We start from the raw sequence: 288,358 nt of genomic DNA on the forward strand, positions 1-288,358 counted from the left end.
AATGCTCAAACCACTATTCCATACTAAATAACCACAATGGCAAATGAATCTTGGTGGGCCCAATTTTGCCAGATCATTTCAGATTGGATCTTAGCCACCCCTTGCCTAATCTTACAGGGGAGGCTCCTGTTCCAGGGCCCATGTTGAATCATCAGCCATTTATTCTGAAAGCTGGAATTATGTTTGCAGTTTCAAGGGTCCAGACGTTGCTCTCCAGTTCACAGTGTGCATTTGTTGACTTCACATGGAGAACAGAGTTGAGGAGGAAGGGAGCACAGAGAGTCCTGGCATTTTTCTCTTTCAACCATTTTTCATTTGTTGCTATGAAGGAAGGGGATGGTCAAGCCTGGCTGGAGACACCCAACCATAGCTCAGGGAGTGCTGTGAAGGGAGGCCTGTGGCAAAGAAATGATGCAAAACTGAGGTTTGTCTATGTCAGGGTGCTAATAGGGAAGTGATGGAACAGACTGTAATAGACACTGGGCAGTCACCTAGAGGAAGGAACTGATTATGGTTTTGGAGAGCTGTGACTGATTAAGTTATTCAGCAGCGTTTAATGTCTCAGCTATACGTGTGTCTTAATAAACTTCCACTTATTTTGTTCTCTTTTCTACAACTGTCTCTGTCTGATCCTATTAAGTTGGTGGAGAATCTGGTCACACTTGCCACAGAGTACCCAACACAGTAAGGGCTGAATTAACCATTAAGCAAAACAGGCAAGTGCTTAGGGTATCAAGGGAAGGGGGGCACCACATTTTCCATTGCCAGATTTACTATGGACCATATGGTGCAAAACTGCAAATGGTGCAGCTGAACCAGGTTCCACAAAAAGGCTCTCAAAACAAATGGGGAAAAATACGCACATATGCATAGAATACACACACACAATATACAATATATACAATATATATTATACACTAATAAAATAATAATAATAGAGTTTAAATAAAGTGGAAGTATGCAAAACAAGAAAAAGAGTAGAAATGGGAAGGGCAGCAATGAAAGAACTAGATAAGATCTCTATAGAGTAAAGATATACAACTGAGCAATAAAGTTAGAATTGGTCAATCCACTGTATTCCACATCACCATGTATGGATGTGAGAGCTGGACAGAGAAGAAAGCAGATAAGAAGAAAATCATTTCAGATATGATGCTGGGGAATAGTGTTGAGGATACCATGGACAGCCAAAAAAACAAACAAAAGGCTCCTAGAACAAATGAGGTCTGAACTCTCTTTGGAAGCCAAGATGACAAAACTGAGGCTGTCTTACTTTGGCCTCATCATGAGAAGGCATGAGTCATTAGAGAAAATAATGCCAGGGAAGGTAGAAGGCAGTAGAAAGAGAGGAAGACTGCATGCCAGATGGCTAGACTCAATTTGGGAGGTCACAGGCCTGAATCTACAAGACCTAAATAGAGCAGTGGAGGATAGGTGGTCTTGGAGATATGTCATCTACAAGGTTGCCATGAGTTGAGGTTGACTCAAGGGCCCAAAACAGAGAGGCCAAAAGTGCCACCATTGAGCCAATCTGCGGGCATGGCATTCAGATGACACACATCCTCAGATCAGGCCAAATAAGTATCACAGCCATGTAAGGTGGCCCAAACCCGGTCACAAAAGGAGCTGAAAATGTGCTCCATCCCAGCAGACCACGGTGACGGGCAGCCTTGGGACTGTGATGTCTGGTCGCCACAGTCCCATGCCAAATGGGGAGCAAGTCAGTAAACAACAACAACAACATATAAAAATAAACATTATTTTCCATCTTACTTTAGGTTTTGATTCATTTCAAAAATACAATTTTATTTTATGGTTTATTGTTGTTTATATTTTGAATTAGATAGATATGGGGACAGCAAAATCTTTTAAGTGCATAAACAAACAAAACAAACAAGCTTCATTTATATACCGCTTCATACCACCTAAGTAGTGTCTAAGCGGTTTACAACTGTAAGCTAATTTGCCCCCAACAATCTGGATACTCATTTTAGCAACCTCAGAAGGATGCAAGCCTGAGTCAAGCTTGGACCCTTTCCTGGTCTTGAACTCACAACCTTATGGTTTTGAGTGAGTGGCTGCAGTACAGGTATTTAACCACTACACCACCAAGGCTCCTGTGCATAGGGGTAATGAACTTCTTAATTCAGCCCTGAACACAGTCATTGGTCCACAAAAAGGTGGGGGGGGGGGTCACCTTGAGGCCCAGGTACCCAATCCAATAAGGGATTAAGGTGTGTGTGTGTGTGGGGGGGTGTAAAGTGAGTGACAGGAGCCCTAGGCTTGGAATGTGGGGCTAGCCTGAAAGGGGATCCATCACAATTGCACTTGAGATTCCCTATAAGCTCTGTAATGAAGACATTTGTCTGCCTCCTACTTCCGGCATGATGAGTGCAGACCTAAGCAAGCAGCATGCCAAAGGAATTGCAGCAACATGATGTACCAACTATGGCCTGAGAAAAGGAGAGGGAAAATTTTCACTTCGGCATATTTGCAGTGTATAATATGCTTTCTCTTTATCCCTGCGTGCAAAGACTACCTGCCTTCTTATCCAAGCTTCCAAGAATCACAGTTACCAAACATAACTAACTCCTAATAAAACACAGCTGGGGTCACTTGCACTTTATTAAAAGCTTTGGCAATCATACCAGCAACAGCAACAATAACAACTCCTCCCCTGTTTAATGTTTCTGCCCCAAGGCCAATAAAACATAGGTTGCATTCAGAAACGTGCATAGGGTACCAACAACTCAGATACTGAACATGACATGATGGGGCATGGGGGAATGGCCAGAGGAAAAGCTATCAAGTGTGTGTTTCCACCACCTGAAGCAGCCATCCATTTCTGGAGTTAATGAAAACTCCCACACAGATCCAGCTGTTGCATCAGTGTGGCTATTTCTTTTTAGATTCCCCCAGCACTTCAAGGTGATTTCACCTTTGGCTGCTTGCTCAGTTCCAACAGTGGTCTTCTTGTGTGAGTGGTGTAATGCAAGAACAGCAAATGTGCCGGAGATCTCTGTTCCATCCTATGAACTAAAAAAAAAAAAAGGGGGGGGGAATTATTGTGTGTAATTTTCCAGCTCCTGGAGAAGAGGATGAATGAGATTCTAGCCGCTAGTGGCTTTTATTTCACTGGACCAGTGAATCTGCCTTGCATTTTTGTCCAAAGTTTAAAGGTATTCAGGCTAACCCCCCGAGTGGATTCACCACCATTAATAGAATCACAGAATCATAGGAGAACTTAAAGCACCCCGTCAGATGGCCATCCAGCCTCTGTTTAATATGGAAACTGTCCGTTACTGCTGGTATAGGATTGTGTGAACAGACCTCTCAACAATCAAATAGAAACAAATTTGGGTAAATTAAATGTTCAGGCATGTGCACACAGTATTGCAGGCTGAAGTTACAAATTTGGGGAGGATGAACTGGGAACTGTGGCCCAACAAAATAGCTTTTGAAAACTCTTCTGCAAGCTATCATGAATATAATGTAGGAGCTCTAGCAAACATTGGGATGGTGTCAGGATGTTCAGGAAAGATAAATATTAGCTGTGTGCTTCACAGCTTAAGCAATACATGTGTCCATCCAAAGGAGCACCAGCATGAAAATAAAGCCCAGAATGAGATGCAATTACTAGGCTGCACAACCACGCAAATATTTATTTATTTATAGCCTACATTTCTCCCTGCATAAGATTCAAGGTGGCTTACAACCATTGGAAACGAATTACAAATTTGACATTGAAGTCCTATCCCCCTCAATGCGGAGTCAGGGGCCAAGTGAGTGACTGGTACAGTGACCTCTGGGCACTGTAGTCCAAAAACTAACTTCTCTGAATGCTGGATGGGACAGTGGCAAACAGGCCTTGCATACAGTCAGATTGAATGGGCTACAGACACTCATTTTATTATTTTTAGATAAAAATATATATTATCTCTTTTCTACCACAAGGGAGTTGAGAATGTTCATGCTAAGGGGTGGCATGACTGCACTCTTTGAATGCCTCAAGATGAGGTTGCAGACTTGTTCTCCAGAGGGTACAATTAGCTCTAATGGTTTGACATTACAGGAGGGTAGTTTTTGAACATTAGAAGGAACGTCTTGACAGTAAGAGTGGTTCTGCAATGAAACCAATTGCCTAGATAAGTGGTGGAGTCTCCTTCTGTGGGCATCTTCAAAAAGAGGCTGGACACTTGGACAGTGACCTGCTGGGGATGATTTAACTGGAGATCCTGTACTGAGCAGTGGTTTGGATTTGATGGTCCATGAAGCCCCTTCCAACTCTATAATGCCATGATTGTCTATGAAAATTGTGCTTGTTGTTCCCAGGTAAATGTGTTTAGGTTCAGGGCAACAGACACAAACTCCATTTAATTCCATTAGTTATGCAGCTTTCATTTAAGTGATTTCAGAACAGGAATATTTATATTACGTCCAAAAATCATTTGTAACAGTAGTTGTATTATTATAGGTTTTCTTTTATCTCGTGTTTTTCTTTGATGTTTGTATTATATTAGATGTTATTATAGTTTGTCATGTATTTGGTGTATAAATGTTATGTAATCTATGATATTTTAATAAGAAATTTTGTTTTAAATTAAAAAAAGACTAGCAATTCCGTTTCTTTTAATAGGGCCAAATATCTCTTGCATGAGGTGACCACCTCACTTTTGTCGTTGTGTGCCTTCAAGCCTTACGGCAACCCTAAGGCAAACTAAGTATGGGGTTTTCTTGGCAAGATTTGTCCAGAGGAGGTTTGCCATTGCCTTCCCCTGAGCCAAATGGTAGGGCTGGCCATGAGTGGCAATACCACCCCAAGAATGGGAGAGGCATCATAGAGGCAAAGTGTACACAGGAGGGGTGTTTGGCTCCCCTGTTAGATTTTCTGAAAGAGAAGTGTTAGAAAAGTTTGCATTAAAATCCCAACCCCCTCTTATTTTCTCTTAAGCAAACCTAACTGATTTTGATGGAATTTACTGATGGTTGACCTAATCTATATTGCTGCCTGAAGTGGAGCATCAAATGCCCCCCCTGGCCCTTCTTCTTGCTAGCCACAGGCCTTTTCTCGGGCAGCCACAGGCCTCCAAAGAGCCCTCCTCACAGTAGCCACAGGCCTCCAAAAGGCCTTTCTTTCCAGGACCCACAGGGGTCCAAAGAGCCTTTCTTTCCAGTAGCCACAAGACTCCAAAGTGCCCTTCTTTCCAGTAGCCACAAAGGTCAAAAGAGTCTTTCTTTAATCAATTAGCCACATGGTTCCAAAGAGCAGTTCCTTCCAATAGTCTTTCCATTAGCCACAGGGATCCTAAGGCCCTTCTTTCCAGTAGCCATAGGGCCCAAAGAGCCCTTCTTTCTAGTAGTCACAGGGGTCCTTTCCAGTAGCCACAGGGATCCAAAGAGTCCTTTTCCCAGTAGCCACAATACTCCACAGTGCCCTTCTTTCCAGTAGTCGCCAGGGTCCAAAGAGCCTTTCTTTTCCAGTAGCTAGAGAGGTTCAAAGAACTCTTCTTTCTAGTAGCCACAGGGGTCCTAAGAGCCCTTCTTCCCAGTAGCCATGGGACTCCAAAGAGCCCTTCTCTCTAATAGCCCCAGGGGTCCTTTCCAGTAGCCACAGGGGTCCCAACAGCCTTTCTTCCCAGTAGCTCCAGGGCTCCTGCCTTGAGGGGGCCTGAGAGATGGATCCAGTCCTCCCTTCTTCTATACATCCCCCCCCCCTTCATCCAAGGGTTTTTGGGGATCCCTTGCATCCTTTTATGGGGGAAAGACACAAACATACACACACACACACGCAGCCCTGAAACCCCCAAACCCTTTATCCCAAGCGGGAAAGCAGTCTTGCAGTGACTGGCTTCTCTACCTGGCCAGCCCTGCCCTCCCTCCTGGGCTCCTCCTCCATCCCTCGCAGCCTCCATCCCCGGCACCTGCTTCTTGCCTTCGCACAGATCCTCCCTTCTCTGCATGCCCTTTTTTTGCCCAATGCGGATTCCTAACAGGGAAGGGGAGTTCTTTCTATAGGGAGGGGATCCTTCCTTCTTCCTCCCAGCTTTCTCTCCATCACGATCCAGTGGCTCCAAAGGACGCCTCTGTCTGGCTCCATTCCCATAGGAGTCCGATCATCACCACCACCACCACCATCATCATCATCATCATCATCATCATTCTTAGGCACGTGCTCGCACATATATTTGATTTCCCCCGTCCAGCCCCTTTTCCTCTTTCCCATCTCCATCAGGCGCGTCCTCCTTTTCCCGGACCTGCCCTCCATGCCAACCTTCTGTCCAGGAGGATTTCCTCCCAGGTCCTCCATGTTGACCTCCTTCTATGAGAGGTTGGGTCCCAGCTGAGAGCTCTGGTGCCACAACAAACTACCATTCCCAGAATTCCATAGCATTGAGCCATGGCAATTTAAGTGGGGTCATAGCAGATTATTTCTGCAGTGAAAAAGAACCCACTGGGATACCCAGGGCAAAAGTCACACTCTCTCAGCCTCAGGCTGGACACACTTTCTCAGCCACTGAGACTGGCAAGGGCAAACCCTCCTCTGAGCACACCTTTGAACACTGGGATACCCTGGCCAAGTCACACTCTCTCTGCCTCAGACTGCACTCTCTTCGCCTCAGAGGCTGGCAAGGGCAAACCCTCCTCTGAACATACCTTGCCAAGAAACCCCCATGAGTAGTCTGCTATGGACATGACTTGAAGCCACATAACAAGAACAACAGCAGCAAAGGCTTTGGTGTATTCTGGGGCTGAGAGAGTGTGACTTGCCCATCTTCTTCTATTCCAGGCACATTACCATCCATCCCTTGCTTGATCTCCCACCTCCCCCCTTTCAATAATAAAATAATAATAAAGTAAAAAGTGGGACTTGAGCAGACAGAGGAAAGCCCTGCTTGTGTCAACCTCTTCATTTTGGATTAGAAGAATGTTGAGTCTGTGGCTTTAAAAGAATATATATATATATATATATATATATATATATATATATATCCCCAACCATTAGGATTCCAGGGAAATACAACTTAATTTTCTGCTCTCTCTCTCGCTCTCTCTCCATCCTCTTCCTTCCTTCCTTCCTTCCTTCCTTCCTTCCTTCCTTCCTTCCCTCCTCCTCTTCCTCTCCTCCTTTTCTCTCTGCCACACTCTTTCTTTCCCTCTCACTCTTTCTCTTCTCTGGACCAGCGTCCTCCCTGAACGTCAGTTGGTGATTTTTTTTTCTCCCTCTTATAGGTTGAGCCTTGTGTTGGTTTCAGAGTCGGAAGAGAGGGAGTGAGAAAAGGGGTGGGGGGGAAGGAAAAGAAAAGAAGGGAAGGGGGGAAGCCAAGAGAGGAGTGCAGCTACAAGCCTTCAGGTTCTGTATCAGGGTTTGGACAGCACCAGAAGAAGAAAAGGGAGGCGAAAAGGAGATATACATATATTTTGGGCTTGACTGTGGCAGGGCGAAGGGAGGAAAGGAGGAAAAAGAAGAGGAGGAGGACGAGGAGGAAAAAAGAGAAACCCTTTTGGAAATCACCCTTTCAGAGAAGAGGAGGCGATCCTAGCCATTCCTTGGCATCCTTAGCTCCAGATCCAAGCCCAGATGGGTCTGGGAAGGAAACCTGGGATGTCTTCTTTGGTTTTGGACTCCAAAGAATCCTATTCGACTCAAGGAAGTTGAACTGGGGGGCTGCCGCAGAGTTCTTCAACTAGGGAGGATTTTTTCTCATTGTTAAGACTACTATTGAGGATCATCACCAGCATCCTCATCATCTGAGGGCAGAGGTTCAGTTCTCAGGATCAATTGTGTCTTTGCTTGTTTTTTTGTTTGCTTGCTTCCCAGCTTCGCAACCAGCCATTTCCTTTTGGACCAACTGCCTGTGGATTTTCTATGTGCTTCCAAAAGAGGAAGGAAAGGGAGAAGAGGAAAAAGAAACACCATTCCGCTTGGTGGCTTTGGGTAGTATTTGATTCCACATTTTGAAAAACATCCAAATATTATTATTTTTTAAATAATAAGAATAATATCCTAACTCTGGACCGGTCTCCAGCCATCCGTCTGTGTCTTTGCACTGCCATGGGATTGAAGGTTTTTTAGCTTGGTGGTGGTGGCCACCCCTCCCATTTTTATCTTCATTTCATTTTATTCTCTCCTTGCCCTGCACTCAAAAGCTTACATATATGAGATGGAAAATCGAGGGCTGTTCGGTGCCCTTTGTTACCTGATGCTTAATGCTCCTTTGGTGTTCATGGTGCAAGGTAAGTCCCAAACTTCCATTTCTTTCTGTCTCTATTTGTCCTCCCTCTTCCTGTAACAAAATAAAGCTGCTCATTGACAGCCACTAGTAAGTGTCATTTTAAAAGAAAAAGTGACTGGAAGGGAATCTTCCCACCAGTTCCAACTGGAAGGGTATTTCTCCCCCCTGCCACCCCCAGCTTGCAAATGCATGTGAACAGATCTGAAAGCCAAGTATAAAGCAACATTGGTATGTGTTGGTTGAATGCTGCACTGTAGATTGCCTGTCTTCTGTAAAGGCAAAGCAGCTCACGCTGTTGAAAATGCAGGGGTCTAGGAATGATGTTGAAGCAAAAGGGTGCATGCAGAGAGCATCGCTGGGGCTGCGGGGACTCAGGGATGTCTGCACTCTGCTGCAGAGAATTTGAATCCAAAGCAAAGGGATGGTGGGAATGGGGAGGGGGGATGGAGGGAATAAGGTACCACAAATGTATCACCCTTGAAATCTTGAATTGCTAAGGTACCACAAATGTATCACCCTCAAAGTCTTGAACTATTAAGGAACCCCAAATGTATCACCCTCAAAATCTTGAACTATCAATGTACCCCAAATGTATCACCCTCGACATCATGAACTGCCAAGTTACCCCAAATGTATCACCCTTGAAATTGTGAACTGCTAAGGTACCCCAAATGTATCACCCTCAAAATCTTAAACTGCTAGGTTACCCCAAATGTATCAACCTTGAAATCTTGAACTACTAAGGTACCCCAAATGTATCACCTTTGAAATGTTGAACTGCTAAGGTATCACAAATGTATCACTCTTGCAATGTTGAACCTCTACATGTGCCTCTCTGCAAGCTGTTGTTTGGGCAGGGGACAGATTTCTGAAAACTTTTGGGCTCCCCTGTGCCACTTGTCTGATATGGATGGGTGCCCAGACTGCAGTGATCATGGAGGGGAGGGTGCCTATGATAGGTGGGAATCCCAATCCTTCATTCACAGAGAGGGAAGCCTAGTAGACCTTACTCCTGTTGTTTGTGATGGACCAGCATTGACATTTTAGGAATGAATCCATGAAGAGTTGTTTGTGTATAGAGGGGCTTGTCTAGATAGCCTTCAGAGTCCCTACTTCTGGTCCCTGTAGTTTTCCAATGCTGTGTGCAGCATCCACAGCACATCTGTTAATTCTGGGAAGTGAAAAAACTATCCCACTCCCAAACCTGAAACATTTTGCCCAGTCTTTCAGGTTGTAGCAAAACAATCTTGTTATGTCTATTTTAAAGAAAATCTCTCTTGTTTGCTACCTTTTCCTTTCCTTGTCGTTCTTTTTGTCCTCAGCTACATTTACCGAAGTTCCTAAAGATGTGACTGTTAGGGAGGGAGATGATATTGAGATGCCTTGTGCTTTCCGGGCCAGTGGATCCACCTCTTACTCCTTGGAAATCCAGTGGTGGTACCTTAAAGAACCCGCACGAGAGCTTGCCCACGAATTAGCCATCAGTAGCCCTGGCAGCAGAAGCAAGGTAATAAATACAACAAATACATGCATACACCATTGATTAAGATGATTTGTTACAGGGTTGATAGGAATGGAAAAGCAAGTATGTTGTTGTTGGTTTTTGTGTGGTATTGCAACATCTATGGAGAAACCTGTGCTTCCAGGGTTGCGCCTATCAGTCTGCTCCTCTTACACACAAGTACACTAGATTCAGACAAAATGTGAGGTCCTAAGCCCACTAGGGGGTGCAGTATTTGGCACAATTTGGCTGTTTGCATAAATTGTCTGAAATGTGATGAATCTGTGGCTGGTTCACGAGTGCATATTTGGGACACGAGAGCCTCCATAGCAAATGTCTGGTGATTTGTGTGTGTGAATGAGAATTCAAGGATCAGGGCACTTGTACAGGGTATGCATTTTGCTCCATATCTAGTGTTCTTTATTCACATGTTAAGCTGTAAGTTCTCAAGTGAGGAAGAATCAAGCAAAGTTATATGCATGTGTGAACCAGTCTTCAGAAGTGATTTTGCAGCTTACCATGCGCAACCTTGTCATTTCACATTGCAATGGAGTTTCAGGAGGGGGGGCAAACATGGGAACCTCAGATTTTCACCGTGAGGAACCATAGCATCTACATGCAAAGTCATGAATCTGAACAAAAATTACCTTGTACTGATTTTGCCACTTCACTTTGTTGTAGGTAGGTAGGCAGGCAGGTGAAGACAGTGAGAGAAACCAGTCTAGAATTCAATTAACTTGTCTATGGGCTTCTGGAAGAGAGGAGCAGAAACAACAGGGTAGTAAAATTTGGTTATTGGCAACATGAGGAATGTTTGGTGATATTTGTGTGACATAGTTAAAGTTAGATTACAAGACCTTCTCACAAACAAAAGGCAAGCAGCCTTCGTTGGCAAATATGATTATGCCTCTGAATCAGTTTTATTTGGGGCCCAGTCAATGCCCCCTGAAACAAGTAATGGTGGATCTCCTTCATTCTCAGATTAGAGATGGATGCTTGGAACATAAATAGTAAACTAGTGCCAGAAAGTCTGTGGTTGGCTTATCCACCTATCCTGCTTCCGGTTTTACCTTTTGGCTTTTATGTTCATGTGAACACTCAGAGGTATGCGGGCAACCTGCATTAGAAATTGCAAAGTGGATAAGGAGTGAATAAGGAGGACATGATGCATTGACCAGAGTGGTGATAAATGATAGACAAGACCTACTCAGCTATGTAGCTCATCTAAGGACAAATTACTATTCCTTGGCCCTACATTACAGGGGTGTTGTGCGGTTCAACTGAGAGGAGGCCTGTGTAGGGTGTCCTGAGTCTCTGGAGTTAAGGATATACAAACGTAATGAATTGGACTGTTCTCTGATTATATTGATCCTGATTCACTCTCTGTGTGAGAATTAATAAATTCCATGCATGAGGAAAGAAGCAATATTTCTAAAGAAGAAAGCATACTCTTTTTGTTTTATTAGTTATTTGTCCTTTATTTATTCACAAACTTGCTGAGCAAGGCCTGTTAATGCCGTGACTAGCTGCTGCATCGCTGTCAGACAAACACACTCCATGCTGCTCTTTTCGACTGACAAATAAACTGACAAATAGGGTTGGGTCATTTGACAGAGTGATCTTTTCTGTGGCAATGATTCAGAGTGGTTGTTAGCGTCTCCACCCCCCCTTTCCTTATCTTCCAACCCTACTGCTGTGGGATGGGACCTGTACATGTGTCCACCCCCCTGGCGACATTGCAGAAGAACTCTGCAGTGGGATGAAATATCTTCCCTCTGACATGCAATAATTAAAATGTAGCAAGGGGGAAACAGGTTATGTCCTAGGGATTCATTCCTACGCCAGACAAAAGGTAGTCATTGCAAAACAAGGAGCCTTTTTTAAAATAAAAAACATGCCCAGGCTGACACTCAGCAGCCCACGTACTGCCAAAGCAAAGCAGCTCTAGCTGTTGAATGAGAAATGGGAAAATGCTCCATCATGTGGAAGAGGACCCTTTATACTACAGTCAGATCTGTGGAAGGGGTACAAGGGGCCTCTGAACACAGATCCTTTACACACGCATTATGATCATTTTGCAAAAGGGCAAGCCATGCAGCATCAAGGATACTGGGCAAATTTTATACCCCACCACAGCCATAACATACACTCCTGTGCATTTTCCTGTAGGAATAAGACCTAGGTGTTTGTTATATAAAATAGAAGAAAGAAATGCACTCAGAAAAATCTTTGGAGGAGGTACTAACCCTGGTCCCAGTAGCTAGTTAAAGAGTAGGGATTATATAAAATGTTAGTAAATTTTCTCACCCTTGACCAGAAATACCGTGGCACCCTACTGAGGAAACAGTCCATTTCCATGAGATTTCTTACATTCGGAGACATGTTGGGGGCAAATGTGCAAAACCCAGCATTTTTTGCACATGAAATAGTACGATCTGTGCAGCATATGCTCTTCTGTGCAAAACATGTCCATTTTGGCACAGGCAAATATTTTTAAAAGTCCTGGAATGTGAGGGGGATGAGGGAAACTATATCAAAAAATTTAAAATATGCAAAAAGTCTCATCATCTCACCTAGCTGGGGAAAAGATTTTGAAATCATTCGTCCTTGTGTCTGGGAATAAAAGAAGCGACTATGGAGCAGGTTTAGCTTCCCCTCAGCTGTGTGTCTCCTCATTGCAACCTGTTTACTCTCACCTTCAAGCTATAACAGCAGTCATTCAGAATGATGCTTGATTCCACCAATGTAGATTTTACCTCTTTATCTTCATAGCTCCACTCTGAGTTTTGTTCCTGAGTGAAGCATGACAAATTGTTGGGATGTGACTGTTAGGGTGCAATAATGCAGCATAGGGTACTGCATGACCACTGAGCAGGTCCAATCCTCACTGGGTTGTTTGGGGCAGATTCCACTGTTTTATTTTTCTAAGGATAGTTTAGATGTTTTGTAATGGAATTGCTTTCCCATCACAAACATGCTTGTAGCTGGAAATCAAACATCTGAGATCTCCCTCCAAGTACTGTATCTCCCCTGAAAGAGTCTCAGGCAGCATCCCCACTGCCGAAGTAATCCAGTTTGACACCACTTTGCCTGCCAAGGCTCAATTCTATGGAAACAGGGGATTTGTCGTTTGTTGTGGCACCAGAGTATTCTGACAGAGAAGGCTAAATATCTTACAAAACTGTAATTCCCAGACTTTCATAGCATTAAGCCTTGGCAATTAAGTGGTATCAAACTGGATTATTTATGCAGCGCAGATGCAGCCGCTGAGGTTTTTGATAAGGGAGAAGACCTTTTTGGTGGTGGCCCTTTCAGATGTGGAATGCACCCTCATTAGGTCTTGATCTGATTAAGACTTTTCCTTCTGTCAGAAAATGGATAGGATATGATTGCCAGATTTTAAATATTGGAATCATGACAGTTGGTTATCCCTATAATCTGTTTTTAGTAGACAGAAAATCTGTAGTTTTATTTTTTTAAAATCTTTTGTTTACTTTAATATTTGCAGGATGCTTTGAGTCCTTCCCCTTAAAAGCAATAGTCTTGTGGGACTCTTAAAATTAAGGTTATATCCACATTGCCCAGATATAGCAGGTTGATATCATTTCGATTGCCATGGGTCCATCCTGTGGAATCCTAGAGTTTGTATTTGGTGAACTATTAAGAAAGTCCCAAGGTACCCAGAAAAGAGAAAGAGGGAGGATTGAATCAGTTTAATTCTTCAGTAAACACGGGTGCTCAGTGTACCCTGAGAACTGTAGTTCAGAGAATTAAACTAACACTTCATGGAAGAAAATTCCAAATTATTATTCGTTGTTGTTGTTGTTGTTGTTTTGTGCCTTCAAGTCATTTCCAATTTATGACAACCCTAAGGTGAACTTATCATGGGGTTCTTTAACCAAAATCCTTTACCAAGCTACAAATCCCAAGACTGCATGGGTGAGGCCATGGCAGTTAGAGTGGTATCAACCTACTGCAATAGTGCAGTGTGGATACACCCCAACAAAGTTTAAGTTAGCATTAACCTTCATGGACACCAGCCAGCTTCATCAGAGGCCCATTGCATCTGGTGAAGTGATCTGCCAACTATGAAAACTTACACCAAATAAAACTTCATCAGTCTTTAAGATGCAAGAAGATTTTTTATCGTTTTTCTGCAACAGTCTAACAAGTCATTCTTCTGTAAAATTCTTAGATAAGGATTAGATTCTTAAAATTTAACACCTACTGGCAAATCCAATTGTTACTCCCAGCTACAGGAGACCCATTGAATCAACTACTGAAAACTAAGTCAGCACTTACATCAATCCTCTTGGTTCAATAATAATATAACTTGTACTTTTGAAACATTGGAGTTCCCTTGAGCCTCCTGATAGCTCTCTCTTAGGCTATATAAGCAACAGCACTTACAGCTTAAGTATCAGAAATAGAGAGTGATAGGTTATGCTGTTGTGCATCCAATAGAAGCTTTGTTGTTGCAAGAGAGAGTTTTTCAACAGTGCCCATGCTAATACCAACCCAATTGGTACTCCTTTCAATTCACTAACATCCCCAGATCTCAGCTGCACTAAGTAAACTTACAAAGCAAACAGGTATTTAGTTAGACCATGGACACCCAGCTATTTGTTGGGTGGGGATTCTGGGAGTTGTAGTCAGAGCTTTCCCAAGCTCTGTGGACTTCACTGTACATTTTCTGCACACATTCAAAAACACATTTCTCTCACTAATGACTAACAGTCCAGCAACACTGGAGTCATTTCTGCAGCTCCAATTGCCACCTGTTTCAGTGCCATTTTCTTTCCTCTCTCCACATCCCCAGCTGCTTTTCTTCTATGCAAACAGTGGCGTCATCTCCTGCAGCCAAACAAATTTGATTATAGTGATGACATCACTGAGATTAATGCTCTCATGCTGAAGAACTTCAGCTTGCTATCGGTGCGTTACGGTTACACAGCCAAATCTGATAAACCATGTGATGAGGACATTGCCCCTAGAGAGATCTAGGAAGGCAATTAATTTGGGGGTGCTAAAAATTTTACCTTCCAAATTTTCAAGCCCTTCTAAATTGTATAGAAATGTGCAAATAATCTTACTTTGCATACATTTAGTAGAGGTCAGATTTTTCTCAGTGCAGATTTTGCATTATAGTATTATATAGCATTATAGTATTGCATTTAGTGGGGGCTTTTTAAAAATAATTAAAAACAACTACAAAGTAATACAGGCCTAGATTAGAATGCATACTGCATCTTGGAAAAGTTACTTTATTGTATTACAGTCTCCAGGACCTCTCAGCAAAGTGGTTTGAGGGGAAAGTACCTTTTAAAAACTCTAGATGCACCCATGCTTGGAGGTTGCAATAGATGGCTGCTGGAGAGTAGAGATGAAATTTCACAAGTCTTTTCTTGACAAGATCTCTGATTTTTCTCAAGCCACTTGGACAAAAAATAAATAAAAATCTAAATATCTGCATTCTTCATTTTTGGTGTGTATGGTGTTGCCACACACACTCTATAGAGAAGATATGTATGTATCACAAATGATGCCAATTCCAGGGGATTCTGGAGAAATGCAAAATAATAGCCAGGCTGTCAGCACAACTGCTTCTGATGCCACTTGCAGCATCAACAGGAGAAGCCACACATGTGGACACAGGCACACAAAAAATAGAAACCAAACTACTGTGGTCAATAATAATGAAACCATCCCTCAAAAACTGTTGGAGAATTTCCTATTCTACTTGTAAAATTCTGTAGCAGTGTCTCCCCACCACATATACAGCTGCCTATTGCATTGGTGGATAAAACTGAGAGGTCATTTGCACACAGCTCTGGCCCTCATTCACAAACTATTTCTGGTAAAGCAAAATTTAAGCTTATTAATTCACACCATGACAGTCCCTTACTATTGTGAACACAACAGTCCCTTACTATTGGCTATGTCAGGTGGGACTGATGGGGTTGTAGGCCTAAACTTCTGACTGACAAATGTTGGGTTCTACTCCTAGTTTTAGATGGTTTGGATATTTTGTGGCAAACTGGTTTAATAGTGTGCTGGAAGGTTAGATAATAGTATCAATTGGAAGGAAGGAAGAGAAAGAAAGAACAATATATCATAACCCAGTATTTAAAGACATTGCTTTCCTAGTTGCTCTTACTGCTATTTCTCATTTCAAAGCTCCCTTTGGAACTGGAAGTGTTTGCAGTATTATCAATTAACTGACTCACAGCCCATTCTTGCCCTCAACTATTGCTATCTGATCATCAGATACAACAGCTGTATTACAGACACTTATTCCATGCACAGTTGCATTTCACCCAGACATCCTACCCAGTGAGTTAAGAACCCATTAACCCTGTTCAAGTTGCAAGATGCAAGATGCTCCAACAAGGAGATTTATGTACTTAATGGCAATGTGTGTGAATGCATGCATGATGTTGCTCCTCTGCTTCAAACGTCCCCGTTTAATTTTCCCCCTCTTCTTTTCCTTTTCAGGTAACGAATAAGGATGCAACTAAGATAAGTGTAAGTGTATCTCTAATTGTATTCTGCTTATCTGTGGGTTTGAAGAAGGGGATATAAATTTAGCCCTGGAGCAGAGCACATTCTTGGCATCCATAAAGTCTAAGGTCAGAGGCCTGTCATTCCCAGCCAAATGATTTCAAGTGCCATGCTTAGAAAACACTTTCTACCCTTGGAGAACTTATCAGACCTTACCACAATGAGCTTAATAAGCATATGTTTGTCTCTATAAAGAGACAACTCCTCTAAATGAAGTAGCATGGATAGTGATTTGACTGTTGGGCTATGACTCTGGGAGACTAGGATTCAAATCCCTGCTCAGCCATGGAAACATATTGGGTCAAGTAAGGCTCTTTCAGCTTTAGAGGGTGGCGATGATTAACCTCCTCTGAATAAATCTTGCCAAGCAAACCCTAGAAATTGACTTGAAGACACATCACAACAACAAAGCCTCAGATGTTTTTTGAATTTTGTCCTAGTTTGTGTCATTTAACCATCCAGAGCCAGAGCAGAGGACCTTATGCCTGTCAAAGTCTCACTCCCTTAGAAGTAATCTGCTTGGGCCTCCTTGTTGCAAGTTGGCAATGTCAAAGCTAGCATTTGGTGAGAAGAGAGCAAAAGGGAGGGACATTGTCCCTTTATCTATCTCGTTTCTTCCCACCCTTCCACCTTCTCTCTCTCTCCCACTTCTTTTTGCTACCCTTTTGTCTCCCCATCACCCCTTCCCACTCTCTCTTTCTGGCACCCCTTTATCTCTATCTCTCTATGACACTCCTTTCTCTCTTTGCCTCTCTGCCATTTCTTTTCTCCCCTCTCTTTCAGTCTGACAACCCCTTTTTCTTTCCCTTTTCTCTGTTCCCTTTCTTTCTTTGTGCCATTCCCTCCCTTCTCCCTTATTCTTTCTCCCCACTTTCTGTCCCCACTAGCATCTGTGAGTGAAGCAGTTTGCTCTTGACAATACTCTGAACAATATTGTCTGGATTGGAGTATAGGGAGCCCTGGTGGTGCAGTGGTTAAATGCCAGTACTGCAGCCACAAGGTTGTGAGTCCCATTCCAGGCAGAGCTCCAAGGTCCACTCATCCTTTCATCCTTTCATAGGTCAGTAAAATGAGTACCCAGCTTGTTGGGGGCAATTGGCTTACAGATTGTAAGCCGCTTAGAGATTGCTGAGCGCACTGATAAGTGGTATAGAAATGTACTTACTATTGCTATTGATATAACAAATCGCTAGCAGAGTAGCCATGTGCAGCCCACCCTAGCACTAGAGGAGCCTAAGGGTCAGTTTATATATACATTCAGCAGAATGAAAACAAAATGCAGGATGCAAATAATGTTAACAGGTTCGTTTTTTCTCCTAGCCAGAAAAAAAAATCCCTCTTTTGTTGGGGGAGCCCTCATGGTACACGAAAGGTGAGGGGTTCACTTATTTTCATGGTAGCAATCTACCACCAGTAGGCAATCCCCCTTGACACTTTGGGTCAAGGTAGCTCTTGGGATATGTCTATAATACCAGATATTTAAGGTTTATTAGGCATTCCAACTCTTCTAAGAACTGAGGAATCTATATAGTATAATAGTGTAAGCAAAAATTCTCTAGACATTCACCAAACTACAATTAATTCATTGGGGAAAAAGCATGACAGCTCAGTCTGTATCAAGGCTCTATTCTCATAAGATTAATGTCCAGTATGTCTGTACTTTGAAAGGGGAAGGCCAGGGGGATGTTTGTGATGGCTGGGCTTCTATGGCTTCCATCACACATTTTTAATTATGGACCTCTATTGCAGTGCACAGAAAATATTCCAAAATTGGTTTCTTCCCTTGTAAAAGGAGATAATAAGCTCCCTTTTTCTTTTGTTCTTTGTGTCTGTGTTTTGACTTGTGGCCATCTGCATCTTAAACTATAGGGTCAAATCCATATTTTATCTACCTCTGCCAAGTTCATTCATATTATGTTACAATTGAACGTTTGCTATAGATATGAAGCACCTCTTTCTTATGGCTCTCTTCGTAAACTATTTGCTGGTGTGCTTTTGTGGAAGATTCAAGACTTGCTAGATAAAAATTTTCAGAAAGCAGATCTTCAAGTGTCACCTCACAGAATTCTGCTTTATTTAAATAAGGGACAGGATTTCTAAAAAGGAAAACATATGGAACACTTGAAAATGTTTGGCAGTCCTAGAATCATCTGTCTTAATTTATGGTGAACAGAAAAGAAATAAGAAGATTATACACACATATGTGTGCATCTGTGCATATGCTTAAAATATGGATATAACTGAGAGCGAAGAAAAAGGAATAATGTATAAAGTGCATGATGGATCTGCAAATGGTGTGGACTACATTTCAGAAGCAGATGTTGTAGGCTACGTCTTAGACAGAACAAATAAAAGGAGAGATATGTAGCAGTCTATTTTTGGAAAGGGATTGGGATCACTTGTGGCAATGAGGTTGTGCTCAGTTTTGAGAGGCCTGGTGTAATTTTTCTATTTCTCAAGAAGACTGAGGTTTAGCTGGTTAAGAGTTTTGCATATTTTGTGGAGTATTAAGTGCAGACGTTATGGTTTTTAGTGTAGCAATGATGCTACATTTATGTGGGGATGAAGCATTGCAGAATGAGTAGCCGGATGCTGCTGGATGCATTTATTTCTACAAGAGGATGAGGGCAGGATTAGAGCGGCCCAGCATGCTGGGGTCAGTTTTGGACAGATGATACATTTTAAATGTATTATTGCTGGAAGCGGGGATGGATGGATGGTTGGCTAGGATTAGTGGCTGGCTGTTGACTATAGTGGAGAGATGCTTTTAATTAAGGGAAGGAGGAGATGGAATTAGTAGGCAGAGTTTGATTTTGGATGCGTGACCCAGTGCTTGGAAGTATTCATTGTTGGGTGGGGGGCACAGGAATGGCCAGAAGCAGTGACTAGCAGCAATGCCATATTTTAATTTTTGAGGAAAAAAAAGATTGTATTTTGAAGAGACAGGGAAAGAGCACCACCAAAAGGAATTTTATCCAGAGTGGAAAAAAAATTTCTGGATGTAACATTAAAGGTTTGAACATAATGCCTCATTTCTGCAAACAAAGGAGGCTGGTTCAAGTATATCAAGAAACCACATCTTCACCCTTATGAGTGCTGATTTGTAAGAGTTGTTTTGAAGTACTATGGAGGAAAATATACTCTGCACATGCATTCTCATTTAATGCATTGGAACATATGTTTCAACACGGATTGTGGATGTGACAAACAGCTTCCAGGAGTTCAGTTTGGTTAGTTACAGCTCAGAATTAAGCTTTGGTTCAACCTACAAAAGCCTCTTTGGCTTGCAATATGATTATCACTGACTTCTTGCCTATAAAACCTAATGTACAGCTTAGCGCTTTTGCTATCAGATCCACAATTTCATTTGTGAGCCAATGTAGGAACCCATTGGTCTGTCTAACTCGGTATTGTCAGTCCTGGCTGGCATAAACTTTTTTTAGGCAGGTTTTAGGCAGGATGCATGTTTCTAGTCCTGTTTGAAGATTCCTGGTATTCCCTGGTAGTCTATCATCCAAGTACTAACTAAACTTTATGGTGCTGAGCTTTGGAAATCATATGAGATCAGATATGTTCAGGGTGGCTTGGGATATACTAATTTCTATTAAAGTCCAACATCTTTGAAGTATCTCCAGGTTTTACTTGTGGTTTTAATGAAGATGGGAAACCTGAACTGTAGGAGAAATAATGTTATTTATCTAGAAGGGGTTGTCAGACTTCTAATGAGGGTTGTTCTTTGAAAGAATATACACAATACACCAAACTGAATTGTGTATGAAAAGCCTAGTTCAAGATATACTTCCCAAATTTGGATCCCCAGTTATTTTTAGAGTACAGCTGCTAAAATATCTAACCAGTGACCATGTTTGCTAGGACATCTGAGAATTGAAGTTCATTGACATCTGGGTACCCATGTCTGGGAAGCACTGCCTATAGCAAGATAGAATTGCAATGTCTCAAAAGCCTTGGGGGCAAAAATTCTGCTGATCACATACTATATGTGCAAAGTATTTTTCATTGTACTGATCAGGTGATTTCAATGACTGCATCAGTTAGACACTGCCTCAAAAAACATAAAGAAAGAATTTACATTATCAGAAAGGCTTACCATATTACTATGCAGAATAGAAGGCAACAGAAAGATTAGCTGGAGGCCTGCTTAAATGTCAGTCCATATTGAATTGTGCAGTTGCTTTGTGGAATCTATTGTTCAAGATGAGTTTTCCCTGCTTCTGTTCCCATCCTTGCAGCCTTGTGAGGAAGGACAGACTGGCCACAGTGGTTCATGTCTTCATCAGGGGCTTTACTAGGGGGTGCGGGAAGTGCAAGCCACACTGAGTGACACCCTAAGTGGATGCTCACGCTGCTCCTCAAAGGTTGAAAATGTGGGGTGAGCTGAGGCTCAGTGGGTGGATGGAGGAGGCAAGCAAGGCCACCTCTCCACACCACCCGCTGAGCCTGGAAGGTGGTAGGGGATGCAGGCAGCTCAGTGGTCTGAGGAAGAGGCACCCACCTCACTTGCAGATACCATCAGCAAGCAAAGCCAGCAACTCTCCACTCTGCCTGCTGAGCCTAGAAGACATGAGACCTCCTGGAGTGGTGATGGTGGTGGCAGTGGCTTTTCTTCCTTCTCTTCAAATCCCTTCCCTCCCACTTTTGCTCATAAGGGGCTGGGCCTTTACCATGAACCTGGGTAGCCCTGGGCTGGTCGGGGCAGTGGCTCTTCCTCCAGCTTGTCAGCATCTCCTCTGCTCCATTCCTGGGCTGGTACTGACCAGGCAAGCATGCAAGAGAGTCAGCCAAAAGCTGAGAGGAGGAGGTGCCAGCAAGCTGAAGGCAAAGCCACTGCCCCAAATAAGCCAGGTCTGTCGGGGCCACAATGGAGCCTCGATCCCTGGCAAGCAAAAGAGGATGGGAAGGGATTTGAGTTTGAGGAGAAGGAAGAAAAGGTGCCACCGTCACCATCATTACCACACTGGTTTCTCCTATTTTTCAGTGATTGCAGCCCAGGAGTGGAGGAGGCATTGACAAGAGCTGTGCATGAGAGGCTATTGCCTCACCTCTCCCCACTGGTTAGAAAAGTGGGGCAAACATCTGTTCACCAATGGCATGTCAACCAGGGAAAGGGAGGTGGGCTTTAAACTGGTTTGGGTGGTGGAGGTAACAGAGGGAAAGTGTGGGACAGAGGTAATACCGCTGATGCAGCAGGAGGCTAAGGAGAAAGGAGTCACTGAGGCAACTCCCGCAGTGTTGCTTTGGTGGGTTTGTTGAGTGCTGCCAAGCTTGATCTGCAAGCAACCAGTAGGATGCTTTCTTCAGAGTTCACCAGTGTCTCCTCCTGCTCCTCATGCCTCATGGTCCAGCTCCAGCAAATGGAATTATCTCCCTGCCTTCTCATTCCTGAGTTTTCTTTTTCTGCCTTTCCACCCGCCCCTTTGATATGGGCACTTTACCTGGAAAAATAGTGGAGAATATGAAGTTGCAACATTTGCTCCACACACTCAGCAGTCCCACCATCACCTCATAGGCTGTTGTGGTTGGTTTGTGTCTTCAAGTCATTTGCTGCTTATGGAGACCCTATGGGAAAATCTGTCATAGGGTTTTCTTGGTGAGAGGTTTTGTTATTGTTGTTGTTGGTGATCAGAAGCAGTTTGCCATTGTTTTCCAGAGAGTGTGATTTGCTCAAGGATCTCTGGTGGGATTCAAGCCCAGGTCTCCTGGAATTCTACTCCAGCACTCAAAACTCAGAGACCCATGCTGGATCTCGAAGAGCACCTCTTAAGGTGTTCACAGTTGCAATGTCTGCTGGGGTTTATGGCGTGTTTGCTTAAACTGGGTAGGACAGGAGAAAATTGCAAAGAATATGCCTTTTGACATGGACTCCCTGTTCTACAGCAGTGACACGTCCCTTCTTATGCAGAAAGCATTATGTGGAGTAAGCTGGGACAGGAAAGGATAAGGAGTAGGAGAACTCTTAATCCCACTTCCCAAACCCTGGGGAAACAGAGGGTGGATCAGTGGTTAGCTGGAATTTTGGTGGCCTTGGGACCAGAGCAATACTGGTAACATTGGTAGATTCTCTGAACTCATACTTATGTCACTTGCTGTTAGATGCATATAGGGCAACCACACCCTTCCCCTCTCCCCTAAAAGTCCTGTACCATTAATAGCTGCATAGCAGTCAGATGTTCAACAAATACAATATACCTTCTCCTGCTGAGGTGTTTTAAAATTTATGTGTTGGGAAAGCTGAGCATTTAATGAACATTGTGCAGCTAGTAAGAGATTCAGAAATCCTGTGGTGAGAAAAGGTGACAAGTAGTAGTAAAGGTGTTTTCCTGTTTTAAAAGAAATGTTGCATTACATGCAGGTTCTGTGGTTGAAGAACAGTTTAAAGAAGCATATTTATCTCTGTGTTTTTCAGACTAAGCTTGCAAACTAAAAATGTGTTAGCAAGCACTCTCTCTCACTCTCACTCTCTCTTCTCATACACACATGCAGAAACATCTGCTGTGCCTCCTCAGCTCTCCAGATGTGGCAAAGGGCAGTTTGGGGAAAATTCTGCCACGTCCTCAGGGCTGAGCTGGTTCAGGCTGGTGACAACATATATTTATAGTTCTGCTTCATGATACTATATGCCATTCATGCAAGAACCGTGCTAGGAATTCATTCCTGTCAAATTAAAACCCATAGGCTTCACCTTAAGTGAGTAAGGCAAAGCACTGCTTGTGGCGGTGTGCATGGTGTACAGAGACAGCACAAGGCAATCTTTGTGTGCCTCTGCTTCTCATATTGACAAAAGCACACACTGGTTTCTTTTTCAGTTTACTCCTGGAGTGAATGAGAGGCAGGTTGTGGCTTTAAAGGTGTCTTCCTGTGAAAAGATGTATCAAAGATAGGTGTGAGCATGGGGCATGTTCACAAAGCCTTTCTTCCCACACATACCTGTGCTTGCATGCTGCATGCCCTTGTGTGCAACCATGAACCCCACCTATGTACAGGCATTCTCTCTCTCTCTCTCTCTCTCTCTCACTCTCATGCACCAAAATGTATGTGCATGCCCAAGTGTGCCTACTTTTGCAGAGACTTCAACATGCATGCAAATCCACTCATCCATATTGTTTGCATACACCCCCATTCCCATCTGTACAGAGAAATGCAGGGATATACACCCAAAAACTTGCATCCTCAGATAAATATGTACTAGTGTACATCCTTTAAGTACCTGTCAAAAGATGTACCTCTTTTATGTGTATCTGTGTGCACACATGCACACACACACCTTATTCAACCTTGCAGCTTTAACATTGCCTTTGGTTTGTTCTGATAAGCAGTTCTTACTTTTTGCATTAAAATGATTTTACTCCATATTCAGTAATAATATGTACACATAATTACACACTTGCTTTTTGAAGGTGTGGTTGTGTCATTATGCACAAGGGCTCTGTGTGTGAGAGTGAAATTTGACACATGTACTGTACCAATATGCCTACAAGACTAAAACTCTATGCTGATTTGCTTTTTGAACCTTCTAATGCGTATGTGCTCTAGGAGAATATGCAAGGGAGGCATGAAAAGATGGAGGGGAAGGGGCAGAAAAAGCAGTCAAACCTCTTTGGGGGTATGCAAGGAGAGGGGAGTAACTTTGATGGCAACTCCTTCCACACACACATACAAACGTACACACATAGTTGTCGTCCTTGTGGGAGGTGGGGCTTCATTTCATTTATGAGTATATTTGCATCCATTTGTCTGCAACTTCTACATTATTTGGGCCATTATTGATCTTGCAAACTGAATCCATTAATCTATCTCATGTAACGGGAAAGTTTCATGTTACAATGAACATAATGTTAATATTGTTCCTAAATGTTCTTACTTCAGATTCTATTGGTTTTTTTAAACCAAGTTTTTACTTTAACCACATAAAACTCTTTAAATGTAAATACATTTAGGCTGTGCGTATGCAATTGTAATTTTATGGTATCGTTTTAATTTTGCTAGTAGTTTATGTCACTACTGTTGCTATTATGTTCAGTGATATCCAGGAATTGCAATTTATGAGTAATGTTAGTACAAAGAACATTACTAAGGATTTTGTATGGTCTGGTATGTAAGGCGGTCAATGGTGAGGGTGACACCAACCCTAGTGATGCCTCTAGTCCTTAACCATCTTGTGGTTAGGCCACTATTGCGCACTGTATGTGAGGCTGCCTTGAAAACTGTTCAAAAGCTTCAGCTATTGCAAAATGCAGCAATTAGATTGTTTGAGAGACTGCATTTGAGAGATCGTATAACACTGATCTTGCAAGAACTGCACTGGCATCCAGTCTGCTTTTGAGTTCATTTCAAGGTGCTGGTTTTGACCTACAAAGTCCTAAATGGCTTGGGGCCACAATGTCTGAAAGACTCCCTCCTCCCATTTCAACCTGGGCCAGTTTCAAGATTCTCAGCATAGGCCTTTTGCATGTCCCACAAAGCTGTGTTGGTTTGTACAGATGACTGGGCTTTTTCCGTAGCAGAGCCCTGATGATGGAATTTCTTCCCAAGGGATGTTAGTCTGGCTCAGACTCTTCCTAGTTTCCAGTAGGCTGTTAAGTTTGTGTTACATCACTTGGTCTTCAGTCTTTAAAATTAGATGTGGCTACTCTTGTTGTCATTATTGTGTACCTTCAAGTCACTTCCAATTTCTGGTCACCCTAAGGCGAAATTATCATGGGGTTTTCATGGCAAGTTTCTTCAGAGGAAGTTTGCTATTGCCATCCTCTGAGGCTGAAAGAGTGTGACTTGCCCAAGGCCACCTAGTGGGTCTACATGGCTGAGCCAGGATTCAAACCCTGGTCAACCAGTGTCCATGTCCAATGCTCAAACCACTACACCACACTGGCTTTCACTGGCTGTATTAATTGTCTGTGACTTTGAACTAATTTAGTGGGTAGTTCTAGTCTGTTCTAGAACTTTTTATTCATGTATTTATCATTTTAAATGCTTTATTTATCATTTTCCCTTTCCTTTCTTTCCTCAGACGGTTCGGGTCCAGGGGAATGACATCTCACACCGGCTTCGCCTCTCAGGGGTCCGGCGGCAGGACGAGGGCGCCTACGAGTGCCGTGTCTCGGACTATGGTGATGAGGACACCCAGGAACACAAGGCCCAGGCCCTCCTTCGCGTCCTGCCCAAGTTTGCCCCGCCAGATGTCCAGGCAGCTGAGGCCGTCTCCCACATCCAGAGCAGCGGACCCAGGCGAGCCGGCACTGGCACTGGGACCACCATCGGACGAGCTACTGCCCAGCCAGGCTTCAGCGGGGAGAAGCGCCTCTTGCCGGCCGCCCAGGGTGAAGCCGCTGCAGCAGCAGCATCTTCCTCCTCCTCTTCCTCAGCAGCATCTTCCTCCTCCTCCTCTTCTTCTTCGTCCTCCTCTTCTTCGTCTTCTTCTTCCAGCCCTACAACGGTAGCCGCAGCTGCTGCGGCTGCAGCATCCTCAGCTTCCCCTCCACCTGGCAAAGCCACCCTCCTCCGGCAGCACCATGGATCAGGTAATAATAATAATAATAATAATAATAATAATGATAATAATAAAAGGTACAGATAGTTCCTTGGCATGAATGTCTAGTTGTAACTGACTGTAGGGGGCAGTGCTCTTCACCGTTACTAAGCTGAAGAGCCAGCATTGTCAAAGACAACTCCATGGTCATGTGGCCAGCATGACTAAATGCCAAGACACAGAATGCTGTTACCTTCCCATCGAAGTGGTACCTATTTATCTACTTGCATGTGCATGCTTTCAAACTGCTAGGTTGACAGAAGATGGGACAAGTGACAGGAGCTCCTGTCAATAGAAGTAAGCGTCTTGACTGATGGAAGTAATAGTGCCACTCTATTCTGCTTTGGTCAGGCCTCACCTGGAATACTGTGTCCAGTTCTGAGCACCACAATTCAAAAAGGATGTTGATAAACTGGAGTATGTCCAAAGGAGGGTGACAAAAATGGTGAAGGGTCTGGAAACCATGAAGCCCTATGAGGAATGACTTAGGGAGCTGGGGATGTTTAGAAAAGAAGGTTAAGAGGTGATGTGATAGCCCTGTTTAAATATTTGAAGGGATGTCATATTGAGGAGGGAGTATGTTTGTTTTCTGCTGCTCCAGAGAACAGAACCCGGAACAATGGATGCAAGCTCCAGGAAAAGAGATTCCACCTCAACATTAGGAGGAACTTCCTGACAGCAAGGGCTGCTCAACAATGGAACACACTCCTTCCTTGGAGTGTAGTGGAGTCTCCTTCCTTAGAGGTTGGATGACCATCTGTTGGGGATGCTTTGATTGAGAGTTCCTGCATGGCAGAATGGGGTTGGACTGGATGGCCCTTGTGGTATCTTCCAACTCCATGATTCTATGATTCAGCCTTTCTCAGTAAAGAAAATGGTGTAAAACCTGAGAAACCATCAAACAGTGGTATCATAGGGAAATGGGTATAGTCATTTGTGGAAGCCCAGAGTCCTGATTAAGGCTCCAGGACCTGAAGTTCCCTATGTTGTTGCTGTCGTTGTTGTTTTTGTTGTTGTTGTTGTTGTGTACCTTTGAGTCATATCCAACTTATGGCCACCCTAAGGCATTCAAACCACTATGCCATCCTGTGTGTCTTATAGCTCCCTATCCCTCCCCAAAGTATTCCCAAGCCACTCTTGGACTAGATCATATATGGACAATCTGGAATCTACAGGCTGCCCTTGGGAGTCCCTGTGTCAGCTTACTTCCATCATTCTCCCATTACCACAACATCCCTCCTTAACCACCACTGCGAATGTAATCAGGCTTATGACTCTCCTTGTGCATCCTCTTCGCAACTGTAATCATGCTCCTGACAGCCTGCCAAACAGCTCTTCTGAGAGCTGAATGAAGCATGATTTAAATGGGAATGTTGGTGCACAGGGAGAGTTATCCCTCTCCTCTTCATTTCAATCATATGCTTCTTTTCCCTTTCCCATGCCCATATCCATCTAACTTGTGGGAGGAGATACGACAATATCTCCGCAGTGAGACAATTTAAAATTCCCCATCTCTACATGCTAACAGGCAGGGAATGCATAGGAATCTTGTATGTGTGTATACATTTGCGTGCATGAGTATACATGTTTCTGGGCATGAATATGTCTGTGCACATTTAAAGGTGGTCACAGATCACATTGCCCATTGCCACATGCAGTCCTTAGTGGGGGGAAAGTCACTTACCCTTGAACTAGACGGACCCTTTAGTCTCAGCAAAATTGTTCTTATTTATTTGCTTTATTAAATTTATATCACACCTTTCTCCTAATGCTGGAACTCAGTGCTGGTCACAACCTCATGAAAAGACACATACAACAAAAATACAACACCTGGAATCCTGTTGGCATGCTAAGCCAGTGCCCTTTTTTCAGGATCAAACAGTATTGGCGAAGGAAACCAAACAAGAGGAGAACTTACATATATTCTACAGCATATCCTCAAATGTTTTACCATTTGGTAGATTTATTGGAACACACTGTGGCTTTTCATGGCACTTAGTATATGTGGGCTAATTTCAGCTTTGAATGGACTAGGGTTTTGTATGTATGTATGTATGTATGTATGTATGTAAAAGAATAAATCAATTTTCCTGTATAGCTGATTTATGTAGCCCTACATAGACCGGCTGTGGACTACATAGTACATATGCCCTAATGAAACAGCCAAATCAAATTGTAAATGGGCGCAGTGCCATGCTAACAGATGGGTATGAACATTTGCAGCTAAAAGAGCATGTCAGATATGTCTGTTAGGGCAAGATCCCCTGCCCAGATAATCTAGTCTTATCTAATCTATCTATCTCACTGTTCTGTATCTCTGGTAATTGTACATATCCGTGAATAAGGGACATGTTATTAACAAGTAATTTGAAGGCTGGATTAGTTGTTGTGCAGAAAATGATCTATTTTGGATCATGAAGCAATCATTTGCATGGTAGTAAGGTGAGGTAGCTAGAATACTAGGATCCTGTGTAATATCCTGGGTTGCAGAATATGTTCTTAAAGTATGTAATGCAATGACTTTGTAGGGTCTGATGTGCGACTTCATGGGAGGCCTCCTTGTGTATGAAGATGAACTAGTCAACCATTTACACGTCTAGTGTGTAGCCACTTGCAAAACTGGTTTTGTAGTCAACATGCTGTCAAAATCTTGCAAGAGGTAAATTGGGGTGAGGGAAACTTAGCAATTGTAAGCAGAACAATTTTCACCAGAAAGCTCAACCAGTTGCATGATTCTATGCATGGCATGAAAAATAAAACTTGCCGCTGGAACTGAAAATTGTATTAGCAGTGGCACCCCCCCCTCATTCACTTATACAACTCCACCGCTGTTATGTAAATTGATGTTGTTGCTTATGACATATCCTATAACCATAAACCTGTAGAGATCTTAGTGCTCCAGGCCCAACAAGAGAAGGGGAAAAGGTACATTAGCATCTATTTTTGTATATGTGTTTGTTTTACCCTCCCAGTTGCTCTTCAGTTTTGTGATGTTTTGGCAGGAGTTTGCTGGATATTTTTATTTTTACTTAAATACAGGAGAAGCACTAGCAGCCCTGCATTTGTCTCAATATATATATATGGCTTTTTTTTCCTCCATCCAGGGCTTAGCAAAATGTATGCATTTGGCAGGCAATCTGTGAATATTATGCTTCAAACTTCACTAAATGTTTTAATGCATTTGCCTAAGATAGTTTTCAGTATCCAATTTTATTACACTATATGGATTTCGGTGAGAATACTCTGAACTCATGGCGGTGAGGCATGAGGCATAGCTTAGTAGCATAGTCTGTGCTTTGCATGCAGAAGACCCCTGATTTCTTCAATTGCAAATGTAGGCTTACAGTGTCCATAGACCTCTACTATAAGGTGAGAGACAGCACAGGTTTTGCATGTACAACGTCTTAGATTCTCCAGTTAAATGATCAAATAACAATGTTGGAGACTAGACTCCTATTCTTTAATATATATATATATATATATATATATATATATATATTCATTACAACCAAAACAGAAATAACAATAAGATCAACAAAAGAAGCAAGTACACTACATTTCTATATTTGCAAAACAAACATATTGCGATAACAAATCACATTAAACTACAACTCTAACTACCTAAAACTAACTACTAAAAACAAACAAAATGAAGTATTTAACAAGCACAGGGCTTTCAACTTGCCTGTCTGTGGCTCTTTAACATTAATCATTTCTCTTCTTCTTTCTATTCAAAGTGTATTAGCAATACACCTAAAAATGAATACCTGTATATCGTACTTCAAAGAAAAATAAATAAATAATAATAATAATATTTTAAAATAAAACTATAAACCTCTGCTTTATAACACAGTGCTTTAATATTATCTTATATTTCAAAAGAAAAACTTAAAATAAATCTATAGGCTTCTACCCCTACATTATAAAAATGTTTGCTCCTTAAAATCCCCTAATGATCCCACATCACTGCTTCTTTTCCATATAGTCTATTACCAACTTTCACTCATTTAATATTTTTCATGCATTAAAGTAGTCAACTTACATATTTCTACAAATTCATACAACTTTAACAACCAGTCGCCTTGAGATCGATTCTGTGTCTCTTTCCATGTCTGAGCATAGATCATTCTCTTAGCTCTCGTCATATACTGCATAACTCTTCCATGCTTCCTCTTCAACTTTTCATCTAGACTCCCAATAAAAATAGCTTCACTTGAAAATTTATCTTCAGAATATCTTCCATCATCATATGAATCTGAACCCATTTTTTTAGCTTTTTCACAAGCTACTTGTGAAAGTACTCACTTAAGCTACTCCATATGATAAAAAAGTTCCTTCTTGCTTCTCACGTTTCCAACATGAATTTAAAGAACCATTACACATGTTAGAAATTCTTTCTGGAGTTAGATTCCAGAGGTACATCATCTTATAAAAATGCTCTTTAAGATCATAACTTAAAGCAAACATAAAGCCCTTAGTCCACATCTTCTCCCATTGTTCCAAATGTATGTTGTAACCCAAATTTGGTGCCCATTAACCATACACTATTTTAGTTGTTCATCCTCCATCTTTGTTTTCAACAACATTTTATGCATTTTAGATATTAACTTATCATCAGTTGAGCACAACAACTTTTCAAAGTCAGACTTTGATAGCTCAAAACCTAATGTTTTAATATCCATTTTATATCTTTCTCTCAATTCTCTATTAAAAAACCTAGAGTAGATGCTCCACCCTGAGCTAAGTAAACTACCATAGGCAGAGGAAGGAGGAAAGAAATGTCTGGAGGTGCATAGGCTACAAAGGAAGTAAGTCACTGACAAAATAAGTTGCTTGAAGCTGGCAGCTTGTATCTGCCTTCTCTTGTAGCCGCTATGTGACCCTGGGGAAAAAATACAACTACTAACATAATGCAGCAAGAGGAGTCCAGCTGGAACAGATGCCCTGTTTGAGTCAGAATAGATTTAGGTTGGGCAGCTTTTAAATTTCTGCATGTTTTTAAAAACGGTTTTTGTTTGAATTAACATCTTCGTCTGTCTTTAGACATCACCTTGAGGGCCTTAATAGGCTGAACATGGATGAATGAGTGGATGGACAGACAGATAGCTAGCTAGCTCAGCATATCCAGGGATCAGTCTTTTCCAACCAGCCATACATTGCATTCTGTCCAAAACTTGTTTCTTAAACTTTTTTATTTAAAAAGAAGTGACTTGAAGGTCACTGGAATGGCAGCCATAAAGTGTAAAGATATATTCTTGAATACCAAAGCCAGGATTGTCCATGACATTGTATTTCTGTTTTTTATGCGTGGTAGTGAAAGCTGGGCAGTGAAGGAAGTTGATACGAAGAGGATTGAATTATTTGAAATGTGGTGTTGGAGGAGAGTTTTACTGATAACATGGAGTGCCAAAAAGACAAATAAATGGGTCCTAGAACTAATCGAGCTTGAACTCTCTCTAAAACCAAGATGACTAAACTGAATTTGTAATATTTTTGACATATCATGAAAAGAAAAGACTCATTAGAAAAAAAAATAATGCTCATAAAGTAGAAAGCAGTAGGAAAAGACGAAGAGCACATTGTGATAGTCTCAGTCAAGGGAACAACAGTCATATGTTTGGAAGACCTGAGCCATGAAGTTGACTTCTGATAAAGCTGCATGCCTTGCTTTAGAAATTGAAGAAATGTGCAAAAAAAATGCAATAAATGCAAATACAAAAAAAAATGACCAAGTTTGCATGCAGATCACAAGCCACATGATGGCCACCTCTGGTGTAGATGGTAGTGAGCTGGATGGACTAATAGTATGACCTGGGACTCTTTCATACTACATAATTATAATGCTATGATTCCAATTTAACTGCCTTGGTTCAAACTTATGGAATTTGGGGTTCTGCAGTGTAGGAAGGTGCAGTTAAGATTGTCTTCCAGAGAGCCCTCACCAAAACTACAGATTCTAGGATTCTCAAGGATGAAGCCATGCCAGTTAAAGTGGAACCATAGTGCTATAACTGTGTTGTCTGAATGGCGTATGACCCTGCTATAGGGCTGCTTCCTTTTAATAGGTGGAACAGAGAACATGTTCTGCATGTAGAAAGACCTATAAGGTTCAGTTCCTGGCTTCTACAAATAGCTGGGCTGTGGAAAACCTTTACTTGAAAACCAAGGGAGGCACTACCAGCCACTGTAGAACAACTTTCCTCAAACCTAAAGGTGCTGGCCAACAATCCCCATCATCCTTAATATGCATGGCGTGTGCTGAATGGGGATGATGGAAATTTTAGCCCAATCTATCTGGGATACATCCGGTTGAAGAACAGAGGATAGAGGGTCAGATGGACAAATAGTGTGGCCTAGGATGTCGTAAATCCTTTTTATATCCCTACATACATGCCTACATATGAATGTATGTAAATATATGCAGTCCCCTTATAGACTTAGGAAACTAATATGATATTTGTGATGGCAATTCCATATTTAAATAATCACATTTGTTGTTGTTGTTGTTGTGTTGTTGTGTGCCTTCAAGTTGTCCCTAACTTATGGCAACCCTAAGGTGAACCTATCATGGAGTTTTCTTGGCAAGATTTGTTCAGAGGAGGCTTGCCATTGCCTTCCCCTGAGGCTGAGAGTGTTTGACTTGTCCAAGGTCACCCGGTGGGTTTAATGGCTGAGCTGGGAATCAAACCCTGGTTTCCAGAGTCATGGTCTAACACTCAAACCACTATGCCACACAGGCCCTCTCAAATAATCTAAGAAGTATGAATCAGAGGTTGAGAATTTTACTTTCTTGGACTGCAACTCCCAGAATCCACCCAGCCAACATGGCTTCTGGCCTATTTCACCTGGATAGATTCTATTTTTACAGGATGTAAACATGTATATGTGTTACGTAAGCACTAGGTTTTGCAAAACATGGAATTCTTACATTTTGTCATTGTTAGTTACTCCAGGAAAGGCAGATCCCTATGTAAACAACGTCTGTCTTCCCTTCAAACAGTTTCAGTGCAGAAAGATATACTTAAAGAATGATTAATTATAATTTCTGGGGCCTCGGATTAATTACTTACTATTATGGCTCCAGTTTTTAAAGAGTAACTGTTTGCTTGCTTTTGATTCAAATAGAACTCAACTTGTTACCTTTTAGCTACTATTTAAAAACTCAGAATATGACTAACTCCTTCTTCTGTATCATCACTCAATCTTAGAGATGGAAGGGATCTTCGAGGCGATGAAATTTGGCATCTAAAGATTCCCAAAAGATATCCATCCAGTCTCTGCTTGAATACACGCCAGAAAAGAGAGTCTAGTGCTTCAGAAGAACTTACTAACTTTGCTTGTTAAAAACACTAAGAGGTATATAGTGCAACTGAGTGATTTAAAAGATACCCAAACTCCAGCAGTTATTCTACTTGCACTAAGGTAAAAAATACCAGGAAGGATATTATTCAGCATAAATGAAATCAGAATATGGTTCTTAAATGTCACTCGGTAATAAACATGCAAAAGGAACTTCTTATTAAACACGCATCACTAGCATTTTAAAAGCCAGGCCTATTAAGGACTCCCTTGGATCTTGGTAAGGTCAAGTGAGGGAACCAGCTTTTTTTGTAATGGGATGTTGATTAATTCCTAAACTGGAGAGCATAAAAATGTCATTAGAGTGTAGGACTTCTAGACTGGGGAAGTTAGTGATGGTTTGGAGGCGGAGGAGGAAAATTTGGCAGTGCTTAATTCCTAAAATGAAAAATTGTGGATTGAAGCGTGCCTTGAATGTACATCATTTCTGCATAGAAACAAGCCAAAAGAAATTAGTCTTTATTGAGGCATATACTTGATGGATTAAGCCTGATTTCATTAGATGCATAAAGGGTTATTTTCTGGTGGCAGATATATTGATGCATATGTGTGTGCATGACAGCGAGTGTGGTGCAATGGTTAAAGTGCTGAATTAGGACTTGAGAAATCCAGATTTGAATCCCTGCTGACCTATGAAACTTGCAGTGTTTTTGCATCAAACAGTCACTCACTTTCAGGCTGACCTACTTTATTGAGGCTGGATCTACACTGTAGAAATAATCCAGGGTGATAGCACTTTAACTGCCATGGCTCCATGCTGTGGAATTCTGGGAATTGCAGTTTGTTGTAGCACCAGAGCACTCTGACAGAGAAGGCCTTCTTCTGGCTGGCAGACTGTGACTTGCCCAGGATCTCCCAATGAGTTTTCATGGCTGAGTAGGGATTCAGACCCAACACTCAAACCACTACACTATGTAGATTCCCATTCCAAATTAGATGGGCCTAGATAAATCCAAGACAGCCCTTGTTATGCTCACATTGGGAGTATTATGCTCACATTTGAATATTCCACAAGGGTGAACCTATGTAATTTATTCTATTCAATGAGAAACCAAACAGTGTTTTTTGAAAAGGTATGGAAGATAGTTTTAGTTTCTTTTGAGAAAAAAACGAATAAAAGCTGCCTCTGAAAAAGATTTATATAGAAACATTACTGGATTGTTTGGGTTTTTGTCTGAACAAACCTCACAGTACTCAAAATGTGTTAGGTAGTAAACCCACAGTCTTGCATTTCATAGGGTTTGGAGATCTCTGTTGTTACATTTATGCTTGTTCTACAGAAATAGCGGAGCATGAAAGCCAAGAAATGCAAAAGATAGCATTCCTTCTTTTATAACAACCTGAGATGATACCCCTTCATCCCCAGCCTAATGAAGATGGTGCATGCTTAATAGCTATGTAATGTTAAATGTCATTTGGAGAAGAAAAATTGAAAGCTATGAAAGAACAGGATAGAAAGGGACAAAATAGAAGAGTACATAGTTGATTTGAACCCTTAACAGGAGCAATACATACTGCAGTAATTAGTTGTAAGCCTTACTGTTGTCTATTGCCTAAATCCAGTTGTTAGTCCCATATAGTGTAGGCACATTGAACCAATGTAACTTTCACTAATGTGGTCTTACCAACACTGCATTCAGTGTGTCTGCTCCAGTTGGGACAAACATTTGGATTAAGACCTATGGGCTGACGCCAACCTTCTAGTCCACTAAAACATCCAGTGAAGTATATCTTAATATGTTAAATAGAGTAGTCCCTTAGTATCCGCTGAGATTTTGTTCTTGGGCCCCCCATGAATATGAAAATCTGTGAATGTTCAGGTCCCATTAAATACAATGGCAGAGTAAAATGGTGTCCCTTATATAAAATGGCAAAATCAAGGTGTGTGTGTGTGTGTGTATTTGTTGTTAACTGCCCTAGAGTAGATATCGACCCATGGCGACCCTGCTGATGAGACATCTCTAAGACCCTCTGTCCGCCACTGATCTGCTTAACTCCTGCAAACTCATAATTGTGAGCTCTTTAATAGAGTCCATCCATGTTGCATGCGACCTTCCTCTCTATCTATTTCCCGCTACTTTTCTTAGCATTACTGTTTTTTTCCAGTGATCCATGCCTTCTCATGATGTGTCCAAAGTACGACAATCTGAGTTTTGGCTTCTAGGGAGATTTCTGTCTTGATCTGCTCCAGGACCCATTTGTTGGTCTTTTTGGCTGTCCATGGAATCCTTAGCACTCTTCTCCAGCACCACATTTCAAATGAGTTGATTTTCTTCCTGTCTTCCTTCTTCACTATCCAGCTCTCACATCCATACATGGCAATAGGGAATACAATGGCTTGTATGAGTCTAATTTTCATGCTCAGTTGTATATCCTTGCATTTTAGGATCTTCTCTAGTTCTTTCATAGCTGCCCTTCCCATTATTAATCTTCTGATTTCCTGGCTGCAATCTCTATTTCTATTGATGTTTGATCCCAGGTATGAGAATTCTTTTACTATTTCTATTTCTTTGTTGTCTAATTCAAATTTGTGTGGGTTCCCTGTGGTCATTATTTTTGTTTTCTTTATGTCCAACAATAGGCCTGCCTTTGCACTTTCTTCCTTGATCTTTCCTAGTAGCTGTTCCAGGTCTTTGAGGTTTTCTGCTAGTGTTATGGTGTCTTCTGCATATCTCAGATTGTTGATATTCCTTCCTCCTATTTTCACTCCTCCTTCTTCTGTGTCCAAGCCTGATTTTATAAGTTGATAAAGAATCCGTGGATACAGAGAACTGACTGTAATTCTCTTTTTTGTGTTTCCAATAATAGTTAACATTTACTCTTTGGGGTAATCCAGATGTGTGTGTAGTAGTAGTTTTAGCAGTAATTTGGGGAAGATTCACTGAGACGTAACCCCACCATCTAAACTAATCCAGCAACACAGCTATATGTTACCAGCTGTCCAGTGGCACTGTCAGGGTTATTTCAGTGTTTAGTAGCCCTGCTAGATAGTTTTACTTTAGCATGGCAATTCAAGGCTGGAAACAGACCAAGGGAGTACATTTCCCTGTTAGCTACTTTCCTATACTGTTCTTATTGGTAGTAGGTCAGGCCTGCACACTCCGGGTTTCTCTGTTTGGTTTTGCTGCAGCATTATATACCCTTGCCCTGGGAAGGTGCATCCCAGCCCAGGAACCAGTTATCCAGCCACAGGGATCAGGAGTATTGCCCCTGGATAGCCTGGAGAGCATTCATTGTTTACGGGTCCAATTCTACCACTCATTGTGAGGGTAGCTGAAAAATATCAGCTAAAGAAATGCATTATTGATAAAGTGAAAGAAATGTGGGCCACTTGAAGGAACTAGATATTGTATAAAGGAGGCCTCTTGCATGCACTGGACAGAATTTTAGATCAGATTTATGGATGCATATCTGGGAGTTACACCTGTAGCAGATTTGTATTCATAGTCCCAGCATAGTCACAATCAAGATACTATTGCCACTGAGCTGGGTATCTTCATCCTGGAGAAGACAAGGTTAAGAGGTTATATGATAGCCCTGTTTAAATATCCTCATACTGAGGATAGAACAAACTTATTTTCTGCTCCAAAAAGTAGGAACCGGAACAATGGGCTCAAACAGTAGGAAAAAAGATTCCACCTCAACATTAGGTAAGACAATAAGAACTGTTCGACAGTAGAACACACTCCCTTGGAGTATGGTGGAGTCTTCTTCTTGGAAGGTTTTAAATCAGAGGCCGGATTGCCATTTTCTGGGGGTGTTTTGATTGTGAGTTCCTGAATGGCAGGGGTTGGACTGGTCTCTTCCAACTCTATGATTCCACCCCAGATATGTGTTACTGGACATCAGGCGCACAGAGAGAAGTGAGTCCATTCTGCTGGTGAGTGGGGTCTGGGTGGATGATGTGTCTGCTCCTCTCCCACTAGCCATTGAGTTTCTGATGATCAGCAAGATCCCTGCTGCACTTCCATATTGCAGTTTTGCTGGCCTGTAAGAGAGGAGATGGAATGGCACACACCTGCCCTCCAGAACGGACTCCCTTCTCACTGTATAGCTTATGCATTGGAAAGTAGGTTTGGTGATCAGACCGGAAGATGCTGCTTATCTAAACAGCCTAGGTAGTTATGTAACTAAGTAATGCATGTGGAATTCCTGCCCCTATATTAATTTGTGGGATGGACACAGCCAAGAAACACCAGCAAAGGCACAGAGAGGAGAGGAGGCAGTAGTGACAAACCTTCCTTCCCTTCAAATCCTAGGCTTGGAGACTATTCAAACTGAGACAAGACATGTTGACCATGGATGAAGAAGGACAACATATGTATCTTTAACAGTGTGACCCTATTGATGTTTAGACAGAAATACATATAATAGCAATTGCTCCTAGGCAAGCACGGATAGTCTTGCAACCCTTATGTTTCGTATGTAGCAGAACCAATATTTTCTATGAATACAAAGCAAGGTTTACATAGTGGGATTTGAAGCAGATAAGAAAAGCACAACAGCAGCATCTGCTAGCAAGTGGGTATTCTGTTGGTTGTGTTTGCTTTTATTTTTTTGACTTGCATTGTGTTAAGAATAAGATGAACTGATTATAGGTTTTTTAATTTAAGAAGTGAATCTTGTGGGATGTTCACAGTGACTACATCTCATTGTACTGCTGCTGCAAGCGATGCGGTGACAAAGCAATTGTGTGCATCAGTATTAAACAACTCCAGTAGGGTTTGCATTGGTAAAAGCAGGGGTGTCAGTAAAATGGGATTATTTGTCACAACAATCCTTAGCAACTGTTATTTTTTGCACTGCTGAGCTGTTACCAATTGGGAGGCAACTGGCTGTCATCAGAGAAGTGGAGCACTTCAGCAGAACAGCATCTGTGTTTTGATAAGATGTCTGTGGGCAAGTGAAGTACACCAGCATTAGGCTTGTCACCTTTTCTTTTTCAAAGTACCAGAAAGTTAATAGTCATGATACAACACATGCTACAGCAGCCTTGTGGAAAGTAAGAATTGTTCTCAGTGCTTACACAGTAGACCATCTGAAAATCCAGTGCATACCTTGTTGAGTTCTGTGCTGAAAAAGATCTAAGCTTTATGTCAGTTTCTTACTGAGTCCTGACACTTCATTTGTTTTCATTCCAAGCTGTGTAAACTGGGGAGGCAGACAAGTAAAAGGAGACATGGTAGAAATGTATGCAATTATGCGTGGGGTAGAGAAAGTGGATAAGAAGATTGTCTTCCTCATAATCTTGGAACCCAAGGTCACCCACTGAAGCTGAATGGTGGGAGATTCAGGACAAGTAATGCAATATACTTCTTCACATAGAACAGTGGACTCCAAACTTTTTCAGGATACTGGCTCCTTTCCTCTTGGGAGACAACCCTAGCACTCCCCCAACACTTATTTTTTGATATTATGGGGAAGAAACTCTCCTAGAACATGGCCACATAGCCCGAAAAACCCACAAAAAACTATACTTCTCCAATACGTTGTGCTCCAATACACCAGCCACAGAATAGCTGCTCAAAGGAGCTATTACAGCAAAATTGTGAGTCCTGGGGCAGGGAGCTTTGGTCATTGTAGTTGGGGGAAGAAAATACCACCTTGCATGATGGCAAAAAAGTGACATACACATATGTAAGATGCATGCACATTTGTGTATTCCACTGACAGGATGCCAGCCAATATCTTGTCTTTGCATCCACTGGCGAGATGAAACTGAACATCTGTAATACACTGAGCCTTAGAGGTTAAGAAGCCTCTGATGGTGATTATTTGAGCTGCCCCAATGTCAGAGAGGTTAGAAGTGTCTCTGTCTGTTATTTTGTTCCAACATGACAAATAGATATGACAACTATGAAGGTCTAGAGAAGGGGGATGGGAAGTCTGAGAAGCCAAAAGCTGGGGCTAGCAGTGGAGCCCAAAAAATAAAAGCTGGATGAAAGAATGGCTGAATAAATTAGGAGAAAACCAGGAAGGGTGGTCTGAAAAGAGAAGGGAAAGAGGGAGAGAAGAGACTTGCATCTGAGTGGGGGGGGGGGGGGTGCTGAAGGGAAACAGTGTCCACACACTAATTTCAGATAACAAGCAAAATATGAGGTTGCAGTTCTTCCTATACATCTCAATGACAAATGTTAGTTCAGAGCTGATACAACATAACTCTTAGACAGGTAGCTGGCCATGCATTTTCCCAGTATGTGGGCTGACACTGACACCCTGGATTCATTGCTGTGAAACTGTATATCTTCTTCAGAAAAGGTTCTTTGGAGCAACTGTTCCTTGAGCCTTAGTGAATATTGTTATCCACTTAGTGGGGGCAAGAGTGAGAGGAGGAAGGATGAAAGCCATTGTAGTTGAGGGGAAGGCTGTTGCTCAGTAGTAGAGAACATGCTTTACATATAGCAGAGCCCAGGTTCAGATCTTAGTATAATCACATTTGCATTTATTTAATTTATATAGGCGCAGGACAGACCACCACAAAAGGGAGGCCTGCTGGCGGCCTTTTTCCCTCCGGAGGGACACCGCAGCCACCAGACCGTGCAGAGTCCATTCAGAGTAAAAAGAACCCAGAAAAAATGGGTTCTTTTTGTGCCGCAGGGCGGATGTAATGAGTGCGCCAATGGTGCACTCGTTACGTAAGTGACGCGCAACAACGTGTGGACGTTGCACGTCACTTACATAAAAATGATGGCACCCATATGGACAGGATACAGTTGGTGTGTGGTTCCTAACCCTAAAATCGGCGCCAGCACAGCACATTCAGCTTGTCTGTTCCGGGCCATAATCAACAATAAGTTACACAGATGATGGTAGAAAGACTAAATTAAAGGTTTATCAGTTGCCAGACCTGGTCCCTGCATTCTGTTTTCATCTCAGTCACCTCCTGTTTTGATTAAAAGTGCATAAGGCATTTACAATGTGGAGGGAGTTGGAAATGACCACTACTTCCCCTGAGAATCTAATGTGAACAGTATGATGGGTGCCATTTTGGGGACAGGGTTTCCAGATCTCAGGGCCTGAACTTTCTTCTCTAGTCCTCCAGGCAACAGGGTTGAATCTCAGGGCAAGAGTACTACATTAAGAAGTGTATGTGTGTGTGTGTGTTCTCTTTTTTAAGATTTTTTTTCCAAAACAGAATTAAATGACATACTTTCAGCAGGTGTTGATGCTTAAAGTATTATTTTAATGACATCACCAACCTTTCTCCTCCCATGGCATCAGGACTTACCCCTTGGTCTCAGACTTTGACTCTGAAATTTCAGGTTTTAAGGTGATACTAACCCAAAGGGAGGGCAATCAGACTTGTAGGAGAGAGAAGAATCCAACACAAAATGGGGAGGATCTGCAACATTGACCACACTTTGCCTGTCCTTGGACTAAATAGAAATCAGCAGATAAGCCTCTCTGGGCAATCTCTATTACAGTACTCCTGGTAGTAAATCTTTATGTTGTTCATGGTAGCTAAGTAAGAGTTTCTGACTTCAAACACCAACATAACCTTTATCCACCAAATTAAGCTGCGGAAATAGGAAGTGGACCTTTTCCTAGAAAGGTTGCGAATTCAACTCAGATCTGATAATGAAAGCAAGAATGCCCAAGAATGCCAAATTATAACCCCAGTCCTGTCACAGGTCTGCAAATGTAATAATGAACATTTATAAAGATGCTTATACATTACTGTTCTATTTAAGCAAATGAATTCATTGGACTGTAGCAACTAGGAGTCATCAGCATGAAGCTGATTGCAGGAGTCTGTTTTATGCAGATGTTCTCCTTCCTTCCTAGATCTTCATTCAACGCAAACTCCTTCCCCGCCCATGGCTGGCCAACTGTGTGTTGCTGTAGTGAAGTGTCTAACAGGTTGAAATCAGGAAGTCATCCATTTAAAACCCATCCCCACCATGGTTGACTAGCAGCCCTGAAGCATATCATTTGTCAGCTTCAGTCTCCCTGTCTGCAATATGGGAGTAGGGACTAATAATACTGATTTGCCTTACAGATTTGTTGTAAGGATTGCAATTTGGTATGATCAAAGGCTCTTGAGTAAATTTAGCAGTCCTGAGGTAAGAGGACAGGCCCTCTTATGGATTAGTAAGAGGTTAAATAGTAGAAAATGGAAAGTGGGAGAATTGATTTATCACAATGGAGGTAAAAATGAGGGTCCTCAAAGGGTCTGTATTAGGATTGGTGCTTTTTAAGTACTTCATAGCCCAGCTTTGGGATGAATGGGCAAGTTTGATGATGATGTCTATTTATTCATGGTCATAAAAACATCAAGGGACAATGATGAGCTCCAGAATGATCTGTTTGCAGCTAAGCACCAATATGTATATTTAACAACTAATCTCAACAGATGGTGGGGGAGTAGAAAGATTTGACAGGTAGATCCAGGTTTCTGTTCCCCCCCTTTTGTCTTTGTCATTGTATACATTGAGATTTTCAGGCTTTACTTCCTTCCTACTTCATCTCCAAAATGTTTAGTTGTCTCTTCCTTGGAAAAAGCAACCACTTATCTCCATAATGGCTGCAGGCACACCAGTTCTCATGAAAGTCAATTGTAAGCAAAGCTATGTTTTTTTTAAAAAAATCTATCTTTGAATGGATTTTCAGAAACAAAAAATGTAATATAATTTCCAATTCCTAGACTATTTACTTTTTTCAACAGATACAACCTCAGCAAACAAAAAACACACAAAAGCACTGTACTCTGCTAGAATAAATACCAGAAGTCCAACACAATCTGTATTAGGAGACTAGACATTCAAATGGCAACAGTATTCTAGCATTAATGAATGTAAAAGCCACCACTGGGAGAAAGTTCCCTGCTTAAGAGTTGAATTGCACAACTATAGTGTTAAGCTCTGCACATCAACAGCTTCACTTGGTCAAAGATAATATGCTCACAGTAAACAAAAATGAATGGATACTTCAGTTTCTGTTATTACTGCATAACATTCATATAGTGCCAGTAGTTTGGCTAGAACTGTGCAAAAGCAAAGTGACACAGTCCTTGCCTGGAAGCATCAGAATCCTTCCTTAGATTTGCAAGATGAGGCAGGAGGGAAGGGGAAGATACTTGTGAGGGTATTGAAGAGGTATATCACTTAGTGGTTAAAGAGCAAAAGAGGACAGGCTGCAGTGGATTGAGAAAGTTTTGCTAAACATGTCAGTCTTGAAACAGAAGAGATAGGGAGATGCTCCAGACCCAAGTAGACATGAATGACAGAGACACCATAAGGACAAAAGAGACCAAAAGAGAGATGTAAGCCCATGTTACAAATTTAAATTAGTTTCAAAACTCTTTAAATGCATCTCCAAACGAGGAACCTTGGGGGTTATGATTTCATAAGGCAGTCAGAAATATCTGAACAAGCCATTTTTAGTACTTGTATAACATAGCAACCTTTTGATGAACCAGAAGCAATATAATGAAACCTGTTGTCCCTGGTGGATCCCACATCAGTGAATCAGTGATGTTTTAGACTGATCTTTAAACAGCTGTCCAAGAGGCTAACCCTATTTTGAGGCTAGAGTTCAACACTCTTGAGGTCTCCTTTAAATTCTACATTCGTAGCCGGAGTAGATTCATCACTCCACTGACATAGAAGCCACCATCCACCTCTGGAATGAATTAGCATCAAGGTTGTTTCAATAAATGTGTAGTGGAGTTGTATATGCAGAGAAAGTCACTGCTTTTGTGGAGTAGATGGGGCAAAGGCAAATTTCTGGCAGCTGTACTGCAAATAAATAATCCCATGACCATCACAGGCACTTTTGGGGAGGACACCGGAGAGATCCTTCTCCAAGACACTGGGTTTGATAGGCCCCTTCCATGTTGCTTTTCTGCCAGCATTTAGGCATGTCCTATGGTGCTTAAACAATGTGGCAGAAACATGTTTCAAATGTCGTGCAAAATGTTTTTATCTTTTAATATGCTTTGCAGAGTTATAGTTAGAGATGTAGTCCTATAACTTTCAGTCACAACTTCTGAAATGCAGTATTTTGCAGTAGGGGCTCAACTACCACTCATCAACTGTTACAGACACTGAGTGACATACAAGTTGGCATGAAATAGAATGTAACTTTCTTTGAATTTTCCACAAGTTTAATTACTCCTTTAGAGGTGACTTATACATAATTAATAGCTTATGTGATCTCTTCAAAATCAGTTCAGCTTGTGAAGTTCTGTTATTTAACAAGGTGCAGCTTGAGCCTCCGTCATAATAGTCTTGACATTTTCAGAGTCTTTGAAGGCACTGTAATGTGGATTTAGATTGCAGCCAGCTAACCATTCTCATCAATATTTGTGGGTGGGTTTTTTCCCCCTCCACAATGCCGATCATTTAACCTTAGCTACGCAGGAACTATCTGCAGAGTCCAGAAGAGTTACTTCCTTGGACTACAGCACCCAAACACCTCCAATAAGTGTGGACAGTAGCTATGCTGCTGGAGGATTCTGGGAGTGGTAGTCCAGAAGCATAACTTTTACAAGCTGTGGCTCTTTGAGATTAATCAGCACTGAGATGGAGGCATACTAGAGAGAAGGCACTCTGGGTTTTCTGCAAAGGGGTGGGAAGTCTTTTGGCAACATACTTTTACTTACCCCCCTTCCTGATAGGGTTCTTCTATTCCTGCTGGCTGTTCAGTTTCCCTCTCTAAGGTATGTAACCACCCAGAGCGAGGGCAAACGGCAAACAGCCTCTCTTGTGTCACTGTTTGCATACTCAAGAAGGGCGGTTTAATAGATAGTGACTGCAAGGAAGGGGCTATCAGAGTTTAGAAGCCCCAGGTATTGACTATGTGCCACCAGCAGGGATGTGGGCCTTGGTAGATGCCCAGTCATGCCTGTTTCTGATGCTGAACAGGTATTTTGTAACACTAATGGCTCCTAATAGTCCATTCAGAACCAAGCCACCTCACATTACTTTGCATTACAAAAGCTGTAGCTCAGAACAGCAAACAATGAAAATATATGCCCTAAGTAGTGAGTTTAGCCTCTGCTACCAGACAAATGCATTTTAAAGTCTTATTAGCATCATTGTTGTTGTTGCGTGCTTTCAAGTACTTTACGATGTATGGCAACCCTAGGGCGAATCTAATATGGGCTTTGCCATTGACTTCCCCTGAGGCTGAGAGAGTGTGACTTGCACAAGGTCACCCAGTGGGTTTCATGGCTGAGCTGATTCGAACGCTGCTCTCCAAAGTCACAGTCCAATAAATAAACCACTATGCCATGCTGGTCTCAGTGGCACAGAAGGTGTTAATTTGTATTTTAGTAGGCTTTGATAGATAACATTTGTTTTAGCTTGACAATTTGAGGCTGAGAAAAGACATGAAGGTTAGGAATGAAATAATGGAGTGAAATTTCCTTGGTTACCAGCCTGTTTGTACGGTTTCCGTGTCTACTGGGAGAGGAGATAGGTCATACCTGTGCGTTTCAATTTTCTTTGTTTATTTCTGCATTATAGAATCTTTGGGAATCCATCTGCTATTGGCCTTGCCCTGTATAGAAGGGATATACCTCACCCAGGGGCTCTGTTAGGCAGTCACAAGGAGGTGCTGGCCATGATATAGACTTAGTTGTTTAGGCCGCCAGTTCTACTGCTGGTTGTAAAGGGATGCTGGACCCCATCAGTGAAAGTACTGGGATGATTCTTTGATATAGACCACCTGCTCCATTACGTTTGTTGTTGTTGTTGCTGTTGTTGTTAAGTGTCCTCAAGTCGACCCTTATTCATGGTGACCCTGTGAATGAGACATCTCCAAGACCTCCTGTCCTCCACTGTTCTGTTTAGGTCCTGGAAATTTATGTCCATGACCTCCCTGGTTGAATCTAACCATCTGGCATGTGGTCTTCCTCGATTATTACTATGTGATAGCACCACAATTCAAAAAGGATGTTGAGAAACTGGAGCATATCCAAAAGAGGGCAACTAAAATGGTGAAGGGCCTGGAAACCATGCCCTATGGGGAACGACGTACGGATCTGGGGATGCTTAGCCTGGAGAAGAGAAGGTTAAGAGGTGATATGATAGCCCTGTTTAAATATTTGAAGGGGTGTCATATTGGGGATAGAACAAGCTGGTTTTCTACTGCTCCAGAGAATATGACCTGGAGCAATGGATTCAAACTACAGGAAAAGAGATTCCACCTCAACATTAGGAAGAACTTCCTGACAGTAAGAGCTGTTTGACAGTGGAAAACACTCCCTTGGAGTGTGGCGGAGTCTCCTTCTTTGGAGATTTTTAAACAGAGGCTGGATGGTCATGTCAGGGGTGCTTTAATTCTGTGTTCCTGCATGGCAGGCGGTTGGACTGGATGGCCTTTCTGGTCTCTTCCAAGTATATGATTCTATGACTTTATGATTCTAATATACGAACCACCATCTAAGGTTTTAAAAGGGGGTGGGGTGGACTTGGACGCATGGCGAATATAGATATCTTCTATGATGGCTAAATGCTACCTTGAGGTCTAGAGACAGCATGTCTCTGAATACCAGCTGCTGAGGAACATGTGTAGGAGAGGGATAAAACTCTTTCATGTCCTGTTTAGGGGACTCCCAAGTGGCATCTTATTGCCTATTTTCAGAACTAGGATGCTGGACAAGGTAGGCTTTTGGTCTGATCTAACAGCTTTTCTTAGGAACCTGGCATTTGGACTGAAGAAGTGTCACATGGTAGGTTTGGGAAAGACTTCTGCTGGAAAGCATGGGCACCTGCCAGAGTTAGCAATAGCAATAGGAAGCACATTTCTATACCACTTATCAGTGCACTTAAGCACTCTCTAAGCGGTTTACAAAGTGTAAGTTAATTGCCAGCAAACAATCTGGGTATTCATTCTCGTGACCTTGGAAGGATGCAAGCCTGAGTCGAGCTTGAGCCCTTTCGCTGGTATTGAACTCGCAACTTTGTGGTTTGAGAGTGAGTGGCTGCAGTACAGGAATTTAACCACTGTGCCACCAGGGTTTGAGCTTGGAACAGTTTATTTATTTATTTACTGGACTATAATTTCCATGCTGGCTGGGGACTCCTGGAAGTTGTAGTCCAGAAAAGCCACCTCTTCCTCTCTGGGCTTAGCTGAGCCCAATGTAAAGCTGTTTCATATAATTCTTATGTTGGGTGCACTTTTAGAAGTGCTCATGCAAAAATAAGATTAAAGTACTACTTTTACTGTTCAGCATACCTTGAGATTCAGAAAACTGGCAAAACGTGTTCTCAGTCTCTCTGTTTCTCCCTCCCTTGCTCTCGTGATCTCTTTAAACATTTTTATTTATAAAAACACTTTGTCAATCGATAACACTCAGTCCCGAGTCTGCAGTCCTGGTATTAGATTGCAGTGAAATCCAATTTGCAGAGCCTGAAGAGGATTCCAAGAAGCCGCCTTGCAGGAATATGGCTGTCTTTCTTTGTTCAGAGACAATTTTTTTAATTAAAAGCTTTGCATAAACGTTTGTTCAAGGTTGCACCACTCTGGATTAGCCATGTGTTACAAAGAGAACTGTAGACAAGTGAGAATGTGTGTGAAAGACGGAATGAACAAGAGCGGGCGAGTGAGCACCAGAACCATGTTTCTTGTAAAAAGAGCATGCCATTGCAATTGCAGATTCACACGCAGAACTGGACCATGCTTTTAACGAGGAGTAGTGAAGTAGTGAAGTCAAGGCCTTCAGGGATGATGATGTCCTCTGCCACCCCATCCAGACTTCTCTATTTCTTCTTGGCTTAGACACAGTCTTCACATTAGAATCATAGAATCGTAGAGTTGGAAGAGACCACAAGGGCCATCCAGTCCAACCCCTGCCATGCAGGAACTCTCAATCAAGGCAACAATGACAGATGGCCATCAAGCTTCTGTTTAAAGACCTCCAGGGAAGGAGACTCCACTATACTCCGAGAGAGGAGTGTGTTCCACTGTCAAACAGCCCTTACTGTCAGGAAGTTCCTCCTAATATTGAGATACATGCCCACAGCTGTTCCCAGGCATGCGCACCCATTCAAGCCTATGGGGCTTGAATATGTGCGAGTTTCCAACCAAAATGCACAAAATATGATGCAAGCTTTTGAAGCTCAACTGGCTTTGCGTGATGAAGAAACCAGTTGTGCTTCAAAAGCTTGCTTCATGTATTTTTTGCATTTTGGTTTGCCAATAAAGGTTTGGCTGTTTTATAGATTTGGGATGTTATTGTACAGTATTGTCCACTGACTCAGTAATCCTTTTAGCAACCTATGTAGTAAATCAGAATTATTATCCCCATAGTGCATTTGGGGACTAGCCAAAAGAGGGGGGGATTCTATTTTTATATATATATATATATATATATATATATATATATATTATTAATTTACCAAATTACATGCTCACTGTTCTCCTGTCATAATTCTCATGACATATATAAAATATTCCAATTTATTCAGTAATTTCAACAGTATATAACTTCAAAGTCCAAAGTATAGAAATAAACTTCCTCAGTTTACCAGACACTAGGACCCTTATGCTTCAAATTAGATAATACAGGCCCCATACAGACAGGCCAAAATAAAGCTGCTTTGGGTCACTTTGGAGGTATGCTGTTTAAATGATGCATGTGTACTAAGAGTCCGGAAGCTATGCCAAAGTCACGATCCAGTCCTAAGGACTGGAGCACAGCTTTGGTGCAACTTTTTTCTTTTAAAGTCATCCCAAACTAATAATAGTGCTCTTCTTATAATGTGATGTTTAAAATCTTTGTGGATTTTTGCTTTGTCATACTACATATATCCATGCCAACAGAAGTCTTCCAAATTTATTGAAGTCTTCCAAATTTAGTAATTTAAAGTTGTCCAAGTTTATCCAGTCCGATAGCCAATTTAATACATTTACTGTATAATAAAGCTTTAAGTCTGGTACATTTCGTCCTACTTATTTTTTGGGGGTTTTGTCAGTATTTTCCACCTTATTCGAGGTCTTTTACCTGTCCAGATACATTTTCTTAAATCTCTGTGCCATTCTTGGAAAGGTTTCTGATTGCTTATAATTGGAATACATTGGGAAAGGAAGTTTATTTTAGGTAGGACCACCATTTTGATCCCTTCTATCCTTCCAGATACTACAAGTGAACCAGTTTTATGCCCAAATACTTAAAGATATTTCACAAAGCTTATTCAAAATGGCAAATATAAACGTTTCTCTTAATTAATCTTAACTTTGGGAATTTCAATCAAGTTTCCTCCTTATACCTCCTTTGAAATGTTTATCGTCCTGTCTGTTGTCCCATTTCCGCCCTCCTTCTGTCAATTCTTTTTTCTATCAATGTTGTTATTGATGTTTGTTTTTTCCTTATAAAATGATGTTTTCTTAAGTGTTGTCCCAATTTTCTCTGCCCTTAGTGTTGTCTCCCTCCATATGCCTCTTTCACAATCCCTAGTGAGTTTAAGGCCTATTGTGCAATCAGTTGCACAACTGTAGCATCAATACACAGGAGTTTATCAGACAAGGGAAATTGGAAGTATAATCCAATGGCAATTATGGGTTTTAACGTTATTGTGTGATAGACTACCACACACAATTTTGGGAAATGGCAAGTCAGTCCGAACGCAATCATGGGGTTTCACATTATTGTGTGATAGACGACCACACGCAATTTCGGGCAATGGGAAGCTATTTTCAGGCAATGGGAAGTCAGTTCAAACACAATCATGGGGTTTCACGTTATTGCGTGATAGACTGCCACATGCAATTTCGGGCAATGGGAAGTCCGACCGCAATCATGGGGTTTCACGTTATTGCATGAGAGGTGATCACACACAATTTTGGGCAATGGCAAGCTATTTTTGGGCAACAGGAAGTCATTTTGAACGCAATTCAGATTCACGTAAATTCACTAAACTAGCGAATTCACGTGAATGCGTTCTGGCCCCACTTTCTTTTCATTTGAAATTAAGAGAAATTCTTACCGTGTGATAAACTCTACACACCTTCCCATCAATTTCACAGGGTGTTTTTGTGAAATACTCAGAGATGTTTGGCCATCGTCTTCCTCTGAAGTACAGTCTACATCATCTGCTATTCCCTAGTGGCAATGATGTAGGACATTCATACACAAGGCTTTTGAACTGCGATATCACACAACAACACCTCTGACCCATAGCTGCCTGGTTTCTGACCCATCCCTTTCATACATGAGGAAAACCCATGAATGACCTGGCCATCGCACAAGTCTGCAGGTGTGAAATATCACTCCTGGCACAATTGTACTATCACCAGACTGTCACCAGCTCCTCCTTTCCCCTGCCCCCCATGGCTATTCCAAAGCACCCTCATGATCTTTATTTTTTTCTGTTTAGTTTCTTTCTTTTTACTTTTAACTTGAAGTAAAACTATGGTACAAAGAGTAGAGACTCCCCAGCCAAACCACAAGAGAAGTTAAGCCTTAAGAGCAGCTTTTTCTGTGGCAATGCTGCCTGGGGATTGGGGAAGTTGTCGTCCAAAAGTAACTTCCCCAAGTTGTTTAAGATACATTTTGTTTGCTTATTTCTTTACTGAATTTATTATACACTGCCTTTCTCCTGAGATGGGATTCAAGGCGGCTCACAGAACTGTGTCCTGTTCAGCTGTAAGCCCATACTGTCTGCTACTGAGAATCAGTAGGAGGTTTTGTGCCAGAAGAGGTGGCAATAAAATCTTTTGCAATGTTTGACTGAGCTGCCCTGATGTCACAGAGGAAAGGAGCAAGCAGAAGGGTATAGATAGAAGAAAGAAGAAAAGTGGGGTCTAGCAAAGGGAGAGGTAGGACTTTATCACATGGGAGGAATTTCTCTTAATTTCGAATGAAAAGAAAGTGGGGCCAGAATGCATTCACGTGAATTCGCTAGTTCAACAAATTTATACGAATGTGAATTGCATTCAAACTGGCTTCCCATTGCCCAAAAATAGCTTGGCATTGCCCGAATTTGCGTGTGGTAGTCTATCATGCAGTAACGTGAAACCCCATGATTGCATTCGGACTGACTTCCCATTGCCCGAATTTGCATGTAGTAGGTTATCACGCAATAACGTTAAACCCATGATTGCATTCAGATTTCCATTGGATTATACTTCCAATTTCCCTTGTCTGATAAACTCCATAGAGTCCAAAATGGAAGTGATGGAGTTGTCCTGGGTTTCCTGAATAGCACATCATATATTGTCATCAAGACCCCGCTTTTCCCTCTATGATCTCACTTTCTTTACATCGGCGTATGCATATTTTATAGAGAATGTATTTTCTCTGTGTGTCCATAGTGCGTAATGAAGAAGTGTCAAGGTGAATTTTGCTGCTTGTGGCCAAAAACAAAATTGGTTCACATCCTATTGATCCAGGAATTCTGGAATAAAGCCATAGTGTCTTTCATTTTCCTTTAGGGTAATGGAGTGGATGAGATCCATCATCTGTCAAAAAACCATATTCCAGATTAAAGTGTATATATCAGCTTCAATTAGTATTATGCCAGAATGTAAGCTGATTTCATGGCCACCTCAGTGCCCTGATCCAGATCAGAGATGATTTGCTAGTCAGGCTTCAGCTCACATAGCATTAGCTGGAATGATGTGTTATGCAGCAGTCCAAATCCTATCAAGTGGATGTTTGGGTTGAGGAACAAGAACTAGATTTAATGAATACAGTGTTCTCTTACCAATCCAAAAGTATAGCAATTTGCCTGCACTGACAGAGAATACTGTATTTCCATCACTTTGTCCCTGATCAGGACCATCCCAAGAATTTGTTTCTGCACAAGGCAAAGGTAAAGCAGTACTACCCCCATTCCCAGTTAAACAAAAAGCATCACCATTGCATTGTACTTTAATGCTGATAGGAGAGTATTGCATTGTCCAGCAAATCCAATAGCAACAGGGTTGCTTAGGGATGTATGGCAGGCCATGAGGTGTCCCTTGTTCTGTCTTCTGAAGCGGAGAATAACCAAGGTGCTCAAAAGGAGCAGCCCAAGAGGTTGCCTGGGCTGCCATCCTGTAAACATCAGCTGCCTAAGGCTGTTGACTTTCTCTGGCTAATGGTATTAGTCCCTGCTATGGACTATAATTCACACACGTATACATATGAGTATCAAAGCATTGGAAATGGTACTTTATGGAATACAACACCCAGAATTCCCAGTCATCAGGGCCAGTGGCCATGGGCATTTTAGGATTCTGTGTGACGTAGTCCCCAAAACTAATTTTTCCAAGTTCTGTTGGCAGTTTCTAAGTGCAATGTACAATTTTACCCTTTTAAATAATGAGCTCTTTTTTCTCCAAATGGCAATAAAACATTCACTGTAACCACTAATCATACAGCAAAATGCTTCTTGTATGTGCCAAGCCTTTCTGAACCACTGCAAAAATTAAATCTCTCTTTCTTTCTTTCTCTCCTCCAGGTACAGAACCTATTTACGCTACAGATCCAGTTCTCTGTTCGTTCCTGTTAATGTTGCATAAGCTTGTACACTTATTATTAAATCACTGATGGACTTCTTTATCCAATAAATCCTCAGCCAAACAAAATGGAACCTATTTAAAACAAAGTGGATAAACAGAAAGGAACCCTCAACAAGAACTATAATCTTAAAGACGGACAGAGAGAGAGAGAAAGAGAAAGAGACTGGAAAAGAAGCATGACACATTCTACAGGGGAGGGGTAAAGCATATTTTTGGGGACATTACGCAAAGGTCAGCCACCTGAAATAATGCATCTAGTTTCCAGAGTCTATGGTATTAATGCCCTATTCCACACAAGGTAGCTATTATTTTTCTCCTTTATTTTTCCAGGTTTTTTTTCTTTTTAAAAAACCTTTCTTCCAATAATTAATTTTGCACGAACTGTTGAACAGTTGCTTTTACGAAGAGATGTAAAGATGTCGGGGGGGAGAAAAGGCTCTTCTAAAGAAGGGCACTATTTTTTAGTAGATTATTGTGGTTAGGCTTTTTATTTTCATTATTATTATTCCTCTCCCCCCTCCCACTCTTCTCTCTTTTTAATTAAATTATTTCTTTTGGAAAAACATTGATTTAAAAAAAAGGCACATCTTATCATAATGAATATTCACTGTTGATAATATTTATTTTTAAATAATAAAAAAGAAAAGATTGGAAACAAGGTAAGACATTTGTTTATAAACCGTATTGTATATTGCTGAATAACAGTTGAATAATAAAAGAGATTTTGAAATAACATTTCCTACCAATACGTTAAATTTCATATTTTCACACTGGATTTCTTCTGTGTGTCTACAAGTGCCTTCATGTTTCCTGTCAACTTATGGCAACCCCATGAAATTCATAGGGTTTTCTTAAGCAAGGAATACTGAGAGGTGGTTTCCTAAGTGGTTAAAGGTACCTAAGTGGCTTTAGCCTTCTGCAAACCATAGTTCCCAAGTGCTATTTCAAGAGGTTACGTTTGAATCCAGTGTAAGAATCACCAGCAAAGAAAGCATCTTTCTCTTTCTAATATTCTCTGACAAAGCACTGAATTAAGGAGTCGATAGGGTTGCTGGCATAGAATGGGAGACCAGTTTGATTGTTTCTGCGGACAAAGCAGTCTGAAAATGGCAGCATCTACAGGACTGGCTCCCAACAAAAGATGCAGAAAATACACAGTCAAAGCACCAACAGAGTCACTCTGTGAACTGAACCTTCTTCCTGGAGCACACATAAGAACTGGGAAGCTATTTCAGAGCTACAGTCCTTCCAGCTCAGCATCCTTTCTTCAAACTGTGGTCCAGGCAGCTGCCTCCAGAAAGTTCACCAGCAGGATGCAAGAGCTGCATTATTCATCTCTTTGTGGTTAATCCTTAGCATCTGGCAGCCTGATTTTGATTGCCTCTGAAAATGGTGCTTCTGCTTTTGGCTCGCTTTTTTGTTTAGCAGCAATGTAAATTGCAAGAGGGCAGAAGAGGTGGGCTCTACGATCTGTAATTTACAAAGATGCCTTGGAGATTAATTGCATTTCTGGATATTAAATAGCATCTCTGAGCATGCCACTTAGTATACTATCTTTCTAGCTCCCTGTAAGGGTGTATGTTTCATTTATATGTGTAAGTAAAAGGGATGCACTAGCTAGGCTCTTGTATCTGGGATGGAGGAAGAAACAGAGGGTCACTGTGTAGACAATATTGAGTAAATGGCACTAAGTTGCAAATTTGCTTCCATTCGCAGTTTGAAATTACTGGTGTTAACACCGTAAAAATCTAGGAGACAATTAGAAGTGGAATATCACACAAGCAACCTCCTGCCATGTGTAGCTACCATGGCCTGGAAAAGTTATTTGTTTGAACAACTCTCAGAATCAAGAAGATTCTGGGGATACTGGGAGTTGTGGACCAAGTATGTAACTTTTCCAAGCTCTGGAAACTGTCCAGATGCTTTATCTAAAAATCAGAGGCCGTGTGTGTGCGTTGCAACATTTTCACAAAGAAATCTATAGGTTTTCCCTTACTGAAATTTTGGCATGGAACTAATGGTTGTGAGTGTTATTGTTCTCAAAGAAAAGCCTTTTGGCTGCTTTAGAAAATTGTGCCAGGTGCAGGGAGGGAATAATGCCTATAGAACATGTGCAAACCTTCCATGTACCTAAATCATGATTGAGAATCTTGGGTCTCTTAAGAGCCACAGACCCTCCTTCCCAAACTTGCATTGAGCCTTTTAAGATTAAAGGTGTGTATACCACACCCAGGAATAGTCTTCTGCCTCCCATTGTGGACATGGCAAATGCTACCAGAGGAAAGAGACTGCCCTAGCCATGGGTTCCACAGGACTCAGTGGGATTCTTGATTCACAGAACATTTATTGCACAGACTGAAATTAGCATGAAGGAGTTATTTCATACCCAGAAGAGTCAGCACTGCAGTGAGGCTTCATTAAACTTTTCACCCTGACATGGCCTTCCAATAAATAAGAAAATGAGATCATAGGCCTCCGTTCTCCCACCTCCCTGACTAGCTGTGAGAAGTAAGGGAGGGAATCTTATGGAAGTTGTTTTACGCCACTGTTTCTTCTTTTGAAATGGTGGCTCTGATCAAGTCAAGATCAATTCACCCTATCTCACCATCAGTGAATACTCAATCTGAGCAGTCCTAGACTTCCTCAAAGCACAGACCTCTTTGGAGCAATTTTTAAGATGAGAGGCACAACACTGGCAGGCAGGTTTTTATTCATTTTGCCTCCTAGCAGGCACTTAGAGTGGGGAGCAAATTACTTTACCACTCCATTATCATTCAAGCATCCTTAAATATGAAGGCTGGCATCCTGTTGAGCTGTTACGATATGCTAAGTTGCGCTTTCCTAACTACTGGGGATTTACATTTACAGTCGTGAACATGACCCCCAAAACGTACCTTCACAGCCTGGCAGTGTCCCAAAAACACATTTCTGAGGAGCTGAGACTGGAGTGTTGGGAAATGATGTCCCATTTGCGGGGCTCCTTGGGGCAAGCAGTGGTGGCAGGACTCCAAAAAGTCTCTCCAGCTACCTGTTCTCGGTGTTCTCCATGACTGGGAGCATGCTGTGGACATTATTTCCCAGCACCTCAGAAATACTTTGATTGGAGTGCTGCCAGCCTGCAACAGTATGGGTGGGAAATCATGTTGTAACTAGAATGATGGCGCTCTGTCATGGTAGTGGTGGTGGTGGTGGTCATGATGATACAGGATCTTGGCTGAAGACTCTTACAAGCACAATGTATACTTAGAAGGACCCGCCACCATTCAGTGTACATGACTTCCAAATTAGCATGCATAGGGTAGATTGCCAGCAATCATTTTTATTCCAAGGAAGGCTAAATGACAATCACTTTCTAAATATTTCTCAGTACTTGATCATTTAGTGCACTTAGCAGATGAGGATGCCTAGCAGTTCAATTTTTAGGGGGGCTCAATGCCCTAGCTGAGTCTTGAAAGGGCTCTGCCCCTGTTTCCATTCCTGGGTCTATGGTGTAAAGTTTCTACTCCCTCCCTCCCATGGCTCCCTTTCTGTCTTCTCAGAAATAGGAACAATAGAAAAAAGGCAACAGCAAGCTGGAAAGAGATCATGCGCACTTTCCTTTGACTACACTCCACACTACCAAAGTGAACCATGCCACCAGCTAAAACAGTGATTCCCATACTTTGGTCCTCCAGATGTTTTGGACTTCATCTCTTAGAATTCTTGACTGTTGGCCAAACTGGTTGGGGTTTCTGGGCCTTGGAGCCCAAAACACCTGGAAGACCAAAGACTGGGAACCAGTGGTCTAACATGTTATCCCCTTTCAGTTCCTGAATAGGAGAGAGGACTCCGAATGGACATCCGGGAGTTTGCAGAAGAGCCATTTCCTTTTGGTTGGTACATTTTAGGTGCAAAAAAAATACTGTTGTCATTCTGCTATTGCTGCAGTGAACAGAATTGTCAAAGAAAGTATCAAAGGGATCTTTTCTCCTGGATGTTCAAATACATTTCACTGTGCTTATTATCAATCTTTACTGTACAGTCACAGACCATTAAAACACAAGAAATCCATCATACAAAACATGACACAAAGCTAAGCAGCATAAAACGTGTAATATCAACAGTCGTTTAAAAGATTTTTTAAAAAAATATTTTGAAATAATCTTATTCTGCATCTTTGTGCAACTCTGTGCATAGATGCTCAGAGGTCTACTCAGAAGTCAAGCCTGTTACATTTAGTGCGTTTTCCTTTTAGGCAAATGGCTGTGTAGCCTTGCAGCTTTCATGCTTCCCTCCTCGGAGTGAGGAAGAACATTTGTGAAAGCACACATTCTGCCATTGCCTTGAAATCTCTGGAAAAGATTTTGAAGCAAACAGACTCTGTCTCCTAAGACCCCTGGCCCTTCAATGTCCAATTCTGTCCTCCCAAATTGCAGGCTCTGGATAAACACAGATTCAGTTCACATCTTCAGAGTGGGTCACGTGGCTTGAGTTGAATAAATTGTCTCTTTGCACTTACTCCCTACTTTTTTAGTCACAGAATCAATTATCTGCATAAGGATTTGACTTCAATTAAAGGCTTTGTGTGTATGTGCAGAGAAACCATGTGTAATAATGAAGGAATGCCCCCTCCCTATGGCAGCCTTTAATCACATTGGAAGAGCCAAGAAGAAGGGGGCATGAATGCAAAGCAGGGGGGAGTTATATTTTTAAAAAATCAGCCATTAAATCAGGATTCAACTTGGTGAGGCAGGGAATATAAATGTTAGATATTAAACCTGGGGAAGTGGAAAGAGATAAAAATGACAGCCAGACTTCTACACCATGGTCTACATTTCTTAGCTTTACAACACCATAGAAAGGGCTGTATCTGCACTGCAGAAATAATCCAGTTTCAACCCACTTTCATTTCCCATGGCTCAATGATATGGAATTCTGGGATTTGTAGTATGTCACGGCACCAGAACTCTCTAACAGAGAAGGCTAAATATCTCACAAAATGACAATTCCCAGAACCCCATAGCATTCAGCCTTGGCAGTTAAAATGATGTCAAACTGGATTAGTTCTGCAGTGGGGATGCAGCCAAGGTTGCACAAATGCAACAAAACCCTGTTACTGAATTGAGAAGGTGTGTGTCTGGGCATTGGCAAGAGTGTTTAGGCATGCATTGGGTGCTTCTGATTCATATCTGGCACTTCTTTCTGTTTTCTTTCTTTAGTTTTATATAATAATGTCTGTTACATTTTAAACCATAACATACAAATTAAAAAAACACACAACTAAACAACTAAATACAATACTACTTCGAAAACACAAATAAATTTAATAACCTAAAAATAATCTATAAAAACCTAATTCTCTCCTCTTCCCCCCCCCCCCACTTAAAAAACCTAAATTCGGTACAGTGGGCTCTTAGTATCTGCTGGAGTTTGGTTCCAGGACCCCCCTTAGATAGCAAAATCCTTGGATGCTCAAGTCCCATTAAATACAGTGGCGTAATAAAATGGTGTCCTTTATATAAAATAGCAAAATCAAGGTTTGCTTTTTGGAGATTTTTTTTTTAATATTTTCAAACCATGAATGGTTGAATCCATGGATAAAGAATATGTGGATACAGAAAGCTGACTCTATATATTAAGTCAAATTAAACTAAACAAAATAACTACATATGACAACCTGACTAAAACTGAACTTCCACTTTGCCATCCCAAGAAATGTAAAGCAAAAAAATATTGTGAACTTCTCTAATATATTGTTCTAGTGCAAATATAGGCAGTTTTGATGGAGTCAAATACCATTTATACATTATTTTCCTTAAATTATAACAAAACACATCTTGTAATCCCACTGCCCACATTTTCCCCAATATTCCATTTTAACGTTTTAACCAAAAATTTGTTCCCATTAACTGTGCATTCCTTAACTTGCTCATCCTCTAGAACTGATTTTAACAACATTTTGCATAGCTTTCCAATCAAATCTTCATCATCTTTACATAAATTCAATTCAAATTCATTTCTTTCTCTTACAAATCCCAAAATTCTTTTATCTCCCTTACATCTTCCAAAAGGTTTTTATAGCTATACCAATTTAAAGTAAGGCCATCTCTTATTAATTCTTTCTATGGTTTAAATTCATTTTCTTTCTTAGCTGAAGGTTTATCTCTTTTAAACAATGCATCTTGAGTAGAAACCCAAAGTTGTATTTTTGGCAAGGATAAAACTTTGCATTTATTCTATACTGTTAAAACGGCACGTCTTTAAAATCTTGTTGACCTTAACTTTGTCATACCATAAAAAGCATGCCAACCAAATCTCATAATCATGTCATTCTAAATTTAACAATCTTTCATCCTTTAAATTTATCCATTCTTTTAACCAAATCAGAGTAGGAGCATTATAATATAATATTAAATCTGGTAATCCCAAACCGCCTCTTTCTCTTGAATCCTTTAAAAGCTTAAACCTTATTCTAGATTGTGTGCCTTGCCATATAAATTTCGTTATGTGATCTGCCACTCCAAAAGGGAGAGTCATTTGTCAAGATCAGTAAAGTCGGAAACAAAAACAACATTGTAAGCAATACATTCATCTTCATCACTGAGATTCTCCGCAGTAACATCAAATTCAAAATGTTCCATCACTGGAGATCTTTATTACGTTTTTTCCAAATTCTTCCATAATGATTTTGAAACAAATAGAGGTGTTTTTTTTGTCAAAGTAATTCCTAAGTATCTCACATTTGTCCACTTTAAATTTAGAAAGTTTTCCTAATTTTCTATACATTCTTTTGTCAAATTCTTAGTCAACAGAGGTGCAAAGGGAGCAGTGACCAAGCAACCAGTCAAGTCTCTTGAGTCCAATGCTCAAACCACTGCACCACATTGGCTCTCAGCCATTTCTATACAGATGTATATTGCTTCTAGTATAGAGGAAGATACAGAATCATCGAGTTGGGAGGGATCCCAAGGGGATCTAGTTCATGCAGGAATACACAGCTAAAGTACACCTGCAAATGTCCTTTATCCATCCCAGCCGTCAGCCACTGATAGTACCATTCTCCATGAATTTTTCAGTCCTCTTGTAAAGCTATTCAAATTGGAGGCAACTAATGTCAACTAGGACAGGCTGCAAGAGTTTGCTTTTGCCTGAGCTTACTGGGAAAATCAAGACTCTGTCCCCTCCTTTCCTCTCCACCTGCTGAGTCAATTGACTGCAAACTACTTCTTCACTTTGAATTTGATTTGCAGCAATGAAAGGATAAAGGATGAAAGTGGGAGGAGGTGAGAAAGCTGAAAAAGTGGGATGGCAGAGGAGAAATCAAGACTATCCCTCCCAAACTGGGACATTTGGAGGGTAGGGTGAAACCCAGGATGCTTTCTTTACTTTTATTTACACACATACATCCACTTTGAGAATGTTGCTTCCTTCTTATGAAATGTGTTTGCAAAGGGCAAAAGAGAGTGGGTTTTTAAAAAAAATGACAGAAACCTTGGGGCAAATTTTGCTCTTTCAGAAGCTTCCATGGTTTTATGGTGCAGGCTGTCACGGTGCATTAAAAATGGACACTGCGTATTGTCTGTACAGCTGCACAAGGACTTTTTGCGTTTGGCGTGATTCTCCCCCACCCTTTCCTGCCACCACACTCACTTTAAATTCAGAAGGCCTTTCAGAAACATCTTCTAGATTTGCCGAATCTTTCCCCTGCTAAGCCAGATCAAAGCACCAGCAGGATGCCATGGACAGCTTCTAATTTACTGCAACAACATGCCATCACAGGTCACAAATTTCACCAGTGCCACAGCAAGTAACACTGGATTAAAGGACAGGGCAGTCAATACAGTAGTCTATTGCTTGAAGAGTGCATTAGCACTGTACCAACACTCTACTATATGCACTGCTTTCAGATAACATTTCATGCTGATACAATGCATCCTTGGCAACCAATATATGCCTTCAGGCATGAGATTCTTAGGGTGGAGCAACCTTTGCATACCTATACTTACTAACTGTATTCTGCATGCAAAATGGGGGTGATTCTTCGTCCCCCTCTCTTTAGACTGAGGAATTAAGCAGCCTTTGCCATTTGTTTGCTAACCTTTTCTATCGGGGATTAATTATCGTCTTCCGGCCACTTTATTCATTATACCATATTATACAAAGCTTTCTACTTAGCATTTTGAGTACTCTATATGTCTCATGAGAGAGCCAGTGTGTCATAGTGTTTTCAGTGTAGGATTTAGGACTCTGGAGAATTGGGTTCAATTCCTCACTTGGCCATAGAAAACCATTGGGTGACTTTGGGCAAGTCACACCCTCTCAGCCCCAGAAAGCCCCATATGCCTTAGGGTCCCCATATGTTGGAAATGACTTGAAGGCACACAACAACAACAACAACAACAACAACAACAACAACAAGAAGTCATGAACCTATTATTTGCATTCCATTTCATTTCATTTCCAAGCCTCACAGTTTGCAACCAAATCCACATGGCCTATAACACATGTTCGTAGATTTTCTCTTTGTTTGCCTTACCACTCCTCTCTATCTGCATCACTCTAACATGCAGCCACTTCTTCTCTTACCTTGCTCTCCACCATTAAACCATGTGCTTATGAACAGGCCACAATCTGCCTTTATATGTTTCTTTTCTCTGCTAGATCCAGTGGGTAGGTAGGTAGGTGGGCAAGCATGAGACAGGTTGTTATTCAGCGTCTGCCTTGCCAACTGAAATGCTCCATTTGAAAGATCCAGTACTATCTCTGGCATTTTCAACAATTGCTATGATTTAAGTAGAAATGCACTACATCTCATTGTAATGATGAATATTTTGGACAGGTGATCTTTGACCTTTCTCAGTCTGTTGTCAATGTGCCACAGTCATGATAAAAGGCTAATTCAGGACCCCTGCTCTCCCTTCTTAGGGTTCTTTCTTATTCTCCTGGACTTCAAATAAAGTGTGCTTATGAATACAAGACTATTCTCTAATAGTTCTTTTTAAAAAATGGTACCAGACCACCCTCAATACAAGGGCATATTTTGGAAGCAACTTTCTTGCTCTTCCCATTTTTTTCTATCCCAAAAAGAGAACCCAAAGAGGAAAGGAATGGTTCCACAATTTTCCAACAGTTGAAAAGAAACCAATTACAGCGGTTAAGACTTTGGGCATAAACAGGGGCCTAGCCTGGTGAGGGAAATGACTGCATTTCCCCCTGAGAATTCTGCCCCTTAAATTATTTTTGTTTCTTCATTGCAGTAAATTAAAATGTCAGCTGAGCAATTAGAAAAACAGTTTAGACATCCAAAGAAAAAAAGGGGCAGGCAAAGGTACCAAGGGAATGCCAACACAGCAAATAGAAGGGTTTAAGCGCTGGCAATTTTCCATGTTTCGTTGGCTGCAATGCTAGAAATTTGGGGTCTGAAAGAAAATCTTACAAGGAGGACAGAATTCTTATCTGGAGCGGTAATGCCTTCATTTTGGAATGCTCATGATAGGCTTGCCAGAGTGAAAACTGGAGACAGTTTGCGTACTTTTAATAGGTCAGCAGAAGATGGAATTTCAAGTGTTGCATATTACCGGGAGGCACTACAAGCAATACCTAGAATCATAGAATTGTAGGGTTGGAAGAGACCCCAAGGGCCATCCAGTCTAACCCCATTCTGCCATGCAGGAAATCACAATCAAAGCATCCCGAGGGATGGCCATCCTGTCTCTGCTTAAAGACCTCCAAGGAAGGAGACCTCACCACGCTCCAAGGGAGTGTGTTTCACTGTCAAACAGCCCTTACTGTCAGGAAGTTCCTCCTATAAGGTGGAATCTGTGTTCCTGGAGCTTGCATCTATTCTTCCATGTTCTAGACTCTAGAATAGCAGAAAACATGCTTGCTCCATCCTCAATGTGACACACCCTCAAATACTTAAAGAGGGCTATCTTATCACCCCTTAACCGTCTCTTCTCCAAGCTAAACATACCCAGCTCCCTACGTCATTCCTCATAGGGAATGTTTTCCAGATCCTTCGCCATTTTAGTCACCCTCCTCTGGACACGCTCCAAACTCTCAACATCCTTTTTGAACTGTGGTGCCCAGAACTGGACGTATTGTTCCAGGTGACCAAAGCAGAAGAGAGTGGCACTATTACTTCCCTTGATCTAGACACTATACTTCTGTTGATGCAGCCTAGAATTGCATTAGCCTTTTTAGCTGCCTCATCACACTGTTGTCTAGTAGGACTCCTAGATCCCTTTCACACATAGTCTCATTGAGTCAGATGTCCCCCATCCTGTATCTATGCATTTCATTTATTATTATTATTATTATTATTATTATTATTATTATTATTATTATTTTGCCCTAAGTGCAGTACCTTACATTCTCGGTATTGAAATTCATTTTGTTAGCTTTGGCCCAGCTTATTAATCTATTAAGGTCATTTTGAATTTTGATCCTGTCCTCTGGGGTATTAGCTATTCTTCTGCAGATTTGTCATCTGCAGATTTGATAAGCATTCTTTCATCACCTGCTGAAATTCCCTCTGTTACATGAACCCTCTACAGTTTTCCTTCTTTCAACCCTGACTGGGAATCATGCAGCCTAATCGATGTTGTTGAACTGCAACTGTCAGCAGCCATAGCCAGCAATTGCAATTGCAATCCAGCATCTGGAGGAAGCTGCAATTCAACATCTGGAAGACCCCATGAATCCCTCCCCTGCTATAGAGAGAGAGCATGATGTGTTTTGGAAGCAGAGTAGGTCTCCATGGGGAATCTTGCTGCAGCACTGAGATTCTGGCAACTGCCCTGAGAACAATACATAGTAACAGTAGGCCCAGTTCTCCTAGCCGGGCTACAAATATCCCCACAACAAGTTCCATGGCACAAGCATCAGTACAAATATGGCTCTGTGTACAACTACAAAGACTTGTGAATGGAACATGTGACTCTCCATCTATTGTTGCACTGCAACTGCCATGAGCCCTCACCATCACTGCTGGCCCAGGGTTGATGGGAGTTGCAGTGCAACAACACTGGAATGATGACACATTATTCAGCCCTGGGTTACCATTTTATTCAATGGCTTCATTTTCCCAAAAGTAAAAAAGTAGTTTGTCTGAAAAATAATGCAAGAAAGAGAAGGAGACGCACATATGGCATTTTTCTCTCTCTCATAAAACATGCAAACGTCTCTCTTTTTAACATAAAAATGTCAGGATCTGATTGCAACAGGAACTGGTAAATAAGGAAAGATAGTTTGCCAGACGTTTGTAGGTCAAAAGTGTGAAGGGAGGATGCTGACATACAAGCTGTATCTGTAGCATCTTAACTACACAATATATTTCAAGCTCAAGGAGAGGTTGGCTAAGTTCATTTTTCATTATCCCAGAAATTCTTGCAGTTATTATTGCAGGTCCCCCAGTACTTTTATTTAATAAAAAAAAAGGAATGGAAAAATTTGATGGGATCAAAAATGTTAATATCTTAATTAATGCTTTTAACCAAGACAGATTGGCAGCGCATAACTGTGAGAATATTAATTCAGAAATTGTAGTGCAACAGTTTGAAGTCATAAGATCCTCTTCAGCAGAATGAAAAGTAATAGGTGCGTTACAGCAAGCCTACAATCCTTTGTCTACGCATAAATAAATGCCATTGAGCTCGGTGGGGCTTACTGCCAGGTAAGTGGGTATAGGATTGCAGCCTTAAGCATTTTTAAATCCCACTGATTTCCTAAGGGGAATTCAACATCCAGTTAAACCTTCTTCTACAGATAACAACAGGACTCTAAAAGTGCAACCCCATACATTTTCACTCAGAAATTCATCCTACTGCATTCATAGCTAGCAATTTACAAATTGCTAAAAGAGAGGAAACACACTGCTTAAAAAGAGGACAAAACTCTGCCTTTTAAAATTGTACCTGCTAATTTATATGTTGTTACTATGTGCCTTCAAGTTGTTTCTGACTTATGGCAACCCCAAGGCATCATAAGGGTTTTTCTTGGCAAGATTTGTTGAGGAGGTTTGCTTTTGCCTTCCCCTGAGGCTAAGAGAATGTGACTTGTCCATAGTAATGCAACAGGTTTCCATGGCTGAGTGAGGGGTTTGAACCCTGGTCTCCAGAGTCTTAAATATCTGGGCCAATCTTGGAAGGTAAGCAGGATCAGCCCTAGTTAGTACTTGTATGGGAGACGGCCAATGAATACAAGGTGCTGTGGGTGGTATTTCAGTGGAAGGAACTGGCAAAGCCATCTCTGATTATTCCTTGCCTAAGAAAACCCTATGAAATTTATGGGATCACCATAAATCATTAAGAGCCTTGAAGGCACACAGGCATGCTCACACAAATACACTAGAGTATTAGTCCAACACCCAAATTACTATACCACTCTGGGACTTAATGTATATGTACAAATGCAAATTCAGAATTAATTGCTGTTATTTAAATAAAAATACAGATGCTTGACATCAAGCTTCTGATAGTACCATTGTTCTCTTTCCTTCCCAAGACGGCCAGTGGATTATATGTCATTAATGCTGTGAATCCAGACTTGAAAATAGCTTCCATTGTGCTGAATATGTCTGAGGGATAAGGTCCAGGACCATGGATAGTTCCTGTGGAGACTAGATAGAATAAAAGTCAAATTGGATTTCCTCCATCTCCAAGGTCTGCTCACAGTAGGGATTGTGAACTTGTGGCTCTCTAGGTGTTGTTCAAGTCAGGTTCCTCAGGCAACAACATCCAGAGCAGAAGTGGGCACAATGTGGCCCTTCAAAAGTACAGCTCCATACTACTGACTGAGGCTGATGGGAGTTGCTATCCAAAAAGACGTGGAGGGGCTGCACTTTGGCCACTTGTGATCCAGAGGGCTGAAGGTTCCCCATTCCTTTGGTGTATGAAGAATAATGTACTATTTATTAATTGGGATAACTTTTAATTTATAGACTGTATCTAAAATTGGGACCTTTTGAATCAATCCAAAAGAGTTTAATTAATCAGTCTAACTAATGAATTGGACAAAAATGGGCTGAACACTATAGCCCTATTCCCAATTGCTGTTAAAGTAACAGAATCATCAGGGCCTTGGTTATAGGTTGCAAATACTGGCCTAGCTCAGCCTGACCCTGGATGGTGCCCAACCAGCCTTCTGCAGGGGATGTTACTCCCAGGCACTTTCCAACATTTCAGTTCAGATTAAAGAGGATTGTGGATGAATGGTACTTAGTGGATTCTGCCCACGGTGTGTTTGTCTCCATTTGAAGTCAGACAGAGTAATAACTGTACTGGGCAACAATCCAGGACAAGCAATGCCTGTTGTGGCTATTGATCACCCTGTTGTTGGAACGACAGGAGGCCATAAGCACTCCGGAGGGGTGAGCAGGGTAGGATTCTGGAAGTAGGCCAACAAGAAAGGAAGAAAATTATCCAAGAGCAGCACTTGGTTGTGTGCTTAAAACAACATCATTCCCCTCCTCTATTTCCAATGTTCCAGATGTGTATGCCATCTAGTTCAGTGGCCATTAGTTCAGTTTCACCGACACAGAATTATATCAACAGAATTGCTAGAACACTTGAGGTTTTCAGAAGGGCATAAGAAACATATTTGTGGAAGGAACTAAAAGGGAAACCTCCCCAAATGGCTCAGAAAGGCCCAAAGCTGAGATCATTTTCTCATTTTCCTTCATTTATTTCTGCCCCACAGGCCTGCTTTGATGGCATTAAAACAGGTACACATTCTTGTAATTATGAAGAAATCCATTAAAATTAGTCAAAATATTATATATATATATATATATTTGTTACATTATTAAATTAGTCTTAAATTATTATACATAGTATTTAAAGAGTATTAAATGCCATTGCACCCTTAAAAAATAAAAGCAAATTACTGCTTGTCTAGTTTACCTTTCCTCCAATGGGTTCAAGGAAGAGAACATGGAGGTGAAGTTGTGAGGCAGTAACTCTAAAGGTTACCCAATAGGTTTCATGGGTTAGTGGGGACTTGAACCTGAAACTCCCAAGTCCCAATCACTGACCACACTACACACATCAGTTGTCAGCGTGATTTAATATACTGGGTTACGCCTAATTAGTATTTGGTTGGGAAACAGCCAGTGAATACCAGGTTTTGGAGGCTATATTTCAGTGGAAGGAACTGGCAAAAGCCACCTCTGAGTATTGCTTGCTTAAGAAAACCCTATGAAATTCATGGCGTCACCATAAGTCAACCGACAACTTGAAGGCATGCAAGAATGCACATGTTGGCCCAGTGATCTGAGCAAGTTGCTGCTTTTCAGAGTACCAAGGCATAGGGGAGCCTGGGTTCAGAGGGTTGGAGTGCCAGGAAATTTTGAATAGCGGGGTCAATGATATCATTTGTCACTCTCTTAAGATTTCAGTGTCCCCTCTGACCTTAACTTGAATCTTCACTATAATTTTCCTGGAGGGCAAACTGATTGTTCCAGCAACAGTATATTATTGTATGCAAAGGGATCTTGCAGCAACTTTGAGGCTAACTGAAAGACAGAAGTTGGTAGCACGAGCTTTCATGGACTTGTGTCTACTTTCTGAGATGCATTTGACCAAATGCGCCCAAGGAAGTAGGCTCACGTTTACGAAAGCTCATACTACCAACATCTTTCTTTCAGTTAGTGTCCAAGGTGCTGCAAGATCCCTTTGCATACTGATTTTCCAGACTAACACATCTATGTCCTTGAGTATATTATTGTGTGAACTGTTTCTTGCAAACAGGAACTTTGCATTAATAGGAAATGGCTGCTCCGCAAATGATTCAAGTACAGTAGAGGCAAGGGGATGCTTCACTGACATTTCAGAAGCGCGACTGGCTTTCACACCATTGCACTTCAGGGACGTTTACTGGTGCTTTACTGGCACATAACGCACAGTAAGCACCAGTGTGAAAATGTTCATAGTGCAAAGAATTTGGTCATGGTTTTGTCTTCAACGGGTAGCTCAAACTTGCAAAAGGCTCATACCTGGTGGAAATGAAAACCACTAGAACTAAGTTGTTGATATGAGTCAATGCAGCTGTCTGCATTTTTACAATCTCCTGCAGGGTGTAGCTACAGGGAGTGAAGTTATGAGCTTCTGCACTTCAAAATTTAGTACTACATGACTGAAATAATGGTATGATACATTAGGGATGGGTATTTTAGTGACTCAACTAAAATTCATGAAATTGACCTGATATTTCCAGGAGAAAAAGTATTATGAAACTCAGTTTCTTTGAATTATTTCAGAGCTTCTTCAGTACAATAAGAGGCAGTCATTTCCACTGAACTTAGAGGGGCTCATTTCTGACTAAACAAACATAGGCATTTGCTGTCAGTCTCTCATTCCACTATAACCAATGAATACATGATGAAAAATGCAGGGGTAGCTGTGTTGGCCATTTAACAAATACAAACACAATTTCTGCAAGACACATCTTTTTAAAATAAATCCAAATGTTAAAAAAATTAAAATCAGGTTTAAGAAGATGGTTGCATAGAATAACACACAGTGACTTTATATTATCTACCAGGTTACTTTAGTCATTGTTCTGTCTTTGAAAGGTTTTTGAATACCACAGATCCTAAAGAAAGTGAAGGGTAGGAAAATGCTGCTCTTAGGCCAAAAGTGGTCTCCTAAATTTGCCAGATCTTAGGGATTAGTTCTAAGTCTCCAGTTTTCATGGTTCATCTCAAGGTGCAAGACAATTGTGCAAATTTTCCAAGTGTTTTTGTTTTGGCGGGGGAAATAGAGAGCTAGCATGGTGAGTGTTGGGCTGTAAATCTGGAGAGCAGGGTTCGATTCCCTGCTCATCCATGAAACCCACTGGGTGACCTTGGTCAAATCTCATGCTCTCAGCCTCAGGAGAAGGCAATGGCAAACCTCCTCTGAACAAATGTTTCCAAGAAAATTCCATGATAGTTTCACCTTAGGGTCACCATAAGTCAGGGACACAACAACAAGAGGACTAAGTTCTGGGCAAGAAGAAAGGGCTGTGTGAAATCTCAAGCTCACCTTGGAGAGCATCAGCTTGCTGTAATTTGCAAGGCTTCAACTTGCAGACACAGGGTGTGTGTGTGTGTGTCTGTCTGTCTGTCTATTTACTTAGCATCCATCTTCCCTATCAGTTATTGTGGTTGCAAGGCTCTCCTTCCATTTTTGCTTTGCATCCACCTTCTGGCTAGAAACAAGTAGGGTAGATTAAATGTTCCTTAGCCCATCTCCGTAAAGTGAGAAGGAATAATCTCATCATCTCACCTTGATCTGGGAACAGCCCCTTTAACTACAAAGATAAAAAATATTCTTTCAGCCCCTTTAACTAAAAAGATAAAAAATATTCTTTCTTTCTTTCTTTCTTTCTTTCTTTCTTTCTTTCTTTCTTTCTCTTTCTCTCTCTCTCTCTCTGTCTCTGTCTCTGTCTCTCTCTCTCTGTGTGTGTGTGTGTGTGTGTGTGTGTGTGTGTGTGTGTGAACAACAAACTGGAAGCCACTGTGCCTGGTAAGTAGAGTCCTTTCAAACTACACCATTTAGAAAACTATTATTCCACTTTAACTGCCATTGGTTTGTCTTATAAAATCCTGGGATTGGCATTTTAGGGAAGAGCATTTAGAATTATTTGAGTGCCAGTCAGGTGTAGTGGTTTTAGCCTTGGAGCCCTGGTGGCGCAGTGGTTAAATGCCTGTACTGCAGCCATTCACTCGAAACCACAAGGTTGCGAGTTCAAGAGCAGCAAAAGGGCCCAAGCTTGACTCAGGCTTGCATCCTTCCAAGGAGGGAGCTAAAATGAGTACCCAGACTGTTGGGGGCAAATTAGCTTACTTGCTAATTAGCTTACTTGCTGTTCACCGCTATGATCTTTGGAATAGCGGTATATAAATAAAACAAATTATTATTAATTATTATGACTCTGGAGACCAGGGTTCGAATTTTGGTTTACAGGGTTTTCTTGCCAAGTTTCTTAAGAGGGGGTTTGCCTTTGCCATCCTCTGAGGCTGATAGAGTGTGACTTGCCCAGGGTCACCCAGTGGGTTTCCATGGCCGAGCCAAGATTTGAACCCTGGTCTCCAGAGTCACAATTTATTGCTCAAACTACTACACCACACTGGCTACCCTCCAACATTTCCCAGATGTCAAATGTGTTGCCAAGAAAACAACTGAGTGTGGTCAATATTAACAAGGAAGAACTCACATATTAGGAAAGTCCACCACATTTTGCTTTTGCCTGAGTCTACTGGGAAGGGCAAGATTCCACCCTTCCTTCCTTCCCCTCTCTTTTAGTTAATTGAGTGCAAATCCCTTTAACACTTTGAACAACAACTGATGCAAACTGAGGACAAAGGAGTAAAGTGGGACAGAGAAACTGGAACATTTTAAAAGAAGCTGAAAAGTGGAGAAACAAAGGATTAACTGGGGGGTTGTGCCTACCAAATCCAAACACTTGGAGGGTATGGATGCAGTACAATCCCATGTCCACTTAGTCCAAAGTAAATCCCACAGTGTTCAATGGGTTTTATTTCTTGGCAATAATAGGAGCCTTCAAATATGACACTGTTCTAGGAAACCACAGGTAGTGCAAATCAACCGTTCTCAGTGAGTTCATTCATCCAAAACAAAACAAAACAAACAAATAAATAAACTTTTTACAATGCCAGAAGAAGGCAGGATCATTAGCTTCTTTGATTTTCTCATATTCTTGTATGACAGTTCTAAGCATGTAGAGAGCAAAACTTTTGCAAAGAGAACAACCAGCATTTTCCCCCCTGTTTTTCCAAAAGGATTTGTCAACACGGTCGTAAAAGTGTGCATGGGTGATTCGAGCAAGTTTAGGGATCATTACCCAGAGATAATTTAAAACCTCACCATGGTGTTGCAATGCTAGGAAGAGCACAGCTCATGCTCACTGCCATGAAAAGGCCATGTGTTTCACACTGCGTGTCTCACACCATTCGGTAATCATCTGCTGTTGTGGTTGCCGCTGGCATTTGCAGAGCTGGAGAGGGAAAACAGCCATCTGATTTGTTGCTTACAATAGAAAAGCCAATTAAATCAGGAGACCGGGAACACCGGAGCTGTTTACCTGGACACTGCACAGCGTTCGACAGCTGTGCATGGAAAGGGAGAATACAATAAAACTTAGTGTTTGAAATTAGTTCACTCCCTTAACTAGGCCTGCTGAGATTATAGCCTTCACAGCCACTTCCGACCCATGAACTAGCACAGAGGGAGGAGGCTGTAATTGGCATAGTCAGAGATGGAGAAACATATCAGCGATGACCTTTTTAGAGAATCAGCGTAAGGTGAACAAACATGGAAGGAGTGGACAGTCATGGCAGCAGGCCTGGCCTATGCTACATGTGTTGAGTAGAACAGAGGCCCATTCACACTACAGAATTATAACAGTGTGGTTCTGTATTAACTGCCATGAGTCCCATACCCTGTCTGGATTTGGCAGGGACAGTCTTGATTAATCTTCTGTTGTCCCACTTTTTCAGCAGCTTATAAAATATCCCAGTTTAAAGTGCAATACTAATTTGCACTCAGTTAACTCTGCATGGGAGATGGGTTTGTTGCCACAATAACTGTGAACACACACATACTGCATATAGCCCTGGTGGTGCAGTGGTTAAATGCCTGTACTGCAGCCACTCACTCACAAACCACAAGGTTGTGAGTTCAATACCAGCCAGGGGCTCAGGACTGACTCAACCTGGCATCCTTCTGAGGTTGCTAAAATGAGTACCCAGCTTGTTGGAGACAATTAGCTTACACATTGTAAACCGCTTAGGGAGTGCTTAAGTGCACTGATAAGTGGTATAGAAAAGTACTTGCTATTCCTATTGCTATACTCATGTATAAGTCTAGAAATTTTAGTCAAAACATTAACCCCAAAAAACTGACTCAACATATCCATGGGTCAATGTAAGTGCTGTACTTTAACTCAGGGGGAAAAAAGGATCCATCCCATAGTGAAAGGCAAGAGTGTTATCTGTCTTGGAAACACTCCATTCTCTCATCCATCCATTCTTTAATGTGGATGCAAACAGTTATGCCTGCTGGAATTTTGTAATTTCTTTGGCGTTGTTTCTCTTTGCTTCATCCTTTAGATCCTTAGTTACTCACCCCTAAGTTTTACCCTCAACTTTTCCATGAAGCATACCAAAATCCATAATTTCGACCCCTAAATGTGCCCTCAACTTATACATGAAATCAACTTATAGTCGAATATATGATAGGTCACTGCTTTGTGGAGATCCTCGACCAAGACTTTTTTTTCACACCCTCCAACATTTCACAGATGGAAACAGGGAGACTTGTGGCCAAGCAATATCAGAATGTCATCAAGATGTCAAAAGATATTATTGAAGAAGAATGGGAGTTAGCAGAGGCTGCAGCAGTTTGCTTTTGCTGAGCGTACAAGATTCTGAACCCTCCTTTCTCTCCCCCCTGCTAAGTTAATTGTATGTAAACTAATTTGTGGTTTGAACTCAGTTTGCATTAATAGACGTAAGACAAGGAGAAAGGAGGAAAGGGAAAGGAAGAGACAGAAGCTGGAATATTTTAAAAGTAGCCCAAAAATGTAGGATGGTAGAGGATTAATAGAGACTATCCCTGTCAAATCCAGATAGTTGGAGGGTATGGGAACCATGACACTTACATGGGTCCTTGGTATCTGCTGGGGTTTGGTTGCAGGGCCTCCTGATGACAAAAAAACATGGATGTTGAGGTGCCATTAAATTCAATTGAAATAAACTAAATATCCTTTATACAAAATGGAAAAATCAAGATTTGCTTTATTATTATTATTATTATTATTATTATTATTATTTTCAAGCCGTGAATGGTTGAATCCGTGGATAAAGAATTCATGGATACAGAAGGCTGACTGTAATATGGAATCATAGTGCTATAATTCTGTAGAGTGAATGGGCACCTAGTCTACTGAATACATGCACCACAGGCAATTCTTTTCCCTAAAAAACAAGAAATCTGAGATATGAGAAGATACAGCTATGCCATCTCTTGTCACTTTCTTCAAACTATTCCTTCAGCCGCACGTTTTCCAACCTTAGCAAACAGGACTTCCCCCACAAATCAACATCTAATTCCCTTTCTCTGAAATGTATCCCATTTCATTCTAAAGAGCACAAAGTGCAATAACTCTGAAAGCGACACATTGTGCTCATCTCAAAAGGGCTTGATTTAATCACAAAGGTACATTAGCACTGTTTAGATTTTCTGGAGATTCATTCAACTCTACATAAACTCTGGTACTTCCATGAACGATTCCCACCGGTAAATCATTTACAGTGTTCATTCCCACCTAATTGGGGTTCAATGAAGTGGGTAATTCAAATGCCGTGGAGCTTGAGGATCTAAAGAAAGATTTAAGTACCCTTAAAAAACAATGAACAGGGGGAGAAAAGCACCAGTTATTAATAAACTGTGGGTGGACCACCTGTGTCATGAGTACCACAAAGAATGGAAGGTTAGGAGGGAGACCAGGGATGCTACAGCACACATGGGCTGCAATCCTGTATAATTCAACATGGTGTAGTGGTTCGGCACACAGAACTACACTACAGTTGTCCACCCAGCAACTCATAGACCTACCATAGGATTGGGGGTCACGATTGGACAAGAATCTGGCGATGTCCTTACAGCCAGACGTGAAATGATGATCTCCTCTGCTGAGGTCCACTGGGATCTTCCAAAGGTCTTAGCAGATGATGTAATCATTTCACAGCTGGCTGTGAAGACATAGCCAGAGATTTCTTCAGTTTGTGTCCTGTTTCACACACACACCACACACTCTTTGCTAGAATGGCTGGGAGCATCAGAGTGCCTCTATGGTCTGTCCAGGAGGGCTTTTAGTCAGCACAATAGAAGGAAATGCCAACGTATGCATTGACCTTCATATGCAAAGGCATGCCAGCCCTAAAGTTTCCTCAACAGTGGCCACTGTTCTCTCCCATGTCAGTGGACAGAGAATCCACTCTGAGTATTAATCTGACCTTTAAAGGAAGATGCTCACCTTATTTGGGGGACAGGATTCAGCACCATAGATATTTCTTTTAAAGTTCAGGCTTAAACCCAGAGTGAATTCAATACCTCACTGACCTGGGATGCTTCGACACTGCAGAAATAATAAAGTCTGACACTACTTTAATTGCCATGGCTCCATCCAACCAAATCCTGGCATTTGTAGTTTGGTGAGGATCCAACAGTCTTTATCAGTGATTGTGAAGGCTAAAGACCTTGTAAAATTGCAAATACCAGGATGCTATAAGATGGAGCTACAGCACTTAAAGTGGTGTCAAAGTGCAGAATTCTACAGTATGCATGTACCCATGGAAGCCCCTAGTTACAACTGTTCCCCAGGCCTAGCAACAATGAAAAGACTTGGAATTTTGCTTGCCTCCTCTGCACAGTAATAACAATAGCAGTGGGACCCAGCCTTCTGTATCTTACATCCAACATGTCACTCTAGTAAAGAACCTTGTTTCATGAGAGAAACCAAAAGAGCCTTTTTCCCCCCAATAAAGACATTTATATGTTGAAGCATTCTGTTTGGTAAGCTGCTGGGCACAAGCAACATGTGATACAGAGAAATACTGATGTTCAAAGCTTCTGTTGGTATGATAAAAGTTTACAGATGGATAAACTCTGGCAAGAAGGGTCAACAGAAGATGACATATCACACTTGCAAGAGGACATGGGAATTGAGAGAGAAGGAATTCTTATAAAAACCCTGCATTGAACCTAGACAGCTTCTGCTTCTCCCCAATGATCTGTAAAGAGCTGGCTAAGAACCATTGGAGCAAACAATCTTCTCCTTGGTCCAGGAGATCAGAGAAGCACAGAGCCCAAGACCAAACACAGAGGCAGCACACATTATCAGAGCCCTTTGCTAGTGTACCAATGAAAGCCAGGCAGCTGATACTGTAATTGTACACTTGTTGTGTGCTTTCAAGTCATTTCTGACTTATGGCAACTCTAAAGTGACCCTATCCAAGGGATTTCGTGGCAAGATTTGTTCAGAGGGGGTTTGCCATTGCTTTTCTCTGAGGCCTAGTCCAACCTTCAAATCATCACACCACCCTGGTTCCTGTAATTATACATAATACACCACTTGCTTCAGTTGTCAACTATAATACCGGATGCCAGATGTTCACAAGAAGAGCATGACTGATCTCTTTGGGTAGTAATTCCACTCAACCTGCCATCCAACATCTGGATAGACACAAAGAAGGAGAAGAAGACAGATGTTGCCTCCTGACCATCCAGAGGAACTCACTAGTTGGCCCATGCCAAGGACCTACTCAAACCCTGAGCTAGTTAGTCTATGAAGATACTGTATAGTTCATACTGCACTATGACATCAGGATACAGGTACATTATATAGATTTATTTTTTGGAATAGCAACCTAAGAAGCTTCTGCTGTATTCAGTGGCCTCTAACATAGCTACAGAGACTTAATATCTTCAGTAAAGGAGGGAGAAGTCCCCTGTTTAATTCCATTTGTTACTTTTTTCAGCTGTCTCTCTCACACACATGGGGAGGGAGCCACACGTACAAATGTCATCTTCAGGATCAACTTGCAAACATGGTTTCCAGATGTGTTAATTTAAATTTTCCAGAATGAAAGTCACAATTATTACTGAAATTTAGAAGTGCTAATTGCCAAAGATATATGTATTTATGATATCTAGGACATTTTGGGAAGAATATCAGTTCAACGGACTTTTGCTAGTTTAGTACATTTAAATAGTTTGTTTAATCTGGTGGTGAGGCTATAGTATTTCCTGAGTTATTATAAAAAATGGCCTTTCTATATGGAACATTGAAAGATTTCAGCCCTATTTTCATGGGCTCAAAGGCCTCCGGGTCATCCAGACTATCATGTAGTTTGTATCAATGTATAATTCCTTATCAAAATCATTCCATTAAATTACTATCTTCCTCTTTTGCAATTAGCCTCAAAGTTTGCTAATTCTTTTCCATAATGAATGCACAGTATTGCGAGACTAAATGCCATAATTTCAACTAGATATCGTTCTACAGTCTATTTAGCTTCAATAATTAAAATGATTTATAAGGTCAGCCCAATGACTTAGGGGATTAAGTAAATCATCTTGCAGTGGAAGGGGCTCAGCTGCTCTTGAACTCGTGGCATCAAGGGACAAAAGCAAAACTGACATTCCAAGTAACAGTCAATTTGCGATCACTCGGTCCAGTCAGGAAAGCAAATGTTGCAATTATCGATGGATAAAAACCTCACTGCACAATGGCTTGTGCCACTAAGCATGACAGCACTATTTACCCAGGTATTTAATTAATTAATTAGTTGCCATAAAATCAGCTTCAACTTATATCCACTCTGTGAAGGAGAGACCACCAAGATGCCCTTGTCATCAGTAGTTATTTATCATATGAATTTGTATCCTGCTTTTCTCTGCTAGCCACCATTAGTCTCCATTGCATCCTTCGACAGGGTGACCAGATCCCATAACTGCAAAGGAGGACAAGGCAACCATAAAATGTAGGACATGCAAGGAAAATGTAAGGCGTTACAAACTAAAAACTAAAAACACTAATAGAAATATAAATTAATGCATCTTAGTCATGCTCAGAATGGAGGACATTTTGGAATTCTTCATGGACAGAAGGTTGAAATGTAGGGCATGTTCTGGAAAGGACATCTGGCCACCTTGTCCTGAGAGAACATGGGCATTTCAAGGGCTAGAAGAAGTCCTATTGCCAACGTCCCTTTTTATTTCCAAGCTTCTTATTCACATTTTTTAAAGTTGCTGTTTTAAAATAATCTTATTAGTTTTAGCTTTTTCATTTCAGGGGTGGTTGTGTTCTGCTTGCATTTATATTTTACATGCCCCGTTCCTTGCTTTATGCCATTTTGAGAATTATGATCGAAAGTCTGCATTAAATTAATTTAGATAAATGCAGTTTATAGCAAATGAAGTAAGCTGAGGACAAACAAGGAAAGTTGGGGGAGAAAGAATCTGGGACATTTTTAAAGCAGTTGAAAAAGTGGGATGACAGAATTAATTTTGTTTATTGTATTATTTTCAACTGTAAGCTGCTTTGAGTTCCAACTTTGTGGGTGAAGCAAGATATAATAATAATAATAATAATAATAATAATAATAATAATAATATAACAACAACAACCTCATCATCATCAGAACTATCCCTGCCAAACTGGGCTAGTTGGAGAATACCCCACAAGGAACTCATAAACATACAGACACACATTTTGTGAAAGGGACACAGACACATATGTTACAGTCCTAAGGAAACACCAAGAACAAAATGTATCAAGGCTGTAAAGGACTTCCATACATGGATGATGGGCTACATTTTAACAGGTGGGTCACAAAATGGGCAGACCAGGCATAAGCGAGATCAGTGCTGTTTCTGACATTAAAAGAGCTTAATAACTGCTCTACCTTGTCCTTAATGGAAGCCTGCATGCGCCATTTGAAGTGACCTCAACTTTTATGCTGCAAGAGTCGAGCATACTGTGTGAGTTTTCTTCCATTGTGCGAAGTGATTGATAAAATGTACTGGCAAGAGGACGAGAGGAGAAAGGAAAGTGCCCTTATGGAGACATTAAAATTTTAAAACATTTTGTTAGATGCCCTTTGGAGTCAACATCACAGTCTTCTTCCTTGACCTTAACCTGCCTTTATCCCATTTGCCTTCAAATGGGAGCACATTTCCACCAAGGGAATTCAACTGGAACTAATTGTTTTATTAAATAATATTTTACTTGGAACCATTTGCTCTTGGCAAGGAAAAGAGAACAGGGCAAGAAACGAAGCGGGTCGGAGGGGGAAACCCTTCTTGTTATGTCTGTAGCAAATCTAGGTCAGACGCTCAAAAAGAAGTGTTAGCAAATGGGTTGTAATCAAGTTGAAAGACAAGTGGATATTCTTCCTCGAAGGTGTGTGGGATGGAGACAGGGAGAGGAAGACAAGATGAAGGCAAAATCGCTTGGCTCTCTGAATAGCAATACTTTCAGAAGTACAGAAGAACAAAAAGAAAAAGTACAACAAGAATCTATCCATTTCCCCCAAAATGAGGATTCCATAAAACAGTTTTGTGTGTATGAAAAGATATAACTACTATTATAGAAGGCTGCCCTATAATTTACAAAATGGAGTGTCTTACAGTTACCTGCCAGAATCCCTTTTAAATTGGCCAATTAAAAAAGAAATTTCAAATTTTTAAAAACTTAAATGTGTGTGTCAGGAGAGTCACTGCTATTGCTATTTATCTTTTTGTTCGTGATTAATTTATTTTAAAGGGTTTAATTAATAGAGATTATCCAGAAAAACTGGAGATGCAGGGCCAGGCCCTGAAATCTAGCAGCCCTAATAAAAATATAGTATGCCATCTTGTATTCTACTACAGTGGGCTCTTGTTTCCGCTGAGATTTGGTTTCAGGACCCTCCCCCCCCCCCATGGATATCAAAATCAAGTCCCGTTAAATAGAGTGGCACAGTGAAATGGTGTCACTTAAATGGCAAAATCAAGATTTGCTTACTGGAATTCATTTTTTAAATATTTCCAAGCCATGGATGGTTGAATCCATGGATAAAAAAATCCATGGATACTAGAGGCAGGCTGTATATCACATTTCAAATCATTAACAATCATCTTGTACCTCAAAGTGCACACCAAAGGACCAACAGTCAAAAGGAAGGGGGGAAACACAGAATGAACTACCTAGAATTTCTGGATCTTTGCTTCAAAAGAAGTGACCCAGAGATTATACCACTGATAACCATGTGAAATAGTAGGAAAGGACACCAGATAGATAGATAGATAGATAGATAGATAGATAGATAGATAGAGGTTTGGGAGCCAAAATTAAGGCTTTTGATATGGATAAGTCGGGGGTAAAACATAAGGGCATATAACAAAGTTTCTAAAGGATGAAGCAAAGGAAAACAATGCCAAACAACAAAGAAAATTCCAGCAGGCATAACTATGGCACGTTACAGACCGCCTGAAAGTGGCAGTCTGCTGCTGCCGTCATTAGCGGCAGCGAGGAGCCCCAGCGGCCAAACCACAAGGCTCCCCGGTGCCGCTTCTTTTTGCGCCCTGGAAGTGGCGTCGCTAGTCGCGCACTTGCGGCATCACTTCCGCCATGCGACATGTGGACGCTAAGCGTCCGCGACGCTAAGATGCCGGTGCCCGTGTAGAACGGTCACCACCATTTTGTACATCCTCAGGATGTACTAGGGTTAGGGGCGTGCATAAAGCAAACCCTTTCCTAACCCTAGTACGTCCTGAGGACTTACTTTACACCCGTTTGAAACGGGCCTATTTGACCTCAAAATAAAGGCTGGATCGATGAGAGAGTGATTCCAGGACAGATTACATTTTTGCATTTCACCAGGGAATGGTTCCTTTTTTGAATAGGTGTTAAAGTACATTAATTAGATTGACCTGTGGATAAGTCAATTTAAGATTTTTGGTTCAATTTTTTGACTAAAATTTCTAGATGTATACATGAGTATCTACAGTATATCCTGTTAATCCAGTAGACAAATTGCTTCAACAACCCAAAGCCTCATGTCGCCTAGAGAGAAAGTGCCAACACTGCACAGCAATGGTCTTCTTTCATCAATCACAATGGTAGCAGATACAGCTATGTATGGTTTGGATCAGATTAACTGTTGATTAAGAGTGCATTCCTATATATATAGATATATCACTCCAAGAAACAACCCAAAGAATTCAAAAAGATCCTTCATAGCCTAAGACTGTAACACAATATCCATTTACCTGAGAGCAAATCCTACAGAATTTAATGGTTCCTGCTTCTTTCTGAGTAGAATTGTAGACACCTTGGATCCCAAACTGGAAGGAAGTCAGGATATAACTATGATACGCAAATAATAAATAAACACATAGGGTTGCACTGTACAACTGTAATATAATCAACTTCATTCCTCTGCTGGTTAAACCCTCACTTTAAAAAAAACAATGTAGAGATTACAATTTGTAGCCTCTTGGCTATTCCTGTCAAGCCATGACTCTCTATTAATAAGAGAGATGAGCCTGTAGTTGGCACAGTTTGTTGGATCCTTACCAGACTTGAGAACTGCTGAAACAGAAGCATCATAAAACATAGGTGGAAACCTATTCAGTTCCAGTGCTTGAATATAAAACAATCTCATGCAAGGAATGGGTAAGTTACCAAACTCCAGGTACCACCAGACTAGAAAAACTATCTGGCCCTAGGGCCATTCCTTGCTTTCATATTTTAACAATAGAACTTTCTTTTCTTTTCTTTTTAAAAAAACCTATTTTCATATTAGATGCATTTGGGCCCTCCTTTGAGATGGATAGCGACAATGTCTGAATGCACTACTTAATATCTGTAATCAGCAAGATCTGGATTGTATGTATACAATTCACAGAGAGAAATGAATTGTTGCTATCTTTAGGTCTTTTCTGCCTTTTGTTGTAAGAGTCTCCCGATCAAGGCAATAAATTCCTAGGTAACTGATTTCAGTCTTATCAGTTAATATTTTGCTTGGGTGCTCGCCAACCGTTCACAATTGCTGTTTAAAGCAGACAAGGGCAAATTCAGCCTTGTAGGCACAGGTGCTATTTTCTTCATATTGCAAATGTGTACATTGCCGGTAACTTTCAGGAGCAAGGCAAGAATTGAATTATTGCTCTCCATTGTTCTCTAACGTTAGCATTTGCTTTGACAAGATTTCTTCTCGAAAAATTCACTGGCATATCAAATGTAATTTTTAACGGCACGTAACGTGATGAAGGTTTTTAAACCTCTCCTCTTACCATGGCCAGCTGGAATGAAAACAGGTCAAACAGACTCTCCAACATTTCAGAGATGAAAATGGGACAAGTGTGGCCAGGCAACATCAACATAGTCAAGATGGCAAAAGCTATTTATGAGGAAGAGTATGTAAACTAGAAGTATCAGGAATTTGCTTTTGCTTGAGCTACTCAGATCCAGCATGGTAAAGTGAACTTCAGATCTGAAAACTACATTTTACATTCCCATTCAGCCATGGAAACCCACTGGGTGATCCTGCACAAGTCATACACGCTCAGCTTCGAAGGCAAAACAAGTCTAAACAACTCTTAGGAAGAAAACCAGGTGATAGAACCTCAGAGTCACCAAGAGTCGGTAACAACTTGAAGGCACACAACAACAACTGGGATGGAGGGAATTCTGTGCCCTTGTTTCTTCTCCTCTCTGATGAGTTAACTGATTGTAAACTACTTTGAATACAGTTTGAGCCAATCGAAGTAAGATGAGGACAAAGGGGGAATGTAGCAATGGGACAAAAACTGATACGTTTTGAAAGCAGCTGAAATAATGGGATGATAAGGGATTAATCAGGACTGTCCATGCCAAGCTGTGATAGTTGGGTGGTATGTTCAAAAGGGGAAGAATAGGAATGACCCTGCTTCCTATCCCTTCATCACCTAAAGCTTGATGAAATGACTTCTGAGGTCAAAGAGGCAAGAAAGATTGAGCTTCTTTCTCTGCAGGACTGGTAGTAGCCCAGCATTGTTTTCTATCCCTGTTCCAGTCTGTTGGAATGGCTGCTGGATGACATTTATGGGAGAAATCTCACCTTTACCCTGTCACCGTGAAGCTTCCACCACATCAAATTTGCACTGTGAATGTTATATTTGCTTAATTTCCTTACACAGCCAAATCTCCTTAGGACTCTGGACATTTCCCTATGCCTAATCTGTATAAATTAAGAAATAATTTTAGAAACACAAATGTGATGATGGAGAAGACCATGACAGGCTTCACATGCACCTACTCTGTCTGGCTTTCTAGATGGGTGCCTACTTTATCTTCTCATTGACTGGATGACTCTTAACAGAGAGAACTGTCCTCTGTAAAGTAGGACACAAGGACACTTTCCTCAAAGAGGAGCCATGGAAAAGAGGAATGATTTGAACTGGGAATGTGGTACGAAGCATCACATCCCTTACCTTTGCGTAATGGTCCCAATGCAAATCGCTCCTGGCCCTACTCAAACTGCTTTTGAATGTAGTAAAATTACCTTCACAGATGTAAGGCATTTCTTTTTATCTAGGACAACTCAACAAATTTTGCCTCCTGAAGTAAATAACAGAAAACCAAACCAAACCTGGATTTCTAGGGAATATGTTAGCAAAGACACCTAACATTAAAAGTGTAGCATTTGATGGCACATCAGTTTTGGTCTTCATCATGTTTTTTCTTTTTCTTTTTAATCAATAACACATTATTACTTTAAAAAATAGTAGATCCTGGTGATCAGCTGAAGTTTGCAATGCATCATTAAAGCATAGCCTTTTGGACAGAATTATTTGTATGGATGGTGCAGCTATTCCCACTTTGAATTCTTATCTTACCCTGCCCTCTAGTGAAAAAATGAATTGGCTACAGCATATCGGAGATTGTATGAGGGAGTGTGGGATGAAATATGAATCAGAATGATAAATATTGGTTGTTTCACAGAGCAAAATTCACTGAAACTCATAAGAGTGTTTTTATTTACTCCAACTTTCAGATTCAATGCAAGCTGCTACAAAGGAAAGTTCCACTGCAATTATATTTGGTTGGAAGCAAGCGGCCTTATTGAGCTGAGCAATGCATATACACCATGGAAATAATGTAGTTTGACAACACTTTAAGTGCTGTAGCTCCATCCTGTGGAATCCTGGATTTGAAGTTTTACAAGGTCTTTAGCATTCTCTGCCAAAGAATACCGGTGCCTTGCAAATCTACGCATCCTATGATTTCGTAGGATGGAGCCATGGCTGATAAAATGGTTTCAAACTGCATTATTTCTACAGTGTAGATGCACCACTAGGTTCAAATATCCACTTGGCCATGAAGCCGACAGGGTGACTTTGGGCCAACAACAGCTTGAGTTTCCCTTGTCTGAAATTCTTTGGACCAGAAGTGTTTCGGATCTCAGATTATTATTTTATTTTATTTTGGAATACCTGTATTTGCATATACATATGTAATCTTGGAGATGTGACCCAAGTCTAAACACAAAATTCATTTACATTTCATTATACACATCGCCTAAAGGTATATTAATAATTTTGCACATGAAACAAGGCCTCTGTGCACTGGACTGTCAGAAAGCTAAGTTGACACTATTGCAGCCACCCATGAAAATAGCTTTGGTTTTGGGCGTATTTGGGGTTTTGGAATTCCGGATAAGGGAGACTCAGCCTGTAAAATCAATAATAACAATAATAAACATTTAGTTATAATGCCCTTTCCACTAAAGGGCAGAATATCAAACATATACAATCAGAGACAATGACAATAAAACATAACATTATAAATGTATATGAAAACCCTCAACATCCCACCAATCACCACCGATTCCAGAAACCTCAGGCACCGTTCAGCAGCTTAATCTGAAGGTCTTCAACCCCTTAAGAAAGTAGGTGAGATCCTCCTCCAGTTGAAGGTCCAAAGGAAGACTATTCCACAAATGCTGAGCCAGATCTTGAAAGGCTCACTGCCTTGACAGAGATGTGCCCACCTGATATTTGATTTGATATTTGATCTTTTAATTTGTTGTCTGCTTTTTTATCTAATTCTATCTTGTATTATTATTATCTATTGTTTCATATGTATTTTGTAGAATGTACGCCATTGGCAGGTTTCATTTTTATCAATTTTATTGTTTGTATGTACAGCACTGTGTAAATCTACAGTGCTATATAAATAAAGTATTATAGGCCCCATACAACAGGCCAAAATAAAGCTGCTTCGAATCACTTTGGAGGTATGCTGTTTAAATTATGCACGCATCTTAAGAGTCCGGAAGCCGCAGCAAAGCCACACTCCAGTCCTTAGGACTGGAGCATGGCTTTGGCGCAGCTTCTGGCCCTTAAGATGTGTGCATCATTTAAACAGCATACCTCCAAAGTGACCCAAAACAGCTTTATTTTGGCCTGTCTGTATGGGGCAATTATTATTATTATTATTATTATTATTATTGGTGGAACAGACAATAATCTTTTTCCTGAAGTACTTACATTCCTAGAGGTTGCACACTAAACCAGCCTATTTTCCAGATACTGGGAGAGATTAGAGCATCAAGCTCTAATTACAAAAACAAAAGTTTGAAATGGGCTGAGCTACTAGCCAGGGAAGAGATCTATGGTGGGGGGGGGGGGAGATTAATATTTAGGGAGATCTGGGTGATCTACCTGGAACTCCTTGGGCCCTTGCACACTACACATAGCCCTGTGCAATCCTGAGATTTGGAAATCAGAGATTATGAATTCTGCATCTAACAGAGACTTTTAGTGTCTCACCAAACTTCAGTCCCTGTACTAAGGAAAGTCAAGGAAGAAAGTGCAAAGGCAGGCTTCTTGCTGAACATAAAGAAAACAAAAATAATGACCACTGAGGACCTACATAAATTCAACCTACAGAAAGGAAGAAATCGAAATAGTTAAAGATTTCCCTTACCATGGATCAAACATTGATCAGGACAGAGGCTGCAGCCGAGAGATAAGAGGAAGACTAGGAATGAGAAGGGCAGCAATGAAAGAGCTAGACAAGATCTTAAAGAGTAAAGATATACTAAAGTTAGCACTAAAGTTGCAATCATCCAAACCATGGTATTCTTCATCACTATGTGTGGATGTGAGAGCTGGACAGGGGGAAAAGCGGATTGAGATGTGGTGCTGGAGAAGAGTGCTGAGGATACCATGGACAGCCAAAAGGACAAACAAATGGATTGTTAAACAGATCGAGCTCGAAATATGCCGAGAAGCCAAGATGAGGCTGTCATACTTTGGCCACATCATGAGAAGGCAGGGCTCACTCAAAAAGGCTAGGAAAGGTGAAGGGTAGTGGAAAGAGAGGAAGATCCCATGCCAAATGGATAGACTCAATGAAGCAAGTCAGGGCATGGCTTTGCAGGACCTGAGCTGAGCAGAGGAGTGGAGAACAGAGGGTCTTGGAGATGTCTCATCCAGAGGGTCACCATGAAGTCAAGTCAGTTAACAGCAACACAAGTGAAGTGCCATAGACCTCCATCATAGAAATATAACTTTTCCCAGCATAGTCATGCAACTTGTGTCATGCTCCATATTTGTTGTTGTTGCTGTTGTTGTTGTTGTTGTTGTGTGCCTTCCAGTTATTTCTAACTTATGGCAACCCTAATTGTGGAGTTTTCTTGCCAAGTTTCTTCTCAGGGGGGTTGCCATGGCCATCCTCTGGGGCCGAGAGTGTGTGACTTGCCCAGGGTTATCCAGGAAGTTTCCACAACCAATCTGGGATTCGAACCCAGGTTCGCAATCCAATACTCAAACAACTATACCATGGAAAAGTTACTGCTTTGGATTGCTGTTCTCAGAAACCTCCAGCCAACAGAGACTCTGGTTATATTAGTGGAGGGATAGTAAAGGTCAAAACAAACAAACGAAAAGGAACTTTTCAATGCCTTTCCAAAATGGCACCATCACAACCAGGAGATAGCAGCAGATGTGAGAGCCCTCCAGGTTTTGCTGAAGTAATAATAATAATAATAATAATAATAATAATAATAGGTTTTATTTATATACCGCCCAATCACTGGGAATCCGAGCGGTTTACAATAGAGGGGATAACAGACAGTTCCCTGCCCACAGGCTTACAATCTAAAAGACACGACACAAAAGGAGAAGGGAATGGTGAGGGGGGAGGGAATCAGGTCCAGCATTCTTCTCTCCCTCTGAGGCCTGGACCAAGGCAGATGGACCGGAGGGAGGGCTCTTCTTCTTCAGGCTAGCCCCTGATGGAACTGGGCCAGCCTTCTCTCTCCCTCAGAGGCCGAAAGATGACAGTTAGGGAGGGAGGAGCCTCTTTCTTCAGGCTAGCCCCTGATGGAACTGGGCCAGCCTTCTCTCTCCCTCAGAGGCCGAAAGATGACAGTTAGGGAGGGAGGAGCCTCTTTCTTCAGGCTAGCCCCTGATGGAACTGGGCCAGCCTACTCTCTCCCTCAGAGGCCGAAAGATGACAGTTAGGGAGGGAGGAGCCTCTTTCTTCAGGCTAGCCCCTGATGGAACTGGGCCAGCCTTCTCTCTCCCTCAGAGGCCGAAAGATGACAGTTAGGGAGGGAGGAGCCTCTTTCTTCAGGCTAGCCCCTGATGGAACTGGGCCAGCCTTCTCTCTCCCTCAGAGGCTGAAAGATGACAGGAAGGGAGGAGCCTCTTTCTTCAGGCTAGCCCCTGATGGAACTGGGCCAGCCTTCTCTCTCCCTCAGAGGCCGAAAGATGACAGTTAGGGAGGGAGGAGCCTCTTTCTTCAGGCTAGCCCCTGATGGTACTAGGCCAGCCTTCTCTCTCCCTCAGAGGCCGAAAGATGACAGGGAGGGAGGAGCCTCTTTCTTCAGGCTAGCCCCTGATGGAACTGGGCCAGCCTTCTCTCTCCCTCAGAGGCCGAAAGATGACAGTTAGGGAGGGAGGAGCCTCTTTCTTCAGGCTAGCCCCTGATGGAACTGGGCCAGCCTTCTCTCTCCCTCAGAGGCCGAAAGATGACAGTTAGGGAGGGAGGAGCCTCTTTCTTCAGGCTAGCCCCTGATGGTACTAGGCCAGCCTTCTCTCTCCCTCAGAGGCCGAAAGATGACAGGGAGGGAGGAGCCTCTTTCTTCAGGCTAGCCCCTGATGGAACTGGGCCAGCCTTCTCTCTCCCTCAGAGGCCGAAAGATGACAGTTAGGGAGGGAGGAGCCTCTTTCTTCAGGCTAGCCCCTGATGGAACTGGGCCAGCCTTCTCTCTCCCTCAGAGGCCGAAAGATGACAGTTAGGGAGGGAGGAGCTATTATTATTAGAAGAAGTATTATTATTATTATTATCATTATTAACTTCTATCTCACCTTTCTCCCCATATAAGGACTCAAGGTGGCAAACAGCAAATTTAAAACAACGCAATTTAAAAACAGTACAAAACATTAAAACGAATAAATATAAAATCAGAAAGACAATTACAGGTTGTACAGATGACTGATGCCACAAGCTGTACAATGCAGTCCAAATGGCACAACACAGCTTGGAAATCATTTGCAAAAGTTTAATTTGAGTGCTACTAATATGTCAAGCCTTCGGCAGTGACTTTAATATTTGTTATTTTAATCACTAAACGCCCTGGAATTAAAAGTGGAGCGACAATTTACAGTTCTCATTACTTTATTTAAAAAGTTAAAATAGTTATGCATTAAAACGTAGCGTGTTAAAAATGCAAACCTTAAAATTTAAATCGCCCAGCGTTTTAAACCCTTGTCAGTTTGGAAATTTAAATGCTGGGATTCAAATGCTGCGCAAGATAGACAGATTGTGAAAGTTATACTATAAATGACTGTAATAAATAATAAATAAATATATCATGACATAACTTTAAGACAAACAAATAGTGCAGGTGAGCAAGCCAAATCCATGGCAGGGAAGCATTCCTGCAGCTAGTAGGAATGGCAGTTGAGTGGTACCTTCATGTTTAGAAGTATTGCATTGCAGAAGGAGGATAAAAGAAGAGGCAGAAATTGATGCCCTGTTTGTAAACTTTCCAGCAGCACCTGGAACCTATACAACATATACAACATATACAACCTATACAACAACACAATCCAAATTGAACAGCACCGCTTGGAAATAATGTGTGCATGTGTGTGTGAGTGTGTATATATATATAAATTTTAGTGCTACCCCATATATGTCAAGCTTTCAGCAGTGATTTTAATATTTGTAATTTTAATCATTAAACACACTGACGTTAACAGCTGAGTGACAATTTACCATTCTCATGACTTTAATTCACATCAGCCCATTTTTATCGATTTCAAATTATGCTTTTAAGGGAATGATTCGCCTAATTAATTAACAAATTAAATGGATGAATTTGCTTCTTGTTAATGCATTGGCACTAAATACTAGCATTTCCCAAGCTCTGTGAGAATGACACATTAAAGTACTCTGCATTTGCCACTATCTTATGCACACTGGAAACCAGTACTGTAGTGGTTTTTGAGCACTGGACCATAACTCTGGAGACTAGGAATCATCCAGGGTTGGCCATATAGCAAATCCAATCAAAACTCCACCAAACAGTGATACCTTTACTGGCTGGCCAATAAAGGTATCACTGTTCGGTGGATTTATTTTTATTGGATCTGGAGACCAGGGTTCGAATCCCCACCTGTAGGAAACCTTTGTGAAGTCGAAGGCTTCCGTGGCCGGCATCCATAGCTTTTTGTGGGTTTTTCGGGCTATGTGGCCATGTTCTAGAAGAGTTTATTCCTGGCGTTTCTCCAGCATCTGAGACTGGCATCTTCAGAGAATGCTGGCATGGGAGTGAGTGGGGTGTGTGTGTGTGTGTGTGTGTGACCCTTGGTTAAGAAGAAGTGATTTACATGTTAATCTGTGTGTTGGTCTGCTGTTGAATGGCAAGGCCCCAGGGTGTCTATTTAATTATTAACCTTTATTATTAACCTTTATTTATTTATTTATTTATTTATTTATTAATGATCCATTGTTGAACATGAGTCAACAGTGCAATGCGGCAGCTAAAAAGCCCAAAGCAAATTTAGGCTGCATCAATAAAAGTATAGTGTCTAGATCAAGGGAAGTAATAGTGCCACTCTATTCTGCTCTGGTCAGGCCCCACCTGGAATATTGTGTCCAGTTCTGGGCACCACAATTTAAAAAGGATGTTGAGAAACTGGAGTGTGTCCAAAGGAGGGTGACTAACATGGTGAAGGGTCTGGAAACCATGAAACCCTATGAGGAACGACTTAAGGAGCCTGGAGAAGAGAAGGGTAAGAGGTGATATGGCAGCCCTGTTTAAACATTTGAAGGGATGTCATATTGAGGAGCAAGCTTCTTTTCTGCTGCTCCAGAGACTAGGACCCAGAACAATGGATGCAAGCTCCCAGGAAAAGAGATTCCACCTCAACATTAGGAGGAACTTCCCGACAGTAAGAGCTGATCAACAGTAGAACATATTTGCTCAGAGAGTGGTGGAGTCTCCTAATTTGGAGGTCTTTAAGCAGAGGCTGGATGGTCATCTGTCAAAGGGGGTGCTTTGATTGAGAGTTCCTGCATGGCAGAATGGGGTTGGACTGGATGGCCCTTGCGGTCTCTTCCAACTCTACGATTCTATGATTCTATGTGAAGTCGAAGGCTTTCACGGCCAGCATCCATAGTTTTTTGTGGGTTCTTTGGTCTATGAGGCTGTATTCTAGAAGAGTTTATTCCTGACGTTTTGCCAACAGCTGGTGAAACATCAGGAATAAACTCTTCTAGAACACAGCCTCATAGACCGAAGAACCCACAAAAAACTATATAATGATCCATTGTCTGCTGGGAAACCCCCCTGGCCCTGAGTAGTGTTTATTTGTATGTGAGGAGTACTGATTTTGGTGTTTTTCAGGACTGGTATCCAAACTTTAAGGGTTTCTTCTTTCCTGTTGAAGTTGCCCAGATGTTTATGGATTTCAGTGGCTTCTTTATGCATTCTGATCTGATAGCTTTTGGCATGGTCCAGGATTTCAGTGTTTTCAAATATCACTTTATGCCTAGGAGCACCTTTGAGACTAACTGAAAGAAAGAAGTTGGCAGCATGAGCTTTTCTAGACCTCAGTCTACTTCCTCAGATGCATTTGGACGGAGATGCATTAATAATAGCAACCTATTTGGAGAACTGTCCCAATTTTAAAAATAGTGGGCATTGCCTATATAGGAAACAATAGACTAGTCAGCTGTGGAGGGGAGGCAATTGCCTTATTTCTCACACAGATCTTATTTTGTCAGATCCAAATGGAAACAGGAATAACCCCACCAAAAAAATTAAATCCAAAAAAATTAACCTCACATAGCAATTGTGCTCTTTAAACATTCCTAAGATGCTGCAAATGCTGCCTTCGAATTGCTTTGAAAATGCAAAAAGAGATACAAAACGCCCAATCTTGTGACTGATGTTTATGAAACGCCAGCCTTGCAAGGTTGCACTGTTTTCCTTCTTTTTGAATGCGCATGCGTGAAGCAAAGCCTCGCTCTCGTCCCCCCTCCCATCCCTTTCTTTGTTCTTACCTCAATAGTCCTGCGTGCAACGCGACATGTAAGCTTTCTTTTAATTGGCCGCTTTCCTTGTTAGGTCACCCACCCTGTAGACCTATCAGAGAACAGCAACGGCGCATGCGCATTTCATTCGGTGCGTGGGAGCTGAGGGAGACGTTTCGCTCCCGCTGCTCGGCTTCGTCTCCATTTTGGAGGAGAGGAAGGTTGGGCAAAATGGAAAGTAAGTGGCTCCAACTCTTAATTTCATGCCAGTTTTTGTGGAAGGTGACATTTTAATCGTTTATATTAAAGGTTATTATTTCTACACTGGTTGTGTAGATCCACTTCGACACCGCTTTAAGTGCTGCAGCTCCAGCTAAGGAATCCTGGGAGTTGTAGTCTGTTGAGCTCTCTGACAGAGAAAGGCTGAATGTCTCACAAAACTGCATTTCCCAGGATTCCCTAGCATTGAGTCAAGGCAGTTAAAGCGGTCTCAAACTGGGTTATTAATGCAGTGTGTTTGAGTCCCTCCTCGGCCATGAAAAAAGAGACAAGTCACATGCTCTCAGCCTCAGAGGAAGAAGGAAATCTGGAGCTTTTGGGAGCAGGAGGGTGTCTTGAAAGTGGCCTTTTGTGGCAGCAAAAGGTATTTCCACGAAGGGCTTGAAAACAGATATATTGCCAAAAACAGATCTTTCTTCCAGTATCAAATTCCTGGGTTAAAGTAAATGGTTTGCTGGAACAATAAAGACGCCAGATGGTCCACGTTTCTCCACTTTTATCTCCTTGCGTAACCATCCACTTCCATATTGCGCCTTGATTTTGAACATAAGATCGGTGAAATTGCTCCTCGAAAGAATGTGCTTCCTTTTCAGAAACAGTGTCCAGTCTTTTAATGGAAAAAACCTCCTTTTGTCTTCCAGGTCTTTTATATAAGCCGCTGCCTCAAGAAACGGTGAAGCTGCTTAATGTTCAGGTACAGTGGTCCCTCCTTATTCCGCCGTGCAAATAAAAACACACGATCCTTTTTACCTTAAGAGACCACCTCTCTAGGAATTTCCAGGTCCTCCGGAGCAACTCTATGGTCGACATCTGCCAGAGGTTGGCCATAGGATCATGCTGGAGGACCTACAAGTGCCTAGAGAGGTGTTTTCTGATTTCCAGAACATCTCTATGGTCAACTTCTGGCAGAATTGTGCTGGAGGACCTAAAGATTCCTAGAGATTAATCACAAATGCAAATAATCAAATCCGCAAAAGACAAATCTGCAGATGTGGAGGGCCAAGTGTATTTTGTGTTTTGTGGGGATGGAATGACTAACAGAAATACGAATGTGGGTGGGAAATGCTTTGCTGTGTGCTTGCCATCAAAGGATAGGGAACGCATAGCTTTCCATACGCTCTTAGGCTGCAGCTCCCAGTGGTTCCTCAACATTTGGAGTTGGGACACAAGACCCCCATGAAAGTGGGAAATGCAAATAAAAAGCTTTTTTTTTAACCTGAGAGAACATCTCTGTAGCAAGCTTTAGGTCCTTCAGCACAACTCTGTGGTCAACATCTGTCAGGAGATGACCATAGAATTATGCTGGAGGGCCTACAGATGCCTAAAGAAATGTTTTCTCTAACAATGTCTATGTCCACCAGTTAAACTCGATGGCCCATATCTGGGCACAGTAGCACTGGAGGACCTAGGGATTCTTTGAAAGAACGTATTAATCAAATCCTCAAATAAACAAAGCTGCAAGAGTCAAAGCCGCACATGTGGATGGCTAACAGTATAGCCAGAGGTGAAGGATGATGGGATCTGCAGTTCAGCAGTATCTGGAGGGGCAGATGTTCCCCATCCCTAGTGTAGAATAAATTTGAATGAATATGCATTACAACTGAGTAACAGAACACTCATATATGTCCACTATTGAATTCTAATAAGCTTATTTACAGGTATGTTGGTGTTCAAAATACTATAAGTCCTGCAAGATCAAGCTAAACACCTGTTTAGCCCAAAAACCTATTTCTTAGAATGATCAATGCCCTGGGAAAATAGCAAATGGTTCAAAAGACAATAGCTTTACCCAGTAATGTTAAATTAATTTTAACACATTTCATATGGAGCTGCCTCTGAAAACCTCTGGTATGGGGTGCAACAGCCGTTCAGTATTTAGGAGTATCAGTATTTGTTACTGGAGCCAATAGAAAAGGCAGGTGTTGATGTTAAGAGGCATTCATCGCAGGGACCAGGCTTACACAAAGACCCAGTTTCTCCTGCTCCTCTACACCTGAGACCCTGCTCTCCCTCTTAATTCCTATTTTCCAAAATTGTGCATGTGAATATGCAGTTTCATCTGTTCACTGGATTGATGGACGCTGAGTGTTCAAAGCAAAATCTGGGGTGGGGGTGGGTGGGGATGGGGATGGAAAACACATTGGAAGATAGTAACAGAATTCATAATGACCTAGATAAACAAGAAAATTGGGTAGAAAATAATATAATGAAATTCAAGAGAGACAAATTAAGAATTCTATAATTTAAACCACAAAAAAGACATGTACAGGTATAAGATGGGGGCTAAGATGGTGGGCATCCTCAAAAAGAGGATGGACGGTGACCTGCTGGGGCTGCTTTAGTTGGATATCCTGAAAAGGGAGTTGAACTTGATGGCCTGTGAAGCCCCTTTCAACTCTTTGTTTTTATGACTCAATGCCACTGAGATCATGTGGAGCAAAATGGGACCCAGGTGCCATCACCCTTCCCTCTTTTTTGCATTAATGACTGCTGAAACTCATTTTTGCAGCCAGAAGGCTCAAAGGAGGCAGAGATCTTTGTAAAAGCATTCCTGAAGCGCAGTATGCCCCAGAAGAGTGATGAAGCCATCCAAGAGCACCTAACCCACAAAGCTGTCGTCCTTGAGCATTTCCGCAAGAGGAGGAAAGTGCAGAAGAAGAAAAGAGGGAAAGGTTTGTCTACCAAGCAAAGGAGAGAGATGCGGCTCTTTGAGATTAAACCGGAACAGCAGAGGTACACTAAGGGTCTAGGGTCTGGCCTGCTGGAGTTGTAAGGGTTTGAATGCGGGCAGAGTAAGATGTGGAGGGTTGGAGCTGGAAAACCTCTGGCGAAAAACTGAATGTCAGGTACCCCCCATCAGATGAAAACAAAGAAAGATCAAACCTGAGAATGCCATAGCTCCTCAGAAATCTTAATATATATATAATAATAGCACTATGATTCTGTAATGCTAATGCGTAGTGTGAATGGGCAGTTGGACTAGGTAGAAGGCAGATTTGGTTCTTCTAGTAAATCTCTGGGTGGTTTGAGATAGATCAACATAGGTTTCTGATTTTCATTTGTTTAGCAATAGCAATATAGCAATAGCAAGTACATTTCTATACTACTTATCAGTGAACTAGCACTCCCTAAGCGGTTTACAATGTGTAAGCCAATCTCCCCCAACAAGTTGGGTACTCATTTTACCAACCTACGAAAGGATGGAAGGCTGAACTCACAACCTTATCGGTCCAGTACTGCCATTTAACCACTGCACCACCAGACTTTCAACCCTTCTAAATTATGCAGTGGAAGAAGTTACAAGTATACTGGGGAGCGAGGTAAGAGGGAGGAGTGGATTTGTGTGTGTGAAAAGAATGTGAGCTCACTTCTGACACTGAAAGCCAATTCCTGGACTCAGCATACACTCAGGGGAACTCTTGTTCCTTAACTGTAAGTGTATATTCTCCCACCCACCTAAACAACTATTTTGCACCTGGTTTTAGTATAAAATCAGTTGATTCTGCAAGCCTGCAGCAATGTAGCTGATACTGAGCTAAACAGACCAATAGTTAAAGCTTGTAAAAGTTGGGTGTGGGTTAAGACTAGTAGTTCCAAATGACCACTTGCCATGCTGTCTGTGATTTTATGGATTTTATTGTCGGTTCTTGTATAGTTTTTAAAAATGATATTATCGTGGTCTGCGAGTGTCCCAGCTTTGTATAAGGTGACTTCCTAGAATATTCCAAGCATCAGGTTGTGTTTAACTTTTCTGAAATGGTGCATGACCACTAGAGGGCAACTGATGATCTTACTATTGTGGAAGCACTTGATTTTAAATACAAGCCATGAGAACTTTTAAGCCTGGAAATCCTCTGTCTGGGCAATAAGTTAGACCATTCTAGGCATTTATTTTTACATTTAAGAAACTGTTCAATAAGGGTAAAAACGTTTTCAGATTCTAATTCTGAATACTCAAAACAGATGCTTTGTGATACTGCTGTTATTAAAAAATAAAAATCTGTGGCTTGTTCTTCAGGTATGAGATATTTGTGCCATTGCATGAATTATGGAAACAATACATCAGGGATCTCTGCAATGGACTCAAGCCTGATGCGTAAGTTCCTTTGACTTAAGTAACGGTTGGGACAATTAGTTGCCATTGTATAGAGACTGTTCCATAGAAAGTCGAGGTATTTTTCCCAGATGGACAATACTCTTTTATCATTGACACTAGCCTTCCAAGACAGCCCCTTTTCTGAGTGTTATATTTGGTCTGTTCTTTTTAATTCTTTGATGAATTTTAAATTATATGTTTTTTATTAGACAGCCGCAGATGGTTCAGACCAAATTGCTAAAAGCTGATCTTCATGGAGCTCTCGTTACAGGTATTCTTGTTCTATTTCTACATATAGTCCAATTTTGATTTAAAATGGTTGTATCCCAGAAATTGAGAGAAGACTGTAACCTCATTGATTCAACCTGAGTTGATTGTTAATCAGTTCTATCAAGTGGCTGATCAGTGAAACCAGAGTAAGCTTTCAGATGAGAAATTAAGGGTTGTAAGGAAACAAAAGTCAATCAATCAGTAATTTATTTCAGCCAACAAGCCATCAACAGAAACAAAAGTATAATTTGGTATTAGATTAATTGTTCCATTTCCCTCCTTCTTCACACTACAGAAAATGCTTCTTCTAATATTGTCGGTTCTTGTATTAAGTTGTGTGCCTAGTGCAGAACCCAAACCACTACACCACACTAATTCTAGCCTACACCTCCTACTGTTCCTTGTCATAGGATGATCTTTGGCTCCAGTATTATGAAAGAGGGAGAAAACCTCTTTGCCCATATTTTCCATATCATGCCATATTTTCCATACCATGTCTATACACTTCTATCTTGTTTCCCCTTTATTTACCTGCTTTCATTTGTTTGCACAGTTGTGTTCCGTGTAGCACACACAAGGAAATCATGCAACAAAGTAGTGAAGTGTGTCATACCAAAATTGTCAGCCTAACTCTAACGACCTGTTTTGTTTGTCTAGTCACTAAATCCAAATGTCCCTCCTACGTTGGTACTACGGGCATCATCGTGCAGGAAATGAAACACATTTTCAAAATCATTACAAAAGAAGACAAATTGAAAGGTCAGCATAGCACACACCTATTTCTTCACATAATCTTATGACTTCAGTTTTTTCCAGTGACAGCTATTCATCTTCCCTAAAAACATTAGGAAAGATCCTGAGGTCAGATTACTTTTATCTGAAATTTCTCATGTACTCTTCCATGCTTTATCCCTGACTCCCTTCTTGTCTTCTGTTACTTGCATCTGTTTCCTGAATGTCACCCCTTGGGGTAGGGAGCATTGTTCTCATTCTTTGTAATGTAACCTGTTCATGAAAAGTTCTCTATGAATTAGAGTGGTTTGCGACAGGAGTCCAGTGCACATAATAAATATCAGCCATTTACTTTTTTATTTGTGGCTTCTCTTTCAGTTATTCCAAAGCTTAACAATGTCTTCAGCATCGAGCTCGATGGGTTTGTATCCTATATCTATGGGAGCAGAATCCAGTTCCGTGCCAGTGAGCGTTCTGCAAAGAAGTTCAAAGGAAGAGGAACCCTTGATCTGTAGCGTTCCTAGAGATTCACAAACGAATACTGTACAGTGTTTTCAAGCAATGAACAGTGTTCACAGCAGCTAGCTGAGAATTCATACGTAGTTATGCATTCGCAGCTACATCTGTGGTGTAAGATCTTGGCTATTATTGGTTAAATAAAATTATTCCAGTCATCTTTTCTTCCACTTGCTTTATTTATAAAGCACTGTTGATTGTTTTATAATTGTTCTGTTACGTTTTCAGAATGTCTGGGGCAGTAAGATTAAGCATTTTCCAGGCATGGGGTGTGTTCTAGTCAGAGCTTGGAAGAGATTATTTTGGAAGGCTTGAGGCACTTGGAGAGTTGTAGACCAAAACAGCAACTATTCCAAGGTCCAGTTCTTATTGCATATTCATGTAACTTTCTCGTGGATGTTTCAAGATAATAGCAAATTAAAAGCCTTGGTAATAGAAAAGAGGGTGTGTGAAGCATACATTGTAACATAGGAGATGGACGAGCTTTACTTATTGAGGAAAGTTTTGCTATTTTATGGCAGAAAGAAAGCTTGTGTGAGTTTGGCTTTGTAAGATATATAGGCAAATGTTCATTCAGTATTTGTTCATCCATCCCAGTATTGTCTATGTGGTTGGCAGCAGTTGTCTGGGACTTTTCCTGTTGTGTTTCATCCTGTCTTTTTTTTTTCCACTGAGAAAGAAAAAGCTAACTTAGTACAAAAATCTTCTGGAAGTCTTTGCAACTTTCATCAATGAACCTTTGCAAATTGTGCCAAGCCACTACCTTAAAAGTTGAACTGGAAATTTGCACCCAGCCCTTTCCTCTTGCTTGGCGACGAACCCAACAAAACAAGAATTCTGCACCCTTGTCTCTCACCTGGAGATGATGCATGAAAACTAGAGGCTTGGGAATGGGCCTGAAATTTAACAACCCTCATTTTTACTCTTTTGCCTTTGCCTTCAGTTGCAGAGGCCTAATTGGAGAGAAATTGAAAAGCAACCATTTTAACAAAATAATTTGTGACTTAGCAGGAAGTTCTTCTCCTTCTACCAACATGTGTGTGTTTGTGTATGTACTGTATGCCATCTATTCACCAGCTGACGTACAGCGATCCCATTAATTTCATATGGTTTTCTTAGACAAGGAAGACTGAGAGGTGGTTTTGCCAATTCCTTTCTCTGAAATACAGCCTACAGCACTTGATATTTGTTGACAGACTCCCAACCAAGTACTAACCAGGGCTGACCCTGCTTAACTTCCAAGATCCTGGTGCATTTACGGTATTTAGGCCCTAACGTATTTGTTTTTGTTGTGTGCCTTCAAGTCATTTCCAACTTAAAGCAACCCTAGGGCAAACCTATTACTTTTTTTTCTTGGCAGGATTTATTTACAGGGGAGTCATCTCTCACCTTTATCTTCCTCTGAGGCTGAGGAGTGTGACTGTCACTTGCTCAATGTCAACATGGCTGAGCAGGGATTCGAATCCTGGTCTTCAGAGTCATAGTCCAAAGGTCAAACCCCTAAACCATGCTGGCTTTCGAACTACTCATATTGAATGTTAAATTTCATTTCCATCCCCACATCATTAGAATTTCCATGTCTGACCCCATGACATCTAACCCACTGCTTAACTACTTCTATAAAATTATTCTTTTTGCAAGCAGTTGCATGCCAAGATTGAAATGATAGTGTTCTGTTGCCTATAGTTCTTGGTGTTAAAACTAGAAGAGAAGAGGATGTGCAAAATGGTAGGAATTACTTTGATTGTTCTGGATTTCTTTTATTATTGGCCTGGAAAGAATGGTATTGTTTGCATTTTTCTCCTAGTTTCTGAAGAAAGAAACTTCTCTTTTCACAGTTTAATGGGCAGGTGTTTATTGCTGAACGTATCAACTACTAGCCAAAAAGAGAAAGAGGGAGAGATTATGTAAATTCAGCCCATCTTCTGAGGCTAAAACGCCTCCCACATGTTTCATAGGGGCACTCTGTTGAACCATGTAAACTCCTGTGTCTGTCTTCAAATTGAGATGGAAAATAACTCTTTTGATACTCTTAATAAGCAATACCTGCTCGCAGGCTTTGTAATGCAAAGTTTATTCCATTGTTTTCGCTTTGTGGGGAGGAAAGGGAGGGAGTGGCCTTCATTCTGAGTGCAATTCTCAAGAGTAAATGTGTGTTTCAAAGATTAACTATACTGAAATTAAAAAATACAGGATGCACATTGACATTGAAATGAAAGAGAAAAACAGGGCATTCAGTGGGATGGGATTATAAATCAGGACAAGCCTGAACACATCAATTTCTTTGCAGCAAGAAAGCCACATGCATAAAACATTACTTATTGGCGCTTCCTACATTAAAATGGATTTCAGCCCCTGTGATCTAAAGGGAGGGAAGGATGGACGTGATGCAACAATTGATCATCTTTTTGATCTGGAAAATGCTTTACATTCATTTCTCTTTGTGATCAGCAGCCTCCAGGTATAAAGTAAGAATGTAAGAAGAGCCCTGCTGGGTTTGACCAAAAATGTGGTCCAGCATTGTGCTTCCCAAAGAGGCCAATGGGAAGCCCACTTGCAGAATATCAGGGCAGAACTCTGCTTTTGTTGTGGTGCCGTTACAACTGACATTGAGTGGCATTATGGTTGCCAGTTCAGGACTACTGCAAGCCGTGAGATTGCAGGGCCAAACATGATACTTAGGGGTTCCTACTCTACAACTTCCCCAGTTAGGCAGGGACAGTCCCAATTAATACTCTGTCTTGCCATTTCACTTTTTGTGCTGCTTTTTGGATATTAAATGTTTCGTTATTATTTTCACAATAAAATATCAACAAATAGCAAGACATACAACCATTATAACATCCCTACTATCAAACATAACAAAGCTATTGATTATTATGTCTATTATATCTTGCACTCATGGTTCACCTTGCATTCCCCTCACATTCAGTCTGTTCCCTTCCTATACTTTCCTTTACCTGACACTTTATTTCTTAATCCCTCCTTAATCCTTCCATCTCTATCCTATCTTCCCTTACTCTCTTCCACTCTTCCTTCACTCCCTCCATACACACACACACACACACACATATATATATATATATATACACACTTACAAAAAACATTAAGGATTTTGTATGGTGTGGTTTGAAAGGAGGTCAATGGGGGAGTGGCGCTATGAGTTACTGCACCGGGTGACGCCAACCCTGGTGATGCCATTGCCTTGGCTAGTGGCAATAGAGAGCCTGATCCCTCATAAATGAGTCTAGTCCTTTCTTTTAAAAAAAAAGTCATCCAAACCCTTATTTGGATTAAAAACAAAACAAAACCCTAAACAAATAAATAGAGTAACAATTCTGCTAACAAATGTGTCAACAGAGTTCGTTGTTATATCAACAATCAGACAATGCATGAATGCTTTATCAAACAGAATCAGTGAAATTACCAAATATTAGCAAATAAAGACTAAGTAAGATGTACTTCAGAGCTTAGAGCCTGAGCAGGCGCATACAGGGCAGTGCAGTCCTTCAAATAGCCTGGACCCAAATTATATAGGGCTTTTTATAAGTCATCCACAGTGCTTTGAATGGTGCCCAGAAATTTTCCAGCCGTGGAGCAGTTGCAACAAGAGGACTAGTAATATGTCTTGGTTGGGCCCATGGGTGCACTTTAGATTTACCTGTTGGGATTATAATTTGGCATTTTATTTTCTTGTGAGCCATCTTGGGTCCCTTTCTGGGAGAAAGGCAGTATAAAAATTAAACCAATAAATAAATAAATCATCCCAAGCATCCAACAGGATAATTCTATTGGATCTCACTGCTTCCACCTACTGCTATAAACCCACATACACCTGAAAAACATGGGAAACCCCCTGGAGCAATTTTTGGGGTGTATACAGTGTGGCCAGATCTCAGGGCCTGGAGTTTCCAGTTTTTGTGTGTTAATCTCCAGGTGGGAGACAAAGAGTGCACATCTCCTGTTTGGGTGGGCTCAGTTCCAGGTAAGGAGGCAAATCTCCAATTCATTCAGTAGAGCATCATCTTGCTAAAATTAGTAAGGTTTAAATGATTTGTTGCTACATCTTGCAAAGCTTCTCAGGGAGGGGATGGATCTTTCCTCTTCTCTCCTGGTCATTGTAGCACCAGGGTTCAGCCTCTGCTCTTGTCTGCATTCAAACTTTGGCTAGGAGCAAAAGGATGTTCATAACCCCTAAATAGGTGAGAAGGAATAATCCCTTCATTTTACCTTGATCACAGAGCAGACCTTTTAATCAATACTTCTGCCTTCATTTCCAAATAGAAAAAGGCGTTCTCTGTATATAAAGAGATCTAGAAGCATCTTTGGTACTAACTGAAAGAAAAAAAAGTTGGCAGCAGGAGCTCATAGTGGTGGAATCTGCTTCTTTGGAGGTCTTTAAGCAGAGGCTGGAAAGCCATCTGTCAGGGATGCTTTGATTGTGAGTTCTTGCATGGCAGGGCTTTGACTGGATGGCCCTTGTAGCTGAAGAGCGGGGTAATAATAATAATAATAATAATAATAATAATAATAATAATAATAATTAGATTCTATGAACTATTAAGTCTACATCCTCAGATGCATTTGGCGGAGTGGAAACCACTCCACTCAACTCCACCAAATGCATCTGAGGAAATAGACTTAAGTCAACTTAAAGCTCCTGCTGCCAACTTCTTTTCTTCAGTTAATCTCAAAAGTGCTACAAGATCTCTCTATGTACTGATTCTATGGACTAACATGGCTATATCTTTGAAGTCTATCTGTATGTGTACGTGTTTGTTTTTGAATAACAAGCTGTGAGCAAATGTGGCTCATACTTAACACATAATAGTAAGTGGTACATATTGGTAAATGGCATCACCAAGGGGCCATGCCTAGATCTCAGGGGCTGGGACGGTCCTCAACTGGAAATCTTAGGTGTCTGTGGGACTGCAGGAGGGATAGCGAGGGTCACCAGTTCTGGTGAAACCAGAGCAATGCAGCAGAAATATCCAACCAAGTCTTTTCATCAGTTTGCCAACACCAATTTTGTATTTTCACCATTGTAATAAGAGCCATCATGGCGTAGTGGTTTAAGTGTTGGACTATGACTCTGGAGACAATTCCCCACTCAGCCATCAAACCCAGTGGATGACTTGGGCAAGTCACACTGTCTCAGCCTCAGGTGAAGGCAATGACAAACCTCCTCTGAACCAATCTTGCCAAGGAAAGCCCATGATAGGGTTGCCTTAAGCTCGCCATAAGTCAGAAACAACTTGAAGGCACACAACAGCAATAACCTGAGTGTGCTGCCAACAAGTTCTCTTTCCAAGGCAACAACATCTGGTTTTGCTCACCCCATAAACTTAAGGTTTGTTTTTCATCCCATCATGCACCATTTTCCCCACATAGCCCAACTTCCCTTCGAACAATGACTCAATCCTAATTTACCTCATTCCATGGTGTAACATCTAATTAGGACATCTGTTAAATGCCTATCATATTAATTTAATAGGGGGAGGCTAATAGAACTTTATTGGCACAGTCCAGTTAATTAACATTATGGGCCTTTAATGGATGTCTTAAATCGACATCGTTAGTGAAGATGCTACACAAATTAAAGTGAAGCCTAACTTGTGTTTCATTGGACTGTGAAGGACACACAAGCTGTTGTATGGATATACAACTCAATTTATTACCAACAGTCACTGAAAGCTGTACTTAAACTATAGCCTTTGAAAAATAGTTACCTCTGTTGCTAATTTGTGTGTTTTGGGAATCTGGCCTGCACTATTTTATGGTGAAAAATAAAAGTCCAAACCCTGGCCAAAATCCAATTATTTGTCCTAGGTATAATCAATAAAATTTGATGTTAACGTTGGCGTATCCATTGATTCAATAAGTGTACTCTTAGGACTGATAGGGCTAACAGTTAGATGTAGACCCCTGTTTTTAAAAGCTTGGTGGTAGAAAGAAGCAGTCCCCCTGTTCCAAACCAGCTCCTCGCTTCTGTTATATTACATGCCTGGGACTTAGTATGTATACCTACCTAAGCACTGCAGCCTGCCATAGAGGCCTTTCTCTGTTGCTGACCAGGAGGAGCAGTACATTATGTTGAAGACAGGGAGAGGGACTTCTCTTCCATGGCATCTCAGTCATGGATTCCCCTGTCCTTACACTGGCTTCAGTTTGGTGCCAAATTGGGTTGTCAGGTGCCCATTATTATAAGGAATGTCCCTTACTTGAGAACTGGAAAGCTGGTGCCTTATAGTGCTGGCAAGTGTCCCTTATTATAAGAGTTGTCCCTTATTTGAGGGTTGGAAAGCTTTTCCTTTTATATAGATTGAACAAGATGCCAAAAATCAAACAAACCCAAAACCATCTTTTGGGGTGTAGGGCATTTATTAAGATGAACAACATGTTAATTTTACAGAGGAATGCATAGATAGATTAATCGAGATCAATACGTTAATTTAGTATTTACACAAAATGCAAATTTGTTCATTCTTTTTCCTGCATGGCATGCATTTTGGCTGTGCCTTGTTGCTCTTTTGTAATCATGGCAACACTACAATAGACACAAATGCAGACTGGAATTCAGTATGGGACTTGCATCTTCATACGTGGACTTACATCTGTGGGAAATAGACGTGAGCAGCTTTGAAACATCCGTATTCAGCCAGGGACTGCTGTGACATTATTATCTAGGGGAGCCAGAGATGTTACCATTGCACATTTGTCCCAATGTCCATCTAGACAACAACTAGGGACTATCAATGTGCATTGGTAGAGCCTGTGCCTCGGTCACTGGCTATGGCGTGCCAACGTACATGAGAAGAGACTAATGTATCTGGGCATTCTTTCAAGTGCTCCAATACGCATCTCTGCAATTCACTAGGAGGATTCCCTATTGCTTTTGCTATGTAGCTAAGTATATGTAACGTTCAGCAATATAGGATGCAACTATGGTATTGGGCTCTAAGATATTAGGAAACAAAAATTACTGGTCCCTCACATCAGATAGCCTAAGATCAATTACTCACAAATTTGAAACCATGTGCCTTAAAATAAGGGTGAAGAAGTATACTCAGGGTCACTCTGCAAACAGCTAAAGGCAGATTCCCAAGATTCTCCTCCCCAAATATGCTATGAAAGAAAACTTATTAAATGGCATTATTGCTTAGAAGTAGGGCATTTTTTCAGATTTATATGACAGATGCACAATGTGCTTCATACATGGATGATAAAGGCCCTGTATGAAATAGGAGAAAACAAGACTTCCCCCCCTCCCATTAGCTTGCAGCCTCTGCTGCTCATCACGTCTGTGGTCTAAAGGATTATTTCAGAATTATGGACTTGGAACGGTGCAGCTGGGTGGCTTTGAGCTGTTCACCGAAGAATTCCAATGATGTAGCAGCTCTTGAACACCCCATTAGGTGGCTGCCTAATTAATGTAAATGATCGTTATGTCTCACTCACCGAGGATTATTTTACTCAAAGGAAAATCTACTTGCTGCCACAGTGGCCATTTGAGAGGATTTTATAGGGGCACTTGCATTACGGTTGCCCATTGAGTAAAAGGTAAGTAGCCATCCTAAATAATGGCGGTAGAAGCCTTAATTGTCTCAATAACAGATTCGGCTGTATTTTATTCCAGGAATTAGAGTTTGATTGCAACCCTATGATAATGAGGGGGGAAGAGCCGTTGGCAAACCGAAGCCTTCAGCAGTCCAAGCCCATGAGAAGCATGCATGCAAAATTCCGTCTTTTCCTTTCAAGAGGCAAGCAAGTAAGAGGAGACAAAAGAGGAGAGTTTTTGATAGACCCCCAAATAATGTATGCCCCCTGAAAGAAGTTTTTGAAATAGCTGTCCATGGGCTTCTTGGCACATGATCTCAGCTATTGTCCACTGGACATAACTATTTTTTTAAATAAGTTGATATTGGTGATAGAGCCATCCTATATTCCATTTCCAACTAGCGTGCCTCCCATCTTCCCATGAGTGAACTTGCTAATCGACAGCCATATGCGTGATGCACAGACACCACAAAGAAGATAGTTTACTCACCTGTAAGTTACATTGTTCCAGTGATCATCTGTGTATTCACACGACCTGCCCTTCCTTCCTCCCTGGTGCATTTGGTACTACTGTTTCCTGTCACTGTGGTGGATGACTTGAAACTGGGGGGAAGCCATTGAAGCAAGGGCATTGACAGGTAGGGTAGAGTTACCAACAAAAGTGTTTGCTAGCTGGAAAATTCCAAGCAGTGAGTCTTAACAGGTGTGAGACCTGCACATTACATATTACATGCACATACTTTAGTTTGTGGAATGTGTGAAAGGCCTGTGCGCAGATTCAGAAAGTTAGTCTTCCATGTTGGTTAAAGTGTTGGGTTGGAACTTCCAACTGTCCTGATGTGGAAGGAACAGTCTCAGTCCTCTACCATCCTACGTTTTCAGTTCCTTGTTCAGACTGTCCCTATCAAACTAGGACAGTTGGAGGCCTGGCCACCACATATGTGTAATGATATCAACCACCACACCTCCAGAATCTCAGTCAAAAGCATTCCCTCTCAGAGAAGGGAAAGGTTCTTGAACAGCCTTCGAATCACGGCACCCTTGTGGATGAGACATCTCCAAAAAAACCCTGGCTTCAACCTCCCTGCTCAGGTCCTGCAGGCCCAGGTCCAAGTCTTTCCTGACTGAGTCTAGCCATCTGTCTTGTGGTCTTCCTCTCTACTGCCTTCTACCTTTCTCGGGATCATTGTCTTTTCAAATGATTTATTTTTCCTCATGATGTGGCCAAAGTATAACCGCCTTAATTTTGTCATCCTGACTTCTGAGGAGAGTTGGGGCTTGATCTGTACTAGAATACATTTGTCTGTCTTCTTGCCCATCCTTGGTTTTCTCAGCACTCTTCCCCAGCACCACATCTCAAATGAGTTATATCTTTACACTTGATGATCTTGTCCACTTTTCTATAGCTGCCCTTCCAAAACCTAGTCTTCTAATTTATTGACTGCAGTCTCTGTTCTGATTTGAACCAAGGTATGTTAACTCTTTGCTATCACCTGCCACCTGATCTTTTTAGAAATAGAGGTGGCAGAGAATGAACTTGAGACCTGCAGCAGCGCCAAATGTGTCCTGCCCCTGAGTTCCAATTCCTTTCAAAAGAATCAGTTCACACCCTCAGCTGCCACTCACTGTCTAGAATACCATAAAGGGAGGAAAAATGAATAATGTATATCCATTACATTATGTAACGTATGACCCAAGATACTTAACAGAACAGCTGCTCCCATATTAATCTGCTCCTGCACAAAGGTCTATTTTTCACTGAGGCAGGAAATCTGTATCTGGGCTATTTCACCAGATTTCAGATGGGGAATTATGTGCTCCTCTGGAAGGAAGGAAGGAAGGAAGGAAGGAAGGAAGGAAGGAAGGAAGGAAATCTCAACACACAAAAGAAGCCAAGCATGGCATACCCTCCAACATTCTATGATTCTATTATTCTATTTGCACATAAAAACTGGGGCACATGATGTGTTCAACGAACATCAGTGTGGTCAAGATGACAAAAGTTAATAATGCGGAAGAAGACACAAGCTACAAGAGGCTGCAGCAATTTGCTTTTGCTTAAGCCTTCGGAGAAAGGCAGGCTTTTGCCCTCTCCTCTCTCACTGCTGATTCAAATCCAAACTATTTTTGGATTTGAACTCAATTTGCAGCAACTGAATTAAGCTAAGGACAAAAGAGGAAAGAGGGAGGAGGAGGAGGAGGAGGAGAGAATCAGGATGTTTTAAGAGAAACTGAAAAAATGGGATGAGAGAGGATTAATTGGGACCGTCCCTGCCAAATCCGGATCGTTGTCAGACAGAATATCCAGGATAGTGGTCTAGATTATTCCCTAAAAGCTTTCTAGGGATGCAAGAGCTGTACAGTAAAGAAAGCAGATGAAAAGAAAATCAGCTCATTTGAGATGTTGAAGAAGAGCGCTGACAGCCAAAAGACAAACAAATGGTCCTTGAACAGATCAAGCTTTTATATCCCACTTTTTACACCATACCAGGCTCGCCATATGCATTGATTCTTTATCCACAGATTCAAACATCCACAGCTTGAAAATATTTTTAAAAATATATAAATTCTGAAAAGCAAACCTTGATTTGGCCATTTTATATAAGAGACACTATTTTACTATGCCATTGTATTTAATGGGACTTCAGCATCTATGGATTTTTGGTATCCACAAGAGGCCTTGAAACCAAACCCTGGCCTAGTGGATACCAAAAGTCCTTGGTATTCCTAACATTGCTTTCAGAGTCAATACTTTAATGAGTAGTTTTTGTTGTGAGAAGCTGTCCCAAGTTCTCACATCCCCTCCTAACTCTTTTCCTGCAGCCCTCCCAGAGCACAGTTGTATTTCTGCCACACGGTGGAGCAGCATCCCCACAAAGTAATCTACTCCTGTTTTCTTATAATAAACCAGTAATTCTAGTTTAATGTTACCAAGCAGTTTTACATATAATTTAACAAGTCACCCAAATAATCCTAGGAGAACTTATGAAACTAAAGAAGGTGCATGTGTAAGCATGATGCCACCCATGATGGAAGCTCTAGAAGGCACTGAATTGTTAACATGCTTGTGTAGCAGGAAAAACATCACTGAGTAGCCTTCTTTAAAATCTACTTCATCTTGCCTGCATGGGCTTCATCATAATACAGTCAGACCTGCTTATCCACCAATTCTACATCCATGGATTCAACCATCCACGGCTTGAAAATGTGGTTTTTGTTTTGTTTTGTTTTGTTTTAAGATTTCAAAAAAGCAAACCTTGATTTAGCTATTTTTATATAAAGAACACAATTTTACTGTTGTTCTTTTTGTGCCTTCAAGTTGTTTCCGACTTCTGGTAACCCTAAGGTGAGAACCTATCATGGGGTTTTCATGGCAAGTTTCTTCAGAGAGGACTTGCAATTGCCATCCTCTGAGGCTGAGAGGCTGTGACTTGCCTAAGGTTGGTTGACCTGGCCGAGCCAGGATTCAAACCCTGATCTCCAGAGTCCTAATCCAACACTCAAATTACTATGCCACACAGGCTGTCACTATTTTACTACACCGTTGTATATAAAGGGGCTTGAGCATCCATGGATTTTGGTATCCACAGATTTTAGAGGGAGTGTCCTGGATCCAACCTGCAGGGGATGACAAGGGCCCATTATTATCTTTATCATTAGCATTATTCCCAGAATCTTCCAGCCAGGATGGCCACACTGGGCCAGGCATTCTAGAAGTTGTAGCCCAGAAAGCACTTTTCCCAAGCTTTACTAAGAGATGGTAATCAATTGGGGATGAGGGGAGAGAACATTATAGTTGGCCCTACTGTTTAGACAGGCTGAAGTAGCAGATTTTGGGTGCCATATGAGGCTAAACAAGAAATATTTAGTCATGTAATGTACTACACTGGATCCTTGGTATCTTTCTGGCCTTTGGTTCCAGGACCCCTTGTGGAAACCAAAATCCATGGATGCTCACCCATTATATAATGGCATAGTAAAATTGTGCACATTATACAAAATAGCAAAATCAAGGTTTGCTTTTTGGAATTTATATCTTTGGGGGATATTTTCAAGCTGTGGATAGTTGAATCCATGGATAAAAAAGTCTGTGGCTATGGAGGGCCGGCTGTATGAGTATATGTTTATTGTAAAGAAGAGGAACAGGCATTCTTGAGTCTTTTCATCTGAGATGCCAGAATACTATGACTGGTTAAGGTATGCAACATGACATAGGCAGTAGAGGGTGCTATTAGCTACTCTACCTCCGGCAGCAAAATGTCTTGGGTCATCTGTATTTGATAATAATGCCCAATGAGATGAGATGATCAAATCATAGTACTCAGCTTGTATCTCATTACAATCTCAAGATGGCCAAGATGCTCCCCACACCTCACAAAATGCTAATGCGAACATCTCACTGTGGCTTTATCTATGCCACAGAAGTAAATTGGTTTACAGCACAATCCTATGATTGATTGATTGACTGAATGATTGGATTTCTATCCTACCTTTCTACCAAATTGGGATTCAAGGCAGCTAATCCTATCCATCATATCAATATTTACTTAGAAGTAAATCTCACTTCAGTAGGTATGTACAGCAGCCATCCCCAAAGAGATGCCATCCAACATAATAATATGATCAACATTACATCAGAACATTTGTATTTAGTCACTTCACTGGTAGTCATAGGCAAGCAAGAATTCCATCCAGGGAAATGAATTGTCCAGGAGAGGAGGGATGGGTCTTTTCATTTTTCTCCCTCCTGTCTATTTCGTTTCTATCCTAGCTGTGAATGCAGGCACAGCTATCCCTCAGCTCTGTCTCTCCTTTGAGCTTGCATGATATAGTAGAAGACCTTTCAGTTTTTCTACTTGTCTGCAGTCAGCATGAAAAAGCAGACAAACTAGCATTTTAGGAGGTTAATAAATAAATAATAATTGCTAGCTACTATACCTCCTGGGTTTATTTACTAAGTTGGTGTTAACAACCTCAAAGTATAATTCTTATGATTCTTTAGGGAACGTTCTGACCTTTACGCTGGTATAAGATCAATACAAATTTATAGCATTGATACGCCAGCCTTCCCCCCCCCCTCCCATTGATGTGCTTGCTAGAAAGCAGTTCTTCCTTCTGTGGTAGGCAAGGTCTATCTAGGAAGAGATACAGAGCAAGGGCCTTCTGTGAAAGTCTTTCCGCTAGAGCTGGGGAAAAGTCATTTCAAAGTAGAATGTTACCTTTCATGCACTCAGCCCACTACCTTAATTTTCACCTTCATCCCCCAATATCTGTGTCAGTATTTTTGCAGACATACAGAGCACACATTATTGATGAAGCTTATATAAATACACCCCTGTTTATACCAAACAGAAGCACGAGAAGTTAGTAGCAGTCCACCAATGCTATGTCACTGAAGATATATGCGCTCTGGCCCCTGCTCACATACCACAATTGCTACAAGCTGTCTGGCCAGAGAGTCTTGCAGAATCCATTTAAAAAGCTCCTGGGTGCATAGGAATGAGCCCTGAGAATAGTGGAGATATGTATGGAATGAGGGTATTGACAGTGGTACGAACCCTTCCAGTGCTACATCTGATGGCAATTTTCTGTTCCCACAGCAGAGAAAAAATGTGGAGCCTCTGCAAACTGGGCTCACGAAAAGTTCAGAGTGCTGCCTGGTAGCAAATCTGGAAGGCAGGGAGATGAAAAGACAACTATGGTTAATTTGCAGGTATATCAGTAAAACAGAGTTGTAATAAGGGACCTTTATTGGAGCATGTACAAACCAATGTGGCTAGATTACAAACCAAGGGAAGCTGGGAGTTTTAGAGGGGAAAGTAGGATCTTTCTACTTGTATGGTTCTTGTATATCTTTACTCTTTAGGATTTCTTCTAGCTCTTTCATACCTGCCCTTCCCATTCCTAATCTTCTGGTCTCTTGACTGCAGTCTCATTTGTCTGCAGATCCCTTTCTTTACTGATATTCCTGAATTCTTCCAACAAGTAACTGCTGTTTTGTTAACTCAGCAGAAAGGAGCTAGAGCATTGTTAATTCAGCATAAAAGTACACACAGGAGTTGATTATTACCTGATTTGCATTTTCCCCGGTTTAAAAGAAGGAAAAAAAAATAGGGAACATCATGAAGTATGACAGACAGTTGGTGTTTATAGTATGGTATGTGTTTCTGTGCAGTTTTCAAAGCCACATGCATCAGCTCCCTTACAAGAGGTAAGGATTTGCAGTTTACTACTGCTGCTTCTGCAACCTGTTCAGCATCTGAACTTTAACCAGAAGCTATCAGATGAAGTGTAATAAAGGTTTAGGGTTTTTAAACCACTCAAGTCTGGTAACCCTTTCCCCTCCAGCCTCTGCAAAACCTTTTATTGAACACACAACGTTTGTAGGATAAAAGAGTAGGGAGACACCAACACACACACACCACGGAGTATCAACTATTAGCTAATATAGTTTATGCTTGATGGTCTATACAAATGCATGTGAGGTTTGCCATGTGCCAAGTGCCTAACCTTTTTTTTAAAAGTCTTTTTGGCTTTTAAGACAACAGAAAAATTTAATCTGGCTGTTACACAACTCCCTGATGACCTTACATGCTTGTATATATATGTGCCTTCAAGTCATCATACACATATGTGTGCATGTGCCTTCAAGACTTATGGCAACCTCATTACTTTCATAGAGTTTTCTTAGACAAGGAATACTCAGAGATGGTGTTGCCAGTTCCTTCCTCTGAAATATAGCCTACAGCACCTGATAGTTGGTGGTCCAAGTACTAATCAGGGTTGACCAGGCCTAGCTTCCAAGAGCGGACAGGATATGGTGCTTTTAGGGTATTTAAGCCCTATAAACCTATGTACATATCCCTACATATAGTCATACATACATACATATAGACAAGACAATCATGCAAGAAAATCATGTTGCTAGAAAAAGCCATTCTGGTCCTCTCAATGAAGTGCCCGGAGGAAAGCAGATGTCCCACCTGCCCTCACAGTATCATATGATCATGGAAACCTATCCCTGCTAGTCAATTGTGTTGGGCCATGTGCAGAGAGGGCACCTTCCTATGCCCAATACAGTCCTCGAGAAGAACCATCTTTGAGGGTGGTAGACAGACAAATATAAGGAAGGGGGTCACACACACCCTCAAAAATGCACACTTGTGCAAAAGGAAAAGAAAAGATAGCTGCCATTTGCCACATTTAAATAAATTCCGCTGTGACAACAATGAAAGCTGTTACTCTTGGTCATGGATGATAGACTTTATTCCAAAATGCTAGTTTGTGCAAAAAGCAAAAACAACCTGCTGCCAGTTGAGTGGTGAAAAATCCAGGGGATTGGAAATATGTAATTGGTGGTTATTAAGATGATCATGAAGAGGGGTCAGTTGTTTTTCTTGTTGTTGTGTGTCTACAAATCATTTCCATCTTATGGCAACCCTAAGGCAACCCTATCACAGTGTTATCTGAGGCTGAGGGTGTGTGAGATGAACCAAAACCAGAAGTAACTGGAAGTCCACTTATACTTATAGTTTCATTTGTGGGGTTTGGGGCTTTGCTCCTGCATCCCATTTTATTGCAAAACTGCCACTCCTTAAGGCCTCATAAATAGAAAATGATGTGTGTCAACTTTTTGGGCGGGGGATATAATGGAGTACCCGAGAGCAGCAATACAGCCTTGAGTGGGCTGTATGTTGCCCATCTCTGTTTTAATGTCATTCCCAAATTGGCCGTCAGGTGAAGCTAACCCTCAGTTTATCCCTGAAAACTCCACTTGTACAGTTAAGTTAATCTTCAGTCACCCACAGGGATAGCTGAGTGCCTTGAATCTATCAAGCCCAAGGGAGGAAAGAGCCATAACGTGAAGCCCTCTTGTTCTGTAGCTTCAGCTGCCAATTTGTTTCCCTGCAACACAGAATCAACTCAACTTCTGTGCACTGAATCCTTTTCGTAACAGGCAATAAGACAAGTCTGGGGAGAGGCATCTAATCTTAACTCCAGGGAGTCATCATCTAAACACAATCTGGGGGTGATTTGAAGCAGCGCAGCAGAGCCAAATGCTTTCCTACCCTTCGCTAGGAGTGGTTTTATTGCATGGCAGGAGTAGCCCATTGAGCCTTATTGCTTAATTAAAAACAAATTCCCCAGCAATTCCTTCTCTCTTTCCCCTGTGTTTTTTATATAACTGCAGTAGCATGTAGCTGAGCTAAGCCCATCCATTAACGGAGAGTAAATGCAAATTTATAAAGTGGGCGCCAAAACCATTTCTTTACCACTTGGGGTTAAAAGGAAAACCATTCCCTATAATCTGCCCACTGCTGTATGCCCAAGAGGAATAAATACAGCAAATAGAGATTCATTGTTCGATGACTGAGTTAGGTTTGCTAGCAATGCAAAAATTTAGGACTTCCCTCTGACACGACCGGCTCAGAAAGGCTATTCACATCCATAATTACAGTGCCGTTCAGAGCAATCATGACACCATAACTTTTTCATAACTTATTTTGTATAGATCTTAAAGTGCATTTACAGAAATGGTTCCACTGAATACAGTTAAGTCCCACATTGCAGGCCAGGGAGCACAAGGATATCGCAAGAGAAACTGTAAGCCAGAGGACTATCATTTCATGACCAAACTGTACAACTCTGAGGAAAAGCCATAGCTCTGAGGTAGATAATATGTGGCTGAAAGGCTCAGGCAATGGAGGCTGATGGTGCCAATGTCAGTAGTGCAGTGGATCTGCTCTGGATTTTAGTCTGAAATTTAAAGGAGCTATCCAGCATGCTGAACCCCATCTCCCTCTTCCAGAATTAGCTTCAGCACCTGAAGACCAGGCTTTAAAGATCAGGCTCACACTCTCACTGGCACCATCATGGACAAGTGGCTGTGTTTATCACAGGATTCAGTTGGGTAACAAGTTGTCCTTGTTAATTATTAAATTTAAAAGTTTGGCAAGTTTCTTCAGAGGGGGTTTACCATTGCCATCCTCTGAGGCTGAGAGAGTGTGATTTGCCCAATGTCACCCAGTGGGTTTTCATGGCCAAGCATGATTTGAACCCTGCTCTCCAGAGTCATAGTCCAATGCTCAAACCACTACACCACATTGGCTCTCTCAGTCAGATGTAGAAAATAAAAACAGAGACAGATCTACATAACTATATTTACACACTATGAAAAGACCATATAAAAGACTAAGCATAAAGAGAGGCAGGTCAATCTTTTAGTATGGGGAAAAACTCAGGCTGCATCTGCTCTGCAGAATTAATGCAGTTTGACACCTATTTAACTGCCTTGGCTCAATGCTACATAATTCTGGGATTTGTAGTTTGGGTTGTGGCACCAGAGCCCTCTGACAGAGAAAGCTGAATAGCTCACAAAACGATAAATCTTAGCATTCCATAGCATTGAGCCATGGCAGTCAAAGTGGTGTGAAAGTGTATTAATTCTTCAGTGCAGATGCAGCCTCACACAAAATGCAATGGGAGGTTGGGGAAGCCACTATGACCATCTGGAGAATGCATGAAGGCCGGATTAGCACTCAAGAAGGGCCAGAATCAGCCACAAGACCCACAATAGTGCTCACTTTGAGGGTCAAGTACCAGATCTAAAGAAAGTACCTGAGGATAAGAAGGTAAGATGAATGACAAGAACCGTAGGGTTGGTATTGTGGGCTTCATCTGGAGAGAGGATCCGTCACAATATAAGACAGCTTTTATGCCACATACTCAGGTCTTGACAGCTTCTTAATGGTAGGCCTGAAGCTATCCTAAGTTTTATATTCAGTGTGATTCTTTTATGTACCTCTGTGAAGACTCTGTCTCTCATGGTGAACACATTTACAACTTTTTAAATTAACTGATTATTATCATACACTTGTCCTCTGCAATATTTTTTCAGTTCTAATATTTGAAGTAGCTAATCTACCTAAGTTTTAGTGTTTGAAATACCTAATCATTCATCACGATTTCCCTTGTATAATAAAAGAACACACAGAGAATATAAGATTGCTGTTTAAATAAAAGGGAGCTAGAGAAGAATGAGAATTCAAAACAGGGACACGCACAGGTTTTTCTCCTCTGGTAGAGACAAAGTGAGAAAATGCACAATAAACTTCCATTTCTAGGCATAGGCAAGTCAACTGATCAAAAGGAACACGGCTGAACATGAAACAGTGCGGAGTATTGCTTCTGAACTTGCAGATTTGAAACCTGATTTCGACACTGCAACACTGTCAAGTGTTTAAATTTGAAAGATGAATCGTAAAAATCCTGGGTACTAATGAAGTACATGAAATAGGTAAGATGATATTGGTGTCTTTGCTTGGCAATGAAGTAGGTCAGCTTTTTAGATTTTGCCATCTGAATAGTTGTATAATTACTTGACATTGGCATACTTTTTCATTGTCAGAAGTGAGTGTGTTTCAAATGTTGCATCTCATTTTGTTGAGGTAATATCTACAAGTGAAACTTAAAGCATTGTAACAACTACTTTAACAGTCACGGCCTCCCTAAAAAAATTCTGGAGATTTTTAGGGACTGATATTACTTCCAGAGAGGACACCTAGCTTTGCTTCCCTATATTGGGAAGGCAACTGGGGAGCAGCTGAAATCTTGGCCTGATACAGACAGGCCAAAATAAATCTGCTTTGAGTAACTTTGCAAGTATGCTGTTTAAATGATATGTGCGTCCTAAGAGTCCAGAAGCCGCACCAAAGCCACACTCCACTCCGAAGGCTTTGGTGCAGCTTTGGTGCAGCTTCCAGACTCTTAGGACTCATGCATCATCGAAACACCATACCTTCAAAGTGACCTGAAGCAGCTTTATTTTGGCCTGTCTGTAGGGCCCTAGATATTTTAGCCAGTGGCATAAAAGGCATGACCATATTCCCCCTAAGTCATCCTGTATATGGAAGCACTTGGCCACAGAAACCAACTGAGGAGCCTTGGGTAAGTTAGGTTCCTCTCTTAGCCTTAGAGGAAGGCAGTGGCAAACCCGCTCTGAACAAATCTTGCTAAGAAAACCATGTTATGGCAGTGTGCCATCTGCCAACGTGACAGCTACAATGTGCCACAGAATTTAAAAAGAGAGCCAACACCACTTGGATTTACCCAGTGTGTAGATGGTAGGGAAAACTGAGCTCCTTGATACTTATGCCACCTATTTTTACCTTCTGTTTCCCCACCCACTATGAGCAATGGAGCCTTCAAAATGGGAATTTGGGGTCGGCAACCAAGACCACCCTCAACGGAATGAGTAGGAAGGCCATCAAATGCAGCTTGGCTGACTTACCACATTTTGAAAGAAATGGTTCATAGAACCATAGGATCATAGCGTTGGAAGAAACCACAAGAGCCATCCAGTCCAATCTCCTGCCATGCAGGAATTCCCAATCAAAGCATCCCTGACAGATGACCATCCAGCATCTGTTTAAAGGCCTCCAAGGAGCGAAACTCCACCACTCTCCAAGGAAGTGTGTTCCACTGTCAAACAGCCCTTACTGTCAGGAGGTTCCTCCTAATGTTCCTGTAGCTTCCATTAATATGTATTACCCACAATAGGAGAGTGTAACATTGTCTCAAATTCACCATTCTTTTAAAGGAAATCTTAAGTGTATATGGAAACCTATGCATATAGAGCTATGCAGTGTCTCAGAGGTACAGGTAAGCACACTTTTGTTGGAATTCACTTAGGGACATATGCACACATAAGTCACGCTACACATGTGGGTCAAAAAAGTCACCATTGGGCAATGCAAGTACATTAAGCTCTTCTTATCCATTGGCTTGCCATTGACAGATTTGAGCTTCTGCGGACGGCAACCCCTGCTGTTTTCTATGACTGTGCATGCACACGGCCACACTAGTGGCTACATGCACACCAAGCTGTTATAGAAAGCAATGGGATTTCAGAACCCACATTTTTTGTTATCCATGAACAGATCTCCCAAGGATAAGAAAGGATGACTGTATTCTTCTGATAGCAGTGGAAGTGGAGTAATGTAGCCATCTGTGCCTTGTCATTGCAAGTTGCACATTATACACTGTGGTTGTGCATACTCTTCTTTGCATTTTGGTTGTGCATTGTGCAATGGCACCCAGTCATTGACGTGAGTTGTGTGATGTTGCTATTCCACTTAAGGATTGGGTGATGCTTCTGTGGCATATATGGCATGCAGGTATTTACACTATGCTAAGAGGAAGTTGGATTGAGGCCTTTGTTTCAGATTCCCAACCTTGAAAGAAAGCAGGGGGTTTGTGTGTGTGTTTGTGTATGTGTTTACAATCTTAAAAATTAAAAAAACCCACACACAATAGATACATGTATTAAAATATTCAGTGCATATATCTGAATGTGTAGGGCTTCAACTAGAGGCAAGTTTACACATTTAAAATAGTCCTAATTCTATGCAAAAAGAATGTGATCTGTCCGCGCATGATTCGCAGGAGTTTGGGCCCACCCAAAACACTCCTTAAACTCTGCAGGAAAAGGGTTCACAGTTTTCATCAGAGTACCCACTAAATGCTCATTATTAGACATGTGGCTGCCTGTTTCGTATGCATTCGAAGGGCTGTGCATTTTCAGCAGAGGAAGGGTGAGTATTCTGCAGTGTGGATGGAAGTGATGATAAGTGAGACCTCAGTGTTGTTTTGGAGCAGCAGCAGCAACTGGAAAAGAGGGAGATGAAAGCTGCTATCAACTTCTCTCTTGCACTTAGTCTCAAAGATACTACAGATCCCTTTGCACACAGCTTTCCAGACCAACTTAGTCCCAAAGATACTACAGATTCCTTTGCACACAACTGTCCAGACCAACTTAGTCCCAGATACTACAAATCCCTTTGCACAGCTTTCCAGACCAACTTAGTGCCAAAGATACTACAGATCCCTTTGCACACAGCTTTCCAGTCCAACTTAGTCCCAAAGATACTACAGAATCCCTTTGCACACAGCTTTCCAGACCAACATGGCTATACTACAGATCAGCTGGCCTCTGCACTGCAAAAATAATCCGGGTTGACACCACTTTTCCTGCCCTGGCTGAATGCTATGGAATTCTGGGGACTGTAGTCTCTGTGTTGTTGTTGTTGTTCTTTTTACCTCCCTGCCCCCAAAAAGCCCTGCCCAGCCCTGCCTTGGGATTGGCTGAATTTCAGGAGGGTGGGCGTGGCTCGGATAGAAAGCTGAGCCTGAGCGTTCCAAAACCGGACGGTCCTGCTTTCTGGGCGGCGCTCTGATTGGCTGCTCCGGCGCCAGAACCCAAGGAATGGAATGTTGGGCGCCTGAACGTTCTAAAGGCACTGGGACCCCCCACGTCGAGCGAAGAGGCGAAGAAGAGAAGAGGGACCCAGCTGCTTTGGCTGAAAGGATGTCAGCGAAGAAGGGCCACTAGGCGAGCCTCAGCCTTCCTGCAGCCGGAGTCCCGGAGCGCCCTTTGGACTCTCTTGGAGGCACTGGCTCGGTGGATTTGGGCTGTTGTCCTACTCTGCAAGAAAGGTGGGTCCCTTTGGGACTTAAGTCAATGGCTGGTGGGTTTGGGGTGTTGCTGTACTTTGCAAGAAAGGTGGGACCCTTTTGGAGTTAGTGGTTGGTGGATTTGGGGTGTTGTAGTTTGCAAGAATGGTTGGATCCTTTGGGACTTAAATGGAGTCAATGGTTGGTGGATTTTGGGTGTTGTTATACTTTGCAAGAAAGGTGGGTCACTGTAATGGTGCAGTTTCCCCCTAAACTGTGCTCTTTAAAGGCTTTAGGACTTCAGCTCCCAGAATCCCAGACTATTGGCCAACATGGCTGAGGTTTCTGGGAGATGAAGTTCAATATCTCTTAAAGGGCACAGTTTGGGGACCACTGCACTAGGGGGTGGATTTGGGGTGTTGTCCTATTTTGCAAGAAAGGTGGGACCCCTTGGGACTTAAGTGGAGCCAGTGGCTGGTGGATTTGGGGTGTTGTTTTACTTTGCAAGAATGGTGGGATCCTTTGGGACTTGGCTGGAGTCATTGGTGTTTTTGGGGTGTTGTTTTACTTTGCAGTAAAGGTGGGACCCTTCTGGATTTGAGTTACTAGGTTGGTGGATTTGGGGTGTTGCTGCACTTTGCAAGAATGGTGGGATTCTTGTGGACTAAAGTCGGGTCATTGGGTTGGTGGGGTTTGGGTGTTGTCCTACTTTGCAAGAAAGGTGGTATCCTTTGGGACTTAAGTCAATGGTGGATGGATTTGGGGTGTTGTCATACCTTGCAAGAAAGGTGGGATCCTTTTGAAGCGATGGGAATTGGAAGGTTGGGGGGGGGGGGGATAAAAGAAAGCTCAGCTGACCCAGTTGGGAGAAGTCAGACTCAGGGAAGTCAGGACAAGGGCCCTTCCTGGGAGTTCTTGGCTAAGCCTGGATCTCTGCCTTTCAGGATCCCAGGGAAAGAGGTTGGAGGGCTGGGGGCAAAGTCCTTTTCTGGGGCTTGTATTGCACCAGCTGCCTTCCAGGCTGGCCCTATAGAAGCTCCACTGTGCTGTTTGACACCAACTTCCCTCCTCTTCGATACAGGCTCAAGTCTCGGAAAGCTCATGCTAACAACTTTTCTCTTTCACTTAGTCTCAAAGGCGCTGCTGCTGTCTGCATTCCAGTTGTTTCCAACTTAAGGCAACCCTAAGGTGAACCTATCATGGGGTTTTCTTGGCAGGCCTTGTTCAGAGAGGGTTGCCATTGCCATCCTCTGAGGCTAAGAGAGTGTGACTCGCCCAAGGTAACACAGGTCCAAAAACACATTGCAGAAATAATTCAGTTTCAGACCACTTTAACTGTCCTGGCTCAGTGCTAAGGAATCCTGAGAATTGTACTTTAATGTGGCACCAGAGCTCTCTGACAGAGAAGGCTAAATGTCCCCCCAAACTACAATTCCCAGGATTCCCTAGCACTGAGTCAGGCCAGTTAAAGCAGTCTCAAACTGGATTATTTCTGCAGTGTGTTTTAGGCCATAGAGGGTTTCATGGCAGAGCTGGGAATATCTTTGACTATTTTGATTGAAATCTAGCCAATGTTATGTCATTTCCAAAATTGTGTTTGCCTTATGGAGAGGGGAATGATATGGATGGAAGTGCAGAGCTTGGGAAAGGTGCTGTTTGGACCCCAACTCCCAGAACCCCACAACCAGCAGGGTCCCAAAAGTAACCTTTTCAAGCTGAGCAGTATGGTGCAGGATGTTTTCGTCCTTTTTGTGTGGATAGTCTGAATTTGTGACTTTTGAAAGGAAATGATGAGCAGAAATATGTTGCAATAAGTTTCCACAGCACACAGTTATAGCCATTTGATACCACTTTATCTGCCCTGGCTGCATCCCACAGAATCCTGGAGTTTGTAGTTTGGTGAGGTACTTAGAATTCCCTGGCACACTCCACTAAAGCTCTCTGATGCATTTCTAACTGCAGTATATTCACCAGACTACAAATCCCAGGATTCCACAGGGTACAGGGGTGGCAATTAAAGTGGTCTTAAAGCAGTATAACTGTATAGTGTGGATGCTTCTAAAATTATAGGGATTATTGTAGTTATAGCCCATCTTGCCTCCATGGAGGCCAAAGTGGCATACATAGTTTGCTCCATTTTGTACTCCCAGTAAACTTTTAAGTATAGATGAAAGATGGATGAATGTGGTAGAGTCTAAGAACTAGGAATGGGGAATTATGACCCCCTAGAATCATTCCTAGGGCCCAGATGTTGAACAAGCAGCATCCTATGTTATGCTTGGTTAGGGCTGATGGGAGTTAGAGTCCAGTCCTTAATTGGCACCAGCACTCATTTCATTTAGGTACCGAGTGAAAACTTGGCTGTTCATCAAGGCCTTTGGGCCTCATTAATTCATCTCAAATACTTGTGTACATAGCTTTAAAGGCTTCTTAACCTTTTAAATCTGCTTTAACTTATTATTATGCTTAATGCGTTTTTAGCTTAGTTAAATCATTTTATTGTTTTAAGCTCTTTAACCTGTTGTATTAATATTGTTTGTAAGCTGCCCTGACATCTTTTCAATATAGGGCAGGGTAATACCTTGAGAGCCAGTATGGCATAATGGTTTGAGAGTGGAACTAGGATTTGGGAGATCAAGGTTTGATTCCCCGCTTGGCCATGGAAACCCACTGAGTGACCTTGGGTGAATCACACCCTCTCAGCCCCAAAACACCCCATGATAGATCCACCTTAGGGTCACCATTAGTTGGAAACAACTTGATGGCACACAACAACACGAATACCCTAAAGCAGTGGTTCCCAAACTTTGCTCCCCCAGATGCTTTGGATTTAAGCTCTCAGAATTCCTGACTGGCCAAGCTCACTGGGGTTTGTGGGAGTTGAAGTCCAAAACACTTTGAGAACCAAAGCTTGGGAATCAGTGCCCTAAAGGTTGGACTAAATACCCTAAAGGCACCAAATCTCATCTGATCTTGCCAGCTAAGCAGGGTCATTCCTGGTTAGCACTTGGATGGGAGACCCCCAACAAATACCAGGTTGTTGTTAACTACCTTCAAGTTGACCTCAACTCATAGTGACCCCCTGAATGAGACATCTCCAAGACACCTTATCCTCAACTGCTCTGTTCAGGGTTGTGGCCTCTTTGATTGAGCCTATCCATCTACCATGTGTCCTCCTTCTCTTTCAACTGTCTTCTCCCTTTGCTAGCATTATTGTCTTTTCCTGTGAGTCATGTCTTCTCATTAAATGGCCAAAGTACAACAGCTTCAATTTAGTCATCTTGGCTTCCAGGGAGATTTGGGGCTTCATTTGTTCTAAGACCCATTTGTTTGACTTTTTGGCCATCCATGGTATCTTCAGGATTCTTCTCCATCACCACATCTCAAATGAGTTGATTCTCTTTCGGTTAGCTTTCCTCGCTTTCCCGCTCTTGCATGTGCCATGGTGATGCGAAATACAATGTTTTGGATGATCCTGCTTTTAGTATTCAGTTTTATATCTTTTCACTTTTCACTTAAGGATCTTGTCTAGCCATACATTCCATTAAATCAGTCATGAGTTAGATGCAGAAGTTCTAGAACCAGATTACTTCCATCAAAAGATACCTCAAGCAGAAGGGATTCCAAGAAGGGATTGTTCAAATCATCTTGAGTTCCAGCTCCCAGAAGTTCCCAGATAGCATAGCTAATGGGGCTTATAGTCCAAAAAACTAACTTTCCCAAGGTTTGCTCATGACTCACATTCAGTCCCACTTGGTTCCTCAATAAGCTTTTCCTGAAACCACAGACCTACCCAAATAAGGAGGGATTTCTTGTCTAGAGGTTGGCAGATGATGCTATTAGTCATCAGCCCAAGTGTCACACGGGAACATTTGAACCAGGACTCTATTCTTTGACTCATCAGATTTCTACATTAATTCTAAGCCATTCTTTATTTGGAAGTAGGTCAGAAAAAAATCTTTAGGGACAGCAAAAAGCCAACCAGTCTATGGAGACATAGACCCCATACAGACTGCCAAAATAAAGCTGCTTTGGGTCACTTTGGAGTTAGGCTGTTTAAAAGATGCATGCATCCTAACAGTCCGGAAGCTTTGCCAAAGCTGTGCTCCAGTCCTTAGGACTGGATCGTGGCTTTGGCACGGCTTCTGGAATCTTAGGACGCATGCAACATTTAAACAGCATACCTCCAAAGTGACCCAAAGCAGCTTTATTTTGGCCTGTCTGTATGGGGCCATCGTTTCTGTTTTTGGTTCTTACACAGTCCAGAGCCAAAGTTGGATTTCTTGGCTGTTCTGCAGCATCAGTGGGCAATTTGCATCCCTCCCAATGTTTCCTGGGTTGCAGCTCCCATCAGCCCTAGCTGTGGGAAGGATTTTGGGACCTGAAATCCAACATCATCTGGAGGGTCACAGATTGCCCATCCTTTATCTAGAGGAGGGTCATGGAGTTAAAAGTGCTGCTTCCCCTGTTGCCTGGGCTTTGTAAATGCATGAATGAAATTGAGAACTACGGTAGATTAAAAATAAGAAACTCAAGAGGATTTAGGGTTGGCTGTGAATGGTAAAGCATAGCAGTCCAGCACATCTGGAGGGCATCAGGCTGGAGATAGTGGACCCACTAAGTTAACTGAGTAGCAGGACAATGATTTTACTAGTTAGACAGGAGCATCCATCAATGTGGGAAGAAACACACAAATGTACGTGGGATGTTAAGGAGGCCTTTAGAGCCACACTGAGGTTATGAATGGGTGAATTTTGGAACACTGTTTGCTCCTGTGCAGCCAAAACCTATGCTAGTCTGTGCTTTGCAGCACTCAATAAGTTTCTTCTTCTGGTGTTGCCTGTTGTCTCCAATGTCTCTGTGCTGAGTTACTGTAGCACAAAGACCAGCTTTCACTTCTTTCCCTTGTGACATTAGAAAATAAATTATTCTGTGTGGCTGGGTAGTAGTTCATGATACAATGGCAAACTTGTTTGGCTGACTCCCTTTGAAATCCATCTGACTAAAGCTACAGTCACTTGCATGCTGAATAAGCATGCTGAATGCATTAGGGCTACTGCTAAGAAACAGTTATACTGTTTAAATGCTTAGTTTTTGTTATACAGTGTATTGTGTTCAGAGGTTTGAGATCTCAGAAACAGTTAAAAGCAAAGTATTATTTCTTTTTTTGCAAAATTCCTGGAACTATAAATCATGGCTGCAGTCTTTGGCATTTGAAAGGAAAGATAACTGCCTGCTTATAAGTTTTTTAAAAGTCAGCTTCTGCAAATGATTTCCAAAAGCTCAGTCAGGTCTGCTAGGAAACTGCTGACTCACACTATTTCTTGATTTTCTTCATTCTCATCTTGTTCTTTGTCTGTTTTTCCTGTTTTCTTTTCCGCCTCTGAATTTGCTGTTTTCTTTTCCGCCTCTGAATTTCAACCTTTTCCTTGTTGAAATATGTCCTGATCTTAGTGTGTCTCCAAAACCAGCGATCAATTGTTTTGCAGAACCCAGCCGTCTTTCCAGATTCTCGCTATCCTTTCAGGGTGGATCATCTTTCAGTTTTACCCTTCGCCCAGTTATTTGCTGTAGCGGCATAAAATTGCACAATGGCTTTATAGGACAGTAGTGCATTCATTCAGTGGCTCCCAACCTGCCAATTTGGGATTACTTCTAACAACTAGGATTGTCATCACAGATTCTGCAACTCATCATGTGTCACTAAGAGCTTATAGTCATGTAACTTCTGAAGAATACTAGAATTGTTTACATGGGTCTTTCTCTCTACCTTTCTCATTGACATCTTCTAGGATAGCACATTAAAACTATTTCCACTGCAGTGGAGTCTCTTAGAGAAATCTGGAAGTTATAAAGTTGTGATGATTCAGAAAATTTTAGGCTCCGCTCACATCTTTCCAACATTCCTGGTGTTCCTTTGGTAGGAATTATGACAATTAATTTAAATGACTTTAACAGTGCAGTGCTATAGAAATAAGCTGTAGTAATTTCCACATAAATGTAATAGAGTTGCAGTCTTAGTTTATTATGCTGATGTGTTCTGAGATACACTAGCTGAATTTACACATCACTTTAAAGCAACATTCTAGTTTCTTAAACCACAGTGTGTTCAAGATGCTTGGTACGTGTTCCATTTGTTCCTACTTTGTCCATCTTGCTCAAGTGAACAAATACATAAGATAAGCATGGCAGGTTAAATGGGATGCCTTCAGAATTGGCAGCATGCTTTAGTTTATTGAAACAAGCCTGTTTTAAGACAGGGTTTCTTGCTGTTTACAAGTTCTGGTTTGTTTGGGAGCCTTTAATAATAATCCTGGGTTTTGATATCACACAAAGCAATCCATGTCTGTCTGGTTTACCTGCTGGTATGAGAGGGAGGATCAAATGGATGTGGTTTGATAAGCCAAGATTCCTGATTTAAAGTGATGAGGAAATGTGACCATTCTCTGACTCTGTGTCTTTTTTTTAAATCTGAAAATCATACTATTGTCCTCTTTGCATCTGCAGATGTGTCATGGTCCAGTATTACTGCATTTTTGCCTGTGTGCTCACCTATGTGTTCAGATGAAAGTCTCCCATTTTCTAAATCCACCCCCAGAATCTTGTTTAATTACTGAAAAATGCAATTTTGTTTCTTTGGCAAATTTGACACTGGTGTTGGTGAAGACCCTGGAAAGGGAGGTCACAAAACCATCTTGAAGTTACATGTGGCCTACATTTTGCAGGTTACCCATCACAGTTTTTAAAAATAGAAAAAGGATTGTAGAATCTCCTCTTAGTGACATCTGAAACAGAGTTTTTTGATTGAAAGGGCAACATGAAGGCCCACCAAAGCCAGTTGAGCTATTGTAAGAGTTGGAGGACGGTGCCGTATTCTTTCTTGTTGTGATGGTGTTCCTTCAAGTCACTTCTGACGTATGGAGACCTTAAAATAAGTCTATCATGGGGTGTTCCTGATAAGATTTGTTCAGAGGGGGTTTGCCATTGCCATCCTTTGAGGCTGAGAGTATGTGATGTGCCCAATTCCACCCAGTGGATTTCCATGGGCAAGCAAAGATTTGAACCCTGCTCTCCAAAGTTGTAGTCCAGTGCTCAGACTACTACACCATATTGCCTCTTCTAGATGATATAATACAGTATTAATAGATAAGAATCACCTGCTGGCAAAAGAAATCTCTGAAGGATATGCTGCTACCTCAACTTAAAGCCATTGAGAGGCCTTGGCTGCACCCATATTCTTCTGGAGGGCACTTGTGGGACCAATGGAGGACAATTCTAGGATCTATGCTCCTGAAATGCTTCCACTTGTCTAAGTTATTGTCATCTTGCAGCACTTCCTCTCTGAGTAGCAGTTTTCTGAGCGTCAAGAAAAACCAGAGTGAATAGTGCCTTCTAAACACTTTGCTCTCTATCCGTAATCCAGGGCTTACTGTCCCTCTTGGACTTACTGGACTTTTGGCCCAGGTCCAGAAAGATTCCTCTTTGTCTTCTTTCCCAAGTATAGATCCAAGGATGGGAGAACAAGATGGCCCCAACCAGTGAGCTAGTTTCAAATGATTTTCAACAGGCATCTCATGCTAAAGTTTGGCCTACCATATCCCCCTACCTTTTCTTTCACCTTTGGTTGGCACCGACGGATGCAATTAATCCCATCACATGTAATGCTCAAAACATTTACCTTCTAAGGGGAGAAGTCCACAATAACTAAGCCCCATGGATTCTATGATAAAAGGTTACCACAAGCCCCCTGCTAAGAGCTCTCATAAAAACAACCTCTCTCTAATAACTATAAAAGGTTGGCTCAGCAGAAGCCCTTCTCTCTCTTCTCTCCCTTTCTCTCTAAATGTATAATTGGAGTCTGCCGTTTTGAGCTGTGTGTTCCTACTTCAAATGGGCACTGAGATCAGAGGTACTGTGGTTTTAGTTTCCTTGCAAATGGCTTTCACGCGACTGTCTCCCTTTGCTGTGGAGTGCACAGAGTCATTATGTTCATAAGAGCATGAGTGAAATGACTTCATGGTGGGGTTCTTTTTGTCTCCTAAACTATCAAATTATCAGAGCGACTGATGGTAGGGAAGTGAGTAAGTCACCGCTGCAAGCTAACCCTCAAAGCAGCCTAGCATTGGCACATTAAGCTGTGCACTTGCTGTTGTTTTTCAGAACGGGGCTAATGGAGATCCCATGACCCTTAATTTTTCTGGTGGTTCCACCTGCTTATAAAGTGCCCCTTTCTTACACAGCAGCACTGAGCAAAATATTGCTTCCAGGCATCAGGAAAAGAAGTCTTTTTAAAATGAAAGAGTGGTTCTTTTTCTCTTCCCTAAAGCCTGGTCTTTCCAGCATCTAACCCTCCAGATACAGGATGATCTCTGAATCAAACAGATACAGCAGCACACATAGGAGAAAAGATGGAATTAGAGCAGATAACTCAAGATAAAAGGGGATCTGCTCCACCTTGAGTTTATGCCTTGACGGTACAAAAACCCCAGGATTTGCTCATGTGTCCTGCAAAAAGTAAGCATGGGACTATACAGCTTTGATTGATTGATTGACTGATTGATTGAACTACTTATATGCTACTTCTACCCAAGGATCTACAATAAAACCAACTTGTCCAATTTAAATCACTAAACAATAAAACTGGGTTTTAAGAGGCTAAATAATTAATTAAACAAATTCTTCTCTGCTCCAAGGGTTCCTGGATAAAGCAGATAATCTAGGCCCATTTCAGTCTGGTTTCAGGCCAAGTCATGGGACAGCGACAGCTTTGGTTGCCTTGGTGGACAATCTGCACCAAAAGTAGATTGGAGAGTGTGTCCCTGTTGGTTCTGCTGGACCTCTCAGTGGCTTTTGATACCATTCACCATGGTATCCTTCTGGGTGGCCTCACTAGGGTGGAGTTTAGTGGTACTGTTCTATAATGGATCCATTATTTCCAGGAAGGGCACTCTCAGAGGATAGCATTGGAGGATCCTGTTTAACTTCTTGGTCATTGCCCTGTGGAGTCCCTCAGGGTTCTGTGTTGTCCCCTATGCTATTTAAAATCTAAGTGAAACTTCTGGGAGTAGTTGTCCAGAGTTTGGAGTCATATGTCACCAGAATGCTGCTGATACTCAGCTATGTTACTCCTTTCCATGTTCAATCCAATGAATTATGTATTATGGTATGTGTATATGAGGGGGGGTACTGAAAAGTTCTCAGCCCGACCAAGAAGCGAATGACCTAAAGTCATGAAACTTACATGCTATTCCACATATTCACCCCGAAGTTTGATGCACTTGCCACATCATTTCTCAATTTTTTTTAACTCTTCCAAAACAAAAATCTGACGTCTGGTCACTGAAATACTGCTCTGTTGCTGCTGCCACCTCTGAATCATTCAAACATTTCCTTCTTTCCAAACTCTTTTTAAGGTTTGGAAAGAGGAAATAGTCAGATGGAGCAAGATCTTGTGAAAAGGGGGGTGGATGGTCTGTGCACACAAACCCCAGATTTTTCAAAACATATATCATCTTGCCAGCCCTGTGAGCAGGAGCATTGGTCACAAGTATATACCTTAGGCTGTCTGGTCAGTTTGTACCAGTTTTGTGATGCTACTTAGTTTCAACTTGTGCCAAAATGTGGGTTACTTGAATGGTTATGAAACTTTCACCAAAGATAAGATGAATGGTTTGAGCTAATTCCCAGTTATGAGAGCCAGTGTAGTGGTTTGAGTGTTGGACTATGACTCTGGAGACCAAGGTTTGATTCCTCATTCTGTGATAAAACCCACTGGAGACCAAGGTTCGATTCCCCATTCTGCAATGAAACCCACTCTCAGCCACAGGGGCAAACCTCTTCTGAATAAGTACGTAGAGAGATCTTGTAGCAGCTTTGAGACTAACTGAAAGAAAGAAATGGGCAGCCTGAGCTTTCATAGACTTCAGTCTACTTTCTCGGGTGCATTCAGTCTTCTGAATAAGTATTGTCAAAAAAATCCCTTGATAGGATTGCCTTAGTGTTGCCATATGTTGGAAACAACTTGAAGGCGCACATCTCTTATGCACAATTTCCAGTTATGCCCAATATGGAACTTGAACATGAAACATATGTTCAGTCATAGGATCTTCCTTGAGATATGTAACAACTTCCTTCCACAATAGTGGCTGGTAGACTCCTGAGCCAGACCTTGCTAGCATCTTTTCATCATTATCATCTTCATGATTAACTTTCTCTGCTTCCATCTTCCTCTCCCTCTGACACTTGTCTTGGGTACTTTTTCTAGATGTTGCCCATTTGTATCTTGAGTTTTCAAGGAAGGATTTCTTAGGCATATGAAAATTGCAGCGACGTCTGTTTTGTTTCGTTTTATGTTTATTTACTGTAGAAAAGGAACTTGGCCTGACTCTGACCTTTAGTTTTCAGGCTCTGTATTTCCTGGTGAATGATGTTCAGCATTGTGTGTACATGCAGAGAAGGATCAGCACATGTGTAGTCTCTGTCAACTTCAAATTACCTTTGTGAATGAGGAAATGATTCAGTTTCTCCGTATTTGTACATGCTGTGCCTGTGATGAGAATTGTGAAGCAGTGTTTTGTTAAGCCCAGGATAGTGTGACGATACCAACCAGTGCATTCTTTATTGGTTCAGTTACAGCATCTGTTTTATTTTACCTTTTTTTTAGGTGACTGTCCAAGATGGTGGACCATCTAGCTAATACTGAGATTAACAGCCAGCGCATTGCTGCCGTGGAAAACTGCTTTGGCACATCTGGGCAGCCATTGGCCGTGCCAGGAAGAGTCCTCTTGGGTGAAGGGATCTTGACGAAGGAATGCCGCAAAAAAGCCAAGCCGCGGATTTTCTTCCTTTTCAACGATATCCTTGTCTATGGGAGCATTGTGATCAACAAAAGGAAGTACAGCTCCCAGCACATCATACCCCTTGATGAAGTCACCTTGGAAACTTTGCCAGATACCTTGCAAATGAAGAATCGGTGGATGATCAAAACGGCCAAGAAATCTTTTGTGGTTTCTGCAGCTTCTCTGACGGAGAGGAAAGAATGGATCAGCCACTTAGAAGAATGCATTCGCCTTTTGTTGTCCAAGACAGGTCGGCCGCCCCCCACTGAACACGCAGCCCCTTGGATCCCTGATAAGGCAACTGATATCTGCATGAGATGCACCCATACCAAGTTCTCTACTCTCACACGAAGGCACCACTGTCGGAAATGTGGCTTTGTTGTGTGTGGAGACTGCTCTAGGCAGAGGTTTCTCATGCCCCGACTGTCTCCAAAGCCTTTGAGGGTTTGCAATCTTTGCTATAAACAGCTAATGGCAGAAAAAAAGGAAGCGGATGGCCAATCCAAGCTAGTTCACTCTACTCTGTCTGGCTATGAACCTTCCAGCGGGGATGATAGTGACCGATCCGATGAGGATAAACTAGAACAGTGGCCAGCAGAGGCCGAATTTTATACATCAGACGTGGCTTGGTCATCTTTCCATAGTTGACCTGCACATGGTCTAGCTGATTTTCAGGGCCTATTTCTTACTTCCAAGGAATAGAAAGAACACACATTTGCCTTACTGCACAAGAGGAATAGTTTTAATTATATGGTTTAGTTTCATGCATGAATAAATATTCTTTGAATCAGAGGGGACTGGTGTCCCAGACAACATGACCAATGGTTGGGGATTATGGAAGCTGAAGGCCAAAACATCTAGAGGGCACCTGGCTTCATGTTCCTAAGGGCCTCCTTGTCTCCTCTTTTAAGTCAGTCATTTTAATGGAAGTCTAAGGCAAAGCTAAATTTGGTCCAGAACATGTCAGATATTGAGCATTAAACTCTCTTAACATCAAGTGTGGCCATAGCATTATGGTTCTGGATCACATTCTGGGTCCAGAAATCAAAGCTGTGGAATTCAAAGCGAGGTCCATTTTGTGGTTGTAAACTAAGGGCCTTTGATGAAGTGTTTATGTGTGAAATAAATCAAAGGTTTTAATATTATTCTGTTCCAAGAATCAAAACCATTCTATTAGTCTTTTAACAGAAGAATGGGCTTTTAAAGGCCATCTTGATACAGAGTAGAGGCATTAGGAGGAGAGTTCTAGTAATGGATCCTTTCACAGCAATTTATAAAATAAACTCCTGGTACCATATTATGAACCTGAATATCTAATTTCCAATATTCTTTAGCTTACATATTTTTATTTTATTTTTGGTTTTATTTTAATTTCACTGTTCAGAACAATAAAACAACACAGGCACTGATTTCTCAGTATTTTGTTTGTGAAGATTTTAGCTCACAAATGCCATGTTCACCACATGCAGTGAAATTATAAACAGGCATTTTGAAACACTAATTTCAAAACCTAATTTGTAGGTGATACTCGCTTTTCTTGTATAGCTTAGCAGGCCCAATATTTTAATTTGCTTTCTTAATTTACAGTTACGTTCTAAACATTTGCCACTTCTCTACAGATAACAGTACTTTAAAGTGGAACAGAAAGGTTTTTTTAAAAGCACATTTGCTAGTCTACACATCACAGACATGAAGTTTACTGTTAACAAGGTAACATTTTTAACAAAGCAACTTTTAGTGGCTTGGATTTCAAGCCCATCATCTGCAACCATAAGGAGCAGCAATGCACCTTTTTTATTTTTAAAGCAAGAATTCAAACAGGAGGTTGCAAACTATGGTTCACGCACAGGCTCCCCAGCCCTCTCTCTATATAAAACTTGGATTGGAATATCAGCATAGGCTGGAAATCAGTTTAAATGCATCTAGAATTGTGATCGAATCCCTTGATTTCACCAAACAGCAAAACTCATCTGTTGAGAGACAGATAAATAGATAGATAGATAGATAGATAGATAGATAGATAGATAGATAGATATCTCAAAAGTGTATTTTAACTTATTATTTGTGACCCCTTAGACAGTTGCAACTTTGTTGCCGCAACTTATTTTACACTAGAATTTGAATTATACCAGTTTTGGCATTACCTTGTTTTGGATGGTCTTATTTGTTATATGTCTTGGACATTCTCTTGTTTCTGTTTTAGAGCAAAAATGTTGCTTGGTTTTTTTTTAAAGTTGCAGTTCTCTAATGTGTTGGCTTTTGTTTTGTTTTTTCATTTACCAGTGTGTTTACACAATAATTGTTGACCAATGAAAGCGTTGTTTTACTCAATTAGCTGGTTCTTTTCCCCTCTTTTTAGACTGATGGATAAATTGCTGATCAAATATCGCCCTGACTCAATGCAATATACATCTTAAAGACTGACAATTCAAAGCTGGTACACCCTGGTGGGAAATAACACAAAACAATGCAGTTCATTGCTTTGTATGCGACTGATGAGACATGGTTTTATTTATTCAGAGCTCAGATCCAGTTACACAGTGATGTCATGGCAAATTTAAAAATATTAGCACTCATCATGACAATATTTTTAGCCACGCTTTCTGATAACTGTGGTAGTCCATATTAAAACAGATCAAAAGTTGTCATATTCCCAGGAGCAGATTTTTTGCAAAGTTAATGGACTTTAATTGCTCATTCGAGCCCACATCACCGCAAAATATTTAGCATTGCAATAGTAATAGCTCACAATAATATGCTGTTGCATTGAACATCCTTCTTACCCACCTGCATTGTGAATTGCAGGTAAACTGAGAGCAAACAGAGATGCTTAAGTGGGGTAGTAGATGGTGTTTTCATCCCTACTAATCAAAATATCCAAATGTTTTGATCCTGTGGGCCCTGATTCCACTGTGACATTGATCCTGCATGTGAGAATTGGTTCTCAGTAATAACAAGACAAGAGTAAATCATGGTTAAAGTAAAGTAACCCTTAAAATATCGAGATGAGAGGTCTTAATTATCCATTGTAAAGCAAATCTCTTTGCTACCTGCCTCAAATCCATTGTCGGAGAAAGGTGGGCTATAAATCCATGAAATAAATAAAGTGAATCACCACTGTCAGCAGTCCAGATATATTTCCTTAAAACTGATACAGTGCCAGTGTGGTGTAGTGCTTTGAGTGATGGATTAGGACTCTGGGAGACCAGGGTTCAAATTCTCACTTAGCCATGGAAACCCAGTGGGTGACTTAGGGCAAGTTCCACTCTCTCAACTTCACTGGAAGGCAGTAGCAAACCTCAGAGTAAATCCGGTCAGGAAAAACCGAATCTAGCATGATGTGATGGTTTGAGTGTCTTTGAATCCCCGCTCAGCCATTAAAACCAACTAGGGCATGCTATCCTCCTAAAAAGAAGGCAATGACAAATCTCTGAATAAATCTTGCCAAGAAAACCCTAAAGTAAGGTTGCCTTATGTCGGAGTTGACGCGAAGGCACAGAACAAGCAACTGAAATATCTCACAAGATAGTGTGTCTGGGTAACTCCTGTGAGGATTGCAGCAAAGCTCAGAGGGGACACAGCAGGGAGGAGGGAGCTGGGGACATATTTGTTCCCAAAATAAATAATGCTTTGCCTCTAGAGGCCATTATCTTCACCACATCTGCCTGTGCAGCACACTCATACAAGCTGTGCAACTGGTACAAATGTAGTCCTATGGGTTAGTGCTCTGTGTGTGTTATTTGCCTGTAAGTCATTTCTGACTTATGGTGACCCTACGGCAAACCTATCACAGGGTTTTCTTGGCAAGTTGCTTCAGAGGGAGGTTGCCATTGCCATCTGAGGCGGAGAGAGTGTGACTTGCCCAAAGTCACCCAATGAGTTTTCATGGCCAAGCAGGGATTCAAACCCTGCTCTCCAGAGTCTATCACAGTATGCACAATACTAAGCAATACATGGAAAAATAATGATAGCACTTCAAAACCCTATTCAGCCATTTTACAGCATGTTGAGTAAACAAAAAGAGAGGGAACATTCTAGTTTTGTTGTTAACTGCCTGCAAGTCAACCTCGACTCATGGAGACCCTGTAAATGAGACATCTCCAAGACCCCTTGTCCTCCATTGCTCTGCTCATGCCCTCCCTGATCACGTCTGGCATGTGGTCTTTCTCTCTTTCTCCTGCCTTCCATCTTTCCTATCATCGTTGTCTTTTCCAATGATCCATGCCTTCTCATGATGTGGCCAAGTATGATAGGGTCAATTTAGGCATCCTGGCTTCCAGGGAATGTTTAGGCTTGATCTGTTCAAGGACCTATTTGTTTGTCTTCTTGGCCATCCACAGAATCATTAGCACTCTTCTATAGCACCACATCTCAAATAAGCTGATTTTCCTTCTATGAGCATTCTTTACTGTCCATTTCTCATGTCCGTACATAGTGTTGGAGAATACAGTGGCTTGAAGCATTCTCATCTTTGTGTTCAAAATTATATCTTTACACTTTAGGATCTTGTCCAGTTCTTTCATAGCTGCCTTTCCCAATCCTAGTCTTCTAATGTCTTGACTGTAGTCCCCATTCTGTTCTAGGTTTACCTGCTCCATAATTTTGGTCACCCTACTATGCGTGAGGGGCAATACTCTGAGGAAGAGAACCTCTGCAGTCTGTGGAGACTCTCCCTACAAGTTGCAGCCCTGAGGATCCAGCTCACACACAGAGCCTCCATTAATACAAAAGGCTTTTCTTTCCAGATCTTCCACACATAGAAGGTGAAGGACCTGAGGACAAAAGAGCAGAAGAGCTAGTGTGACTCCCTTCCTCACATGTCTATTTAACAAATGAACGGGGTTCATATGGGAAACCCATCTGGTCATGTTTATGACTTTAAAAACAATATTCCAGAATAAGTCATCAGCCATATGATTTTCATTTAACCGCCCTTGCACCTCCTGTGTGAGGGGGAATGAGATTGCTGGCCAGTAGGCTAACCTTTCCAAGTTGCAAAAGTAAAGAACTGGAGAGCGAAGGTTAATGAAAAACAGCCCAGCCTGCCTTTTTCCACTGTCACGCTTTTTATTTTCCAGCTGACTACATTTTCCCAAGTTGTTTGCCAGTTTTAGCAGCTGTCTAGGGCAAGGGAAATGGTATTCCCCACCTCTACCACCCATTTGGACAAATGATACAGAATTCGCCAACAAAGGCCTTGACCAAAACAGATGCTTCTGGTTTTAAAGAGCAGTAAAAAAATAATAATACTTATTTGTCTTCTTTCCCTCCTTCAGTAGCTTCAAAATGAATAGCAAAACCAATGTTGTTTATGATGAATTGATTCCATAGTGTTACAAGAACACTTAATTTAAATCTTAACTAGAGATGGAGAGAACTAGAAGACCAAATCTAACCACAAGGGGCTTCCAGTTGGCCCCCAACCTGCCTGATCTCAAGAATGGTGCTTATTTTGTTTATATCCTGTCTTTCTCGAGACTTAAGGCAGTTCAGGTTACAAAATGGAAGATGAAAGAACAAACTATAATAAAACAATAACAACATAGAATATTTAGAGCCAGCATGGGATTGTGGTTTGAGTGCTGGACTACGACTCTGGAGACCATGGCTCAGCCATGAAAACCACTGGGTGACTTTGGGCATGTCACATGCTCTCAGCCTCAGGGAAAGGCAACAGCAAACCTCTTCTGAACAAATCTTGCCAACAAAATCCCACAATAGATTTGCCTTAGGGCTGCCACAAGTCTGGAAACTACTTGAAGGCACACAAAACACACAGAATATTAAACAACCATGTGAATCAAAAACAGTTTATAAAAAGCACATCAATTAAAAAGTTCAGCACATACTACTACTACTTAAAAAACAAAACCACTTCCTTCCACTAAGACTGCCCTCCTCCAGGAGCTCTTTCCCCAAATGTTCACCTTCACTTTGAAAAAAGTTTCCTCTTTGTGGAGATGCACACAACAGTATTCTGTCTCATGACAGTAAGAAATATATTTGCCTCCACTTTCCATTGTTCACAACAATGTGTGCCAGGGCACCGGAATCCCTTTATTGCCCACGTGTTTCTCTTTATATCTCTATAGGTAGAGAAAACTAGAAACTCCATTAAGAAAAATAATTCAGCACTTAACATTCAGGACACCCCTGCACTGTGCATACACACCTGCACACAATGCAACAGAATGACTGTTGCTCTTTTTCTCACCCTTTGCCACTCTTCCTGAGGGCCCCCTCATTACAAAATGTGTGGCCATAACCTTGCTTGTGCAATGTAAAAAGAAAAGTGTTTTGGCAACTCATCTCCATGCATCTGGTGGCTGGCTAGGTACACCACCGGAAAGCAACAGAGGTGAGTAAAAGAGCAAGTAGCTGTTGTGGTTCATGTTTGCAAAGTCAGTTACGCTCAGAAGTTCTGCTAGTGCTGTAATATGTGAGACACTGCATTACTGGCTTTTCAGCCCTGGCTCAGTCAGAAATGTAGCTCTGCTAAGCGGAACATGATTAAATGTAATAAGATGCCCCTTAAAAACCACGCTCCAAAGTGTAGAGTTAGGAGACTTTCAGTAACGTATAGCATCGGTTCTCAAACTTTGGTCTCCCAGGTATCTTGAACTTCAGTTCCCAGAAGCCCCAGCTAGTTTGGCCAGCAGTCAGGGATTTTGGAAGCTGAGGTCCAAAACATCTGGAAGACAGGAGTTTGGGAACTACTGATGTACAGAATACTACGCAGCAATGGTGGGAAGCATGGTTTCCAGATGTCGCTGGACTATTTATTTATTTATTTATTTATTTATTTATTTATTTATTTTAGGTATTAATATCCCGCCCTTCAGCCCTAATGGCTCTCAGGGTGGCTTACAATATTATTTTTAATCAGACAGTTCCCTGCCCTCAGGCTTACAATCTAAAAGACACGAAACAAAAGGAGAAGGGAATGGTGGAGGGAAAGGGGATGAGGTCCAGTGGTTCTTCTCTCCCTCTGAGGCCTGGACCAAGTAGATGGATTGGAGGGAGGGCTCTTCCTTCTTCCAGGCTAGTCCTGATGGACTACAACTGCCATCGTTCCTGGCCATGCTGACCAACTCTCGAACTAGAGTCCAGTTACACTGGGGGAACATTTCATTTCAAGAATAACCACAAATGGGGAAAAATGTTCCTTTAGCCAGGTGTAAACAGTGTGGTGCAATGGTCTGAGCATTGGACTATTACTCTGGAAACAGGGTTCAGATCCTGGCTCAGCCATGTAAAATCACTGGATGACCTTGGACAAGTCATACTCTTTCAGATTCAGAAAATGGCAATGGCAAACCCCCTTTGAAGAAACTTGCTAGGAAAATCCCATGATACGTTCGCCTTAGGATCACTGTAAGTTGGAAATGACTTGAAGGCACATAGCAACAATAACAACAAATGAATAGCATATTTTATTAAGGATATTTTTGCAGCTATTTTGAGTGGAGTTTCCCAAGTGTTGTGGCATTCCCTTACTGGATCTGAGTCTTCTTCTTGTTTGAAAAAAAGTAACAGAAAATTATGAAGAACATAACTCATTGTGCATTATGCGGAGAGTGAGACATTTAAAATGTTCACATCTAGAGCTCTTATATATGTTGTGTTCACATTCCCTTGGTAACATTGCCTGCTCTTTTTCTCTTGATGCCTAAACTGTGGCCCCATACAGACAGGCCAAAATAAAGCTGCTTCGAATCACTTTGGAGGTAAGCTGTTTAAATGATGCATGTGTCCTAAGAGTCCGGAAGCTGCATCAAAGCCACACTCCAGTCACATAGCTTTGGTGAAGCTCCTGGCCTCTTAGGACGCATGCATCATTTAAACAGCATACCTCCAAAGTGACCCAAAGCAGCTTTATTTTGGCCTGTCTGTATGGGCTCTGTATTTCCAAATGCTCAACTGATGTTTTAGGTTGTTGCAATGCTAGACTTTTGAGGACTGAAGGAAAATTTCATTTTGGAAGACATTCTTATTGGGGAGGAGAGTAAATGCCTTCATTTTGCCCCTGCCCCGTAGCTACACCTTGGAGAAGAGGGTGATGGAAAGGGCACAGCTGAAAAATGCTACTTTTCAGGCTTTCTACTCTGACAGCGTGGGAGGGACTCCAATCCAAACCAATGTGCTTTTAGATGGTTGAACGATAAAACTCAACACCTCAGCCTAGTCCAAAGTCAACAGAGACACTACCATATAGAGAACAAAAGCAACCTCTGTTAAGTGGGAGTCCTGGAAAAGAAACAGAAGTAGTTGCCTCCCACTAGAAATTACCCAAGAAATTTTGGAAAGTGGCCCCACGTGTGTTTGTATCATTATTTAACAAGAGAAGCACTTGAACCCCATGAATATTCTTGCCCAACATTCTTCCAGATGTGCATTCCCACTTGTCAACATTTCTGTATGCATTCATACTTTCTAACAAATGCACATGCTAGATGAGTTCACAGGTTCCTCCCTGTAGGCCCAGGCAAAAGCAAACTGCTGCGCCCTCTCCTAGCTTATCTGTTCCTCATTAATAACTTTTGCCCTCTTGACCACACGCTGATGCTGCTTGGCCAAATGTGTCCTGCTTTCCATCTGTGAAATGTTGGAGGGTATGTTATTGTGGGGATAAAATGAGGCAGAGGGAAATCCTTGTTTCAAGCTCCTGAGCAGATTCTGTATGTGTTTCTCATCACCTAAGCCATAGCTTTCAAAGGGAAACAGGAAATGTGGGTGATATATCACTATTCTGTCTCCCACTCCACCGTCAGGACAGAAGACAGAAAAACAAAATGGTTTCCAATTGGCAAGGAGGTCAGGCAAGGCTGCATTTTATCACTGTGTCTGTTTAACTTTTATGCTGAACATATCGTACATTAAGCAGGATTAGACTCAGAGGAAGGAGGCGTACAAATTGGAGGAAGGAAGGAACATCCTCTGCACCTGCGGATTGCAGTCATTTACTGTCCACCTGGCCCATTTTCAGCTTTCATTTCTGATTTTGATTCTTGGTTGACTTTTTTCCCCTCTCAGATGATATTCCCACTCTTATTATGGCTGATATATGTTTGAATCACAACTTTCAGAATCTGTGAGACATAATGCTAGCTGAGGGATTCCAGAAGTTGTAGTCCAAAAAAGTAATGGCTCTCTATCACTGTCTATATATGTTTTGTAACTTTAGGTATACAGCTGGTCCTCCATATGTATGCATTCTTTATCCATCAATTCAAACATTCACAGCTTGAAAATATTATATACGTGTGTTTGTGTGTGTGTTCTAAAATGCAAACTTTGATTTTTTTCCATTTTATATACTCCACTCCATTTTACCATGCCATTGTATTTAATGGGACTTGAGCATCCATGGATTTTGGTGTCCCCAGGAAATCCTGGAATCAAACCCCAGTGGATACCAAGGGCCTACTGCACTTAGTTACATAGCAGAAATGGCAAGGGACCCTCCTAGTGAATTGTGAAATGCAGGGCACTGGCAAGAGTATCCTGATTTACATCAGTCCCATTGTGCATTGGCTCCAATACTCATTGGTGACTTTGCTGGCTCCCCTACATAGTAATGTCATAGCAGCCCCTTGCTGAATTCAGACGTTGTGAAACTGCTTAGTTCCATGCACCATAGATGTACGTCCACTTACAAAGATGTAAGTCCCCAACTGAATTCCAGTTAATGTTTCCAAGCTTTGTGATAGACTGGCAGCGTGTGTAAAAGTAACCCTGCTATGCTTGTCCATCTGTGTTTTATCTCTTTCCTAAAGAGATTTGCACAGCTATCATGTTCTCTTCTTTTTCAACACTAGAAAGACAAAGGCAAGGTGAGGTAGTGGGACAACTAACAAACATCCAAATGATGGTTTTAAAGTACAGGCCACCAATTGCTTAGCAGCACTCCCATTAGTGTGCCTTTTTAGCTTTTCATCCAGGGTGAGTAAAACTGCAGCCCACAAAACTTTTGGCTTTCCTTGAGGCATCCAGACTCCCTAGAGTTCCCTCCTTCTTAGCCAAAAATCCTCCAAGAGTGGTAATTCACCCTTTAAATTGGTTGTTTTTTATTTTTGATGGATGAGTGGTTCTGGGGGATAGAAAATTGATCCCAGACCTGCTGCAGACCTTGGTTTACAGCTTGGTTAGGCTAGCAGATACTGCATTTCAAATAACCTGTGACTTCAGGAATTAAACTTAAAGGGTGGGAGGAATCTCCTCTGATTAATTTGGTCTGCAGCTTTCATCATTTTGGCTTCCTTTCTTGTAAACTAGGAAGCCCAAACGAATTTGGGGGGGGGGGGGGAGGATTTCTGTTGAAACCAGAAGCAACAACAACAAAAAGCGCTCACCATCTGCCTGCTAAAAGTTCAGCTTGACTCTGTCATACCCAGAGCACTCTCAGGTTAATAACCATAGCGGGAACAGATGGTTCCTTGGTACAAATATGTCCCCTTCTCCACACTCACTCTTCCTCAGCTGTTTGCAAAAACTGCTGGCACAGCATTTCTTAGTTTCCAGGACAACGCCTATGTGCTTGGCACTTGGCACTGCCATTGTGCAGCTGAGAAGAATTACGGGAGTCACCATCTTGGCCTCCAGGCAGAACACTGTGGTGGTGCCAGGGGGATCTTTCTTTCTTCCACAAGCAAACACACACCCCCACCACAAATCCCAATAAATAGTGCTGCCAGGATTGTGAGAAAGAGACAAAAATATTAAAATATGGATTATGTAGCCATTTAACTACTAGTCTGTGATGTACAAAAACAACTGAAAAGGTGGCACCCTGGGAAACAAATAGTTCTAACATCAGGTTGGAAAGAATACTTGTAACTGTCCATTCACAAGTTGGGAAAGCCTGATTTGTTTAAATATATCTACAGTATCTGGCCTTTTTCCTCCCATGAGGCCCAAGGTGAAAAGGGCTACTGGGAAGAATAATAGACCAGTGAGAATTTTGCACAGTTTTCTCCCCATGTTCAAATGTCCCAAAGTGTTGCAGAGTAGTTATTTCAGACAGAAAAAACATGCAGGCTGGCATCCTGTTCAGCATTTGCAAGACTGTAAGTCAGACTTGAGACCTTGCAGCCTTTGGGTTCACATTGATGCTCTTTACCAAATGAACATAAGCCCCCCCCCCCCCCCAAACCTACCTCAAGCTAAGTAGTTCCCCAGCTGATGGGTTTCCAGGACAGTGCAGATCCCAATGCTGGGTAATGATGGCTGCAATACTATCCCGCTCAGAATCTTATAGGACCTGTTACCTAATTTTATATATACCTACCTATGGAGCAGAGATGCTAAAATGATGTTTTATTGACTTGCAAACAGGAGTGCCCAATGCACATCAGGCATTTTGCTAGCTCTGGTACATAGTAGTATAAGAGCACCACTATACAGTATTGGATATGGACATGACACAACTGCACAATTCTAATTTTACTTACAAAGACTTAAGACACCAATCAGATTCTGATGAGAGCTTGGGAAAGTTATTTTTTTGGATTATATCTCCTCAAATCCCTTTCAGTCAGGCATGGCCAGATTGTCCATCAGCATGCTTTGGAAAGGAAGGGAAAACATATTTTCACTATTGTAAACAAGATAGTTAAAGCAGCTGAAGAGGTAGATGCTCCATGTTGTGCCAAACTGTTGTTGTTACAGCCTTTGACATTTTCAGACATACACAAAATCATACACAGGCTCCCCCCAGTGTCAGCTGGAAGAATGATGAAAGTACAAATACAAGAGGTTCCCTTTCTTTTTCTTTCAAATCTATTACATTTTGTATGTATTTGGAATTTTTGTCATCTGTTTTTTATATGATCCATTAACTTATTTAATACACTTTCTCCATTTACCAGTAGTGGCTGAACCTAACCAACAGGGCTGTACTTTTATTGGTGCAGTTTTTAATTAAATGCAATAGTGAGTTGATTGTCCTGTCTGGACATAGTAACTCATGCTCTGATAACCTCCCAGCTAGATTGCTGCAATGTATTGTATGTGGGGCTGCCCTTGAAGACAGTTCGGAAGTTTTAACTAGTGTAAAATATAGCAAGCAGAACTGTAAGTGGTATAGCCAGGCAGAACTGAATTTCAGAGTTTCTGAGGGGGCTGTTTATTAGCTTCAGAGCCCAGGGACTGAAACATTTTCAGGAGCACACCTCCCTATTTACTAGCTTGTCCATGTTTTCAGATCCTCAGAGGTGACTCTTCCCTAATTACCTTGAGTAGATTGTGTGTCAACAAAGGAAAGTGCCTTCTTGGTTGTGGTATTCTAGCTGGGGAATGGTGTTCCCATGGGTATGTTAGTGGCGCAAGCACTGCCACTATTCTGGCCCCAGATTAAAGTCTTTCTGTTTGCGCAGGCATTTTAATTGGCCCGTTTTATTGCATCTGCTGCTTTTCTGCACTTTTATGAGAATTTGGTTTTGGCAGAGCTTGGACTACAAGTTCTGGAACACCAGATCCAAGGTGGCTGCTGGGGGAAGGGGGGGCGGTGGCTGGGAATTGTAGTCCATGGCCTGAATTAAATTTGATAGACCTATTAGAATTAGAATCAAGAACAGGCCCATTGGATCAAGGAGAACGTAGTAAGTCAACACATATATAAATTACATTGATTCAATAGATGTAACCTCCTTGGAACTATCAATTGGATTGAAGCTTCAAAAAGGAAAAATTCCAAGGTCTGGGTGTTCTTAAAAAATCTCTGATATCGTTCATCACCTACTTAGTTAAGAATATGTAAGTAGTGTCTTCTGGTTGGACGATGCAAACCTGCCTTAACAGCCAGCAACCACCTAAATTAGTATTATTGTTATTATTATAAGAGTGCAGAGATCTGTTCAGCTGGCAACCAAGAGGCAGAAAGACATTTCCAGCTTCCACTTGCCAGTGAATGAGGCTGCGACAAGGAATTGTGACAGAGGTCCTGTATCTGATTATTGCAATCTCACTCGCTGGTGGGAGGTGGCTGGAAACATCATCCTGATGCACCCCAATCACCAGCAGAACAGACCTCCATCAGTTGATGTGGCGCCTGGCTGTTAAGTTTGGAGAGCATTTGTGTTAGCAGCAATAGTGCCATGGTTGTGAGTAAGCAGAATTACTGAGTACAGAGCAGTCATTATGAATCCATAAATGCAACATGATGCCAGTCAACATTTTTAGATATAGATTGGGTCCATCACATTTCCTACAGTAAGGGGTGCAGGACCCCTGCAAAAGGAGGAAAACCACAAATTAAAAAATGACTTTTTTTCACCAGAGAGAGCACCATTGTAGTAATCTCTAGGTCCTCCAGCGCAACTCCAAGGTGAACATCTACCAAAGATTGACCATAGAATTGCACTGGAGGGGCTACAAATGCCTAGAATAGTTTTCTCTCTAGGAATCTCTAGGTCCTCCAGTGTAATGTCTGGTGGACATTGATCATAGATTTGCACCAGATGACCTAGAAATCTCTAGAGAGAACATATTAATCAAATCCAGGAATAATCAAATCCGCAAAAGTCAAAGTTGCAAATGTGGAGGATCAACTATATTTGTATACCAGGCTAATATCCATAAAGATGAAGAGGAGTGTAAAAATGTATTCATAATGGGTTGAATCATATTGATTAGTCTCAATTTCTGTTGGCAAGTTCCATTGAATCAATTGTTGAATAGTGACTGAACATTTATGTAAATTCCATTGATTCAGTGGGTCTTCTCTAGTTGTGATTCAGACCAAAGTATCTAGTTTGGCTCATCTTGCCCAGTAGGTGCTGGCCATAGCTTTCTTCCCCTTTAGGCAATTCTCAGCCTACAGACCCAATAAAAATTATTTCAAGAGAGATAAGGAAAATTAACCTTAGACCTACAGCCACTCCTCAAATTCCAAGCCAGGGTTATAGAACTCAACAGCTCTGTGTCATTCAAGATTGCCCAGTGTATTTTGTTTAGCAAGTCACTCAGCTGCAATGCAAACACATTTTTAAGAACCCAACACACATGAAACTTCAGGGAAAGTCAATTTATTTCAATACAGTAATATAAAAATGCAGATTCGCTGTGTTATTTGCTCTGCACATAAAAAGGCACCTTGTAACTTGGAGCTTCCTTCTTCTTGTCTTGTTTTTAATTCAAGAGGAGCAGCATTAGTCGGTAATACGACTAGAAAAAAAGAAGCAAGAAATTAATATTTAAACCCTGTATATACTACTCCATTGATGGCAATGGTTAGTATTCTAGGCTGGCTACTTAGCTACGTAACTACATTAGTAATATAGATAAGTGGTGTCTTCCATCCCAAGCACTCAAATCTTGACTCCATGCAACAGCTGATGCAAGCAACAAAGGTCTGTTCTGCTGTCAGTCGGGATGCAGCCAAGGTTACTATATTCCAATCCCTCAAGGAGCCCTGGTGGCACAATGGTTAAATGCCTGTATGGTAGTCATTGACTCAACCTGGCATCCTTCCACAGGTCACTAAAATAAATACCCAGCTTGTTGGGGGCAATTTGATTCATTGGTTTTGCAGCTACTTGCCTCACTTATAGCAAGTAGTTGCAAAACCACTGAATCACATTTTCTATCAATATATATATATATATATATATATATATATATATAGAGAGAGAGAGAGAGAGAGAGAGTGTTCCCAAGCTGGGCTGCCCCTCATGTCACTATTGACACACAGATGATTGACATGCATTTTGAAGTAGTGCAAACTAGTGGGGATGACAATCGTGCCAAAAAAGAAGCGATTACACGGGGATAATGAAAAGATCCACTCTCATAGTGGGAATAATGGGCCTTTTGGAATCGATTGACCAACATGGAGGGAAGACAAATTGCACACTGGTTGAAATGTAAGTGGGTATCAGCCCTAAGATTTACAGCTTCAGCTGGACCAGTTGGCCAGGATATTTTTTAGTCCCTTCAATCTGGAATTTTCCAGGTTTTCTGGGACAAATGGCAACCCTAGATGCAGTATACTGACATTCCCACTTGCGTTCTGCCAGTGAACTCCAGTGCGACAGTCACAAGCAGGATGTCTGTTGCTGCGTCTCCTCACACTGGAAATCACTGGCAAGAGGGGATGGAAACATCAGTCTGCTGTGTCCCGACTGAGAGAAGAACAGACTCCCAGTGTTTGCAGCTGCTGCTGCCTGGTATATCAAGAGTGGAGGGCTTTATAATTCCTTTGTACTCCTTACACTATTGAATACATAGAGATTATGAATACAAATCGGTTATGAATGCATACCTCTGGCTTATTCATTTGTAACTATGATCATGAATTCCAGCCATTCATTTCTATGTGTACCCACCCAACATGTGCTTGAAGGTTTCTACCTGCTAAACTGGACTTCAGCTTGGTACTCAAGGAGGAGGAAGTTCGACAGCACTCCAAGCAACAGTGTTTGCAGTTTTTGACTTTCTTTGACCAGGGCCGTGAGCTGTGCCATGTCAGTCCATTCTTGATTCCCAATGACAGGTAAGGCATCATTATAAAGCTGCTGCTTGTTCTTGGAAGGTAATTCCGGAATAATCTGAGACACAGGTTTAAATTTTGGACTGTTCAAGTGGTAAACGATGTAATTTTGATCAACATTTTCTAGATGAGAAAGACAGAGATGTTTTAAACTATCCCACTCCCCAAAATGGATCCCATTACCCAGAACACTATTGCAGATTTACAACTTCTGGACTTTGTTCATGCATGCACAACTTTCAGATCTGGGTACTGACCCAGGGGTTGGAAAAGTTACTCTCTTATCAGTGGCAGTTGGTTGCTTCTTTTGGAGGGAAGGTTTAGCATCTTGGATCTCTTAAGTTCTTTAAAGTTAGTTCTCAGAACGCCAATGTGTTCTGGTTAGTGGATCCTTGAAAATTTAGCCCAACAACTAACTATTTCAAATCCTGTGCTTATTGAATCCCAGAGAACTATGCTTAGGGATACTGTGTTTCACACAATATGTCCATTTTACAAAACTCATTGATGAGTCACTGCCTTTAACATTTCTATCAATTTACTCTTATCAAGATCCACATTATTTCCATCACCCTTATTGGGGTCCACATTCTCTCAGTTCAGAAAATTATTATTTTTTGATCACTTCAGATTTCAGTTGGCTATGAATTTAATTTCATTCTGCCATAAATAACAAACATATTCTCTATTACTATCCCTATATCATTGTAAATTACCACAAACGTCTTCTTAAAGGGTTTGAATACCTACCTTGAAGCCTTATACTTACAGGATAGTTATTAACACTATATATATATATATAGAATGATCAATTTTGGGTGGTCCTCTATTAAAAATATTACCCCACTGTGGATTTTTTACTCATGACTCTCTCTCTCTCTCTCTCTCTCTCTCTCTCTATATATATATATATATATATATATATCACACGGGGTAAAGGACAGAGTACTCCTGTCCTTACCCTGTTCTTTTGGTGCGATAACACAAAGATTATCAGATGACATCTGTCCTTATCCCATCCTTCAGTCATTCTTATCACGTGATCATAATAAGATTACCAACCACATTGTGCTTATCCCGTCACTGAAGTGGCATGGCCTCATCACTTTGTATTAATGGAAACTTGTGTTAATACAATGACAGGTGCCACTGGCAGAAGGGTGGGATAAGCAGGGATGTGATAAGAATGGGGTAAGGATGGTTGTGATCCCCCTCCTTACCCCCATGTGATAATCTCCAGAGAGAGAAACATGAACAAAAATGAGGGAGGACAAAGAAAAAACAAAGGAAAAGAAAAAGGATGAGGAGTAGAGGTGGTGAACTAAGAGGTTTCTAACCTATGCAAAATTGGATACTTCTGCTATAGGAACATAACAAAATGTACACATACTTACCTGCAAAAATGTCAGGAGGGGGTCCCAAGAAGCGTCCAAAAACAGCATCCACAAATGTTGCAAGCTTCCCTTTTTCTGAATGTGGCAGAGCAGCTTTCATCTCCCGCATTTCAGCCACAGAGCACAGAAGTTGCATCATATCATTCAGATCAATGGACATCTTGCTTAGTTTGCACCTTTACAATTCTTGGAGAAGAGAGAGCAAGAGCTTAGCAGCTGGAAAGACACCCCAGGAAAGATGCCAGAAGAAGGCAGATGAGGACAGAACTCTGGGCAACCATTCTGCAGAAGATCAGCAGGAGTTTCAGACTCCCAATAGAAAGCACTACTGAATATATCTTTTACTTCGGAGGAAATATCCTTAGGGTTGTATTACTAGAGTAGATCACTACCTATTAGTCTTAACCGATTAACTGATTAATCTAAAATGCTTGCAGTACTTTGTTGCTGTTGTTTGCAACACTACTTACAAATGTAGTTGAAATACTGTGTATCTTATAAAATAAATCTCTCTCTCTTTTCTTAAAGGTCACCCATACCATATCTATTTCTATTTGGTCCTATTAAAGAGTCGATACTTGTGCATCTTAACTAAAGATGATCCTGTTTCATTTCCCCCAACTTAGCACATATTCCATTTTTAAAGCCTTTTCTACATTTCAAGTTGACGTTTGCATTTATATATTTGCTTTTGCATTTCTTTTTGTTATTCCTATTGTTTGGTGAACCTCAGGCTTTCCCTATTGTTGCTGCTTTTGTTACTATTAATGTAGTAAAGAGAGGGAAGGAAGAGGGGTTTATAATAATGTAGAGAAAGGAGCAAATTGTGAAATATAATAATAATAATAATAATAATAATAATAATAAATTTCTTTATAGCCCGCCCAATCACTAGGAATCCAGGCAGGTTACAACAGTAAAAATACATCACAATAAAATACTAAAGGATCCCTTCCCAGCCCCCTCCCCGATATTAAAACTAGAATTAAACAATCAGAGTTTAAAAACAATAAAATGCAATGCAGCATTAGGTTAAAATTAAAAACAATTTGGTGGGCAAGATATTTATTTGTATCCCGTTCTTTTCCCAGAACTGGGATTCTTCACAATGTTAGGAAAAATGTTATGGGTTTTTTTAAAATTAAAAATGCAAACAAACAAACAAATGCAGTTGCAATGCTACTTACAGACAATTCAGGTCTCCCTGTTCTGAGGTTCCTCTTCAGCCACACGACACCTTCCAAAGTGAACACTTCTAGAGGTGGCTTAAGCTCTGGAACAGGAGAAATGAAATCAGAAAGCCTCCTGCTCACAGTTCCTACTACCCAAGGCCCTCTTCCTTAAATGGCTAACTGACCGCACACACCCAGACACAGTTTTGTCAGCCACACCTTCAAGATCCTCTTTGGCCAGGCTGCCATGCCCTAACCCTAAGCCTACCCTAATATTAGGACATCTGCTCCTTTTGTATTATCATGAAAGGTCTCTGCCACTCTGCTTAAAACATCTCCATCCTGTCTCACACCTGAGTTGTGGCTCTGAATGGCCGAAGAGCCACAACTCAAGTATGAGACAGGGATGGAGATTTTTTTTTAATCTTTATGTCAAACAAGATTAAAATTACAAAAACAAATATATTCACGATTCCTTTTTCCCCATACAAATCATATCATGTAGTCGAAGGCTTTCATGGCCAGCATCCATAGTTTTTTGTGGCTTTATTCCTGACGTTTCGCCAGCATCTGTGGCTGGCATCTTCAGAGGAATAAACTCTTATAGAACATGGCCACACAGCCCGAAAAACCCACAAAAAACTACAAATCATATCGTCCACATCTATTATAAATTAGTGTAAATTCTTCCGACGTACCACATAGTTTTCGTTTTAACTCGTTAACCAATTCGTAAGAAAAGAAAAGAAAAGAAAAGAAAAGAAATTCATTCTAAAGTCAGTTACAGTTTGCCGTCCCACTTTTCCGGATGTTTTTAATATGTCCGTTTCTCTCCCTTCCTCCTTTGTCCTCAGTTTCAATGGCTGCAAATTGGGTTTTATGCACACAACACAGCAAAGGGAAAAGAGTGGGGTGGAATCTCACCCTTCCCAGTTGTTGTTATTGTTGTGTGCCTTCAAGTTGTTTCCAACTAATGGCAACCCTAAGTTGAATCTATCATATCTATCTGGGCAAGTTTCTTCAGAAGGGGGCTGCCATTGCCATCCTCTGAGGCTGAGAGAGTATGACTTGCCCAAGGTAAAAGCAAAGTGTGTAGCTTCTGCTAACTTGCGGGTTTTTCCTCATTAATAGCTGTACCCATCTTGACCCACACTGATGTTGTTTGGTCACATACGTCCTGGTTTTAAGCTGCAAATCATTGGAAAATATATACATACTGAGAAAGACAAAGTAAGGTATTCACTTGGGAATGGCTGGATATTAGCTGGATATCCCTAGCCTCCACTTTTGGTCTATAAAATTAGCATTCCCTTTCAGAAGAGCTATGTGAAGCCACATGTCTCTTCAGGCTCACCAGTTTTGTGATACCTTTTGCTTAACTTCTTCATTCCCATCCCTCTGTTGCATCTTTTCCTTTAACATTTCCTTTTTTAAAATCAAAACCATGTCACCTGTAGATTTTTCTTTCTTTCTGTTACCCTTGTTATCATGATCTTCCTCTCTTCTTTCCATGTGTGAAAAGTTTAATTGTAACCACTTTAAGGAAGGGGCCTCAGCTGTTATATTGTTAGCAGCAATGTGGTGAGTAAATTGTGAAGTGCAGATGCTGTTCATAAGTCTCCCTATAGCCACAGCCCCCAAGGAGAACCTAAAGAGGAATGCAGCTGTCTTGATCTCTAACAAGAAGCAGGGTCTTACAAAGCTAATGAGTCTTAACTGTGCATTCAAGACTATACTTTTCCAAAATACTTTGCATTACAACCGGAATAGCTGAGCCATAGTTTTACTCTGGTGTTGTTGTTGTTGTTGCTATCCACCCTCAAGTGGATCTCGACCCATGGCGACCCTGTAGATGAGACATCTCCAAGACTCCTTATGCTCAACTGCTCTGCTCAGGTCCTGCAAATTCATACCCATGAGCTTAATAGAGTCCATCTATCTAGTATGTGGCCTTCCTCTCTTTCTACTTCCCTCTGCCTTTCCTAACATTACTGGTTTTTCCCCAGTGAGTCGTGCCTCTTCATGATGTGTCCAAAGTACGACAGCCTCAGTCTAGTCATCTTGGTTTCCAGAGAGATTTCTGGTTTGATCTGCTCTAGGACCCATTTGTTTGACTTCTTGGCTGTCCATGGTAATCTCAGCACTTGAAGTCAAAGGCACTTACAACTAGATTCACCCCTCTGTATCCACGGAGTCTTTATCCATGGCTTGAAAACATTCCAAAAATATATACATTCCAAAAAGCAAGCCTTGATTTTGCCATTTTACATAAGGGCCACCATTTGCTATGCCACTGTATTTAACAGGACTTGAGCATCCACAGCTTTTGGTATCCACGGGGGTCCTGGAACCAAACCAGTGGATACCAAAGATCTACTGTAATTTAAAACTCAGTGATTTCAGCAGAGATCTGCTTTAAGCATGACTAAGGCTGGATCCAACAATGTGGCTGTTTGTACTGCCACATTTGAATTGACTGTGTTCTGAGCACTGCTTTGAACACAATTTTTCTTGGAAAACATACAGTAATTACATGTGGAAAAATACAAAATGTTGATTTGACTGTGCTGAGAAGCAATTCATAGAACTGGAAGAGACCACAAGGGTCATCCATTCCCACCCTATGCCATGCAGGAACTCTCAATCAAAGCATCTCCAGCCTCTGTTTAAAAACCTCCATAGAAGAAGATTCTACCACGCTCTGAGACACTGTATTCCACTGTTGAACAGCTCTTACTGTCAGGAAGTTCATCCTAATGTTAGGTGGAATCTCTTTTTCTGTAGCTTGAATCCATTTGTTCCATGTCCTAATCCCTGGAGCAGCAGAAAACAAGCACACTCCATCTTCAGTATAACTCCTCTTCAAACACTTAAACAGAGCTATCATATTACCTCTTAACCATCTGTTCTCCAAGTTAAACAACCCCAGCTCCCTAAATTCTCCTATTATAAAATATACAAGGGGAAAAACTAATTGTGATTATTCACAGTACAAGTTTAGTCTGTCCTGCCCACTGAGAGAAGTGTGTTGCTATGGTAAGGAAGAAATTCTGCATAGGTTCATTCCACTTTTGACTATTACTGATTCACATTCCCAGAGTGCATATTTATTTTTCTGTTCTTTTGGAAGGTAAGGTTCGGGGACTAGACCCTGCATAGTCCTACGACAAAATGAGAGTATCCATCACATGATTTCATAGCACCAACCCTTGCAATTGTGTGCTCAGGTACTTATCAGATCTAACCAGGCTTTAACTTCTGCCTTATAGAGAAGTTGTTGGGGAGAAAAAGTTAAAGATTAATGGGATGATTTGTTCAATAGCTGCCCCGATGCTCATAAAGCTGTTGCTGTTATTTATAAAATGAAAAGCATGTAATGAGATAAGAAGAACAAAAGAACATAAAGATCAAAAGTGTAGCTAGTTCAACATATTGGCTAAAAAGATGCCAACAGCAACCCCCCCCCCCAACAAGTCATTCATGTTCTTGGCACACATAGTTCTTCTCCACCCTACTTTATTTGTACAACAGCCGTGTGAAGTAGGCCAAACTGAGTATGGATGGCCTGAAGTCACCAGCAGGTTTCATGGGGATTATAACTTATACTTTCCAAGTCTCAGTCCAGCATCTGATCAACTCTGACAGGAGAGGGGAACCTTGGATCCAGAGATTTCCCTGCCCCAAGCTCTATCCCTTGAGAATTTCCCAACCCACATCCTCCGAACCAGGAATTCAAAGGGCAAGGAGATAAGAGATAAGAGCAGAACACCACTGTACCATTCACCGACAGTGCACCCCAAACTGGTACTCCACTTCATAAATGTGTCCATCCTATCCATGATGAATTTCCAAGAGTACCTAGACTGCTATCCAATCTCACTGTGCAAACTGCCCATTAGCCACTGCTCTAGGCTGGCTGCTTTGTGATGGCACCATAAACCAACAATGTGATGAGAAAGCAGAAAAGCCCACTTGGATGTAATATGCTGCTTTTTGTGTTTGATTCCCTGCCAGCCAGGAGAGAAATAAGTGATGTGAACAGTGACCCACCGTTAAGCCATAATGGGCAAGTTGTGATCCTCCAGATGTCACTTGAATATAGCTGCCATCATCCCTCAGCATTACATATGGCAATAGTTTTTTAGTCTCATGTAGAACATGTAGCCCACTTGACTGTGAGTTTCCTTTCTCTGCTCCCCACTTCCCCAAGTGCCTTTGAAACCACTTTCGCCTGTTGAAGAAGCAGATCTGTTTCAAAAGGGTGCACAAAGATTGTGTCTTTCTTTTTGGCTGTCCAAGACAAGATTACTGCCACATTATGGATTCTGGCACTTGTCTTATGAGCCATGCAGCCACCCCAGCATTTCTATCACTCTTGCTAGATGGGAATTACAGTTCAACATGTGGACACATGGGGCCATCCCTGTTCTAATCAGCAGCCAGGTAGCCAGAACCTATGGCCCTTATTGCCCTTGATCTCACCATGGCAGGAGGATTTGGAGAAAACCATCATGCAAACCTGCAGCTTTTTAGTGAATGGTATCAGAAACCCAGTGGGGCACCTTGGCCAAGTCACACTCTCTCAGCCTCAGAGGAAGGCAAAGCCACAGCCCCTCTGAACAAATCTTGCCAAGAAAACACTATTGCAAGTTTGCCTTAGGGTTGCCACAAGTGAGAAGTTATTTGAAGGCACAGCAGCAAACAACAAAATTATACCAAGTGAGTCTAATGCAACAAAGGTCAACAAATTCAGAACCAATGAAGATTATATCAAAGCATTTATTGTATGCTGCAGACAGACAACTTTTTCGATGTTGAAAATCACAATTAGGTTTAATTTGATTTTTGTTCTTCACGCTGTACAAGAAAATAGGCCAGATCCACGATGAGTCACTTAAAGGAGACCCACTGAAATCAATGGGATGCCTCCAAGATGCCAGAGACATTCAGTCATCTTCAGGAAAACTGCAAAACAGCAGAAGCCAGGAGAGGACAGCCCTTCAGCTGTAGTCTACTCCCAGTGCTACTCAGTACCACACTGGCTCTGCTTCCAAGGCATATGAATGTTTTAATAAGTCCAACATCTGACTTTTCCAAGCCCCCCAAAATAGGAAAGATGGAGTCTCTCTTCCATCCCAAGGACTGATTTCAGTTTCAGGAGGCAGGGGTGAATTCCAGTGTTGATATTTTGGCTTAACACTCTTAAATGACAACAACTGAGCCTTAGGACAGGCATATCAGTCTTTTAGGATACAGAAACACCCATATAAAAAGTGGCAGACCACCCAAAAGTCTTAGGGGAAGGGGCTGTGGGCTCTGAGGTAAGCCACGAGGGCTGGATTGGGATTCCCAGAGGTCTTGCATCTGAGGTTCTCCACTTGTGCAATACAGCAACCAATTCAAGTCATTTCACAGTAAAGCAGTACCTGGTTCTGTCTTGGCGTCCTTTTCTGGTATGGCTTCTAATTTATATGAAGTTTCATTATACTGAGGCATGGTGTAGTAGTGGTTTCAGTGATGGACTAGGACTCGAGGAAACCAGGGTTTGAATCCAGTCTTGGTCATGGAAAACCACTGCCGTGATCTTGGACAAGTATCACTCTCAGCCTTGGAGAAAGGCAAAGGCAATAGCACCCCCCAAAACAAAACAAAAAACAAATCTTGCCAAGAAAACCCAGTGATAGGTTTGCTTTAGGGTCACCATAAGGTAAAGATGACTTGAAGATACACAACAACAGCATTATTCTGAGCCAAACCAATGGGAAGATCACTTTCTGTGGCTGGTCTTTCCAGGGTCTTAGGTTGTATTTTTATCTTCACTGTTACATTTTTAAGATAGTTTTACACTTTTAAATAATTTAATGGAATTTTACTATGATGACTTTTCTAATCATGTTAACTTTTTTTGTGTATTTCAGCTTTTTTTTATTATCAGCCATTTATCTGCAACTTGTTTATTTTATTAAAATATTTATATCCTGCTCTTTATCCAAAAATCTTAGGGTGGCTTACCAGTCTAACAAATTTAAAGCAATATAAATAATGAAAATTATTTTTAAAAGCTGAAAATATATAGAGTAATTAAAAGGTTAAAAGGCAGATTCACAGGGTTAATTTTTTTTTAAATGGATTAAAAACAAGTGCATGAGAGGGTTGTATAAAATCAGTCAGGCGACCAAAGCTTTCATAAACAAGCATGTTTTTACTTTATGTCTAAACAGCAGTGATATTGGAGCCAATTTGGCCTCCAAGGGGAGGGTATTCCACAATTGAAGAGTTTTAGCCTTATTGTAAGCCACTTTGGTTCCATGTTGAGAGGAAGGCAGGATATTGATTTATTAAATAACTAAGGCACTAATGTTTTTCAGCCCTTTTACTTTAGGCTTGCTGCACACTATAGCATTGCCCCTCCTCAAATCACAGCATGTATTCAGCAAACCTTAACCTAAAACCAGCAAATCAAGTGTTTCTTGCAGTTGTGTTTTCTTCTTGCAAGTGACAAGCTGTTCTGCAAATGTCCAAAATATAAATATACATCATACTCAAACTTAGGTGTCCATTAGCTGGAATTGATGACCACAATAATGACCATGGAAGACCTAGAAGAATTCATCCTAGATAATGAGAAAATTGAAATGGTCAAAGAGTTCCCATATGTTGGATCAAATATTGATTAGAAAGGAGACTGCAGTCAAGAAATCAGAAGAAGACTAGGACTGGGAAGGGCAACTGTGAAAGAACTGGGTAAGTTGAACACCAAAGTAAAGATTACCCAAACTATTGTGTTTCCCATCACCATGTATGGATGTGAGAGCTGGGTACTGGAGAAAGCTGATACAAAGAAAATTAACTCATTTTAGATATGGTGCAGGAGAAGTCTGCTAAGGATACAGTGAACAGCCAGAAAGACAAACAAATGGGTCTAGGACAAATCAAGCCTAAACTTTCCCTGGAAGCGAGGATGACTAACTGAGGCTGTTGTACTTTGGTCACATCATGAGAAGGCATAAATCATTGGAAAAGACAATGATGATAAGAAAGATGGAAGGCAGTAGGAAAGGAAAACTACATGCCAGATGGTTGGACTCAATCAGAGAGGAAACAAGCCTGAGTCTGAAGACTTGAGCAGAGCAGTGGAGGACAGGGGATCTTGGAGATGTCTCACCCACAGAGCTGCCATGAGTCGAGGTTGACTTGGGGGCTGTTAATAACAACTGGAATTGAACTAGTAGGATGTCTAAAATAAAACCTCTGAACTTAAAGAAGGCAACTTGTGACTTCTGAATTGCATTTGTCCAATACAGTTGTCAAAAAGGGGGGGGGGTCTAACTTATGCAGCCTTCACCAACCTTGTGCCTTTCAGATGTGTTGGCCAACAAAACTGGAGGGTGGCGGGTTGGAGAAAGTTGCCCTATGCCTTGCCCTGGGTTCTCAAAGGTTCTGTTTTATGAGGGATGTTATGAATGAGAAACATTATCTATGAGCAAGAGGGACATGCCAAGGACAACATGACACAGTAAAATGTGGAGAGGCAGCAACAAATGAAAATAGTACCTTTACATTTTGTAGTGGAAGTGCAACAGATAATGAAGGCATATAATTTCCCTCCTTGCTAGAAGGTCCCTTTCAGATGAGTTATTATAGATTTCTATTCCCCAGTTCTGCCATGACAGTTGACTGGATGAGGTGCTGAACATACATCTCGCCGGTCCTAGTCCAACACATTAACCTAGAAAGTGAACATGCACCTGCATCAGCCCTAGCTAGCATAGTCAATGGTGAGGAATGATGGGAGTTGGAATTTAACAACTTCTGGATGGCTGTACACTCCATATCTTTGTTCTAGCCAATTTACTACACTGGCTTTACCAAATGACAGCCCCTCACATTTTTAAAATGTGCCATTCGATGTGTTGTGTTGAAAACCTATGCTGCTTCCATGTTTCAAATGGATGGTGGTTATTCAGTGTGGGAACCCTTTTGAGAGCTGTAAGAAGCAGGAAATGGACAGGTTGCTTACCTGTAACAGTATTTCTTCGAGTGGTCATCTGCGAATACATACAAATGGGTTTCACTGCGCCTGCGCAGTGCTGCTCGGAACCTTCTGGAATCACTGGGCAGAGTTAACTCTGCAACATATTGAAACTTTTTGGCGGTAACTCCGCCCACCCGTTATAAGGCCCCTGCCTTCCCGCTCTTTTCCCCAGTTCCGCAATTTTTCCGCCAAGCAGGCGAAGGAAGAGAGCCAATGAGAGCAGGACACTGAGGGGACGGACGGGTGGGATTTGTATGTATTCGCAGATGACCACTCGAAGAAATACTGTTACAGGTAAGCAACCTGTCCTTCTTCTTCGTGGTCTCTGCGAATCATACAAATGGGTTTAGACTGACAAGCTAAGGTATGCGGCGGAGGGAGTGTCCTGAGACCAAAGCTATGGTAAACCAAAGGTACATTTATTACAACAATAAACACCTTGAACCATAAAAGGAGTCAGTCTTTTTGTTCTTGCACAAACCAAACATAGCAACAACATTGCTAAACCTGAGAAGAGGACACACGGTCGTGCAAGACCAGTTCCAATGAATTTGTGCAAACAATATTCAACAGACTGTAAAACAGTGACATTGTATACATAAATGCTGAAGCATGAGCATCAGTAGTGCAATCAGTGTAACCCTGAAACCAACACAGCCCTCCCGAAAGCTGCGTCTCGGATGGCCCTGGTGTCCAACCTATAGTGCTTAATAAAAGTCAGTGGTTGGGACCAGACAGCAGCCTTACAGACATCCTCCAAAGGAATCCCCGAGAGGAATGCGGAGGACGCTGACATTGCCCTTGTGGAGTGAGACCGAACCCTGCCAGGGAGAGGCTTGCCTATCAGTTCATAGCAGAGGCGGATGGTACCAGCCACCCATTTGGACAACCTCTGCGCAGACACAGGCAACCCCCTCTTCGGTACCGAGTAGCACTGGAAGAGTCTCTCGGACCGACTGAAGGCCGCAGTTCTGTCCAGGTAGAAGGCTAGTGCCCTCCTGACATCAAGAGAGTGCAGGCGTCGCTCCTCATCCGATGTAGGATTGGATGTGAGAGTGGGCAACACAATGTCCTGGCACATGTGAAAAGCAGACACTACCTTAGGCAGGAAGGTAATGTCCGTCCGGAGGACCACCTTGTCCTTGTGGAACCTCAGGAATGGCTGGTCCCTACGTAAAGCACAGAGTTCGCCCGCACGGCGGGCAGAGGTGATGGCCACAAGAAAAGCGGTTTTCCAAGTCAATAGTCTCAAGTCCGCTGTGGCCATCGGTTCAAAGGGCTTGGATTGGAGGGCGGACAATACCGACTCCAAACTCCAAGCCGGCGTTGGTACCGACACAGGAGGGTAAAGGTTTGCACAACCCTTCAGGAACCCCTTCACCAAGGGGTCCTTGAAGAAAGAAACCCTCCCCCCGAACTGGTATTTGGCACAGATGGCAGACAGGTAGCATTTGATGGATGTGAGAGACAGCCCTCCATCCAAAAGTGCCATCAGGAACTCCAACACCACTGGAGTGGACACCTGTGCAGGAGACAAGCCCTTCTGGTTAAGGAAGAGGCAAAATCTCCTCCATTTCAGGGCATAGGAGCGCTGGGTGGAAGGTTTCCTCGCAGCCAGGATCACTGCCCTCACCGATTCCGGCAAGGTAGTCAGCGCCGAATCCTCCAGGCCACCAGCGGCAGGCTCTCGATGTCGGGGTGGAGAATCCGGCCGTCCTGGATCGAAAGCAGGTCCGGGCGAGGGTCGAGACGGAGGAAGCATCTCTTGGAGAGGTGGAGAAGGGAGGCGAACCACGGCTGTCTCGGCCACCACGGGGTGATGAGGATCGCGTGCGAGCGGTCCGTAGCCATCTTGGACACCACCCTGATGATGAGAGGGAACGGAGGGAAAGCGTAGAGGAGCTCTCCCGTCCAAAGGAACACGAATGCGTCTCCGAGGGATCCGTCCATTCGTTTCCTGGAGCAGAACTGGGGACAGTGGCTGTTCCAGCTGGTCGCGAAGAGGTCGATCCGGGGGGTTCCCCACCGATCGAAGAGGTCGCTGACCGTCTCGGGATGGAGCCTCCACTCGTGGCATACCGAAGAAGATCTGCTGAGGCGGTCTGCCAGCTCGTTGTCCTCTCCGGGAAGGTGAATCGCTTGGAGGAGAACGCGTCTCTGGATGCACCAATCCCAGATGCGGAGTGTGAGATCGAGTAAGGTCCTGGATCTGGTACCACCTTGCTTGTTGATGTAGTACATCACGGTGGTGTTGTCCGTCCTGAGGAGGACCACCCTTCCCGAGACCGCAAACTCGAACGCTCTCAAAGCCTTTTCCACAGCAAGCATTTCCAAGGCGTTGATGTGGAGGCGCTTGTCTTGTGTGGACCACCTGTCCTTGACGACCAGGTCGAGCAGGTGGGCGCCCCACCCCTCCAGGGATGCATCGGTTGTCAGGGTCAACTGAGCCTGAGGCTGATGGAAGGACATCCCGGTGCAGACGTTGGAACTGTCTAGCCACCATCTGAGGGAAGCCACCACCGGTCTCGGTACCGTGAGCCACTTCGAAGGCGGATCCTCCAACGGGGAGAAGACGGAGAGGAACCAGGCTTGGAGGGGTCGAAGACGAAGTCTTGCCCAGGGGGTGACGAATGTCGTCGACGCCATGTGGCCCAGAGCGACTTGGACATCTCTGGCTCTCACCCTTCTGTGGGAGATGCACGGCCTGAGGGATGTTGTCAGGGCCTGAAACCGATCCGGAGGGAGGAGAGCTAGGCAGTTTTCGGAGTCGAGGACGGCACCGATGAACTTGACCTGCCTGGTCGGCGTAAAGTGGGACTTTTCCTTGTTGACGACCAGCCCGAGGGAGTCCAGGAGGCGCAAGGCGAATGAGACTGCCTCCCGCAGCTCGTCTTGGGATTCGGCTGCAAACAGCCAGTCGTCCAGGTAGGGAAAGACCATGAAGCCCTTCTGATGAAGGTATGCCACCACCGGTGCCATGCACTTCGTGAAGACCCGCGGAGCCGTGGCCAGGCCGAAAGGGAGCACGTTGTAGTGGTATGAATCGGGGCCGACAGCGAAGGCGAGGAATCTCCGGTGGGACTGTCGGATGCCGATGTGGAAGTAGGCATCCTTCAAGTCGACGGTCGCGAACCACAGACCCTGGTGGAGCAGAGGTAGAATGGAGGCCAAGGTTACCATTCGAAAGCGACGGTAGTCAAGGAACAAGTTCAATTGTCTCAAGTCCAGGATGGGCCTGATGCCCCCATCCGCTTTCGGTACCGTGAAGTACCTGGAAAAAAAGGCCCGAGAACACTGGTCGGGAGGCAAGGAGGAGATTGCCCCCTTTGCAAGCAAGGTGCGCACTTCGTCGAGAAGGGTGTCCGAGGGGGGAGTGGACATGAAGGCTCCAGTTGGAGGGAGCTCTTGGAACTCGAGGGCATAACCCCTACGGACAATGTCGAGAACCCACGAGTCCGATGTTATAGAGGCCCAGGTGTTAACATAGGGCCTCAAGATGTCCAAGAAGAAGAGGGGTGAAGGGGAGACGAAGCGCGCTGCGTCCCTTCAGGCTCTCTTCTTCCCCTGGTCGGTGTCCTGCCGGCGGGACTTGCGGTACCGAGGCGGGAAGTTACGACGGCCAGAGGAGGAGGAAGACTGCGAGGGGAAGCGCTGCCTCTGAGAGCCCTGCTGTTGGGGCTGTCGGTCCCGGGAGAAGGTCCCCTGTGACTGACCTTGTGGCTGCCACGGGCGTTGGCGCTTCCGGAAGGGAGAAGCCGGTGCGGAGGACATGCCGTGCTTCTTTGCCGCCGCTTTCATCCTAAACTTGCGGTTTAGGCGGTCGTCGGTCTCGGCGTGGAAGAGGCCGGTCCCGTCGATCGGCATGTCCTCGATGGCAGCCCTGACGGTCGGGTTGAGGTCGGAGGCCCTCAGCCAAGCATGGCGCCGAAGAGCCATGGAAGCTGACATGGCCCTCCCGGAGCAGTCCACCAGGTTCCTGGAAGTGGTGATTAGCCAGCTTCCAATGGAGTGCGCCTCGTCCCTGATCTCCACCAGCTGCCTCTGGACGTCGTCTGGGACATCTGGAACGAGGGGGGAGATCCGCTCCATGAGGGTCTGGATGTAGGCCCCCATGCACGCGGTGTAGTTGGCGGCCTTGACCCCAAGCGCCGAAGCCGAGTACGCCTTCTTGGCCAGTCCGTCCACCTTTTTGGCCTCGCGGTCGACAGGGGAAGTGGCCTGCTTCGGGACGAAGCTGTGTTGGGCTCCCTCGACGATGGCAGAGTTGGGCCGGGGATGCTCGGCCAACCAAGGACAACTCGCCGGGGCGACCCTATAAAGTGACTCCACCTTGCGGGAGGGAGCCGAAAGGGCGGCCGGAGAGTCCCAGGACCTCTTCACGATGGTCTGAAGGGAGGGAAGGAGAGGCAGGCACGGCGGAGTGGGGACTCGACCATGCACCCGACGCTCAACCGGGTCCTCGGCGTCGTCGACTGCGGATGCGAGCTCGATGTCGAGGGCCCTCGCCATCCTGATCACGTGCTCCGTGAAGGACCTGACATCGTCCGACGGCGAAGATGGCTCCGGGTTGTGCATCCTCTGGGGGGAGGCCGAGCCTGAGAGGACATCCTCGTCCGAGGGTGCCTCCGAGGGTAGCAGCGGCTCGTCTTCAGAGTCCAGGTCGGAAGAGAGGGGATCCGTCACCTTGACCTGGGATCTCGGGCGGGTTGGAGCGAAGTCAACCGAAGAACGGGAGCGCCGACGGGGTGGAGACAGCGACCTCTCACGTCTACGGGGTGGAGTCGACGACCTCTCGTAGACAGACACGGTCGGAACCGACGTGGAAGGATGAGGCCGGTCAGCGGGAGGGGGGTTCAGTTTGGTGAACTCCCTCAAGGCTCTGTCCTCCGGGACCGACATGTAGTAGCGGCGCGACTGCATGTCGTAGAAGAGGTCCGGAACGTCTTGTCCGCGGAGCAAGTCGTCCTCATCTTCAGCTGCCGAGCGAGAGGGCGACCGGTGCTCCGGGGAGCGAGGAGGTGCGGTATCATCCGTACCGTGGATGAAATCCATGGTCGGAGGAGGCAGAGGCGTGACCGGTACCGGGGTCCCTCGGTCCAGCGTCGGTTCTTGGTCACGGGGAGCTGATGGAGCGGAGGCGCGAGCCTGTTTGGAGGGGGAGCGCTTCTTCTCCTTCGGTCCCGGTAGGTCGGTAACGGTCCGATCCTTGGAGGACTTTGCCTTTTTAGGGGCAGGGTCACGTCCAGCCTCCTCGTGGCGCCTCTTCTTCCCATGCTTGGGAGGCTCCTCGGATGGGAAGAATGGGTTGTCCGGGAGGTCCAGGATGACAGCAGCCGCTGTCGACGACGAAGGCCTCGGTGACCTCGTCCCTTGCACCGGCTCGGTCCCGTCCTTCGGTGCCGCATGGCGCGATGTCTTGGACGCCTTAGAGGAGGAAGGCGAGGCCAGATGGACCTTAGGCTCGGTAGCCTCCTTCGAACGGGAGCCCCCCGATACCTTCTTCGGCTTGGAGGCCCGTTCGGTACCCTCAGCACCCGATGACTTCTGGGGGCGTTTGGAGGGCTTGTCGGTGGCGCTGGGCGGTTTGGAGCCACGGGCCACATCGGAGGTGGTGGAAGGGGTCCCGGCCGGGACGCACACCACATTGGGGACGGCTACTCTCCCCGATCCCACGCTGGAGACACTTGCCCGGGACGATGAAGCGGGGGGCGCCAGAGGCGGGACAGAAGAGGACCGTGAACCTCCCTCCTGCACTTTTCCCAGAGCGATCGCCGACGTGAGCCGGGACTCACGGTTCTTACGGGCCTGAGTGGAGAGGGATCCGCAGAGCGTGCAAGCCTTGGGATCATGGCTGGGTCCAAGGCACAGCAAGCAGGAGGAGTGCGGGTCTTGAACGGGCACCTTGCCCTTGCAGATGTCGCACTTTTTGAAAGGCGCAGGCATCTTCAAAAACGTCAAGCCAAAGGGAGATCCGAAACGAGGTCAGCAGTCCGAAGGTCCGAAGTTACCAGGGGCGGGAGACAAAGAATGGTCAAGATACAGTCCGAGGTCAAAAACGAAAGTGATTCCAGCAAGCGAAGCAAGCGAAAGTTCCCTGAAGCAGCTAGCGCGGCGGAAAAAAGGAACTGGGGAAAAGAGCGGGAAGGCAGGGGCCTTATAACGGGTGGGCGGAGTTACCGCCAAAAAGTTTCAATATGTTGCAGAGTTAACTCTGCCCAGTGATTCCAGAAGGTTCCGAGCAGCACTGCGCAGGCGCAGTGAAACCCATTTGTATGATTCGCAGAGACCACGAAGAAGAAAAATACATACACAAAACAAAATATAAATACATATACACATGGAACAAATAAATCCCAAACTAAGCCATGGCCATTTCACCTGCCTAGCCATTGGTCAGATTGTCAGAACTGTGGCATAATTTTTACAACTCACAAAACGTTATTTGATTCTTGTTTAAAATTGTCCTTCGCAATAACTGAGGTAAACAAGTCCAGGCACTCTGATAAGGATCACTCCAAGTGATGTTATAAAGATGATTCCAAAGGACCAAGATATACAGCAATTTAAAAAAAAACACACCATAGTGCAGTTATCCACATCTAGTATTAAGAGATTCATACTGACCAGTATAATCCCCTTGTTTGCCCAATGTGGCATTATTTTGTTAGAATGCCACAGGTGGATGAGGTCAGTTGGCAAATATTACTTTCCTAGACTATTATGGTTACAACCCTGAATAATTAAGCTCATCCTAGCTTTGAATAATGTTTGTTTGCTGAAAGGGACCTTCTAGCAAGGATCAGCTACCAGAAAACTATCCTTGCAACATGCTCTTATTGGTCCTGGTAACTACAGTTGGCCTTCCACATCTGCTCTTTGACTTTTGCGGATTGATTAATACGTTCTCCCTAGGAATCTCTAGGTTCTCCAATGTGACTCGGTCAGAGGTTTACCAAAGAGTCATGCTGAAGGACTTATAGATTCCTAGAGAAAACACTAGGTTCTCCAGTGCAATTCTACAGTCAACATCTGCCAGATGTTGGCCATAGAGCTATACCAGAGGACCTAGAGAATTCTAGGAAGATGTTCTCTCAGGTTACAAAATAGTGTTTTTTTAAATCTGTGGTTCTTCCACTTTCATAGGGGTCCTGCACCCCTAACTGGGTGAATGTGGAGGGCCCACAGTACTCTTATTTGGGTTCCAGCCAAGATATGTCTTTAAGTAAACACATTTACACATGGAGGCTGAAAAAAGGTGCTGGCAAGTATTCGGCAACATAGAAAGATATTTCGGCAGTGATAATAGAACAGCAGAAATGAGTCAAAAAGAGGCTCATCAGATGAGTACATTATTTCAAAACAGTATGAGCCTCTTCTTCAGGAAGTCATCATCATCATCTTCATTGTCATCATCATCTATGATGATGATTACTAGGAATTACTATTATCTACTTTACTGTTAACAGTAAATATATTATGATCTAATAGATTTAAAATATTCTTCACTGAAACAACTCTCCTCCCTACCCTGAAAAAAAAAAGTCAATCCAAAATACAATCAGATTGAAGTTGGAATCTAACGTTCATACTGGATTTTGGCTCTGAGCTCATTGGTGATGTAGCTTGTCAACACAGCGAGCAACTTTTCTTGAATGGACACATTTCCCATGACGAGGGCAATGAGCTGTGCAGTGTCGGTCCAGTCTAAATTGCTAATGATGGCATAGGCTCGGTCATAAAGCCGCTGCTGCTCCACAGGAGGTAATTCCAGTATAATCTTAGGGATGGGTTTAAACTGTCCACTGGTCATCCAGCCACCAATCAAGCCTCCGACAGCACCCCCTTCAAAGGAAACAAAGAGATATGTTTTAAAACACTATGCTTGGCTTCAAAGTTTGATGTCAATGTCTTAAACTAAATTTACGACTGCATAACTATTCCTATTCACAGATATAGACATGTTAGTCTGTGAAATCAGTATGTAAAGAGATCTTGTAGCACTTTTGGGACGAAATGAAAGAAGGAAGTTGGCATCATGAGCTTTCCTAGACTTAAGTCTACTTCCTCAGATGCATTCAGCTTCAAGGTACATAAACACAGCTTAGAAACTCATCACAAGGAAAAACTATCATATGGAAAGACAGGCACAAATGTACCCCACCTTAAATGATATTAAATCTACTTTGTTTACAACAGAGATTGAGAAAAGATTCTTTTCAGAACTACAACTCCCCAAATCAATACTGGCCACTCTAGCTGAGGGATGCTGGTAGTTGTAATCACGCAAACTAAATTCTTCTAAACTCCATTTTCCACACACTGGATTGGTGATGCTTTAAGATGGCTTTGAGGAAACGTCTTTTTCCCGTAGGAAGTACGGTACTCACCTACAGCAATGCCAGGTGGGCCTCCCATCAGTCCTCCCACAAAAGCAGTTGCACCAGCCACAAGTGCACCTCGCCCAGAGTGCTTGACAGCAGCCTTCATCTTCCGCTCTTCTGATACGTGACATAGGAGCTGCATCACGTCATTCACATTGATCGGCATCTTGCCTAAGTGGTACCTTCAAAGAGTTTTATACACAGTGCCTGAATAGCTGACACATCGCATCTTCCAATCCTTCAGCTGATGAATGTACCGATACACATGGATTCATGGCATTAGTGGCCATACAGGAGGAGGGATTTGGGGAGATACAGTCCAAAAAAGTTAGTACTTCCTAGATCTGTATGCATGCATTGTATGTTAGTTGACATGCCATTTAGGAAGGATAGGGCTAGCTAGCAGCCTTCCTTCAAACCAGCTCCATTTTTTCAGATTTCCAAAGTACACAACACTAATTCACTTGTTATTTACTAGGCCACTGAGTCCAACTCTCTACTCAGTGCAGGAAATCCAGCTAGAGCATCCCCAGCAGGTAGCTGTCTAGCCTCTTTCTGAAAATGTCCAGAGAAAGAGAGAGGCTAGAGAGTTACCTGTTGGGGATGCTCTAGTTGGTTTTCCTATACTGAGAGGGTAGTTGGATCCAATGGCCTATGGGTCCATTAGCTTCTATGATTCTATAACTGTTTTATGTTACAAGAGGATAGATTTCAATTGAACATTAGAAGGAAATTCTTGATGGTAAGAACATTCTAGAAATTGAACCAGTGACCTAGACTTGGTCCTGCCCTCTGGGGCAACAGAAAACAAACATGCACCCACCTCTCTATGGCAGCCCTTGCAATATTTAAAAAATGCAAGCATGTCACCTTTCAGTCTTTCCTTCACCAGGCTGAACATGCCCACATCTTTCAACCTTTCCTCCTATGTTTTGTTTTCCATACCACTTATCGTCCTTGCTGCCTTTCTCTGGACCCCCTCCAACTTGTCTATATCCTTCCCAAAATGCGGCCCCCAGCAGTAAACACAGTACTCCACTGTTAAAGTATCCACTCTTGTTGTGCTTTTGGCATACCTATTGCCATTTTTGTTTGTTTGATGGTTGTTTGCAGACCTTTGTTACCTACTCTGGAATTTTTACAAAGGGAAGGATATAAACAGAATGAAGGTAAAATATATAAACAGAATAAAATAAATAAGTGTATGTGTCACTTTAAGAACTTGGGTTGGTTCTAGACCGCACAAAGGTTTGCTTTGCCGGCAGGTACTGAATACTGCTATAGCATATGATTTATTGGTGGTAAATGATACAGCAGATGGTACACAGCAGTGAAGCATTCCAGCCCTTTTGCTGATGGGGTCCTGGGTCCACTTATAGCCAATGGCAGAGTTGGCCCCTAAACGAATTCTACCCAGACTTATCCCTTGGTTGGCAATCAAATCCCCATCGCTGGAAATGTGGGAAGGGGATACCAATGGGAGAGAGATTCTCAATGAATGTATAGTAGTGCAGAAACAAAGAAAATCCAAGTGTGCAAGCATGACCCATCTTCCACCCCCAACAACTATGAGAACTGTACAAACAGGTTAGCAGCAGAGAAAAAATCTGTTCTCAGCCTTCCTGTCTTACCCAGCCTCAAACTGCAAAACAAATGCAAAAATCTATCCAAGAAGTTCCTAATACAAATGAACCCTTTCATGCAACTAAACAGTTATTCATATTTGGCCATAATGCTAATGAGCACTCTAAAACCCATCTGTCTGGTGGCGCATTATGCAAGTTTCCTTTGACCCTAAGATGCTTTAACATTTGCTGGGGTTAGGGATGAAGGACTGCTGTGGATGTGCAAATTAAAAACAAAACAAAACACTATTATTTTTAACTAAGAGAACGCCTCTCTAGGAAACTCCAGGTCCTGTAATACAATTCTATGGTCAACATCTGCCACAGGTTGACCATAGAATCGTGCTGGAGGACTTACAAATGCCTAGAGAAGTGCTTTCTCTAGGAACATCTAGGTTCTCCAGCACAACTCTATAGTCAACATCCAGCAGAGTTGTGCTGGAGGACTTAGAGATTCCTATAGAGAACATATTAAAACCACAAATAATCAAATCCACAAAAGTCAAAGCCGCAAATGTGGAGGGCTAACTGTATTTCTCTAATAATAATAATAATTATTCCAAAGATCATAGCGGTGAACAGCAAGTAAGCTAATTAGCAAGTAAGCTAATTTGCCCCCAACACAGTCTGGGTACTCATTTTAGTGACCACGGAAGGATGCAAGCCTGAGTCGAGGTTGGGCCCTTTTGCTGGTCTTGAAGTCGCAACCTTGTGGTTTTGAGTGAATGGCTGCAGTACAGGCATTTAACCACTGCGCCACCTACATCATTCTGATCCCTGACTTCAGAATGGAAGAATGACAGTTATATTCCCTGCTTTTTTCCACCAACACATTCCCAAAGCAGTGTTGCATGCAGGCACTCAAACCACCCAGATCTGCCTGGCTTCAGCACAACTGCATCTTGTGCCTTCAGGCCAAAGTCTGGAAAAGTTTTGCATTGTTATGATGCAACTCCCTGAAGTCAGCTGCAATAGCTGGGCCCTTCCAGAAGCTGCAGTCTAAAATAAGCAACTTTTCCAAGATCTGTTTTGGTCTGGATGTTACTATCATTATCACAGGTCACATGTAACAGAGGAATGGAGAATTGCCCAAGCCAGGAATCATATGTCACTGTCCATTTCATGCACAAACATGAACTATAAACTTTGGAAGAAGATATGTATCCATTGCTTTTAAAATAATAATAATAATAATAATAATAATAATAATTAAATGACAACGAAGAAGCTTTGATTGCCTGGCCAAGGGCTTAATTCTCAACTCAAGCATACCTGGAATCAACTTCTCATGTTTCCAGATGTGTGAGAAAATACCTATAGTTACTCAGTGGCACAGAAAGGCACTCTTCGCATGCTCAAGGGTATGTTGAGTGATCACTGTGTCTTTTTTTCTGAATGCTTATTCAACAGAGCAAGAAAAAAATGTTGCTCCTGTGCCTCTTGCTTGAACCTTAGCGCACATTTGAACCCAGAAACCATTCCAGGGGGTCAATCCCAAGATTTTAGATGAGCCACCCATGAAATTTCCTGCCCAGACAATTACGTAGGGCTATATCCTGGATGTTTATAAAAACGCACATCCTATGGCTGCTCTTATTTGGAACGGGTACAATTTGAACTGCAAGAAATTATTATTTTCCCAGCCTCCTGGGCAATTTTAGTTATCAACAACAGGGCCAGGAAAGGGCGCAGTATGTGGTTATTTCTATACAGTTAACCCTCTGTAACCACCAATTCTTCATCCACTGACTCAAGCATCCATGGCTAGAAAATATTCCAAATATATAGAAATTCCAAAAACCTTGATTGTGACATTTTATATAAGGGACACCCTTTTACTATGCCATTGTATTTAATGAGACTTGAGCATCCATGCATTTTGGTATCCACAGGGGGTCCTGGAACCAAACTTCAGTGGATACCAAAGGCCTACTGTGTAACTTTCCAATATATCAGTCATAATGCCAACCAGAGGTACAGGCAACTGCAAGGCTCTGCCAAAAGACACCAGTCCAACATTGATTATTGATTTATAATAATCCCATCTTGAATCCCAGTTTTGGGAGAAAGGTGGGAGAGAAATCTAATGAATTGATTCTGCCATTTTAGATAAGGGACACCATTTTACTATGCCTTTGCCTTCCATGGGACTTGGAGCCTACTAAAGGTATAGGCAATTGCCAGAAGAAGGGGAAAAAACAACAAAAACAGGTCCAACGTGGATGGACTGACACATTTGGAATCCGCCTGGGGCCCTTTCTGGGAGAAAGGCGGCATCCAAACAACATAAATATAAGTAATAATAATAATAAAAACCCTGACTCCCAATTTTGCCAGAAAAGGCGGAGGGGGATATAAATCTCATTCATTAAGGGCTGCCTTTGGAACCCGCCTTCCTCCCAAAAAGGGAGATTCAAGGCGGCTCATAAGATATTTTATGTTCTGTTTTGCAAGAAATGCAAACGTCCTGGAAAATATCCCAAATCTCTTAATAAGGGGAAGGCTTTCTTCCTCTTCTGGGGCGAAAGGGGGAAGAGAAACCCAGTTGGGGGAATAACCTGGTTTGATCCCGCTTTAAGTAAACGGAATCAAACCATATGCTTTCTCCATTCCAGATGCACTTTTCCAGCCTGAGACTCCAGTCCCTTTGTCTCCCAAGACAGCCAGGATGCCCTTCTGAAGCCAGAGCCTTCTTCCTACCTGGGTGAGGTTCCAGCCAGGCCTGGCACCGAGCTCCCCCTCTCCTTCCCGGGGTTCTTGGCTCGACCTGCCCGGCAGAGAGACGTCAGGAGGCGGATCCGGGCGGAGCTCTGGCCGCTTGCGCTGGAGGCGGAGGAGGATCTGCAGAAGGGACCTGCAAGCGCTCTCTCTCCCTTGGCTTTGGCAGTGAAAGGCTGGCTCTAAGAAGGAAGAAGGAGAGGCGTCCTTAGGGGTGTGTGGGCATCACCTGGTGACACTCTCCCTTAGAGGGCAATCCTAGAATCCTGGAGTTGGAAGAGACCCCAAGGGCCATCCAATCCAACCCCATTCTGCCATGCAGGAACTCTCAGTCAAAGCAGACCCAAAAGAAAATCATCCAGCCTCTGCTTAAAGACCTCCAAGGAAGGAGACTCCATTCTCCATTGAGGGAGTGTGTTCCACTGTCTTAACAGCCCTTACTGTCAGGAAGTTCCTCCTAATGTTGAGGTGGAATCTCTTTCCCTGCAGCTTGGATCCATTGTTCCTGGTCCTGTTCACTGGAGCAGCAGAAAAGAAGCTTGACACCCCTTCAAATATTTAAACAGGACTATCATATCACCTCTTAACCTTTCCTTCTCCATGCTAAACATCCACAGTTCCCTAAGTCATTCCTCATGGGGCATGGTTTCCAGACCCTTCACCATTTTAGTTGTCCTCCTTTGGACACGCTCCAGTTTCTCAACATCCTTTTTAAATTGTGGTGCTCAGAACTGGACACAATATTCCAGATGGGGCCTGACTAAAGCAGAATAGAGGGGAACTATTACATCCCTCGATCTAGACACCACTGATCCCGAAACATCTGCCTTTGGGCAGGAATGTAAGGTACTGCACTTAGGGTGGAAAAATGAAATGCACAGATATAGGATGGGGGACACCTGGCTGAATGAGACTCCATGTGAAAGGGATCTAGGAGTCCAAGTAGACCATAAGTTGAACATGAGTCAACAGTGCAATGCGGCAGCTAACAAGGCCAATGCGATTTTAGGCTGCATCAATAGAACTATAGTGTCTAAATCAAGAGAAGTAATAGTGCCACTCTATTCTGCTCTGGTCAGGCCCCACCTGGAATATTGTGTCCAGTTTTGGCCACCACAATTAAAAAAAGCCATTGATTAACTTGGTCTCTGTTTTTCTTTGCCTCAATTCGTGGGGAGAGCCAGGTAAGTTATAAGTGTTATTACTATTGGCATGCAGCCAGCAAAATATACAATTTATTTATTCATTCATTCATTTTCATCAAGGCGGGTGGGCAAGGAGGCACCACATGCTGAATACTTTGTGAGAACCAATGTTTTCAGATTCTCGCATTTTCAGCATGTATATTTGTCAATGAACAGATACTGGGGGGAAATATCACAAAAGATAGTGCTCTGTCCCCAGCAGGGAACCGAATTTGGAAAGGATGCCCCCAGGGGCTTCTCACTGCTCAGGAGAGCAGGGCACATGAAATTATGTATCAAATATTTTGAATAAGCTAGCCAGAAATTGAGGCATGCTTCCAGAGTGCCACATTTGTTTTCTTTCTTTAAAGCTGTCTTTCCTTCTGCCTTTCCAAGTGCCTTCTTGCTTTCCTTGGAGTTCATGCTCAGCTCTCTCCTTAGGCTAATATATAGTCATTCTAATGCTTGCTATAGCCCTGTATAGCAGGAATGGACAACTGAGACCTCCCAAGCTGCATCCACACTGGAGAAATAACCCAGTTTGGCACCTATGGAATTCTGGGACTTGGATAAGGGAACTTCCCGGTTTGCAATGTGTTAGACACTGCGGCGCACTATTCGAGACTCATAATAATATCCTAAACATGTTAACTCAGGAGACAATCCCATCGAGTTCAATGCTCTCAGGAAACAGGAACTGACGCATTAAAAAAACGCCAATTCAGGAAAACCAGAAGTGAAAGAGAAAATGAACTGATTTAGAGGCAAAACCCAGGGAGCATAAACATACCCTGCAAGTGTCTTGGTTTAATAGGGGCACTTGATTAACCTTCCGCTGTCCCACTTTTTCAGCTTCTTTGCAATGGCCCAGTTTCTCCTTCTTCCTCCCACTTTCCCCTTTGGTCCTCAGCTTACTTCAATTGCTGCCAAGTGAGTTCAAAGTGCAAAATAAATTGTATTGTTTGATACTTGTTGTTCGTCGCCTTGAGTATTGGGAAAAAGGCGGGATATAAAAAATAATAGTAGTAGTAATAGTAGTAGTTTGCAGTCTACTAACTCATCAGTTTCATGCTCCCCATTCATTGGGAAACCTTAGGAGGTATCTCTTCTAAGTTCAGTTCCCTGCTGAGGACAGAATACTGTCTTCTGTGAATTTTTTCGCCCCAATATCTGTTCATTTACAAATATACATGCTGAAAATGGGAAAATCTTAAAACATTGGTTCTCCCGAAGCATTCAGCATTATATAGAGCCTCCATACCCGACTCGCCTTGATGCAAATAACAATAAATAAATTATATATATTACACTTGCTGCGTTCCAAGCCCAGTTTCCCAAAAGCTTTTCCCCAAGTTCTACTAAAGCAAGAGAGAGGACAAAAGGGGCAGAATCTTGCATTTCTCAATGTAGAGTCAACACAGGCAAAAAGTGTTGCTGCAGCCTTTCCTAGCTTGTTGGTTCTTCTTCATGAATACCTCTCTTATCTTGACCGCAGACTCTGGTATTGCTTGGCCAGACAGGTCAAAGTTTTTATTTGTGAAATGTTGGGAGGTATGCATATGGGCTTATCTGGAAGTAAATGCTACTGAGTTCATTTAAACTCTGTTCCGGCTTAGAATCATAGAGTTGGAGCCATCCAGTCCAAACCCCTGTCATGCAGGAACTCTCAATCAAAGCATCCCTGACAGATGGCCATCCAGCCTGTTTAACATGCTTGACATGCATAGGTACATATTTGTGTCTTATAGCACAATCTTGCTGCAGTCATTTCCGATGTAGCTTACAAACTAGTGAATACATTTACCTAAAAGCACTTCCTATGTAGTAGCTCAGTATTTTTTCAAAAGCCCTGTATGGTAGCCTTTGTCTTTGTAGTGCAGAGGGACTAAGTTGGTTGTGATTTAAAAAGAATGACAACTACGGTCCAAAACACCCTGCGGAAATAATCCAGTTTGAGACCTCTTTAACTGCCTTGGCTCAGTGATAGGGAATCCTGGGAACTGTAGTTTATTGTGGCTCCAGAGCTCTCTAAATGCCTCACAAAACCACCGTTCCCAGAATTCCCTAGCATTGAGACAAGGCAGTTAAAGCAGTCTCAAACTGGATGATTTCTGCAGGGTGTTTTGGACCTAAGACGTGTGGTTAAGGTGAAGACTAAATTTATACAAGGGACTTATAAAGCTCATGTTCTTAGTTCTCATTCAATACCAGACTTTCTTTCTTTCTTCTTCTGGGTCGGGAAAAACAAAATATTTGTAAGATAGAGAATGTGTCTGTGATTATGAGCATTTGTGAGCTAGCTCTATATTTACATCACCCACTTAGTCTGAAATAGATACAGTTGGTTCCAGATCTGGATGGTAGTGACTTAAAATTCAACTGCTGCTGAAAGCCTGTCCAGAGCAGACCCACAAAGTGCTATTGAGATGTCTCCCAACTACGGGCCTTTTGATTCGTAATGGCCTCTTTGCACTTTAATTACTATTTTTGTTTTGTTTTGAGTGGTTTTGTTTGTTTGTTTTGCTACTAGAGGTTTAGTTACAAGTTTCCAATTCACTCAGATGCCATTCACTTCTTTCCTCTTTTTAGCTAATATTGTTAGTCCTTTTTTAATAATTTGCCATTCAATTGGCTAAAAAGAAAAATGGGCAAATAGGAATCAACTAATTCAGGTCAACCTTTCAAAATGCTAGGATGAAAGTGAGCAGGAAGCCAATAATTAAAGGTACAGGGGCCTAGAACCAGATGTTTCTTTAAAAGGTCCTAGGAGAAAATTGACAATTAAAATTGGGATCTGTAGTGAATGGGACAGTTTTCTGAAGAAGCATATGCAACGATTTTCACTATAGTGATGGACTATGAATGTTATGAGGAATATAGTGCTATATTAGGTGTTTTCATACAACTGAACCACTGTTTTAATTGTGCTTCCAGGTTATTGTAGAGGAGCAGTCTCTACAGCATTGTTGTAGTTGTAGTTGTGTGCCTTCAAGTTGTTTCCAACTTATGCTGACCCAAAGCCGAAGCTATCTTTGGGCTTTCTTGGTGGGATTTCTTCAGAGGAGGTTTACCATTGCCTTCTCCTGAGGCTGAGAGTATGTGACTTGCCCAAGGTCACCCAGTGAGTTTAATAGTTGCATGGAGACTAGAACCCTGGTCTCCAGAGACATAGTCCAATGCTCAAACCACTGCACCACATCAACGCTCTCTCTACAGCATTAAAGGGTCCTAATGTATAGCAACCCAGTTTAAGGGGAAAAATACAAATTATTGAGAGCAGAAGGATGTAGAAAAGTGGAAATGCCTTTGAAGTTGCCTTTATCACACAAATAGCTCCATCTGGTGGCTACACTAAAATCTAGCCCTATAATACAGCTGCGTAGAGCTGCAGATATGGGTATGCAATCCTTAAGGATACTTAGGCCTGTTACAGACTGCCAAAATAAAGCTGCTTCAGGTCTCTTTGGAGGTATGCTATTTAAATGATGCATGGGTCCTAAGAGTCCGGAGGTCGCGCCAAAGCCACACTCCATTCCTAAGCACTGGAGTGCAGCTTTGGTGCAGCTTCCGGATTCTTAGGATGCATGCATCATTTAAACAGCATACCTCCAAAGAGACCCGAAGCAGCTGTATTTTGGCAGTCTGTAACAGGCCTTAGAGTTAGACTCAAAGTACACATGCCATCAAGGTACACAAATCTTACAACACACAGCTGCCAGAGGGCTGCAGAAGACTTTCAGCTCCGTCCACTACTTGAGATTCTTTCCCTTCATTACACATCCCTCCTTCTCATCTCTCATTTCTCCCAGGTTTTGGGCATTACTCAAAGAAATGTACCTGAAGGGTAGGGATTGTGGACTTAAAAACAGCAGGCAAGAGGAGTCTTCAGCAAGTCTCTTCTGTTGTATATGCCTTCATGCATGTTCATCGCTTTGGTGTGCAAACATTTGTTGTTCATTGTTGTGTGCCTTCAAGAAATTTCTGACAAGGAGACCCTAAGGCAGAGCTATCACAGGGTTTTCTTGACAAGATTTGTTCAGAGGGACTTTGACTTTGCCTTTCTCTGAGGTTGAGAAGGTATGACTTGTCCAAGCTTGCCCTGTGGGTTTTCATGACAGAGTGATAGAGTTGTAGTCCAACGCTCAAACTGCGACACGCTAGTTCTCATACAAACACCCTTCACCCTTCTTTAGATGTATTTGAGGAATTTGAAGGAATTGTTCTCCTATTTCACATGCTTTTGAAACCTTACTTAAGAGGAAGTATTAGTAAACATTACAAGAATTGTTTGCAAGCAGAAACACAAAACTGGGCTGCATGAGTGTCCTCTTGTTAAAGGCTGAATCCCAATTCACACAACATGAAACCTGTCAGTTTTGCTTTCTACCTCCAATTAGTTTTGCTTCACTTTGGAAACGAAACCCCATCAGGCCTTTTTACATCACTTTTTCATCTACACAACTACTGGATGTTGTCAGTTGAAACAGACCCGGTGGGGGGGGGGGGAACCCCTCTGTGAAAAGGCACAAGGGAGTTTCGGCTGCAAGATCCAGATCCAGTCACTTGGTTGGTGGTTGTGGGAAACAGAAGGCTGAATTGGACAGTTAGCGGTCTGCTCCAACAGATATGAATACTATTGACCCCTCAGCATCCTTTCTTTGCTTCTGTGTGAACAAGAATTATTGATTCATTGGATTATTCTGATGGAATATCTTTGGGTTTTTTTGTTCGACAGTGGAACACACTCTCTTGGAATGTATGGAGTCTCCTTCCCTGGAGGTCTTTAAACAGAGGCTGGATGGCCATCTGGGTATGCTTTGACTGAGAGTTCTTGCATGGCAGGAGGCTGGACTGGATGGCCCTTGTGGTCTCTTTCAACTCTATGAATCTATGATTCTCCCCAGAAGCCAAGGTGACTAAACTGAGACTGTCATACTTTGGCCATTTCATGAGAAGATAGGACTCACTAGAAATGACAATAATTCTCGGTAAAGTAGAAGGCAGTAGGAAAAGAGGAAGACAGCATTTTAGGTAGATAGACTCCAGCAAGGAATCCATAGCCCTGAGTTTGCAAGACCTGAGCAGGGCTGTTAAAGACTAGATGACTTGGAGGTCCCTCATTCCTGGGGTTGCCATAAGTTGAAGACAACTTGATGGCCAGTAACAACAATGAAATTGTAAGAAACAGGAACAAAATCTGGGACTTTCCCATTAGATTAACTCTTTTATGTCACCGGATGGCTCTTAACATTTGGCCATGATGCTCCAAAGACTCCAAAACTAATTTGCCTGGCAGTAGAGCCAGGGATAACTATACTGCTGGGGGAGCATACACAAGTGAAACTGGCTTGAAGTCAGCATAGCTGCAATGATGTGAATAAGCAAGTAACATTTTTTTTTACTATCTATCAAACAGTAGATGTCTCCCTTTGCTTGTGGCTGTGTGATGTGCCTCACATGTGCACTAAGCAAACACCAACAGCCAGTATTAATTTTCCTTTCCCAAGCTAACATTCCCATCATGCTTTGTAGAAAATCCACAGGGGAGAGAAGATAACGTTGAGTACAAGCGCTGAGAACATAGCACCATGAAAGCAACAAATTATAAACTCCACCGAAGAGAGCGATTTTTCCCCACCTCCCTGCCAGTAGGATCACAGGCCTGGTACTTTAGTCAAAAGCCTCCTTCTTTGCCAGCAGGTTCAAGAGAATCATCCACAAGAGCTAAGTGATTCCTTTCAAGCAAAGATTCTCACGACGATGACAGCAAACCGAACGGATTACAGGGCACAAATAGTGGGGAAGAAAAGCTGCTTCAAAAATAATACAGTCAAGACAATGGGGTTACCGTTCCGGTAGCAAAGCGAAGTACAGGAGGGGATTGCAATGAAAGGGAAGTGCGGTATCTGCACACCTCGGAGGACTCTCACGTGTCATGAAATTTGGCAGGACTCGTGTTTCCCCCGCTTGTTGCCTACCCCTCAAACAATGAGGCTAAGCCCCCCATGTGTAAGAGCTGGTAGAGTACTGGCAACAAAAAAATTAAACATTAAAAATAATTCTCCTGCCTAATCACACTGCATGCAAAATCAGGAGAACAAAAGGACTCTGCAATGCTGCTCTTACCATTGGGGAGATAATTAAGGATGAATGAAATATTGTTCTGTGGATTTGAAATGAATGTGAAAACCTTCTTAGGAACAATTCTGTTTTGTTTCATTTGGGCCAAAGCTTTCCCTCAGCTGCAGGGGTGTGTGCGTGTGTGGAAAATCTGCCTGGCATTTAAATAAATACCCTAATATGATGGCAAATTTGCATAAACACACAAAGCTGTGTCCGTTATTATTGATACAAATGGGCATCGATGGAAAAAAGAGGGATACTAAATTTACAAGTATCCTATGATATAGGGTCTTAGTGAAGATTCTGTACCCTCCAATATTTCACAGATGAAAAGCGAGATGTGTGGCTATGCAACATCATAATATGGTTAAGATAGTGAACTTGAGGAAGAACAACACCCAAGCTAGGAGCTGTTGACGCAGCTTGCCTTTGACTGAGCCTACTGGGAAGGGCAGGTCTCTGCCATCTCTTCTCCACTGAGTTGAGTACAAGCTACGTTTGCACTTTGAACTCAGTTTGCAGCAACTGAAGTAAGCTGAGGACAAAGGGAGGGAAGGCAAAAAAACGTTTTAAAAGCAGCTGAAAAGTGAGATGACAGAAGATTAACTGGGATCATTCCTGCCAAATTGGGACAGTTGAAGAGTATTATATTCTTCTTTTCTGGTTCACTATTAAACTTCTGCTAGTGCAATACCAAAGGATTTCCAGCTGGTACATCTTCAGTAGGCCTAGCAATCCATTTTACCAGGCTAAATAGATACCATGTGCTTACATAATCTGAGCAATGATTGAGCCATTTCCTTGCAAACACATGATATGGCTTTATACTAAAAGCTGTGGATCCACCTTAATCTCAGTGGTTTAGCTGTAAGACCTGAGACCCTTCCACTCAGGGGTGGGCAAAGTGCAGCCCTCTAAAGATGTTTCTGTGGCTTTCCACACTTTCAGGTTTTTTTTACTCCTGGAAGCCTCTGGGTGCAACAAATTACATTTTAAAAGGTTGCAAGGTCTTCCTGTACTGTTTAACACCAACATTTTCAGCTTTTGAGAACCAGATGTGGACTACTGGCTAAAAAATACCCCAAAACCACACATTGTGTTTTTATTTGTTTGTTTGCTGTAATCTGTGCAGCCCCCCGGAGGTTCTTGCAGCATAAAAGTTACACCCAGACCTGGCATAGTTGCCGAGCCTGCATTAATTGGCGATGGTAAAGACTGAACCTAAAAATACATGTTGTTGCATGAAGCTACAACTTCTTAGGATATTTTAGAGGCAAAAAAGAGCAAGCAAAATGATTAAAGGGTTGGAGCTTAATTTGTAAGAGGAAAGGCTAAAGTATTCAAAAAAGTGTAGGCTAAAAAGATGACTAAGGTCATTATAGAAGCAAACAATTTGGCATCTTGGTTAAGGAGTGCTATGGGATGAAAATATTTAGTTTCAGGATTATCTTCTGTTGTTTTTGGAATTGGGATTATCTAGGTTTTGTGCCAAATTGAGGGTATGTGGGCCCTATCAAGGATAGACTTAGATAGGTTGAGGAGGTGGGGCACTAGTTGATCAGACAGTAATTTGTAAAATTCGCCTGACAATCCATCCAGACTAGGCGTTTTGGCACGTTTTAATTTACCTATTGCTCTTTTTATTTCCTGCAATAGGACAAGAGTCGAGGGGGTTACTAGAGCTAACTCTAACTGTCCCTTTATACATAGAGGGTCCTTGCTGTCTCAGAAAGAATTTTAGCAAGAGTAAAATCACATACATACTCAAATGAATTTTTGCCAACTCCTAATAACTCTAACAGGTCAACTTCTGAGAGAAGTAAAATACCTGATTCCATTTTGCAACTTCTTAATATCACTAGGGTGTGCTATAGCTCATGAAATCTCAGAGAGGTAACCTTTTAGGAGCCTTCCTTGCCACCTGGTATTTTATATTCAGCAAACATAACTTGTATTGAGCAGCAGGTCTACATTAAAGCAATGTATGTTAGCTATAAAGGATGAATAGGAAGAAACTGTAATATCAGCTTGCAATGCACTTTTTTGTACTTTTTTACTGAAGTGATAGATAGCATTAAATCTTCAAAGCGCTTTACATATAGTATTTCAACCTATTGTCCTAATAGGGCCTAAGTACCCTAAAGGCACCATATCCTGTCTGATCTTGGAAACTAAGCAAGATCAGCCTTGAATATTACTTGTATAGGAGTCCACCAATGAATAACGGGTGCTGCAGGCTATATTTCAGAAGAAGGAACTGGCAAAACCACCTGAGTATTCCTTACCTAAGAAAACCCAGTGGCATGCATGGGGATGCCATAAGTCAACAGGTGACTTGAAGGCACATAAACACACACAACTTACAAAATAGAATTATAACATTAGTAGAGATTGACAATCATCATCATGGCAATCTAAAAACAGTCTTTATAAAAGCAGGCCAGTATCATTTTTTGTAAAGTGGAGGTTGGAAGCACCATAACTTTGAAATAAGTAATCTGCTATTTGGCTTAGTTTTTACTGCAGAGGTAAATATGACTGGGTTATACAATTTTAGACTATAGATGAAAGATCTTCAACGTGCAGATAGATATATCTAACTCTACACATTAAAAGGAAGATAGAATATCACGGAGTAGGTTTCTAGCCTGATCTAAACAAGGGAATTTTTCTGTGTGCAGAATTTTTCCACCATGGCACCCTATGTGTTTTTTCATTCTACTTCCAATATTTATTCAACAGCTAAGATATTATCAAGCAGTAAAAGAAATCAATTGCTCAATATCCAAGAAATTCCTGCACATCAATAAAAATAGCAAAACACAAAAGATGAAAATATTGAAATATCAGCCAATTATATCATTGTTTTAAACTATTGCAACCTGGTCTATCTATGCTGATTTAACTGATTAACATGTTGGTGACAGACCCAATATGTAGATCAAGGGTGAGGAAAAGGCAAACTCTTCCCCCATGTGGGTGAATAATCCTCTTTTTTTCTCTCTCTCTCCCTCTGGTCTGTTTATGAGAGAAAGCTGGCAAACATGTGGGCAGTTATCTTGCAAAAGGTTCAAAAACAAAAATTAATACAAGGATCATGATGCAGAAACAGCTGTAGAGTGACTGACAAGGGCCCCTCCATAACACCATGCATGATATTATTTTCATCTTGTTGCTTCATCACCCTAGTGTTGCTTATCCCTTCCCATTTTATTGCCTTTCGATCTTAATTTATTGAAAAGCTAAAAGATGTTTTCTAAAAATAACTTTGGAGCTGCTAAAAAATGCAGCCTGTTACTTGTAAATTTCCACCAGCTGGGCCTGTCTGCTTTAGAACTGACACCCTTGAGAATTACAAATAGGATTTAAAGCATGGATTTGGGTGGGGGGTATGAGAGAATGACAAACAGATTCTTTTTTAATTGTCAAAACATTGTGCTGAGTACTCATTCTTTGCAAAGGACCTTTATTTTAATTGTTTTGTTGTTTATTTCCCTAACATTTTTAATTGGGAGAATCAGACATAGACATGCCAAGTTCAGGCCACCTGCATCAGGTTCTCCTGTTAGTATATTTTAAGGTCTCTGGCAGGATCTTTCTTTGTTCTGTTATATAAAGCAGGACTTCCTTTCAACCAGACCTAGTCCTATGTTATACGAGGCTGCAAAGGATTGGAAAGTTACTTTTGGAGGTGGTTAACTTCTCCTGGCCATTCCAAAAAAGTAATGTTTCCAAGTTCTAGGAAAGTGCATTATACTGATTTAGTCATTAATTCATAAATTATTATCACTCGTTTGATTTACTTTCTAAGATTCCACCAATAGGGCAATAGCTGAATGCCATTTAAAAATTATGAATAATGCTACAAATCATTTTTGGCCCCTACTTTTTAAAGTCACATTTCCCCAAGAGATATGGTCTCCAGCCTCACCATCAACATTTTAAGAGCATTTTAAAAAGTATCCCTTAGGAGTAGAAACAGATTAGAAAATGTTTTCCATCTGCACTGACTATCTTGTATACAACTAAAGAAGTAGTTGTAATCAGATAATAAGAATACTGAATAAAGCTTTCGCACTCTCAAGGATTATTCACACTGTGAAAATAATCCAGGATGAATCTGGGTTAAACCCCTGTTGTTCACACAACAGGTTTGGGGAGGGTTGCCAAAAAACCCAGTTAATCTGAGATAATAGATATGACGTCCCCCCCCCCCCCTCCGAGTTTTATAAAAAAGATCTGCATCATCAGTAGTGTAAATAACCAATGTGGACAGACCAGAATAGACCCCAGATAAAAGGTTGCATAACAAAAAAGGGGTTCTGAATGCATTCGCATCTTCGGTTCCATCTTTCTTTGAATGTTTGCCAATGTGAACAACCAAGCTCTCAGAGATGCACATCAATGCAGACCGATGCAGTTTCATAGCATGAATTACAACTCAAGAATGCATGAGTGAAATGATTCACATTGGGGCACTACGGCGTGTGAATGACCCCTCAGATGAGCACCCTCTTTCTCTTAATAGCCACCAATTGCCATTCAGGATTACTCTCATGGCTATGTTAAGGAAGCAAGCATTCTGCAATAGAGACTGACAGCTGGAGCTCCCAGGCTAAATCTCCACATCTGTGATCAGAGGACAAAGCTTCACTTCATGCTCATGTCATCTTTAGCTCTCCTTGCTGCATTTGTTAAGCTACTTAATAAGATTTTTCTGGGATCTGCCATATAGATAGTGAAGTTCCCCTGAACACCAGTTAAGTATAGGCTAGTAGTGAGGATAAATCATAACCATATACCAATTTCCACCAGTCTTACATGGAATTAGACCTTCCTACATAAATATCTGCTGCAGGAATAAATCAGAGATATTAGCAAGAGCCCTGCCAAATGAAACAGCAGAAGTCTTAACAGTTATCAGGCCAGTTAACAGAATAAACCTATTAAATAAATAAATTTGCTCTCCACCAATTTATGTCACTGCTGTACTTAAAGTGAAACCTTTTAAATGAACAGATTTACTGTGTATGGAAATCTCCACTGGGCCTGAGTAATTATGCCAAGGCGAGGCGTTACTTTTAAAGTGGATGAATGGCTTGATACTTTTTTGATTTACTGCAAGAAACAGAAAAATGGTAATGGTACAAAATAAGCTTTTGCAAAAACTGTTTGGCAGACAGAAAGTGTTTGATTTACCTAGGGCATCCATCAGGTTCTGTATTTTAGATCAAAGGAGATAGATGTCAAGGCACATGTGTGGAAGGGGGGGAGCTACTGCTTCCCTGTTAATACTGCAAGATAAATTAAAGGTTGGGAAGAGTGGAAAAGGCGAAATTCTATTGTGTTGATGAGAGGGAGTCAAATATAATTCATTGGCCAATCTAGCAAATGGATTTTCTACACCCCTGAAATTGAGAAAAATAACAGAAATGCAGTGCATGACATCCTTGTTTTCTTTCTATCCTGGGATCTTGGGAGTGTTTCAAGGGTCCTTTCTATTGGGGTGCACATACCCATCCAATGCACCTGTGCATTGACATCTCCATCTCTACCTGTGTGAAGGGATTTCTCAATAGACATAGAAAAACCCTAGAATCTGCTTATGGAAAGATGTGATACTCCATAAGAAATCTTGCACCAAACTGTAGTGTTTTCTTGAGATGAGTTCTAACAATTCTAGGGATACACCTAGAATTTCTCAGAGTAAGGACAATGTCAGAATAGGATGGAGCTGAGGAGAGGACAAAAAACATACATTTGAATATATCTCCCTTGTAAAAGTTCCTGCCATAAGGTCAGATAGCAAGCATGTTCTCCTAGACTTTCACATGAAAAGCCAGTGTTTCTGTGCAGAAATCTATAGCATTCAAACAGGCAATCCTGCCACCAATATTCTGGAGAGGCATAGTTTTAGAAGGATGATACCTTCTAAGTGTTTCAGTGTGTTCCAGTTCATTAGACATTAGAAAATTGGTTTATTGTAGGCTTGCCATATCCCACTTGGGGGAGGGACTTTCCCAGTTTGGGGCGCATCCGCACGGCCCTGCCCCGGTTTGCCTCCACCCCTGGGATTTCTCCTGCCCCTGGGCTGAGGGGAGGATTCCTTCCCTGCCTGGGCTTTGTCGCCACCGCCGCGGCAAGGCCGGGACCCAGGCTGGGAAGGAAAGCCTCCCCTGAGGGAGGATCCCCTCCCCGCTTGGGCTCTGCTGCTGCCGCTGCTGCAACAAGACCAGGGCCCAAGCCGGGAAGGAAAGCCTCCCTGAGGGGAGGATTCCCTCCCCGCTTGGGCTCTGCTGCCACCGCCGCAGCAAGGACAGGGCCCAGGCTGGGAAGGAAAGCCTCCCCTCAGCGAGGCTCCTATTCAAATGTAGGCCACAAAAAAAATTTGTCCTACATTTGAAAATTTTGTCCTACATTTGTCCCGGTTTGGAGGTCCTGACGTATGGCAACCCTAGTTTATTGAGAACAAATGGAGATAGCCCTATAGATGTCAGTTCTGAGTTTAGGGAGAAAACAGTGGTGATGTAAGATTATCCCAGTAATACTGAAACAGTATTATCCCAGTAATACTGAAACAGCTGAAGTTCTCTGTATGCAAGACTATCCATGTCGATGTGCATTTTGTTGGGCCTAATTCTTATATTAATGTTTGATATGGTAAAATCTTCACAAATTTAACATCCTTCTTGTTTCACATGCAAACTTTCTTTTACAAGTGCACATGTGATAAGTTGTACTTACCACATCAAAATGAACTCTAATTTTCAGTAACAAGGACCAGGTAGTACATTTACTGGACCACTGTAGTATCACAAACAAATGGGCCTTAAGAGCAAATCAAGCCTGAAGTCTCATTAGAAGCAGGGATGACTAAATGAAGCTGTTGTGGGTTTTTTGGGTTATGTAGCCATGTTCTGGAAGAATTTATTCCTGACGTTTCGACTGCATCTTTGGCTGGCATTTTCAGAGAAGCTGTTGTACTTTGGACATATCATGAGACAATATGACTCATTGGAAAATGCAATAATGCTTGGTAAAGTGGAAGCCAATAGGAAAAAAAGAGAAGCCTCATATCAGGTGGATTGATTCAAAGAAGCCACAGCCCTGGTTTGCAAAACCTGAGCAGAGAAGCTGATGGCCAGGGTTCTTGGAAGTCTGTCATTCATAGCACTGTCATAAGTCAAAACTGATTTGATGGCAAACAACAGCAAAGTACCATTAAAAATACAACCTTCCAAGTCCTCCAGCACTTTTCATTTTCATGTCAATACACAGCAGTTGTCAACCACATAAAAGGAAATTCAGGCATTCAAAACTCACTGCACAAAACTTTTTAAAATTCTCCTACTGGCAACATTGTTTTCTATGACAAATACAAACACATCACAAAAGCAAACGTATCAGTTCTTAGTGGAAATGTGGGAGAAGTGGAAAGATGTGCAAAGATTTTGTTCTTTTGATTTGTCTTAAAGGATTTGGGTTTGGCATAAAGTAATTCTGGCATATAGAATTAGTAGTATTAAAAATGTCCACTTTTGGATGTCCATAATGGAGACGAAGAATGTGTTTTGATGTGCAAAACCCCCCAGTCTTAGCACTCCATATTGCACTTGTAAGCAGGCTATCTTAAAATACCTGGCAAAACATTCTTCCAACTACATGTTTTCATAGGACAATACAGTGTAGCCACAGAATGCAAAACAAGAATTCTAAGGCTGGCCACAGAAACCCCAATGTGACTAAAAGAACCAAATACATTTAATCCATGCACAAGGAGAAGTTTGTCCCACTTGACATCTTTGGTCCTCCAGATGGTTTGGACTTCAGCTCCCATAATTCCTGACTGTTGCCCAAATTGACTGGAGCTTCAGAGAGCTAAAACAAATGGAGGACCAAAGGTTGGGAACCACTGACCTAGACTATGACTTTCTCTAACTCTGGGAACCACAATAGGTTCCCTTTCACCATAGGTCTACTCCTCACACCACTCAAACCTATTGGTCCCTCAAGTAGCAAAACCCAGTACCACAAATCTTCTCTATGAAAAATGCCTCTCTGCAACCTGAACCTATGGTAAAAATTCAGTAACTATGCAAAACTGAAATGTGAGAATAAGGACAGATCCTACCAGGCAAGAGGCAGCTATCTGACATTTTAAAAGGGCAAATCGAAAGCAATCAACACCCAAGGAAATGCTGCTGCGTAGGCTGGGGTGATAAGCATAGGCTACTATAACAAACCTGGCAAGTGCTGTAGTGTTTTAATGTAAATTATCACAAGATAATCTCTTTGCATATTTAAGTGATGCACTTCAAATTAATTAATACATATTTAAGAGATGTCTCCTTGAACAGCTGTTATTTACTTCCAGAGTTTCTCCACATTAACACTGGTTGCTTTGTTCTCCTCCAAAGTTATTCATGCTTCTTATGGTACTATAAGAATGTGTATGGTGTAAAATGAAGCATTCTTTTTTCCCCAAAGAGATCTGCCTTTATGATAACTTAATATTTTAACATTAAACATTCAAGCATTTTTTCCAAACAGAAAGGTCAAATCCTACTTACAGCATTTGCGAGCAACAGACAAGCAGATGCTTAAGACTACTACACAAATACTTGCAGCAATGAACATAATGAAAGGGAGGCAATCAATCTTCCACTGTGGATTTTAAGATCAGATTTACATTTGACGCTGGCCTACTAAATCTCATCATTCTTTTTGTGTCTCAACATTTAAGGCCAAACTATGCACTTTTTCAGAGATTTCTAAAGTGATGGGACATGGTATGTGGTACTGCTGTATCTGAATAGAAATGCTGCAACATTTGATAAATCTTCTAAACACTGCATATTCAGAAGATGGATAGTTATCCAGGTAGGGTACCTGCTTGCTCTTTTTCAACACATCTAGACATTTCTGCAACATGTAAATGATTTTGATTCCCTCCCCCTCTAAAGCACATCCTTAAACTGGTTCAACAGGTATTCACACTTCTCCAGAGAACTCTGGGAATTTGAGTTGGGTGAGGGGAGAAGAAGGGAACCTTTGTAACCCAAAACACTTGGCTTCTTCACCAAACTGCCATGATTTTTTGGGTAGTTCTTTCATTCCAACCATGTAGACATTTCCTGAGCACTGACTCTTATGCCCAGAAAAACTCAAATTCCATTCCAAGGTTAAATCATTTCACATCAATCCACCTGGAACTCCATAAGGCAGATTTAAGGCATTTGCCTCTGCAAGACATATCTGGGGCACGATTAAAGAGTGACAAATTATGAGTTATTTAAGATTATGATGATGTTACTGAATGGGTGGAGACACAGTTTAATTAATACCCTGCCTTTCTTTCATGGAACATGAAGCCGTGTATATGACATTCCTCAGCTTCAACAAGGTCACTATGCCACATGCCTTCAAACTATATTGTGGGAACATGAAAACTTTGTCCCTCAAGCATCAAAACATCTCAAAAAATTCCCATCCCACATAAAGCTAGATAAATGTGCCACATGCAAAGTATAGAGAAAAAGACCACACTGAAGGACCTACTTCCAAAGGACTTTAAATCTACTTGCTTCATAAACACGCAAAGTGGACCATAATTTGTTCCATAATTAGAACACATTGGAAGCAATGAGTCAACAGAAGTAATTTTGAATTACTGTAGATTTGTTTGACAAGCTATAACATATACAGTATATACACTTCTTGCTAATAGGTCCTTCCATGTGTTCCAGAGGATAGCCTAAAGGTACAGCATGCAAGAGTGATCATGCTGAAATTAAGTAGGTTTGGTCCTCATATATTTCTGAAGGGGAAACAAAACGTATTATTGTTTTTTCCAATGAGTCATGTTATCACATGATATGTCCCAAGTATAATAGTCCCAGCTTAATCGTTTTGACTTCTACAGAGGGTTAAGGCTTGATTTGCTCTTGGGTTCACATATTTGTCTTTTTGCTAATCCAAGGTAGCCACAGAACTCTCCCCATATGCCCTGATTGTCTTCCTGCCAGCTTTATTCAATGTCCATCTTTCACATTCAAACATACAAAGATGGGGTCCCAAGAACTCCCAGTGTTGGGAAGAATTTGTTTCTCCAAATGTCTCACATTTGGTAGGGAATATGGGAATAACTTTGCCCCCAGGCCAATTTAGGAAGCCTGTATTTCAGCAGGAAATGACATTAAATTTCATTTCTTAACCACTTGTTGAAATAAGGCATCTCCTGTGCCTAAAACAGCATGGACAAAGGCTGTAGTCCTCTAGGTTCTCTTAATAAAGCAATGCAGACCCCTAAACCCCAATAAGTCGCTAGCCCTGCATTAATTGTAAAAAATTCCTGCATGCACGGTGCTCAGCGCAAGAGTCTTGATGAGCTTACATGTGTGTATACCTTATCGGTAACTGTTCTAACAAGTAGAGTCGTGCATGACAACTTTTATATTATGAGAAATCACTTCTAAACACTTGTTTTTTTCACTGAAGGCAATTCACACATAGAGCTGGGAGGCATGAAGAAATTTTGAGGTCACCTTCAGATGTTACAGTTGTAACATGAACAAAATACTGAACTTATTAAACTGTTGGGCTTTCACTCAAACCATCTTACCTTGACACAATTCCAATAGCACCAGCAACAATTACACTTTGAGTTAAATGAGTATGAAGGAGAGAATGAGGCAATCCTTTCTTTTCCTTGTTAACTTACATGACTTGTAGTAACACATTATAGCTTCACCTTCACAATAATGAATGAATATGACTTCTAGCAAGTTAGCATCTGTAAAATCACAACTATCTTCACCCCTGAACAGTCATTATCAGCATCTCTAATGTAGTTTCTAAATGCCTTCCTAGAACTGTGCTTATAACACTTGAAAAACATTAGCTTGTTTACTAGCTGATGCCTTGTGTTCTAGCGGCAGGGATTTCTTGAAATGCAGTTTCAAAGCTGGCTGGTAATAATTTCATCAGAAAGACATAACAAGAATACTTCTTACATAGTTTTCTTTGAGTGAGGGATACTTCGGATACAAACTTCCTACTGATCAAAATCAAGAGAACTGGTGTTTTAAACTAGGAGTGGGCAACATTCAGGCTTCCTTGATTTACTACAGTACGAATAGCAATTTGGGCAATGCAGAAGTGAAGCATGTGGCAAGGTTGCACTGTATGATACAACCTGTGTTGCATAAGGACTCTGTGTGCTTGAAACATATGCTAATAATTTTATTCTCTCATTTTACCAATATGATCCATGAACCTCCTCACGCGATCTGGATCAACGTTGTTTGCCCAATGGCCTTCTTTCTTGAAATGTGAGCCAACGATCAAGCCATTTGCACCCAAGTAGTCCTTCACATTCTCCTGAGTGACTCCAGATCCAACCAGCACTGGAATCTTCACAGCATGTCCAACCTCTAGAGAAAGTTAAGGAGAATTCCTAATGAACCCTATAAAGAAGGCTAGTTGTAGCCACTGTTGCTTTAAAAATTGCATGCCTACACATTGCACTGGTATTACTTATGTTGTTTAAGTATGTATTTCAGTGTGTAGCTCCCTATTTTTATGGTTTAAGTAACATGAGCCCTGCCTGGATACACATCCCATGGTGTAATAAGCCAAGAAAAGGAACATTGGTACCATAATATGTCAATTTCCAGTAGAGAAGGCCCGAACATTCTCTGGAATGAGTTGCTCCTCCCATTTGATCTTAATAGACAGAAAAATCACATATGAGAGGGTAAGCCTCTTGAAGACCAGTCATTAGCCAGACAAAGAAACTACAATGCCATGCTTGAAGGTTGAATAATGCATACTAGATCAATACAGCTACTCTCCAGAGGTGATAAACCCCATCCTCACTTTTACCATCAGCATTTATGAAAATATTTTCAGAGTTTTTCACAGATGGCACAAACACCTGGATTTTCTTCCGGTTTCAGTGCTAACTGTTTCAGTTCCTCCAGGATGGCATCAAGCAGGGTCTTTCATCCAACACAGTGAAGTGACAAGTAGCCATAATAACATCAGTATTGCACCATGATGAAGCTGCCAAGATCTTGTTGCACCTGCACATGAGAAGATTGATCAAGGGTATCGCCAACACACCTCCACCCACAGTTCATCGCTTCCCTTGCTGGGACCTGCATACAGTACCCAAGCCCCTCAGGGCAGCATCCCTGAAGCACCTGTTATGGACTCCATCCAAAGTCCCTTCCACACTGTAAGCAGATGTCTTAGCCAGCTTATTGAGGCTCTCTTTCGCCCAGCTGAACTTCCTCCAGAAAGTCTCTTGTCCATTGATGTAAGGCCCTGGCTACCATGAGGACCACCGCTGCAGCCACGATAGATACTGTAGATATTGCCTCACATGCCCTTTTCAGGTCTGCCTCTGATTCTAAGGGTATCCTTGCCTTCCCGGCAAAAACTGCTACCAGAGCAGACACAAGGGTGTCTAAAAGGGGAGCCTGTATCTTCCTCCCCAAGCATCCTCAGACATCCTATCCCTAGCTCTGAGCTTGGAGAAACAAATCATGCACAAGAAGAGGGAAATGGCTAGTAAGGGAGAAGGGGAAGTTTCTTTTTTTTCTTTTCTTTTTTTTTTGCAACTATAAGGAAAGAAAAGGAGTAAAAGGAATAAAAAGAAAGACAGGGCAGTGAATACCAGGTATTTGTCAGCTGCAGGGGATGATGAAGTATCAGCTGACAAAAAGCATGTCCTACTAGGAATGCAAGCAGGTAAAAAACCTTCAGAGGGCATGCTGCTCCCATGTAGGAACAGGAAGGTCTTTCTTTTTCCTGCCTTTTAGGAGCAAATGGATGGAGCAACCCATTCCAGAGGACGTTCCGACCTTCTCTGCTGGGAATTGCACTTTTGCTTGGGGTGCATGGACCTGAACGAGAGAAACATATAACTGTCAGTTCAGACAAATAGTTTTGATCGTCTGCATTCTGTGGCTCAAGTCTCACCTCTGTCTTGTGTTCAGGTTCTCAGACTGCTTATTTATCTTTCAGCTTCATCACCTCACGTATGGTAGCCCATTTGTAAATGGGCACCTACTGTTGCCAGCCATGTTGTGACAATGCCTATGCTACTTTCTCAATCGTCTAAATAAATCGCAATCCAGGCTATTGTAAGTTACTTACTTACAACAGAGTCTTGACTTTTTTCGTCACTGAGCCAGTAAAAATGATTTTCCTAGTGGTAGTCTCAATCTCCCAGCTCAGAACTACAGCCATGCATAACAGTCCTAAGAGCCTTTCTACTTCTTGCTACTGTGTTCCTCCACCTAGCTGACAGAATAATTCCTGTACTTCTCTGCTCCCAAGCAGATTCTTAAGTATCAACATTCTTCTTTATCACGCAAAATGTTCAGTAACTATTATACTATACACAATGCTGTCTTTAAGATGCAGGGTAAACCATTTTGTTTTTAAAATTGTTCTATTAATCTAAAAGAAAGCCAGCAAACATGGTAACAAGGACATACAAGCCCTCACTTCCCACATCCTGTGACCAATGACAAAAAAGAGAGGTTAATAAAGCTGGTAAGTGCTGTAATATACTCTCATCCTCCTCCCTTTTCGGTTCAGCTTTCAAAGAGACAAGTGATCAGATCAAAACACAAATTGGCATAAGCTACCGAATGGGCTTATTTTGTAATATGATGAAAGGAATCTAATTGTATCTACACTTTAGTAGCAGCAGGGATTCCAGTGGCACAGACAGGCTCAATTTGCTGTCATAGATCTCCATTAGAAGGCCAAATTAAAAAGCAAAAATCTCACTAAACCTTGTTTGCTCCAGTCTCACCATTCAGAATTGTGGCTATTTTGGTTACTTTTGAGGAGGAAACATTGAAGTGTGTCTCTGGTAAAATTATGGCATAAGTTCTAACTTGTCATGTAGATGTGCATAAGGAACACTGGGTGGGTTACTTATTTCACATTTCCATTACACTACTCTCTAGTTTTTAGTGTCAAGGCTGTTCATACACTGGGTTTTTTAAAACCCTATGCCAAGGAAATTGCTTTTTTTGCCTCAGTTTTCGCATATTAGAGGTTGTGTATCTTGAATGCTGTGGTGAGGACTTCATAGCATTTGAAACAATCTGTGGAGAACTTGGATAAATAAAGGACACATGACAAAAGAAAGACGAGAAAGTAGGCAGCCCACCCAAACTGTTTGTTTGAATCCACTGACATTTTAATCTCTCTACCTTTAGACTAAAATATTGAGCAAGAGGCTGAAACTATATCTGAAAAAACTTGTATGGATCATGAAATTGTAAGGGCCGTAGACCAATGGAGCACCTTTCCTAGGGTGGTGGTAAAGTATTCATCCATTGAAAACTTGAATAGCATATTTGGACTGGATTGTTTGGTGGACATGTAGGAATGAGAATGTTTTGGGTAGATATCTGGGGTCTTGGAAAGCCAAGATGCACAGTAGTTTGACAAATACAACTTCCTAGTTTTGCTTCCAGCGTATGCCAAGGGGCTGAACCTAATGGCCCATGAATCCATAGGTTTGCAATATGAGATCAAATCAGCCTAATAATGTCTGTTCCAGGAAAGTACATCAGACATTTACTGATCCAAAAACTATCTCCTAGAATATGTACATCCTTTACAATAACTTCATACATTTGTAATCACCCACCAAAATCTAACTCCCATTGGTGTCCTGCAGTTATCATTTGCACTTCATTCCTGCAGATGATGTTCTTCTTAGTTGAATGTCAATTCCCAAGCTAAATCTCCTATTTCTTCCCATTTTAAGAGTTATGCTTTTAATTTACTTTCATTAGAAATAACCTTTCAAAAAAGGTTATGAAGAATGTCATCATTCATGAGCTACAACTATCAGAAATGAAGCCATTCCATCTTTTTTTAATTAAGAGAAATGAGAAATATGTACATCCACTTATATGGTTATCTGCATTGCTGTGACAGCTAGTTACAGCAGACAAAAACTGTCATATTTGCTATAGTAGGCTACAGTAAGCATACTACTGATCATATCTGCCTTTTATTTTGGGTTAAGTAAGTTCAAAGTAAATCATAAAGCTGAAACAGTCACCAATCATGCTGTGCTGTGCAATCACTTTCTTTTTACATAATAAGGAAACACATACATGTAAATGAAGAGTCCCTTAATAGGACTTTGAATCACTAAGCTTTCCACAGTTGATAAGTATACATAATACAGCAAAATAATGAAATGTTGATACTTACCATGATAAGTCATTCTTATGTGATCGAAGAGTGATCCATAAACCAATGGGTTATTCCCCATACACCAGCTGGATAGGAAGAATCTAAATTCTTTTTCAGTTATGTCCATTTACTCTCTTCCCTTGCCCATCGGTTTTTAATTTCCTGCCTTGCCAGGTGTATACACTTTCCCTTACCTCACTGAAGGTAGTGCTAATAAGTTAGAAATAGGAGAAAATGCATATTAATACTAAAGAGAGAAAGATAGCTGATGAAGAGAATGGGGAAGAAAACACAGAAGTATACAGCTGGCATATGGGGGAATAACCCATTGGTTTGTGGATCACTCCTCCTAACCCTTTAAGAGAATGCCTTCTTATAACAATGTGGTGCAGCATTTAAGTATTCAATTGGAGCTTGGAAAGTCCAAGGCCTAGTTCTCACTGAACTAAAACTCACTAGGTGACCTCTGTGCAAGACAACTTTTTTCAGAGTAATTGTGGGGACAGATGTTGGGGAGATAAAAGTAATGTATAACAATTGTTGCTCACTGGAGGAAGGGGGCTTATAAATTAAACCAGTCCCTGCAGTAACAAATCCATGCATATCTTAAACAGAATTTGCAAAAGTCATTTTTTGAACCACAACTTTCAGAATCACCCAGCCAGCACAACAATGTTGATTGATGGATTCTGGGAATTGAAGTCCCCCCCCAAAAGCGTTTGCAAGCTCTGTTGACAAATTATGAGAGTTCTTACCTTTCACTTCCTTGGGATCCGCCTCTATTCCAGTTGCTGTTCCAGTCAATACCACCCCATCAGCCAGAAAGAATTCAGCAGCCTTAGCAGTCTCTTCTATACTGACATCAGCTGTTAGCGCATGAGCACTGTCAACAGCAGAAACACATGTTCACTTTGAGCAATCACACCTGTAACCATTCAACTTAATACAGAAATATGTTTCTTTCATATTTGAACAAGTAACTGCTGTCTGGCAGGCACAACTATTTGTGCTCACACTCAAGACTGGATGGATGAGAGAGTAGAGAGGGGTCAGTGCTTCCAGGACAAATTATGCCTTTCCCTAGGGGATGGTTCCTTTTTAAATAAGAGTTAAAATACATTATTTACATTGATCTATGGATAAGTCAACTTAGGTTTTTTGGGCCAATTTTTTTTTACTAAAATTTCTAGACATATATATGAGTATATACAGTATTTACCTGTGTTTCTTTTTAATGTCAGCAAAAACTTGAATGTGTTCTGCACCAATTTGCTTCCGGTATCTTAGTAAATCACCAGCACAAGCATTTAGAATCCCTTCATCCGCCACATGAGAAAAAACAAAGCCTTCAGCTCTAATAAAGTCGAGACCTACAAATGGTAATAAACCAAGATTACTGTAATAGACCTGAATGAGGGCCAGGCAGGAATAATCACAGTTAGTTGCTAGACAATCCCAAATACAGAATTGAATGTTATGAAAGATCAGTAATACATTAGCATGTTGTGTACAGTACACACTGCTCATTCTCAATGTTTTCTGCATCACCCTGCAAAAGACAATCTCTTATCCTAGCTCATCTTGCAAGCTTGTTCTAAAGGTAATAAATGTGCTCTCCCCACAGCCCTACATCTGATTCTGGAAGAGATCATTTCAGAATTGACAGCAAAGATACTACCTTCCTTGCTTGCCTAATGACAATTGCCATTCACTCCATTGAGTAAAAATTTAAAACGTGCTTCTGAAATAAGATAATTGGGGAAGGGGGGACAGCAAGGAGCTGTGTGCCTGAAGGAACCTTCAATACAGGAAAGACTATTCCGAAACCTGTCAGAAATCTTTATGTTCATTTATCACTGTATTTTATTTGCAGGCTATTCATGCAGTCTATGTATAACTATGAACCATGTATAACTATGGTTATACATGGCTGTTCTGATTTTTAAAAGGAATCTCTTTACTATAACAAACGGTGCAGTATTATACTGTGTTTCAAGTCTCTCTGACATTGGTGCTTACAATTTGCCCACCTCATGGGAAATACTTCATGTATCTGATGAAATGGACTGCAGTCCACCAAGCTTATGCTATAATAAAGTGTTTCATTTTTAATGAATGCCACCAGACTCTGTTCCATCTCTAATCCATCTATGTTACTCTTTCCTACCAAAAACGAAGACTCCCTATTGACAAAGCATGAAGCTACTCTTCCTCCATGAAGCAAACTCCTGGTCCATTTGGGATCAAACTATGGTCCAAAACACACTGCAGAAATAATCCAGTTTGAGACTGTTTTAACTACCCTGGCTCATTGCTAGGGAATTCTGGGAACTGCAGTTTTGTGAGACGTTTAGCCTTCTCTGTCAGAAAGCACTGGTAGCACAATAAACTACAATTCCCAGGATTCCCTAGCACTGACAGTTAAAGTAGACTCAAACTGGATTATTTCTGCAAAGTGTTTTGGACTGATGGGTTGATGTTATTCAGTTGATGCTCTAACCAACTGAACTATCTTAATGTGCAGCATGAGCAAGGGAACACAGATCACAAAAGAACAAGACATGTTGGAATTGTACAGCCCTTCAGATGTAGCTGGATCATAACTCCCAGCAGCCCTAGCCAGCATAGCTAATTATGAAGAATATTGGTGTGGATCCGGTGTGGTATAATGGTTTGAATGTTGGACTAGAACTCTGGAGGTGAGGCTCAGCCATGTAAAGCCACAGGGTGACCTTGGGCAAGTCACACTCTCTCATCCTCAGAGGATGGAAATGGCAAACCCCTCTGAAGAAACTTGCCACGAAAACCCCATGATAGGTTTGCTTTAGGGTTGCCATAAGTCGGAAACAATGTGAAGGCACCAATAACAGTTCAATAACATCTGGAGGGCTACATGATTCCCACCTCTGCACAGCATTCAACTTTGTGCCATGCTTGCTCATTGTTCTATCAAATAATCAGACAGGAAACAGTAAGATTATGAAGGGGAAAATCTAACACAGATGTGGTAGCACAGACCGAGTGTTCCCAAATATTATCAAAAAGATAGCAAAATGATAACTGCAGTGTAGAAAGCATCTATACTTGTATCTTTATCACCTCCATAAATGTTCCCGAGACTCGGTAATATGCATCATTCTGTGTAGTACCAAGCAGATGTAGTTAATTAAATCAGGATCTACACACAGGAAATTATGCACTACTGAAGAACACATGGTACACCTGTTAATAATGAAGTGGTTGTGAACAAAGCTTGGCAAACCATTTCAGATACAGGAGAACTCTGCCATTCCCACTCGAAAACAAACACCAAAAACAATGCCGTTCTAGCCAAGATAATGACATATATAAGCTTCTGCTATTTAAAAACCAAGCTACGCTAATGTAAAGCAATCCCTTGAATTAAGAAATGGAAAGTAACACAGGCCCCCTCGAGGACTAAGTGGCTGATAGATATTCATCTCTATTAACTAATCATACCTATTAGTAGTCCTTTTCTATCCCTATAAATAATTTTTTAGAATCTCCCATGTATACTTGTGGCCTTACATTCTTCTATCACCCTTTGCTACCACAGAATGGGCACTAGGTGGACTGAGCAGAAGGGACACCACTACGCACCATTTTGGAGTGAGCCGCCAGAATCATAGAATCAGAGTTGGAAGAGACCACAAGGGCCATCCAGTCCGACCCCCTGCCATGCAGAAACTCACAATCAAAGCATCCCTGACAGATGGTCATCCAGCCTCTGTTTAAAGACCTCTAAGGAAGGAGACTCCATTACACTCCAAGGGAGTGTGTTCCACTGTCAAACAGCTCTTACTGTCAGGAAGTTCCTCCTAATGGTGAGATGGAATCTCTTTTCCTGTAGTTTGCATCCATTGCTCTAGTCTCTGGAGCAGCAGAAAAGAAGCTTGCTCCATCCTCAATGTGATACCCCTTCAAATACTTAAACAGGGCTATCATATAACCTCTGACTCTTAAGACTCTGTTGTTGTGCGACTTCCGACTTATGGAAACCCTATCCTATTGGCAGGATTTGTTCTGAGAAGGTTTGCTCTTGCCTTTCCCTCCGGCTGAGAGCAAGTGACTTGCCCAAAGTCACCCACTGGGCTTCATGGCCAAGCTGGAAATCGAACCCTGGTCTCCAGTCATAGTGCAACACTCAAATCACTACGGCACATTGGCTGCTGTCTAAATAGTATCAATTCAGGCTGATGAGTTATGAATATAAGCACCTCAAGAACACCGAGCTTAGGCTGCTACAAGAAAACCAGATTTTTTTCAACATGGATTTTTACCACAGTAGTAGTTTTACACTGAGGCTTTAGTACAGCAATGAAAAGGGACTTTGCTTGCCAGCAAACCAGACAGCAGGACAGTCTTTAAACTGGCAGTTTTACTTGGAACCTTCAAAACGCAAATCACAGTTCAGTAAAGATCTATTCATAAAAATGTCCTCATTAAAAACAAGAAACCCTCCATCAAAATTTTAAGATCCAATTTATGCTGGCAGTGGTAAGTTAAGAGTAACTCTCTCATGAGACAGGTTTCCATTAGTGTTTTTAAAAAAAGATCCCTATTTGTAGATATTGTTTTCAGATCTATGTGTAAAAAAAGAACATTAACTAAAGAACGTAGTTGTACATCAGACATTATAAGGGCTTGCCTATCAACTGATTTCTCTCCACAAACACAATTCAATTGTGTTACGCCAGGGAAACCATAACTTTTTAAAAAACTGTTAAATTTTGGAAAGAGCAAAAGCAGAAAGAAGAAGATGAAATGGAGTGGGAGTGTGCATAGAAGAGAGAAAGAAGAGAGGAAAATATAGAGGATAAAAAATGTTACAGGTTCTCACTCACTTTAGATCCTGGATTTTAAAAAGGTTGAAAGTTATTAGTTTGTGGTTATTAGGAGGGGACACAGTGGTTTAGCAGTTAAGATGCTGACTCTGATGACTGGAATTTCTGCCACACAAGGAAAGTGCATGGTCCCAAAGTTGATATGCAAATCGTGGTTTCTCAGAAAGACATAATTAAATTTACAGTGGACCTAAATGCCTGTGTGGTTAGCTGTGAGAAAAGACGTGAATGTACCAAATGGAGTTTATGGTTAGCAGCCAGAGATAGAATAATTATGTTTTGTTAGTTTATGCATGCCTAGAAGTCTTACAGCTGAGTGTGCCTATGCCTGTTTACTCAAAAGTAAATCCCTTGGGTTCAACTGAATTTACATTTGACTCGATTTGCATAGGATCAAGATCCAAGGATTATGTGAATTACTAGAAATCGGTATACAATTCCAAGTTATTGGAAACTGCAATGATGTTGAGAAGATATGCTGAGGTCAATTTAATTCAAAATAAATGAAGAATATAAAGTGTTATCCCAAGGCACATAAAGGGCCATTTCATTCAAGATGTCTTTCCTAAAAGCATAGGAAAACGTTAAGAACAAAGGAGGAAAAATATCTGAAATTATAGATTGCACCTTATATGAAGACATATCTGCTGCCTAATCAATTCTCCTTATTGACTGAAGATCCTAGTTGTTTAAGTAAACCAAAGCATTCATCCGCAACAATGAAGGACAAAAAACAGCATTATCGCTTTTTGAAAATAAAATAGGATATGAAAAAGCAGTGCCAATCTAGGAAACAGATGTTAGGTATAATAGATGATTCATCTGTCACAGTTTGCATCATGATACATTAAAGGGATTGTATAAAAGTAATGTATGCTTTCAGCATTAATCACCTAGCATTCTTGAATGTGATACAGCAATGAAATGCTGAAACTTTCAAACTAGCATTCCAACAGACTAAAGACAAGGCTGTATTGGCACAATTTGTATTATTAATGCAGAAGCTATAAAGCAGGTTGACTTTTTTTTTGTTTCTTTGCTTTTGTTTGAAATACACTAATGAAGCAAAGTTTAAGTTACTTTTTCAGGCTACAGGAATGATACAATTAAATCAAATACAGTACACACCCTTTGCAGCATGCTTAACAATGCCTATCCACCCCCAATCCTGGAATGAGGCAGGCCACTGCTGTACGCATTTTAGAGAGGGGGAACATGGGCTGAAAACCATAAAACATATCAAAGGCTACTCAAATGCATAAATGAACTTACATTTGAACCCAAATCTAAAATGGACACTGCCCACTGGCTTATAGTCATTCTTGTTAAGATCGGGTTAATTTGCTCTTAAGTGAATTTCATTAATTCCACAGAGGTGTAATAGTTCATTACATTAGATTACTGTGATATCCTGAGGTGCAACTGGAATTAGATGTTCAAACCTAATGAGTAAAATTATCCCTTCTACAATTTTACTGGGCTAAATAGGAAAAATCCTTCAATGGATATTTATCATAAAGACATATCAAGCAATAGTTAACACAGCTTGGGAAAAGAGATCATCTGACAGAATTGAAACTTATAGTTTGGCTCACACCCTTGGGTTCCTAGATCTTGTTGAACTACAATTAACATCACTGTCATCATTTGACCACGCTCATATAATATACTGGATAACATCTGAGGACCCAAAGTTAGAACCATGTTGCATAAAAACCACCAAGAAGGAAAATGAAGCGGGATATCCCAAACAAAACTGTTACCTATGTCCATCGAACCTTTTCCTCTCTCTTCAGAAACACTCAGGATATGAATTACAGTTGGCCCTCCACATTTGGAACTTTGACTTTTGCAGATTTGATTATTCGGGGATTTGATTAATATGCTCTCTCTAGGAATTGCTAGGTCCTCCAGTGCAAATTTGCCAGCGTTTGTCAATAGGGTCATGTTGGAGGATCTAGAGATTCCTAGAGAGAACACTTCTCTGGGCATTTGTAGGTCCTCCAGTGTGATTCTATGGTTAACTACTACCTGATGTTGATCACAGAGTTGTGCTGGAGGACCTAAGGATTCCTAGAGAGGTGTTCTCTCATGTTTTAAAAAAGTGATTTTTCTAATTTGTGGTTTTTCTACTTTCATGGGGGTTCTGTGTCTCTAACCCCAGTGAATGTGGAGGGCCCACTGTATTTCTGTAGAAATGCTAATACCACACTTAGCTGCAGAATTTACAGATACAGTACAAATTGGTCTCCATACCTGGTCAAAGGTAGCCACGGTCAGCATTGACACAGGTTTGGATAAAATGATGTACCAAGGTTCGCTCTGAATAGAAAGGGAGAAGATGATTCATGTGCACCAGAGAAAGAAGATTATAGGGCTCTACAGACCATCCAAAAGGGCCAGCATCGGGGTGGAGTTGCTGGGGCCCCAATCCACGGCTCAAAAGGGCGCCAGTAAGCCGCTCCAAAGGGGCCGTCTGTTCAGCCCCTACATCTTTTGTGGATTTGTTAACTATGCAATCATAACTAAGAATTAAATTTTCCTTTCTTTGATTTTTAAAAACTCAAAAGTATGTTAATACCAGGAAAAGGGGGGTAAATGTGGAGGTGCAACATTAAAAGAAGAAGAGGCAGCCCTCAAGATGGTGCTAGAATGCAATTTATTTTCTTTTATGAAGACTATCGAATGCATTCATAGGTCTTCCTCAGGGGCAAAGGATAAGCATGATTTTGAGTGAGCTGCTTTTGCTGATCTACAATTAGACCCATGAAGTCCCTTCACCCAAGAGAAGTCTTGAGTCAAAATGTATTAGGAATTCCTTACAAAGTTAATCAGCTCTTTCTAGCATCAACTGGAGGCCCATTTTCTCATAAATATGCTCTTTACATACTCTAACTTCAACTCCCTGCCCCTAAGGACAGCTGACTGTGGAAATGTACCTTATGTAAAGAATATAAAACTCACATTGGTTTAAATGTTCTGTAAGCTGAAGCAGTCACAAATCTAGGCAAAATGCTTGTATACTGTATAAGTTCAACTCTAACTCGCTTCACTTACCTGCCGCAAGAGCAACTGCTACAGCCTGTCGATTTGCAGCACACAGAATCTGAACACCCAAAGGGAGAAGAGGACATGTCTGTTTTACAGAGGCGCAAATGACTGCCATGGCTGCAGTGATTTCTGCACCAACGCTGACTGTGTACGGCCGATCGTGCATGTTTTCTACAATTATACCTTCCTGTGGAAATTAATATAGAGTAAGCCTAGTAAGCTGTTGAAAAAGAGACAGTTTTATAAATAGTGGACAGATTTGTAGAGAACACTCAAAGAATGTGTGTTGTAATCATACATCAGGCAGTATAACAAAGCACAATCTCTATCCAACTAGCACAGAACCTGGAGCCTTAAATAGCATCCTAAGTTTTTTGCCCTACAAGGTACTCTCTGATGTGCACTGGATTGCTTGCTTTGTCCACATTTCTATTCTGCATTGAAAAAAGAGATTTGATTTAAAACTCACACACAACCAAAGGTTAAGACAGTAGCATACTATTACATTTGCTGCCTATACAACAGTTTACTTGTTTCCTCATTTTACTTACTCTGCTCCCTCTACGTATCACACACATTCTCTTACTTAAACTCTATATTCAACCTTGTTTTCACATTTCAGACATTCCTATTAACTGGCTGCATTTACATGAGTGCATCTTGGCTTACTAAGCTGAAATATGAGCAAACCTGGACATGCAGCTCCTTCTTCTCAACATATCGTAGTAAACACCAGAAGTCTTCACTTAACCATTATCTTCCTGTTACTTCCCATTTAGGAAACTACACTTTCCACATGCAGAGAAAATTCAGACCTTTAAATGACTTTAATTAAACCTCATCATTTAACTCCTGGATTGTTGTAAACCCAGTAACTAATTTACCAGTTCAGACCTAACAGAAAAACAACAGTTCAGTGAAGATCATAGAATCGTAGAGTTGGAAGAGACCCCAAGGGCCATCCAGTCCAATCCCCTGCCATGCAGAAAATCACAACCAAAGCATCCTTTACAGATGGCCATCAAGTCTGTGTTTAAAAACCTCCAAGGAAGAAAGACTTCCAAGGAAGTTTACACCAGCGAGCTCCAAGGGGACAAGGGATTGGGCAGTGAGAAAATGCAGTATGAAAGCAAAACATTGTTATCTCAGTATTCAAGCTGAGAAATGAGTGTCCAAACCAAGTCAATCCTGACTGTTGTTTCTGATCAGACTTAAGGGAATTCATTGCTTTGTAGCTGGGATATAGAGCTGGCAAATGAAATAGAGATATACAGTACTGCCTGATTTCAGAATTAAAACATCCAAATTACAGAATTAAGAGCTCTTTGAAGGGAAATAATAGCCTCCTCACCCTGGCCTTAGCCTATTTGTGCTGGGCTAGAGTTAATTACAATTTCGATGTCATCCGCTTAAAGTAGCAGGCTACTTTAACGAAGACAATTAAAAGCTTTATTTTATGGAGCTAAGCAAATGGAAAGTGTTTTAGGTGTCACAGCGAAGATAATACCAGCCAACTATCTTAGAGCTAAGGCATAATACTACATTTTATTTTAAAACAATTTTTTCTTTCAAAAGAAGAGATGATTACTGATAGTGACTCTGTTGGTAGAAACACCTGTTTGCAGAAATGCCCCACCTAACAACACGATTGTTACAAAGTAATCATATAAAGAGCTGGATTATATTCTTTTTGAATAATTAAAGTTATTAATTATTGGACTGTTGGGAATGTTAATGGGTATCTCTCATTTTTATTTTAAGTACCACTGGTTGAACCTTAATTCTATCAGTATAACAGAATGCAAAGAGGCATTTGCTCAGTTGTGATAACTGAGGGAATCTAACAAGTGGAATTTAAACAAGCCGAGAAGATGTGTTATTCAGCGAGTCTTTCATTCTATTTTTGCAAAAAAGTCCACCAAACAGTGATACCTTTATGGGCCAAGCGAAATGCACAATATACCTGTTGCAAGTTTGCAAACCTCCACTGGCTTCTTCATCAGGCAAGATGTTGCATACCAAAGAGGAGAACAATTAGAGATGTGAGTAAGATGCCTGCATTTTGTTGTTTCTGTCCTTAGTTAAGATGGTATGGGGAGGGTATATTTAGGAGGCTGGCTCTCATCCTCTGGCCATGGGGCAATTGGGCAAAGTCCAGGAAAGTCCATTTGCATATCAACAAGGACTCCTCTTGCTTAAATTTACTAAATTGCCAACACAGCTACCCCTGCATCATGTTTTCTGTATTGTGAAGTACTGTATTGTAGCTGCAACAGGGGAACCCTGATGAGTGAACCAGTGGACTGGGACCTTCAACCAAGGTAAAACTTTTTTTTCTTCTCAAATTTGGACCAGATTGGAATGTTTTACCTCAACGCCTACCAAAATGTTCCTGATGCAAAAACATGGAGACTTATTGAGGAATTGATTGTCCTCTGCCTACAAAGAGGCCTGTGGCCCAACAGGAATGAAGACATACTGGATTGCACAAGAGGGGTCCTTGTTGATATGCAAATGGACACTGAGTAACTAGGGCCATTAACCCAGGACTGCTGTGAGTGTAAAATGGGGATGCATTCAGGTGAACTAAAAATGTAACAACTAAAGAAATAAATACATATGATTTACAGATAAATATTATAATAACTGATTGGTATTAAAAACAGTTTATAAATAGTTATTCATAATGCCTTTTAAAATGCAAAGTTCTTTGAATTCTCTCACTCAGTTGCTTTATAACAGACTGCGATCTGGAAAATATATTAGGACAATTGAGAAATATGGCAAAAACAGTAACTTGCTCAGAATCTTCCCAAACTTGAAGGCGATAAAAAGTTTCACAACAATGCGCAGGAGTAGATAACTACAGTGGGCCCTTGTTATCTGCTGGGGACCAGGAACCCCCCTTAGATAGCAAAATCCTTGGATGCTCAGGTCCCATTAAATACAAAGGCATAGTAAAATGGTGTCCCTTATATAAAATGGCAAAATCAAGGTTTGCTATTTGGAATGTATATATTTTTGAAATTTTCAAGCCATGGATGCTTGAATCCGTGGATAAAGAATCCGTGCATATGGAGGGCCAACTAAAATAATATGAACATGGGGAGGGGGCTTCCAAGCTCCCCCTTCTCATGAGGGTCAGGGGGAAATCTCTTAGATGTTTTAAGACACACATATTCTTGTACATTTGCAAAATTAAGGTTTATCCATATGCTGACACTAACTTCTTAGGCATGCATCTTCCAATGTGTAACAACAGGCTGACAACTTAATTGTAACTAGACTACATATGAGAGGTGCATGCTATGCCCAATTCATGTTGATTTCTAGTATTCCTCAAGGGCAAGATCCTATATTTATCACTGCAGCTCATATTTCAGTCATTTGATATCTTTATTATTTTGAGTACTTTTTTCTGATCATGGGCGCGTTACAGACCGCCCCTTTGAGGCGGCCTGTAACCGCCCCTTTCCCCGGGGTATTGGGGCCTCAGCGGCCAGAATGGCAGCCGCTGAGGCCCCGATCCGCTGCTTTCCAGGCTGCGGGGAAGAGGCAAAAGGCTGCTTCCCCACAGCCTAGAAAGGGGTGTCTTTGGGGCTTCAAGCCCCAAGGACACCCTGCGGTGGCAGGGAGGAGGAAAAGGGGCCGCTTGGCCCCTTTCTCCTTTGCGCTGCTGGGCGCAGCCATGTGAAGGCTGCGCCCAGCGGCACAAACCAGGAAGGAGCTCCAAAACGGAGCTCCTTCCTGGTCCACGCAAAGGGCGCACTAAGCGCCCTGGCGCAGAGCGACGACGTCACGTCCACGCCGCCCCGTATAGAGGCGGTGCGGTCGTGACGTCGTCATGGTGGCCCCCATGTAGATGGGGCGCCGCCATTTTGTATAGACTCAGTCCGTACTAGGGTTAGGGGGGTGCGGAAGCACCGCACCTTCCTAACCCTAGTACGGACTGAATACGTACTAAAAGGCCTGTCTGTAACGGGCCCATGGTCATGGCTAAACAGTTGTTTCATCACAGACCTCCTAGGTTGAAGTTCAGTGCTGTTCATTGACCCACATTATTTTTCTAATTCAATACAGTAGCAGCAAAAAATCCCACCCATACTACTCCTTTTTAGAGTCAGAATTGCTTAATGAAGGATTTCCTTCCTTTCACCAACTTCTATAAATCAGCAGTACAACCTCCATGATTTAGAGAACACAGATGCATCTTTACAACTAAAATTCTAGGCAGCAAAACTGTCTTTATTTTCAAAATGTCTTTAAATTCTTCTAAAAGCACTTACATGAAACTATAAGAATTATTTTTTAAAAATTAAAATGATCGCTTCTAACGTTATTCCTTTGAAAAGAGCCAAATGTATACTATTTATAGACCCATTAGAAAATCAATATATTTTGTATTTTATTGCTGAAGCAGCATTATCCACCGGGGAGGGGGACTAAACCATACAGGACAAATTAAAAAGTGAATGAAAATTAACCCACAAAAATCAAGCCCCTTTCCAAGATATATAATTTTATGTCATCAGTATTTTAGAAGATGAAGACATCCCATTCCAGTCCGTGCAATACCCCTCAGCTCCAATCCTGGAATGCCAAACTGTGGCCCCATACATACAGGCCAAAATAAAGCTCCTTCGGTTCTCTTTGGAGGTATGCTGTTTAAATGATGCATGCGTCCTAAGATTCCGGAAGATGCACCAATGCTGTGCTCCAGTCCTTAGGACTGGGTTGTGGCTTTGGCATGGCTTCCAGACTTTTAGGATGCATCCATCATTTAAACAGCATACCTCCAAAGTGACCGGAAGCAGCTTTATTTTGGCCTGTCTGTATGGGGCCTCAGTTCTGGCTACTGCATATTTTTAAAAGAAAAAAAAACATTTTAAAATGTGAGACTCCTTTGTTTTCTCATGTGATCTGTTGAATGTATTATTGAATTTAGCAAGCAAACCTCTCAAAATGTTAAGACTGTTGTGTTGGGTTTACATTGTTGTAACTGAAACTACACTTTCAACAATCTTTCCATCCACTGAATCTGTCTTGATATCTCACATTATCCCACAACATATACCTCCATATATTATGCCACTCTGTGCTACTAGGCAGTCAATTGAATGAGTAAAAAAGAAACCAGATGATACAGAGTTTGAGCTTATATCCATAACAGAACACATTTCATATAATAACTTAGCAGGATTAAGAGCAGACAAAGTTCTTAAAACCCTTTTTTGATGAATCTGAACAGTTTATACTGGTATCTGACTCTACACTAAATTAATCTGGGCTTCTTTCAAGTGACTACATTTCTATTATTTATTTTAACTGTATTTTTGTTTGTGCCATGTTAGCGAGAAGCACAACAATAGCAATTAAAAAATTAACTAAATATTTGCACTCACACCCCCACATTCCATACAGCAAGACCTTGGATTGACCCAAACAGATCACAACAGCCACCTACCATAGGTAGGAAGTGCTTTTCAAGTTCTTGTAGGGAAAGGGGGCCCAAGAGTGTTCAAAAGCTCAGTGTGTAGCTACAGCTAAAAATAAACCCTATCACTTTTCAATGTACAAAGTGCTTTACCATTCTTATCAAACTTATTAAATATGACAAGAAAATGAAAGGAACTAGATTAGAGAAGCGTGGAGGACAAAGGGATAATTATTTCTTTCATTTCCCACATAAATAGGCTTGGGTTGATCAGAATTCTGAGTTAGAGCACCAATCAGCCACACATCACACAATCAAGGATTATTTCCAGTCCACATGGACTAGAAGTACCAGAGACGGCGCTTGCGTTGCACAAGAGGCCTGACCAAAAATCTACACAAAAAAGAAACTTTATAAATTAAGTGCGTCCTTGTAGTGATTCTTAATTATTCAAGCATCTTCTGATAGAACTTTCTTCTGACCCGTAAACATCACAATAAATATAATCTTAATCATTATTAGGATAAATTATAGACCCAATACTCTGACATATTTGAAGGCTACCATGGGAAAAGTTTAGAAAAGGATTTTAAAAATTATGTCCTTGGTAGCTGATTACTCCTGTAATGTGTATGTCCCTTCAAGTTGCCTTTCAACTTATGGCAGCCCCATTAATTTCACAGGGTTTTCTTAGGCAACCAATACTCAAGAGGTGGTTTTGCCAGTTCCTTCCTCCGAAATACAGTATAGCCTACAGCAGCTGGTATTCATTGGTGGTCTTCCATCCAAATACTAATGAGGGCTGACCCTCCTTAGCTTCCAAGATCAGACAGTTTCTGCTAACTTCAAGGTATCTAGGCTAACCCTCAGTGTAGTAGTACTGTATGGCATTTTAAAAAGGATCAGATAGGACCACCATCTTGTAGCAATTAATTTTACTATATGAATATTGTGCTGTATGGAGCGGTACATCCTCCTGTTAGTCCTAAACTACTGCCTGTCAGCTTCGCTGATGGTGACCCAAAGGTCTAGTATTAGAAAATGAAAATTATGCTTCATAATTATTGAATGAAAAACTGCTAAGACAATGTGATACAATGCAAGGCATCACCACAGTCTGGGAGTTCAGGCTCTCTGATGCAGTAAAGCCTGTATGTTCTCTCCCACTCTCTGCCACTGCCTTTATAAAAATAAAAGCAGAATCTAGCAAAATCGAGAGGGTTCTAAACTCCTCTGAATCTGTCACTGCATATAATCTTGTCATGGCAATTTTGATTGTGTTTGGCAAAACAAGCATATAGCAGCTACAATTTTTCAGCACAGATGGCATCATGTCTGAGCATTCACTTGTTTTCATTAATATGCTCCAACATTATAAATCTTCCATATTTATTATGTTCTTTTAAAAAAGAATCACTAATGCATCAAACAAGCCACCTTCCTTCTTCTTTTTTTTAAAAAATGAGGATTTGCTTTCATCAGTCATGTCTGCATGCTACTGAAACAGTAAGATGTACTAGCAATCCTTTCTATTCCACTTTACTATTTCAGCAAAAAAAAAAAAAAATTAAAGGGGTTATGGAAGAGTTATAGCTACAAAAAAGGCATTGATATATAGACCAATCACTTTAATGTAGATCCCTCCCAAATCAGTGGAAACAAAGCTGTGTTAAATTGTCTGAAAGGAACCTATAGTGCCGTAACAATACTAAATGAAACCCCTAATCTACAGTAAGGTAATACTTTTATTGGAAACAAGTAAATTGTCACAAAATACTAAGAAAGCTTTGGAGTTCTCCAGAACTCTTCCTCAGGTGGAAAACTAAGCAAAATGAAAAAGGGCGGAGAGCTGAGAACAAAGCACTCGATTCACAGGTTTGAAGCCTATAACAACCTTAAACTACAACACTAGAGAGCTGGGTAAGCCACATCAAGATGGAGACTGGTCTAAAGATCCATCCAGATATAAAATATACTGGGATATAAAAATAAAGGATTCTTTTCATTTTGAGGTCTGCAAAATCTTAGTTCTTAGTTCTTTTTTTTAGCCCTGTGGAACACACAGCTCCCCTGGAAGAGAGCGAACAAAAACAATTGTTAGTCTCTATGCTAACAAATCTGGGAATTAATTTTAGCTAAGAATTCCACAGCAGCCAAACTGATTGGAGTGTCTTATTCTATTAATCTAAACTCCACAAAACTGCTAAGAGTTCCACGGCATGCCTGTATTTTTCCCCCATCCTTCTAGCACCAGCTTTTGGATTCTGGTTAAGAGAAAGACTTAGGCCCTATACAGACAAGCCAAAATAAAGCTGCTTCAGGTCACTTTGCAAGTATGGTGTTTCAATGATGAGTCTGGAAGCTGCACCAAAGCTGAACTCCAGTCCATGGCTTTGGAGTGGCTTCTGGACTCTTAGGATACATGTATCATTAAACAGCATACTTGCAAAGTGACTCCAAGTAGCTTAATTTTGGCCTGTCTGTATCAGGCCTTAGATCAGGGGAAATAGTGCAGGCACCTCACTTCCAAATCCCTGGCTTTCAAGACTTTTTATCACCAGCTTCTATCTTTGTGCATCTCTTTAAGCAAACTTTGTCCTCTCTCCTGCACCCCATATACATTATCTTCTGGGAACTTCAATTCAGACCCTTTTCGTCATTTCCAATTGTAAAGTGGTGAACCTAAACAGAATTCCATTTTTTAAAAATCTGCCAGGAAAGAAGGCCAAAAGCAGAAACAAGTGGTCCATTTAAATCTAGACTGAAGGATAGAGCAACACACCACGGCTATGCCAGCGATTTATATTTTCACTGCAGGCAGGCTAAAGTAGAGAGTGGCAGTGGAGGGATACAGGGTGCAATGAAATGAGTAAAACACACCCTGACCTTTCAAAAGGACATAGACCTTGTTAAAAAATCTGCCGACCTATGGAAATTACTGCAACACCTGAGGACCAATGGAAATTCAAGTCACTGGTATCTGACTATTGTTGCCTCTGGCTCAAAATGGCCTTTCAAGTCTTGCCTTCTAAATATACACAGCAGAAGACTGCTTACTGTCAAAAGATCTATCGCAGAAAAAGTTGTAGTTGGGCAACAGTACAGACAAGAAGAAGTGCACTGGTTTTTAATACGGTAAACATATTTTATTAATATTGCCCAGCAAAATGTTAACACTACACTACAATGGTCAGGATGTCCGTGCCATCATGATTACAGGAAGAGAAATGTGAAAAATCATACATGTGCTGAATTTATTAACAGTGGCAAAAAAGCCAACACAATTCTTTGCTGCATCATCAGAAGTATAGTGTCCAGATCAAAGAAAGTATCAGTGGCACTCTTTTCTGTTTTGGTCAGACCTCACCTGGAATGCCGTATCCAGTTCTGGGCGCCACAGTTCAAGAAGGATATTGACAAGCTAGAACACATCCAAATAATGATGATCAAACTGATCAAAGGTCTGGAAACCAAGCCTTACAAGGAACAACTTAGGCCCGAAACAGACAGGCTTTGCAGGTGGGGTGTGCAGATGACACATGGCCCGAGAAAGACCGGAAGCCATGTGGAGAGTGCGCTGAGATGGGAAAGCCAGTACAAAAAGGAGTGGCGAAAAGCCACTCCTGCTGGCGTCACATCTGGGACTGTGGCAGCAGCCTGCTTTCAGAGTGGGGTGTCTGGTCACTGCAGTCCTGTGCCACTCAGAGCAATGACAGGGACTAGAGTGGACAGAGGCTGCTCCAAGCTGCTAGTCTGCTTCGTCCCCTTGGGATTTGGGTATGTCTAGCTTAAGAGAAGATTGAGAGGTGATATGATAGTTATTTGAAATATCTGAAGGGATGCCATGTAAAAGCTGGAGCAAGCTTGTTTACTGCTGCTTCAGAGACTAAAATACAAACCAATGGTTTCAAATTACAAGAAAAGAGATTTCACCTAAACATTAGGCATAACTTATTTATTGTAAGAGCTGTTTGACAGTGGAATCGACTGTCTCGGGGGCATGGGGAGAAATGGATGCTCCTTCTTTAGAGGTCTTTAAACAGAGGCTGGATGGTCATCTTTCAGGAGTGCTATAAATATGTATTCCAAGGCAAAGGTTTGGACTTGATGGCCCTTGGTATCTTTCAACTTAAAGATGTTGTGATTCTATGAAATATATGAAATGCTTTATATTTAGTCCACGGTCCATCTAGCTCAGTTCGCTAGTAGCAACTGGCTAGAGTTCTCCCAATGCTTCTGGCAGGTTTTTTTTTCATGTTACCCAAGATAGTTTAGAAATGAAACTGGAGCACTACATACAAAGCCATACTGTCTAAACAGGAAAGTCTTAACCTACTGGTGGCAGGACATCAATAAGATGGCCATTCTGGCCTCTCTGGGGAGGGAGTTCCAGAGTCTAGGGGCAACCACAAAAAAGACCCTCTCTTGTGTCCCAACCAAATGTACTTTTGATGGTGGTAGGACAGAGAGAAAGGCCTCTCCTGAGGATGTCAGAGCCTGGGCCGACTCATACAGGGAGATATGGCCTGAGTAAAAAGAAGCATGTATGCACTCCTACTCCAAGTTAAAGCATTTAGAAGCCCTACCAGACTCTGGACAGACCATATCCATGCAAAACCTTTAGCCTTCCTCAGAAAATAAGAGGATAAATTGACCACCTTGTGGTATAGGTCATGCCAAAATTCTTACATGACTTTCTGAACAGGCTAACTGATGGCTATTTCAGACATCTATTTATAAAATCTATATTTGCATCCATATTTTTTTTAAAAAAGCAGTGTTCATATTAATTTTTAACATGCCATCACTGTGTTTAATTTAAATCTGCGTTTCATTCACAATGTTCTGCAACATAAAACATAACAGAGGGTTCAGCAAAATGAGAGAGAGTGCTATCTTACAAGTCCTGCAGCCCTATAAATTTCAACATCTCGACAAGCTTCTTCGGTGATTTGGGCCAGTGGCAAGCTGTTCCCTGGTGTTCCTATAAACAAATGTCATTCTTGGTCAGAATACAGGCACGCGTCTACATGTGTATACACACATACACACACATACACACTACTGGAGCCATCAGGATTATGGATATTCATTAAAAAAGTGATAACTTAACCTCACTCTTATATGGCCAAACAAAAACAAGAACAAATATCAATTGTTGGTTATCACTCCCTTGCCATACTTATTTGCATATTACAGTGAGCCCGCACCATTATAGGCACGCTTCCAGCTTAAGTGGAGCCACCGGGGGATCGGGAGAATGGCGTGTGCGCCATGACACACATGCACTGCTGCACAGCATGCACAAGCCCCATTCTATCTAATGGGGCTCGAGCATACATGCTTTTTGCCTTATGCGGTGTGGGGTCCGGAACGGATCTCCTGCGTAAGGCAAGGGCAGACTGTAATTCCATCAATGCACAGTAACTAAAAATGAATAATAAAGGCACATATATGAACACATGGGAGTATTTTATAAGAACCAGCTAGAGCAGGACTAGGGAAGTAATGACTCTTCAGGCTGTGTAGACTGGCCATTAAGGCCAGCCTGAGGGTGGTGTTGGGGTGTGGCATCCACACAATGCACACCCTATGGCTGTGTGACGCCGCGCACCGCACCACACAGCATCAGTGTGCTCCTCTGGTGCTGTATCCACATGATGCAGTGCCAAAGCAGCGCCGTAAAGCTGCGAATGCAGATAAGAAAGAGGTGGGGTGCATATATGCATGTGTTTGTGCTTTCAAGTCATCTGTCAACTTATGGCAAACTCATGACTTTCATAGGGTTTTCTTAAGCACAAGAATAAACTTTACCACTCATTAGAAGAAATATGGGATTCACCTGGCAGCGCTTTCACATGGACCATCCCAATGACAACCGATTTCAGTCGCCCAAAAAGCCGGACGAAATTCATGATAGACAGGAGGGGGAAAGGGTTCAGATCAATTGTCTCCAATAGTAATTATACAGTAACAAACCACTTTTCTTTTAACAGGTAGCAGGCCAGAAGGAGCATCTGCAAAGGACAACAGTTAAGGGTTGTGTGTATGTTTACATAAGCGCCGCATTAACCCTACTAAGAATAGAAAAGAATAACCATGCTTTTAACCTTTGCATATTATTATGCAATTTTTGAAACACTGTTCTTACATTATTTCGATTGATTTTGATATCAACGGCTTGGATGAAAGAATAGAGGGCATGCTTATCAAATTTGCAGACGACACCAAATTAGGAGTAGCAGCTAATAATACCTCAAAGGACAGGATCAAAATTCAAATTGACCTGAATAGACTGGAAAGCTGGGCCAAAGCTAACAAAAGGAAATGTAAGGTACTGCACTTAGGGTGGAAAAAATGAAATGCATAGATATAGGATTATGGGGGACATGTGGCTTAAGGAGACTTCTATGTGTGAAAGGGATCTGGGAGTCCAAGTAGACCACAAGTTGAACATGAGCCAACTGTGTGATGCGGCAGCTAACAAGGCCAATGCGATTCTAGGCTGCATCCATAGAAGTACAGTGTCTAGATCAAGTTCTGAGTGAACAGGTGCAGTACAGGCGTCTGACCACTGCGCCACCAGTGAGGGCCTTTGTGTGGTGTCTTTAACAACCATTGTTTTACATTGTGTTGTAATTTTTGTTATATATGTGTGTGTGTGATCCGCCTTGGGGTCTCTTTGTGGGAGAAAGGCGGCCTAGAAATGAAAGGATCAAAGGAAAAGCCTCCCCTCAGGTTTGCCTTCCTCATCTCCTCTCAGCAAGGAATGAGGAAGACTGAGGGAAGAAGCGACGGTTGGTTCCCGCTCGGCGGAGGCCACGCCCCCTGTAAGCCACGCCCCTCGGAGCCACGCCCCCAACACCGGGGGCGCCCCCCGCAGCCTCCCTCCCTCCCTCACCGCCTCTCCTCCGCAGCTGCTTCGGGGAACGAGGCCGCCGGGGCCTAGCGCTGGCGATGACCCGGATGGAGGCCCCGGGGCCGCGCTGCCAGGAAATGCCGTGGCCCTGGGCCGAGGGGAACCGGGCCGCCCTCTCTTCCGTCTCCTTCTTCCTCCTCTTCAAGGGCCTGGGCCCGCCCTGCGCGCGCAGAAGAGACGGAGCAAGCAGGCCGCGCGGGGCCCCAGCAGCGACTCCGCAGCCGCCGCCGACGAGGACGACGAGGAGGAGCCCGCCTCCCTGGTCCCGCCTGCAGCTGCAGCACGCTAAGCAGGGCCCACCGCCGCCACCACGAAGCCTCTCCCGCCCTCACTCGCTGGCTCCTCGGCCCGGTAAGAAGGAGAAGGAGAAGGAGAAGGAGAAGGAGAAGGAAGGAAGGAAGGGGAGATTCAAACCTAAGGGGGCCAGGAGCATCCCTCCAACGTTAAGCCTTTTAGAATGAGAGGGGGTTTTAATCCCCCCCCCATGATGAGCAATATTTGTGCTGAGGATATCATGTATATATGTGTGAGTGTGTATATATATATATATATATGCAGCTTCACACACACACACACACACATATATATATATATGAATGAATGAGAGGGTATATATATATGTTTGTGGAGAGGATTATATATATATATAAACGAGGGCACACACACTCATATATATATATATATACACTAAATGCTTGTGGGAGCATATATATCTCTCTCTGAGGGAGAGTATATATATATATATACACACACACATATATATAATGCTTGGGAGGATATATATATATATATATATATATATATGTGCTCTCCTTCATATATGTATGTAATATAAAATATCCTCCCCACAAACATATATATATATATATATATATGTCTTTATATATATATGTATATATTTATATATATATGCTTATGGGGAGGACATATATATATATATGTGTGTGTGTGTGGGGGACATATGCTCAGTCACTTGTAATGGGGAGTAAGGGGAAAATGAAAGGGTTATACATAATATACTTGAGACCGAAGGTGATACTTGTGGAGAGTGTGTATATATATATATATATATACACACACACACACACACACACCCCAGAAACACCTCCCTTCCAAGTACTTATAATGGGGGAAATATTATAAGGGGGAAATAAAAGAATTTTCCATATATATATATATATATAGAGAGAGAGAGAGAATATATATATATATACATATACATACATACATATATATATATATATATATATATATATATATATAGTTTCCTTAGATTAGGTTGGGTTTTCTAAGGGGAGGGTGAAAGGAAGAGGGGCCATTTTCTTTCCTAATAGCTTTTATATTTTGGAGGGTGCAAATAAAATGGGGGGGGGGCATGCTGTTTGGTAATTTAGTGTCTCTTTTTCTTCACTTTGGGCTTTTTTATTAGGCTTTTTGGCAAGCTGTGCCTCCCCAGCCCATGCCCTTCCTTCCTTCCTTCCTTCCTTCCTTCCTTCCTTGCACAAGGCTTCTTGGGGCCTGTAGGGTTTGTGGAGGCTTTCCCCCCCTCCTTGGTTCTCTAATAGTCTTTCCCCCCCTTCTTTTATGGTAATACATATCAGTCCTTCCCTCTCTTTCTTGCCTTTTGAAGCTCTTTTCCTAAAGGTGTGCTCCTTTTAATCCACACTTTCTCATTCTTGAGCTACCTCTCTCTATTTGAAAGTCAAGCTGCAGCAGAACTTGAATGGAGATCACTGGATGATTCATCGCTGCCTTTCTTTGCTTTCAGGTTCCTAGTCAGGCCTGTCTTGTCCTTTGCAGGCAGCCATGCCCAGCGAGAGGTGAGTCTCATGTCTCTCTGCAAGGCCTAAGCCAGAAATAAGTTGTAGGCCTCAAACACCTTTCACCCAGCCCTTCATGACCATTTAATAGTGATTAAAGAAATGCAAGCACCTTATCATATTAGTAAATTGGGTGGTAACAAAATAATGTCTGGCCATGCCCTCAATTCATAAGCATTTCTGTAAGTATAAACATGAATTAATACACCCAGAGTGAGGTAGTAAGACTCTTGTCTTGGTTTCTTTGCAGCAATCACAAGGATAACAGTTCTTCCACTCAGGATAGAGGTGCCGCAGACTTCGCTGTTCGAAGCCGCAAGAGAAAATCGGACGTTGTAGTAGTAAGTGCATAATTTGGGTGGGAGAGCGTTTCCCAGCCATTACACCAGCGGTCCCCAAACTGTGTCCTTTTAGGAGATTTTTGGGCTTCAGCTCCCAGAAGCCTCAGCCCCGTTGGCCAACAGTCTGGGATTCTGGGAACTGAAGTCCCTTCAAAGAGCACAGTTTAAGAACCATATTTTAAAACACAAAAGTTACAGTGGTTCCCCAAACTGTGCCCTTTAAGAGATTTTGGACTGCAGCTCCCAGAAGCCTCAGCCTTCTAGGCCAGTTGTCTGGGATTCTGGGAGCTGTAGTCCAAAATCCCTTAAAGGGCACAGTTTGGGGACCACTCCATTAGAGTATGCAAATCAAATAGCAAAAGCAGCTTCATTTATATACCGCTTCATGCTGAACTAAGCAGTCTCTAAGCAGTTTGCAACTGTAAGCCTAATTGTCCCCCACAAACTGGGTCCTCACTGTAGCAACCTTGGAAGGATGCAAGCCTGAGTCATTCTAAAAATGTGAGTGTAAATGTGAACCATCTCTCTTCCATCGGCCTTGTGAGACCTCCCCAAATACACACACTACCTCAGATAGTTGACTAAATGAAATAACTCCTAAAGATTGAGGCAACAATTCAATCAGCAGGGCGCAAAGTTAAGCTAGACATCCAAAGGATCTGGCCTACCATTTCTGAACAACATGCGGACTGTGTGGTTGCTCCTGCTTAGGTCTTCCTGCACATGGAAATGACTAAAACAACAAGCAGAGGATCTGTGGTGTAACCACAAATCATAGAATTGGAAGAGACCAAAAGGACCATCCAGTCCAACCCCATTCTGCCATGCAGGAACTCTCAATCAAAGCATCTCCAAGAGATGGCCATTCAGCCTCTGTTTCAAAGGCTTCCAAGGAAGGAGACTGCACTACTCTCTAAGGGAGTGTGTTCCACTGTTGGACAGCCCTTACTGTCCTAATGTTGAGGTGTAATCTCTTGCTGTAGCTTGCATCCATTGCTCCATTGTGTCCTATTCTCTTAAGCAGCAGAAAACAAGCTTGCTCCCTCCTCAATATGACATCCCTTCAAATATTTAAACAGGGCTACCATATTACCTCTTAACCTTCTCTTCTCCAGGCTAAACATCCCCAGCTGCCTAAGTCGTTCCTCATAGGAACTCTTGTTTTGAGGAGGGCATTTTAACATGGGAACAAGGGTACTATCCATTATTTCACCAAGTACACCACTAAGTAAGACAGCCAATGTATTGGTGGCAGCCTGCCTGTGTATGTCCCTTCAAGTTGCCTGTTGACTTATGGCGACCCTAGGGAATTCATAGCATTTTTTTAGGCAAAGGTAGCTGTACCAGTTCCTTCCTCTGAAATATAGCCTACAGCAACTGGTATTCATTGGTGATATTCCATCCAAGTAATATCAGGGCTGACTCTGCTTTGCTTCCAAGATCAGATGGGATCTTGTGTTTTTAGGGTACTTTATTTCATTATAGTGCTAATTTTTATAAAAGTAGCAAATATTGTTGCTTTCCCCTTATTCCTGTACAATTCATGGTAAATCTAGCAGCCCTAAACAGATTCTGTTATTGTTCCATATATGTGGATACATATAATGTTGTTGCATGTATATATCAAGAGTGGCCCTGAGATGTGTGGCTTTTGGCCTCTCCAGTCCACTGTTTTACTGGCAAAAAAGGTGAAAAGTGGCTTAAATCAAAAGTGGACTTCCAACCACTTTTGTTTTGTTTTCATTTTCATCTGTCCCTGGTCCTTAGGGAATCTCAGGGTTTCAAAATTATCACCCAGGCCCTGCTCTGATCTAGATTTATGTTGGTTGGCAGTACAGTGGTGCCCCGGGTTACGAAATTAATTCGTTCCGCTGTCAATTTCGTAACCCGAAAGGCTTTCGCAAGCCGAATTCCCATAGGCGCTAATGGGGAAAAGCCGCGATTCCGTGTGAAATCGCGCCGAAAAGCACCAAAAGTTTTTTCGTAACCCGAAAAAACTTTCGTAACCCGGAACAATGTTTTCCAATGGGATTTTTTCGTATCCCGAAAATTTCGTAACCTGGGTATTTCGTATCCCGAGGTACCACTGTACACCCTTCATATAGTAGCTTTCTTCTCTATGGAGTGAAGTTTTGTTGGGGAAATTATTTTTTGAAAATGAGCTTTATTTTCAGTGTGGTGTAATGGTTTGAGTGTTGGAATAGGACTCTGGAGTCCAGGTTTTGAATCCTGGTTCAGCCACGTAAACCCACTGGCTAACCTTGGACAAGTCACACTCTCTCAGCCTCGGAGGTTGTTAATGACAGGTCCCTCTGAAAAAACTTCCCGAACTGATGAAACATCGATACTTGTATCACTACATTCTAAACAACGTGGCTAATAGAGCACAGTGAACCCATTAGTAATGGCTTGCTTGTGCAAATGTTGCATGTTATGTTAACAGATGCCCATTGGACTGCCCTTGGAACTTAAAATATATTGGGAGTATGTTGTAATCCTGGATTTACTGTTTTTCTGTTCAGCTGGTTGCAAGCTTTAAGCCTGATTTTTTTTTCCTTTTCATTGTAGTTTTTACAGGATCCTGATGAAGATGTTGCCAAAATAGAAATTATGAAGAAGCAAAATGAAAGCCAGGTAATTGCATTATCATTACATACCAATCCCGTGTGCAAGCTAACTCAGCCAACATTAAGGTATCTTACGAACTAACAATTGGTTGTGGCATACACTTTTGAGAACTGAAGTCTATCAGTGTATGAACTGTTACACTAGGGTTGCAGGTATACATATATTTAGCATCTCTGAATGTGTGCATGTGGAGTGGAATTATTAACAGTGATGCTGTAAATGCATTGGAATATATGTACTTATATTCAGTATAACTGTATAATATATTGAATCCTCAATAACTCTGAGCTGGTATGCTATACATTTCAGCTGTTCCTTTTTGTTGTTGTTTCTGGTGCATCATTGCCCTGGTTTTACCCTGTTCAAATGCCTTGCTAGGATGATGCTAGAGTAGTCTGATACAATTGAATTGTTTTGATATTCTGACTAGTTTAATTGCATTTTAATGTTTACTTTTTGTGTATATTTAGGTGCATTGCTCTTTTTAAATTGTAAGCCTCCTTGTGCCCCAAATTTTGGATAAATGAGGAATACACGTAGATATACATTCACTTTTCAGGGCCCAGTTGTGCACAGTGTCTATAGAAATTATATTGCGTAGTGAGGGTATGTGGTGTAGCATCTTCACTGTGATATCCATGCATACACTCAGTAAGGCATTGTGTAATGTAGAACCTGCTAGTTCAGGGGTAGGCAACCTGCGGCCCGCGGGCCGGATGCGGCCCGGCGAGGCCTTGGGACCGGCCCCAGCCCGGTCCTGCTGCCGATTGCCGCCAGGGCCTTTGGCCTCTCGTGCGCAGGGGCAATTGTCTATAGACGTCTCAGAAACATGCATTTATCTTAACATTTTTTAAAAAATCAGCAAATATTTTTGCGTGTCCTCCACTTTTTTAAAAAAAGTATCCACCATTTGAAAATGTTGTCCTACATTTGTCCCGGTTTATTTATTTAAATTTTAAAAATTTATTTATTTATTTATTTATTGGCTTCGGCCCCCCAGTTGTCTGAGGGACAGCAACCCGGCCCCCGGCTCAAAAAGATTGCCTACCCCTGTGCTAGTTGATGTACTGCAGGTCCTGGAATACTGTTTGAAATATAATGTATTATTATTGGATTACTCTTTTTCTAATAAATCTTTAACCACATAATGCTTCCCTGACTTTTGAGTCAGTAAAAGACAGACAAAAGACTGTTGACAGAATAAGTACAACAGAAAGTAGAGCAGGAGTGGGTAGCCTTGGCCCTCTAGATGTATGGGATGGATGGATGGATGGATGGATGGATGGATGGATGGATGTCAACTCCTATAATGCCTCACCATTGCTTTTTCTAGCTAGCGCTGATGAGACTTGTAATCCAGTAGCAGTCCAACAGTTGCCCACCTCTAGAGTATAACCTTCAGCATTACAGCTTTGTCTGTTTCTTTGTATGAGATTAAGTTCATTCCAAACAGGTCCCTGAACTTCAGCTGTGGAACGCTGGAAGATTTGTTACACTGCAATACACTAACTAAAGCTTCAGTCCTGTGGTCTCTGTGAGGGCATCCCCCTTACCACTGTGTGTCTCCACTTCAAGTCTTCACCTCAAGGGGTGAGAAGAGGGGAAGAAAGGGAAGAGCTTAACCATAGATCAGTCCTTTCAGCCAGTGTAAAAATTTACACAGTACTTGGAAAAAGGAAAAAGGGACACATTGTAGGCAAAGCAAGAGAGTCTTTGGATCTGTAGGATTCAAAACCTCCTAAATCCCTATGTGTATGCCAGTTAGATGGCACGGGATGTATATGCCAACTGACATACATAATTTCTCTTCCATTGATTTGTGTGTGTTGTCTGCCTTCAGATCATTTCTGACCTATGGCCACCCTAAGGTCATGGGTTTTGCTTAATTTGTTCAGAGGAGGTTTGTCATTGCTTTCCCCTGAGGCTGAGAGCATGTGACTTGCCCAAGGTCACCCAGTGGGTTTAATGGTCGAGCTGGGAATCAAACTTTGGTCTTCAGAATCATAGTCCATTACTCAAACTACTACAGCACACTGGATCTCTCCTATTTGTTTCCTTTGAGGGAAGTATTTCCAAGAGGAGGAAGAATGCTGGAGCATGAAAGGAGGAAAATGCCCCTTCCTCATACCATCACACCACGAGTCCAACTTTGGATGAAGTGGTTTGTCCCGCTTTGGAACTCTCTGCTGCAAGTGGTAGGAGGGCTCTGACAGTGCAATGAACTGTCTGATTCAAAGTCTTGGCTTTGCTTATGTGGTAATTTTCTCCATAATCAAATTAGAGCCTGTAAAATTTGACAACATCCTTGAGGAACCTTATCTCCACAGCTTCTTGCCATGTGGAATGCAGATCAGGTTATTACAGGTTGAGTCTCCCTTATCTGGAATTCCAAAGTATCCAAAACCAAAGCTGTTTTCATGGGCAGCTAAAACAGTGACACTTTTGCTTTCTGAAGGGTCAGCATACACACAACCTGTTTCGTGTATACAATGATTTAAAATTGTATAAAATTACCTTCAGGCTATGCATATAAGGTGTATATAAAATATAAATGAATTTTCTATTTAGACTTGGATCCTGTCTCCCAGGTGTCTCGTTATTCCAAAATCTGCAAAAATCCCAAACACCTCTGATCCCAAACATTTTGGATAAGGGAGGCTCTATCGGTATAAAGAAATGTTTAGAACTGTCAGGAACATCATTTTTCTTGTTGAAAATCTACACAGAGATTAAATTTGGCTCACACCTGAAAGAATGTACAATATCAGTTTGCTCTGACTACTGTGACACTGTTTGGGGCAGTAGTTAAAACTGCGGAAATCATGATCAGGAAATGTTGCTTTGTTTTTTTAGAGCATGGGCTAGTCCAAATTACACTACATCTTACCAATTACAGCAGCTGGAGGTGTGGAGGCCAGTGCTGCCATAGCAGATGGGTTTTGTTGGTTGTGAATTCAGTTTGCTACAGTTTGCCTATTCTAGTTGTCAGTCAGCCTGTTAAATGTTGGTTTTTCTGGACCCTCCCATGAGTAAGAAATATCTTTCCCCTTTTCATCTTTGTGTATGCCTAAAGAAAGGTAAAAAGTGTAAGTAGGAAAAGATGTGTATTACAAATATGTCTACTGGACAGTTCTACTACTCAGAGCTAGATTGCAGCATCCACTTTTATACCCTCATTTGGCAGACCCAAGTTTGCCACAGTGTTGTGCATGCTGTAGACCCCAGATGTGCCATACTTACTGGTATTATCTTGTGTCCAACATGGCAGTCTTCTGTCTGAATTTGCACAATGTGTGGTGATTGAAATTATTTACATAGCAGTAACATGTGGAAAAAAGCTCCAATAGCTACACAGTTATGGCAGAACATTACATGTATTGGCTTTGCAGCTCTTCCTCAAATAAAGCTGGTATCATAGCATCTGTTACTATATAGAGAAAGTCTCTTGCCATAACCATGTATTATTGTTCTGGTTACCTTGTAAGCCTATGTAGCCAGCATTTTGATAGCTCAGCTGCAGCTCTGTAGTCTGTGGTGTGGCATCCCATAAGCTACTCTCTGGTACGAGTTGCCTTCAGCTACTAATGAAGTAGCACACCCACTATTAGAAAAGCAAAAGAGGCATAAGAATAGCATGGCTCAATTATAAACTAAGATACAGTTATAAACTAAAAACCAATCCTTTCAAAGTGCTGTTGTTTCCTCTTACAGAAAGCAAACTGTTCATTAGTGGCTTTAGTCTAACTTAAAGCCAGATAGCACTTGCAGTACAGCTATTATTTTTATACAGTGAAAGTAACTTGTCTATTTACAGCTTGATTTTCTCCTCTTCTCCCATCACTCATTTCTTTGGTGAGGGTGCCTGTAGATAAAGTGATCTTTGTCTTGCATGTCGCACCTTGTGTTGCATATTACGCCAGCGCTTTAATCAAGAATTTATTCCAGCTTCTCAGAGCTGGAAAGACTGAAGAGCAGCACCAGAGATAGGAAAGTTAGTGGAGCAATTGCTATTGCATTACATTTAGACTAAAAAAACTCTACAATGATTAAAACTGTGTTAATTGGATTCACGTTGAAAAGTGCACCACAAGGCAAATCTGTGCTGCAGATTTCATGGTCCTCCATCCCTCCCTCTCACCTGTATTTGTTGATGTTCATCATTTTGTTGCTGCATGCCAAGGAGTGAAAAACTCCAGTGCAGGCAGAAAAGTTTATACCCCATATCACTTTCTGGAAAGTGGCTTGGAATGAAACTGTAAAAGAAAAGTATCTTACATTCTAACCTGGGCTGTTTTTGTTTTTTTTACACACCCTCATCTTAATTAATATCACATTGCTTCAGTCTCTGAGCAGGACTGTGTTTGTGTGCAGATGTGCATGTACATGCATGCAATGTGAATACTTTACTGTTGGTTCCATTGTAAGAACACGTATGAAAAATATTTTCCAGCCCACCTGTGGCAGATAATCGTAATTTAGATCTGATTTAAGCAAAAGGATGGTGTTGCATGTTGCTGGGAGATTAGAGCAACTGAAGCAAGATCATTACTACCTCTTAATATGGCTTTGAGTAAAAACTATTGTGCCTCATCAAGCAATGCATATACTGTCAAAAGCTTTTGCGACTATTGTGCTGATTTATGAAAATTTTAGGGGTGGAAAAACTGAGGCTAGCCCTAGTCAGTATAGCTGGTTCTGAGAGATGCTGAGACCTGCAGTTCAGCAATATCTGGAGAAAGCTAGTGTGGTTTGGGATTAGAGTTTTCCCTCTCCTAGGATGGTTGCCATAAGGTTAGAGAGCCCATCCTGCCCTTTGGCGCTCTTAGTCAGACCCTTTGGTTGTGACCTGTGGCATGGGAGGCCCTACCGGTGGCTATTATACCACCGCCAGCATAGCTCACAATTTCATTAGTGTATGCAAGCCTCTCCCCTACGACAAGGGGGCGTCAGTGGAGAGGAGTGTGGTATAGTGTTTTCAATTTTCTGGACCAGTACTCTGGGTGATCTGGGTTTGAATTCCTGCTTAGCCATGGAAATCTGCCGGATGACAAGTCACACTCTCTGAGGAAGGCAATGGCAAACCCCTTCTGAATAAATCTTGCCAAGAGAACCCTGTGATAAGAGTCAGCATAAGATACAGTCAGCTTGAAGGCACATAACAACAGTATCCACACATGTATATCCTGTTTGATTCTTCATGCTTCACCCTGAGAGCTCTACATCCAGGATGGAATAAAAATACCTTAAATAAATCAAGATGACAGATATTCATCAAGATCTGGGGTGGGGTGTGCGGCACAGATTCCCCTTCCTATCTTATGGCACATTGCCATGGGCAGAAAAGGTTTGGAATGCACACAGACATCGTAATTCAAATTAAAAGGTGATTGATAATTTTCATAGCCCCTGACTGCTTGGAGTAAAGCTAAATGCCTTTCAGACAGCTAAAGGGATTGTGACTTTCTGCTGGCAGAGGTCCACGGTGATATTGAACAGATTGTTCAGTGCTATAAAGGCAGAACAAAAAAAAAAATGAAGAAAAAGAAGCGAAACAAGGAACAGGAGGGAAATAGAATTTTTAGTCTGATGTTTCTCAAGCTTTCAAGGTATTTGGTTTGCACATTTAGTCAGTTTACTCATTGCTTCCCTCCAGAGTCATCACTTTGAGTAGCTGTAACGGAAAGTCAGATTTTTTAGTCATTCTCACATAATGTGAACCTCAGTTATGTGTGCTGTTGTGGTCTTGTGGAGCAAATAGCACCTGAGGTTTTCACTATGATAAAGCACTCAGCTGTCATTATTAAAAGCTCTAAATGCCTAGAAGAAGCCACCATACAGAAAATGTTCTGCATGACTGGAGTACATGTATGTGTAATAGAAGAACTTTAAAGCTCAGAAATAAACTTTTCTGCTGACATTTGTGGGTGCTTACCCTGCATTTTGGACCACTGCTGTAATATACAGCATCACTTATCACTTTGGAAATTTCCATATGCTTGACTTTATGGATTTTATTCCTTTCTTTGTAGATTGTAGCTAAGATAAGTTCACTTTCTCTTTGGCATGATAGCTTTACATGAGCATATCTTTCAAGAATTCAGGGAATAACATACATGTCAAGTTGCAGTTAACATCCATAGTTTTCTTGGTAGACTAGCCGTTCTGTAATCCTGAACCAGCCAAATTCAGATACTGTCTTTTGGAAACAGGTCTTAAGTGATAACAATCCTTAACGACAGCAAAAAAGCCATCCAGCATTCTTTTTCTCTGTGTGTTCATTACCACAGCAAAACAGGATAACAGTTTCATACTTCCATCTGTTTCCTTCCCACCTGAAGTTTTAATCCCTCTGTTTCTTGATTTCCACTATCAAGGATATCACCATCAGGTGGAAAATAAACAGATGGGGTTGAGAAACTGAAAGCCTGTCTTACTTCACACAGAATATCTTTTTGTGTGGCACAGTAAATGCCGCATTACAAGTGCTCTTTTAAGAAGACCCCTTGCTGCTTTGGTGACTATTTCCCTGTTCCTTTGAAGCAACAATGACTTTTAGCAAATATGAAAAGTAAACTACCATGCAGTTGTACACAATGAATAAAATAATTTTCTTGTATAAGGTCATCCTTGTTAACTCTTTCTGAATTGATTGCATAGAGGATTAAACAATTGTTGAGTAAATGTCTTTACAACTATGAACCTTAATGTACCTCCTTTATTTTTCATTCAACAGCCATCTTCAAATCCTGATGTGTGCACCCTTCCCCATATGCTGATCCCTACACCAGACAAAGAAGATGAGCTGAGGAGTCCAAAACTCTCTTTCATGCACCAAAGCTTTACTGCTGCTAGAGATTCACCCTTGCCTGTTTTGGGGTAATTTCTCTCCCCCCTCCTTTTTTTCTGGCTCATACCTAACTTACCTTTTTAAAACTTGCCTTTTAACATAGCTCCCTATCCTTTCTTTCTTTAGTTGGGCAAATAGAGATGAAGTGTGGAAAAACATGATCGACAAAGAGCAGGCTTACGTGAGAGATAAACTATATATGCAAAGGCACCCACTCTTGCAACCTAAAATGCGAGTAATTCTTCTAGACTGGCTAATGGAGGTGAGAGTTTTGGGTTAGTGTTTTAAGCAAGTTGCACAGTAATGTAAGATGTGATTCAGATTGTCTGTCTAGAATGCTGTCGGTCATGGCAAGCTCCCAGATATCATCTTTAATAAAAGTAACTAGGCACGTTTTATTTACTCTTCACTTTCAGGGGTCTATCCGTGTGTTGCTCAAAGGACAGGGGCAATTTAATTTGCCAATATGTTTGGAATAGGAGTTTAGCTTGTAACTGTTAACATGCTTTACATAAATCTGAAACTGACTTGGGCTGCATTTGCACTGCAGAAATAATCCTATTTATTTGTTTATTTATTTATTTATTTACTGTTTTCTATTCAAAACAATATAAAATTCATGTTAAAACTTACCAAGTTAAAAACACCACTAAAATACATACCCCATATAAACCACCTTTCTTGATAACACATTAAAAAGCTTGCTTGAATAAAAATGTTTTTGCTTGCAGGAGAAAAGCAAGCAGGGAGGGGGCCAGCCTAGCCAGTTTGATGCCACTTCAACTGCCATGGCTCAATGCTATGGAATTCTGAGAACTGTAGTTTTGTGAGACGTTTAGCCATCTCTATTAGAGAGCTCTAGTGCCACAACAAACTACAGTTCACAGAATTCCACAGCATTTAGCTATGGCAGTTAAAGAAGTGTCAAACTGGATTATATCTGCAGTGAGGACACAGCCTTTGTCAGTAGAGGTCTTTAGTAACGACAGATGATTGGGGAATTGAAGTGGTACTAGGAACTTCTTCAGGAGCCCCTATTGCTATCAGATGACATCTGTCTGTCTGGTAGAGTTGGCTCAGAATTCGGGAATCTTTGCCAGACTAAGGAGAAAGTGTTTGTAAATCTAAAACAGATGAGGACCTGGAGGACCTTCCAAATATTAATAGGTGGCAGGGGTGATATGGGAGGTTTAGTCAAGCAAAAGTCCTGGTCTAGAAGGAGCAGCATCACCACAGGGTTTCTAGGTAGGACAGAAAGCTGAAAAAACATGACTGAACTCTCACACACACACTTTTAAGAGAGAGGGGAAAGAAACACCACATTTTTCTGTAGTTTTGAAGGAAAGAGGAAAGAGCAAAAGGGAAATGAAAGAAAAGGACTAGATCTCTGTCTTTCAATGCCCAAGATGTTCGATAGAGTGAATCTATAACCAAGGATTTTATCTGGCCAAGAGAAGTTTGGTTATTCCTAGTAGGGCTTCCACTAGTGTTAGAATGCAAATTATGAGCACCCAGCTAGAAGCTTCAAGACAGAATCAGAACATCTCAGTAGCAAGGTTGTTTGCAAAATCACACTAAGCGTATGAATCCAAGAACAATTCACACTTTTAAAAAACAAGAAGGGTATAAGGAAACAAAAGGGTTCAGGGAACTAAGGCTGTCTCTGTGTTAGATGGAGTGAGAACATACTAGGCTGGAGGCATGCAAAGGCCCATGCAGGTGAGGGATTCTGGGAGTGGTCCAAAAGTAACATGCTTACTGTGTTCCAGAAATATATGTGAAACAGCCATAGCAAACGGTTGTTTTACAAATGTTTCCTGAACATAGTGGTTCAGTTTAAAAATGCCTACAGCTACAGATCCCAACATTCTTTATATTGATTGTACTGGCTAGACTGATGGGAGAGGTACATCTGGAGATGGCCTATTGCTGCACTCTACTGGGCTGTAATTACCTCCTATTGAGGGAGGTACCTTGAGTCTGTGCTAACACTACAGAAGCTTTTCTTCTTTTATCTTGTAGCCTGTGGACTGGATATGAAAAATGTTACTTGGGACAGGCAAATACCTCTAAAACTAAGGCTAATGTGCCCCAGATTCTAATCATCATCTGGTTATCCATGAAAGCTTCTTGATACTCAGCAAGCAGCTAGAGATTTCAGTTTATACTACTTAGATTTAACATACTTTCAGGCAGCAGAAAAAGGTTGCACCATGGATTAGATAAATATATATAATCTGTTCCATAAAAGTGCATTCCTAAAGTATTCTAATAATATTTTAAGGCAAGGGTGGGTAAAGATATTTTTGGATTGCAACTCTGAATGTTCCTTCCCTTTGATGGTGCTGGCTAGGAGTGATAGAAGTTGCAGTCCCAACAATATCTGGAGGACCTCACTTGGCCCAACTCTGCCCTAAAGAGTGATGCTAAGGAGTTTTATCGCATTCAAAAAAGTGACTTATCCCTGACAGGATACAGTTGTGCTTTGTATTATTAGCTGTTTTTATTGCATGAAATTAACTGCAGATGCCGCTGGGTGACTGAAACCTGCATGCAGTCCAGGTCCCAGCCACACTCAGCCAACCACTTTTCAAAAAGCGTTAATTGTTCTTGGTCCCGTTTTGAAAAACGGCTGACTGAGTGTAGCTGGGACCTGGGCTAAATGCGGGTTTCAGTCACCCGGCAGAAATTATATGCGATAAAAACAGCTAGTAATCCGAAATATGACTGTATCCCATCAGGGATAAGTCACGTTTTTTTGAATGTGATAAACTCCTAAGAAAGAAAAGTGTATGCATCCCTGAAGTCTCATGATAGAATGTGGAATAAAAATATTTTAATAAATTTTATTTTTTATTTATTTTAATCTATAGGTTTGTGAAGTCTACAAGCTTCACCGAGAAACATTTTATTTGGCACAAGATTTCTTTGACCGGTTCATGGCAACACAACAGAACATTATAAAGACACTGTTGCAACTAATTGGCATTTCGTCTTTATTCATAGCTGCAAAGCTTGAGGTAAAATGAGTCTTGCCTTGTAGTATTAAAGCCATTTTGTAATTTCTGCTGATTACATTCCAAGTAAAAACGCATATGATTACATTATTAAAGTAAAATAATTGTTAGGCATTATGTACAGCATGTTAGGTAGCCATGTGGATTGAATATGAAAAGTACTGCCTGGATCAGAAAAATGCCTCAAAAGCAAAGTCTTTTGTATGTTTTTCCTTCCTCATTGCAGCTGTTAGTAGGCTAGAAAAGGCGACTCTTAAAGACAATTTCAGGCTTGGTCTAACTGTTCCATATAACAGAAGAGCCTTCTAAATCCTATTCCAAATTAAACATACAGTTGCCCCTCCCTTCTCATGGACTTGAGATCCATGCTCTTGATTATTCACGGGGGGGACCTCCGTTAGTCTCAGTGGGGTGCGCCCCCATGATGCATGCCCCACATGCGCTTGTGGGCACATGCCCCATTCAAGCCCTATGGAGCTTGAATATCTGCGAGTCTCCGTTTTTGCGGGGGGGGGGGGGCACTGTCTGGACCGGATCCCCTGTGAAAACGGAGGGCCGACGGTATTTTAAAGGCTACTGATTTATGCAGTAGCCGAGTCCTTAATGAAGGCACTGGAAACAAATGAAAATGAATTAGAAAACATTTCAGGAAAAGAACACTTTTAAGTGGAGGTTCTGTTTATGGGCAGTTTTGACATAAGAAGATGTGATCCTTAACAAATTTATATTAGTGACAGTAGCACTGTTAAGTGAATTTCCATTGCATATTTTGAACAACATTTGCCCTAAGTGATATGAACTCAGAAAATGTTGAGTAGTCCTGTTACCCCAAGATGTAGACATAGGGCTGGAACAGACTGGCCATAAAAGTCGGCTGCTTGGGGCACTGTGTTTTGACGGCACATACCCCCAAGCCACCCGGAAGCAGCTCTGCCAACCACATGGGAACGGCTTCATGACAACTCCAGGGACATGGCGTTTTGACGCTGCATGCTCCCGGAGCGTCTTGAAGCCACTGTGGGGTTGCGGTGTGGCTGCCTAAGGCAGCTTTTTAACCAGCCCAAATAATACATCTTTTCCGCTTCTATTTGAGCCAGCTCTGGGGTGGATTGGGACTGCGGTGTCTGGTTGCCAGGGCAAGTGGCTCCGGTGCAGCCCCAAACTGGCCTTTTGGGTTGATCTGATTCACCCCATAAAAAGCTATTGTCTAACAAAGATGACAAATACAGCAATTAATTTTGTTTTTCAGGAAATCTATCCTCCAAAATTGCATCAGTTTGCATATGTTACAGATGGAGCTTGCACAGAAGAAGAAATTCTTAGCATGGAACTCATCGTAATGAAGGTAGGCATGACTCCATGTGTGTTTTGAAACGGGGATAACAATATGACAGGCAACATTCTACATGTAAAAAGTTTCATCCCGTGGGAGACAGGTCTGGGGAACCTTTAGCCCTCCTCAGTGTTTCTGGATCAGGCTGATTTGAACTGACATCCTAAACGCAAGGGGAACATCTAAGGCAAGCATTAGGATCTTCTGTGTTGCGGGCTGCATTCTCTCGGAGCAAGCTGCATGGATCTTTTCACCTCCACTCCAGCAAGCTTTCTCGGTTGCTTTGCTGGCTACAGAGGGAGGCCCTTCCTCCTTCCATGCCAATATGGGGAAAATGAGCCAAAGAAAAGCTGTGGCCAGCAGTTCTCCGATATACCTGTAGTAGAGAAGAGAGTACTGAAAAGCATGTGAAAAGCAGAACACAGTAAGGAGACAAGCTCCACATGCTCTGAGATGTTCAACTGTTTATTTGTTTTTTAAAAAAACATGTTTTGCTTAATGAGAAAAGGCCTTCTTCAGGGGCCTCCAGCAGAAATCAAACACGGGACCATTGAGTATAAAAACTGGCCTCCTTACTGTTTCCGCAGTTTGCTGTAGCCATTCCTTTATTGTTTTTGCATAAATAGCATTTAGGGACTATGTTAATTCTTAATGGCCCTGCAATCACATTTGCAGAAAAGAGCAGACAAACATAATGTGCTAACCTAGTTTTGACAAAATCAACTGATATGCATGATCTTTCTTTAGGCACTCGGTTGGAATCTCAGTCCCCTCACAGTTGTGTCCTGGCTAAACATATACTTGCAAGTCGCATATCTAGATGAGATCTATGAGATGCTACTTCCACAGTATCCACAGCAAATATTTGTGCAAATAGCTGAGGTAAGGATTGTTTCGATCCTTGAAATGATTTGCTGTTACTGTAAGAATTGTCTTCTGTTAAACTTTATTTTTTTTCTTTGTAGCTTTTGGATCTCTGTGTACTGGATGTTGGCTGTCTGGAATATACATATGGCATTCTAGCTGCTTCTGCTTTATATCACTTCTCCTCTTGTGAGCTGATGCAGAGGGTTTCAGGTAAGCAGCATTTAAAAAAAAACATGGGAAGTTTTATGATAAAGGCTTTTAAATAATTTTTTTAACAAAGGAAAATTTTGTAATCTTCTAGGTTATGAATTTTCCGACATAGAAGAGTGTGTGAAATGGATGGTTCCCTTTGTTATAGTTATCAAGGAAGTAGGGAGCTCAACGATGAAACAGTTCAGAGGAGTTCCTTCAGAAGATTTGCACAATATACAGACGCACATAAACACTTTTGATTTGCTGGTAAGCATCACACTGATTGTAAATCTTGTTCTTGTAGAGAACGAGAACAGTCTTTTTGTGCATAAGAGAGAGGTAAATATTGTAAAGCATTTTATCAGCCTTGTGACTTCTACAGCTGAGTCCAACATAATAGTCCTCCAATGTTGATTATTTCATTAAAGGAATGTGCAGGCTGTAGCAACAGGGAGTAATATCCACAAGTATGTTTTAATCCTTAAGCCTCTTCCCTGACAGTTTGACTGATCCTTGCATTCTTTGTGCTTAGATCCATTTAATGTTGTTTGGAAATAATGCAGGCCTGTCTTCTTGGCAGTTCTACAAACAGGAGCGAGTAATTATATGTCCTTTTCCAGATGCCATTTGATTTCAGGCCTCATCAGACCTGGCCAGCATAGGGATAGTAGGAATTGCAGTCCAGTGTACCTGGAGGTCCACAAGCTGCTTGGTTCTGTTGTAAAATATGAGGCATCCCATATCCTGCTTATCTGTAATTTAGTGTGACCAGTTCAGTTCTTGTATGTTTCTTTGGCTATGTGAAATTGGACCGCTTCTGAAATCTAGAAACTGTAAACACATTCTCTACACTTCAGTGAACAGTTAGTCATTCTTCTTGGCATTTTTTTTCCTTCTAGGACAAAGTTCAAGCTAAACAGGCCATGTTGGCTGAGAAAAACAGGAGTTCCCCTTTACCTACTGGTGTCCTCACCCCACCTCAGAGTAGTAAGAAATTATCTCAGATATCCAAACAGCTGTGACTGTGCAAGCTGCCTAACCTGAAGACCCCTTGGCTTGAAGTGCCTTTTTAATCATTCTTCCACCTTGAGATGCTGCCAGCGATTGACTGAAAAGTCTGTGAAATTCTCTATAAATGAAAGTCCTTTTTATGTATTTTGTTTTTAATGGGGGAAATTTTACATCATGGAAACTATTTTTACCGGACACTTATTTGTAAATGAACTGCTTGAGTACACCAGCCACCCCAAACAACAAGCCTTTGCTTGGATTGCTGCTAAGGAGGGTGATACTCAATGTGCTGATTTGCAAAAGGGAGAGGGAAAGAAGGGGTAGTGCTCTCTGCTTTTCTGGAGCACCGAGGATGCTCTTCTTTCATGTTGCTGAAGGAGGTGAACCTCTTCCCAGACTTCTTAGTTTACAACTTGATCCTTTTTTAAAAAACACTTTGTATGAATGCTCTTGTGTGTCTAATTTTAAATAAAATGGTATTTGTGTGTAGTCGTGTGGTACTATTAATGACTTTGGAAGGTGCACAAGAGTAGTGTAATTATTCTTCCTCCTCCCAAGAACAGTTAAGAGATGCTTTAAAAAAAAAAAAAAAAAAGCAGCACCATCCGTAGAAGCAGGCTATATGTCCTACTTATGAGCAGCTCCTAGCTGTGATTTGATTCAGGCTTGTGATAGGGACAGAGTCCTCACCCCGCCACATTGGATGGAGACCAAACAGATCCTGCTATAGAAAGTTATGATTGAAGGTCTAATCATGGCCCTTTGGAACATGTCCAGAGGAGGGCAACTAAAATGGTGAAGGGTCGAAACCATGCCCTATGAAGAATGACTTAGGGAGCTGGAGATGTTTAGTCCGGAGAAGAGAAGGTTAAGAGGTGATATGATAGCCCTGTTTAAATATTTGAAGGGATGTCATATTCAGGAGGGAGCAAGTTTGTTTTCTGCCACTCCAGAGAACAGGACCAGGAACAATGGATGCATTCTACACTTGTTCCAGCTTCCACATGCATAAGGAGATGGGAGTGCTAAAAGATTAAACAGCTGACTTTCACGTGGCTTATTTACCAAATGATGTGATCATTTCTGTATATTCTAGAGCACACTACATGTTAAAGCAAGACTGAAACTGAAGTGAGTTTATTAAAGGATCAACAATCATTGGCTTCACAGAGAGATAGTTTTGCACATAAGAATTTTGTAAGACTACTCATTTTCCAGTCAGGTTATGATGCAAGAAGTACATATGTTTTCCCAGTTTTGACTGTTCTCTTAAACGGTGCTGTTTGTGACTTCCAAAAGATGGTTGTAAATTGGGCAGTAATGGAATGAGTGTAAATGTCAACTTCATCAGTGCAAAGTTGACAATTTGATAGTTTTATTACCAATATGCAGCTATGGATGTGGAAGGTCGGGTTTATGTTATCCTCAAATTCACATAAAATCCTATTTGCTTATAGCAAAAAGGATGCTGCTGTAATTTCTAATAGCCCCTTTTGCAGGGTGGTGAGGTTTACACATGCTTTCTTCTCTGAGTCGATCACATTGTATTAAATTAGCAGCTGGTGCTTCAGAAAGGCGTACATCCCTCTTCTTTGAATTGCCTTTTGCATTTTATGGGGTAATAAGAGTTGATTTCATATCTTCTGCTCAGAGGGCAGCCTCCTAACCCTAACCATCACCCTTGTCTAGACTTGGTTACTATCTGTAATAATATACAAGAGTAACAATCCCACTGCATGAATATAAACTAAGCTGTTTTTCCTCTCAATGTATGTGGACTGGTTTGATGTGGATAGAAACAAGCGAGCATTTTGAATCTGCCTTGTTGCCTCTTACAGTGTTTCCCAAGTGAAAGCTAAGGTTTGTAAATGTGAAAATCAAGGAAATAAGGCTCCCTATGAGCACCACAAATGACTCTTCCCCTGATTCCTCCCAGTCTTCCTGTGTTTGTAGAATCAGAGCTGAATAAAGCTAGATAACCTAGTCCAGAGTGGCAAACCCCTCCATATTTTCAGACTACAGCAATCCCTCGCCCTTGGTCATGTCAGATGAGGCTGATGGGAATGATAGGCCAAAGGTCCACCTGCCACATGCTAGATACCAAAGCTAGGGCATATTAGACTGAAGGCTGTCTAGCCTTCAAACTGCTGTAAACCATCAAATTCCTCTTAATGTCTGGCATTCTTTGTAACAGTCAACCTGTTCTGAGGGTTCAGTCCCCTGGATCTATTCCTACCTTATGTGTTGGCAATTAATAAACCTTTGTTCTTGTTTCATTTTAGGAGGTCTTACCTTGCAGTCTTGGACTGACTTTCTCTCTGCATATAATACAAATTGTCTCCAGCAGTATGCTATGTAAAGGATGCATCTTTTCCAGATGCAGGGCTGGGAAGACATGAACGGAAACGGTGGCTTTCATGTATTACAGCCAGTCCATGCCTGCCATCAGTTTTGAACACATCAAGCAGCCATATATGATCTCAGAAAAGGAAAACAGAAAACTCATTAGCCATATTAATAATCTGCATCTTTACATAATTAGTCCTATTATTAGGGAAAGTAAGACAACCACCATTGCAGATGCCCCTAAATAGCAGTGGTATGCTCTCAACTCTTCATTCTAATCTTGGACAAAACTGGTTACTATGCTGTCCTATACCCATAAAGTCTTCAGATGTGAAAGACTATCCAGAGCCATTGTTCAAGTACATTACTACTGCGAGTCTAGCGAACTACTTCAAGTTTTATCTCTTGCCTCAGGTAGCAAAATATTTTTATTGGATGTGTTTCTTAGCTACACTTTTGAAGGGCTGTTAGCTTTATGATTTCTAAGTGAAAACTACCAGTAGTTGTGCATTAGTACCTGAAACTGCCAGGTGAAAACACTAAGCAGTGTTGTAGTAAACATATCCAGGGGTAGCTGTGTTGTTCATACAGCAAAGTACAATAGCATCCAAAAATCCACAAAACATCTTTATGAGGCCAACCAAAATGCACAAAATACATGATGCAAGGCTTCAAAGCATCACTGGCTTCTTCATAAGGCAAAGGTATTTAAATTCATACAGGAGAAAAAAAATATGACAATGTTAGTCAGAGGTGTGCATTTGGTCCAGATGTTCTGACTTGAAATGACACGGATAGCCATGCATGCAAGGCAATCCTCCTCTTGGCCATGTGCGTACTGAAGGACAAAGCATCCAAAAGTCCAGGTAATAAACTTTAAATTTCATCAGCAAAAGTGTTGGACTAGGACTCCAGGAGACCAAGGTTCAAATCTCCACTCAGTTGTAGAAGCCTACTGAGTGGCTTTGAGCAAGTCACACATTCTTGACTTTAGAGGAAGGCAATTGCAACCCCCCTCAGAACAAATCTCCATGATAGGGCTGCTATAAACCAAAAAATATGTGAAGACACACAACAACTACCACTTTACTGTGCTTTGTTCTAGGGCCTTTTCTGCTTGTCAAAGGCATCTTTAGCATGCTCCTGTCCTTTTCTGTTCTTGTACATACCAAGCAGTGGAAATTTTAGTCATTAAGTTCTGCTTTTCTGAAACGAAGCAGCTGGAGTCACTGAAATGTGAGGAAGAAGACTGGCATAGAACTAAGTATAGCCTTGGCTGTAAATTTAAATATTCACTCGCCGCTGAGATGGTGAGAGCTAAAGCACTTTTTTCTCTAAGTCTTCACAACTTGAGAGGCAGCCACAGCTGCTCCCTGCAAGGTTTGCAGAATGATCACATCCCTGTTGAACATATTAAGAAGATAATATGCACGTTCATGTGGGTTAACCATAGAATTTAAGGGTTGACTCAAATGTTATCCAGTGTTTCTTAAGTTTTCTGACAAGGCAGGGAGTGGCACCATATTTATGCCCATTGGTTACAATTATTTCTTTTGTTCCTGGAAACTTGCTTTGGACCCACAACTAATGGCTTGCAGACTGGTACTGGCCTATGGACCACTGCTTGGAGTAGCACTGATCTAGTCTAAAACATCCATGACAGAAGGTCAACCAAACTCTGTTTAAAAACAAAAGACCCTATCATTCAGGTCTTTCTAATGTTCAATCAAAATCTCCTTTCTGGTAAAATTAATCCATTGGTTCAGGTCCTACCCTTTGGAGAAAACAAGCTTTCTCCATCTCCATAAGGAGATCTCCTTAAGTAGAAATTGTTTTAATCCTCTTTATCTAACACCACCAAAGCAGTAAACCTCATAGCAATTTGGAGGGAGCTGAAGGACTCCTCCTATTCCTCTGTTTCCTCTAGTCATATGTAAACATTGGATCAGCATGTCCTGCATTGGAACTCATACCTAGGATAGAAGGAAGGTCAGCAGCATAACCATGCGTGATGGAGTAGGGATTATAGAGGGCTGCCCCTTTCTTAAATATATGTGCATTAAATCCAATATGTTTCAAAGCAGCTCAGCAGCTACTGGAACTAATCCCCTTTTGGTAATGCTTAGGTGTTCATCCTGGGCATAGATAAGGTGTTGTGTTGTTTTGAGCAATGCTTGGATATCAAATATTGCAGGGATTGTAATGTGAACACGTTTGGTTTTTTGACTGGTGGGTCATGTAGGGCAGATCTACCCATAGCAAGCCATCTATCTACACCGAGATGTTGTTCAGGGTTAATTAAACTGGGTTGGTTACTAAGGATTAGTTAACCTCAACCCTGTTTCTGAGCGAAAATAATCCCCAAGTAAGCTATTCTTAACCTCAAATCAAAGTAGCCACATGTAAATTCAACACCAGTGAGCTCTTGTAACCCAATCAAAACTCAAAGGGCCTCAGCATTAGATGTCTAATATATAAGCAAAACTTGAATATAATTTTCCCAAATAGGAGTAGGAAAGAATTAAGCGAGAGAATATATCTATGATTACTTTGATTTTATATCTCAGTATTATTTATCTTCGCACACGCGGTCCTGGGCTGATTTCAGTCAGACAAAACTGAATTCCCATTCCCAGCCCCGCTGAATGGCTATTGTTTGGTTTATTTGCTTATTTACAATAGTTAACCTCATTCTTCTGCCAGATAAAAAGTCCCATAGACCGATCAAGATATCCCTTGCCTTCAGATTTGCAATCTGAAGGATAGATAGAACACAAAAGGAAAAAGGCATTGGGCGAGAGGAGGAAAAAAACATTGTGCGTTCTCAGTTAAAATAATAGCACCATGAGGACAACACTTGAAAATTCCCTGTGAGGTAGTACTTAATTCCATTTTGCAGATGAAGGGATTAAGAATGATAGGCAAATCACTAACACTGTGCCAATGGTCCCTTTGCAAAGGTGGCGGCTGATCCTTCTGTTCTAAAATCCAGCTCTTCCTTCATGTCCTTTTATCCTTCCTTTTTTGGCCTTTAAAGCCAAAGAGAGAGCCAAATTTTGCTTACATTTTCACAGCTCTTTCTTCCTCGCTCCACAATTACCTGTAAAGAAATGAGGGGCTGGAAATATTGACCAAGCCCTTACATTGCTGATTTAAATTACGAATATGTATGCGTAGTGGCTTGAGCGCTGGACTAGGACTCTGAAGGCCAGGATCAGTTCCTCACTCAGCCATGAAACTCACTGGTGACATTGGGCTTGTCACATGTTCTCAGCCTCAGAGAAAGGCAATGGCAGACACAGGACCTTACCACACAGGGCACAGAAGTAGGGTCAGTTCGCAGTGGCTGATGCGTATTCGCGTCATATCGCATTGTTCATTCACACTCGCGCTCTCTGAATACGCTTTGCCGATTCGTATTCGCATCATATCGCATCGTTCATTCACACCTGGGCGGCCTTCCCGAATCGAGGTTTTGCAAATCGGCCAATGCGTATTCAGGCAAAGTGAGGCAAGTGCAGATTGGATAACCACACCAGCCCAATACAATGTGTATTGGCCGATGCGCATCGGCAGCTTTGCGCATGCTCTGTGGGGCTCTGAACGGGGGCATGGCATTGGCGCAGCTTCCGACCTCTTAGGACGCATGCATCATTTAAACAGCATACCTCCAAAGTGACCTGAAGCAGCTTTATTTTGGCCTGTCTGTTCAGGCCCTAAAGAGCTTAAATATGTTTTAAGGGCACTGGAGGCAGGACAGCCTACCTCCTGCTGTGGTTTGAAAAATCAAGTCAGACCATCACAGCAGCTGTCACAGCACCCGAAGGCACAGTCAGGATGAGGACAAATCACTTCCCCCATCTCTTATCATTTGGTCATCTTTGACTATGAATGCTCCTACAAGCACAATATGTGCTTAGAGGTCCCATCCAGAAGGTCTTTTATAAATACATTTACACAGAATGGTGTGTGTGTAGCCTTTGCCATTCTGGGGAGGGTGCAGCTACCATAGTACATGGATAAAACTGGTACCTGTAGGGTTTGAGAACAGGAGAATTGGGTGAGGGAGCTCTACTTTGTGGAGTGGAGAAGAAAATGGAGAGATAAGCCTACCTTAGTGTTGCAACTCTCTAGTGTTAAGCATGTGCAAAGTATATTTTCATTAATCACCCCTCAGGATCTCACTGTTATCCTCACACCAACTGGATAGAAATTGGGTTTTCTTGGGAACCATCTATTATTTGGAGCTATCCTTGCCAAGATTGCTAGAGTGGTACAACTTAAGAAGCCATTTCTTTACATCTGGACATTCTTTTCCCTCTCACTTACTTGCATTCAGCACTCATGCAGCTGTATTCATATAAAATATGAGTTTACTGTATTTTCTCTCCAGATTTTCATTTGTTCTCATAGCTAACAAATACATTTTCAGATCTACACCTTCTTTTATATTCAATTTTTTTTCTTACTGGATTATGAATTCAATTCCAATATCTTTTGGTCCATTTACAAGACCACCAAAGATAGTCAAAGATTCCTGGTTCATCTTCACATTTCCAGCATGTGTTTTTTAAATCTTCTTATCTGTTTTAGCAGATATGCGGGGTGAGATACCACCTATATTGCATTTTACAAAAGTTTACCTTCAGATCATAATTTAAGGTGTATTTAATCCTTTTGGACCATGGTTTTTCCCACTGTTCTAATACAACATTTTGCCTGAGATCTTGGGCCCACTTCACTATACACACCTGAATTATTTAGTATTCCGTTTCAAGTTTTAATAATAGTTTATAACATTTGGAAAACTTGGTGGTTACAATCTGATTTTATTATTTTTTCAGATTCTGATTCACCTTTCCCAGTTCCAAGTTTTTTCATTTCCACCATGAACCTTGCCCTCAACTGACAATAAAGAAACCAGCTAAACCTACTGGTTTTTCTTGCTTGGGCAAGTCACGCTCCCAGCCTAATATCCTTATCACACTCACTATTAAAGCACAGAGGAAGATAACGGCAAAACCTCCTCATGCCAAGAAAACCCTAGGAGAGGGTCACCATAACTTGGACTTGACTTGAAGGTGCACAACAACAGCATCCTTGTTGCAGTGCGATTTGTGGGCCTCGGCTTGACTGGAGAATGAAGACCCATTTAACTGAGACAGAGATAAAACCACCTATAAGGAGCTTCTTAATTCACACAGCGGACTGCATTTTTGGCTTTTTGGGGGAGTGTGGGCTTATGGGAACTATTGTGATGAGAGCCTGCCCTTCCAAATTTACTACTGATGGGAAGAGATGAACGTGTCTTTCCTCTGCCTCTACCCTGAGATTCCTCTTCCTCTTCTCTCTGAACCAAGAGCCACCCCAAGCTTCAGCTCCTGGCCATATATTCAAGAAAATTTTGCTAACATGTTTCTTGTTTTCTCAAGTTTACATCTCCCAAATTTTCACGGTTGCTACGAGGCAGACTGTTTGAGTGATGAAAATAAATCTGTGTCATTTTATTTCCCACCCCGTTTATGTGTGAAGTTCATTTCTGCTCGTTTCTCCTACATATACACACATATTATGCATGATTATGCAGGCTTAGTAAAATACTTACACTCTTTTTTCTGATGCTCTGTGTGAAGGAATACATATGCACAGTGCTCTGTTCTCGAAAGACCATATGCTCGGGTCTGTCAGCTTAGAATAACCCAGAAAAGTGATGCTTTAATTCAAACAATAAACTTTCTCTCTGCCCCCACCTATCTTTCGAGGTTAATTAATCTCTCTTAAAATACCTAAATCCATATTCAGCAGTGCCAGCTGAAGACGCTTTGATTTCTGGGGAGGATGACAAGATGGCACCCACCGCTCAATTCCAAACAGAGATAGTAGGCATTTCCTTCATCACTTCTTCCTCACTTTCTCCTCAGATGCATATGGAGGAAGTAGACTGAAGTCTACAAAAGCTCATGCTGCCAACTTTTTTCGTTTGGTTAAGGGTCAAAAGTGCTACAAGGTCTCTCCATACTGATTCTACAGATTAACACAGCTATATATCTTTGAATTTTAAAAGTTTGGAAAGAGGAGGAGGCAAAGGGATCAGGTCTTCCAAGTCTCACACCACCTTGAGCAAATCTCGTGCCCCGGGGGGGTCCCACTCCATCATCTGAGAGCCACTGGTATAGAGCTTAACTCCAAACAGAGGACATCTTCGGCTTCTATAAAGAAGGATCCATGACCACCTAAGCAATGGAGACAGGGAGGGCTGGAGTTTGCCACATAACTTTCAATGACAGGACACATATCTATCCATCTTGCACACAGCCGATCTCCTGTCTGGCTACGAGAGACTCGGCTGGGCCAGAGAAGCATTAACATTTCAGTTAATAGGACCAGCCCTGCCGTTAGAGAGTCTGAATCCAGCTTGGGTTACTTATTAATGAAGCCGGAAAGTGCCTACACTTTAGACTTCACTTAGCTGTGGGGCGCCTTCGAGCACCAATTTGACTTCTATTAAATGACTAATGGCTATTGAGACATAATGTCCTTGCAGCCGATAGCACATCCTATTTGGTATTTAATGTTTAAATATTTAATTAATTAAACACTGCCAAATATTTAATTAAATGCCATCAAAGCCATCCTGACACTTCCACTATGCATTATGCAAAAAAAGAAAGAGAGGGAGAGAAAGGAGAGCAACAGGGGGAAATGGGGGATGCTTCCCCCACAATCCACTTCCTCAGTGTTAACGGGATTTCCTTCTTTTGCCAAGTGGGCAGGAGGCCACCAGATGAATCGGAAGGGAAGCAGAGCTTGGAAAAGTTACTTTTGGGGTCACAATGTCTCTATAAAGTCACTTTTGTGGTTCACAAGAGAAAATTTTCCAAGCCCTGGAGGAAAAGGCAAGCACATTTTGCATTATGAATCAGTTAGGCAACTCTATAAATGTACAGATGACCCTCCATTTTTGCAAAAGATCTTCCGGACCTTCTCCCCCCGCAAAAACAAAAACTGCCAATATTCAAGCTCCATTGGCTTGAAAGGTGGAGTGTGCCCCATTTTATCTCCCTCTATTTGCTGCTCACTCATAAGTGAGGGATGCGGATCCCAAGTCCGGGAAAACGGAGGGGCAACTGTGCATGTTTGGGATGCCTTCCACACTACATAGTTATACCACCATAATACCATGTTAACTGCCATCCTGCAGAATCCTTAAGTTTACAGTTTAGGGAGAAGTGTTTAGTATTCTTAAGCCAGAGAGTCCAATACCTCTTGGAACTGTGTATCCCAGGATCCCATAGGATGCAAGCAAAGGGCCCATTCACACTACAGAATTAGACCTGCACACATGTTTTTGTCAACAACGTGAGCTCCAAATGAACATGTTGGCAAGCCTGAGAGGCAGTGCTCTACCTTGAAGATGAAGTTGCTCCGCCAGTCTATTGACTTTTAATTATTTAAAAGTAAATGAGTGCTACTTAGCATGGCATACCTGACAAGAGTTTATACTCCTTTTTATTTAAATATTTACTCTGTTATTCAATAAAAAATGAATCTGCTAAAGCAAAAAAAAAAAAGAGAGAGAGAAAATGGAAATGTGGCACATCCTGATATTAACTCAAATGAGGGCAGAGCTTCTTGAAAGTTGTCCAGAAGCAATAATATGATGCGGTTGGCCCATAAGAAAAATTCCAAAACTGACTACCCTCTTTACCAGGGTAGATATAAACAAAGTAAGTGTGTGTGTGTGTATTAGTATGTGTAGTTTAGTGTAACATAATGTATTTTTATATCTGTTGTTGTGTGCCTTCAAACTGTTTCCAGCTTCAGGTGACCCTAAGTCCATCTTCTTGGCAAGTTTCTTTAGAGGGGGTTTGCCATTACCATCCTCTGAGGCTGAGAGAGTGGTGTTTAATGTGTTTATAAGTGAATAAAGTACAGTATATAGTTTGAAAAAGTATACTGTGATAGTTTCACCTTAAATTTGCTGTAAATTGGAAACGACTTAAAGGCACACAACAACAACACTTTATACCCAAAGATTTAATACCGCTCTGTAGGGCATCTGAAGTCGGTTAATATCCATGAAAGCTCAAATACATACACACAATTTATTTTTCTTTCTGGAACTTAAGACAGAAATCTTAGTTTCAAGGGGCTGTTCCCAGATCAAAATGAAATAAGGAGATTATTCCCTTTTTCTTATTTAGCATAAGAAACATTTAATCTAGTTTACTTGCTGCCAGGTAGATGGTGGATGCAGAGTAGAGCTGAGCTGAGTGGAGGGTGAGTCCTGGCACCACAATGATTGGGAAGGAAGAAGGAAGCTAAGTAAATGCAAAGTTTCCCTGGAGAGGCTTTACAAGTTATATCAACTATTGAATTAAGCCTTAGAAACTTCAGCAAGCTGCTACTCTTCTAGCTGTACATTTGTACATAACCCTTTACTCTTACCCAGAGCTGAGCCCAGTGAAATGGGAGAATTTGCACCCTCATCTCCTACTTGAAGTTGTCTCCCATGAAACTGGAGATTCAGAGCCAAATCCTCAGATCTGGCAACTCCACTTGGAACTGTCTTCATTTTTAGGTAGAATCTAGTCTGTAAAATCAGTACGTAGACAGATCTTGTAGCACCTTTGAGACTCACTGAAAGATAGAAATTGGCAGCATGAGCTTTCCTAGACTTAAGTCTATTTCAGATGCATTCGGTGTACTTCCTCAAATGCATCTGAGGAAGTAGACTGATGTCTAGGAAAGCTCCTGCTGCCAACTTCTTTCTTTCAGTTAGTCTTAAAGGTGCTACAAGATCTAATTGCATACTGACTCATTTTTAGGTGAAATACACATGATCCTTGATTGCTAGAAAACTGAAGGAAAGATTGGAACATGGCTAGCAATAATAATGATGGTGATGATGTTTCGCCTGTGCTGATTGAATATCAGTATCGTATTCTGCAGTTACTTTGAATGTACTGTCATTTTAAGGATTAGAGTCATAATATTAAAGAGACCTATGGGATCACCTAGCCCAGCGTCCTGCTCAGTGCGGGCTTTACAACAGAGGATGTGGCGACAGCTTCCTTGACATTCTGTCCAGTTTTATAGCATGTGTGTATGTGTGTGAGAGTGTGTCCTGTTTTGGTATAAGGCTCCAGAGAGACAGAGAATGAACTGGATGTATTGGGGATATATGTCTCTTTGACATCCTTTTAAACATCCTTTTAAAGCACTCTGAAAATAAATCATCTGTAGGGATATCCTTTTTAAAAGAGTACTTCTTGATTGGAGGTCTTCAAAGAGGATATTGCAAAGATTCGACTGCCATCTTGTGGACAAGTGCATGCCTACGTTAATTTGGGCCATGCACTCTGCAGCCTAAGGGTTAAGCCACATTGCATGTTTGCACAACGAAGCCACTCATTTTTAAATTAGGTTTATAATATGGTGGATTAGTTTTAGGAAGAGTGAATAATCGCAATTTCCCTGCTTAACTAAAGTTTTTGCTTCGTCAGGATGAAATAGGTTCAGGTATGACACTGAATGACTGATGGAGTCAGTCCTAATCATCTTGGAAAAGTATGCTTTTTTGCCCCCTTCAAAATATGGGAGTTACAAGGAGAAAGATTGCAATAACGTTAGTACAAACTGATGATTTGGTGAAGTACTGGCAGTGGAAGATGATGGCTGGTCCCAATACTCTGCCAATTCAGGTTTCATGCATTCAGAACAATGTCACATATTTTATTATTTTGTACCTTCTACAGCCAGAGTTGTAAACAACTAATCTCTCTCCCTCTGAAAAGTTTTATGTGAAAGATCTGTTAGATGATATATGTCTGAATGTTTCTTTATCAGTTGCTAAGTCCCTGCCAATGGTCATTAAGACTAGAGAGAGTGAAGTATTAAAAATCAGCTGGGGAACCTTTAATGTATCATAAGCGCAAGTCAATCACACTGCATCAATAGCGGGGAGCTTAATAAATGTGCAACTATATTGCTCCTAACGTTCCTGGTTTTTATATATTTACACTGTAGTCTATTTTACTTACTATAGACTACATTTTATTTCCTTTTTATTTCTTTTTTATTTAACATTGTGATTTTGCTGCTTGCATTGTCAGACTTTGGACTACAAATAAAATATAAGTACGGTAAGTAAATAAAATATAAGAAGACTAAAAATGGGGAGGACAGCTATGAAAGAACTAGAAAGGTTCCCAAAGAGCAAAGGGTACACAACTAAGCACAAAAGTTAGAATCATACAAGCAATTGTATTCCCCATTATCATGTATGGATGTGAGATCTGGACAGTTAAGAAAATGGACAAAAAGGGGATTGGTAGTTTAATTGGTGATTAACCCATCAAAATCTTGCAGTCGAGATTAAAACTTGGTTAAAACATGGTTAACATTTTCACACACAAGAACCAGACAATAAACAGCAAAAATAAATCATGTGAAAACCCCGTGAATGATTTGTTGATGTTTATTGCCTGGTTATTCAGGGGATAATGGCACTTTAATCACTTTTCACCACGACGTTATGTGAAAACCATTAATGCAGTTGTGCGGTTATCCTAGGATAACCATGCTTTGAATGCGACATCTGATGGAACTTTGTGCTCCACTAAACTGATGAAGGATCTCAGCCATTGCACTTCAATTTTGGGTGTTGCTATGCTTATGTACACCACTCTGAAATGTTTTCATAGAATCATTGAGTTGGAAGAGACCCCAAGGGCCATCCAGTCCAACCCCCTGCCATGTAGGAACTCACAATCAAAGCATCCCTGACAAAGCATCCAGCCTCTGTTTAAACACCTCCAAAGGAGACTCCACCACCCTCCAAGGGAGTGTGTTCCAGTGTCAAACATCTCTCACTGTCAGGAGGTTCCTACTAATGTTGAGGTGGAATCTCTTTCCCTGTACCTTGCATTGATTGGCAGGGGGTTGGACTGGATGGCCTTTTTCAGAGGTCTTTAAACACAGGTTGGGTGGCTATGTTTTGGGAGTACTTCCACTGAGTATTCCTGGCAGATGGTTGAATTAAACGGCCTTTGCAGTCCCTTCCATTTCTGCAATTCTATGACTTAATCACCAGGAGATAGCATTGATCCTACACCTTAGACAGATGTTCACGAAGACACAGAACCTGTCTGTCCAGAGTACCCAAGATTTCTCCATCAATTCAGCTCATCGTACCTAGGTAGCTCCAATTTTCTGATGGTATAAATGACTGTCCGTCGATCCTTCACTATTTCAGCAGCGATAACCAGCTTTTGAACTGCAATAAATGAGGCCAATCAACATTACTTTTGTCTCATTACTTCAAGAGCTTACACATAAATTTCCTCTTATCCTTTCCCCCCTTTGGTCTGGAATTAGCCATAGCACTTGCTTATGTGCTATTATACCCAGATCTCCTCAACTAGAGATCAAACTGTTTGATCTCTGCTGGGTTCAAAAAATGGATTGGTAAACAGTTTTTGCTTGCTTTGGTTTAGGAACATTTGGTTCTCTTGTCCAGCTTTTCCAGCCTTTGAAAAAAAGAGTTAAGATGAGTTAAAGTCAACTGTAGAGAAAATGAAGCCATAATGACTATATTAAGCCAGTTATATCTTCCACTTAGATCTGCAGATTTTTGTATGTGGATAACAAAAAAAGGAGAGGCAGGATCCTACAGATTGTAGTAGATATTCTCAGATCTAATTTTGCTCTCCACTTATCCATGGGTCATATCAAAAGCCATAATTTTGGCCCTAAAAGTTGCCCTCAACTTATACATGAGGTCTACTTTTAGTTGAGTATATACAGTAATTCCCAAGTGGTAGTAGTCAAAACAGTCCTTCTTTTACTAATATTTTGATGTTGGTTTAATTATATTTTTAACTTTTGGGTTTGGTTGTTTGTTTCTTTTTAGGTTTGTCCCTTTTAACTGTTGTAAACTGCTTTGAGTCCCAAACTAGCAAATAGTCAGAATATAAATGATAATGATGATGATGATGTGGTGTCAATGAGAGACAAAGAGAGAACCGAACCAAGGAAAACGACATTATGCGACCTAACGTTTTACCAGATTCATTTAAAATAAGCCAGATTATCACATATTGCAATGCAATGGCACCCAGGGTATTCAGGGCCCTTCTCTCATCTTGGTTGTCTACAGGGGTCACTGAATACTGTGGAGGGGAATCTATATTTTCGGAAGGAAAGAAATATGATTTGGGTGACAGTGTGAAACAATTCTCTCTAGAACTGTGAATACTTTTCCATCTGATTCCAGCTCCACTGAGCAAATCACCCTGAGGTGAACGTTTGGGTCAAAGTTAAATACAGCTGCTTGGGGAGTTGGTGAGTATGAAAACAGACTAATTTGGGGCGTAAGTCATTTTTATGGCCCTAATTTCCTGCATTACATGCAGAAATGGTCCATAAATGGCACAAAAGATTTTAGTAAACTGAACCTTAAAGAAACTTTTTTTCCAAGGTTTGGGGTAGGGGAGGGGGGAGGATTTGCAAAACTGGAGCTCTCTTTATTAATGTATCAAAAAGAAAGTCTTGACGTCTCAGTTTTACTAGATCCTTTTCTTCCAAGTTATTTGTGAGCTATTGTATTGCAAATCCCAATCCTAATCATTCTTAGGTATTCTATTGTTAACATCAGGTTTTTATCCACTCCATTTTCTAAGAATCTGTCAATCATCTGGTGATAATTTGCTACCTTTATTTTTTTCCCTCCCCAATGTTTCAAACAGGGAAAATGTATTGGCTGTTTATCATCATACTGAACTATTTCTTCATACTTTGTATGACGTATGGATACCTGGATAGCTAAGGAGAGCTATTCCTTATTCCTCGTTCAATCAGATTCCTATAATTCTTAGGTTTAATTCATAAATTATTTGTTTGGTAATAGACCAGTGTGGTGTAGTGGTTTGAGTGTTGGACTAAGACTCTGGAGACCAGGGTTTGATTCCCCACTTGACCATGGAAACTCACTGATGACCTTGGCCAAGTCACATACTCTCAGCCTCAGAAGAAGGCAATGGGAAACCTTCCCTGAACAAATCTTCCCAAGAAAAGCCCATGATATGGTCGCCTTAGGCTTGCCATAAATCAGAAATGACTTGAATTCCTACAGTAACAACAACAAATTACACTCATATCCTGCCTTACAGCCAAAGAGATCAAGGCAACAAACATGGATCGCCATCCCCATAACAACAGGCCTGTGAGGTAGCTCAGACATTGAAAGTTCATCTACACCTGGAGAGTTTTGTGGCTTGATGAAGACAAACCCAGGTCTCCATACCCTCCAACATTTCAAAGAAGAAAATTGGGACATGTGTGGCCAAGCAACATCAGTGTGTGGTCAAGATGGCAAAAGTTATTGATGAGAAAGAAGAATGAACATTCGGAGAGACTGCAGCAGTTTGCTTCTTCCTGAGCCTACTGGAAAGACAAAATCATGGCATGATTGTGCATTGTCAGTGTTTTTACTGGGCACATCTCTGCTCCAATGCCCAGTGGAGGGTGTGATTGTGTGCTTGATCGAAGGGGGCAGCCATTCAATGGGATGGCACCCAGTCAGGAGGCAGTTGCCAGCAGTGGGTTTCTGCAATTGTGCTCATGGATGGTTGGGGCAAAAGTAAAACAAAACAAAACAACTCAGCAGCATGGCTTGAGGCCGCACTGTGCGGTCATGGTGTGCGCATGCAGGCCACCTTGGGATGTGGTCAGCAGTATCACAGCCTGCTCTCAGAAGAAGCTGCTTCAGGCTGCTCTTTCCTGCCTGTCTGCTTGACCTCTATGACTTCAAGGTGAAGAGGATAAGGGGAAAGTGGAAGAGCAGACAAATAGAGGTCTGCAAATGTGGCAGGAGGAAAACCCAATGTAGTGTTATCTGAAGCCATTAGGTGATCTTCTTCTTGTTTCTTCAACACACAAGTAATAACAATAACAACAACAACAATTTCTTACTCACTTCTCACCATGGAAGTGCCTGTCCTTGTCCCCTCTGTCATCATCTTTCACAAATGGAAAGTGAAGTATCTAAAGAGGAAATGTTCCTGTTTGTGTATATACCCATGAGCAAGATCCTTGACTTTCCCGATGTATTTGCTCACATGGAGTGCCTCCACATGAACAGTGTCTCCTTCTTCTGACATGTCACTGTTTCTGCAACAAAAGCGAGGGGAGGAGGTATGCACTTCCCTGCTCACATGTTGAAAAAGGGAGGTGAGTGGCATGATTCCTGAATATGAGTTGAGAAATTTCTTACAGGGGAAAACATGGACAGAAAAGCAGGCTCCTGTGATTTATTTATTTATTTATTTTGCTTAACCCAAGTCTACAATTATATCTGGCTGGTTTCATATCATCTTTATATGCTTGATGGTGAATAAAAGCATTATCATAGCCAGATGCTGTTCATCACGTGAAATCTGGCAGACAGAGAGAGAGATTGAGAGAAGGAGGGAGTGAGCGCAGCTGAAGCACTGAGGTAGGGATGGTTATCTCTAAGCCAGATGGTTTGTCCCCAGTGTTCCAGATTTATAAATCTCTCATCTATAAATTCCATTGTCACCAAGAACATGGCAAGTTTGCAGTTCTTGCAGACACTTATCTTTGGAGCTGGGATCTGTGAAGATTAAGAAGTATACTTTGTAGATCGTATGTGTTGTTGTCAGTATAAACAAGTTTTTGGATAAGTGAGAAACATTCAAAATTCAATTGTTTTAAAGTAGTTGAAATCCATATATATATACATATATATATATATATCCCCAAGCTGCTTCATTTTTGTGTAGCATCCCTCTTTCTCTCCCCCAGCCCTGCTCCGGCCCATCACTTTTATGATCCTATCTCTTTCTGGGAATTTTTGTTCCTCTCAGCTGGTGTCCATGGAGGTGGTTTAGGAAGCTCAACTATTCACACATGTCCAGGAGGATTCTTCTCTTTAAAATGTTTATCCAAGGACAGGACCCTTGACAGCATGACAAATGTTTTTTGAGACCTGCTTCCATTTTAGAAGAATGTTACCAGTATGGTTAGAATGCTGCCCCAGGACTAGGTTTCCCTTGATTCAAATTGTCATTCTTCCATAACGTTGGGTGGCGAGGGTTACCTTGGTCTAGTCACTCAGAGTATGTGTGTGTGAGAGAGGTAGAACATGACAGAACATTAATGGAAAACATCTTAAAAAGTTGCTTGGGTGGAAGTCTGGATCATGGCCATTGTATAAAGAAGGAATCTAGCCCATTGCTAGGGTTGTCGGGCAAAATGCTCCCAGACTTCAGGGACAAAACCTAAGGACTAAGTATGTCCACTGGTGAGGTCACAGGAGACAGGATCATCTAATGTTACAAAGGTGGTAGGGCTAATGTTACAAATGGTAGGGCTGGCTCTGGTAAGATGCAGTCCCTTTCCACACATGGAAGACCACAACTTTGAAGCCAGCCCACTGTGTTAGATAACATCAGGTGATGTGGAAGTTCTAGCCATGATGATTAATCTGTGTGTGTTCTTCCCCACCTGCTGCAGTCCATGAGTGATGAATGTACATGCATCCAGCAGCCCTTAGTGCTCCATGTGCACTTGAGACCCTTTATCATAATGTCACTTCTTCTAAGACTAAGCCCTGACATTAATTAAAATAGGTTCTGGGACTGCACCCTCTTTCAAATCAAACCCAGTATGTGAAAGGACAATTCTGAAAAATCAAAGCCTGAGCAGTTCGATAATTAACACATTCCCCCATCCCATTTTTAATTTTTTTTTGCAGCTAGTACAGTTGGTCAAGCCATCTGGACCTGCTGCTTTTGCTTCATTCATGCGTCTTCATTCTAAAGGGTAATAGATTTCAAGCATGCCGCTATATCATATGCCATCACTACAATGACTCTTTCTAATGCTCATTACAACTACTACTAGGAGCAGGAATGGGTAGCACAGTATTAATGATTACAGATATCACAGTTTCTATTACAGTAATGACTTCTAATGGTGCATTAGAAAATATTCAAAGGAAGCAAAGCTTAGCCTTCGTAGCATGTCCATCATATCTGGCCATGACATCTGAGCCTCTTGGACTCATTATGGAGAACTCAAGATGAAATTGCACAGGGCTCTCAGAAAGCCACAGCTTATTCCTAAGGACGTTTTAGGGAGGAGCAAAAACATTTTGGGAAAACCCCATGGCTCAGTTCCAAAAGATCCTGATCTTAGTCTGAAATTTGGGGTTTACTGTTGCTAGTCAGTTTAGTCATTTAATAAAATTGAACTACAGGATATTTCTGCACATGTTCAGTGATAAACTTAAGTTTTAGAAGACATTTAGGAGACTAATTTGGATTTATATGTATTTGGGAGTAGTGTACATTTCACTGTATTTATGATTAACCCAGACACTGTATCCTGTAAGAGAGTGGTAGAAGCTAGTTGTTTTTGCTTAGATTCCTTTATTGTTAGTTCCATTAGGAAGAGAAAAAAAAAGAACTGTGTAATAAAATAATTGATTTTAGCATAGATAAAAAGGTTGAAAGTAGACAGGAGGATATATTCACCTCAGGTTACTATGAGTTTAAGAAGATTTATGTTTTTTTCCTCATGCATTAGTAACACATTGGAAACTTCTCTTCATGGGAGTGACCCTTGGGCAAAATACTTTCAATGGACAACTTTCCCTGATGAAAAAGGGGTGACAGTCGCGGATGGGTTAATGTCCAGCAGATACTGCCTCTTCCTCTCTTCCTCCGTAGCCAGGCCAATGGCAGCTGGGATGGAAGGAGGGCCTTTCATCTGTTTCTGGGACTAGGAATGGCGGAGCTGTGCCTGCCTCTTCATCTCTCCCTCCACCATAGTTGGATGGAGAGAGGGGCTTTCATTTGCTTCAGCGCATTGACATGATGGAGCAATGTCTGCCCCTTCTTCTTTCCTTCTACCACCAGGCAGTGACAGTTGGGATGGAGGGAGGGCCTTTCATTTGCTTCTGGACCTTGCTGTGCCTGCCTCTTCTTCTCTCCTTCCAAGGCTAGAGTGATGGAAGCTGGAATGCAGGGAGGGCCTTTCATCTGTTTCTGGTCCTAGGCATGATGGAGCTGTGCCTGCCTCTTCCTTGTTCCCTCTGAGGCCAGGGCAGTGGAAGTTGGGTTGGAAGGAGGACCTTCATCTGCCTCTGGTCCTGGCATGATGGGGCTGTGCCTGCCTCTTCCTTGTTCCCTCTGAGGCCAGGGCAGTGGAAGTTGGGTTGGAAGGAGGACCTTCATCTGCCTCTGGTCCTGGCATGATGGAGCTGTGCCTGCCTCTTCCTTGTTCCCTCTGAGGCCAGGGCAGTGGAAGTTGGGTTGGAAGGAGGACCTTCATCTGCCTCTGGTCCTGGCATGATGGGGCTGTGCCTGCCTCTTCCTTGTTCCCTCTGAGGCCAGGGCAGTGGAAGTTGGGTTGGAAGGAGGACCTTCATCTGCCTCTGGTCCTGGCATGATGGAGCTGTGCCTGCCTCTTCCTTGTTCCCTCTGAGGCCAGGGCAGTGGAAGTTGGGTTGGAAGGAGGACCTTCATCTGCCTCTGGTCCTGGCATGATGGAGCTGTGCCTGCCTCTTCCTTGTTCCCTCTGAGGCCAGGGCAGTGGAAGTTGGGATGGAAGGAGGACCTTCATCTGCCTCTGGTGCTAGGCATGATGGAGTTGTGCCTACCTCTCACTTGCTCCCTCTGAAGCCAGAGCAGTGGCAGTTGGGATGGAAGGAGGACTTTTCTTCTGCCTCTGATCCTAGGCATGATGGAGCTGTGCCTGCCTCTTCTTCTCTCCCTCTGTAGCCAGGGCAGTGGCAATTGGGATGCAGGGAGGGCCTTTATCAGGACCATGATAAATGGTACTTAAAACAGATTTGAGTTACTGCTTTTCAGGCATCAACTTTGTTGCAATCTGACACCTCTTTGCACCCAGCCACGATCTAACCCAATTTAGTCTGCAAAGCACTTCCTCCATTCCATCTAAAAGACGTTTGTTGTAGCTAATTATGTCATCTCCAATCTGTAGACTTTCAAGGGGGGCATATAATTCAAAAGCATAAATGGCAACATTTTTTTTGCACAAGCATAATGTAAGTGAAAGCAAACAAGACTTCACCATCAAGTCAGGTGTAAGAATGCATATGAAAAAGTAGGCAAAGTACCTGCTAACTGATAATAAAAAATTAGAGTCAGGGCCAGGTAAACCTCCATGAGGAAGATATTACAAAACCAGGAACCCACAACAGACCAAAGCCCTGTGATTTGCAACTATCCACAGAATTGGGCTCACCTGAGGCAAAGATGGTAGCACCTTCCTCTCAAAGCCTAGTTGTGAAGCCCATTTCAGGTACTTACTTGTTCAAAAGACAGATGGGTATGAAGATAGCCCTATATGAATGAGTTCAGAGGAAGAGTGAAGGACCTCCTTCAGTACTCGGGCCAAATTCAATCTTGGACAAATTCTTGGTGGCCACTCTCCAGTTGTGGGCAGGCCCAAACGTTTTAATCTTTGGTGCGATTAAATTTATCAGTATATTTTAGTTTAAAGATTCTATTGTTAGTAACTAGGTTCTTAGGAGAACTATTTAGATAGAATTTGAAGGATAAAAAACATATACAAGCTGGAAAGGATGGTATCATAGAGTTGCACTGTTTTGGTCACTGGCAAAATGATAGCTCCTAGTTCTCTGCAGTATAACCAGGTCTTTCAGATACTCTGGAACTATCTTCTTCTTCATCAGTAGTGACTGATAGCAGGTTTGACAGATAATTATGAATTATTTGACAGATTATCTATGATAATTATGTAACACTGTACAATAAGTACTGTTTCTGCACAACCAACTTGCTTTCCCTTGCCCCATAGCCCCCAGGAACTGGGTTGGAAGTGTGATAAAAATGCCACTTTAATTCTTTGTAGAACTTGAAAAAGGTAGCTCTCCATCTCAGTGTTAATTCCTGTGTATTTTAGTGTCTAGCTTAAATTCCCAATGTACACTTCTATCCACAGGCTTATGCTGTACTCTGGGTTTAATATACTATTTGCTTAATGGCCCATTGACATAATCATTTGATATAGATCCTAGTCATACCACATTACCAGGTTGTGATATATTAATATAGCTACATATTAATGTTGGATGGGAAACCTATTACATCATTATCCATGAGCAATTAGTTGCTATCTGTCGCAGGTATACACATCTAGCGCTAGTCATTAGGAGGCTTGCATTTTCAAAGTGCTGGATCCTCTCAGTTAAGATTGAAATCAAGTGGAAAACTTTCCAGCTCTATCACTGAGTTATGTGCACAAGATAACCTTTTCCCATCATTTCCTGTAACCATATCCCAGAGAAACATGCAAATCCTCTGGAATAAAAAAAAATCAACATATAATTTAAGAAGCAGAAAATCAGAGCTTGGAGAAGTTCCTTTTTTGGGGATTCCAGTTTCTATAGTCTCCTAGCCAGCATGGGTAGCAGGGAGATTCTGGAAGTTGTAGTTCAAAATACCCAAACTTTTCCAACATCTACACAGAAACATAATAATTGTGAAGGTTCAGCAATAGTTTGGGCTACTCTGTGCCTCACTCCAGAAGAGAGATCACTTTTCCAGGTCAAATCACTGTATTTGGCCATATTATATAACAATTCCGACCATAACACAAGATTCAGAAAACACTTAGAGTCAACCTTCTTCAACTTGATGTCTTCTACATGTTACTGACTGAGGGAATTCTTGGCATTGTGGGCCAAAATATCTGGATGACAGAAAGTTGTAGAAGGCAGACTTTGAGTGTATGATTATGATTATTATTAAGCTTTATTTATATAGCGCTGTAAATTTACACAGCACTGTACATACAATCTTTTAATTAGACGGTTCTAATTTAATTAGAGTGTATTATAAATAGAATTGCAAGATGCCAAGATGTACCCCTGTTATTGAATTAAGTTATAATGTAGAATGATAAATCCTTATCACAGCCTGTTATTTACAATAATGCTCACTTACCTATCCCCCCAAAATAAGAGGCAAAAGAGAATGGACATTTCTCTGTGCTAAGCTGTATGCATAGATGCAAATACAGAAAGTGTTACTGTAAGAGGAAAGGGTATCTCCAGATGGGATCAAGTACCTGGAATTCCCAGGTTTGTTCCTATACCTATAAGCCAATTTTATTTTGGAGAAGAGCTCTTGGTATTACCAAAGTCTATTTATTCCCACTCCTCAGGCTGGTTTAAATTAATCCAGTACTTTCTGCAATGAAATGTATTGGTTATTTGCCTGTGTGTTTCTGCTGCCATCAAGTAGAATTGATTGCTGCAGCAGAAAGGTGGGGTATAAGAATAAAGTTTATTTATTTATTATTTAAGTAATAATAATAATAATAATAATAATAATAATAAATTTTATTTTTATCCAGCCTATCCCATAGGATCGAGGTGGGTTACAATGTAAAATACACAAATATATATAATTAGATGCAAAATAAAATTACATAGACCCTTAGGACTGAAGCGTGGCTTTGGCATGGCTTCCGGCCTCTTAGGACGCATGCGTCATTTAAACAGCATACCTCCAAAGTGACCCAAAGCAGCTTTATTTTGGCCTGTCTGTTCAGGCCCTGAATGTAAATCCATGAATATGCAGGCAAAGGTCTCTTTCATTATTCCAGGACCTCGGTAGATAGACAGAACCTATAGCAGTGAATTTCTGTAGATGTCTACTTGGTCATAGGTCTCATTGAGTTCAATGGGGCTTTGCACAGATAAGTTTGCAAATGATTTAAGACTATATGACTCTATCCTGTAGTTGGGACTGATTGCATTTGTTTCCAAGGTTTAAAACCTCCACTGTGGCCTTTGCAAGGCTGTCACCTATATATAGCCTTTGATCATATAAGGTTTGCTTGTGCATAAGTGGTTGCCATGGTCTAGAAAAGGTGGGGAAAGAACAGAGATTCTTGTGGGCTCCAGGCAAAGATTAAAAACCTTTGTCTCTTCTTCTTGAACTTAGACAACTGGCAACCATATGTGTAAGCAAACTAAGTTTTACTACTTTGCTCTTACTCAGATCATTCTCAGATCTTTCTTTCCTTGCCAGCTGGCTATGGAAGGAAAAAGAACAATAGATTCAAGATAAAGTTATTTGCATTTGTGATGAACGCTAGTACTATCTACCTTGTATTATCCTAAAAAAAAAGAAAGAGAGAGAGAAAAATTAAACCACATTTTAATTAACTGATAAACTATTAATCAAATTTTTGCAATGTTAGGTGACACATTATTCATTTAGATAGAATGACTGTGAACTTAACTAATCAAATCTGATTTGCTCACATATGCTTGATTGAAATACATTTTAACTAGCATATACAAAGAGAAAATCTTGGATTTCTTACCTAATCTTCAGAGTATACTGCTGAGTTAATAAGGGCAATATTTTTTTCTAGATGAGACCACCATTTCTTAATCTGCATATCAAAATCAAGAGCAACTTAATTGCAAAACACATATTCCTGAAATCTAATCATTATACCGCTTTAGGGTATTTTATTGAAGCATGTTAAATTATGGACAGAATATTAATGATGAAGCTAATCAAACCCAATTAGTCACTTCTAACAATAGTCACATAAATATACAAGTCAGGTACTAAAGTACCGTAGGTAAGGTTTTGATTTTTGATTTTTTTTGGGGGGGGGGAATAGCAAATTCATGTGGTATTTATGAATTACATACTTGTTATTCTTAATCTAAAAATCTAGGACAGGTCATTTCAAAGAAAATGAACAGGACTAGAAGACAAATGACTCCCTTTCATAATATTTATATTGTTCCTAGTGGATGTTCAGTGTATAAATACTATGTTTGCTGCAGTGTTATGCTTACAGAGTAGTTATTAATGTGTTAGAAGAATAACACTTAGGGATATCAGTGAGTGGAGTGCATTTACCCCTTGCATTAAATAAGAGCGCAAAGACAGTATCAGAATATCAGCAGACTCTGCCTCCACTGGCATGTGTTTAGCTTTCAAGATCCAGTTATTTTAAATATGTATATTCTTTAAAATTATTTGTACGCTATTTTCAGTGACAGAATCCTCTCAAGGTGGCAGATGAGACACTAAAAATATTGCAATAAAACAGAGATTGAAATTAACAAGTTACTTTGCGGAGAGGAGGGAAGAATAATGACAAAAGTCACATTTCAATGAATGGAACCAGGGTGCTCCACTGGTCTAATAAGTACACTTTATAGTTACTTCCCTGTTTCTTTTACAGTGGTAATTTAAGGAGTTTGGTGGGTTGGTTAATGGCTCTTATGTTGGTTGACAGTGAAAACATTCCAGGTTTTCTGCCAAACTTTAACGGAAATAGCCAAGGTGCCATGTTTGGGTGATAGGGTTCAAGCACCATGATATCTCCAGTGGATTTCTCCTTCCACTTCCTGAAAAAAATATATTCTCATTATGAATAGTTTCATACAAGGAATGCCTTTCTTTACTGACATACATGAAAAATTCACTCAAAACAAACAACCATATAGGACAAATGGACTTGGAAGAGGCCACCTCAGAAGACTGGCAGCCCAGCCTTGGTACCTACAGAGGCAGAGCTTGATCCATCCCAAAGAGCAGCTGCAGATGAGGAAGAGGAGGCAGAGGCACTTTAGCCTCACAAGTGACATAAATTAAAGCACAGGCAGCAAAAGGTCAGGCAATGCCCTGCTCCACTTTAAATGCAGGACACTGAGCTAATAAAGCCAGCTGTGTGGATAAACTGCTGGCTATAAATTAGCTTAGCCTTCTAGGCCATTGTGTTGCTGCAGAACAACAGCTATGCAACCCTGTCTGTCATTCCTGGCTATCTGGTTTTTGTATGTACTTTGGGACTGCTGTTTCTAACTGTTCCCCTCTTGGCTTTGGACTCTGCTCAAGACTGCTTTCTCCTTTTGAACCTTGGATTGTCAGGACCATACATCTGTTTGTCCTCAGTGTAAACCTTGGCCTGGCCTTCCACTGCCAGTTCTTGGTGGATTCTAAGTATGCTTACCTGTGCAGTCCCCAGGTTTGAGAAGGACAGATGAGAGGTCATGAAAATGGAGGGGAAGCCCAAGACTTTTGTCACTTTGTCTTCCAGTCCTGGCAAGGCTTTGTCCATGGGCGGGTTTGGAAGATGGAGATTAATGAAACAACTTATACCTAAGACAGACAAGGCAAAGGGAGTGAGGAGGGAGAAGGAAAAGCACAGATAGGTTTGTTTCATTTCCGGTTGCCAATCCAACTGGGTTTTGTATGTGAAATAGGAAGACCACAATGTCCATTGTCTCAGGATACTTCCAGATGGGGAGAAAAGTCTCTGGAAGTCTGAAGACTTTGCAGTTAAAATAATTGGTTGTACCTGTGTAGGAGTTACATCCATTACCTATGCTGGGTTTCCGTCTTTGCTTCTTTGCACCTTTGTGGCCTTCCCCTTTCCCCTCTCACATATCTTATGTCACATCAAGTCTCACACAACATTTCAGAAATTGATTTCCTCTGAGCCTTTTTTATTCAGTGGTGAAATGTCTGGCTCAAGTAATCAGCAACAAATGTTAACAGAGTAACATTATGCTTTTAGCCTAAGTTTCCATTTGGACCCACAATAAAATAATGTTCATATTTAAAAATATAGGTAGAATTCAAAGATATAACTGTGTTAGCTGTAGAATCAGTGTAGAGAGATCTTGTAGCCCCTTCGAGACTAACTGAAAGAAAGAACTTGGCAGCATGAGTTTTTGTAGACTAAAGTCTAGTTCCTTAACTGCATTTTCTCCAAATGTATCTGAGGAAGTAGACTTTAGTCTACGAAAGCTCATGCTGCCAACTTTTCCCTTACATTTTAAAAAATGAACATTTACAGTGTGAAAGCTTGGAAATTATACATCCGGACACACTTTAGTCAATGGAGACAAGCTGCATAAATTAGGTAAATAGCTCAGCTAAATGCACTGGTCAGGAAAAAATGCATTAAAATATGCACACATAACAGTGTGGGATAACAACACAATGTTGCAATGTGATAAAAAATAAGGACAGGAAGTAAATGCAAGTGGGATTCAGAGAAACACAGTTTGAACCAAAACAGAGATTTTCATATCCCTTACACACAGAGACACTCTCATACAAACCCACTGGATTTGTTTGAATACTGGTGTGTGTGTGTGTATGTATGTATGTATGTATATATATGTGTGTGTATATATGTGTGTGTGTGTGTGTGTGTGTATATATATATATATATATATATATATATCAGAGTTGTGGTTTCTTCCAATTTGTTTCACAGCCTCAGTACAGTTCCTGTTTTTAATAAAGATTAATGCAATGCTCAGTAGCATTTGGAAGTTGACTGGGAAGAATTAAACAAAACTGGTAGGGAGTCCGTAAATAGGAGATGCCTTGGGCAAGAGAATACAGTTTGTTAGAACAGAACAGATGGCAAGGAACAATACAAAAGGTGAAAGAAATAAAAGGAGTAGTGGGCACTAAGGGAAAATAGATTGAATTTTAGCTGTTAAAAGCACCAAGTTTGTTAATGAATATATTATATCAAGTGAATAGGGAAATATATATTCAAAAGGCCTGCGTCAGTATCAGGAGCGAGACCAAATGAGCAAATAAAAGGATAGGTAAGTGTTTTAAAAATAAACAGTGTAACAATGAAACATTGGCACCAACACGGTTTATTTCTCGTACTTGCCTCAAGGCCAGAAAATTGGGAGGTTTTCCCATTCTTCCTTCTCTTGGGTGAGGCACTAGCATGAATTAATGAATGTCCCAGGCAAGCATGTTGGTTTACCTTATTTACTGAGGACATCTTGTCCCAGATTTCCCCTTAAAGTGGAGTCACAACCATGTAAATTTGGAACCGATTGTCTTGTTTTGCAAATAGATTTCAACCAGATGCGGTTGTTTAGATCATAGATTTATTCCTTTTGGAACCGAGGAGGAAAAAGGAGGAACCCTGTGAAAGAAGTGTATTTGAAGCTTTGGAAAATGGTGACATACAAGAAAGCAATTCATAACTCTTGAACCCAGGTTGTGCTTATTGACTATGTCTGTAAGCAAAATTATTCTGGATCAACAGAAATCAAAGATGGACATACAGAAGAAGGGGAAACAGTAAACAGTTCATTTTCACTATTAAATCTCTGTCCTTAAGAGGTTACACATTTTAAGTGTTGCTTATTTTATTCTACTTATATTCCAGATTTCATCCAGGGAACACTTCGACACACACACACACACACACACACACATATATATAGTATATATATATATATCTCCGATCACCCTGGTGGTATTTCATCAGGGCAACTGACCAGGCCAGATTGGATTAGTTTTGGCAAGACTGCTGCTTTATGTATCTTTAGACCAGGAATTGGGAACGTATGTGAAGCTTCAGATTCTGTTGAACAGCAACTTGCATTATCTCAAACAAGTGTGGTATAGTGATCCAACAATGTCCAAGATGGCTTGACATTCCTCTCCTCTCCACTGTTTAGACTACACCTTGAGAATAATTATAGTATTTCTAAAAAATCTCATCTAGTAGCCATACATAAGACTATTTTACTTTGCACTAGGCTGGGAAGCATTTTAGGAAGGAAGGATATCATAGCATGGGAGAGCTTCCTATCATACAATTCATTCTCTTGTTGGGATCTACGAAAGAGTTCACACAAATATGTCTTTCTCATGACTTCACCTTTTCCCTGAGGTCTCTCCAACAGGAAATGTAAAGCATACAAACCCCACTTTCCCCATCTTCCTTTGATCTGCTTTAGTCTGGGCTGAAGACAAAAGCAGACGCTGGACGTCTTGTGCTTTGTCTCATCTGCACCTGGTAAAGTTCAAACTGTTTGTCTTCTTGACCTAGGATAAATATCCACTTTAACAAAGTCTGGGAACCACCTCCTCTGTAAAGCTGGCCTGCAACCTTACTCAAGATGTTGGGCTAGTGCAGCTGCATGATTCAAAGCTAATATAGCTCAGGCCAAGTTTCATCAAGAGATGTAACATGAAAAGCTGATAACAGTGGGGAGCTGTAGAAGAATAGAGAGAGGTATAGTGTGTGTATGTTTGTTCTGGGGAATGCACTCAGGCTAAAAGCTTTCTAGCCAACATGGAGCCAATGGAAGCCCAGAACCTTGATCTATTGCTGTGATCTGAAATAGAATTCCAGCAAACAGGCCATGTAAAGCAGAGTAGAGAATCCATATCCTCCAGATGTTACTGGGCTTTGGCTCCTATCAGCTCCAGCCAACATGGCCAAGCTCAGGCATGCCTGTGCAATGTAGATGTCTGCAGATGGAATGGGAATCTGTGATGATTTTTAAAAGATATATTAATAACATTTATATGCTGCCTCTCCTCCTCCAAAGAGCTCAACATGCTGGACATGGTTCTCCTCTTCCCAACATCACAACTAACTATGTAGGATAGACTGAGAAGGAATAACAGGCCCAAGGTTACTCAGTGCATTTCATGTTTCAGTGTAGACATGAACTTGGATCCCCAAGTCTCAGTCCAACACTCTAAGCACATCACCAGTCACCACACTAAGGTTATGCCATCTCTGCTACTCACCAGTTTGGTTCCAATAACCCAAAGTATTGGGGAGGGGGTATGTTTAATTTCGTAAACAGCTGGAAGCCCCAGTGTTGTTGTATGTCCTTGTGTATGCATGTATCTTATTGGCACATACATTTCAGGGTTTTGAGCCTAGAGTTACTGTGTGACAGAGGGAGGTCACCCTGTACACTTATACCAAAGGGAAATTAGCAATAGGATACCAGCCAAGTCTTTGATCAAACAGTACTAATTTTATTACAGGAAATGAAGAGATTAATTATTAATATAGAACTTTAGGTACAGAGTGGAAACACTGGTTAGACAAGCAGCATTCGACTTGGACGAGCAGCTTATATGATGGGAACTCTGGAGACTGAGAGAACAAGCAGAATACCCAGTGAGTCAGAGAAAACATAGCCCCATTGCCAATAAGATTGTGGGAGGGCTCCAGGGAAGCCAAACGACATCCAGGAAGCCTAATCACAAAAGGACAACTCAGTATAAGCGTTCCAACCATTTTAAGCCACTGAGTATATTCGCCATATTAACAAGTGCCACAAGCACAACAACAAAATGGCAGTCATGAAGATATAGTCAGTCATAAAACTCTCACTCTCTTATGTGGGTCAGAGAGAGACAGAGAATAAGAAGCAGAAAAGGAGAGACTGAAATAGACTGGTGTGTGTTTAGTGTCCCAGAAAGACTCAGGGATGGAAAACATACAGCCAGAGGTATATTCCGGTTTTACTCCAAGTCTCAAGTCCTTGTGAGATACTTTCAAGTCTCAAGGTGAGTCTCAAGTCTGAGAGCCAACTTCTGCCTCAAGCCCATTGCCCAACACATTTACTATTCTCTATTCTGGGGGTGGGTCTTGCCCATTGCCCAAACACATTTGCTGATCTAAATAAATGACACCAGTAAGTCATCACTAAAAAATTACAAGTTGCAAGTCGAGTCAGTGTATCATTTATTGCAGTTGAGTTCACATCAAGTCACTAAAGTGATTTAAGTCCAACTTGAGTCCAAGTCAATTGACTCGAGTCTACATCACTGTATACAGCATTCTGCCTATTGTGCAAATCAATTGAGTGGTTTCTCTATTCGTTTGTATGATAGAAGCTGTCCTGTTTAAAAACGAGTGTGGGAAGAGAAGTATATCCCTGTTGAAAAGTTAAGTTGAGTGTGGCCTTCCCCTTCTCCTTGGTAGCCATCTCCCCCAAGGGCTGAAATTTCTCTTATGTACTTAAATAGGAGACTAAACCCTGACTCCAAGGAGATTATCACACACAGATGAGATGAAGGACGGGATCAGTCCCCTTTCCTTATCCCGTCTTTGACTGCAATCCCAAGAAAGGCTTTCAGATTGCAGTGCTATTGTCCTGTCATTGAAAAAGCATTGTATTAATGCAAACTCCCATTAATGCAAAATGCTGGGAAATGCCACTTCAATGACGAGACAATGATGGGATTTGCGCAACGTCATTTGAAAGTCTTTCATGTGTTGTCATTCACGCCTTTCTGGATGGGATAATGATGGGATAAGCGTGACGTTGTATGAAAATCTCCTCGCGATCATGCTATAAGAACAGGAAAAGGACGGGACAAGGACATTTCGTCCCCCATCTGATAATCTCCCAACTATCACCCTGCCCTGGCATTTGACTGCTGAAATTACTCTTTTCATTTGTACAGTCAGTGGGAAATGTGCATGTATGTTTCCTTTCTCTGTTTCTCCTCCCCAACCAAGTTATCACTTGATAGCCTTGATGGATGTCTCAGCATGAGCAAGTACAATTCTGAGCAATGTAGTTCAAAATCACACAAAGAACATTTACCAATCACTTTCTTTTTTGTCAAGGGCAAGAGAAATGGTGTCAGAGAAAGCAGGACTAGTAAGTACCCTGTCTTCATACCTTGGCTTTCCTCAAGCTTTAAAAGGCCTTCAGTCGGGTGACATGACATTTAATTCTACCGCAAAGAGAGTCAGATCCCATTAGATACCCACCTGGTTAACTTTGAAAGCAAACAAATGACAAGTTCAAAAAGTTCATCTCCTTTAAAACTGAAAATATGGGGAAAGACCACTAAAATGACACTAATCACATCAGAACGAAGTTGCTTCCCACGTGAGACTGAATGTAGAAATGCTGGAATGTCCTGATGATGCTAATCAGATCTAGCAGAGATAACTAGAAAGCATACAGATTAGTGCTCCAGTTTCCACAGACGGTAAATCCAAACTGGACTTCATTTAGTATCTATTTGACCCCTAAAACCTGTTATATAAGCTACGGATAGCGGGGAAAGGCCTTCAGAATTTAGATTCAGATGTCAATAGACTCCTGCCCACAGTTTCGACATTTGATTTGTAATCTTTGTTAGACATGTTGAAGCATAATTATTTTTCCTCCATGTTTTCTTGGAATATTTTAGCCTGTACCTATTGTATGGATCGTACAGATATTTCATATTGATTTTACGCATGATTTTATATTGCATGTTTTATTGTATTTATATTGCATGTTTTATTATTACACACTAAAATCTTCAAACCTAAGCAGATATATATATATATATATATATATATATATATATACACATATATATATATATATATATATATATTTCCTGTTTTCAGTGTGGACTAACAACTAATTATGTTGTTGACGGAGGGGAAGGAAAATGGTTTGGCACGTTTTGTGTTACTTCCGAAGCCTCATTTCTGTCTTCCTCTTTGTTTGAGAAGCAAAAAAAGAGGAATAAGAAGCTCAAATTAAGACCCGTCCTTAATCTTCTTTATTCAAGAAGAAGCATATCCCATCTCTACATGCTTCCCATGTATGAATTTCATGGGGGTAAAGTCAGTATACACACTGAATTTTGGCCTCAAGATATATCTCATCGTCTTCTTAAATAGCATCTGCCTGACATGATTAGATTATTTTTTCCCGTGGAAGATTAAATGGAGACAGTTCAGATACCGCCCCATTTGGTTCACAGAGTAATGGCTATATCATCTGACAAACGGTACGCCTTCATAAAATGTAGTCAATTGCCAGCGTGGAACTAGAGTGCAGATGCAGTGTGTTTTAGTTACTAAACCAAAGATTAGTGACACACCTACCGTTGGAAAGTTGGATGAATTGACACAAGCGGAGCCATTTGTGTGTTTTCTTACCGTATTTAACAGGTGCAAAATGGTGCTTGTTGACAGAAATTTACTACACTCTGTCTCGTTTGTTAACTTCATGCTGCTTTTGCGCTCCGTTATGGTTGCCGAGTGAATTTTTTTAAAACATTAAAAAACAACAACGTTTCATTGCTCTTTCTTCTGGTTCTTCTCAGTACTTTGTGAAACAAGAAGGCATTTTGTACCGCTTCAATATCCAAAGCACCCGAATGCCCCGTATTATTGAATCCCTGATTGTAAGGTTGATTACTTAATTAGTAAGTTTTTAATAATGCTGAAGAGATGAAGCAAGGCAATTGAAAGGAGGTTATTTTGCAAGAACAGCTGAAAAGTTACCGATTCACCGAAAATGTCAGAAATTAAAACTAGACGTCATCTTGCTTGAGATTGCACAAGAAGGCATGCATTTTGTACAAAGACATTGGAATAATTCCACTCCGCAGAAGACTCTCATCTTTAAGGCTTAAAGTCCTACAAGTACTTACCCATCGCAGAGGTAAATCTTAACAAGGATGAAGCACAATGGGATAGCATTGAGGCATATGTTCTAGCAAGTTTTAAGAGCTACTGTGTTTCCCGAAAATAAGACACTGTGGCCTGTTACAGACTGCCAAAATAAAGCTGCTTCGGGTCTCTTTGGAAGTATGCTATTTAAATGATGCATGGGTCCTAAGAGTCCGGAGGTCGCACCAAAGCCACACTCCATTCCTAAGCACTGTAGTGCATCTTTGGTGCAGCTTCTGGATTCTTAGGATGCATGCATTATTTAAACAGCATTCCTCTAAAGAGACCTGAAGCAGCTTTATTTTGACAGTCTGTAACAGGCCTGTCTTATATTTATTTTTCCTCAAGAAGGCACACTATGGCTTATTTTCAGGGGATGTCTTATTTTTATTAGGTATGGTGCAACAATCTACATTTATTCAAATATAGTTAAGTTGTCTTCTTCCGGAACGTCATCATAACTATCCAAACCCAGAATTCCATCCTGAATTTCTTGCGACTCCATTTCCTTTAGAACCATTGGCCCCAATCTTGCCACTCCTTTCCTTGATCCCTTTCGTTCCACGTCGGGCCCATTACTATGTCTTATTTTCAGGGTATGGCTTATATTGTGCAAATGCTTAGAAATCCTGCCACAGCTTATTTTATGGGTCTATCTTATTTTCAGGGAAACAGGGTAGTTTTAGAGCCAGTGTGATGGAATATTTTGAGCATTGGACAACGACACTGGAGAACAAGGTTTGAATCCCACCTCTGCCATGAAAACCCACTGGATAACCTTGAGCAAGTCACACTCTCTCATCCTCAAAGGGTGGCAATAGTAAACCCCCTCTGAAGAAACCTGGCAAGAAGATCCTGTGATAGATTTACCTTAAGGTCGCCATAGGTCAGAAACGCTTTGAAGGCACACAACAGTTTTAAGTACTGTGACTGCATATCCTCTCACATTTCACAGATGAAAACCAAGACACCTGTGGCTAAGCCACATTGGAGTGTGATTAAGATGACAAAAGTTATTGATGAGGAAGAAGACACAAGCCAGAAGAGGCTGCAGCAGTTTGCTTTTGCCTAAATACAACAGGAAAGGCATTCTCTTCCTCTCTCCTCCCACTGAATCAACTATGCATTTAAAACTCAGTTTGCAGCAATTCAACTAAGGTGAGGACAAAGGGAGAAAGTGAGAGGAGAGAGAAACTGAAATATTTTTAAACACATGGGATGATAAAAAGGATTATTTGGGACTGTCTATGCCAAAATGAGAACTGGAGGACAAAGATCCAGTTATGTACATTATGCTGGCAAGAAGAGATAATTTCGCTCCCTGAACAATACCTACAAGATGTGTTCCTCTTCCAGTCCGCACAGCCCTCTGTACCACCCAAAACACTGCTTTGAAGGGCTTCCCACCCTTCTGGCAGATATTTAAAGTGTGTGGGGTTTCAATACACTGGAGGAAATACTGCTTCTCTTGGGATCTGCCTTCCATCAGCGTTAAGTGCCCAGCTGGATCTTGGCCAAACAGTTTCGTATATATTTAAGGGCTTTGTAGTAATGGTAACCATAGAGCCAGCTGCTCACAGGTTGTGAAACTCCCTTCCAAAGGAGGCTAAGACAGAGCCTTCACATTGTATTTTTTGTTCAGGTGGGCTTTTGGCAACCAGCTGGCTGGTGAAGAAGGGCCTTTTAATGCTATTATTATTATTATTAACCTTTATTTATGAAGCGCTGTAAATTTACACAGCGCTGTACATACAATCTTTTTAATTAGATGGTTCCCTGCCCTCAGGCTTACAATCTAAAAAGACACCACACAAAAGGAGAAGGGAGTGGTGGAGGGGAAGGGGATGAGGTCCGGCAGTTCCTTTCTACTGCCAAGGCCTGGACCAAGGCAGATGGACTGGAGGGAGGGCTTGGCTTCATAAAGGATGGTTAATCTTCATCCAAGGAAGCTTATCCAGGGAGATCGTTCTTCTTTTTTAAAAATGGATCTGCTTTTACATTGCATTTTTAACCTGTGTTCTTACTGAATAATTCGTTTGTGTATCTAGTATTATTACTTTCTGTGTTTTTATTTGTATCGTTTAAAAATGTTATTGTCATCTCTGTTGTGTCTTAATTTTGAGAGGAAGTTAGACCCAATCAAATAATAATAATAATAATAATCAGAACATATGATTGTTAGCCTACAAAAACCATTAAAACACTTGTTAAAAAAGCTTACAAGTAATGGTAGAACTTGCAGGTTAATGTGGGTAAACAATGCTGATAGAATCTGATACATGTACCTCTGTTCCAATCCCACAGCTCATAATCTGTTATGAAAATGATGCCACCTTCAAAAGGGCAAACTCGATATAAGGATTAATGTGTAAATGAATTCAACATGTCTGGTTTGGCATAGGTTATCCTCCCTGCTCCATTTAAATAAGATCTTGAAGAAAAAAGTATTATTGTACATTTTGACTTGAATTCTGGAGAGCCTTAGGGAATGTTGATTTCAAACTTCCCTTTCTAGTTGCTTGGTCCTGGAGTTATCTAACAGCTGATCCTGTATATATTCTATAAAGAACTGTACAGACACAAGGCTGCCAGCATAAATCTCAATGCTTTGTTATTACAGGACTATACCATCTCCTTGCCCCAGGAGTATTCTCTCTGTCACAAAGATTGTTGATGTTAGCTGTCCCTGAGTCAACCTCAGCTCATGGTGACCCCATGGATGAGACATCTCTAAGATCCCTTGTCCTCCACTGCTCTGCTCAGGTCCTCCAGGCTCAGGCCCATGGACTCCTTGATTTAGTCTAGCCATCTGGCTTGAAGTCTTCCTCTCTTTCTGCTGTCATCCATTTTTGCTAGCCTTTTCTAATGAGTCTTTCCTTCTCATGGTTTGTCCAAAGTAGGATGACCTCCATTTTGTCATCCTGCCTTCCAGGGAGAGTTTGGACTTGATCTGTTCTAGGACCCATTTGTTTGTCTTTTTGGCCATCCATGGTATCCTCAGTCTTCTCCAGCACCACATCTCAAATGTCTTTCTTTTTATTAGCTTTTACTGTCCAGCTCTCACTCCCATACAGACTGATGGGGAATGCCCTAATATCACAGGTGTGAGAATAAATTATTGTTACCCAGTTACAAGGGAAAGTCACCACTTATTCTTAGAAGAACACATCTCTGTTATTACTTTACTCGGGAGTTGGATATATCCAGTGCCACTGAAACATGTTCTGGGCAGGCTCACCTCTACCATTAAGCAGAGTGAGGCAGCCAGTTTCAGGCAGCAGATTTGGGGTGTCAAGAATGAGGAACATTTCTGGCCATTTATTTTATTGTGGTTTTTATGCTTCCAGTATTTTCTGCTTCATATATGAAACCACATTGATTTCATTACTCTGTGCCATGAATAGAGAAGGGGATTCCGTTTGCTACAGATAGTAAAATATCTTGGGCCATCTGTCGGGGATGTTTTGATTGTGATTTCCTGCATGGCAGGGGGGTTGGACTGGATGGCCCTTGTGGTCTCTTCCAACTCTACGATTCTATATGATGTCTATGATTTTTAGCCATCAAGATCTATTGGCTATGTGAAGGCTTCCTTTAACTCCCTACTAGTACTGAAAGACAGAAGCCATGCAATGCATAATCTCCAACATTTGACTGATGAAAATCAGGATATGTGCCCAACTAACATCAGAGTGTGTTCAAGACAGCAAAAGCTATTAATAAGAAAGGACACACAACACAAGGAAGGTGAGGCTGAAGCAGTTTGCTTTTGCATGGAGCCTAGTGAGAAAGGACGTTATCAGACAAGGGAAATTGGAAGTATAATCCAATGGCAATCCGAATGCAATCATGGGGTTTCATGTTATTGCGTGATAGACCACCACACACAATTTTGGGCAATGGGAAGTCAGTCCAAACGCAATCATGGGGTTTCATGTTATTATGTGAGAGGTGATCACACACAATTTTGGGCAATGGCATGCTATTTTCGGGCAATGGGAAGTCAGTTTGAATGCAATTCGAATTCATGGAAATTTGCTGAACTAGCAAATTTACGTAAATGCGTTCTGGCCCCACTTTCTTTTCATTCGAAATTAAGAGAAATTCCTCCCGTGTGATAAACTCCAAAGACAAGATTTCATCCCTTTTCTCATCTCCCTCCTGCAGATTTAACCGAGTGTACAGGACTTTTGCACTTTGAACTTAGTTTGCAGCAATTCAAGAAAGCTGAGGGAAAAGAGAAAACTGGGATGAGGAGAAATAAACTGCAGCATTTAAAAGGCTTCTAAAATAGTGGGAAGACAGAGGACTAATTGGGACTCTCTGACAAACTGGGACAGTTGGAAGGTATGAGATTGAACTTTGTAGTTTTCCATTGCTGTGTAATTCCATCACCACCCAAACTCTCAAATGTATGCCTTTCTCTCCACTCCCTCCCCGCCTTCTATGGAGATTTACAAGGCTAACCAGCCCCATTAGGGAAATAATATCTTGCACTCTAGGGAGCAAAGGAAAAGCAAAGAGCAAGCCTTGGGCTTTGCTCAGTTTGAATGGTAATCGAGGTACTGAGCATCTATTAGTTCACAGTTGTGCCAAGGGCAGAAATTTCTTCCTAGTGCTGCATGGATTATTTTCCTGTTGCATATAATTATGGTTACAACACTCTTACACCAGTCCATTTTGCCATGCATTTTTATATTTTGGTTTACAGGTGAGTAATATATGTATGTATTCTTCAAGTTCATCTTTATAGTTCAAGTTCATATATATATATATATATATAGATAGATAGATATAGTGCAAGTTCATCTTTATTACAGTCATAGACAAATAATCTCTATCTATCTATCTATCTATCTAGATATGTGTTTTGTTTGTGCTGGCCTGTGACTGTAACAAGATGAACTTGATCTATCTATCTATCTATCTATCTATCTATCTATCTATCTATCTATCTATCATCTATCTATCTATCTATGTCGCTCCATATTCCCTAGGGTTAGGGGCACATATGGAAAAACCACAAATAACAAAAAACCCGCCTCTCTAGGAATCTCTAGGTCCTCCACTGCAACTCAGTGGTCAATGCCTGGCCAACACTGACCATAGAGCTGCACTGGAGGAGCCACAAAGGCTTGGCAGAGTGTCCTCTCTAGATCTTTCAGTGCAACTCTATGGTTAACATCCAACATTGACCATAGAGTTGCGCTGGGGGAGCAACAAAGGCCTAGTGGAGCGGTCTCTCTAGGAATAACCTCTATGCCTCTCAGAGCGACTTTGAGTTCAAAGCTGACCATAGAGTCGCGCTGGAGGACTCAGGTGTTCCTAGAGAGGACATAGGAATGTAAACCGTGAATAATCAAACCCGCAAATGTGAAAGGCGCAAATATGGAGGGAGGAGAGTGTATATATCTATATGTAAAGAGGTTTCCCATGGCCCTGAGTGTTGGAGGCCCGCTTTGCCTTGCTCCCTCCTCCTCCTTCCTGTCAGGTGCCTCTGAAGGAGGGGAGGAGGCGGAGGAGGAGCTCCAGGGGAAGCGGTGCCTCCCTCCTCCTCCTCCTCCTCCTTCCCAGAGTTCCGAGGAAGGGAGGAAGGGGGCCAGGCGAGCGGGAGGCCTGGGCTGCCATCGCCGTCGTAGTCTGTGGCTGCCGGAAGAGGAGGAGGAGGAGGAGGAGAAGAGGAGGCTGAGGCCCAGCATGCGAGTGTGAGATGCCTCCCTCAGCGGCGGAGGATCCTTCCTGGGACCGGGAGGCTTCATCATCCTCATCCTCATCCTCATCTTCTCCGACTTGGGCTCCCTTCGCTCAGTGGATGCGGCTCCGGAGCCCACGCTTCGCCCTCCACAAACATTTCTATAGGACTCAGGCGCCTTGCTGAGGAGGAGAAACCACAGCACCCCCTCCCTTTGCTTTCTGTGGGAAGACTATCGCTCCCTTCCTTTCATTCCTCTCCCAATTAAACCTCCCTCTTTGCCCCCCCAAAACTAAAAGCCAAAGGCGGCCCCTCCATTTTGTGAAGGGGAACAGAAGGGAGGCGCCATGGAGGAGGCAGCCTCCTCCTTATCCTCCTCCTCTTCCTCCGGCCGAGCCGCCCACTTGGGCCGCCTGAGGGACGAGCAAAACAAGGTAAAGCGGGGGACGAGCAAGACAAGAAGCCGCTCTGGGCCTCCCTTCTGGGGCCCTGTTTGTCAGCCTTGGGGTTTTGTTTCTTTATTGGCTCCGAAACACAGTGCGGAAATAACCCGCTTCCAGGCCGCTTCAGCTGTCTGCGCAATGAACTCTGGGAAGTGTAGTTCCTCGTGAGGCTGCCTCTCTCCTCAGAGAGCTTTGGGGCCGCGATCATAAACTACACTCCATCGTCACAGCTTTATTTCCGGCTTTGATTCCTTTGTCCTCTCTAGGAATCTGCAAGTCCTCCAGCGCGACTCTATGGTCGACCTCTGCCAGAGATTGGCCATAGGATCATCCTGGAGGAGCTACAAATGCCTAGAGAGGTGTTTTCTCCAGGAGCTTCTAGGTTCTCCAATGCAACTCTAAGGTCAACTGCTGGCAGAACTTGACCATAGAAGCACCCTGGAGGACCAACAAATGCCTAGAGAGGTGTTTTCTCCAGGAGCTTCTAGCTTCCCCAGCGCAGCTCCATGGTCAAGTTCTGGCAAGAGTTGCGCTGGAGGACTTAGAGATTCCTAGAGAGAGCGCATTAATCAAAACCACGATCGAACCTGGAAAAAGTCAAAGCTGCAAATGTGGAGGAGCAAAGTGTAAAGGGTGCAACCTTGATAAATCTTTATTTGGATGATCTCCATTGGATTTAAATGGCACTTGCTCACAGTTAAAAAGTTTTCCATAGGCTGCTATCCTGTCTAAAGATAACGTGGGAGTAAATCTCACTGACCTCAGTGGGACTGACGCTGGAGAAGACATACTTCATGTGTTGAATGTGTATTATTTTTATATTTAATTTAAATATTATTATTATTATCTGTTGCTTTCGCAGGCATGGTTTGTTTACCTGTAAAAAGGATTTCCCTCTTGTAACAAGTGTTCTCCTATTAAGATAAACTGTAGCTAAGAGCGCCTTCAAATGTCCCCCCCAAAATAGGCTGCTATCCTGGGCAACTCTATAGAAATCAGTGGGCGCACATTTGTTTATTTTACATTAATACTACCATGATAGCCTTGGCTGAAGAGCAGGGTATAAATATTATTATTATTATTATTATTATTATTATTATTATTATGTTTGCTGTCAGGAGTTCAAGGCGATAAACAGGGTGAGGTAGAAGTCACTTGACAATGACCAATGCTGAACATCAATTGGGATAACATATCCATCTATGTATTAATTGATTTTGCTACTAATGTAACTATTTTTAAAATCAAATTACAGATTTATATTATTTTAATTAATAAATACACCCAACCGTGGAGTGATTTCCCTCCCTCACCCTCAATATCTTCTTCACAAGAACCCTGTAAATGAGAGTTGCTTGTCAGATGGTCCAGCATTGTGGCTGAGCGGAGATTTGAACCTAGGTCTGCTTGGTTGAATAAGAGACTTGAGCTGCTGTAAAACAATGGATAGGATGGGACTGTAGATCTCTGTTTCTATTCTTTCTTTCTAACTGGTGAAAAATGTTTTGAGTGCACATGTTCAGAAGTATTAACACAGAATGCAGTAGTTGCCCCATCAACTATGGAGTACTTGTAATCACAATTGGCTGTTGCCAGTCACTGGTCTGATATCTAGTGCAGACCTGTGCATGATGGTGTAAAAGTTACATTCCCTTGTAATTACAGTGCGCCCGCGCCACACACAGGCTCGCCATACATGGATTTGAGGTTACATGGATGGTGAACCCTAATATGGCGAATGGGGTGCACACCTGTGGCTTCATGGACAAGATTTGCCTCTTGCAGGGGTTGGGTCTGGAAAGGATCCCCTACATAAGGCAAGGGTGCACTGTATATGTGGCATTTTAGTCTTACAGGCTGTGCATATTGGCAGTAAGTGCCGGCTTGGGGGTGGCATGGGGGCGTGGTGTTTAGATGATGCACGTCCCAATGTCAGCCAAAGCCAATGTTACACTGCCCACCTGACCCCATGGCAGGCAGTGGTATGGTGCTCCTTTGGTGCAATGTTCACGCGCTGCATGCTAAAAGGAGTAAGGAAAAGTGACATGGCAGGGACAAGGGCACCCTTTTTTCCGGGCCAAAAAGAAGCATCATTTTGTTACTTTTTGGCCCAGAAAAATGCCAGATCAAGGCCATGGCATGAGGTTGTTGCAGTCTCAAGCTGGCGCTCAAAGGGGCGGCGGCAAGCCACTCCTTCGGGATGGTCTGTTTTGCCCCTTAATTGAGAACACAGTGGGCCCTTGTAGACACTGCGATTTGGTTCCAGGACCCCCATGGATACCAAAATCTGTGGATGGTCATTACATATAATGGCATATAATGGTTTGCTCTTTGGAAATCATATATATTTTGAATATTTAAGGATGCTTGAATCTGTGGATAAAGAATCCATGGATACAGAGGGCCGACTATACATAGGCTTTGTTATTTCATCCATCAACTTGTTTGTGGTTGTTTGTCTTCAAGTCGTTTCCGACTTATGGTGACCTAATGCGAATTTATCATGGGCTTTTCTTGGCAAGTTTCTTTAGAGGGGGTTTGCCAGTGCCATCCTCTGAGAGAGTGTGACTTGCCCAGAGTCACCCAGTGGGTTTACATGGCCTGGCTGGGATTTGAACTGTGGTCTCCAGAGTCATAGTCCAATGCTCAAATGACTACACCACACTTCTACTGCCAGCCATAAACTTATTGTACCTTTAGCCAGTGTTTAGGTACAGTAATAACATACATTATCTTTATCCTCCTGTAGTTGGTTCTGAGTATCACTGATACTTGTGCATGTTGTTCATATCATATGACACAAGTTAGGGATTTACGACTTACCTTGTTTAACCTATGTGATTTTACCTATAGTTTTAAAAAGTTAAATCCCCTCCCCCTTTTCATTTCATGTTTGTTGCTGCATGGAATGAGGAAAGTATTGTAGCTTTAGTGTTGCCTTATTAACGTGTTGTAAAAGAGAATGACAAAACGTCTTTTTGCAAGTTAGGGGCAAATAGTGACCTTGGTTGAGACACAAGGACCTTAATAGTACTGTTTTCCAGAAGATTATAGCTGGGAAAGTGAAATGTGCAACAGATGTTTCAGCAGTGACTTTGCCCACATATATGCTGAAAGGCTAGGTCCATTTGATAGCTGATTTTACCCAGTGAATCTTAACTGTAGGGCCAGTGTTGCATGGTGGTTGATAGTGACTACCCTTTAATAAAGGGGTGAGAATTATGTCAACCTCCAGATGTTATTGTCCTGAAATTTCCATCAGTCCTTGCCAGCATAGCCTCTAGTGAGGGACTGGCTGCATAATTCCCAGCCCTGCTTAGTACATCATAATCGGGTGATGATGGAGTTGTGTTGTTAGGCCGGATTCTGTATGACTTCCATAGACAGCACATTCTGGAACTGGTGACAGAGCTGAAACTAAAGGAGGGTATCAAAATGCTTGAAAGAATTCTGAGGTTTGTGGAAGTATGAAATAACCTTTTTTAACCCACAGGGCAACAGTGTGAAGAAGATTAGCATTCTCACAAAGCACAGAATGTTGAACCTGAGCAGGAACAAGAAGAACCGAAACAGCACATGCCTGTGAATGTAAGAGAATGCCACAAAGTATTCTGCAGGAGGACATGGCTGGCCAGCTGGAACCTCCTCATGTTAGACGTTGAGGATGTAGTCCAACTTTTAGTTGGAGGAGGCACATATTTCTCTAGGTCTTGCAGAGCTGCAAGATGAGGATATTCTGACTTGTTTTCAGGCTGTGCAGAATGAATGTCTTGTAATTGTGGATTACTGTTGGCAGCTGATGTATGGACCATTGGGAGGAGATGCTAGAATCAAAAAGGTAAAAAATCAGGGAGAAATGATGCACATGATTTTTTTTGTAGAGGGGCATTTCTGTGCTCATACATTCAGTGGCAGTGGAGTGGAGGAGTGCCACTTGGGCATCTGCATGACTATAACTTGTGCATAGACCTGGCTCCCATAATCTCAATATCATAAACTACTGAAGATGTGGGTTATACTGGTGACTAAGTATGAAAGAGTAAAAGACTCATGTTATATTTCCATTACATTCCCAGAGGAATGTATACATTGGGGCATAATGTCTATGCAATACCTGTGTATCCTTGCCCACGGTTTGAAAAGAGCAGAGTAGGCATTCTATATATGGAGGGTCTGATTTTCCGCAAGATGGAATTTGAGTTTGTGGGACTTGTCATAACTTTCCAGGGAGTAAATAGATGTTAGGTCAGGTGGAAAGAGAAAAAAGCAGCCAGAATAATAGTACAGGCCGTTGGTATGGAGCCTTCTGCTGGGTATATTCTATCCTTCTAGCCTTCCATTTTTCTGCTCTCAACCAGCAGTGGTGGTATATAGGAACACAACATGCCAATTCTTGATCGGAACAAGTTGCTTTAAGTCACTCTTTGGATAGTTGCTTTTCCCCCTGCACGATGGCTTGGTTTTCTTTGCAGAAAGTTTAATTTAGTTAACACAGAGGAAATAGCCTTATTCTCAGATTTACTTTCAGACATTTTGTGCTGCATCCTCAACTTATACAAGTAACTGTGAGGAACTGAAACTAAATGTGATTAGAGGCAGATTTCAGTTTAATTTTGGAGATCTAAAATAGCCAGTGCTTTGTTTTGTCGTAGTTAGAGTATTAGAGTATATAATTATTAATATAATTATATTAATAATATAAATATAAATAGTGATATATTATAAATAATATAAATATTAGAGTATATAGAGTATACAGCGCTTTATAAATAAAGGTTAATAATAATAATAATTAACAACAGTAGTACAATGCGCTGGAGTTTGGTTTCAGGACCCCCCGTGGATACCAAAATTTGTGGATGTTCAAGTCCCATAAAATATATTGGATAATATTGGATAGAAATGGTGGGTTTCTTATATAAAATGTCAAAATCATGGTTTGCTTTTCAGAATTTATATTCATTTTTAATATACTCAGTCTGTGGATGCTTGAATCCGTGGATAAGGGATCCATGGATATGGAAGGCTGACTGTAGTAGGATACAATATCCAAAGTTGATGAGATAACTAACTTGAGTTGGAACTGAATTCATGCATCTATGCAAACTGGCCTTTTCGGTTTAAGATAACAAGAATATAAGCCCGATGTTAAAAAACATTGTCTCACTCATAAGCCTAATGCTTATGACTACAAGCTTAAAAAATATTATCAGGGCATAAAACAAACAAAGCAAAATAAAAATTAGTGTTCAAGGTGTCGGTTTTGCCTATAATATCTGTCATGTTGCAAACAATAAAATTAAGGTAATGTTGCAAACCTAACTCTTAATTAAATTGGACCACAATAACAAGAACTGTATGAGATGTCCTGCCCTCAATTGATAGCTAACGCTGTGCTTCCTGACTGCTCTGGGCTTGCCTCAGGCTCTATATAAGGCAGGAGTGGGCAGAGGTAGATTGGCAGCTTTCTGACTGGGGCATAATCTTTGTTCTTGAGGAAATAAGATTTGCAAAATGGTGCTCAGATGAAATTTATCTGGGGCAACAGTGCAGGAACTGCACAGAATACGTTAGGAAACCAAATGTGCTAGCTGCAGAACGTTACGTGATCTGTAGTTTGGTGTCTGGATTGGCTGATAAAAGTCCAAAATTCAAATCACAGCAGTTTTTCTAAAACTGAAATCTGTGCATTATTTTGTATCCTGGGAATGAAAAGTTTACAGCTACAAAAAAGATACCAGATGTTACCTTAGAGTGTTTCTTTATGATTTTCAGTTGTTTTTATATCTGTTTTAATACACCATATCAAATGTTTTTGTCAACTATATACAGTCCTCCCTCCATTCTTGCAGTCTTTGGACTTGCGTCACTTGCTTATGCGCTTGGGACAAACGGAGGGAGAATGAATGGGGTGTGTGGCCACGGTGCCTGCCTGCGCAACCCCACGCACTCGTGCCTATATTCAAGCTAATGGGGCTTGGATATATGCGAAACTCCATTTTTGTGAGGGGGGCTGCCGCTGAATGGATCCCCGCGAAAAAGGAGGGGCGACAGTATTTGGAGAAGGGATATCAGCCCAATTTTGAATTTTGATAAAGATGGAGCTAAGAGTTTTGTATTATTTAAAACTTTTTTTGGGGGGGCTTGGTAGTGTCATTTTCACTTGTTTGTATAATTTCTTTGTACACTCACAATATAAATAAACAAACAAACAAACAAACAATATATCTTTGAGTTTTACATTTGCTGGTTAAGATTCCATCAAACTTTGTGAACAAACAGCTGTTGGTGCTGCTTATGGTTATTGAATTTCATTATGTTTTGCCTAATTTGTCTTTAGTAGAAACTGTTTAGTATGTTGATAAAACAAAAAACAGATATGGAAAAGCAGAAATCTGTGGGCCTTTCCCAGTAAATCAGTAAGAGTTTTTGATTAATTATTGTTTAATAATATTGATTTAAAAAAAACTTTTAAGGTGAGACAGATGGGTGTAGATTTGTATGTGAGAAGGCTTGTATGTGAATAGACATATGTAGGAATGACTTTGGGTAGTGAATGCATTCCTGAGTACTATTTAAATACAGGTACAGGCCAGAAAAAAATGAAGCATGAAAACTGGGAAGTGGGTATTTTAGGAAGCCATTCAACCTATTTAAAAAGTGAATTGCTGTACCTGGAGGTTTCAGGGAGAAGCAGTTCTTCCTGCCTCTTTGGCTAGAAAAAGGACAGTCTTGGGGGGGGGGTCTATCATAGAATCATAGAGTTGGAAGAGACCACAAGGGCCATCCAGTCCAACCCCCTGCCATGCAGGAAATCCAAATCAAAGCATCCTCGACAGATGGCCATTCAGCCTCTGTTTAAAGACCTCCAAGGAAGGAGACTCCACTACACTTCGAGGGAGTTTGTTCCACTGTTGAGGTGGAATCTCTTTTCCTGCAGCTTGCATCCATTGCTCAGGGTCCTGTTCTCTGGAGCAGCAAAAAACAAGCTTGCTCCCTCCTCAATGTGACACCCCTTCAAATATTTAAACAGGGCTATCATATCACCTCTTAACCTTCTTTTCTCCAGGCTAAACATCCCCAGCTCCCTAAGTCGTTCCTCATAGGACATGGTTTCCAGACCCTGCACCATTTTAGTTGCCCTCCTTTGGACACGCTCCAGTTTATCAATATAGATGCCAAAGGCTGCAAAACCATCCATAGGGCCTTATGTGGCCCTAGGGTTGCATTTTGCCCTCCCCTGATTTATATTCAAAGATGAGGTGTACATCTTTCAAAACAAAATAAAAATAATAGACAATGAATAAAAGCAACAGAATTGGTTCGGTCTATGTTTCACTTTAAAGTTCTGTAAAAAAACCCCTCAGAAACACAGATAAGCTATTTTTGTGTTACTTCTTTTAAATCAAATCACTTCAAAATCACTTAATGAAAGGTTCCCCATATGTTTGCTGCTGCACCATCTGGGCCGTTTTCAGGTCATTACAATCTGTTGTGTAAATAAGTGCCTTAATATGTAGCAAGCGGGCTCGGTTTTCTCTGAAATGTTAAAGTCATAGAGGCAAATAAAGCCTGATTCAAACTTTAAATCTCAAGAGTGAAAATGGCCCCATCCCATCCCCACTGGAGTTGCTTCACTACCACATGCTTTTGATTTGTAGGCCAATGTATGAATGGATTGCACAGGAAAATGTAATACTTGAGGCTATGTATAATAATATATAATTTCTCTTTGTGGTCATCTTGCATTGCTCATACATGTAATTATCTCAGGCAACATCAACACTCACAAATGTGTGATCTAGCTCTTTGAACAGAAGCCAGAATAGAACAAGAGCTGAGGAACCATGATCCTCCGGATGTTGTTGGTACAGCCAATATGTCCACTGATGAGGTGCTAGCTCCTGCAAGAGAACAATAAAATTACGTTATTGTTTCAGGATAAATGTTCCACTAAATTACCTGTTTTGGTGATACGGGTTGAGGTCTCCTTCCAAAATCTGAAATATTACAAAAACCAAAAGTTTTTTTCATGGGAGGCTGAAATAGTGAAACGGTTGCTATCTGATGGGTTAGTGAATTTTGTTTCATGCACAAAACTGTATAAAATACTATATAAAATTACCTTCAGGGTACACAGTATCTCTCATTTCCACATGAGGAAAGATTTAAAACTTCCTTTGTCATTTTTGAATGAAACAGAGGTTTCATTTGAGTAGCCCTCCATTAGAATTATAGAATCATAGAGTTGGAAGAGACCGCAAGGGCCATCCAGTCCAACCCCCTGCCATGCAGGAAATCCAAATCAAGGCATCCCTGACAGATGGCCATCCAGCCTCTGTTAAAAGACCTCCAAGGAAGGAGACTCCACTACACTCCGAGGAAGGAGTGTGTTCCACTGTTGGACAGCCCTTACTGTCAGGAAGTTCTTCCTAATGTTGAGGAGGAATCTCTTTTGCTGTAGCTTGGATGCATTGTTCCGGGTCCTAGTCTCTGGAGCAGCAGAAAACAAGCTTGCTCCCTCCTCAATATGACTTCCTTTCAAATATTTAAACAGGGCTATCATATCACCTCTTAACCTTCTCTTCTCCAGGCTAAACATATCCAGCTCCCTAAGTCGCTCATCATAGGGCATGGTTTCCAGACCCTTCACCATTTTAGTCACTCTCCTTTGGACATGTTCCAGTTTCTCCACATCCTTTTAAAATCGTGGTGCCCAGAACTGGACACAATATTCCAGGTGGGGCCTGACCAGAGCAGAATATAGTGGCACTATTACTTCCCTTGATCTAGACACTATACATTTATTGATGCAGCCTAAAATTGCACTGGCCTTTTTAGCAGCTGTGTCGCACTGTTGACTCATGTTCAACTTGTGGTCTACTTGGACTCCCAGATCCCTTTCACATGTAGTTTCATTCAGCCAGGTGTCCCCCATAATCCTATATCTGTGCATTTCATTTTTCCGTCCTAAGTGCAGTACCTTACATTTCTCCGTGTTGAATTTCATTTTGTTAGCTTTGGCCCAGCTTTCTAGTCTCTTCAGAATAGCAAAACATCTTTATGCAGATTATTTAGTTTACACAAACAGGATTATGTAATGGTTTCAGGTATACCTCAGTTAGCAAAGTAGATGCCTTCCTGGGCAATACTACTATAACATAAAATTTGGTATCAAAGATAGAAATATCAGGGAAGGAATAGGGATAGGTTCCTGAACCCCAGAGAGAAAAGCAGTTCAGTATGTATCAGCAAACTTTTAATTCAAAAAATAACCATATGCACACGTGAAACAAAACAACCCCATCAGGTAAGGCTTGCATAAATAAACAAAAAGATTTTGAACCTTGATTTTGCTATTTTATACAAGCGACACCATTGTAGTGTGCCACTGTTTTTAATGGGACTTGAATGTCCATGGATTTGGCATCCATAGAGGGTCCTGGAACCAATTTCCAGTGGATACCAAGGGCCCACTGTATTATACCTTTAAATGTGTTTGTTTAGTTTTTGGTACTATATTTGTTTCCTTCACCTGTGCAAGAAATTTTCTGTCGGTGCAATCCTGTATATAGTTGTACATGCCTTCATTTACCAAAGGAATTTAAGGGGATTTAATGGCAGTTCTAAATGTTGGCTTTCTATTAAGAAGTGGAAGCATTTAAATGTTTAATATAGAGATAATTCAAGGTTAAACAGCCTCAAATTACTCTCCTATTTGCTCACATTCGGATAACTTTTCAAGTGGTAAATAATACTCTTAAGCACTTAACTGTGCTTCACATCTTCAAAGACATTAATTAATAATAATTTCCATGAGTTGGAGACGAAATTGCCTCCTCTTCCCATTTTACAGATGAAGAAGTTTACACTGAGTGCTTGTCCTTTGCTTGTCAATGTTAAAGTTAGATCAGGATTTCCAGAAAATGGTTAAAGCTGCAGTTGTAACTAAGAGTGGGTTGCGTTGAACTAAGTAGCGTTTACTTTTACTTTTGAGTAATCATGCTTAGAATTGACTTACTGATCTTATTTTCTCAAGGAGGTTGAGATGTTTAATGCATATTGTTACTGCCGACCAAAAATATATATTTCAGAATATCTCCGTAAAGTTGGTGTATTTCCATGTTTAGAGACCCTTATTGGTAAATTTCATTCATTTTTCATTTTATTAATGAAATTCATTTTCCTATTTTGCAAAGCAGTTTACTCCAGATAATTTTAAAAATGCAGATATAAGAAACAGCATTTAAAAAGGTGTAATTGGTGGAGGAACAGTTGAACATGATATGTTTTCATATTCTAATTCTAATGGATGTTCTAATTCTAATTAATAAACAAGTTGTTTAATTGAAGGAAAGTCAAGTACTGGAAATGAAGAATGCCTTTTACATTCCCTTTTCTCTCTCGATGGGATGCCTCTTTGAGCGTCCAGTTAGGTAGAAATGATGATAATAATATAAAGTTGATGAATTATTGAGTTAGAAGTCCATCATCTCATATCAATTCTGGGTAACAGTTCTGTATTCTCTAGGATTAATTTACCTTCGAAGGTTGAAGTCTTATGCGTATTTGGAATCTCAGTTTTAGAAAGGTTGAGAGCATTCTATTAAGCTCAATGAATTAGATTTATTGAATTCCAGCTCTAACTTCAAAAGCTGGTGCATTGTTTCACACTTTCCATTTCTGCTTAAGAGAAAATAATTGCCATATGCACCTCCTTTCACATATTGAGACTTCGGGCTCCGAGAACTGAAACAGCATTCAGGCATCTGCACTTAGCTCTTGAAAATCTACATGTATAAAATGTTACTGTTACTTTATATGTGTTCATTTGCTTATTATGTATTGGTGGGGATTTCTAGGATGATGCCCCCTTGTGGCCCCGACATAATATAAATACAGATAAAATGAGAAGGACCTCTTCAAAGCACTTGGCGCATCGTCTTTAAGTGTATGGAAGCGTTTAGACAATCGGGAGAAATAATTAAATACGGTATCAGTAGTTTATTGTTGACCCACAAAAGTGATGCTTGTCTCATTTCACTGGAAGATTCAAATGCATTTCTGTATGCACACACTATTACAAGTCAAAAACCAACTTGACGGCAAACAATAACAACAACTTGATGAAAAAGTATTATGGTTGCTGCAAGCGACATTTAATTACACTTTTAAAATACTATCCAAATGAAGTAGTGATAAACAGTATGTGTGCAGATGTATATGGTTATGCCCAGAGGTGGGGAAAAGCCAGGTTTTGTTTTACTGCAGGCATGATGCTTATCCAGGGTTTATTTCTCTTTTCCATAGCTGAATATTATATCTGAAAAACTAGAGTATGACGTAAAACCATGGTTTGCATTGGAAGCCATGGTTTGCATTACCCATATGCTACGTACCATAATTGTCAAGCAAACTTTCTTACTTCTCTAACCTAATTCCCAATCAGCACTTTAAGTTGGTCATTGCATTAAACAAATATCTGCTCTGTTACTCACTTATTACTATTGTTATTATCATTTTATTCATTTTCAATAGAGTACTCAAAGTGGCCTGCAACTTATTAAAATCAATACAGGTTAGAAATGCTACCAAAAACATCAGTAAAAAGTATAAATGATAGACATTATTTTTTTAAAAAAATCATTTAAACAATCTGTAAAATTAAAGTCCGTTACAATTAATAAAAAAACCATATAAACTCAACAGAACAGTGAAGCCCACCATTAAAATCCCATCACAGTCAATTTCTAAAAGCCCGACAGAATAAGCGTGTTTTTTAAATGTGAAGTTGAAGACTTTCATAGTTTTTTGTGGGTTTTTCAGGCTATGTAGCTATGTTTTGGGTGTTCAGAGACTTCAGGGGCCACAGATGTTGGGGCCAGAATGTATTTCCCTTTCCCCCCTTCATTAGAATATAGACAAAATGCATTGGTGTTGATGATTTTTGTCTGAGAAGCTAAGGGTTGATTAAAACATATGTCCATGTGCTTTTTTCTACTGATGGCCCATTTCTGCCCAAGAAGAAGAAAAAAATACCCAAAGAGAGGAAAAAGCATATGCTTCCAATTTACATATTTACTAATTAAAAAAAGCTTCCTGGAAACATTAAGCAGACTATCTTGGGTAACCTTTAACATTGCAGCTAATGGATATCGCCTGGAAATTTTCATAGAAGGTCTTCTAAATAATGTAAATGATTATGAATATGTAACTAGTTAATATGCAGCTACGAAAGGATTATCATGTAGAGGTTAATGAACACGCTGCACTTCACGGTTTGCAGGGCTTTTGCTTTTTGTGCCTTTAGCTCACTTCATGCTTGGAAAGTCATGCATTGGGAATGGGAAGTTTCCTGTTGAGCTCTTTCTTCCTCTCACATCTAGAAAGGGGGCATTTGAACTGGAACTTTCTTAAATGATTTCATAAACATTTTTGTCATTCATTCTCCTCCTTCCCGCAGTATTATGGCCATTCCTTAATAATAATGTCACAATGGGAGGATTTCTGTAGCACATCCATGTTTCTTTCTTATTACAGTCCTTCAGGTAGGTGTCATAGTGTTATTCCGATATTGTAGAAGGGATTGCTGAAGAGGAATGGTTTTTCCCTCTTTGCTGTCTTCCTGACTTTTTGATTTTGACTAATTCATGATTCTCAGTAAGATGTGTGTACATATGTGCCCTCAAGTTGCCTGTCAATTTGTAGTGACACCATGAATTTCATAGGGTTTTCTTAGGAAAGGAATACTCAGAAGTGATTTTCCAGTTCTTTCTTCTGCAATAGCACCTGATATTCATTGACAGTTTCCCTTCTAATAAAAGCCAGGGCTGACCCTGCTTAGCTCCCAGGTCATTTGATGACTTTAGAGTATTAGTTCACATAATATTTGAACTTGGTAAACATTGGTTACTGCACCATAGATTATTTGGAAACCAGAATTACAACAGTGATTACTATTATTTGCCCAGTTTAGATAGTAAAGCGGAATATAATTTGCCATCAATCAGGTAAGGTCCACAAGCCTCATATCTGTTCATTTGATATCTGAACTAAGGCTCCATAGTGGTTCACAGCTGCGGTGACATTCGAACCACCAGCCTTTGGATTATAAGAGGGTCCTTATTCTCCTAGCAACATTGTTCCAGTGTGTTCCTCCAGCAGCTCTTATCTCCACTTGATTATTCCTGTTGGAGGTAATAGATTACTATCTCATTCTTCCAGGCTTTTATTATCAGTTAATCTGTATAAAGAACTTTGATTTAGAAGGGGCGGGAAGACTGTATACTTATGTATAAGTCAATAATTGATCTAAAAAAATCTGGCTCGATTTATTCACAGGTCAATGTAAGTACTGGGCTTTAACATTATATATAAAAAAGGAATCATCCTTGTACAAATTCAACTAATTTAGGTATAGTGTGCAACTAGTTGAAGAGAGCCTACATGATGTAGTTGTTTGAGCATTGGACTATGAATCTGGAGACCATGGTTCAAATCCCTGCTTGGCTGTGGAAACCTACTGAGCGACCTTAGGCAAATCATACCCTTTCATCCTTAGAGGAAGGCAAAGGCAAACTCCTTTTGAACAAATCTTGCTAAGAAAGCCTTGTGATAAGGAGTTCGCTTTAGGGTGGCCATGAGTCAGAAATGACGTCAAGGCACACAACAACAAACACTAATTGAAGTCCTAAGAGTTCTGCATATATTCCAAACTCTTCTGTTCCCAAAGCAAGGCTTGTTCAGAATGCAACACTTTTCAGAGTCTGCTCTGGAGGGTTTCCAAGTGTTCTGGGAAAGATTTTGAGATTTTGCACAAGAACAGCATTGGTTAAAATGGTGATAGGCAATGTGTGCCCCTCCATATATTAAACTAGTGGCTGGGGTTGATGGCCGCTGGATCTGGACAGCTATGTGCTCTTCATCCATTGGGGTAGAGGGAGCATTGAAATTCCTGGAGTTGTGGTTAAGTCCCTGTTCCTGTGCAAAAGCTTCACATTTAGGATTTTCTGTCTTTTGCTTTCAACTTAACATTGGGAAGTACTTACTAGGCCTCCTAAAAAGTGACCAGGTGCTGGCTCTGCGGGTTGAAGAAGTCCATTTCGTGGTCAAACATGCAGCTTTATTCAAGGAAAGAGACACCCCCCCCCCCCTGTGATGGCAGTACTGGGGATGTTTGGGATCCATTTCACAAGGTTAAATGTCAATATGGATGTAGGTACACATTCTGGCATGCTTTGCCCTCCCATCACTTGCTATTAAAGGAATATGCAGAGACATTATATACATTCTAGTTATTGCTCAAGGACTTTTCAGCATAGTTCATTACATGATAAAACGCTCACAGCCTGCTTCTTCCCTGAAAGCAGCATTAATTTTATGTAGATAATTTATTTTCCAGGTACTGTAGGCACACTGTTTTGTATCTGGAAAATACTGTTTTGAGCATTATGTGAGGTGGGTGTGTGAGTTACAGACATTCAATATGCAGCGACTGAAAGACAAGCATTTGACTTCTTCACGTTATCCACAGTGTTGCATGAGCTTAACTGCAATCTTTGCAGGCTGTGCGTTTTTCCGTTGTTTGTATTCATTTGCTGAATATCAGAAATGCTGTATACTTTTATCTGCAGTGGTGACCTTTCCCAAGGGAAATCTTTGGGGCTTTGTATTCCTTTTCAAGTGCTACAGCCCCTCCTATATTTAAAAAAAGGAATAGAGGAGTGTTTAGCACTGATACTTTCCCTTCCCATGGCAAGTCTCTTTTCTTCCATATCTTTATAGAGAAGGAGTCGGAAAGTTCTGCTTCCTAGACATTTTAGACTGCAACTACCACCATTTCTTACCCTTTACTCTGCTTTTTAAATGTGATGGGAGTTGCAGTCCAACACAACTGGTTGCCTAGTTGAAGTATAAAGACCAAAATGTAGAATAATTTCTTGTGGCCAGAATGTACTTTTCAGGATAAAGGTATTATTACGTTTTGGTAGCACAAATAGTTAGTGGCACATAGCAATATTAATAATGAGGGATGATGGTTTTTATTTTCTCAAGGGGACGAGGGACAGTAACAAAGGTCCAAAACACACTGCAGAAATAATCCAATTTGAGACCGCTTTAATTGTCCTGGCTCAATGCTAGGGAATTCTGGGAACTGTAGTTTTGTGAGACATTGCGAGAGAGCTCTGATGCCACAATAAACTACAATTTACCCTTCATATCCATTGTTTTTTTTATCCACAGATTCAATAATCCACGGCATGAAAATACAGGAATGCTAAAAAAGCAAAGTTTGATTTTGCTATTCTATATAAGGGATACCATTTTACTACACCATTGTATCTAATGGGACTTGAGCATCCATGGATTTTGGTATCCACAAAGGTCCTGGAACCAAACCTCAGCGGATGCCAAGGGCTCACTGTACTATTCCCAGGATTCCCTAGGACTGAACCAGGGCAGTTAAAGTGGTCTCAAACTGGATTATTTCTGTAGTGTATTTTGGACCATTGTGGCCTTTTAATATGCTTCAGTACAAATAATACTGCTTTTCCTGGAAGGCTAATTTTGCATTATTTTGCTTGTGTGTGCATTTTGTCTTCAAAACTATGATCAGGGTATACATTTTCTTAATTAATTACTTAATATTCTTACTTAATTCCTTAAAATTTGGTTGCACTAGAGTGAAACTGCAAATGAGATTAAAATTTAGGGATACATTATTACAAAGGGGGAAAGTATTTATGGGGTCCAAAACATACTGCAGAAATAATCCAATTTGAGACTGCTTTAAATGCCCTGACTCAATGCTAGGGAATTCTGGGAACTGCAGCTTTGTGAGACACTTAACCTCCTCTGTCAGAGAGCTCTGGTGCCACAATAAACTACAGTTCCCAGGATTCCCTAGCACTGAGCTAGGACAGTCAAAGCAGTGTAAAACTGGATTATTTTTGCAGCGTGTTTTGGACCTTGGATTCTCTTTTAAAAACATGCAACAGGATTACATTCCTCTCCTAAAATTTATATTTGCTTTATTCTGCAAAACATGTAATGTTAAAAACTGATATGTAGATTGTACAAAATACTGGTTTTATCTTGTATCAAGTGTCAGTTTATCCTTATGGAGGATACATGGTGTCAAAATATGAGTTAGGGGAAGGTGCCATTTATTCTGTGGTTATCAGTCTGGATTAGAGTGTTGTGATAAAGTGTGCTGCTTAAGAACGAACATTGCCTCGCCTTTATGCTGACAAATAAAAATGTATAGCAAGATCCTACCAAATCTGTAAAGCTGCTGCTCTAGTCTCTGAAACATTGACTTTGCAGCTGTGTGCTTAGCCTTGTTTTTTCATAAGTAGTTATCTGTTTTAATGACAGGTGGTCACTAACTGCCAAGAAGAAATTCATCACTGGTAAGTGAAAAATGTTTGATTGCATGCCTAAAATATCAATGAAAGCAGCCTGTGCTTGTTTTTTAGAAAAGTACTGTGCATATATTCTTTAGAAAATTAACCAAATTCAAATAATAATATACTTTGGTGCATAATTTCAACTCTGCCTTGGCTTATTAAATTGCACTCTCCACATTTCTTACACTTTTGCTTTAATTCACCACAGTAATCATACTTTAAGATCTGTATATGTCTTTTAAAAGGATCTTGCCCCCCCCCCTTTGCCACCCAAAATAAGGGGTAGAAAATAGTATAAACCTCTGTAAACCTTGGAGTTCAGTGGTTTATTTTCGTTACCGTTCCAAGAAAATAGCATAGTCAGTTGTAAAAGTACAGTATTGTTGAGTATCAAAACGGCTTTGGGTGATATCCAAAAATAACAATATAAGAGTTTAGATAATCAAGCCTATTATTTATAAAGGTTGCGAGTCTTTTCACTTGAAAGATAGATAATGGTTTTTCTTCAATTTATCTATTTGCAATGAAAATATACTATTTTAAATCTGTAGATAAGTCTGGGCCTTTAGAGGTAGTATTATTCCTTAAAATATTATATCTGGCCTTTCTTGTTGATTATTCAGTGTGTGTGTGTGTTTTTAGCTAATAAGAAACACCATAGATAGACATGTTTCCTATGAGTATCTTGATAGAAAAAGGTATATTTAATGGTTAACAATTTTTATGAGTTATTGAAAGATAACACTTGATCTTAACAGATACCAAATTATGCTGCATCCATGCTGCGTTTACTAGGAATTTACACAGAGAACAACAGGAGCCTTCTTGATTATTGTCTGCAGGGTTATTGCAAAATCGCAGCAACTGCCCCCTTTAATGGAGAGATTAAACTTTTGGTTATACACCATCAAGCATATAATATTTTAAATTTATTTTAAGAGGCTTTTTTCTTCATGCCCGAAAGACCTCTGAGAAAATAATTTATAGTTCATGTGTATCAAATGTTTGGTTTTGGGTATTTTTAGTTTAAATGCACATAAGCTGCAAGCCTTGGATAAGAAGAATGGAAAAGGGGTGAATCAAAGCCATCCTCATGCCTCATCATATTAAATTGTGACTGTGTGTTTGTTAAAAAAAATAGCAAGGGAATATGGTTTGCTAATGTTTAAAATGCAAAACCTGCTTTAATTTCCAATAAGATGGATATTATGGTGGTACTCATTGGTGCTCCTGAAGCCAAAATTTATCAGCCTTTGCATAATACAGTTCTGGTTGCTACGGATTTTGACTATTCAAACAAGTATAATATATATTGGGTTTGGCATAGAAGTTGACTACAGAGTGCAGTGAGTTCTATATTTCCTTCCAATGTAACAACAGTGACAGTGAAGCAAAATGGGGTGGGGCTCCTTCAAGAAAGATTTCACTCGTCATGAAATTTAAATCCTTCCCATTTCTTTACCCTTCATAGAAGGGATGTGACATGGTTTGGAAGGGGGCAAATCTCTCAGGGAGATAGAGAATGCCATCTTCATTGGTGAGTGAACAAGGGCAGTGATTCCTTGCTCTAGTTCAGCCATGTTTGATTAATCAGCTGGGGACACAATGTGAAAGTGTAGGTCCATTTAGGTGTTGGACTGGGATTCAGCAGGCTCCTGTATCCATCAATTGGTAGTATGTCAAGGAGGCCTTCCTATTTACAGTCAGAGGTAACAACTGGGATTCTTTTGGAAGCACCAGGGAGTCTCTGAGCAGATACAGAACCTTACCGCACAGGGGCTCCATGGAACAAAAGGAGAATGGAATGAAAGGGGCCGAGAATGAGTGGGAGATGCATTGTACTGCAACAGAAGTCCCTCACTTGTTCCCTTCCCTTCTGTTCCCAATCCGTCCCAGAGGACGCGATTTTTGAGAACTGTCCAGAACAGTTCTCAAAAATCACCTCCTCTGGGAAGGATTGGGAACAGAAGGGAAGGGAACGAGTAAGGGACTTCCGGTGTGCAGTAAAATGCGTCCCCCACTCGTTCCATTCCCTTCCTGACCCCCTTTGGACTGTTGTCGTCCTGTGCCTGGAGCCCTGTGCAGTAAGATCCGCAGCTAGGACTCCTCACCTTCTGCAAGGCCCAAGATTTCAAAGAGAAGGCAGGTTTGTAGGAGAACTAATTCTGACCCTTAGTGAGTTGAATTAGGCCCATCTTTCATAGTCACTTTGAAACTTTAGTTGTAATTAGAATCATAGAATTGGAAGAGACATCCAGTCCAACCCCCTGCCATGCAGGAAGTCACAATCAAAGCATCCCCGACAGATGGCCATCCAGCCTCTGTTTATAAACCTCCAAAGCAGGAGACTTCACCACTCTCCGAGGGAGTGTGTTGCACTGTCAAACAGCCCTTACTATCAGGAAGTTCCTCCTAATGCTGAGGTGGAATCTTTTTTCCTGGAGCTTGCATCCATTGCTCCGGGTCATATTCTCTGGAGCAGCAGCACACAAGCTTGCTCCATCCTCAATATGACATCCCTTAAATTTTTAAACAGGGCTATCATATCACCTCTTAACCTTCACTTCTCTAGGCTAAACATATCCAGCTCCCTAAGTCCCTCCTCATAGGGGATGGTTTCTCAATAATTCCATTTATTTATTTATTTTAAAAACCCAGTAACAATATGCATCTTTAATCCGAATCCAAAATTTCAGAGTTTATTGCACTGCAATCCTATATGCATGTGCTCAGACGTAAATTATGTTGAGTTCAGTGTGGCTTAGTTCCATTGGATATAGGATTGTTTCCTTATCAGTCTTGGTTACGAAAGTATGTCTGGAATTCTCATCTGTAGCTTTATAAAAAGTGTTTTCCATTTCAGGACAAATTGACAGTTATTAAATTGTTTACATTGTCCTCACCATTTTTTGCATAGGGATAGAGGCAATACCTTGAAACTTTCCCCACCAGGATCACTTTTTGCAGTGTATAGCTGTGGCAAGTTTCCCTGTACATTTAAATTCAAAACCTATTTTAGAAATCATTAGTAGTTATCTATCTCTTTTTTTAAAAAAATCAATGATATTTAGGATTGATACTAACCTGGTTTGAATTTGTTAACAGGAAGAAGGTGGAGGGTGACTATGAAGCTCTTCAGGAACGGCTTAGCACATTGCCAGATAAACTTTCTTATGACATTATGGTAGGTACAGTTTAGCTGAATGCAAATAGTAGAGAAAGTTAACTGTCAGTCATTGCAAATACTCCATTCACAAATAGGTTTGTGTCCAGTTTTCTGCTCCCTCTTTGCATGCTGCTTCTTTTTTTATTGATGACACTGGTGACGTGATATTTCTGTACTATGTTAACACTAACACATTTGCAAACATGATTAGAAGAGTGCTAACCATCTTTAGTGTTAACATTGGTGAAAATGTAGTTGTTATGGTCATCTCTGAAAAAGAAAATAAGGTCTAAGGACTTCAATAGCCCAAGAGGAATTCATTATCTTCTAGCTGTAGTTAGGTTTGAAACAACGCACCTGGATCATATCTATCTTAACTGTTGTAATTAAGGTGTTATAGTTAAACATTGGTTGATTGTCTAAAGGGTTAAATGTATGTTTTCTTTTTTACATCTAGTTTCTTCAAGGCTATAATAAATTATAACCTCCAGATTTTGACTAGTGTTCAACAACAAAATCAGACACATCTGGTAGAGCCTGTTTATTATATGGAAATCCATAATTAAATATGCAATACACAGTGATTTCAGTGAAGTGGAGAAATAGCAGGCAATCATAGTCACTAATTTTTAAGTCTTGAGCTTTTTATTCTTGGTTTTTGTATAAAAAGTTTTTGGGAGTATTGTACCTACATTCTTGTTGGCATCTGCATATTTTTTTACTGTTTTTGAATTTGAATTTATTATTGTAATTTCAGAATCTGTTTTCAGGGCAACAATGTTAGTAATAAAGCAGGACATACTCTGCCTCTAGGACTGTAACCAAAATGTTAGTAAGTGAAGATTAAATGAATTTCGTGACTTATACCTAGACGTATCATTTACATCTAATTCTAGTTGTGTGATGAGATGCAACTAAGAATAGACATCAAGCTTTGAAAAACAGATGGTGGAACTGTTCTACATATATCCAGACTTGGCAAGTTAACATGGCTAGCACCAAAAGTGACTGAAACTAAAGTCTGTTCCCCAGAATTCCATAGGCACTGAGTTATGGCAATTAAAGTGGCTTCAACCTGTATTATTTCTGCAATGCAGATGCAGCCTTGATGTCAAGCTGTAGATGTAATTTTCCTTTAATTTTGTTCTTGAATGTAAGAGTCAAACATATAAACATGTAATATCTGCTGGGTAAGATTACTAAAGCCCTTGTACATTGTTGACCTTTTTTATTTTGCATTTCAGGCCTTTTTTTGCAAAAAAAATTCTTGTGTGCAGAACCCACCAAAAATGAGGGAATGATGTAGTCGCTAGTACTGCCAAGTACATAGTTAGGGCTGTCCAACAGAACATATGTTATTAACCATATTGGGATGGTATGCAGAGATGATGAGCTTACTTAAATGTATATTACTTTGTATTGTGGTTAAGATGATGACTCTGACGATTGCAAGGTCAGCAGGTAGGCATTTTGAGACCTAGGCGCTGCATGACGGAGTGTGCTCCCGTCACTAGTCCCAGCTTCTACCAAACTAGCAGTTTGATAGCATGTAAAAGTGCAAGCAGATAAATAAGTACCACTTTGGTGGGAAGGTAACAGCGTTCAATGTACTTTGGTGTTTATAGTCCTGCTGGCCACATGACTACAGAGTCATCTTTGACAATGCTGGCTCCCTCGGCTTAGTAATGGAGATGAGGACCACCGCCTACAGTCAGACACGACTAGACAATCATGTCAAAGGGGAAAACCTTTACGTTTACCTTTTATTTTATTATCTTTCACCTTATTACAAGATGACAATTTATTATAATTTTGGATATAATCTTATGTTGTACCTTTTATTTTATTTTAATTACCTTGCTATATTATACTATGCTTTTGTTTTCCTTTGTTGTTGTTTGTGTGCTTTCAAGTCATAACTGACTTATGGTGACCCTAAGGTGAACCAATAATGGGGCTTGCTTGGCAAGTTTATTCATAGAGCATTTGGCAAGAGAGTGTAACTTGCCCAAGTGAGTTTACATGGCTGAATCAGGATTCGAACCTGGTGCCCTAGTTCAACACTCAAACCACTACACGATGCTGTCTCTCTCTTTATTTTTTTAGTTTTTAGTCTAATTTACCATATTTCATTGTATTTTACTTACTCTTCTCTTTTGTATTTTACAATATCTGATACTAATTGTTTTGATATGGTCAACTTGACTAATCAATAATTTTTTAGCTAAGATTCAACAGTGAAAAATCTCTCAACTGTTGACAGTTTGACATCACTTTCTCATCAAGGATAATAAAATTTGTAAATATTCTTTGCACCTCTTTCCTAGATTGATTTTGATAAATTTCCCCATAAACAGCATTTGGGGGACAGTTGATTTTGTTGGTTAAGTGTATAACTTGGATTGAAAATATAGTAAAAACATCTGAAAGCTCAGGAGTAATTAATACAATTATTAATTAATAACTATACCACATCTGCCTATGGGTATGGTGAATAGTGAGATTCTGTAAGCCACAGATGAGATACTTGCTCAGATAATTGTTTTAGCCTTATTATGTCTTATTTTCTTACCTTTGCTTTTTGCTCTGACAGGTACCTTTTGGTCCCCATGCTTTCATGCCGGGAAGATTGGTTCACTCAAATGAAATCACAGTACTTCTTGGGGACAACTGGTTTGCAAAATGTTCAGCAAAGCAGGCTAGTGATCTAGTTGAACACAGGAAAAAACGTAGGTATTTTTGTAAATATCAAATGATAGTCAAATAGCTCTGTACCATTTCTGGAAAATTACATGCCGGGTTAAAATCCCTTTGTGATTGAGGCATAATTCAACAAATGTTTACCTGAAACTGAAAAATAAGGAGTGCTTTATGTTAACATTTCCCAAATTAAAACTTGAAAACTTCCTTTTTTATAAATTACTTTCTTAATCGAAACTGTATGCTTTTATCAAAATCTTGTGGTGCTGTAAATGAATTCATGAAATGACAGTACTGATTGCATTAACATATGGTACTGTAATAATGTTCAATTGTAAATTGTAGTAGGCAGTCTTTGATACAAACATTGGCACCAATCAAAATTGACTGCTGGCATAAAATGTAGTATCATGAAATAGGAGGTTATATATTACCTGTTTTCTTTATGCTTTGTTTAATATGCTGCTTCTGTACTTATGAATGATTAGATGCATTCTGTATTTATCAATGATGGGAAGTATTTTATCCAATTAGATTGTTGTTATTTTTGTTATTTTAAACTTTTGCCAGCATCTTTGCTTTTACTGAACCTTGGGGCCTAAGCAGGCAGAATAGCACAGGCTATCCTGCCCCAGGGTTTTGTCCTGGGGTCAGTCTCTGCACCAGTGCAGCATCAGGTATAACTCTTTTGTGGATTCTGGATTTTGTTTTACTTCACTCCATTATGTGCGTCCTTCCAAATCATGTCTTAATCACTATCCCCTTTTAAAATTCACCAAGGTATCTGATAAGAAAGTATACTCAGCCCTCCACATTCTCTAGGCACTTGTAGCTCCTCCACCATGATTCTGTGGTCAACGTTTGCCACATGTTGACCGTAGAGTTACCCTGGAGGGCCTAGAGATTCCTAGAGAGGTGTTCCCTTAGGTTAAAAAAAGGCTTCTTATTTGCAGTTTTTCCACTTTCACAAGAGTCATGTGCTTCTAACCCCAGTGATAGTGGAGAGGCAACTGTAGTGGTTACATCTTTGCCAATTCTTGCTCCTTGCAGTAAACCAGTACTTATTAAATTTTGTCAAGCAGCTCCTGTCTACTTAGGCCTCTCTTCATTGATCAGTTTGGTCTTAATCATGATATACTGATCCTCCGGGTG

The 288,358-nt window shown here is 41.4% G+C and overlaps 8 protein-coding genes across 14 annotated transcripts in view; 5 read left to right on the forward strand and 3 right to left on the reverse strand.

The window, feature by feature from the left end:
* Positions 1 to 7,024: 7,024 nt before the first annotated feature.
* LOC149305896 (V-set and transmembrane domain-containing protein 2B-like) lies at positions 7,025 to 52,382 on the forward strand. The gene is made up of 5 exons (XM_089540892.1): positions 7,025 to 8,235; positions 9,557 to 9,741; positions 16,231 to 16,260; positions 25,322 to 25,832; positions 51,589 to 52,382. Exons 1-5 carry the CDS (start codon positions 8,163 to 8,165, stop codon positions 51,675 to 51,677), a joined length of 888 nt encoding a protein of 295 aa, XP_089397018.1. The 5' UTR covers positions 7,025 to 8,162; the 3' UTR covers positions 51,678 to 52,382.
* Positions 52,383 to 88,875: 36,493 nt separating this feature from the next.
* Positions 88,876 to 94,765, forward strand: POP4 (POP4 ribonuclease P/MRP subunit). 2 transcript variants are annotated; one of them, XM_089540377.1, is made up of 7 exons: positions 88,876 to 88,952; positions 89,635 to 89,687; positions 91,503 to 91,726; positions 93,012 to 93,089; positions 93,299 to 93,360; positions 94,017 to 94,118; positions 94,470 to 94,765. In XM_089540377.1, exons 1-7 carry the CDS (start codon positions 88,946 to 88,948, stop codon positions 94,604 to 94,606), a joined length of 663 nt encoding a protein of 220 aa, XP_089396503.1. In that variant the 5' UTR covers positions 88,876 to 88,945; the 3' UTR covers positions 94,607 to 94,765. The 2 variants fall into 2 exon arrangements, with proteins under 2 accessions (XP_089396503.1, XP_089396504.1); XM_089540378.1 differs by lacking the exon at positions 93,012 to 93,089.
* Positions 94,766 to 115,439: 20,674 nt separating this feature from the next.
* LOC149305898 (pleckstrin homology domain-containing family F member 1-like) lies at positions 115,440 to 128,608 on the forward strand. The gene is made up of 2 exons (XM_089540453.1): positions 115,440 to 115,658; positions 126,280 to 128,608. Exon 2 carries the CDS (start codon positions 126,293 to 126,295, stop codon positions 127,100 to 127,102), a length of 810 nt encoding a protein of 269 aa, XP_089396579.1. The 5' UTR covers positions 115,440 to 115,658; positions 126,280 to 126,292; the 3' UTR covers positions 127,103 to 128,608.
* Positions 128,609 to 140,472: 11,864 nt separating this feature from the next.
* Positions 140,473 to 143,515, reverse strand: LOC149305899 (protein C19orf12 homolog). Its single transcript, XM_089540762.1, has 3 exons — positions 143,336 to 143,515; positions 141,803 to 142,064; positions 140,473 to 140,617 (listed from the first exon to the last, which is right to left on the reverse strand). Exons 1-3 carry the CDS (start codon positions 143,493 to 143,495, stop codon positions 140,602 to 140,604), a joined length of 438 nt encoding a protein of 145 aa, XP_089396888.1. The 5' UTR covers positions 143,496 to 143,515; the 3' UTR covers positions 140,473 to 140,601.
* A 1,017-nt stretch (positions 143,516 to 144,532) lies between these two features.
* Positions 144,533 to 161,089, reverse strand: LOC149305900 (protein C19orf12 homolog). Of its 2 annotated transcripts, XM_089540764.1 has the most exons (3): positions 160,930 to 161,089; positions 160,132 to 160,384; positions 144,533 to 144,608 (listed from the first exon to the last, which is right to left on the reverse strand). In XM_089540764.1, the coding sequence occupies exons 1-3, from the start codon at positions 161,087 to 161,089 to the stop codon at positions 144,602 to 144,604; spliced, it is 420 nt and encodes a 139-aa protein (XP_089396890.1). In that variant the 3' UTR covers positions 144,533 to 144,601. The 2 variants fall into 2 exon arrangements, with proteins under 2 accessions (XP_089396890.1, XP_089396889.1); XM_089540763.1 differs by lacking the exon at positions 144,533 to 144,608 and having other exon boundaries at positions 158,841 to 160,384.
* Positions 161,019 to 208,285, reverse strand: LOC149305901 (uncharacterized protein F13E9.13, mitochondrial-like). Of its 3 annotated transcripts, none has more exons than XM_089540759.1 (9): positions 208,059 to 208,285; positions 207,000 to 207,174; positions 206,059 to 206,141; positions 195,730 to 195,910; positions 189,027 to 189,177; positions 188,563 to 188,690; positions 183,832 to 184,005; positions 165,249 to 165,448; positions 161,019 to 161,105 (listed from the first exon to the last, which is right to left on the reverse strand). In XM_089540759.1, the coding sequence occupies exons 2-9, from the start codon at positions 207,070 to 207,072 to the stop codon at positions 161,070 to 161,072; spliced, it is 1,026 nt and encodes a 341-aa protein (XP_089396885.1). In that variant the 5' UTR covers positions 207,073 to 207,174; positions 208,059 to 208,285; the 3' UTR covers positions 161,019 to 161,069. The 3 variants fall into 3 exon arrangements, with proteins under 3 accessions (XP_089396885.1, XP_089396886.1, XP_089396887.1); XM_089540760.1 differs by lacking the exon at positions 208,059 to 208,285 and adding an exon at positions 207,309 to 207,953; XM_089540761.1 differs by lacking the exons at positions 161,019 to 161,105; positions 165,249 to 165,448 and having other exon boundaries at positions 182,437 to 184,005.
* Positions 208,254 to 233,971, forward strand: CCNE1 (cyclin E1). 2 transcript variants are annotated; one of them, XM_089540758.1, is made up of 12 exons: positions 208,254 to 208,427; positions 209,845 to 209,896; positions 210,147 to 210,237; positions 212,806 to 212,871; positions 219,599 to 219,741; positions 219,839 to 219,974; positions 222,586 to 222,732; positions 223,979 to 224,074; positions 224,810 to 224,944; positions 225,028 to 225,139; positions 225,231 to 225,388; positions 233,323 to 233,971. In XM_089540758.1, the coding sequence occupies exons 2-12, from the start codon at positions 209,883 to 209,885 to the stop codon at positions 233,368 to 233,370; spliced, it is 1,146 nt and encodes a 381-aa protein (XP_089396884.1). In that variant the 5' UTR covers positions 208,254 to 208,427; positions 209,845 to 209,882; the 3' UTR covers positions 233,371 to 233,971. The 2 variants fall into 2 exon arrangements, with proteins under 2 accessions (XP_089396884.1, XP_089396883.1); XM_089540757.1 differs by lacking the exon at positions 233,323 to 233,971 and adding an exon at positions 226,021 to 226,621.
* Positions 233,972 to 264,338: 30,367 nt separating this feature from the next.
* The window catches only part of URI1 (URI1 prefoldin like chaperone), a 46,601-nt gene continuing 22,581 nt past the window's right edge, over positions 264,339 to 288,358 (forward strand). Inside the window, exons 1-4 of one of the 2 annotated variants that reach the window (XM_089540038.1) lie at positions 264,339 to 264,922; positions 281,309 to 281,343; positions 284,446 to 284,524; positions 287,100 to 287,235. In XM_089540038.1, the coding sequence (XP_089396164.1) occupies positions 264,836 to 264,922; positions 281,309 to 281,343; positions 284,446 to 284,524; positions 287,100 to 287,235 (337 nt within the window). In that variant the 5' untranslated portion in view covers positions 264,339 to 264,835. The remainder of the gene's footprint in view (positions 264,923 to 281,308; positions 281,344 to 284,445; positions 284,525 to 287,099; positions 287,236 to 288,358) is intronic. The other variant, XM_089540039.1, reaches the window with a different exon arrangement.

This window comes from Sceloporus occidentalis, unplaced genomic scaffold, assembly GCF_023333645.1.
Source record: "Sceloporus occidentalis isolate IW3139 unplaced genomic scaffold, rSceOcc1.0.p SCAF_10, whole genome shotgun sequence".
Taxonomy (NCBI): domain Eukaryota; kingdom Metazoa; phylum Chordata; class Lepidosauria; order Squamata; family Phrynosomatidae; genus Sceloporus; species Sceloporus occidentalis.

Coding starts and splice junctions, on each gene's coding strand:
- LOC149305896 (XM_089540892.1), top strand. CDS start 8,163: ATGGAAAATCGAGGGCTGTTCGGTGCCCTTTGTTACCTGATGCTTAAT. Junction 9,742..16,230: donor GCCCTGGCAGCAGAAGCAAG/GTAATAAATACA, acceptor TTTCCTTTTCAG/GTAACGAATAAGGATGCAAC. Junction 25,833..51,588: donor CCGGCAGCACCATGGATCAG/GTAATAATAATA, acceptor TCTCTCCTCCAG/GTACAGAACCTATTTACGCT.
- POP4 (XM_089540377.1), top strand. Junction 93,090..93,298: donor AATGGACTCAAGCCTGATGC/GTAAGTTCCTTT, acceptor GTTTTTTATTAG/ACAGCCGCAGATGGTTCAGA. Junction 93,361..94,016: donor TCATGGAGCTCTCGTTACAG/GTATTCTTGTTC, acceptor TTGTTTGTCTAG/TCACTAAATCCAAATGTCCC.
- LOC149305898 (XM_089540453.1), top strand. CDS start 126,293: ATGGTGGACCATCTAGCTAATACTGAGATTAACAGCCAGCGCATTGCT.
- LOC149305899 (XM_089540762.1), bottom strand. CDS start 143,495: ATGTCCATTGATCTGAATGATATGATGCAACTTCTGTGCTCTGTGGCT. Junction 142,065..143,335: donor CCCTCCTGACATTTTTGCAG/GTAAGTATGTGT, acceptor TTTCTCATCTAG/AAAATGTTGATCAAAATTAC.
- LOC149305900 (XM_089540763.1), bottom strand. CDS start 161,089: ATGCCGATCAATGTGAATGACGTGATGCAGCTCCTATGTCACGTATCA. Junction 160,385..160,929: donor CCCACCTGGCATTGCTGTAG/GTGAGTACCGTA, acceptor TTTCCTTTGAAG/GGGGTGCTGTCGGAGGCTTG.
- LOC149305901 (XM_089540759.1), bottom strand. CDS start 207,072: ATGAATTTCGTCCGGCTTTTTGGGCGACTGAAATCGGTTGTCATTGGG. Junction 188,691..189,026: donor GACATTAAAAAGAAACACAG/GTAAATACTGTA, acceptor TGCTGTTGACAG/TGCTCATGCGCTAACAGCTG. Junction 184,006..188,562: donor GGATCCCAAGGAAGTGAAAG/GTAAGAACTCTC, acceptor AACTTTCTCTAG/AGGTTGGACATGCTGTGAAG.
- CCNE1 (XM_089540757.1), top strand. Junction 210,238..212,805: donor GAAAATCGGACGTTGTAGTA/GTAAGTGCATAA, acceptor TTTTCATTGTAG/TTTTTACAGGATCCTGATGA. Junction 219,975..222,585: donor TTCTAGACTGGCTAATGGAG/GTGAGAGTTTTG, acceptor TTTAATCTATAG/GTTTGTGAAGTCTACAAGCT.